We start from the raw sequence: 286860 nt of genomic DNA, 5'->3' as shown, positions 1-286860 counted from the left end.
CCAACTAAATCAGGTCCCCGGGCATGAGACTCCAGTATCTATATTTTTAAAAGCTCTCAGGTGATTCCAATGAGCAGCCAAGTTTGAGAACGGGTGCTCTAGGACAGGCTTAGCAAACTAGGACCCACAGGCCAAATCCGGTCCCCCACTTGTTTTGTAAATAAAGTTTTATTGAAACACAGCAATGCCCATTTGTTTAGATATCGTCTATGTTTGCTTTCACATTACAATGGTCAGAATTAAGTGGTTGTAACAGAGAGCCAAAATTACACTAGGTGGCCCTTTAGAGAAGTCTGTCAACCCCTGTTCTAACCCATTACTATATGTAAGAATCTCCTCTACAGCATCGTCTACAAGTGGTTCCCCAAGGCCTCAGTTTAAGCACCCCTACCACCCAGTGAAGGGGTTCCCACCACCTCCCAAGGCAGCCCGTCCATTTTTTCACAGCTTTCTTCTCTAAACTTCTGGCGGATGTTGAGCTCACTGTTCATCTTCCGTCAGCCCAAGCCCCACCCTCCAGAGCCCCAGAAAGTGCCAAGCCCTCCCCACTGACTGTCTTTGGGCAGGAAGGCAGAGCCTCCTCCTGGATACCCTCTGTCCACGCCAGCTACCGCCTCTCTCTCCGCCATGGCTTTCCATCCAGGGGCCTCTGAAGGACCAACATGTGGATTCTGATGCCACCTCCCCAGACCTCTTCTCCGGGTCAGAGCTTTCCTACAAATTCAGATTATTTCCCTCTAGAATTGTTTTTGTTTTTGTTTTTGTTTTTTCCCTTTTCATTAGGCACAAGAAAAATCTCTGGGACAGAGCGTCGAATGTGGGCTATCAGCACAGGGGGGAGGGATGGCTGGGTTCATCTGTCGGGGCCTGGTTCCCCTCCTTACACCACCCGCAATCATCCATGTGTTTGAACTGAGTTCCCAAGAGCCCGGGAATCCTAGGGGCATGAATTCTCTAGCTGAAGCCTATGTGTGCCCTCTCAGTCCCAGAACAGCTCCCCGCTAGGCACAGCGCAGTCACCAGGTCACAGGGTTACGAGCCAGGAAACCTGGGTTCTATGCCGTGATGCCGTGAGCCCTAGGCCCTCCTTTTCTCTGTGTGGGCCTCAGGTTTTCCAGAGGCTCTTGGAGATGCTACTGCTGGGTGGTCTTTAGGGGCCTCAGGACCCTTCCTGACGGGGCCCCCACTGCAGAGAATCACAGCCCGGTGGCTGCAGATAGCCAGAGCACTTTCTTCCAGGTTCGGGGCCACTTACACGTGTCTAGCCCTCTGGGTTTCAAAAGAAGGAAGGAAAAGGGAGGGGATTTGAGGGGAGGGACACGACTTCTAGAAAAGTCTTTGACTTTTTGCTCCGTGTGCTGAGTAAATACTTAGTAAGTAGGAAGAGAAAGGAGTCAGCTGTCCCAGGAGCTTTATTTTTTTTCCTCCCGAATCCTGGTTGAAAAGCCGGGAGAGGACGGGAACAGAACTCATCCCGCAGGAACTGCTGGCCGAGGGGAGGGGTGAGGTCACCTGGCAGCTGAGATGGTGAGGAATCCAGGACACCCCTGCAGAGGAGGCTGCTAAGGCCAGGAAGCTGCTCCCTAAGCCCTGTGACCAGGCGTCCCTCCAGAAAGACACTGATGTCAACCCAGAGGGTGCCGAAGAATTGTTAACAGCTCCGCCCTTCCCTCACTGCAACCCAGCCGGAGCCCCGAGACCATACCAGAGCAAGGCCGATCTAATGAGGACGACTGTCCTGTTCCCATCCCAGCTCTGGAGTGGCCCGTTGCAAATGTGGAGAAGCTCAGGACAGAAGAAGGGGGTCCCGGAATGTGTGGATGGGAGGAGAGGAAATGGAGGCACCAGGACCAGGTCCCCGTTTCCCTGACTCTTAGTTCGGGTTTTTTTCTACATCACGTACAAATTTCCATTTTAACAATCGCCGTGAGGTTATAATGAGATAGATGGGTCTAGAAGGATCAAAATCACCCATCTACACCCATTATAATCAAGACGTCTTCAATTCACACCACACCAGTTCACAGCCATTCAAATCAAGATATATCAACTTACACTTTTAAGTTGACACCTACCTTTGCCACCGAGAGGTCAATAGGCTTTGACACTATTTGCAGCTTGAGCATTGATGGGACTGGAGAGAGAATGACTTCCTCCCTTATCGATTCATCCTCCACATCCTCTGAAAGAAAACCATGGCTGTGCGAACGCTCTGTTATAACTCGCAGAGAATAGAATATAAAGTTGTTAAACACCAAGGACACTGATGAACTCTGAGATGGTATGAATGAAGAGAGGGCTCCTCCGCCACCCTCCCTCATTCCCTTTGGGGCTCCCAAGCCCTCATCAGAAGGAAAGAGGGCAGAGCAAGACAGCCCTTGCTCCTTGTCCAAACCCCACACTGGTCCACAAGGATGCTGGGGGGTGGGACTCGGCTACTGGTCCACTAGAAAGTTCTGCTTGTGGACATGCCCTGAAATAAGTGGCTAGGGTCTAAGCCATCGAGTCAGGCCCAGAAAAGCCTCACTCAGACATATTTCTTATGAAGGGCGGGCACGATGCATAAATCTGTCCCCCTGAGGACAAACGTAAGGAAGGTAGAATTAGGAAAGAAAACGTCACCATTTCTAATAAAATAATAGTAAGATTATTACTACGGTGGCTTTAATTTATTAACCACTTGTGTTTTATCACCTAAGCCCCGTAATAGCCCCTGAGGGAATAATTATCATACCCTCCCCCCCAACCCCGCCGCCCCATCTATAGGTGAAGAAACTAAGGCTTAGAGAAGTTAAGTAACCAGCCTAAAATCATGCAGATGGAAAGTGGCAGAGACGAGATATAAACCTAGGCCGACTTCTCATTACTTCACCATCCTACCAAGTAGACCTTCCTGAACCTCCAGCCAGAAGGGACACAAAGTCACATTCCAGATATAGTCCCCTTAGAGCCGGGCGGCGAAGGCCCAGACGGGGTCCCACCATGAGTCTGGGCAGCACCAACCTGCGCCTTCCCAGCTGGCCAAGGCTCCCTCTCACCACCCCACGCCCTGCAGCGGCGTTTCCCAGAACTTGCATTTGAAGGACCCAAGTGACAACAACCCGAGGCCACTACGCTGGCAACCGAGTGGGCCGGTTTCCAGAGAACCTGTGGAGCCTTTTATTTTTTCTGTCCTCTCAAGATTAAATGATTACGTAAAAATCACACCACAATGTATAAAAATCAACATTCTCTCCCCAAAACTCTGTGCATCTGGGGCTATCGACACCTCACTATCCCTGCGCCATATCTTCTGGACATGGCGTCCGAAGGCCAGCAATGCCAGGACGTGGCCTACATCTTATTCTACAGCCCTCTCTCCTCCCACGGAGAAGGACCAGGCGCAGCACGAGGCCAACTCCTACAGGCTCAGTCCACTGAAAAGGGGACAGACGGATTCCACCTTTAGGCTAAAAAATTTTTTTTTAATTCAATAAGTCTGGGATTTAAATGAGAACCTGAATTTAAATGAGGACTCTTCGTTGTTGGCGTCTCTGAAAACGCCACCCTGTTACGGTGGCCTTACCAAAGTGCCCTGAAATAAAGACCATGTTTACCTAGTAACATGGACGGGTCTTAAAATCATGGTGCCGGTGGAGACGGTAAGAAAGCACACGCGCTATGACACGACACGATCTGCAGCCACGACAAACGCGTGCACACGGAACGGCGCTGCACATCTCACAAGGACACGCGCACGCAAAACGGCACTGACGGAAGACATGGGAATGGCTGCTTGTGGTGAAGAAGGTCACGGGAGCCTGGGGCGTAGGGCTAAGGATGGGCAAGAGGGAGGAGGAGGAGGGAAGGGAAGGGAGAGGGGAAGGGAGGAAGAGGGGGAGGGAGGGAGGAGGATTGAGGGAGGGAGGATCGAAGGAGGAGGAGGAGAGAGGAGGAGGGACAGCCGAGGAGGAACGGAGGAGGGAGGAGGGACGGAGGAGGGAGGACCAGAGGAGGGAGGAGGGAGAGAGGGAGGGAGGGAGGGCATGCTTTGCAAAAAATCAATACTGAGAATTTGGGCTGGAGGAACAGAGATAATCCAACCAGAGGCCCAAAATAAGGAGAGAGTAACCTGAGTGATTTTGCCAGACGTGAAGGGCTCCCTGCAATGCCTCAGGGGAGACCGCTTCCTGGAGGCATAGAAGGGGCAATATTTAAGCCTAAGCGGAGGCTTCGGTTTAGTCTGAGGCCGTCCAGGAGGCAGCCAGGGCTGAAACACGCTCTGCTCGGGCCCGTGAAGTAAGTCTGAGAATGGCGGCCAGGTGCCCAAGGGCAGCGGACTGGGTGGAGACCCCAGAGAACGCAGCCTCTCTTGGCTTCGGCCAGGGGGAAGTTGGCCCCCGTGCAGGGAGTTGGTTCAGGACCACATAGCAGGCCTCGGGCCCAGATGTGGCTGGACCGCCATGCAAGGGAAAAACAAAGCACTCCAGAATGACATGTTGGCCAAGCAGACAAAACTGTCTGCAAATGCTGGCGGTTTGGGAATGCTATTTTTAAGGCCCTGGGATAAAATGTCTGGTTGAAAAGAAGCTAGAGATTTTATTTCCCATGGCGTTTTATTTAACTCTTGGAGGAAAACATATATATATATATATAAAGAAAACATTTATATATATATATAAAATAGAGGCCCATTTATCTCTTTTTCCAGGTACCCACTCAGTATTTCTACAAGATGTATTTTCTACAAGTAATCTACAAAATGACTACAAGACATCTTCTGCTGGAAGTGTCCCAACGCCCTGACTCAGGAACCTCAGAATACCACCTTTCCAGGCTTTGGTTCTCATAATGGACTCCACGTCCCCAGCCCCCCACCAGGGACCCGGGTGGAAACCCCGACCCTCTCCCATACACCGCGCTACACCAGCCTCCAGATTATTCTGCCTCCAGAATGTCTCATACTTTGCCCACACTCTTTCTCTCTCCATTGTTATAGGAACATGTCGTTATTTTTCTATTTTTACATCAAGGATTTTACCCAGGATCTGCCAGGGATGATGTGGGACAGAGAAGGTCCAGAGATGATTAAAACACCATTCCTGCCTTCAAGGAGATTACTGCCTAGAGGAAGAGGTTGGGATCCAAACAAGTAATATAACATAAGTACTAAAATAGAGGATGAGTATAAAGGTTTTAAGAACAGAAGGGAAGAGGAGAATAATTCTGCCTTAGAAGTTCAGGGAAACGTCCCATAAGAAGTAAATATTTCAGCAGTGTTTTGAAATACCCATAGGATTTCCCCAGAAAGAACAGGGGCTCCAGCACCTCTTTTCTGGACTATTCCAAGAGCCCCCCTCGTCAGTCTCCTAATGCCCAGGCTCTTACTCCTGGGATCCTCTGCGCGCATCCAGACATCATCCGGACACATAGCCCTGAACGCCTTACTCACCAGCGCGGAATCTCCACGTGCTCCCAACTGGCTGATGATTTACAGCCAAACACTTCCGCAAGGCGCTCAAGGTCATCCTCACCCTGCCACAGCCTTCATTCCCAGCCCCGTCTCCCCGTGACCCCACAACTTCCCCTCCAGTCCAGCCACCGCAAGCCAGTCTCTTTCTCTCACACAGTCCAGGCCCTGACCCACGCATGAGGTGCGTTTCTCATCACTACTTAGCAAGACCTTGCCCGTCCTTCTAAGCCCAGTCTAAATCTCATCCCGACTATGGAAACTTCCAGAACCCAGAACAGAACTTAGTTGACATGTGTCTTGAAGCAGTGAACTGCTGCTCATGTGCTTTATGCGCTGCTATCGGAGGACACCTCTCTTCCTTTGTCCCCCGCAACCTTGCCCTCCAAGAAGACGGGGCCACCCTCCATCACCTCCCTCTGCCCTCAGTAGTACCACATGTGCCCTGGCGCGTAATTGTCAATTAAATCGTGCTGAATTGAACCGAAGAAAAATGAACTGGGTGGGGAGGAGAATGCTTTTCCTCTGACCAAATTTTATTCCTTGTTTTTGCTCCCTCATGCCAAAACGCCTCGTTTCCTGTCGCTTGGTGACTAGGTTCCATCATCTCTTTTATCTCCTTCTCCTTTTTAAAATCGTTAGCTAAGCCACCAGCAAACAGGGGGCTGCCTCCCTCTGGAAAACACGCACGCACTTCAAACAGCTGGGTTCTGACAGACTTGCTAAAAGCCTTCCTTCTAATAGAAGCCCTTTGGGTTCTGAAGGCTGGGAACCACTTCACTTCATGTCCAAATAGGAGTGGCGTTCGCTGGAAAATCTGAAAGTGAGGCGCTTTACCAAAAGGCTTCAGACGCCAGCACTTCCTGCCTCCGGCCACGTGCAGAAGCCTGCCCTTTCCTGGGTAGGCCAGATGATCCCCACCAGCCATTTCTGATGATTAAAACTCCGAGGAACTGATACCTCTGTAGTGAGTTAAGCAGAATAAATAAACCCCTGCCTCTGTCTTTCAGAGGCCTGCCCCTGCCTTTCAACTTCATCAAAGCCAACCGGCAGACTGCACGTCTCACACGAGGAACTTGTAAAGGGCACACCGCTTTCTTCCTTCGGTTTAAAAAGGAAGCACTTAAAAGGAGAGGAAAAGTATGTGAACAGCTCCTATGTGCTCGAATGGTCCAACAGGTCAATTGCTGGCTTCTAGAAGATGAGGCACTCGAGCCTCCTCCTTTCCTGTCTTGGTTGTTGTTCATTATCCTCCATCCTACTGCCGCTTTTGCCAAGCCCTACGAACGCACCAGTCTTTGGGGAGTAGAGAATTATAGAATGAGAAGGGAAAAAGAGTGCTTCAAAACCGAAGAGTGGATGGAGGTGTTCTCCACCTTGATGCTGGTGAGTTAGTTACACAGATGTGCACGCACGTGAAAATGCACAGGCTGAACACTAAAGGTTTGTGCACTTATATACTTCCCAGTTTGTATTTTACACCTCAATAACATGTTGGTAAATTTTTTTAAAGAATGGACTTCCCCAGACATGGCTGTGCTAATATTTTGATGGAGAACAGTCTTGTAGAGGGGTTCTCAGTGGCCCTAAGAGAACCTCCAAGTGCAGAAAAACCTCCTCTGCACACTCCCCCACCCCATCCAGTGTGGATCTAGAAACGCCCAGGCTTCTTATACAAATTTCTCCAGGAGACAAAGACAGGTGGTACGAGAAGACATCAACCAAAAAGAAAGAAGCCTGCTCCGCTCACTGGGCCAGCCCCTCCTTCCGCAGGTAGATGGGAAGAAAGGGGCCCCCACCCCCGCCGTAGAGAGCCCACCACCCACTATGAAGAGCAAATGAAGGCCTCTGAGCCCCGACGGGCACAGCACAGAGGCGGCAGCCACACTTACCGAGCTGCAGGACACCCAGCTCGCCATCAGTCTTGTTGGACACCGGCAACTGATTTTTCCTAGAAAAAAAGAAAATGTCAGTGCACCAGAGGACGAAGAGAGATGCCGACAGCGGAGAAGAATGGGCGGGTACCAGACGGGGTCCGGAGACGGGCTTTCTCTAGTGCTGGCCTCGCCACTCTGTATGCCTTGTACTGGTCACTCTCTCTTCCTCTCTGAGCCACGAGTTCCATACGGAATGGGACCAAATTATCTTTCAATGCTGTGTTCACACACACACACACACACACACACACACAAGCACCAGCCAGTGTAGGATGGTAAACCCTGTAGGCAAGAACCCAACAAAGTTAATTTGTTGTCACCATGATATGGTGGGTACGCACGCCGCATGTACACACACACACACACACACACACACACACACCACGTTCTTGTCATTACAGACATTATTTTCATCTCATCTCTATTTTTTTTCCTCTCAGCTTTCCTGTAAAGCTATTAGCAGCCATTTGTAAGAAACCTCTGAAATGCAGCAAAGAACCTGTCCTGTATCCTTCTCTTACCTGAAAAATTGTCCTATGATTCCGATTTGTAAATTCAGGTAAGTGCATGGGAACTTTCTTAAAACAGTCTACCTGAATTTTAGTGCTCTTTAGGTTGTTTTTTTCCCTCCAGCATTCGTCCATCTGAACTAAAGTAAAATCATTTTCTAAAAAGAACACATTAAAAATAACAATATTACATCAGTCTCTGAAAACCCATTTACTATGTCAAAAACAATGACAGCTCTTTTGATGGTGGCATTGAAATATATTTTCCTCCAGCACCCTTGCAGGGTGAGATATGATTGAAGGAACAATCATAATCTCGCCGCGGCTCGTTCTGTTGAATGGCCGGCTTCCTCCTGAAGACGTATGGAGGGGCGTGCGGGGGACGTCGCCGAGGACGTGCAGTACCAGGCCCGAGCGCATGCTTCTTTGGACTCGGGTTTCCTTCCCTGGTACTGGAACTGAGCCCCTACCCCGCCCGCCCAGGAGGCCCTCCTGTTGCCCTCGTCCTCCCCCACACATCGTGCCCATTTTCCCCAATTCAAAACCACCCGGTTCTTACGCCGCTATGCTGCCAGGGTTCCGCAAGCGTTCTCGTGGGGAACAGTGAAAGGAGGAGCTGGGAAGGGGCTGAGGCATGGAGGCGCCCCAGTCCCCAGCGCTGTCATGAGAAGCCTCTGCCAGCCACACCTCTCCCACCCCCACCTGCTCCAGACCTCTCTGGAACATCCCAATGGCGACAGCGTCTCTCTTAGACCCATTGTTGCTCTCTGCCCCTTCATCCCTCACCCAGATCATTGCGAGAGCTCCTAATTGGTTTCCTGACCCCCAGGGGGATGCCCCGCCCCATGCCGGCCCCTCACATCTTCACATGGGTGTCAAAGGCATCTTTCCAAAAAAAGAAAATCTGACCCTACTGCTGCCTAGCCGAAATTCTTCAAAGGTTCCCATTATCATCATCATCATCATCATCATCATCATCATCATCGTCACATTCATAAAAATGACAGCAATAATAACAGCAAATACTGTTATCTGACTCCACTGACTGTCCTAGACTCTGTGCTCAGTGTTTGGCAAGCATCGAATGCAGCCAAGTAATGCAAGTGGCCACCAGAGGCTGAAAAAGACAAGGAAACAGATCGTCCCCTAGCACCTCCAGAAGGAACTAGCCCTGCCAACACCTTGACTTTAGCCCAGTGGAAGTGATTTCGGACCTCAGTCCTCCTGAACAGTGGTATTATAAATTCACGCTGTTTTCAGCCACCCAGTTTGTAGTCATGTGCTCTACAGCAGCCACAGGAAACAAATACACATGGTAAGAGATAACCAGGGGGGAGACAGGACTGCGGGCTTCTCCTGGTTGCCCCCGTACCCGGTGTGCCCAGCACCTAGTCAGTGCTCCATGAATGGGAGCCAAATATCGAGCTACGCGACTCACACAAGGTCACACAACTCAGAAGGGCCAGAGCCAGGACCCAGACCCAAGCCGCTGGTTCCAAATGCTCTATTTTGCTTTATTTTATTTTACGCTTCCTTCCCCTGCTCAGAACCCTCCATAGCTCCCTGTGGACCATGCGACGAAGTCTCCAAACGGCCCCACTGGCTGCAGAAGGCAGAGCCACGAGGCCTCAGGTGGCCATGAACTGTGGCGAGCGGGTGGGGGTGATGTTCCTGCTGGGCCGCTCCCAGTCATGAGACTTCCACCCGGAGCGCCATCCATCAGAGGCCAGAGCCCAGCTCAGATGCTTTGTGCTCGTTTCCCACAGATCTCATCACCAGAGGAGACTTCAAGTATGCCCGCGCTTCGGGAATGTGCCTATTGTTCCTTTCATGTGTCTCTTCCAAAGTTTAAAAGGTCAGTTTAAAAGCATGTTCTTGCCTTTGAGTGAAAACCATTATGAAAAACAATGACAAAAAGATAAATCAAGGATTCAAAACACTTTTTCAAAATGTGATTGTGCAAATAACCCAGAGAAATGTGTCAAAGTGTGCGTCTAATAATAAATCCATGGGAGGCAGGCCGCAGTCACCCAGCTCGCCTGCCGTGTCTGAGGCTTCCGCTTCCATCCCAGCTCCTCTCTGTGCCCTGAAGGAGAGGCACGGGCCAGGGCACCGCAGGTGTTCAGAGCTAACCGGGGCCAGGACTCAAAATCTGGGTGACTGAATCTTGACTGGAAAGAGCCACTCGGAGGCCTGAGTTCTGATCCCTGTTCCCCAACCCTCCATCCCCCCCACCCCACTTTGTGTGACCTTGAGCAAGCACTTATGCTCTGTGGGCATCAGGCACCTCATTTGTGGAAAAAGCCTGAACATGCCCACTCACCGCAGGACAGGACCAGGTGAAAGGCTTTGAGAGGGTGGACGTGCCCAGGCCCTGCTATTCTTAAAGATGCTCTACTGCTTCTATGTCCCAATATTTCACCAGCCTTTAACATAAAAACAGAGATGAGGAGGCGCATCTTCCTATATGTTTGGGACTGGATACTTGGCTAAATTAGTTATGGATTCCAAAAGCAAGGTGTCCATGAGAATAAAAATATTGGTCACTTACAATATGTTCTATTTGATGAAAACTCAGAACCATTTAAAAGCTAATGTAGCTAAATACTATCAAATAGAAATAGACTGGAATAAAAATCATTATGAGTAATAAACCGATTTGTTGCAGACTAACAAACATAACAATTCAATAGGAAAATTTAGCCATGATGAACCTCTATAAAATGAGGTTAATAATAGTCCTACCCCAAAAGATGGTGGTGAGGATTAAACAAGTTAACTTATCAAGTACTGAGAATAGTACCAAATGTGCAGTAATTGCTACATAATAACTGAGATGATGATGATGATGATGATGATGATGGTTAATGAGGCTAGTAGAATCTTGATTCCAAACCTTAACACTTATAAACAGTGCAAAAATATGAAAAAAAAATAATAGACAATTGCATCGGCCATGAGTTTGAGGAACATTATGACCAATTAGAGATGCAAGAAAATTTTATTTAAAAATCTAATAATGTAATTCACACCAACGGGTTGGAGGGGAAAATGTAAAATAATCTCAATAGATGCAAAAAAAGCATTTGATGAGAATACGCACATACATTTTTTAAAAAAGGACTTAGCAATCTCCAAGGAAGGCGGCGGGGGGGGGAAGGGGGGTCACTTTACTTGATACACATATTTGAACCCCATGGAACACCCTAACAGCGAAGCACTGGAGACACCCCTCCTGGAAGCAGTCACCCCATGAGAAAGTCCCTATGCCACAAGCCTCAAAATCACACTAGAGACACAGCGGAGGCAGTGCTGGCAGGTCACATGACACTGGCAAGTCCGGGCTTCCTGACCTGGGATCACACTCTCCCGCTCCAAACAGAACATCCTTTTGGAAAGAACTAGAAAGTCAGGTGGGAATGAGGCAGAGCTGTTGGGATGACAGTGGACACAGAGGGACAGGACAGATGAGCCATCGGACCAGCTCATGCCAGAGGATGCTGGTATCACCTGGCAATAAACGACCTGCCCTGAGCCTCAACCACCCTTTGGCCAGAACCATCCCTAGGAGGCTGCCAGGACCACAGCACCTAGCGATTCTGGGCTTCAGCTCTCCAGACACCCCGCATCCCCCACCTCCCTTCCCAACCGACCGCCCAGGAGCTTCTTGGCCCCGTGTGCCTTGGACAAGCACTGAGCAGCGGCCGAGATGAGCGTTCTCTGCTTTCCTCACAGTGACTTTGCAACATTTACGGGCTCTCATCAAGGGCTGACCTTGGGGAGGAGTAAGCTTTGTGAGGCGGGTCCCCGAGAGCGAGCTGATTTGAAAAAGCACTTTTTGTTTCATGAAGTTCTCTACAAAAGGGATTTTTGTTTTTCTTTTCATTGCCCTGCTCTCCATTTCTCTTTGGCTTCCTACAGAGACTTAGCCAAGCTCCCTCAGAAACGACCAGGTACAGAAGCGCGGGGAGGCAGACGTGGAGGGTGCCGAGGGCGTCACCTGGCACAGCCTTGGGCTTCACGGGTGAGGAAACTGAACTCGCCTCCCAGGAGCTCAGCGTGATGGGGTCCGTGTCCCAGCCGCGGGGAGCACGCCACTTCCCCGGGCCGCCGAATCAGCAGGCATTTTTAAAATTAAGCCGCTGAGAACATGAGGTGTCATGAAGGGCTGGGTTATTGAGAAGCTGTCGCGCACTAACCATCACCGTGTGCAGCGGCTTCAGCAGATCTGTTCCATACCCTGCCCTTGCCAGTTCTGTTGACCTTCGACATATAAAAAGAATCTTTTTTTTTTTCCTCTCCCTTTTCTTTTCGCTTAAGGATGTGGAAAACCTGACTAGGATTGCCTGGTCTGACATTTCCTGTGAGAAAGCACTCTGTTTGGAATACTGCGAAAGCAATCTGCCTTAACAATTCAACCCAAATAAATGATCTTCCTGAAACTAGTGAAAAACCTTAATTGGGAACTGGGCTGCATACCCAAGTCTCTCTCATCTGGGTCCATGATGACGAAGATTGGACAAAGATAGGAATCGCCCGGTGAGGACATGTTGGGGGGGAGGGGACATTGATGACCCTGCATCCTCCTGGAAAAGCCATCGGCTCTGCCTGCCTGGCTGGAGAGAAGACACGTTGTACTCCGGCCCCCTGAACCATTGTTCTTCGGGGGCGATGATTTCTCAGCTTAACTATCTTTCCGCATGGCCCCTCCCACAGGCTTTGGCACACACCCTTGATGAGCAGTGTGCGAGCCAGAGCGAGGACCCAACCCAAGCCCAACGCTTCTCCTTCTTTGAGTCAGGCCGGATTATGGCCTATTCCAGGAACAGAGAAGAAACTGGTCACCAAGACCTCAGACTGCGGGGGTTCTTTCAAGGGCACACAACTGGCAAAACAAAACTGAACCAGATTCGACCTTCCCTCACGAATTCCCTGATCTCCCGATTTGGCACAGGGCCCTGGCATACAACTGGCGTTTAACGGATGCGCCCTCTGGAAGCTGAGGAGTGCTCAGAATGCCCTAGATATGGCCGTCCATCTCAAAGAGCTGAAAAGGCTAACTCAGACCACCGACTTTAATCTTGTGGTCAGGTCAGGGGTGGGGATGGGGTCAGGGTTGGGGGATGAAGCTTTTACCAAGGCCCCCTGGGGAGTGGGCAAAGCCAGTCATAGAAATTCAGGCTCCAGATTCATCCGGTTAATTTTCATCTATCCCATGCAGGGTGTTAGAGGCACTGCCTACTTTTTCTTAGGACCCAAAGTGCATTAGGACAGGCTGGTTCCTCTTCCCGAAACTAGGAGGCTTTGTGGCTCCCAAGTCCTAGCTCCCTGCCCTTCCCTCAGCCTAGTTTCCTAGTGTGGCTGAGCTCAGTTCCCAGAGGCCACTGGGAGGCTGGTGGCTCAACGGGCAGTGAAAAGGAAGATAGAGATGTTACTCCAGGGGAAAAAACATCCTCTTGGGAGAAAAGTGATCTCTATGGAGTATAGCTCTGGGACGTGGCCAAATCCACTGAGTAATCACACTTTCGACTGAGACACGCAGTTCGCCAAGCAGAAGGTTGCCAGTCCCTGCGTGAGCACCCCTTCTTCTTGGTCTTGCTCCCTCCCGACCACCCGCAGGCACGTGGCTGGCTGCCTGGCTCAGCCAAACCCAACCATCGTAAGATGCTGGATGAGCATCTTACGGGCCAGGGCCAGAGCTGGAGACGTGACGTGGTGCCTGGCACAGGCCATAGGGCCCCCCCACCACCTTGCGTGTGAACCCCAAACTGCACGCCCAGCAGGTGGGATCACTGAGGCTGCCTCTGATTAGGGCTCCCGGTTCTGCAATGAGGACCCACGGGGATGGCTCTACCAGAGACAAAGTCTCCCGCCACCCTGCCCTCCCCGAGGCTGGGATGAGAGCCCAGGATGGAAAGGACTGCTCTACACCTTGGCCCTGTCCCAGAGCGTCTAAAGTCACACTTGGAGTTATAAAAGGGAAGGTTCTGACATGCCGCCTGGAAGACATTACATAAGAATTGCCGCCGGTTTCCATAGTGGCCTGGAAAGCTGTGTGGACATGTTGACTTAGCTGCTAGGAGAAGCTGCTTTCTGGCACCAGTCCCGCCCTTCACTGTCCTAATAAAGGCCAACATGTCCAGGGAAGGGGATGCCCCAATGGGAGAGGCCGACTTTCTCCGAGTCCCATTAAACATTAAATCCACTTATGATCTGTTTGGATAAACGTGCCAAAAGGTGGCTTAAAACAACTTCTGGGATGAAATATTTTTGTTTGAACCCACAGAACATTCCCCTGCATAAGCATTAATAAAAAAGCCGTGAGCAGTGAGTCTGAGACGACACTGTCCGGGTCCCAGGTTAACTTCGTACCAATATGAAGATAAAGATATTCGAGCTCATTTATTTTTAGAAAAGGTAAGGACGCTTACACTTAAATGATTTTTGGAGCTTACGTCTCACCCCAAGGGAGCTGGGTGAATATTCACCTTCCCCAGGCTTCCATTTCCCTTTCTGTGACATTCGAAGGGTTCTAAATATTCTACGGTTTTGTCCTTACAATAACAATAGCTAATCTGGGAGGTTATTTCTACTTTACGCAACACTTGCAAAGCACAGTTTGTAATTCGATTCTCACAAAAGGCCCTTGTGGGAGGCAGCACAGGGACTTTTTAGCCCTATTTTCACAAATGAGGATACTGAGGATTGGAAACTGTCCAACACAAACCAGTCTGTGACACATCAATCCATGGTGAAAGGGAAAATCAGCAACAATACAGTGAATCTTTCACAAGGCTTAATTTATTCATTTTAAACGTCGGACTTTTATTTCAAGATCATATCTATATTTAAATTTTATAAAACTGTTTTAATATTCCTACTTAGCCAGAAAAGTAAATAATAATAACAACCCAAATAGTGTTTGATTTACCACGACGAGGTGGGGCTTAGGCTTCAGAGACCATGACGTTGGTGGGGCTTAAGCGTCAGGGACCCTCCCTTGCACACGCCCTTTCCAAGAGGCCCTACCGATAGGCTGGCATCGTCTTCTATTTTTGTAAAATTTGAAGAAGTTAGATACTTTTATATTCTTTGCCTTAAAGAAGTCGCCCAAACTGTATTAGTTTCAGGCCTACAACATCTGAATCTAAATCTGAAGTTGGTTTCCCAGAGTTTTGTTTTCTGCTTTGTTTTCGGTTTGGTTTTGCTGACCCATGAATTCCTAGTGACCCGCCACACAAGAGAGATGACCCAAAGTCTCTGCCGACCCAAAGACCCTATAATCGCCTCATCCCTATTTGTGGAGAAAGGACTGGCCAAGACTGGCTCCGAGAACATCTCTGTCTCCCGCCCCACACTGCCCCATCCCCGAGAAGGAATTTCCAGGAAACTTTGACTTACTCCAAAAGCACAGAGGTCTGACTGTTTTCTGGGCCTTTCTTAGAAAAAGGAGAAAGAAACGTGTTGCTTTAAACCCATTAGCTTTGCAAACTTTTGAGCATTACACCACTCACGCATATAAACCAGAGAGCTGTGGACCTCCACGGGGGAGCCAGACCCGGCTCAGGACAAGCATATCCTGGGCTAAAACTAGATGTGTCCCTGAGCCAGCTAGGCAGCCCCTCCTGACAGCCTCCCCTGGCAGCCGTTTTCACTTGAAATGGGTGTGAGGGTCCTTAATGAGGGTCCCCTCCCTCCACATCCCTCTGGGGTTACCACTCCGGCCTCCAATGAGGGTTCCCAAGCTATTCAGCGCAGGTGGCTCACGGGTGGGGGGCCTGGAAGGTTGGAGCTGGGCCATGGCTAAGAACAGCCCCCTCAATGGTGGGAAATCTGTGGTAGATCTTTCCACGAGCCCCAAAGCAAGGGAGTGCAGGGCCCACCTCACACAGAAGTCGGGAAGCGGGGACTTAGAATTTTAGCACGGGGCCAGTGCTCTCTCCTTAAGAGGTAACAATATTGTATGTGAGTTTATAAGAGAGAAAAATATCATCAGAGCAGCACAACCTCGTTTCTCCTGAAGAGCGAAACTTCTGCAGAAGCGGAACGAAGCCCTTTGGCAAGGCTCGGGCTTCCCTGGTTTCTAGGGATCTGAATCCAAGTAACACAGGCAGAGACTGAAAGCACACGCCCTCCAAAACCCACCGGGTCCTCGCTTCTCCAGGCTGTGCCCTCATGCCACCGTTACCTGTCCCCAGCGGGGCGGACGTGCCGGGGGCCCGCAGACTGCAGCCCCTCCTTGATCACATGGGCGGGAAATGGCCTCACCAATGCAGCCAACAGGAAGAGCTGTGACCAGAAGGTATCTGGAGCTCTTTCCAGAACAAATACAAAAACCATGTGAAGCGGCTGGACCCATGTCGGGCAGGCTCCTGTCTGAAATGTCACGTCGAGCCTCACGATGTGGGTGTTATCAAAGGGCTGAGGTTTCGAGAAAACATCCAGAGGGTCAGGGGAGGGGGACGCAGCCAGCTCGTCCTGCCAGGCTGTGGGTGAGTGGGTTCCAGTCTCGGCAACGTGGGGCAGGGGATAGGTCTGGCGAGGGAGGGTAGGAATCAGCTTCGTGATGCCCGCCAGGACGACACCAAAAGAGGCTGCTTTCTGCGCATCCGGAAAATATGTCTGAGCTATTGTTCCTTGGAGGTCAGAGGGTCGCTCTGTTATATCCCGTATGTAACAAGGAAGGGGCTACCGAGCCCCACTCGCCAGCCGTCTTGGGCGGTTCTCTCTGTGGACCTTGGGCTAGCCTCATGTTTTATGTCACCTCACCCAAATTCCAGCATTTAGGGACACACTATGACTTTGTAACACTTCTCTACAAGCCTCACTGAAACACGAAAGATAGCTCCTTTTGACTATTCATTTTTCCTATCTGTTCCTTATGTTTTGTTTTTCCCCTTTTTATTTTATGTTAAATCTACGGGAAAATTCAAAGACTAACACAATGAACACCAGTATACCTTTCACTTAAAGTGACAAATTGTTAACATTTTGCCATATTGGCTTCCTCTCCCTCCAAACACACACACATACACTTTTTTTTTTTTTTTTTTTTTTTTTTTTTTGCTGAACCATCTGAAAGCAAGTTGCAGATAAGATGACCCGTCATCCCTAAATACTTCAGCCTGTATCACCTAAGAGCACCGGCAGTATCCTGCAACATCCATGTAGGGTCTGTTTGTACGACAACACTTTTTAAAACCGGAATCCTTATTTAAGCTTTCTCAGATCTGCACCTGGTAAATATATCTTTTTGGAGTTACTTTCTTTAAAAAGAAGAAGCCAGTCGTAATGTCCTTATTAAATATTAAATGGGCCAGAATCACTTTTGGTTTTTAACTAAAATAGATACTTTCAACTTCTCTTTTCTTCTTTTAATGCACTCCTAGGAGTGTATTGGATTTTAAGGATGGCTGATTTTCCACAAGAAAGTGACTTGAGATTTGTTAAAAGCTGGGGGGGTCCGGGGGTCAGGGAGACCCTGGGCTGTAGAAGTCTGTGTGGGTGGATTTCCTTGGCAACTCCTGGCATTGGCTCCTGACACCTGTCAAAATGCCCTCTATATGGTAGCTTCTGTATAGAAGCTTCTGGAACATGAACGCTCAATGTGTCACTGCTCCATGAAGTGGTGAACGTAAAATCGTGGAGGTGGGTCTAAGCCTTACAAAGGAGCCTCCGGTCCTCAGACGGTGGCAGGGACTTGGTCTTGGTTTCTATCAGTGACCTTTTTAGCTCGCCCGAGCTTCTTTGTTTCTCATTCAGAAGAGATTTCATGTGAAGGGAGAAAGGCTGAACAAAATGACCCTGGGACTGAAGCAGGCAACACCGTCAGGAACAGGAAGCCATCATCTTTCATGGACTTCCCCTTCCTCTGTGCTCCTTCACAGAACCTTCCAAAGCCCCGGGCCCAGGGCAGAAGCTGTGAGGAAGACCACAGCCACGTGGGCCTGGGCAAGCGCAGCTCGCCGTGCCAGCCCACTGCTCAGGCCTGGCCTTGGAGGGACTTCCAGAACAGCGAGAGGAAGGAGCGCACGACCTACATCTACCACCAGAGCCTTCGGACTGACCCAGCCTCACCGTGGCCTTCGCCGCAAAAGGGCGGAAACGCCTCACGGAAGACAAACTCAGTCGGCAAACGCTCTCTGAGGGCCTGCAGTGTGCCTGGCCTCGCAGGAGACACGCGCCCAAGTCGCAGACGAGAACTCAAGCCACACCCCGATCCTCGCTTCGTGTGGCCGTGGCCCACACGATGGACCTGGACATTTCTCTTTGATCATCATCATCTTCCACAATCTGGCTTTAGCCTCACTTCCCATCTCTCTCTGACAAATTTTCCATTTATTCGGGAATGTATCCAGCCATTTAAGGAAGGAGGTGCTTGGACTAACTAAACATTACGAAAGAAAGCTGGTATCTACTAAAGTAACTATTGTGGGCCAAAATTTTTATATGTATGATTTCGTTTATTTCATAGAAATCCCATAGAGGTGGGTACATCATCCTATTTTTTGAATGAAGAATGTAGCCGCAAAGAGATTTAAAAAAAAAAGGTGGTGTTCAAGGCCACCCTATTAGTGACACACAAATCTGCCCAAGTCTAAATCTCCGGCCCTTTCAACCTCATCAGGCGGTTAAAGACGGAGGCCCACATTTCAAAATCTCAGAATATGATAAAACGCAAAGTTTCCCAAACGGTGGTCCTCAATAACTTAAAGCTTTGCTTAACCGGAGTACATTTCAAATAACTCAAAAACTCTGAGCAGAACTGGCTCTTTCGCTGGGGATTTAAAACGTGCTTTGGAAACTCGTGATGCTGCAGGCCCGTCACCATGGACATCGATGACCAGTGTGCAGCATGGAGAAAAGGAATCTCGTGCTGTCGGCCTTGCCCCCTGCCAGCCCCCGCCCAGGCACACACTTCCCGCCTCCTCAGAGTCTCTGGGAACGCCAATTTCTCCTCTCTGCCGCTGGCGCCCAGCCCTTGGCTTACAGACGTGCTCGCATCTCTCCTGCCCTGGAAAAAAAGGACCCTGCTCCTTAGCCCTCTACCTTCCTGAGCTGCCTGTCTGGACTTACGCTTCCCTCCGCCTCTAAACTCCTTTTAAAAACCTCCGTGTTCTCTGTGCATGTCCTTACCCCACCATTCCTCAACCCACCGCAGGGGACCTTCTGTCCCCAGGACCCTACTGAAAGTGCTCTCTCCAGCGCCACTCCCAGCATCAGACCTAGTGACCTTCCCGACCTCCCGCAAGAGTCCGAAGCTGCCGACCTCCTGCTTCTGGGAGGCCCTCTCTTCCCTCACCTTCCAGTCCTCCTTCCCCTCATCACACCAACACGTGGCTCTCCTCCTGCAGGATTCTGACCTTCGTGCCTTTATCATGGGCCTCTGGCAATGTCCGCCCCTCCAAGGACTTCAGCTCCCAGCCCCGTGCCAACACCTCCCAGACACGCCTCTCCCAACCTTTCCCAGGATCTGCGTTTCTGCCCCACTCCCATCTGTGGAGACAAAAATCAGCTGACATGTCCAGAAACAGGCTCCTCATCTGCCTCCTGACCCAGTCAGTGCCCCCTGCTTCGGGTCTCCTATCCCTGCTCACCGCAGGCCCAGCCTCCGGGCCCTCCAGACCCACGACCTCCGCGCACGCCAGCACCTGTGGGTTCTCCGCAGACCCACGGATCCTCGCCTGTCTGGTGCAGCCAGGTCAGAGCCCACTCTGCCTTCTAGGTCACAGTCCTCCTACTAGTCACCCTGCTCAGTCCTGCAGCGTCCCTGGATAATCTTCCCGAAGCACAGCTCCAACTGGTTAAAAAAACGACCATCATGTAACCGGAAACATGAGAGACCTTTTTTTGATTCCTCTCTACTGCTCTCTGCCCAGCTCTCAGGGCACGGTCCGGTCCTCCAGGGCCCGGTCCCCTGGTCCCCACACACGTCCTGTGTTCAAGCTGCACCAGTGTGCTCACCTCTCTGCCTCTGTTCACACTGTCACCTCGGCTTAGGGTCCTTCCGCTCCCTGAATTACCAGGCTGACCCTCTAACTCCTTGCCCATGCCAGTGCCCTCACAGTCCTTCTCCCCAGAGAGGGGTCTGAAGAGAGGGGTTAAGACTGAGGCCTCTAGAGCCAGGCTGCTTAAATGGATTCAGACTAGTTGGTCATTCTGTGCCTCAGTTTCCCCACCTGTGAAATGGAGCCGATAACCCTTCCAGTGCTGCTGTCAGGATGAAATGAGGTAATACGTCTGCAGCACTTGCAACAGGACCCGTCAGGTAGTGAGTACTCAACAAATGTCAGCGGCTCGAGTGTCCCAGCCACGACGCGGCCTCCGGCCCATGGCACTCTGCCCTCGCTGCCTGTCACTCCTTTGTTTTAATTCTGCAGAACAGTGATTTGTATGGATGCCTCAGCCTCTTTGGGGCAGGAAACATCTTCAGCGTCTCTTCCCCCCAGTGCTATTTGGACAAGCAAGAGGCACTCCATGAAGGCCTTGCTGAATTGAGTAAAATTAAATAACATGTATTTAGAGTGAGATCAAAAACTGTTTACTCTATCAGGAAAAGGCTCCACTTCTGAGCGACCCGTGGCCGTGAACTTGGCCCCAACAGGAAATGGAAGGAATCCCATGGCTTTAGTAACTGCTCATGGAATGAGCAGAGAAAACAAAGTCGAATTTTCTGGAATGAGGCACACACATGGAATCTAGCTACACAGGAAACTGCCCTGGCAGGTCATCTTTGTGATTTGAAGAACTCTGCCCAAAATGCCCGACAGAACTCAGCATCAAAGGCCATCTTTTCAAGATGGGGGCACCAGGCCAACTGAGTCAGAAGCATTCCACCCACAGCTACCCTTTGGGAAAACCAGCTGGGAATCACGAGGGACGGTCCACAAGGATTCGGCAGGGCGAGGACTTCGGCCCTCTCTGCCCAGCCCCCAAGGTACCAGCCTGGTAAAGTTATACTCCAGGTGGGAACAAGGATGCCCATCTCTTCCCTAATGCAAAGCCCTTTTCCAATCCTGAGGGAAAGGTATGGGCTTAGGTTTTTTGCCATGAGCCACTGTGAGTGCACATTATCCAAATGGTTTAGAAATGCAGCAGAACCCAAAGCAGGCCCCAGAAAAAACGGGCTGAAGAACAGTAAGAGAGCTGCTTCAGTCATCAGGAATGAGGCTCCAGGGGTCTCCCCAAAAATCCCAGGCTGGAGAGAGATGGAGAAGAGCGATAAGTATGTCGAGACACAGGCGTGAGGTCCTCGGCTGGCCCCCAACTGGGCCATTCCAACCCTGCTCGGCCTTCAGGGCCTAGCCCAGCAACAGCCGCCTCCTCTAAGATCCTATGGCACCTTGGTAGGGACCATCCGACTCTGGGATAGATCCTGCCTGCTACTGTCAGGTGACCTCTTCTGTTCGCTAAGTCACTAACCCACTCTCCTGTGTGCTCCTTGAGTGAGGAGAAGACCTCACACTTCGCGCCCTGCCCCTAAGCAAAGCCGGTAAGTCAGCTCCATCCAATAGGTTTGGAACACTTCTGAGCAAAATTGAGGGAGGCAGGGTCACAGACAACCGACCCCCTTCCTCAGGGAGCTGACAGTCCAGCAGGAGAAACAAGGTAGCATGTTGGCTCTCTCCACTGTGACATGCGCTCTGAGAGGTATGAGCAGGGGCTGATGTTCAGGTACAGGAGAGGGGAAGAGGTGGAGAAAGGCTTCCTGAAGAAGGTGACATTCAAGATGGCTTAAAAATGATGGGTTGGTTGATTGGTAGATGGGTGGATTGATGAGTTGGTGGGTTGTTAGGAAGGGTGGTTGGTTGGTTAGACGGTTAACTGGCTAAATTAATGTATGAATAAAAATAAATGCCAACAAGTAAACTTGAAAATAAAGTTTAGGTTGTTCTAATTCTATTAACAATGATCAGTTTAATTTCCATGACGCTGTCCCAAACAGATCAGCATAAACTTCCCTTCCAGTTTCCTTACTATATACATTATGTCATTTACTCAATATTTATTGGCAGGTCCAGGGATATAGCTAGAAAGGAAAGAAGGGAGGGAGGGAGGAAAGGAAGAAGGAAGGAATGAACAAACAAAGGAAGGAAGGAAGGAAGGAAGGAAGGAAGGAAGGAAGGAAGGAAGCAGGCCGGCCCACTCCAGCCCTCAAGGAGTTCATGAAAGTAAAGATGAGTTATCGAATCATTGTGCTATAGTGAGGGTTACCCGTGATCCTAAGGAGCAGAAGAGAAAGGGCCAGACTCTGTGGACCGGGCCAGCATTAGGGTTAGAATGCAAGGTGCAGAATTAAGGAGGCCTCACTCTCAGGTTCGTGCAGGCGCCTACGCCGCCACTGAGCCACCTTGAGAGCGAGCGCCCCCTTAAATTTTGCACCCTCAATGTCTCACTTGTTCCACTCTCAGCCTGGCCCTTTGGCTGACCTCTGCGTGGTTCTCTCTGGAGTTCTGGTCCCCAAGGTCTGCTGGAAGCTGCCTGGGGGCCAGAAGACAAGCAACTTGAATGAGAAAAAAACACCCAGGAGAAAAGAATCTCCTCACACCTCCTCTGCCCTCTGACACTCATCTCCCAAAACTGATCCTGAGCCTTAACGGCCTTCTTCCTCCCGGCGGCAGCAGCTGCCCCTGTGTGGAACACTCTCCTGACCTGCATGCCACGGACCTGGGCCCAGGGCCGAGCCGGTGTGGTCAGAGGAGGATCTCGGAGCTGCAACTCTGATGCCCAGAGATGGACAGAATGAGGTTACTCACCTCCCAAGGAGAGGTGTGGGCACTCTCTCACCTCCTTACGCTTTCTTGACCTCAGAGGAAACCTGAGGCAAAGAACGTCTCTTTCTCCTGGGAGATGCACTGGATCGAAGCCTCAGAAACTCTGCAGCTGAAGGTACCTACCCCGCAGCTGTAATTGCCATACAAGGGAAGGGACATCAGACCCGGTCCTGGAGGGCTCCAGGTGGCCTGTAGTGTGCCCTGGAGCCGGTTCTTGTGGTTCAGAACTGTGCACATGCTAGGGAGAGGCCCGCCTTCAGGAGAGAGAACCGGGATGCTGCTCGAGACTGGGGTGCGCAGGTAGGGGAAAGGCGGGCAGGAGACCAGCTGAGCACAGGGTGGGGCGGCATCCCTGCCACAGAACAGAGGTCCCTGGAGTCGGTTATGAAGGTGAGGCTAGGCTAGCGCAGGAGCCCCAGGCAGGCCACCTGTCTACACGGGGCTTCTGGCACCCAGGAAAGCAACGGTGTGCTGTGTTTGTTTCAAGAGTCAGCTAATTCCAAACCTCTGTAGTCTGACATAAAGTCCAAATAATGTGCAGAGACAAATTAAAATGAAAATTCTACCCATTACTCGTCCCATGTGGCGCAGATGTCGTCAGACTTGGAATGCTTGGCTATAGGGAACAGTCAATAAACCGCAATTGCCACATCCTCTGCTCAGCCTCCGCCAAGCCCCAGATGGCCCTGTCCACGCCCTCCCAAGATGCAGACAGGCCTGTGTGAGACTGCCGGCCTGCGCTCCTAACTGGGAGCCCAGGAGGGGCTGGGATGCACTCGGCTCTCTCCCCAAGTGCATGGCCTTGGTAGGGCCGAGTGTCTGCTGAATGAAATCAGGCAGCAAGGCCAGTCTCTGGGGGTCCTGAAGATACACAGCGAAGTGCTGCCACCTGCTGTCCATTTCCTGCAAAACTCAAAAATCTGAGAAGTGTGCCCCCAACATCAGAGTTGCTAAATCCCCAGACTTGACCATTGGCTTCCACACAGAGGCAGGGACACGGATGCTTTGGGGCTCGAGGCCCACGCAGAACGAGTGAGGTTATCACAGCCATTCCTCGCCAGATGTTACCGGTTCGCCATGAAGTCTGCATTAAACACGGCCTCTCCAAGCTCAAGGTCCCCCTGCCTGGTCAACAAAGCCCCTTCACTGATCCCTGGTCTTCCACTCCTCTGTGAGGGCCACAGCCTCATGGCCGGCCCTGAGCTTCAGAGGCCGGGAGCCATCTCACCCATCGCCATGGCCAGATCTGGGCACCAAGAAGGGTGTCAAGACACACATCCTCTCTGACACAACAGGACAGTACCCTGCCACGAAGCCGACGACGTTGCAAGGTCATGATGGCGGGGCTGCCTGTGGGCCTGGGTCAGGCTCCACTCCGGTCTCCCCGTCTGGGGTCTGTCACCTCCACGCTTGGCCTGCCTCACCAGAGCACCCCACGCAGCAGCGTGAATAGGCCTTGCAGCCGGTCTCCTGTCACAGCACTGGGCGCTGGGTGAGTACAGAGGGGCCCAGAGGGCTGACAGGGAAGACTCCGCGGCCCCCTCCAGACGATCCCGACTGGGCGCGCCTGGCCCAGCTGCTGCCCACGCTGGCTGCTAACAGCTCACGGCTGTGCCCTTCTCCAGAGAATCGCCCTTCACCACACTCGGCCAGGAAGAGGCACACTCCCCGCCCCGCCCCGGGACGGGCAAGCCATGGCCAATGACTGACACGGGAAAAAAAAAAAGCTTACTCCTGTCTCAAAGGTGGGCCCAGCTCTGGATCAATTCTCACTCCCATCGCCCTGTGGGGTCAGAGGGAAAGCCCATATCCTTGCTGGGGTCTCCCCTGTCCTGCTTCTCTCACTGAGAACACGCCCCCTCCCCATAAACTACGTGCACCTGTCTGAGGCTTGGCTTCTGGGGCACTGGTTCCCAGACCCCGGCCTGTAGTGCATCCCTGGAGGACTTGTGAAGCACATTGCTGGGCTCCACCCCCAAAGTCCTAGTTCAAGGTCAGACAAGTTGTTTCCAACAAGCTCCCAGGTGAGGCAGACGCTGCTGGTCCCGGGATCACAGTTTGAGAACCACTGTTCTTGGGAACCTGACCTAAGACAGAAGTTACTGAAGTCACAGGTGAAGGGGTTAGCGGTGGCAGGACCTCGACACGCAACAGTCGGCCTGCCTCCCACCTCAGAACCCTGCAGCCGCACACAGCAGATTACCAGGCCTCCAGTGACAGACCCCTGTGCTCACGGCTCATGGTGACTCCAAGATGCTGAGCCTGAGGTCACTGTACGATGCACCTAAAGGAGCCCAAAGGAGCACATGGCCTAGGAAGGTCCCCAAAGGCACGGGGTCCTGGTTTATATACTCATCCTTGGCACAAGATGAACCTCACAGGCCAGCCCAACAGACTGATTCTTGGATCAAAGAGGAGGTGGAATTTTGATCTGAGTTTGCCCGAGGCCTCATTAGAATGTAGGGTGGGGGGTGTCAGAGGTGGGGGAGCCCCTAAAGAGATCCATCCAACCTCTCCCCTTACAGACAGGAGCACAGAGGCTCAGAAAGGCCTGGAGATGTGACCAAGGCAGAAACTCAACCTGCAAACACAGGAAAACCGAGTGCTCGACTTGAAGGCCAGCCAGTTGCTTTCACTGTCACGGAAGAACGGCCGTGAGTGATCCCATCCACCCAGGACTGCTCTAGTAGTAGCGGCCCTGCTGTGAGGGACAATCTCTTGACATCCTCAACAAGACCCGAAGGCCAGCAGAGAATGAATGACCCTTCACAGCAGCAGCAGCAGGGCCCGAAATGATGACGGTGAGATGGCTAACTGCTCCCATCTGTGGTTCCAGGCACATGGTCCCCGACCCACAGGCCACAGGGAGGCCCGTGAACAAAGAAACACCACTGGCCTGGTAGAAAGCATCACGGCGCGTGGGGGATACAGACTGAGGCCCCGTGACCACAGCCTAACCCTGCTCCCCCCAGTCTCCCTCATTTCAGGGAGCGGTAACCCCCTTCCTGGAAGTTGTTCAGCAAAGAATGCTGGGGTCATCCTTGCCTCCTCTCTCTAATACAGCACATCAATCCACGAGCGAATCCTGTCGACTCCCTGCGTGCGTGCGTGTGTGCGTGCGAGGCATAATCCAGCCCACGCCTCACCACCTTCACTGCCACCACCCCGTCAGGCCCCCATCCACCGCCCTCTAGACCACTGCCATCGCCCCTGACTAGTCTCCCTGTGTCGACCCTTGCTGCCTGTGTCCCTACTCGACCCGGCAGCCAGAGGGTGGGACCATGCCCCGCCTCTGCTCGACCTCCAAAGGCTCTGCACCTCCTGGGGTAAAGGCCAGCGCCTTCTGCAGCCTCCAGGCCCTTGCTCCTTCTCCCCTCCCTCGTCCACGCCGGCCTGGAACAAGCGCCATGCTCCCACCGCAGGGCCCGTGTACAGCTACTCTCTCAACAGTCTGGTTCCCCGTCTTTCTTGTGGTCTCCTCTCGCATGTCACCCTCTCAGAAAGGTTTTCCCGGGCTACCCCTCTGTAAAACGGCAGCTGCAACCCAGGGCTCCCTGTCGCTGATTTATTTTCCTTGGTTTATCGTCCCAGGTAGCACTCAGGTGTGTTATATATTTACTTGTGTACTAGTTTCCACACTGCCTCTCTGTGTCACACAGGTAAGATCCCAGAGGGCAGGGACTTGGTCTAATACATTCACACAGACTCTCCAGTGACCAGAGCTGTGGCTGGCACACAGTGAGCCAGCACAGGGGCGTGCTGGTGGCTCTCCAGGGAGGCGAACGCTGATTTGCAGCATCTGCCAATTTCCATGGTATAAACATTCCCACCAAGTTCAAGTTCAAGACCAAGTTCAAGCTACCACCTTGATGTCGCTGAACGCAGAGTCGGCAGAGATGCTAACAGTCAGCCCTGAGCCAGTAGGAGCTGGCACTCACTACAGTCATCGAATAAATTAATTGACTAATGGTTATTTCTGTGAACTGACAGGGTTTTATTGAGGACATAACTCTAAGAACTCGGGGTCTGAAAGCAAGTGTCTTCAAAAGCAAGGGAGTTACTGAGTGAGGAACAGATGTCACACATATGTGGATTGGTGACAACTGTGCCGAAGGCTTATGTTGAGTACAGGAAGGACCATGCGTATTTGAAGCAAAAACTCTAAGCAGTAACTAAACAGTGAAAACAGAGCTTAGGGGAGGACTTTACGACACCTGCAGAAGCTTGAGTGAGTCACTTCCCCTCAGCTCCCCGGATGCCAAATCGGGGTTGAATTCCATGCATCTTTCCAGCCCTGACGTTCTGTGTGGTTAAGAATCGAGATGGGTCCTGGGGAAGCATCTCTTCCACCCTGCTTTTTAAAACACCCAATTTAAAATATCTTTTTTTAAAATCCGACTAAATTAAACTTCAGTTCCATGGACTCTATCGTACTCTAAGCTTATGTTCCGGGAAGGTCACCTGCCCCAAGGTGGGGTTAACCGCCACCCTGAGCACTGGAGACTCTGCTCGCCTGGTCCTGCTGCTGGTCCCGGGAAGGACTGTGCAGCTGTGGGTTTTCCTGGTTCCCTCCCCACACGTGACGCACATTAAAAAAAAAAAAAGGGAGAGAGACAGACAAACAGTCAGACAGGGAAGAAAGCCTGGAAAATGTGAACACAACAAAAATACTCCTGGGAGTGGTAGAAAGGGAGACTCAGAGGGTAAAAAGTGAACACTTTAAAAATTGCAATGAGACCAAAAAAGATTTTAAATACTGCAAGAAAAAGTTTCCCTCTGCGGTGGGCAGAGCAACGCCTTCCGCTCCCAAAGATGCCCGTGGCCTAATCCCAGAAACTGGAAACACGCTGGGTGACGCGGAAAGGGGAGTTAGGGTGCAGATGGAGTTGAGGTTGTTAAGCAGCTGACTCTGAGATGGGACAGCATCCTGGATTACCCAAGTGGGCCCAGCATAATCCCAGGGCTCCTTACAAGTACAGGGGAGACAGAAAAGGGAGAACCGGAGAGACGGCAGCCTGAGGACTCAGCCCGGTGTCACTCGCTTTAAAGATGGAAGAAGGGGCCACGAGCCGAGGAACGCAAGCAGCCTCTAGAAGCTGGAAAAGGCAAGGAAAGGGATTCTCTTCTAGAGCCTCCAGAAGGAACACAGCCCTGCCAACACCTGGCTGTTAGCCCTGTGAGACCCAATCCTGACCTCTATCGTCCAGAGCTATAAGATAATAAATCTGTGTTGTTTTCAAGCATTAAGTTAATTGTAATTTGTTATACCAGCAACAGAAAACTAATATACCCTCATATGGCTTGCACTGTCAGGCCATCGCGTCCCTGATCCTAGCTAAGGGACTGTGTGACCCTGGAGAGGCCCATGCCCCTTTCTGGGGGTCAGCACTCCCATCTGTACCATAAGCTTTCCCACCTTGGCTCCCAAGGCCCCATAGTTCAAGCCACTTGAGGGGACACACATTTGCTTGGTGGCTCTGGCACCTATACTGCTGCTGCGGCCATTGCCATGAGTTGAATTCCCAGGGGAGACCAAAAGCACTTCTCAATTTCATGGGCATGATTACACTCACGTTGTGAAGGAAGACTGGGCAAAAAGTGTGTGGCTGGAGCTCGCGCAGCCCATGCCCACCTGGAAAGCATGTTCTATCACATGGAAGCCAGTTCTATCACCAGTTGCCCAGCATGACATGTTTTTAGCTAGCGTGCAGAAAATCAAGCATAGCAAGGTCCATGTGACTATCAGAGGGCCCAGAGAGTCACTCTGAGGGACTCTCAGACAAGTGGCAGGCCAGCATGCCCTGAGAGAGGGCCGTAAGCCCTACAAGTGAGGTCACCCCCAGCTAGACTATCACCTTTCACAAGGTACCATTTGGGAAGCCACCGTGCTTGGAACACCTAGCCCTGGAGACTCGTAAACAAAGAGTTGCTTCTCTCATGCTCTTGCTCCTGCACCTAACATTTTCTGGGCCAGGTATGCGGGGAAGTGACACACAAATGTGTAGAGGAGGGCCCTGCCTGCGACACAGCTGATGGGGAAGCAGACTGAGGCGAGGGTGACAGGACTGCCCAGGCCAGGGCCGGCGTCCAGCGGTTCTGACTAACCGTGAGAGGAACCCAACAAGGGCAGCCCTGCATGCCAGTGACAAATGACAGATGGCCCCAACCAGCTACATCCCCCCGGGAAGGGAGACCAGATGACATGTTTTCTAAGCATCTCCCAAGGTCAAAGGGCCCAGGAGAGAAACAAAAATCAAAGCAGAAAATAGTCCCCTCGGCAACTGGGTAGATCTAAGGAGTCGGAGTTAGAAGAGCCTTAATACACAGAGATCTCAGGCAGGTCACACCCCCACCTGTCCCCTCTCCCCCAGGACACATGCCCCTGCCCCTAGATGTGACTTCCATGGCCATCCCTGAGCAGTTATTACAAGGCTCAGAGAAGGCTCCAAGTAGCCACCTTTCCTCCAGCTTTGTGAGGGCTGAGTGATGGGACGTGCTGTGCTGTCATCTCACTGTCCTCTGTCGTGTGTTAAAAGAATACACATGGACATATCTCTCTCACCTTGAGGAGCCCATGGGATCTGATGCACACAAGGACTCAGGCTCCTGTTTACTTAGTTGAAAGAAATAAATGGAGGGAGGAGAATGGGACTGACGGAGGGGAGTTGGGAAGGGCAGGGCCGTGCAGTTAGGTGTAGCAAGTGGAATTGTTTTGGCCCTTCTTTCAAATCAAGGGTGCTGCACTCAGTACGTTGTATCTGCACCACACAAAAATGCCTAGCTGAGGAGATGAGACACGGCTGAAACCTAACCCAGGTTCCCTTCACCCAACAGTGAGCTTCTGGGCCTGCATCCGCCCAGAACTTTGACAGCGGTTTCCTCATCTGTGAACTGAGGATAATAATTGCTGGGGTGGGAAGAGGCTTGTTCTCCACTCCCGGTGTCTTCTGGGAGTTCAGAGGGAGCCATGCTGGTCTCCTGCTGGTGTAAACCTTTAATCTCCTCCCCTCTACTCACTCCAGCCTAAGGAAGAAAATGAGGCTTATCTGACTGGCTATCTGGGGGAACAAAGAAAAGGGGACTGTTAGGCTCAGTTGCACCCCTTCTCCTCTTGGGAGTGAGCTGCTCTTCCAGGGGCTGGCATCTCCCACCATGTGACTGTCAGGTGACCTGCCCCGGGCCTGAGATGAGGTGGGGCAGTCTGTCGGCTCAGGGCCCACCAGGCCTCATGACTTTCTGTGTCCTCTACCCTGCCATTATCGATCACAGAGATGATATCCATTTTCCTCCAATCTAACTGATACCTCTGTTTTATTAGTCGAGGTGTACAGAACTCAGGAGGAGGAGGAGAATACTATCTAATGAGGACTCAAAAAAAAAAAAATAATACTCCAATGACAATATTCACCCCCATGGATTATTATAAAGAGCAAATGAGAGAATATATACACATGCTCGGCATGGTACCCAGCAAATAAGGAATAAGTGTTAGGTGAAAACCAAGGCCCCCAAAATGTTCGTTTACTGACCAATAGTAAACGTATGTTAAATACCCCTGGTTATACTTCGCCTGGTATTGGGGGAGAGAGCTGTCAAAGCGCTTTGACCTGCTGCCCTACTTCCTATGAGACAAAGGCCACGCCCCCTTTTAAGGGTTTAATAACTGGTCCAAGGCCACAGCAGTTATAAAGGGCACAGCTGGTTTGCCAGTCCAAGTCCTCAGACTCCAGAGCCCATGTGCCACACTTCTCAAGTGCCCTGTAAAGTGTAGTTACTCAGTAAAGATCTCTGTATTAAATAACTCTGGAAGTAAGAATCGGAGGCCAGCAAAGCGCATGAGCTGGAAAGACACACTTTATAGTCAGGGACACTGAAGTCCAGAGACAAAGAACCGATCCGGGTCAGCTGGGACAAAGCGAGGACTAAAACCCAGGCCTCCTGATCCTACAGCCACTCCTCTTCTTCCTCAACCCACCATCACCCCTAGACCACTGCAGCCTCAGAAGGCTCCCAACCTACAGGTTTGAAGAGCTGTTCCCTTTTCCAGGCACACATGTTCTGGCACTGGAGGGCAAAACAAGGCCCTCTGAGTCAAAGTCCAGGCAGCAGATTTTAACGCAGTGTGAAGAAGAATTTCCTAATAGTCAGAACGATGCAGAGTCACGAGAAGGAGGGAGCTCCCCACCCCTGGAGGTGTTCAGGCTGAAGCCAGTCACCGTCTAAAGCCTGTGGAAAGGACTTCTACCCAGGGAGAGAGGTGACACCATCCTTCATGCCTTCACTGGGCTCTGCAGCTAGCTTCCTGGGTTCAAACCCCTGCTCTGCCTCTCACTAGGAGTACAAACTTGGTCAAGTAAAGCAATTTCTGAGTGTCCTCACCTGTAAAGTGGGGATAATAACAGCATTCCCGTCATAGAACTTTCATGAGAATTAAAAGAGTAAATTTACTTAAAATACTTAGAAGAGTGTTTTGCATAAAATAGGCCAACATCAAAAGCTTATTGATCTTGTTATTACTGTTGTTATTAGTAGTAGTAATAGTACTAAATATTGAGTGCCTTCCGTGTACCAAGTACTATTCTAGGTGCAGGGAATATAAAAGCCCCTCCCACTGTGGGGGAGACACATATAAATAAATAAAATGATTTCAAGTAATGACAGATGCTGTGGTGGCAGTAAAAGAGGCGAGAGATGAGGTGGAGGTGAAGTTATTCAAACAAAGCCGCCCTGAGTCCAGACACCTGACTGACAAGGAAGAAACAGATGTGAGATGATTTGGGAGCAGCCAGGGACTGGACGGTTCCCCAGGAAGAGCCATCCCCTGGGCATAGCGCGCTCACCTGAGGGGCAGGGACGGGCTCCCCTGCCTTTTGAACACTCTTTCCAGCCTCTCCTGGGCAGTCCGGGCATTCCCACCAGGCAAGAACTTCGAGGGCGTCCTGCTGGTCTCTGGGCCGCTGTCCATGGCTGGGCTGTCCTCCGAAAGCTCTCTCCACCTGCCGCTCCCCCTCTGGAGCAGCCCTGGGCTCAGCAAGTGAGGAGGGCTGCTGGGCGTGGGTCTGTGCTTTTCTGAGGTGGGCTCGCTGAGCGGGCCCAGGGGGCTCCTGGCGCTGGAAGCCAAGCCCTCCCGTGGGGCCGGACAGGCTGGGGTGCGAGTGGAGAGCTCCGGGGCTCTCCGGCTCTCCTCCTCCTCCTCGTGGGGCAGGGTCATGCTACTCAAGGCGGGGGGCCGCCTCAGGGAGCGCCTTCGGAGAGAATCCTGAAAGAGACAAGGACCAAAGCAGTGAGGATCCCTTCCAGGGAGGTGGGAAAATACTTTATCTCATTTCAAGCATTTGCCCATGACGTTCCCTCCCCCAGGAGAGTCTGTCCCCACCCCCAAGTCTTCTTAAAGTCCTAGTTACACTCCAAGACTATCACTTCTGGAATGAGTTCACTACACCCCACCTGCATGAACCCCAAAAGCGTGCCTCAGCCTTTCTCCCGCTCCCCTTACAGGAGGCAGGTTCCAGCAGCAGGTGAAGCTGTGGCTTCCGGATCAGACATGGGTTCTCATTCCTGTGACATCACCAACAAGCTGTGTCCCCGGATGCAAGTTATTGAACTTCTCTGTCCCTCGCTTCCCTCGCCTGTAATATAAGCTGCCCAAGATCCACGATCCGTAATTCCTAAATCCCAAAACCTCTGGAAAAAAAATTATTTTAAAATCCTGTAACAAATTGTTTTTAACTGCTTTGAGATTGCTTGGTCTTTTTTAAAGTGTGAATATTCATATTTAGTTGCAGAAATGTTAGTGTTTTTGTTCATGGGCTGCTACTCCTTAACCCTAGTGCAGGTGATATGTGGTATGTGGTTTATGCCCTGTATTTCTTTTCCGAAAAAAACGAAATTATAAATTCCAAAACACGCCTGGCCCACAGGTTTTGGAGGAACTGGGAGCTGTAGTGCTCACATCCCACAGGACTGTGGTCACAGAGGAGACCTTGGGAAGGCACTCACTCAAAGCTAGACCTGTCCCAGGTCCCAAATATCAGCTACTGCTGTGCATCTTTGCCCCTGTCCCACTTACTTATGGCCTTACCCGCTCCTGCCAGGAGTCCAGGAGTGGCAAAGGCCATTCTTCATGCATCTCTGGTGTCTACAGCGCTCCCAGCTCAGTGACCTATACCTAGTAAGCACCAAGATTTGCTTAATTTTTGAAATTCAGGAATTCCAAAGGAATCAACTGACATGTCCTCTCTCACTATCACTGATTAACTGTTGTTACCAATCTAGGGTGGGGGAGTCGGGGAAAGGGACAAAAATACACGCGCTGGGCTTTTCCTGGACCTCTCAGCATTCCCAGAAATAATCCTAGGCCGAATGGTAAAGCCCGTGCTGGAATGAGAACAGCTAATTCTGTAGTGTTCTCTCTTGGTGGAAATTACTAGGCACTAGAAACATCCTCCAAACGCCACCCAGGGCATCCCCCGCCACAGAGCGAGGAACACATTAGTCACTGTTCCTAAGGAGACCCCACCTTTTGCCAAGGGCAGGGAATCCAGCCTCTTACTCATCCTTCATAAGCACAGAGCTGATCTAGTAACAGAAAATGATGAAATACCTAGCAAACCTTGCTCTTTTCTCTTGAGCAACCAGTAAGTATGGCCAAAGGACCTTCCAGAAAACCTGGGGAAATTCTACAAAAACCCATCCTTCGATGAGCTTCACAGGACTCAGTTACCCCAGGGGAAAAACACACAAAACGATCACTAAACAGAGAACTTGGCAGGAAAGCAGGTCCAGGCCATCCCTCCCACAGCCCGGTCATGACGGAGGTCTCCGCTGCGCGGGCTGCCATGGTAGGACAGGCCCCTGGGGTTCATCAAGTCCACCAGTTATCAAAGGGGGGGTCTGCCAACCTCTGGGGTCTCCGAACCCTTTCAGGGAGCTCGAAACCATTTTCATAATAACAATGCGGACGATTTTCCCTTTTCCACGGTGCCGACATTTACAGGGATGGCGCAAAAGCACCAATGGGGGCATCTGCTGGTCCTGAGGAGGGATCAAGGCAGTGGCACCAAACCTCAGTGGTGCCCAAGGTTTTCACCCCTTGCAATAAAAGTAAATAAGTGCTAATTTCACTTAATCACGTCCAAGCGGATGCATAAACATTATCAATACTCTTGAATCCTGACCCGCTCTAATGTTCTGTGTGACAAAATGGGAGGTATATGGAAGCACTCTGCCGGATGCAGAGGGTGACAACTGTCTTGAGGAAAAGTACTAGTCAGATGTCGGAGCTGTGAGCTGAACTTGCTATTTTTTTTTTTCGTGGTTATTCAGGTTTGGGTATTTGTCAGGCATTTTCTCAGAAATAAATTGACCTGTCACTTCAAGGGAAATCAATGATGCATTGTTGTCAGTGATGAAATACAAGTTTCTAGGTAAAAATTACAATTTGGGGAAACTTGTATCTCCCACTGTGAGTTTGGGTGCTTTCAATACCTAAAAACTTTTGTGATGAGTCGGGTGGCAACATCAACAAATGTGATTTTTTTATAATGAAATGTGTCAATATTCGGAAGATCTATATAATTTAGTGAGCCAATATTTTCCAAATAACCAATGTGTCATGTTACTAAACCATGCAGTGGTAAAAGATTCATTCCGGCGAAAGCAAGACAAACCTGATAAAGTGCCAAAAGTTCATTGGTATGGCTGCAGATTCTACATTAAAAAACTACAATGTGTCTAGTTCGAGTGTAGTATCAAAGAATATCTCGAGTTTTCTGAAAAGACTCTTAAAATACTTTTCCTGCTTCCAAATGCATATCTGTATGAGGCCAGATTTTCTTCAACTACTTCTACTAAAGTGCCATAATGCAATAGACAGCAGAAGCAAATATGAGACTTGAGCCATCTTCTGCTAAGCCAGACATGAAGGAGATTTGCAAAAATGCAAAACAATGCTACTCATATCACTACTTTTCTGTTTGGAAAAATATAGCGTTTTTAAAAATGTGTTAAATGTAATAGGCTTACTAATGTTATTTTTAATGATTTAACATGTAAGTATTTTTTAATTCCTCAGTTTTAATTTCTAATATAGTAACTATCAACAGACGTAACCCACATAAACTAAAGCTTCTTGGGCTCCTCAACAGTTTTACGAGTATAAAGAGATCATGAGAACTGCCAATGTAGTTTAAACTCTCATCCAGATGGGAATGTCCTTAGCAGATGGGGTGCCTGGCTTCCCCTTAACACCTCCAGTCTAGTTCCTTCCAAAATGGCCTGTCCCGCTGCCGAGGCGGCTCTGACTGTGAGCTCCTCCTCCCAGCCTCCACCCACTGGTCCTACTGGTGCTGGAGCCACCAAGCAAGTCTACACCACTCAGTCCCACAAAGGGCCACACACCATGCTCTGTGCTCAAACGTGGCGGAGTCCCTGTTCCTTGGGGTTCACAGCCTAAGCTCAAGATGGCGAATAGGGTTCATTTCACTCGCCACTCCAATCCATCCATTGGGAGTAACTGCCAAGATGCCTGGGAGGTTCTGAAGTCACATCCACATTCGATAGGAAAATGGGCTACTGAGATCAACTAGCAATGTCTGCCCCAGGCACAGCGTCAGAGGGTGGCATGGAAAGGTTACCCGAAGGCCATATTTTTGCCATCCTGGAACCAAGCTATTCGTATTTCCGCATTCGAAGAAATCTCTTATATTCTGCCTCACATTGCACAAGCCTTACCCTCTCGACTAAACATTCCCAGATCTATCGATTTCCTCCAAACTCTTCACCTTCCTAGTTCTTTTCCTTTAGACATGGTCCAGTTTATGAATGTCCTTCTTCTAGTACAAGACACCTAGGATGGGACATGCTGTCGAGGCGTGGTCAGAACCACACAGAATGAAGCAGACCCTCGCCTTCCCTTAGACACCTGGTCTAACGAACAAGACCACAGCCAAGAGAAATAAAGACATCGTTTGACAATCTCACGAGACGCAGGCAGAGGCAGGGACAGAGTCGCTTCTGCAAGCAGGGCTTCCTGCAGTGCTGGCATCTCCACAGACAGTCACACCTGCACATGAGCACGTGGGAGCAGAGGGGACCAGCCACGCGCACGGACCACCTCATTTTTGTTTGCTCAGGCTCCCCAATTTGTCTGATGTCATACTTTTTTGAGTTTGGCGTTGATTTCCCTTTGTTGTTTTATGAACTTCTTCTACATTTACTCTCTCATTTGGTTTAGTCTCCCCACCGAATGGGATCCTACCACGGTCCCTTCTAAGGGACACTATAAAACGATGTTAAATTTTTAGAATGCTTTTTTTGAAAGCAAAGCAAATGAAACCGTAAGGATTGGGGTTTCTTTTTCCCTTTTAACTATCAAGTTGTAAAAAATAAAAAAGGAGGTTTGCCTCATTCTCCAAGTTCATTCTCAAGCTGACCTGTGAAAGTGGCTAAACGCTGTCTCCTAGGCGACCTTTTTCCCTCCTCCTGTTTATTTTTGTTTGTTTATTTATAGTCTGATTTAAAACGATCGGATTCAAGTTGGTTAATTTTAGTTATGTAACAACCTGATATGACGGAGGAAAACGACCTTTAAAGGGATTGTGTCTATGGTTTGATTCACTTGGAAATTTTACTTTTTTGTAACTTAAGTGCAATAAAATGGGTTTTTCCATGTTAAAAAATAAATAAATAAAATAAAAATTAAAAAGAAGTTCCCTAAACTTGGATGGCTTCCCGCACTCCTGAACCACAACAAGAAAGCTGGGTGGATGTGCTCTCACTCAGGAAAGGAACATAAAACCATGGCACCCACCTGCTGGCATGATGGGTAAGCTGAGGGCAGGGAGGGCCGTGAGGCCTGCCTGTGGTCCCACAGGGAGCTGACAGCAGAGCCAGAAAGAAAGCAGGGGCAGGTGTTCTTCCCACCTGCTACCTGGATCCCCTCACCCTGGGCTGTCTTGTGAGGTACCCCAAAATAAACCCAGGCAGCCGCTTAAGCCCACCCGGTTCTCACACTCCACTCAGAATGACCAGCCCACCTGCGGGGAGCTGGCGGTGGGCCCAGCCATCATGCCTCGGACAATCAGGCCACACTTTGGCCTGACCTTCTCGCCCACCCTCCTCGTGTCCAGGGGAGGCTCTGCCGGCTGGAGCTTGTCCATCTTCTCCCACGCGGGGGCCACAGGGAGACTTTCAGCCGGCACCATCTGCACAGGCTTACTTTTGTGCGGGGGCTTTCTGGATGATACCAAGTTACCAAGTACATCCCCATCAAGACTGTCGTGTCTGCAAAAAAGGGATAGTTCCATTAAAACGGACTCCCCAGGCGGAATCACTAACAACGATAATAAATTCCACATTCAACATGAGCTCAGAGCAAGCCCTTGGCAACCCTGCGGGGATTTCTATCGTTAAAGGTAAAAAACAGAAAATCCTTTCTTATCAAAGCAGGTCTGGCCTATAAAGTAAGACCAGGAAACAAGAAACAAACTCAGAGTCGATGATCCATGATAGGATTCCTCGAATATCCTCAGATACTTTATATCTGCAAATATAAAGAGCGTCCCTTTTCCAGACCTGCGAGCTGCAGAGCTGCAGAGCGGCACCAGACACGCGGAGCCGGCCTCACCGCTCGCCCTGAGGGGCGGGAGGAGGCTGCAGTGAGCTCGGCTCTCCAAAGTGCAGTTTGAGTTCAGCAAAATTAGGCAGGGAAATAGAGTCTTTTTCTGTGCTGCTTGGCATCGAAAGGAGAACCAGAGCGAGAAAGAGAGAAAGACGGGGTGCGTGTGTATATGAGAGAGAAAACAAGAGAGAACAAGCGGGTGAGAGACAGTGGGAGCGGCAGGGAGTGAGAAAGAACAAGCACGGAAAGGAGACAGAGACCCACGCGAAGACTGGGTCACTCGGAGCCAGCACTCCTCCGGCCAGGCGGGGGTGTCTCCTACCACCGGACTCTGGCATGACAGGGCGCTGACACCTGCTCTGCGCCAAGCACTGGGTGACGCATGAGAGGAGCGGTCACGTGTGCTGTGACTGCGCTGATTAGGGCACCTCCGGCAGAAGAAGGGTCTGGAACCAGCCTGGGGAAATGTAGAAGGGCTTCCAGGGAAGGCGGCACCTGAGTCTGAGGGAACGAGCAGGCAGGAGAAGGCCCCAGGTACCAACCTGAGGCCTGGAGAAGCAGGACACACCCGGGGGGCCGTCTGACCACAGAGAGGGTTTTACAAGTACTCAGAAGGAATCTGGATTTTCTCCTCAAAGCTACCAGGAGAGCGTCTGAAGGCCTTTCAGCAGCAGGCAGCGTGGCCAAACTTGTTTGGTGGAAAGCTACACTGCCTTAGGTCAAGGGTGGACTTGAGGAGGTTACTAGATGCCTGGGGGCCAGAGGAAGGCCCTTGGGAGTTAGCGAGGGAAAGAGGGAAAGAGGTGAGGCCGCTGCCATGCTGCCATCGGGCAGAGAAAGCAGGAAAGAGTTTACCCTCGTTAAGGACTCAGAGATGCAAAAATAACAGGCGAGAAGGAGTCGAGGATGACACCCAAGTCTGTAGCCTGGGCGACTAGGCAGAACTCAGGGGCTTCGACGACTGCATCGCAGTTTTTTATCATTTGGGAAATATTTCACTTCCCAGCCAGACGGTAAATGCCCGTGAAGGAGGAAATGTCTTTTTCATCCGCCTGCATTAACCTCCACATCTTAAGCCTTAAGTGAATTTTTTTAATGGTTCCCATCCTTTGGCAGCTTAACACCCAGACTCTCAGCTCTGGCTCCTCTCAGAAAAGGAAACGCTTTTCAACAGAGCTGGAAGAAAACACTCATTCTCAGGGGCATGCAGCGTGTTAAGGTTGTAATCTAGCATGACTGTTTTCCAAATAATAGAGCTTCAGTCAAGAATGCCAATTCATTTTCCTCCTTAGAGTTCCAAAAGGCCTGATTTTTCAGATTTGTCCGTCATTGCAGTAGTTGGTTGCCTTTTAAGAAAACGCTAACAGAACAACCTCCTGACAAATCACGAAACTCAAATTAAACATTTTGAATCATAAGCATCCTCCATCACAAAGTGGTGGAGGCCTCCAGAAGAAACTAACAGTGCTCCAGGGCAGGGGTTTTGAAAGCACAGAGTGAAGAAGGCAGAACAATGGCCCCGCCCCCAAAGACATCCGCATCCTGACCCCTGGAATCTGTGAATCCGTTACCTCACGTGGAAAAGGGGCTTTGCAGATGTGGTTAAGTTAAAGTCCTAGGTTGCCTGGGTGGGCCCAGTGGAATCACAAGGATCTTTATTAGAGGGAGAAAGAGGGTCAGAGTCAGTCATAGGAGATGCGACGACAGCAGCAGAGGTTGGAGTGATGTGCTCTGAAGATGGTGGAAGCGGCCACAAGCCAAGGAACGTAGGCGGCCATTAGGAGCTGGAAAAAACAGGAAGCAGATTCTCCCTTCAAAGCCACTAAGCCAATGAGATCGATTCTGGACTTCTGACACCCAGAACTATAAGATAACAAATTCCTGTCACTTTAAGACACCATGATGGTTAAATTTTATGTCACCTGGCTAGGCTATGGTGCCCGGCTGTTTGGTCAAATATTATCCTACATATTGCCATGAAGATTCTTCAGATGTGATTAATAACTACAATCAGTTGACGTAAAGTAAAGGAGGCTGCCGTAGATAAAATGGGTGGGCCTCGTTCAGTCAGTTGAAGGCCTTCAGAGCAAAAACTAAGGTTTCCCAGAGAATAAGTAATTCTGCCTCAAGACTGCACAGCTTGAGAACTCTGCCAACACCGGGGTTGCCAAGCATGCCAGTCCGCCCCCACGGAGGACATCTGACAGACCCTGTCTAAATCATGCCAGTTTCATCTCTCTCTCTCTCTCTGTCTCTCTCTCTCTCTCTCTCTCTCTCAATTCATATTGATTCTGTTTCTCCGGAGAACCCTGTCACAGCCACTGAGCTTAATTTGTCACAGCAGCAGTAGGAAACTAATCCATAGTGTAAATGAGAAGAGATACCTGGCTTTGCTCGCTTCTGACAGTGATGTTCTCCATGCTGCCTCATCATCTGCAAGGTCGTAGATATTTACCAGCGTGGTCTCTGAGCACCTCAATGGTAATTTGTTATTTTTCTTTGCATTTGAGAGTGCAGGAATTGGTGCTTCCTGAGTAAAACTCTTAGCAGTGTTTCCGAAGTGATCCAGAAAGTATCTGGTAATGAGTTCAAGGTTTGTTTTTAAAGGATTTTCCTTTGCCTGGCAGTGGAAGAAAAAAATATCATTAATCATATGCATAGCTACAGAGGAAGGGTGGAAAGAGGGCTATTCTAACTCTTCGACAGAGTTTGTCAACTTCTTGCTCATTCATACATTCTTTCAGGGGTCACTGAAAGGTGAAGGACTGTGTTTTGACACAGAGATGAAGACAGAAAGAACTAGCATCCATTGCCCATTGCATGAGTCGGGTGATTCCATTTCAATTCAAACTTCTTTTTTTTTCTTCTAGGAATAACTTTATAAATTTTTTTTTTCCGCTAAAAAAAAAAATTAAGCCTTTGGGGATTGCTAACTCTACGAATTTATAAACATTTGGGACCTGAGTATTCTCTCTGTTTGTGTACTCAGCATCTAACGTTGGACCCTGGGGACTACTGGGACGATGCAGCAACGGGTTATCGCAAAGAGCAGAGAGGCAAGGCAGGCAGTGTTGATTCGGTTTACACCCCAATCTTAAAAAAAAAAAAGATAAAATGAAACCCCTCAGCAGTCAGTTTGGGAAATAAATGATATCAGTATTTCCCAACCCTGACTGTACCAAATTGGATATTTTTTTAAAATACATATTCCCAGCCCTCACTGTGTCTTACTAAACCAGAACTGCAAAGACTGGAGCCCCGATTTCTTTTAAAATTCCCCTAAGTAATCTGGACAGGCACAGTCATGCAAGCAGTGAACCACAGGCTGGCCTCAAGGACTAGGCCATGTAACTGTGTCATCCCCGGCTCGCCTGCCCGCGAACGCCTTGGGAAGTGTGGCCAGACGTGGGGGTTCAGTGAGACGTGGGGGTTCAGTGAGACCTGGGGGTTCAGTGAGCCTGCCACCAGAGCGGTAACGCACCTAACCAAGAGCCTCGCACAGAGAGGATCTGGGGTTCCTCCAGTCCTTCCCCCTTCTTATTCCCGTGATCTGCACAGCAGAACTCTGAGATCAAGACCACAGCCAATGGCTTATGACCAAATTCCGCAGATTCATCAGGCAGTCCAAATCAAGGGATGGTTTTATATATATATATATATATTTTAGTAAAGGACCCCAAAAATATTTTGTCTAAGTCTAAATGAAACTTACAAGGAAGAGAGTCGGGGAAAGATGTTATAAAATTTATTTCGGCCTCCTTCCTTTTTCAATTTAAGAGGCTTAAGGCCCTGGATTACCTGAATTATATTGAATTATGGTTTTTCATATTACTTTGCTTATAATAGACAATGCTGCTGTAGGATTCTAGACACCATTTCTCAAAACCTCAGTTTTACAAAGCCGTTTTTATCTATCGTAGATTTAATAGGGAAAGACAAGTTACTGGAATTAACATAAAATTGCAGGGCTTCCCTAGAATCACACTAGCTTTGTCTGAATGTCAAAGTCATTATGCAATAGGTAGATTAATAAGTATTTTTTTCTGTAAAATATAAACTCCAGTTCATTGTATAACAGCTAATAACTACTACATAAATCAAATAATCAAGGTACTTATCAAGATCTAATGAAAACATCTTAAGTATCTTAAGATAATAGTTACCTTAGGGAGACTATATTATAGTGAAGAAATAAAAAGAACTTGAATGGCAAAGATACTTCTAGGGAATTAGGTAAAGATTCATTTACATAAAAATTCCGCTGTACCATGGTGGTTCGTTGAATCTTCTGGTTCACTGTCTCGCTCTCTAGAAAAAATATTTCTAGAACGGACAGTCCATTCTCCTGCCTTAAAATGCTGCAAATGGGTATCTGCTACCTGGGTCAACGTGCTTCTTTCTACAAGATTTCTGAGTGCATCCAGAAGATGGAGGGGCCTGAGTGTCACCCCAGGACTCAGAGGACGAAGGGCATCTAGTTGATGCCTTTACTGAGCCTCTGATAGGACTTCACCTGGTGTCATTGCCCTTTCTCTTCCAAGTGGAGCCCAAGAACTTCTGGCACCCTGAATGTTCCTGTGGGGTGATACCAGTTGGCTGAGCTTTATAGGTTTGCCTGAAATTCCACCCTTCACTTTACTGAGGGGAGCCTGGCCTAAGCTCCTCCCTGGAGCTCCCATATGCACGAGGATGGTTTTTGAGCTGTTCTGAGGTTCTTCCAGGTGTCTCAGAAACAACTTTGGAGGGCTAGAGGGCGTCCCATCCCCATATCAAGCCAATCTGCTAGGATTTCATTTGAAAAGAGGGTTGCCATTAAAGGAAGCCTGATTGCTATTCCTAAAATAGGATGGGGAATTAGATCTAGTTGTAGCCTCACCCCTACCCCGTAACTGACTGTGAGGCCTCAACAAGCCCCTTTCCTCTGGCTCACAGCACCCCCAGTGGGGTCCCTATTCTATCAGTTCTTTAAAAGCTGCTTAGCTCAGCCCTGAGGGGCTGTGCCAGAGGTCAAGAGGGCAGGATCTCTTCATCCCCACCAGAAACAGGGCTGCTCCCTTTCTTTGTTTCACGTATTGGAATTCTGCAGGAAATATCATTTTATTGCCTTTTTAAAAAATTACGATAAATGGTAAACTACATGATCATTAGGTTCTTTCCAACTCTGATACGATGCCCTACCACAAGGCAACATCTGCTGGAGAGCCCATTCTTAAATTAGAAGATTCCGTCTTCATAACAGAAAGAGCAATTAAGTCAGATGGCAGTTTCATTCATCCAAATATTCATTGATTCAATCGGTCAGTCATATAATCCGCAAATAAGTGCTGACTATTCACTATGTCATCAGGCAACCTGTTAAGTATGGGAATATAAGAGTACACAAAAGAGACAGCATCTCTGGCCGCCTACTGCGTTCAAGGTGGTAGGGAAGGCAGATGCGTATTAAACAACCACGCAAATACTCTATACGCGCGACAAGTACACAAATACTCTGTTATAAGTGTGACAAGTACCAGGAAGGAAAACTAAAGGGTGACATGAAAGCTTGGAACAGGGGGTGAGGTAATTGAGGCTGGGGGATCACGGAAGCCCCACCTACCCCACCCACCCTCAACCCAACCTGGGCGAGCAGAATCCAAGCCTCGCTTCTGCCTGAATTAAACGTCACAGGAGACTTACGAATAAGGTATTACTCAGAACTGAAGAAGGAAAATCTTACGCAGGCAGGGAATGGAAAATTTTAGTATAACTGAATAAATAGTATATTCTTAAGTACAGTCTGACTAAAAATAGCCTCATGGGGGAGGAGGGAGCAGAGGGAATAACTGTTCACAGGTTCAGGTTCAAAACGAACCACACAGGCCACGCACGATATGGCCTGGCTGAGACAAGAACTCAGCTCACACTTGGGATTTCTCGGCACTGGGCTGGATCTGTTTCTCCGTGACCGCCTCCTGCCCCGTCTCTGATAGCTTGGCAGGGCCCATGAGTGCTTTGACATTGCCAAACTCAGTTCCAGAACATCACGCCACACCTTAAAAGCACATACCTTATTTTCCTTGTAGAGAAATTCAAGGTGCAAAAGCTTGCGGAGGTCGTTTCTGCTGTTTATGCTGAGATCAGAGCGTGGGCGTTCCTGGTCCATGGTCACACACGTCTTCTTTAAGCCCTGAGGGAAGACATCTGAATCACTTGATTTACCATTTTAAATCAAAACCTTGCACTCTCTGACGCAGAGTATAAACAAAAGACTGCTGATGTTCGTTATGATCATTCTTATCCAGCCTGCCTCACAGGGGTATTGCAAAGACCAAAAACTGAGTTAAGACTTCGTTTTTATATAACCTTTATGGTTGACATCATCTTCAAAATTATGATTCTGAATCCTATAACGACCACCCCCCTCCAACCCCCTGGGACTGATCTAAGTAAGGCTGCCATTGTCAGACCATTTTGTAGAACAGGAAAGTGAAATTCGGGTAACTGACCCCCCCGAAGGCTGGCTCAGGAGGCCTGGATTGGGCCCGAGGTTTGGGGCTGCAGAATATGAAGTTTAAAAGCAAACCAACGGAAAAACATAAACAAAGGTCAAAATCATTACCTTCTTTTCTCAGATGGGGAGCCAGGCTTGATTTCCCTAACTGCCCCCTACAGAATCACAAGAGAGGGGTCCGATCATCCCGGCCTGTGAGTCCATGATACTGGGACCCAGGCCCACCGGAAGTCGCTTTCCATCGTCCAGCCTTGAACTCCCAGAGGCCCGGCTAAGACACATTTCAGCAACAAGAAGTACTGTTCCCCCTAAAGCCTGGCTTCTTTGTTTGAAAAACAACTAGAGCGGCTGTGGCCGCGGCTGCCCCCCTCGCCAGGCCATGGTGATCCCCGAATGACAGGGGATGAGGCAGAGACACCACACAAACAGCTCAGCCTAGCGTAAAAGGAGCCCTTTGTTCTGGAAGGATCCAGACCCCGGTACTCAACAGACCTCAACTTCTCCCTTAGCCTTTGTGCTCAGAATTTTGCAGAAGCTCTGGGAAAACAAGGCAAAACCTGCTGCCTGCCATGAATTGACGCAAGAAGAATTTGTGAAACAAGAAGTAAGAATACAACCTTGAACCAAAGGAAATAAAGAGGAAGCCTTAGGGAGCGGGGAACAGAAAGACGGGGGAAAGGAAGGGACATGCCTGGGTGCATTAGGGAGAGTCGCTGGAAGGAGAGGTGGGACTCGAGAGCCCGCACCGGCATTTCCTCTGGGCTCACGCATGGCCTCCCCGTCAATCAAAGTGATGTGGAAACCTGTATTATGAGGGTCCCTCTGCTGGATAACAGTCTGTCAACAGTTCAGATCAGCAAGTCTTGGCACATTTAACAAACTCTCCAGGATTATGGTGCACACTGGCATTCGAAAAGCTCTGATAACACCCTCGGGAATCAGCCAGTCTTCAGTCCCCTCTGGCCCACTTAACCTTCATTCACTCAACAAACTTTTGTTGTGCACCTACTGTGTGCTAAGCTGTTTTAGATGCAGGAGATAAAGAAGGAAAAAGACAAACCACCACCACCATCCCCGCCCCCATGGAGCTGATATTCTGACACAGAGGCAGATCATAAACAAGGGGTAAATTTACAGTATGGCAATTGCTAATCTGCACTATTATGGAGACTTATAAATAAAACAGGGAGCGCAGAGACCAAGACGAAGGACACGATTCTAGACAGTCAGCTACATACTGAGCATCATCCACATGGTCACTCCTATCTTCCAGTGTCCCCACCGAAATACTGAAAGGATCGAACCCCTAGAGCACCAGGGCAGCTGCCAGGGGCAGAGGGACGCACAGATCAAGGTCTTGGCTCTCGTGCAGCTTACATGCTGCGAGAAAAAGCCAACAAGTATAATATGCTATGGGGAAAAACTATACAGCAGAGTAGGAGACAGAGAGGGCCAGGAAGGAGCGTGGGGAGGGATTGCCGCTTTATAAAAGCTGGTCAGGAAAGGCGTGGTGATTAGGTGATATTAGAGTGAAGATCTATGGGAGCAGGCCGTGCAGGCGCTTGGGGGAAGAGTGTTCCAGGCAAGGAGCAGCAAGTGCAAAGTCCCTGTCACAGTCACGGGAGGCTGGTGCAGCTAGATGCACATGACCAGGGCAAGTGGCAGGAAACGAGGTCTGAGAAGTCACCCAGACCCTGAGCAAGGAAAGCCTTGTTGGATTTTGTGAAATGGGGGGGGCTACTGGAGGATTTGAAAAGAGGAGCATCCTGGACTCACATAAATTTGTAAAGAATCACTTAAGTGCTACATAGAGAACAGACTGTTGGAGGCAGGGGATTAAGCAGAAACCAGTCAGGAGGCTATTACACAATTCACGTGAAAGATGGAGACAGCTTGGACCAGGGTGCTGGCACCAGAAGTAGAAAGAAGTAGCTACATCCTCTGTGCACTCCGATGGTAAAGCCAACGGATCGATGGATTGGAGTGGGGTGCACGAGAAGGAAAAAAGCCAGCAATGATTCCAAAGGTTTTGGCCCGAGCCACCGAAGGGATGATGATGCTACTTATTGAGGTGTGGGAAACTGCAGGAGGTAGGAGGAATCAGGAATTGAGTTTGGACGTATTCAGATGCTTATTGGGTGTCCAAGTGAAAACATAAAATTGGCAGTTGGAAAGAATGCAAGAGTTCAGGGAGAGGTCTTGGCTAGGATAGACATTTGAGAATTGTCAGGACATCGATGATAAACCCACAAGACCAATGGAGGCACCAGGAAAGCGAGTAGAGAAGAGAAGGTCACAGACTGAGTCTTTGAGTCCAGCGGCAGGCACGGCTCTGGGAAACAAGGGAGACCAGCAAAGAACCTGAGAAAGAGTGACCAGAGAGGTAGAGGAGGGAAACCAGGAGGGGGTGGTCTACAGAAGCCAGGTGGCTTGAGTTTCCAAAGAGAAGGACATAATCAACTGTGCCAGACACAATCGTTAGGTCAAAATGTGTAAGGACTGAAAATTAAAAGTCATCGATGAACTCGACAAGAGTTGTTGCCATGGATTGGTGGTGACAGATGCCTGACTGGCCTGGATTTGAGAAAGGAGGGAGAAGACTTAGAATCAGAGCATATGTAGCTCTTTCATGAGGTTTTGCTGCTAAAGGGAGAAGAAAAATGGACTGGTATCTGGAGAGGCTTAGGGGTCAAGATGAGATTCTGTAGGAGTGATAGCAGAGAAGGCAAAACGTACGATGCAACAGAATGAGATGACGATAACTCGACAGTGTCCTTGAGCACTCTAGGAAGGACAGGCACACACGGAGCGATTGGCCTCACCCAGGAATATGGAGAACTCACTCATCAGAGCAGGAGGGAGGGCAGGGGGAGCGGTTCAGGCCCAGGAAGCTTAGCGAGTGTGGTGCGTTTTCTCATGACTGCTACTTTCTCAGTGAAATAAGGTGAGGAAGGGGCTTTGGGGTTTGAGGAGAGGTGTGAAATGGTCATCCACGATTTGAGAGAGTGAACGGGCAGGAGAGATGTAACTGGGTAAGCAGGCACCTGGAAAATGAATGGAGAAATCTTTTAATTCACGGCATCACGGGGGGTGAGTGGCGGTGAATTTGGAGTGAAGCCGTCACTGTGGTGGTATTTTCCTGCAGCCCCACTCAGTTCTATGACGCGGGCATGGAGCAGGTGTTCAGGGAGCTGACTTTTCAATATCAGAGGAAGATGGTGAAGAGAGAGATGTGCAAAGGACCGGAGCATGTTGTTCCGGGTGTGATTATAATGATGGGCAGGTAAGAAGTGGACAGCAGTCACGACAGAGCTGAGGGACTGCGAAAAGGTGGCAGTCCCTCCGTTCCATTTCCGATGGAATGGAACGTGCATGAGGTTGAAGAATAGTTTACGTCGGACTACGGTGGGGAGGGGGTGGGGAGCTGGAAATGACAGTGGGATACTTTGAACTGAGATTATGGAAAGGCTGCAGGGAGGTTGAGACACCAGGTGAGTTCAAAGAGGCCGATGCAGCTGGAGATGATGTGGGGTCGAAGGCAGAGGAAGCAGTGGTGGAAGATGGGGTTCGAGGGGGAGCTGGGAGCCAGGTCACAGAGAGCCTTGCTGGCCCCCGTGAGCCCCTCCCTTGGATTTTCTTTTAACCGTCATAGAAAGCACATGGACAGTTCTGAGCAGAGGAGTGACATGAGCGGACCTGCTCTCCCTGGGCAAGTTTCTTCGCCTCCTGCTCTCATGACAATCTTACATGAAAGGGAATAATTATACTTTTCTTTCAGGACTGTCATGAGGATTTGAGAAATCAAACAGGCATCTAGAAAGTTCTTCGCACCATGATGGGAACTCTTGGTATAACTGCTGGGTGCCTGCCTTGTGCCAAGCTGCAGGGAGCATGTGGTGTCTGCCCAGCGGCAGAAGGCGATGAGTAAAGCAGCTGACCTGGGCTGCGGTACTAGCTCTCCATGACTTTCTGAGTGACCGTGGCCAACTCCTTTCTCCTCACAGGATCTTAGGGTGCCCAGGTGAAAAACAGGAGGAAGAAGAAGCCAGGTGAACTAGATGACTGTCAAAGTTCCACCCAGATCAGATGTCGGCTCCATGGCCCTATCTAGGTGAGACAGTCAGATATATAAACTATAACATGAGCATCAGTGAGCAAACCAAAGACAAGACGAGTCAGTCCTTCCAACTGGAGTTACTCGAGAAAACCTCTTGAAGGAATCGGAGCTTGGGTGGACTATGAGTAGAAGAGGGAAAAGCATGCGGAAGGAGCTAGAAATGGGGCTGGGGTGGGAAGCTGGGGTCAAGCTACAGGGGAGCCTTCGCTATCAGGTGAGGACTCTGGAATTCCTTTGTACTCAAGAAAGTAACGGCATGAGGAAAACTCAGTTTTGCTTGGTGCCCAGACTTAAAAAGAAATGATGGTAAGTCAGCGTCACAGGTATCCAATGGCCAGCTGGGACTTGGTGATGGGAAGTCAAGTAGCCATAAAAACAGAGCAGATACAATAAAGCCATGTGCATTAAAATTTTTTTAAATAAAAATACAAGTTTAAAAAGCAAAGATTTTCAAAACAGGTAGCCCATCAGAGATGGGGGGTAATACTGAATACCTACTGTGTGCCCACACAGTGCGTGGGAGCTGCCCAGATATTGTTATTGATCCCTATTATAAATATGCCAAGGGGAAACCTTCTTATCCCCGTGTTACAGATAAGGAAACTGAGGCAGTGAGTAACGTCCACAGTGCTGGCTAGTGGGGGACATTTGAACTGCTCCATCTGATTCCAAAGCCCTTCTCCCTTCCTCCATTCAAAACATGGTTTATTTTGTGTGTTTTAATCCCAGACAAGTGCCCATCGCCCCGCCAGCGGGACACCACGAGGACACGGAGCACAGGCAGGTGGCCAGCCTTCAGGGACTCTGTTTAGAAGGAGTAACTGGTGCTGTCCCTACACTGACACCCATGATCCCCACGGTGCCCTGAGCCCCACAGAAAGAGCTGATGAGAGTTGGGGACCTCCCCAGCTTTTGGACACTCCGCAAATTCTCCTGCGACAGGACAACAGGGGAACTTAAAGACGAAAAGGGCCGCAGCTACTGAACCGTTGATGAGCAGGACCGAGGGGTCTAACTGTCAAGAACTTTTTCGGCCTTCGGGCCTCCTTTTGGAGGCGGTTCTTCCCGACGGGGTGCAAGTCTTGGGATGGGGTCGCCGTGGGGCCGGGCAGCCAGGCTTGGGCGGAGGCCTGCCTGCGATGCTCCCGGAACCACGCAAGGAGAACCGGGCCGGCCGGGGGAGATGCCCGCGCCGGCGGCCGCGTCCCGCCCAGCTGGCGGGAAGTGCGCGGTGGCAGAAAGGGCTCCTGGGAAATGTAGTTCCCCCGGCCCGGGAAAGTGGCGCTTTGGTCCGGCACCTCCAGGGCCGCCAGCGGCAGGGGAAGGTCTCCCTCCCCGAAGGTGCAGAAGTTGCAAGGGAACCCCCGAGACTCGCTCCCAAATCTGAGCAGCTGCCCCGGGCTGTGGAGGGCGGCGCCACGTACCTTTCTGCTGAGGAACTCCCTGACCAGGGAGGCGGCCACCTCCTCCACGAAGAGGCCGTCCATGCTGCGGCCTCTGCCCGCGAGGCCGCGGCCGCGCAGCCCTGGGCTCCTGGGTCCGTTGGCCAGTATGGCCGCGTTGCCGTGACGACGGTGTCAGCGCCCGGGGAAACTCCTCCCCTTCCCGGGGAGCCGGCGGGAGCGAAAGGGAGGAGCGTCCTTTAAACTGGGGAGAGCGGGAGGCGGAACCCACCGGGCGTGAGCCCAGGGCAGCCCCGGGTCAGGCCGTGCACGCCCGGCGGAATCCTGGCTCGCGCCCCGTCCTCCTGGGGGACCTAGAATAAGTCACTGCTCCAATCTGAGTCTCCATCTCCCAAGATCAGAAACGCGGAGAACGCCGGCGCCTTGTTCCTGGAGGAGTAAACCCAGAGCAAAGTGGTCCCCAGAGGTCCACGGGCAGCCCCACGGCCGGCTCCTGGGCTGGCGGAGGCCGGCTGACCTTGGCGGGCCTGGCCTGCCGGGGGCACGGAAGCCCAGGACTCTGCCTACTCAGCGCTGAAATTAAAGGACAAATTCCTCCCCTGCTTGGTGCCTGCTTTCTCATAACTAGACGGTTAGTTATTAAGCACCAGTTATTTTACACACATTACCGCATCTTTAATCCCACAACCTCCAAACAATAAGATGACTATTGGTCCCCTTCTTCAAAACAAGACACTGAGATTGAAAAAGGTTTAGATTTTGCTGAAGACCACAGGGCTAAGAACTGGCAAAGCTGGGGGTCCATCCACACCCGTGCCTGTGCCCAGTACCAACTTCCCCAAACTCGGTCACTTGGGTACCACTTCCCTAACTAGGGTACCTTGGCCCTAACTGCACATCACCTTGTATATTAAGGCGCCTCACCAAGGACGGGCTGCCTCACCAAACACCACAGAATGAGCAGCTTAAACAACAGAAATGTAATTCTCACAATTCTGGAGGTTAGAAGTCCAAGATCACAGTGTCAGCAAGTGTGGAATCCTCTGAAGCCTCTCTCCTTGGCTTGTAGATGGCGGTCATCTCTCTCTGTCTCTACATGGTCTTCCCTCTTTGCTCATCTGTGTCCCAAACTCTTCGTCAGTCATATCGGATTATGTCCCTAATCTCATTTTACATTATTTTCTTCTTTAAAGGCTCTATCTTCAAATACAGTCACACTCTGAGATATACTGGGGCGGGGATCTGACCTCAACATATGAATTTGGGGGGAAACACAATTCGACCCATAACACCTACACTATTACTTATGAATTATTTTTTTAAAACCTACATATTTTAAGCTGATTTTAAAAAGGCAAGTGCTTCTAGGCAGTAATAGTCACAAAAGCATGTGTTAGATGTGCTTGTTACATCTCTAATACACGTTAAAAACAAATATGTAACCAGAAAGTTATGCATTCATTTCAATCATCATGCAATTGTGCTTGAGAAGCAACCATACCACACAACTCGGGCTCCCTAGGAAATCGCTGTAACGTCACAGGTCACGCTGTAATCTTCAGGCATCTTTCCCTTCTAGCGTACACTGTTCTTTGAAAAACTTCTTGGAGACACTGAGTGCTGTGTGACAGCACATGAGCATAGAGAGACGAAAGCAGAACTGCAGGAGACCACACGATCCTCTGTCCTTGGTCCAGAGAGCCTTGTGTTACAGCTACGAATACTCACTGATGGATGTGTGATAATGACACCCAGTTAAATTCGAATTTCAGATAAACAATATTTGTTTAGGATAAGTATGTCCCATGCAACTTTGGAGACACGCTTATGCAAAAAAAAAAAAAACTTAATTTTGTTTATCTGAAATCCAATTCACTGAGCATCTTGTATTTTTATTTGCTAAATCTGCCAGCTCGTGAGAGCCAATTGTTACATTTTTAGGAATTTTGTGAGCCAGTTGTTAAACCACTGGAGCTTGACATCAACCATGTTGGGAGTATTTACACCATGGAAATTGGCATTCGCCGTAAAACGTGTATCCAGCTGCTTTGGAGAGGAGGGCTTTTTTCTTTTTAGAGTTGGTTGTGAAATATTTACCAATACACCACTGTCTGAAGGCCTCTTTGTCTTACACATACTGGGTAAAGACTAAAACCACATCCCTGGGTGCTTGACAGTCACATGCGAGTCAGACAGCATCTGAGGATAGCTGTCAGTGTACTAGGAAGTGGAATATTCTACTCCTATGATCTAAGAACTAAATATGTTGGAAACTTAGGATTCTAAAACAAGAATGTAGAAAACTCAGAATTTCAGAAGATGGAATGTTAGTGTTGAAAGCAGGGGCTGTGAGACACTACCCATTCCTAAGGCCTCTCTAGCATATAGATGGGCCGAAGCCTCCAAGTCTGGCCAGACTTCTGGCTGGCACTCCCGGCTCATGGCCCCAGGGTTCTTTCGGGCCACAATGAAGCAGACCCCTGTGTTGGCAGCACTGGTGATAGCGTTGGTCTGGGGACTGCATGGAAGCTACATGATGTCAAAGACAGCGTTCAAGGCAGCCTGCTCCACCTCCTCTTTTCCATGTATGAGAACTCACGCTTCCCCAGCATGTAAGACAAGAGCCGAAGCATGACAGTGGTCACCAGGTGGCTTCCTGGCTTGAGCAGTGAGGCGGGATTGCACGGCGCGCCATGGTGCATCCAGGCTACAGCAGGCACACTCCATGGCCAGCAGGGCGAGCATGCAGTCTGCAGGGGAAGCGTCGCCAGAGCCAGCACGTCACCCAGGCTGGCATCGCACTTGAGCACCTGCTTTTTACCATAGCCCACAGCTTCTCCTTCTGCCACTAGTCACTGCAGAGAGAGGGCTGGGCTCAAGAAAGGCACATCAAGGTCCCACAGAGAACTTCAGCCACTGTAACCAGCAGATGGTGGTGATCTCTGAACTGCAAAAGATTGCTGCCTTAGCTTCCCCTGGAGGAAAACGGTCAGGGAGACTGGACCAAATCAATTGTAGAAAAGTTCCTCTAATTTCATGGAGGTCCCTCCTCTTGATTCCCAGGAGGGACAGGAGCCCCAAGGGAACAGAAGCCCCAATAACATTCGACAAATGTTATTGGAAAGATAGATGAGTTAACTAATTAGTCACAGATAATTCATGGATTTAACTATCTTAAAAATATAATATTAAGCAATGAAAAGCAAATCCTAGAAGATAACATAGAGCAAATTACTCTGCTATAAAGTTCAAGGTGACTAACACTAAACAATGTGCTGTCTAGACATACATAAATATGCGATTAAAATTATTTTTAAAAGCAAAGCAACAGTAACTGTAAAATTAATATTAGTGATTATATGAGGTGGCAGAAGGCAGGGGGCCAAGGAACAGGGGAGAAGCACACATAAGTCTTCATCATGTCAGAGTACTTGAGTTGAGTGGTGGGTTCATGCCACTGCATGTGATATAATCCTAACAGGTACAGATGATAGAGGGAAGAGGAAAGATGGATGGATGGATGGATGGATGGATGGATGGATGGATGGATGGATGACAGATAAATAGATAAAAATCACAAGTATAGACAACAAAGGGAAAAGAGGAAAAGAAAGAAAAGAAGGAAAAGAAAAGAAAGAAAAGAAAAAGGAGAAAGGAGGAGGGAGGGTAGGAGGAGAGGGAGGAAAAGAGGGAGGGAGGGAGGGAGGGGAGGAAGGAAAAGTCCTACCATTTGGTCCTCAGCAGAGAGGAAACAGAAGTTCTGAGACACCTGCCCCAGAGTTCCCATAAGTCCAGGTACTACGGACTTTGTGGATGATGGAGTGTCAGGGAGAGGTCAGCTGAGCCAGGCCACAGGGCAGGGAGTCAGTCTGCTCCATCCCTATGGCCAAGACCTGGACCTTGGACCTTTGGAAAGGCCCCGAGTCACTCCCTCAGAAGAACGCTTACGAGCTCATACGTCTCTCGAGACCTTCCTTGCCCACATAGCCAGTCAACTCGCACTTCATTTGGCTCCTGCATGGATGACATGGTATCTCTGGGATGTAGGGGGAGCATCAGCCTTGTTCCACCCAAGCCTGGCCCGCATGAAACTCTGAGCTGTGCCATGGGCCCTTCGCTGAGCTTTCAGCTCCCAGTGTCCCAATCCCAGTCCATCCTCCACCAAGCAGCCTTCCAAAACAAACGCAGTCATGCCTCTACTCCGCTGAGACCTGAGCCTACAAAAGGATGTCCCAACACAGCAAGACGCCCTGCGCAACCTGGAGGCTGCTTCTCGCCCCCAGTCAGTCCAGCGATCTCCTACCTGTATGTCCTTGCTACACAGCCCATGTTCTTGCTCTAAACAGCTTCCAAGAAGGCGTGCACGAAAGGGCAGTGATGGGGAGAAGGGTTGAGTCAGGACCCCTCGCCCAGGGAAAAGGTCAGCTTTCATTCACTATTCAGCTGCTAAAGCCACTGTTTTCCAAACTGCTCGCATTGTGCTCTTGGTAGTCCCAGCACCTTATGTCAAATGTCAGTGACAGGCAAGTCCTTCCTCCACCATCAGCTGGGTCTTGGGACATTAGCTGCAGAGATGGGGCCATATGAGATGGCAATGGCTCCCCATGGCCACGGGAGGGCAGTGCAGGGCAGAAAGCTGCCCGCAGAGGTACTGGGAGAACAGAGTCAGAGGCCTCCTTAGGAGAGAAAACTGCCTGCTCAGACGACCTTCTGGCCCATTGAGGTTCTGCCTGGCCTCACCCAGCAGAGAAGTCATGGTCTGGAGCACGCAGAGGAGCCTGGGGACCCTTGGACAGGCAGGGCCTCTACAAAGCCAGAACCCTCCTATCTTTGTGGGTCCTGGACACTGAATTTCAGCTAGGACCCAGGAGACTGCGGCTTTCCAAACTAGTATGCCTGTGGGTCTCCTGGGAGTGTGTTAAACTATGGATTCTGATCCAGTACAGCTGAGCCAGTAGGACCTGAGATTCTGCCGACGCTGCTGGTCCAGGGACCACACTTTAAGTAGCAAGGCGGTAAGGAGTCCATCTTGAATTCTGACTTTTCCTGGAATAACAGGGTTCCTGAGCACATTTTGGACTTGGCACACCTGGCTTCTCTGGCTCTTATTTCCAGGTGAGAGAGGGATGAGGGCCCAGCATTCTGCCCAGAAAAATGTCCCCTATTCTTCTCCCGTCCCGGGCACAGCAGGCTCTTCTGCCTCTTGGCCGCCTCTACTGATGTCATTGGGAGCATCCAAGAATCACGTGTTCCTTCTAGAAGTCCACCCATAAAGCAGCTGTCTGTATTTCAGCCCTACTCACTGTCGCAGTGCCCAGCTCCTCGACTGGCCTGGCCCGCGGCTTCTCTAACTTAGCAGGTCCAAAAGCAAGCTCTCCGCCCTCCACCCCCAACTTGCTTCCCCTGCCGTGTCCCCACCCCAGCGAGGACACTTCCGTCCATGCCCTCACCCATTCCAGCCTCCCTCCTCTCTCACACTTGGTCCGCACATCTCTCTCTCTAGCCCCCTGCCCCCATCCAGTGACTCATTGCCTTGGTCCTCCATCTCTGCTCCCCACCCCAAGCCCTGTCCCCTCCATTTTAGGGACTAATCCCTCCCTGGGCTGGATCCAGAACTTTAAGGACATCATTCCCTGCGGACGCCTTTCCCAGGCTGGGCTCAGCTGCCTGACCACTGCTCTGTCACTCACCCTCTTGGCTCCAGATAAGTGATCTGCATGTTGGGCCGTAAGCTGCCTCATCAACGGGCAGCCAGCCCGCCCATCCTGAGGGGCCTCAGGCCCTTCCCTGGATGTGGCTGCCTTCTCCTTGGCCCTGGCATCCACAAGGGATAGGTTCTGTCCTGCTGGAGCCAAATCAAAGCTTAAAATAACAGGAAATGTGGAGATCCAGGGAAGAAAAATGCAAGCTTCAGCTGAGGAGGCTAGAATTCAGGAAGGGAAGGGACCTGCACCCCCAAACCCCCCACCCCAGATAGGCCCATAACAAGGCCTCCTCTGACTTTTTCTGGGGTTGCCCCATGTGTATACCCCAACACTCTAGCCACACTGACTTTACTCAGCCCTCCCTGCCTCAGGACCTTTGCACGTGCTGTTTGCGCTGCCGTGCACGCCCTTGGCCTTGGCTATGGCCATACTTGGTAGATCCTCCTCTTCTCTCCAAAGCTACGTAGTTTATAGCTCCACCTAGAGCCATCTTCCCTTCCCCTTTCACCACCCACATGGAGCCGCATGGCTTTGCAAGGCTCTGCTGACACGTCATCTTGCTTCCATGAGCCTGTGAGCTCCACGTTGGGGACATGTCTTAATTCCTTCTGTACACAAAGGGCTGGAACATGGCAATGTCAACGCAGAAATCCACACGAGTGAACACACCGCTCACTTAACCATTGTCCGATCAGCTCGTTGTCACTGGTCGCAGGGCCCCGGCTTCCGAAGGGTCCTTGGAGACCCCAGCCCTCTAGCACAGGGGACAGTAGAGTGTAGAGGTCAAAGGCATTGCTGCCTGGGTTTCAATCCTGACACTGGGCAAGTTGCTTAACTCATTCTCTCTGCCTTCGCTTCATCATACACAAAATGAGGGTGATGGTGGAGATTAAACGAGCTCGTATGAGTTAAGTACTCAGCGCTGTGTCTGGCTGGGGGCCAGGGTGATGGGGGTGGGGGCGCCGATAGTCGTGGCAGAGGGACTGGTGTGATTGAAGGCAGTGGGAAGGCGGTGGGAGCGATGTGCCAGATCCGGCAGGCTGGGCAGCTGGTGGGGCCCAGCTCAGTGGACAAGAGATCGGAGAAGCAGGGTGGGTCCCCATAAACAGGGCGTCAAGTGCCAGGACTCCTGATGCCTCCTCCTTGGGAAGGGGAGGGCCAGGAGCAGAGGAGGCCACAGTGCTGCTTCTCTGTGGCTGTGGAGCACGTTCGTGGGAACATGGAAGACTTTCTGGCGGAGGCAGCAGTGATGGGCCTCCACCTGGGTGGGCAGGCAGCCGCGTGTGCCTTGGGAGGAGGAGGCACCGGGGTTCCCAGAGGAAACATGGTCTGAAAATACCTACTGTACAGATGCTGCTGCTCCTGCTGAGGCCAGCCCAGCTGGGACCCAACGGGGGCCCACGTGGCCACAGGCAGAGTGGCCACAGACAGAGCGAGCGAACATCCGTAATTAAGTGAGAAATCCATTTCCCGCTGTTGTTAGACTACCCGATATGCTGAGAAGAAAGCACTGTGTTTTTCTTTGTAATGATAACAACTTCTGGATCTGAGAAAGATGTTGGCCGTCAATTCCGCTGGCCAGCAAAATATCCTCTCGGCCTGTCCCCCGGAGCTAGAGTGCTCATTTTGGGCATCCAAAGGCATAACTGCTTAGTTTTCCTTCAAGACCACAGAGGAGGAAATTTTTTTCTACAGTGGCAGCAGAGACAGAAAGCTTCTGGAAATCCATTAAGGGAGCCCGACGTTCGGTGTTCAGACAGCCAAATATACCCCCTCGCTCTTGCATTGCCAGGTGGTGGGGAGAGAGAAGGTGTGACGGAATCTGCAAAGCCATCGAGGGAAGGGCGCCATGCCTGGAGCCCACCCACTGTCCGCCCTCCCCGAGAGCCGGCTGGAGGGTGTCTCAGTGCAGGCCGCTCCCCAAGTCCGTGGGTGGGAAGGCTGAAGCTCCACGATGGGGAGCAGCTGGGGGCTCGAAGCTCGGGGTAACCATGTGCGGTGAGGTCGCAGCCAGCGGCTAGCAGCCCTGGACTCCGGGCACAGCTGGATCTCTCGTCGGCTACGTGGCCAGGGTGCATCATGCGAGTTGGCAATGGCTGCCCATACGCAGGCAGTGAGCGAAAAGGGCACGAGGCCTTCTCTCCGCGTGAGCATGTCCCCCACACAGAGGAAGTCTTCGCTCTGGGCAGGAGAGGTAAATGCAAAGGACGACAGGAGGGCCCGTTACCGAGGGCCGGAGCGGTGTGGCCACCAACTGCCGGGTTCGTTCACTGGCCTCGGTTCCTCCACCCACATCAAGACGGCAAGGACAGGCACGAGGCAAGAGCACCAGGAGTCTGGGTTTGCTCGGAGGCAGGCTGTCCGGGCTCTGGAGGGGCTGGAGCAGCCGCTCCCCAGGAGTCCTCCTGGCCCTCGTACTTGCTTCTCCTGGGTCCCCGTTCTGGGACTGGATCTCTGCTCCTTCTCTTGCTCACCTCTTAGCATCGCTCTGTCTCGATGGGGCAGGTTTATGAAAGAGAAGGCGCTTAACTAGCACCGAGGTCCCTGGGCGGAGCGGGGCTCACATCTCCCCTCAGCCATGTGATTCACAGGCAGGGCTGTATGGCAGTCTGTTTTATTAAGCTCTGGTAATTCTTTGATTATTTGGAAGCGTTTTTCAACGTCGGCCTTTCCCACTAGACCATGAGGGCAAGACTGTGTCTATTCCCAGCACCTAGCACAGTGTCTGGCCCATACTAGGTGCTTGATAAATAATTACCTAGTGATTCAAAGTATCCCCATTTCACAGATGTGGGAGCCGAGACTCAGAGAGGTTAAGGAACCTACCTAGAGCCACAAAATAAAAAGTTGCAGGCTAGTATTCCACTTTGCCTGTGCCATCGAAGCAGGATGGGGTGGTGAATGCAGGTGACTAATGCTTTTACACCCGGGTAGAGGGGCCAGGAAGGCAGCTTGTGGAGTCTGCATAACTCCATAGACAGACAAACAGACAGACAAACAAACCCAGATTCGAATCCTGGTTCTGCTGTTCAAGCCAGCATCATGACTGAGCTTTCAGATTCTGCATCTGTAAAGTGTGAGTGACCATCAGGTCACTTCCCCCTGGGCTTGTGTGAGGATTAAATGAGAGGCTGCATGGACATGTGCAGCCTGGGTCCTCGTGCACAGGCACGGGGCATTTAGTGACAGGTGGCTCTCTTTCCGGGGATTGTCCTCCATCCGCGGAAGGACTCTGGGGCAGAAGTGCCATTGGCAGAACAGCTTGTCTTCCTTCTAGGAAAATTCTCTGCCACTTCTGAGAACTCCCTCTGCTGCTATAGTGGGAGAGGTGACCTTCCAGAAGCATCCCACGCAGCGTCCAGGCAGAGGACTTGGTTGCAGGACAGAGCTGCAGGCCCAGCGCGCCTCTGCGGCTCTCCCCTCACCATCCCTCCGAGGGGTCACCTGGTTCCCCGAAAGCTCTGTGTGCACTCCCACCTCAAACCTCACCAGGGCATCCCTCTCTCTCTTAAGCAATAGTCCTTCAGCACTTGTCCCTGTCCTGTCCCCCATTCCCCATTCCCCACGCCCCAGGAAGCCTTCCCTGGGCCCGGCCCTTGTTGGGGACACCTTCCTCTGACCGCCCACAGCCCCCCACAGCTAGAGTATTATTTAATCCATGCATTCATTCACTGTTTATTGAGCACCTACTATGTATAGGCAGCGAACAGAGAGAACAAAATTGATAAAACCCCTGCCTTCTAAGTAGAACTTTGCCTTCTAAATTAGGAGGGGGGAAAAAAACAGAAAACAAAAGGAATAAGTAAAATTCTATATGAAAAGACAATTACATTAGGAACAATACAGCAGAGCCCGGGCGAGGGTTCGTGCATGCAGCGAATTGAGGGGAGTGGGCCAGCTCAGGAGGGAGGGAGCGAGGCCATGGCCTCAGCCGGAGTCAAAGGGCAGAGGAATGTTCCAGGCCAGGGAGCTCTCCTTCTGCAAAGGCAAGGTCTGCAGGAGGGGGCAGCTAGGTGATGGTGTAATAGGTGGGGCCAGGGTAGGGCCTGGGTGGGGCACACCAGCATCGACTGCAGTGTGGCCAGGGGGGCCTCTGTGAGGTGACATCTGAGGCAAGGGTTAAGAGAGTGAGCCTAGCAGGTGTCTGGGTATCTGGGTGAGCATCTACTCGGCAGAGCTAACGCCCTGAGATGGCAGAGTGCCTGGTATGTTACGGGGACTGTGTGTGTGTGTGCGTGTGCGCGCGCGCGTGTGTGTGCGTGTGTGTGCGTGCACACACGTGCACACAGGATGTGCATGTCTGCGGGCATAGTTGCTGTTCGCGTAAGCGTCTAGGTGCACACAGTGGACATGTGTGCCTGCAGGTGTACGTGTGAGCAGCAAGTGTGTTGTTTGTGTAGGCATGTGTGTGTGCACGAGGCAGGGGGACAAAAAGAGAAGGGGAGAGCTGCAGAGCATGGCGGCGGGAGGCCGACGGCCTCAGCCCGGGCCCTGGGCAACTTCCTGTGCGTGTCACTGTGGAAGAGCAGTCGAGAAGGAGAAAAGGCTCGCTGGAGATCAGAACCACCCTCAGGCCTGAGCCTTGGCTTAGAGGGCTTTGTAAATAATGCCCCGAATAATTAAAAAGAAGCTGCTTGCTCCCCCTCCTCCTGCCTCCAGAGAGAAATATTCATCTGCAAATAAATGAAAACCAAACCCAGCAATTTGCATGACTCCAGCGCTCAAGCTGTACGGAAGCTGCCAGGTCTCTTCAAGATGCTTGTGGACCACGATGTAGTTATGCTAATGAGCTGCTCCAGGGGCAGCCCTGAGAGCTGTCTCCTCTCTGCACTGTCCCCACAGATGAGGCGAAGGGGACTGTGGGGTTAATGAGGCCCCCATTCATCTCTGAGTCATGTTTCTGTTGGGGATAGGAGGCTGTCTATGTGGACTGTTCACTCCTTGGGTCTCAAGCTCCCCTGGCTCCATGTGGCCTCTGGAAGCCTCCATTTACATTTACATTAGCGAGAAGGCTTTGGCTGATCTACACTGCGGGGAGATGTGCTGGCATTAGATGAGCTGATGTAACAGACTTCCAAATGAAAAAAAGGCTATGCAAATTCAAGGTGGAAATACATTATGCAACCTAAAATTATCAGCAGAAGCCAGTCTGAGCCCCGCTTCCAGAGAGAAACCACCCGAGGTCCCAAGTTTATCGTCCCTGGGCAGCCAGGTCTCCCCAGGAGAAGGGGCCGTCTTGGTAAGCATAAAGAGGAGCCCTGACCAGAAGGGCCCGTGACAGGCCATGGGGCCAGGCCCCCACCTCGGACAGGACCCAGTGGCCTCTGCCCTAGGCTAGCTGGTGGCAGTGGCTCTGGCCCAACTACTGGCTACCCCATGGCCAAGACACCTCGTACATGAAAGAAGCCGGGGGGACTCTTGGGGTCCAGAAGCGGGGATGTGTCCTGCCTTCCAGGGGTTTGTGTCCTGCCCACATACAGGCTCTCCAGGTGGTGGCCTCGCCACGCTGAGAACCAGGGACCCCATATTGTCCTGGCAAAGGCTCAGGGAGGAGAAGGAATTGGATCTCTCTCTTCCCCTCCCACCCCCCATACTCTCTCTTCTCTCTCTCTCTCTCTCTCTCTCCTCTCTCTACTCTCTCTCTCTCTCTCTCTCTCTCTCTCTCACACACACACACACACACACACACACACTGCACGCGCATACACACACGGAAAAGAGACCCATACCTCCATCCCAGCTCAGGGCTCCAGCCACTTTGCCTCCTGTGTCCTACACACAGAGCACTCTGTGTCCCTGGGGCTGTGACTTCCCCAGTCCAGCCACCAAAGCCAATTAGTGGCAACCAACTAATGAACCCTTCCTGGACACTGGGCTCCCAGACAGAGCACAGGAGCCCTCCGGCCTGCCTGGAAGCACAAGAAGGAGCTGGTATGTGTTCTGAGCTAGGGGGCCACAGAGGCAGATTTATCCCCCTTCTCATCTACTTAAAGGGACAGAACTTTCTAGAACACTGTGCCCTGTCAAGGAGCTGGAATCTGATCAGATGGAATTGCTCCCCAGTACCAGGGAGGATTATCTGGGCAAACATTGCTTTCAAGTTCATGTTGGCAGGTAATAGAGGGCTGTAGTAGAAACAGCTGGCAATTATGAAGCACCTACTATGTGCCAGCACCTACCATGTACCAGGCACTGAATTTCCATTACCTATTAATTTCCACTTCAGCTAGGTGCCATTATTCGGGTTTTGTAGACAAGGCAACTAAAAATTGGTGAAGTCGAGAAATTTGCCGAAACTCACACAGCAGTCAAGTGACCTGTCTGCATTAGAAGGTACCTCTCCCCTCACGTCATCATTACTACAATGGAGCCTCCAAGTATTCATTTCCTGACCACAGGTGCCCACAAACTTGGTGGCTTAAAACAACGGAAAGGCATTCCCTAACAGTTGTGGAGGGCAAAATTCAAAATCAGGCGCCGGCAGAGCCAGGCTCCCTCTCAGCTCCTCCCTTGCCTCCTCCAGGTGCTGAGGGCAATGTAATTCCAGCCCCTGCCTCTGCCTTCACGTGGCCTTCGCCCCTGTGTGTCTGTGTCTCCTTGTCTGTCCCTTACAGACACTCGCGTTTGGACTGAGGGCCTGTCCTGGTAATCCGGGATGATCTCACCTTGAGGTCTGTGTCTTAATTACACCTACAAAGACCCCCGTTTTCATCTAAGGTTACATTCAGGGTTTCCAGGGGCCGCTATTCAACTCACTGCACCCTACACGGGCAAGGAGCTTGTCTTTTGTTCACGGGTCTGCTCCAGGAGACTAGAACGGGACCGACTCATAGCAGGTGCTCCGCAAATACTTCTGCAAGGAACAAATGAGCACGTGAATAAATAAAGCAACAAAGCTGAGGATCAACACTTGGCCTGCTGCACGCTGCCGGCTCCCACCTGAGGCTCGCTCGACTCCTTAGGCTCTGAGGCCTCGACGCCTCACCATTTTTACTTTTAAACATGACTTCTTTTCCAAATCCGATCATGAGGAGACGTCAGACAGTCCGAAAGGGGACGTATCCTACGAAACAACCCGCCTGGGCTCTACATAAACGTCGAGGTCGTGAAGGACTCGGAAAGGTTGAGGAAATGCCTTGGATTAAGGAGAATAAAGACATGTGACCGGTGAATGCAGAGCGTAACCCTGGACTGGTCCCAGGCAGGGAAGAGCGGCTGTAAAGGACATTATCGGGACAACTGGCGAAATCTGAATATGGAACACACAGGTGAGCTAACAGTACACTTACATTTCCTAATTTTAGTCATTGCACTGTGGTTACGTAAAAGAATGTCCTTGTTTTTAGGAAATGCACGCGGACGTATCTGAGGCATCGTGTACATCGATATGCATGTACGTATGTCACATGTAATGTACACATGTGAATGCATGGCCGTGCACACTCGTGTAAATTGAATGAATGAAGATGAAATGTTAACAACTGATGAATCTGAGGATCAGAGAGTTCTTTGTCCTTTTCTTGCAACTCCTCTGTAATTTGAAATTATTTTTAAAAACAGTATTAAATTTAAATCGGTCACATGCGAATATGTCACAAAACTCAAAAGGTAGAAAGGGTTCCCAGGTGCCCAAAGGCGGCCACCACGGCCAGCCCCTGGGGTGCCCTTGCACTCCCTCCTCTCCCTTCTGTCCCACATCACTCTGACGCCCCCTGTCCGCAGTAGTGGGGGGGGAGGGGAGCTAGGCGGGGAGAGCAGCTCCTGCAGGAAAGAGGAGAAGGCCTGATGCCTACCCCCGCGGAAGCTGAGCAGGCTGCTGCTTTTGCTCTGGGAGTCGAAGGAGCACCTGGGCAGGACGTGGGACACAGGCACGGCTCCTCACCTGGCTCACGGGCCCTGTTCCTGTCCTGCCCACTCCTTCAGCCACTGCCCTCCAGGCATTCGGCCCCCACCTGGCATGCCAATTCCATTCCCCATCACTGGTCCTCAGCTTGGGAGGGCACTCTGGCCCCTCCAAGGGGGTATTTTTCATGATCAAAATGCCCAGGGAGTGCTACTGGCATTTTGCGGTCAGGGCAGGAGATGCAGAAAGTCTCGAATTACTTGGGAAGATATGTTCCCTTATCCTCACGGTCCTCATTCAGTAACTCCAGTCAGCCACACCAGGTCACACAGCCAGGCTTTTGCACGTGCTGTGCTCTCTGCCAAGAGGGACTTCCCTCCGTGCCAGCCTGGCCCCCTTGCGTGCACAGAGAAGGAGTTTGGACTTAGACTCTCTGCAGCTGGGAGCCACTGACGATCCTGGACAGGGGGTGCCCGGCTGACTCTGGCCCAAGGTGTCTGCTTGCTTGGCGCAGGCCCTTTCTCCTGGAAGGTGAGCCTTGGGAAGGGGAGCTTTCATGAAAAGCACACGGTCTTTCCCAGTCAACTTTTGCTGAGTGGCCATGGTGTGGGCACCAAGGCAAAAAACTGCACCAGGAAAGCCTTTCCAAGGAAAAGCTCCATGAGTCACTGATGACCACCAACTGGAAGACAAACAGAATAACCTTTACTGAGGCCTCCCTGTGTGTCCGGCCCTGTTCTTGGGCATCTATGTGCGTATCTCATCCCAGCATTGCGATGCTTGGAGTAGAAGCAAGTGGACACATAAGATATTCATTCATCCCTTGATGGGGGCTCCATCCTCATGAACTCAATCTAATCACCTTCCTAGGCCCCAACTCCTAACACCACCACATCAGGGGGTAGGGCTTCAAAGGCTTCAACGTATGAATTGTGGGGCGGGGGACACAAGCAGTCCTAACAGTATGCGTGCAATCTGCTTTTCCTCTCAGGCGGTCTCACTGGACTTCTCCAAGGAGTTGAAGTGTGAGCAGGACTTTGAAGGGATGGGGCATTGCAGGCTGTGGGGCAAGTCAACCAGAGACAGGGCTGGGACCGGAGCCCCAGGCCTCCTCAGCTCATGGGGTCTCAGCCAGGGCCCTGCAGAGGAGAGGAAGGGCCTATGGACCTGAAGTACAGGGGTCCCCAAAAGCAGGCCAGCCTGCTTTGAGTACCATTCTTGAGAAAACGGTCCAGGTGACTGTGGAGCCACAAACCAGGTTTGTTTTTTTGTTTGTTTGTTTTTGTTTTTAGGCGAGGTAATCTTTGGTTGACCTCACAGATTGCAAGGACCTTGTCAGCTTACAATCCATGATTTTTTTTTATTTTTTTTACACCCACAGCACCTGGTCTTCCCAGGTGGTCTCCCATCCAAGTACTAACCAGGCCCCATCCTGCTTAGCTTCCGAGATCAGACGGGATCAGGCTTGTTCAGGATGGCATGGCCGTAGACACAGACCAGGTTTTTGCACAGAGTGTTGGGGAGGTGGGAGGTAAGAGGCAGCCCTGGGGGGTCCCATGCCGGCTGGGCAGTCAGACCCCAGGGAGATATAAGGAGCCTTCTCATCAGAGCAGCAGGAGAGATGAATTGCTTTCACCGCGGAGGCTCCGCCCCCTCTGTGCTTCTCAGAAACTCTGAGTTCTCAGCCCACACTGGAGCTAGAGTGGGAAGGCAGAAGGCCTGCAGGCGGGATTGAAGCCCATCACTTTAGATGATTTACACCTCTAAGGGCCCCCCTCTCCCCCCCACCCCTCCACCCTACATGGCAGGATGCCCCTTTCCCAGCAGGGACCGGAGGAAGCTGCTGATGAGGAGAGCCTGGCTGTCAGGCCCAGCCCCACAGGGCACCCACAGATCTGAGCCTGCCCCGGGGGTGCTGCGGGAGAAATGGGGGGCGGTGCTGCTCGTGGGAGGAATGGGGAGCGGTGCTGCTCAGGGGCAGCCTGCAGTGAGCCTTGGCTTGGAGTCCGGAGGCTCCAGGGCTGGGAACCTGGCTCCGCCCCTTACTGCTGCTCAGCTACAATACTCCTCTCCTTCAGCGAACCTTCTCTAAACACCTAGTCCATTCAATCAGCATTTCTTTACAAATGGCCAATAACCACATGGAAACGTGCTCAGCCTCATGAGTAATCAGGGACATGCAACACTTTTGAGACGTACTTCCAGAAAAGATGAACTAAACCATAAAGATGCACAAAATACATTTTTATTATGAGATTCAGCGAGCATAAAACTATTCTGTATTCTGCCAATTGCCATAAATTTCCATATGCTTACTCTCAATTTCTATATTTATTGCAGACCGGTAGCCAAAAGTTTACAAACTGACAGTGTCACAGACACCTCCTTTGAGTAGCCCTAGGCTAGACCCTCAAACTAACTCTCAAGGCTAGTCACAGCCAAACATGTCCAACAACCTAACTCTGCCTTCTCCTGGGAATCACCTCTCTGCCCTCTGTAGGCCTACAGTCTTCAAATCTGCATGAGCAACAAACTCTCTTTCCCATGTCTACAGGGTCCGCCTTTATAAGAGCTGCAGTTGGGGGGTTTTGTGAAATATTTTTTAAAACATTGCTACTGGGAAAATCACAAAGAGGCTTGCTGAGGGAAGTGCTGTTTTCTTACAGTCGGATTCCTGCTTGGGAAGTCAGCAAGTCTCGGTTCTGGTGTGAAATCCATCACGAACTAGATAACAGACGGATAACATTTCTCTGGGTGTCACTTGCCCTCGCTGTGAAGTGGACATAAGGGTTCCGGACTCTACACTGTCGTCACTGTGGTTCCAATGATCTAGAACATGCGTACTGCTCCATAGTTTCAGCCGTCAACAGCCAGGACAGAAATCATGGTGAGATCCTCTGGGAAAGAATTCCCAGGTTAACTAGTCCCGTGGCTAAGAGGTCTGATTATTAAACTGATGGCCGCTGTCCCTTCCCAGGTGAATCCTGGCACCACCTCAATGCCAAACTTACTACCTTGAGTTGTGTTTGCACTTTCCCAAAGGTGATCAATTCATTCTTCGACATTCGAACCTGCGATCAGGTCACAGTCTTAGATAGAGAAACAAATCTGGAGAAGCAATACAGCGTCCCACCTAGAGGGACTTAAGTCGCAGAGGTGACAGGGCGTCACTGTGAGGGCCGAGCCAGCCCTTTCCCTCTCTGGGCCTTGGTTTCCATATCTACAATGAGGGCGATTAAACTAGATGTTCTCTAAAGGAACTTGCAAAGCTTGCAAATTAATAAATTTGCAAATTATTGCTAGACTTTCGTTACAATGCAAACATCTGTAAAAGATCAATGTCACTTCTGGGCCAGACCATCAGGAGCAGGGGCCCAGGGGGACCTCCTCTGGCCTGGCCACATTTTCCTCTCAGTTTCCCGCATAAAGCCATGTGAAGGCAGAGGCCCGGCATCGAACTGCGCTCTCTGCCTTGATTAACCCATGCCATCCTCAGAGCAACTCAAGGAGGTAGGGACTATAATATTCTGAACTCTACTTTACAAAATGAACTGTGACCCAGAGAACGGAAGTAGCTCACCCAGGGTTATGCAGCCGGAACGCAGCAGACACAATTCTTACCAGGCAGTCCGGCTTCAGTCAATTTCTATTGAGCCCCTACTATGTGCATATATTAGAAAAAACCCTGCACAGAATCAATATTTGTGATTGCCTGTGATGGTATTTATGTTATGTTAAAAAAAAAAAAATCCATTTTCCCTTTTCCTGAGCAGCCAAGGGAAATAAATACAGGACCATTTGAATTTCCTTTGTTCAGATTCTATAAATCTGCCAAAGAAAGCAATAGCAAATTGTGCAAGGCAATGCGTTTCTTTGTACAAATACTTCCTGTTATCCCTGAATCAATGGTTCCAGTGCTCAATTTGAGAGCACTATCTTCCTTAAGAAAAGAAAAAGCTTTTGAGTGAAATTCTACTTTCCCTTCACAAAAAGCCTCCCAGTCAGACCAGCCAAAGTGCCAGGGGTTGGAGGAGAGCTGATGTCCTCGTCTCGTAGCAAACATCGGGATAACAAGGACCTGTAGACCTTTGGTGGCCTTTCCTGCAAAACAATACCCTGGCATGCGGTTAAGACCTAGACTGCGCGGGTTCAACTCCTGGCTCTGGGACTTGGGCCTGTAACCTAATCTCTCTGTGCTTCAATTTCTTCATCCCTAAAACACAGACAACAGTAAGGGTTTATGAGGATTATATAAATCCATACAGTATATGTAAAGGGATTGGAATCCTGCCTCACGGAGAGCAAGGCTACATATACATCAGCTGTCACCATCACGATTTCAGGTAAACTTACCAAGCCCACTATTTGGAAATGAAGAACTCAAGGGTTTTGGTGTGGGATTCCACATCCTCATTAAATATGCTTCCTTCTAAGAATAACATGATCACCTTCCCTGAACACAAAGCAACAATGACTTTCATCGACTTCTTCCTTCCACCACCCAATTGTCTTCATCGTTGGGTCCCTTCCCTTCTCCGTCACTGATGGTCTCAGCCCCCATGACTGCCTACCCCTCCTCGTCACACCCAGCCTGGGCTGTCCCCGAATGTGGGGGAGGCAGCCTCCCTGAGAAGGGGGTCTGGAGTTTGCCTCTGCTTCTCTGCTCATCCCTTCTCCTCCCCCTAGATCAGCCTGGGTTTCCTCTTCCTGTCTTCCCCAAGGAGAGCTGACCCAGGGCTGGGACCAGATCGTACCAGCTGACCACAGGGGACGAGGTTGCTGAGAAGACAAGCTGGTGTGGCTCGCTGGTCTGTCCACAGAGCGCCGTCTCCAGCAGCCCTTGAGGGGCTGGCCTCTCTTCTCTGACGCCTGCCAGGACGCTGCAGAAGCCTGACTGGGGTTTGATTTCTGCGCTTTGTCCTGATCGGACCTGGAAGCAGATCTCCCAGCGATCCCTCTCCCACTGCCCCTTGGGGGCCTTGTATGTGGTAGTGAGCCAGGTACTCCAGGCTGCAGGCCCTGAATTAACCCAGAGGCCTCACTCTCCCTGCGGCTTCGGCCTCCAAGTCTCTAACTGAAACCAGAGACCTTGGAGCTGTGCAGTGAGGTGGGATGAGGCCCAGGCCTGGGTCAGGGGGTCTGCATTCTCCTCCCTGGTGGCCTTGCTTACAGGCCCAGCCTAAGCCACCCAGCCTGGGTCTCCCAGAACAAGCCACAACCAACCTCCCCTGCTAAAAGCCAAGTCTTACATTCCTAAATATAATCTTTCTTACTGTTGAAAAGTAATATAGACCCTTATAAAATTCTGATACTCCCTTAACCCCAGGTTTGCTGTGTCTAACAGTGTGCTTCTCTCATGATAGAGATATTATACGCATGAGCGTCAGCGATGCCCAGTAAAGGAGGTGGGCACCCCCACCCCCACCCCACCCCCAGCCAGGAGCATTGGCTGTTTACATGTGGGCTAGGAGATTCTCAGAAAACCTCAAACCAAGCCCGCCCATGGGGTTCAGACACACAGGCCTATGAGACAAACAGGTGTAGGGCCACATGGGTACTATTACATGTCAATTGCCTAGGCTATGGTGCCCAGTTGTTTGGTCAAACACTCATCCAGATGTTGCTGTGAAGGTATTTTTTTAGATAAGATTAACACTGAAGTCAGTAGATTTTGAGTGAAACAGATTACCCTCTGCAGTGTGGGTGGGCCTCATCCAATCAGTTGAAGGCCTTGAAAACAAAGACTGAGGTTTTCCCAAAGCAGAATGAATTTGGCCTCAAGACTGCCACACGGAGTCTCTGTCTGAATTTCCAGCTTGCCTGGTCTGCCTTGTAGGTCTCAGATTGAAGACTACAACATCAGTCTACGGCCATGCTACCCTGAACAAGCCCGATCCCGCCTGATCTCGGAAGCTAAGCAGGGTCAGGCCTGGTAAGTGCTTGGATGGGAGACTACCTAGGAAGACCAGGTGCTATAGGTGTAAAAAAAAAATAAAAATAAATTAAAAATAAGGGATCGTAAGCTGACAAGGTCCTTGCAATCTGTGAGGTCAACCAAGAGTTGCCTCACCTAAAAAATAAAAAATAGTAAAGAAATAAATAAGAACAAATCTTAAAAAAAAAAAGAAAAAGAAAAAGACTACAGCATCAACTCTTACCTGAACTTCCAACCTGCCTTTTTTCGTATGGATTTTGAACTTGACAGCCCCCGCTACGGCGTGAGCCAATTCCTTAAAATAAATCTCACGCTATAGATACATATCCTACTGATCTCGTTTCTCTGGAGAACCCTAACAGAGGCGAAACGGAAATGGCAGGACTGCTCTGAGCCCCTCGGGGGAGTCACAGCAAGCCAGGGGCTGGAGGAAAGGACTGGCCTGTACGTACACCGCCGGTGGCTGTATCACCTTCTGGAGGCCTGTGGCCATGCTTCTCCATCGCGGGAACTGTCCCATTAAATTGACCAGTAGTGCCTTGCTGTGGGGCTTCTCGCACAGGAAAACCAGGAGAGAGGAGACCCTCCCTGCACCTCCCATTTCCCAGCCGATCGCAGGGACTTCTGTGGCCAGCACCATCGGCAGGGTGCTGGCACCAGCATGGTCTCCGCTCCCCAGGCAAGGGCGAGTGGGGCCTAGAAGAGGAGAGGTCAGAGGGGGTAGATGCTGGAGCAGCCAGCACCGAGCAGCGGGGTCTTGGCTGGGGTCTTGGCTGGGGAGGTGGAGGAGGGCCTGGCCACAGAGCTTCCCCGCAGCAGAGGTGGTTGCACCCTGCTCCATGGTCCAGGACTGGGAGAATCCACGTGTGGGTCCGCGCAAGCCCAAGGGAAGACGCAAGAGTGAGATCAGGGGCCAGCGGAAGCCGGGCCTCTGCCCGGCGGTGACCATGAGAACATGAGTCACTGCGTCACATAACCGCCTGGGAGGTCACAGAGCCTCCCCTGGGATGCGGGATAGCGTGCTTCCACCAACTCGAATGAACTCTCAGAGGAGAGCTGTCCTCACAGGGGAAGAGATACGGATGGGGAGGTCGCGGAGGAAGCTGCCCTCAAGGACCTGGGACACAATTCTCCTCCTCTCCAGAGGTCAGGGCTCGCTGACCGGAAGGGCCCACGACCCCGCTTCAGGCCTTCCTCTGAGCCTTCAAGGGTTCAATGGCTCCTTGCTTCTGGCTTTTTTAAGGCCTTCAACACTGTTGATGATTTTTGTATATCTTGGGCAAGTGGGAGGGGGTGAATCAGGGATGTAGGGTTTCAGTTCTCATAACCTCCATGTCCCTTAATTTGTACTTTTTAGGGCTTCATCTTGCTCCAGGAACAGCTGAGGCCATCAAAGAAAGGATATCCAAGTGGAAGGAAATAGATGCCACCCCATGTCACTGACGGGCTGGCTCAGGCTGAGGGAGCAAAGCAGAGCTGCCACCGACCGAGGAGGGTTGGCGGAGCGTCCGCCCCAGAGGCCGTCAGCCCCGGGCAGGGAGGCCAGACCCCTGGGAATCTGAACTTCTCCAGCCTCTTCTAGGACCTAGGTGTTATGTGACGTCACCCAGTCACGGAGACGACCCTTATTCCCACTTGACAGGTGAGAAGGACCAGACGATGACGATTTTTACGAGGGCTGACACTGGTGAGTCACACAGCAGGACTAGAATCCTCCATCCTGGTCCAGGCTCAGAGACAAGAGAGCAGAGCAGAGGACAAATTTTCCAGGCCTCTGGCTTCACATCACACTCCTGCACCCAGTCCTGCCAGCCATGGGGAGAGAATGATGTAGATGTGGCTTCCTCTGGCTCTCTCCTTTGTCCTCCCATGTCTCAAGGGAACTCCATTAGAAAAGGCCACCTCCCTGCCTTGCCAATCTGGCACCAGTGGCCTTGGCCTTGGGCCTACATTCGCTCACATTCCCAGGTTCAGTCAGAGGCTCCCCAAGCTGCCCAGCCACGAGCCCTGACTTTACCCAGCAAAGGGCTGAAATCAGGCCCTGCCAGCCTCACAGATCACGCACCTTTTATTAACCTATATCTCAGGCTCCTATCTTCTGGGAGTCCCAAAAGTCACCCCACAGCAGAGGCAGCCTGGTCCAGAAGAGGAGAAAGGGACAGATGTCCTTGGCTCATCTCACTCTGCAGGCAGAAGGGGATGAGGAGAAGGCCAGGTGGCCTTCCTGAACTCACGCCAGGCCTCACTGGGCCTTAGTTTTTTACCTGTAAAGCGGGAGTGTGAATTGAGTGACTGTTAGGTCCCTTCCTGCTCTAATGTCCTCTGGGGAGCAGCATTAAGACCAGAATGCAGGCCACTACCACCTCTCATCGACTGGGCCTCCTGACGGGTCTCCTGCCTCTGCGTAGGTCCCAGCCAAGCCATTCTCCACCCTATTCTTTCTACAATGCCAAAGTGACCATGCTGTCCCCATGACTGATTCCTCCCATGGCTGCCTTACTCGGCCCACAAGCCTCCTGGCCAGGGCTCTGCTTATACCCTAGCGCTCCCTGTCCATCCGTGATCAGCTCCACGCCCACAAACTCCCTGCAGGTTCCCAAGCCTGTCTCGTCTGGCTCACCTCTGGGAGGCCTTCCTTCCACCTTGAATGCCCCTCCACTGACCTCCACACCTTCGCCTTCGCTTAGCCCGGCCAAGCTCTGCTCATCCTCCCCGGCCTCGACGGGGTGGTATTGCGACCCCATACTCACTCGCCCTCATAGCCCTGCGTGCTCACTCGTCTGTCTCCCCCACCACCCTGGGATGGCTGCTGTGTTTTCTCTCCTGCACCCTGCACTTAATTGGTGCTCAATAAATGCATGTTTAATTCATACTAAGGACCGTCTTTTCTCTTGCAGCTCAGTGCTCAGTAGGAGTTCAGGAAACATCCAGAATCTGCCCTGCGTGCCAGGGACTTCTCTGTCCCTGAGCACCCCAAACCTCTGACACCTGTAGTCATCCATTCATTCGCTCACTCAACAGACATTTGTTAAGAACCTACTCTGCTCTAAGCACCCGTGGTCATGCTTTGCGCAGGGTCTTGCACATGGCGGCTCTTCCATGTTTGTTGACTTTGAACTAGAAGAAAATAAATGACAATAATGGCATTTCCTCACATTTCTAGGAAGTGGTCGTCTACACCTGCTCTCACTCAATCCTAACCATGTTCCTCCATGGTGGGTGTTATTTCGTTTTACGGTTAAGGGAACTAGGGAAAAGATGGAGGGAGGAGGAGAGGCATCGCGTGGGCCCGGGCAGACACTGGAGCAGGGGTGGAGGCTCATGGTTGGGACACCTTCCCGGGGGAGGGACAGAGGCCTGGTTTCTGCCAGCCTAGCCCATGGCGCCTGCTCCTGGAGGGACACAGAGACAGCTGTGAAACCACAGACATGACAACCTGGAGCCAGGCCCAAGTGCCACTCAGCCTTTGGAGTCTGTTCCCCAAAATACAAGCCCTGCAGCTGTTCTCCAGGCACAAAGTTCCAGGCTCCTTCATGAGCAGGTAAAAACTCTGCCAGAGCTGACTTAATCCCTATTAATCAAACATGATGACTTGTTTTTCTTTAGAGACGAGTAACAACAGAACTCATCATAACTCATATTTGGACCTGGATTTTGGAGGAGAGGGGGAGAGGGAGAGAGAAGGGGGAGGAGAAAAAGAGAGGGATCAAAGTAAAATCCCACAGGACCCGCAAGACAAAACAAAAATAAAAAAGGAGCAAAATCAATGACTGTTCTTCCAATGATGCTATCAAACTGTTCCAAAATGGCATTGCAAAAGCGCACTCTGCGCCTTCGGCCCCGCCCCGCTGAACGCGCCCAATCCCGGCTGATCTCGGAAGCTAAGCAGGGTCGAGCCTGGTTAGTACTTGGATGGGAGACGGCCTGGGAAAACCGGGTGCTGCAGGCTTTAAAAAAGAAAAAAAAGAAAAAAAAAAGCAATCGCGTAATCTGCTCTCTGAGACTAAATTGGTGTGACCACAGCTAAAATAAGGAGATAGCCCCATACACCTAGGGAACAAGCTGTCACCTGGCCATAAGCTGGAGCGAGAGGGTAAGAGACCCCAAGCAACCTCATTTGCTACAGGGCCAAGTCTGAGCAGTCTCAGCCACAGATGAGAGACGGGGTCAGCGTGGTGGCCTTACAAGGCAGGACGGACCCCACTCTGCACTGAGATATCATCTTATCTCTTGCCTGGGCTGCTGTACTAGCCACTTTGCTCTCTCCTGAACTCCAGACTTGACATCTTCAACCCCAAACCACTCTGCTGCTCGAGCGAGCCTTCTGGAACATAGACCCAGCCCTGTCCCTCCCTTGCTCAGGGACACATGCAACTCAAGTATCTCTGAGAAACTCGGTCCTCCAAAGTCACCTCCTTTCATGGCTACTTACAATGACCTGACTGCCCCAGCCAGCAGATGTACAGAAAGTCTGGGCTCTCCTCAATAGTTCTGGTTCCCAGACATGGGGATGGAGCGCCTTCCATTTTCCTGGTCATCTTTTACTCTGAAGTCTACTCCTGTTCAATTCCCGCCCCCTTCTATGTTGGTCAGAATTCCTGGGGCAGTAAGCAACAGAAACGCATTTCAAACTAGCTCAGGGATCGGGGGAGATTTACTGGAGAGCCCCCTTTCTGGGGCAGAGGCGAAACAGATTTCACCTGAGCCTGGAAGACCACCTGGACCTTCTCTTCCCGTCTCTTCCCGATTTCCCTCTGGACTGTGGCAGCTCATTCCCTCAGCTCAGCTTCCCCGCCACTGCAGCCTGCTGCCAATCAAATCATACGTTTGGAGTAAAGCATGCACTCTCAAGGGGACAATAGTGTCCCCAAGGAGGCAAAAAGTGGGTCTTGCGGGGCATAACAATATTGGATAGTACCAATGTTTGTGGCCCTCCAGAAAACCACTGCACATACAGTAAGTACATCCACAGTATTGAAATTTCATAGCGGGAGAAGAAAATAGGAAAAGCTCTAAAAAGGCTCCTTAAGGAGGGAGGAGGTGATAATGAAAACACACTGAGAAACGCTGGAGTAGAGGATGGAGCATTTCCCAGAGGGACGGGACCGTCCTGGACAAAACCGAGACGTGTTCGGTAACCCCTCCTGCCTCCTGCAGCTGCCGACCCTTCCCCAAACCTCTGTCCACATATGGCACACCTAGTCTTCATTCCTTGACACCATAAATAAACAGGGGACTTGTTATGAAGGTGGGGAGAGTTGAGACTATCACAGGCCCCTTGCTAATGCTCACTGACCAGCCAAACCTCAGGGAAGCTCGTCTGGCCAGCCCCTCCTCGGACCTGGCATCTGGGTGCCCTGTAGTCTTTTTTTTCCCCGAGTCCCAGGGACATCCCCCAGCCCACACCCAAGCCCTCCCACCCTTTCTCCATCTTGAATGCCAAACTAAATCTACAAGTTTTCCCGTCTTTACAAAGCAAACCACCCACCTCCCTCCTAGAACACCCTGAGTTCATCTTTCATCATCGCAATGGCCACGAGGCATTTTCAAAAATAAGTAGGCTCCCATCAGTCCCTCATCTGCTCTCAGGAACAGAAAGCTTCTAAATGATCGTTTTTATTAGCTTGCCAGATTGCAGTTGTTGGCAGGGTTTCTTCTACCACCAGCAGTCCCTCAAAGGTACCCCAGGGGTTCAAGGGTTTTGTATACTTTTATTGTTGGTGGGGGTGGTTTTTAACCCATTCCATTTAGAGGGATCAAGTCTGGACTTCCCTGACCTTCCAGGCTCCCTTAGGTCAAGTTCTCCGGGGGAATAGGAGGCATCGCCTGCTGCGATTTGTAAAGGAAGTGTTCCCAGGAGAGACTGGTAAGAGAGGCAAAGCAGGACAGAGAGGGGAACGGGGTCCCTAGCAGTGAGATGCAGGCAAAGCGCTGGCCTCTTGGCCCCCGCAGGGTCCCTGGGGTGTTGATGACACCCAGAGTTTTTCTTCCTCCAGTCGGTGGCTAAGCTCACCTTTGAGAGTTGGGGCTGGGGTACCTGGGGAGCCTAGTTGTCCAAGGACAGTCTTCTTAAGGGTGTGCCAGGTGCTTGGAGCAAGGAAACTGATTTGGAAGCACAAGGAAAGCCCCGCCCGGTCATCTACGTGTCTGCACCTTAGACCCTCCTGGAAGCCTAGCAAATCTACCTTCCTCCTAGCCCGTCCCCCACACCCTGGCTCAACCCCGTCCGCTCCCTAGCCAGGCCGCCGGCCGAGCCAGCCTTCTCTTGCCCAACTCCTGCTTCTGCCCACCCTGACTCCTCCGCATGGAGTAAAGGGCTCCCCTTCTCCCTCTGTTTAAATCCTGTGGTGCTTCCTCGCCCCCAAGTCCCCTCCCTCCCTGCCCTGAGCTGCCCCAGCGCCTTGTACTTCCTCTCACCTCCCAGTGCAGTTACTTATGCCCAGATCTCCACATCCCTTCACGTAGGTTGACCATGAGGTCAGAGCCTCTGCTCTCTGCTTAACATCGAGAGGCTGACCACGGAGATGCTCCAAGACCATCTGCTGAAGAGAAGGAGGGACCTCGTTCCGACCCATTAACTCTCTCTGAATCTCCCCATCGTCAGAGTCCTGCCGAGTGGTCACCTCCTGCCAGGAGCCCTATCTGACCAAGACCATCTGAGCAGCTGTGGACTGTTCTCTAACCAGCCGTATTCTGTTCCAGCATTGGGTAGGGGGTCCACTCTGTCACTTTCAAATGAATGGGAAGATCCGGTCAACTCTTCCTCAGCTTTTCCCATAGATTCCCCTGCACCGCCTGGGCGAGGCTCTGTGCAATAGAGGGAGAGGGAAAGAAAGAAAAAGAGGAGGCGGAGCCCCGGGCTCTGCCCAAGCTGACCTGAGACCAGCCTCCTCCAAGGGCTCCGCAGAGAACAGTCCGCACCAGAGAAAAGCCATGGGCTCAGGCCTGGGAGATTCAGGGGAGGGTGATGTGGGAGCAATCAGGAGATGCTGCCTGGAGGAAAGGGTGGAGGAGAGGAGGATCTGAGGGACAGAAAAATGTCCCTGGTAGGGTGACCAGAGTGAACGCAGTGTCTGAGTTTCTCAAACTCTGGGCTGAGTTCTCCAGGGCCTGTGCCCGGCTTGTCTGCACCCCCCAGGAAAAGCTCTGTGCCCCACTAATCACATTCCTCAGATGCTTTCCCCTCAGGTCCCGAGACTTGGAACTGCTGCTAAAGCCTTTAAACTCCCTGCACCAGGCCCACCTGTCGGAACAGGTCTGGAGGCTGCTTCAGCGGCTCCCAGTGAACAGGCCTCTCCTCCCCGAGCCCTGAGCCAGCTGGACCTTTCCCCACCGGAGACCTGCTCGCTCAGCCCCGCTTGACTTTAGGGCCCCTGGGCAATTTACTGAAGCAAACTGACGCCTGGGCCCAGCCTAACCCTGCATGCGGCCTGGCTTGCTGCATGGCTTGTCCTCAGTGTTTAGGAGTTTGTTTGTTTGTTTAATTTTAATATATGTACATGCATGTGTGTGTCTGTATTTCTAAACCATTTTAAAATACTGGAAACGCGGTATCCCTTTAGCCCAGAATGTGTATTTCCTAAGAATAGGAACCGTGCAAGTTATCAAATCAGGAAGTTGAACATTGATCCAGTAGTACTGTTATTTAATCTGCATCCACATTCAACTTCCAAATGTCCCAACAGGCACTGGCGCCTGGTAAACTCCCAGACAATTAGAATATGCCCGCAGGCTGGGAAGCCTGGCGGGGCTGAGACCCACCCACCGCTCTGCGCGGGGTGTGGGGGGCACAGCCACCGCCCAGGACCCCTCCTTCCTTTCTCAATTCCCGTCTTCCCACCCTGGGTGGCTACAGCCCAGGCAAAGGCAGCGGCAGTTAAGAGCCATTAACCCTTTCTCTGCAGTCTGCAGGCAGAGTTGGTCCCTAGGTGCCAGGGAAGAAACGGCTGCCCAGCACCCGCTATAAATAACCTGGAGGGGGCGGGCTGCGGGGCGGTGTCACCGCCTCCCGAGTGGCGGTGGGGTGGGGGGTGGGGCAGGAGGAGAAGCGAGGGAGAATGCCCCGCGCCCAGGGCCTCACCTTGGCCTCCGCGCCTGGTGGGGAGGGCCGGGGCGACGCTCTCTGGCCGCGGAGGTGCACTCCGGTCCCTAACCGCTGAGGGCATGGGGGCTCCGGCGGAGGCCCCTCGCCTCTTCCACTCTCCATACACCCTCCTCTGCCTGCTCTGCCTCTTCCCTCGGCTACTCAAAGTAAGTGTGGGCAGTGGGGGTGGGGTCTCAGGTGGGGTCCCCGGAGCGAAAGCTCTGTGCTGACCTGACTGTGGGATTAGGGGATCTCAGTGCGCAGTTCCTAGGCCTGGTTTCACTCGGCCTGCTGTGAGTTGGGTGGAAGGAGTCTCTGGGTTTCATGGCCAGGTTGGGGTCCGGGATCCCCGTGTGGATGGATAGGATGGAGGTCTGCCTGGAGGGGGCGGTGAAGGAGACATGCAATTCCAACAGCCGCTGGAACAGGACAGGGAGGCCTTGTGGATGATGAGGCGGTTTGTCTGTGCTGCTAGGGTCTGGGACAAGCCCCACCTCAGCTTCCCATCCCTGCCCATTCTGTCCCTTCCCCACGTGGATCCCCCTCCATCTCCTCTTGCAGGAGCCTCAAGTCCCTTCCTCACCCCACCCATTTCTGGCCTTTCCCCTAACAGACCACAGGAGAGCTGCCCCGTCTCCTGTGGCCCCGTCTGAAACCAAGCAGCCCCCAGGACAAAATGAGCAGCGGGGCAGAGGGTTCCCAGGGAGAGCCACCCTCCCCAAGGGCCTCTCAAAGCTGTGGGTGCCCTTTGGCCAGGCAGGGTCTGCAGGTGGGAGCTGGGGGTGTGGGGGTGGAGAGGAGCTGTAAAGAAGGAGCAGGTGAGGCCAGGAGGGCGTGACTCCCCAAAATAGATTCTCAGATGCAGGAGGAGCCCCCTTCTAATCCATGCCCCTTTTACAGATAAGGAAACTGAGGCTCAAAGAAGGCGGGCAACCCGTCCTAGGCCACACTTTTCGTGAAGAGCCACATTAAAGGGATGCAGAGGGCACAGAGAGACCTAGAGGTCACACGCTGTGGGGGCCAGAGTCAGGCTGAAAGTCAGGAGGCCTGGTCCTGTCCAGACTCCGCCACAGACTATTTCCTGGGGCTCGATGGGGACTATTTCCTGGGCCTCGGTGTCCCCATATGTACACAGGGGACTCCTTCACTCAACACTCATTCCACAGATTAGTGAGCATCCACTGCGTGTGGCAAAGCAGCTTGGCTGACAGATCTGATTCAAATCCCTGCTTTGATGCTTAGTGCGTGACCTTGGACACGTGACTCAAATTTTCCGAGCCTCAGTTTCCTCATGGGTAAAATCAGAATGAGATCGATGTGGAATAGTTGGGAAGGTACAAGTAGAACTCTGAGCACTGTGCCTGGCACAGAGCAAGCACTCAGCAAGTTCAGCCATGTTTTCGTGTCAGGCACTAGAGATCCAGCATAAAGACAGCGGGAGCCCTGCCCTCCCAGGGGGTCTGGTCAGGTCGAGGAGACGCGTGGGCGTACGCCGAGATGCACTCCGTGCCCCGTGGGCAGACGGTCTCTCAACCTGCCAGGCCCTTTCAATGACATCGCAGGCTGCATTTGGGGTGGGCGGAGGTGTGGAGTGGGTCCACTACCACCCTGACAACTCTCATGTCCTGGGCTTTGAGATCTTTTTGCCCCCTCCCACTTGTTCTTGAGTTAGGTGCCTTCTGAGGGAGCCAGTGTTGGGGCCTGGGGTGCTGCTCAGCCCTCCCCTCTGGGGGGTATGATGCCAAGTGACCAAGCTGGTTAGATGGAGAAGGTTCTAGTTGCTGCTCTAGAGCCAGGACAGGTGGAGGGGTCTTTAGGAGGGCACCCTGGGCTCTAGGGGTGTCAGAACCAAAACTTAAGAGGCAATAGTCTGTGGTCCCCTTACAGTCACTGAAGCCCTGTCCCCTAAACCTCCTAGAAAACCCCAGCCAGAGACTAGAGACTAAGTCCTTGCCCAGAGTCACTCAGGATGTAACCAGCTGAAGAGGAACTGAACCGTGGTCTCTCTGGCCCCCAAACGTAGGCTCCCTTGCCCTGAACCTTCATGGTAGCGGAGTTTATTTCTGGGTCCTCATCCAGCATTCAGAGATTTCTGCTTGCTGTGGGGAAGCAACTGAGGAGGGGCCTGGCTTTCCATCCTCACTCGTTCAACCAGTATTTAAGCAGGGCCTCGCATGGAGAGGACACGGGGTGAAAACGCCCCCCTGTCCCTGCCTCCCGTCCTGTGGAGGTGAGAGCCTAGCAGGAGACGCTGGCAAAAAGAAAGTGGGGGCGAAGAATTACGTGTCATTTCCGAGCTCTGGACACTGGAACTGTGAGCAAGTGCGTGCGAGTGCGAGAGCTTCTGACAGGAGGGAGGTGCGATGGGCAGGATGGCAGGGGCGGAGATGGGGGGTCCTGGAGGAAAGCAGGGAGCAGGGCTGCCCCCAGATCCCCAACCCTGAGAAGAGATGACGTGATGCTGCAGTGGGGCATGGTGTGTCCAGGTAGGATCTGATTTTTATCCCCAGGATAGGGAGCTCGCTAAGCATAAGAGGGGCCTGATCCGATTTGCAATGGGGAAAGTTTCAGCAGGTGTCTGAGTGGGGAGGACACCCTGGCAAGGAGCTCTCAGGTTGCCCTCTGAGGCTTTTGGGAAGCTCTTTTGAGAAGCAGTGCTATAATCATTCCACCGAGATGGAGCCCCATGCTTTACTAAAACACCAGGAAGGTGGGATGGTTATTTACAGCCAGAAACGGAGGTTGAGTGAGGCTAAGGAATATGGCTGCTGGTTCCAAAGCCCTGGATTCTCTGAAGACCCCAGGAGTCTACCAGCCCATCTTGGCTGAGTCCAGGCCCTCAGACCTTTGGGGGCAAGATGCTTCCCCCTTTCAGGGTCTCAGGACAGCACTCTGTGGCCTCCCTCCCCAGATCCCAACTTCTGTGGGAGCTTCCTGTCCTGAGAAAGCTCAGCCGAGAGAGAACTCCCCTCAGGGGCCCAAGTTCCAGGAGCCTGGACCCTCCCTAACCTGCATAGCCCACCCCAAGGTCAAGGTCTGCTGGGGATTGGGGGGGGCAGAAGTCTCAAGGTCCATTTGCCAGAAGCTAATTCATCTAATGACTTCCCAAAAATTCCACTACTGTTCTAACCTGATCAGCTAATTTTCCTCTCTGTTGTTGCCATTTTGTTGATGTTTTAAATTTTTTTAAAAAACAATTTGAGGGCACTGCTTACCTAATTTTGTATTCCTAGTAAGTCTTAAATTTGAGCACTTTACGAATTGTAGAACTATTCTGTATCCTCTTAGCTGTCATTTTCTACTTTATCTAATTTTAACCATTGTTAGGAATCTTCAGCCTGTTTGTCTGAAGTCGATTTATTCAAAATTAGAATTTTTCAAGAAGTCATTTTGAAGCTACCAGAAGGAATGACAAATTATTCGATAAGCTTATTTTGTTTATTCTATTTAGCAGCTAAATAGATGTATGCCAGCGCTGCTCTCAGCTCTGACACACATCATCTATTTTAAGCTTCACAACACCCCTAGAGGATGAAAAGGAAGCTGTCATTATCCCCATTTTACAGGTGGGGAAGTGGAGGTGAGGTCACGTGCCCACGGTCAGTCGGTAAGTGGCAGGGCCAGGATTCGAACCAGGCAGGCCGACTCCAGATTCCCTTCACTTAACAACAAAAAAATTAATGTCAAGTTACTTCTAGGACATTCGAATGTCAAAACAATACAGAAAAAGGTGACTTTTAGGCAAACTAGACATTAGATGAGTTGTTGTTATTAAATAATTAAGGAGATAATTTTAGGCCTAGGTGTCCTGTTATAAGGCCTCCTGCCGGCCAGCAACCTCACTCTTTATTGGGCCAAGGTATTCCCTCCCTCCCTCCTTCCCACTGCTGCCCCCTGCCGCTCCCCTCCTCAGACACCCGTGTGCAGGGCCCAGAGTTTGGCATAAGTAAGGGGAGAGGGGCAGAGGAGAGCGGGGAGCCACAGGCTTTCAGAGATGACAGAGCACATAATGAGGAGGCCTGGAAGTGTCTCCAGGTGAGTTGGAGGCTGAATGAGGACGGAAGGGAGAATGGGCCGTCTTAGAAAAAGGGGCCGTGAGAACAGGCCTCGGAGACGGGAGGGCCCACTGGAAGCTGCCGAGAGCTCTCAGGGTCCAGCACTTTGTAAGTTAGAAACAAGTATCTAAAATTTCCCTTTCCAGGAAGCCTGCCCAGACCCTCCAGAAATAATTACCTGCTTCCTTCATATGATTTCTAACCCCTCACACTCTGCTTCAGTCCAATGCTGCCTATTGCCTCCCCCTGTCTGCTCTGGGCACAGGTCCAGCTTACCCCTACCCCAACACACACAACACCCCATCTCCTCCTCCAGGCTCCATGAGACCAGTGAACGGAAGAAAACCTGGGGAGGATGTGCCTCCCTCCCAAAGGAGTCCTCTCTGACCTTGGGCAGCAGGGAGGAGGCAGGGAGGGGCTTACTCCATTCCCCTCTGGTTCCTGGCAGCCTGGCTTCTGGACTTGTGGTCCTGTAAATCTCCCAGGCTTAAACCAGGGGCTAAGTTTAGACAAAGTTTTGTCAGCAGTCCAAGAGGGAGCATTAGGCTGGGCCAGACCCCCTGGCTCCAGGGAGGGGGCACCTTTGGGGCCTGCCTGGCCCCTGGGGCACAGGTTCTGCCTTGGACAGGGCCCAAGGTGGAGGAAGAGCAGCTGGCGTCTTGGCTCTGACCTGCTGCCCCCTCCCCCAGCAGAGCCTCTCCCCCACCCTCTGCTGAGGTAAAGGCTTCAGTTCCAGGCACACAGAGACTGGAACCAGGACCTGGGCTGGCTGCAAAGTGAAAATTCAGAAAGAAGTAAATCTGACAAGCACGGAAAGCCCAGAACCATGGTCTGATCCGTCCATGCATCCATCCAGTCAGCCAACAAACATTTATTGGCCACCTGCTATGCGCCAGGCTCTGGACGAGGAAGTGGGGACACAGATGTGAACCAGACAGAAGTGAGCTCTAAACTCCAGCAGCAAGTAGTCTCAGGGGGCTGGGGTGAGGGATGGGAGCAGCTTTCTGCCCCTGAGACAGTGAGCGCTGATCAGTACAGAAGCCCGAGGTGCCCCTTGCAGAAGAGAGAATGATGGGATCTGTAGGGGATTCAGAGGCTACAGAACCCAAACTTCTCGGCTCCCTTGCACAAGGCCCTGGCTGGCTGGCCGGCTGCCATTCCTCCTGTGGCCGCCACTCCTCCTAGCTCTCTGCCTGCCTAAGCACCGCGTACTGTGGTGAGAGTACCCTCTAACTTGAGCTGGCTCCCAAGCCCCGTGGCCCTGCTAGGGGCTGGGGTCCTCCCAACATTGGTGGGCCACAGGCCTTCAGTTCCTCACCCCGGAGCGGCTCGTCTGTGTGTACCTGACCAAGGCATAAACTATCAGACTTTCTGTCCAGTCCTGCGTCTGCCCCTTACCCACCTGTGGCCTTGGGAGGTGATTGCCTCTCTGGGCCTGTCACCTCATCTGTAAAACAGGGTTATTCACAGCTACGTCAGAGGTTATTGTGAGGATTAAATGAACTGTCGTAAACCATTTAGAGCGTGTCTGGCCATCGTTAGTGCCAACTTCACGTCGAACAAACCTCTCCTTCCCACCCGTCTCCCTCCGCCCTTTTCATGGCGCCCCCAAACCAGAGGCCTGATGCTTCACGAGGGGGCCCTGTGCTTTCCGGAGTGCCAGGCTTTGCTTGCCCAGCTCCTGCCCCCGGAATCTCCCTCTGCTCTTCTCGCCCCTCGCCCTGCCCCTGGACCAAGCCCTTCCATCCTTTTGGATCAGCTCCAACGCCCAGTCCTCCACGGAGCCTTCAGTTCCTCACCTCCGTGTTCACGGAGCGAAGCTGAATGGTGAGCCCAGGGAGGGAGGTGCAGGCTGCGTCTCCAGGGGCCCTGTGTCCAGGGGAGGGGTGCTGAGGCCTAACCCACGCTGGCTGGAGAATCAGAGAAAGAAAAGCACAGGGTTTCTAGGAAGATTTCTGGAGGAGAAGGGCTTGAGCTGGGCTGTAGGGCTCCCCATATGGGGCTCGAACCCCCATCTCTGAGCTCTCTAACTAGCCCACCTAAAGCCCTTGACAAGGGTCACCATTTAACACGTGCCTCCTACGTGCCATACAGTAATTGTTTAATGCACGCCAAAACCCTGTGGGGTTCGTGGGGTTCCCATATTACAGATGAGGAAACCAAGGCTCAGAGAAGTTAAGTAACTTGGCCAAGGCCACAGCCCAGAAGCAGCATCCCCAGAGCCCTGAACATGGGGGTATTTGCCATCTCCCCACCCTGAGAGCTCATTACCCAAGCCTTGGGGTGCAGTTATTCACGGCTGTGCTTCTGCTTTCCCTGGCCCGCCAAGGGCTTGCCGAGGGCAGAGGCCTCTTCCTCCTCCCCATCCTTGTCTACCCACCTCCACCAGTGACTCCACCAAAAATAGACACTACAAGGAATGTTGTGGGTTTGAACTGAGCCAAATTCACCCAACCGACCCCTCGAAGAGATTGAGTGTCTTTGGCTGTGCCAGCTCATTGGACCAGCGTAGAAGTCACAGGAGATGCAGCCAGATGTGAGCTATTCACAAACCATTTCCCCTTCTCCCGTGTTTCGTCCTAACCGTACACATTACTCTTGAGCCCAGCAACCTGTGCCCCAGCACGTTGCTCGGCAAGGAGACCCGACCACAGCCTCTGACCACAGCATCTGATGCAAGGACAGCCCCGCAATGGCTGAGTCCTGGGACGGGTGCCCTGACCCCACCTGTGGATTCAGAGGCAGATGTTCAGACACCTTCAATACCGAACATGAACCACCGGGGTAACAGGACCGCGATGTGGTAGCTGGGGCTGTGGGAGGAGGAACTTGCATCTAAGACACAGAGTATGGTTGGCCTGAGGATCCACCATGGACACTACACGCCTCTGGGTTGAGCACTGCCTCTGCCATGACCCCCAGACTGGAGACTCACCAGGAGTTCGGTCCCTCCACGGAAGGCATTACTGGCTGCTTCTCCAGCACGGTACTAATGAGTCAGGCCTGGGGTCCACACTCTCCCCAGATCCAGCCGAGGGTGGAGCCTCAGCATTCTCAAAAAATTCCAATGCAGAGGAAAGGAGAGGCTGCCCACTGGTGAAACTGTGGCTTCTGACATCCTAGAATCAGGAGTGTCAAGGTTGGGAGGACCACAAAAGTCATTCCCCAACCCCCGCCGCCACACACACACACACAACTCATACACACACACTGGGCACAAAGTAGGAAAAGGGCTGGTCTTGGGAGGAACGGGGAACAAGAGTTAACTTCGAGAGCACGCTGCTCTCATTCGGCCTCACACCATGCATTTCCCAGCCCCTCAGCCTTCGCTCACGCTGTGCCCTCCACCCAGGACGCCCTTCCTGGCACCGTCCTTATCCACTGGGCAGACCGCAACTCAGCCCTCAGCGCCCTGACCTCCGCCATGACACCGCCCCCCACCCCATTCCTCCTCAGCACCCTGGAGACGCTGTAACAAGTCGCTACAAGTAACTCATCCATCCTTCCCACCAGAAGGTGGTTCCAGGTGCAGAGATAACCACATCCACTTGGTCCCACATGCCCTGCACCCACTCTCATGACTTTTTCAGGAGATGGGACCCTGGATGGTGTTTATCTTCCACCTGGGTGGGATTGCCATTGTTGCAACAAACACACCTGTTCCCTGGTGAGTGCTCGCGCTGGCACAGTGGTCCTTCCTTTTTCCCTGTTCGTCCATCTGGTTGTCCCCAAAGTACCACCTCTTCCAGGAAGCCTCCCTTGTCTTCTCAAGTCCAGGTTAGGCGTCTCGCCCATGTGCGAACCTAATACCCATTGTAACTGCCTGTTTATCAGTGTGACAGGGAAACAATGTGAAATCACGCACTCTCCTCTGCTCCCTCTGTACCTTCTAAGTCTGAGGGATTGATTCCTTTCTAGCCTGGGACTACTTGAGTGTACCCACCGGGTCCCCCAGCCAGGGCGAGATGCACAGTAGGCATGTGGCAAACATTTACTGGATGAATGAACTGCTGGTGGACCCGCACCTGGCTTTGCTGACGGAAGGACCTGGGCCCCAGCACAGGGGTATGTCCCATGCAGAGGAGGAGACTTTGGAGGCTGAGGGATGGACAGAGCAGAGTCCTGCCTCGTGGTCAAGCTGCACGACAACCTCTGAGGTTCTCTTCTGCAGTGTGGCCTTGGGCATGTCCCTCCTCAGAGAAGTAAAGGATGAGCAACGAAACGGGGCAGGGAGACGGACATGCGCTGTCAATGGCTAGCCGTGGCCTGACCTCTGACCCTGTGCCTCCTATTTCCTAGGCAGCCGGGCCAAGCCGGGCACCCAGAGACCAGTCCCCATGGGCACAGCTGGAACAGTACTGCCATACAGTCACTATCCTCACCAACCTCTCAGGTATGCAAGCCGCCTGCCAGCACCCTGCAGCGGACCCCAGGGGATGAGGGTGGGCCTCTCCTGCCTATAGGAGGAAGAGGCTCGCCTGGGCACCCCAAGTTCGGTGGGGCTGTGGACAATGACGGGCTTCCAGGCCTGGCTCTTGTTGCTGTCTTTGGGCAGGGCCTGTCCCCACTGGGGTTCGGGCTCTTCCCGCTGATGCGGGGCTTGGCTGAGACTTGCCCTCCTGCTCCCAGCTCCTCGCGTCTGCACCCAAAGGAGGCTGCTTGGGCGGCATTCCGGAGCCCGAGGAGGGAACCCCCCTCTGCTTTCAAACTCCAGCAAGACCCGCATCAGGCGCAAAATACATTCTCTGGTTGCCGTGGCTACAAGTGTCATCTTCTAGTAAGGACCTTCGAAGCAGCAGCCGGGCCTCTGAGCTCTGACCCCCGAGAGTTTTCCAGCGGCTGATTCGGAGTGCAGGTCAGCCCACTGCAGAGCTCGGAACAGCCCTGGGTTCTCATGGGGTCAGGAGGGATGTCCCCAGCCCCCGCCCAGTGTCCCGGCCTTCCCAGATCACCATCCACTAAAGCTGCAGGGTGCCCCTGGGACCTGGAGCAGTTAACAGGGCACAAGGAGGCAAGTGTGCTGGTCAGCACTGAGATCCAGCACCAGCGCAGCCTGAGTCGGGCACTGAACAGGAAAGTCTAGGGGTGACGGAAGGAGATTCGACTTTGGGTGATGAACGCATCATGCAATATACAGATGGTATAGAATTGTGCACTTGAAACCTATATAATTTTATTAACCAATGTCACTCCAATAAATTTAATTTAAAGAAACATAAAATGGAAAGGAAAGGAAAGCCTCGTTGTCTGCCCTCCGTATAGTGGACAGGTCAAGGGCTCGGGTGTTGAGGTCAGACAGACCCGAGTCTGGATCCTAGCTCCTCCGCCCATCCGCTTTGCGACCCTGGACAAATCACCTAATCCATCCACATAAGTTTGCTAGGGCTGCCATAAAATACCACAGATTGGGGAGTTCAAGCAACAGAATTTTTTCCTCATGATTCTGGAGGCTAGAAGCCCAAGGTCAAAATGTCGGCAGAGCTGGTTCCTTCCGAGGCCTCTCTGCTTGGCTTGCGAATGGCTGTCCTCTGCGTCGTCACCTGGTCTCCCCTCTGTGCATGTCTGTGTCCTAATCTCTGCTTCTCAAAAAGAGCCGTCATTTCGGATGGGGGCCCATCCGTATGACATAATTTCAACTTAATTACCTATCTCCAGGTGAGATCACCTTCTGAGGTAGTGGGGATTAGGACTTCCACATTTGTGTTTTGAAGGACACGGGTCCTTCTGAGCCTCAGTTTCTTCAACTGAGAAGGCTTAATGAGAGACTGTGGAGATGCCCAGCGTGGGCACAGCAAGTGGCCATCAGGCAGTAAATGGAGGCCACCTGGTATCAGGAGGGCCCCAAATGTCCCCTCACTGGAGCGCTCCACCCTCAGAGGCAACGCCGGTTTATCAGCAGACCCGCCACCTCTCCCTGCCACCCACTCCCCTCCAACGATGGCACAGACCGTCGCTTTCCCTGTGACCTCTGGAGAATGGCCGCCCAGCCTCCCCTCCTCTGGGTCTGCTGGGGAGGATCTCAACTTCTCCAAGCACAAGGCCTCCCCTGCTTAACTTGTCATATTACTCATCTGTGTACAAACAGGATGCGTTTTATACACACTGGCGCGCGCGCGCGCACACACACACACACACACACACACACACATATATATGTAAAATTTGGAAAAAATAATTTTAAAAACCAAAGAAGAAGACAGTAAGTACTCCTTATCTCACAACCAAGGAATTTTTATAATATTTCTATCTCCCAGGAGGTTATCAATCCATAGAGCCTCATGTTTTCATATTTTTGTTTTTTTATAAAACTGAACAATGCCTCGTCCACAGTTTTGTAGTTTTGTAATCAGCTTTTTCCTCTTAAAACTCAGAATGAACATTTCTCCGTGCCATTAAATATTCATCTACCACACGATGCTGCCTAGAAGCCACTGTGGGGACACATCACCCTTCATTAACCATGCCCCTGAGTGGGACGTGTGGATGGCGAGGGTGTCCTTGGACTTGGTTGCTCAGGCCCTGGCATGGTAGTGACCCCCTTTTCAGTGCCCACTAGCTGTGAAGATGCGTACCGACTAACACAAAGTTTGAAAACAAGTAAAACGAAGCAATCTATTGTTTAGACAGTTATGTGATAGAACTGAAAAAACTAAGCGCAAGGAAATGATCACACTATATTGAAGAGAAGGTTCCCTCTGGGGAAGGAGTATAGAGATAAATACCTAAGTGTCGGCGATGATCTAGTTTTGGATTGGGTGATAGAACCATATTTATACTGCTATATACAAACTTCCATGAAAGAAAAGATAAGAATAAAATAAAGTTAGGCCAATGATGACAAGGGGCCATGAATCTAAGGCTATGATCGATTAAACTGTATGCCCCTGAGGTCCAAATAAAGGAAAAACACACATAATCAGAGTATACTTCAAGCAGGCTTGAAATGGATTTCTGTTTTACTCATCACAGGGGCATCTAATAGGGCATGCATTGTAAGGCATATTATTCATTTGATCCTCAGGCAATATAAGGGTCCAATACATTCAAGGATCTCTTGAAATAACTCCCCAATCCAACACACACACACACACACATAGGCACACACGCACGTGCGTGCGCACACACGTACACACATCAGGGCCGATCGAATAGGAAGAAAGCCGTGGCCTCGCAGACAAGGCCGCCTCCTTGTCTGCTTTCAGTGGTGACTCTCTGAGCACAGGCCTGGAGCATTCTGTTGGGTGCTGAGGCAGGTTGGTGAACACGATCAGCCCCGCCCTTGGGGAGTCACAGGCTGGTAGAGGAGACAGCAGAAAAACCAACAACCTTGGTGTGACATAGAGCAGCTTCTAGCAGATGGAGGCACCGAGGACGGCCACCCAACTCAGACACAGACAAGACAAAGGAGGTGAGAGCTGCGCGGACCGTGGAAGGAAGAATGGGCGCTGGCTGGGCTGATGGGAGTAGAGAACCGTAAGGGCCTTCCTGGCAGAGGGAGCAGCACGTGCAAAGGTGCGGAGGTCCAGATGGTTCCAGGAAATGACACGTTGTTCCGAAGGGCATCTCAAGTTGAGCAGGAGAGAGAGGACGGCGGATAGATGATCATGAAGAATATTCTTTGCAGTGATGAGGCTGGGCTCCATCCTGAGGGGCGTGGGGAGCCGCTCTTAGGAGGAGTGGGGTCTGTGGGTCTGTGATCAGGCCCTGACTGGCCAGTTAAGGTGCAGAATGGTTTTTGGCTCTGCCGCTGAAATGGTCACTTCCTAGAGGAACCTTTATGACATATGCTTTCCTAGTTAAAAGCAATCCAGGTCACTCGGGCCAGCCTTCCCTACACAGAAAGCTGCATGCGAGACAAGAAGACCTTGGGCCTCTGGCCATTGGGCCCTCGCCACCCGCTGAGAGAGCTGCTTCCCTGCATGGCGGCTCTGGTGCCGAGCGAGTCAATAACTTAGCTCGACTTCCCCCTTTCTCTCTGTGCTGTGATCGGTGTGTGTCAGGCTCTACTTTGTGCATGAAGGACACTATCTCCCAGTGAAGACCTAGGCTGACCCTGCCAGCCACACTGTAGCCTATGTGCGACCCTGTGGGGCAGGGCTCAGTCTGGGACTGGGGACAAGGCTCTGCTTAAGGTTGGGGTTGGGACTCAGGTCTGAGGCTGGGGTTGGGACTCAGCCTTTCCTCCCCTGCTCCTGGCATTGGTTATTATGGACACCAAGAGACCTTGGCCTATGCAGCTGCCCGGAACTGAGCCAAGGGTTCTAACTGTCCATTCAGGAGGCAGAGGACAGACCTGGCTGGCTGGCCTGCACCTTGCACCTGCCAGTCAGCCAGCCCTGGAGAGAATCCAGTGCTGAGCCCTGGTGTCAGTGCTCTGGCTCTGCCTGGGCATGACGGCAGCATTAACATGGAGGCTGGTGAGACTGGAGCACACGAAGGGTTCCAGCTCCCCCTGCCCTCTAAGGAAAAAACATAACACATGTGTGCACACATACACACACACTCACACACTCACACACATCCTCCTCATCTGCATCTCAAAACTCAGAACTAGAGACTCTCAGGGCTGGGAGGGGCCTCAGAGAACATTTCACTGATGGAGAAACAGCTCCAGAAGAGAGGGTACGAACTGGGGTAAGACAAACGGGACCAGCAGCCAGCCTGAGTTAGGGCGTCCCACACCCCAGGCCCTGTCTCCTGAACCCAGATTCCCCCACACAGCAGGCAGGAGCCGCAGGACCACCCTGGGCAATGAAGCCACAACAAATTATGAAGCAGGCAATTCCACATAAAGGTGTTCAGCGCCTCCGCTCGCCCGGGCGTGCGCACAGGCCGGTGGCCCTGCCCAAGCCACGAGGAAGAAAGACTTCATGCTCTCGGGAGCCCAGGGCGATACGACCCGGGTGTTTGAAGTCCTCCAGATAATTTCAGACAACTTCTCCGCGGGACTTCGCCACCCAGGAGCTCTTCTCTCCAGACCCTCCTCACCAGGGCTGGTTCCCCTCCGAGATCTCTCTCCGACCCAGGCCCGCACAGCCTGGTCCGGGTTTCCGCCCATCCAGGCCACTTGATCTCACTAGACATTTCCGTGGCCTCTCTGTTTCCGTCGAAGCCCCTTCGGCCACAATGGGGCTTCCCTGGAGTCTCCGTCCCCCCTGCCGGCCCCCTCCAGTGTCCGCGGTCAGGGAAAACATACTCAGGCGGCAAAGCTGCAGACTCTGGCTCTCTGTTAGGGAAGCGGCGTGCGTTCCTCGAGCGGTGGGCGTGCTTTGCTTTGCTTTGCTTTGCTTTGCTTTGCTACCCCTGCAGTTGGGTGTCTGGGACCCTCGGACGGGGCATCCCGGCTCCCCAGTTTCACGCTCTCTGTCCCCGTCGCCTTCTTCTGGACCGCGCGGGGGCCTGAGCAGGCGGACTCCGGGCCGGGCCCCGGGCTGGGGGCTGGAGGAGCCGCCCGGCCCCGCCCCCTGACGCCGCCATTGGCCGCGATCGCGCGGGTGGACCGGCCGCGCCGTGCGCTCCCAGCTTCTCTCCGCGAAGGTCCGGAGTTGGCGGCTGCGGGCGATTGGGCGCAGCACCTGCAGGCTGCCCGGCAGGTCGGGCTGGGCGGGCAAGGGCCAGGGCCTAGCGCTCTTCCGGCGCTCACCCTCGCACCTGGCCCCTCGCAGCCACGCCGGGCGCGCGCTCACTCTCCCTCTGGGTGCGTGGCCGCGGGGCGCGATGGACGCGGCGCTGCTCCACAGCCTGCTGGAGGCCAACTGCAGCCTGGCGCTGGCCGAAGAGCTGCTCTCTGACGGCTGGGCGCTGGCCCTGGACCCCGAGGGTAGGCAGGAGACGCGCGGACCCAGGCGGCTCCGGCTCCTTCCCCGGGCGCTGGGTGCGCCCAGGTCCCCCCGCTCCGAGCGCTCGGCGCCCGGCGCCCCGCGGCGTCCCGCGCCCCCTGCACGCCCTCTGAGTCCCGCTCCTCTCTCTCCCGTCGCCAGGTCCCTACTCCTACTGCAACGTGACCTTGGACCAGATCGGGACGTGCTGGCCCCGGAGCGCGGCCGGAGCCCTGGTGGAGAGGCCGTGCCCCGAGTACTTCAACGGCGTCAAGTACAACAGCAGCAGTGAGTGCCCGGGACCCTCCGCCGCGGGCTTTGAGCCCGCCTCCTAGAAGGGCGATTTAGGGCGTGGGGAGGGCCCCGGACTCAGCGTCGGAGGGGTTCTGAGGGCCGCGCCACCGTCCGACCCGCGTGAGGACCCCTTGTCATGTCGGGGGGCGCTCCCTCTGCCCCTACCCACTGCGGCATCAGACCTCAGGGAGGTAGTGATTTGCCCACGACTCCCGTGATCCGTGCAGTGAGGACCCAGAAGGGGAGTAGGAAATGCTCACTCCTTTTGAGGGCACGCTTCTCTTCTGCGTTGTGTGCCCTGGGCGCCTGAAGTTCCCTCGTTAGGGCTTCTCTTTGTTTACCCAGTTCCACCTCCCCCGCCTCCAGGGGACAGGGGACGCTTATGCGAGGTTCCCAACCCCCGGGGCGACTGCGATGATCAGGCTCTTGACTACCGGAAAGGAGGAGGGCAGGAGGCAGGAAAGATGGGGTGAGCGCTTGTGCTGGGGAAGCGTGCAGTGCGCAGATGCTTCTGGGCCAGAGTGTGGGGTGTCGCCTCTCCCTCTCAAGATGTCTTTGGACTGGCCCTCTGGGCTGCGAGCCGGGGGCCTTGGGCAGCATTACTCCAGCGCCCGGATGATCCATAGAGTCTGAATCAGGACCACCCCTCACCTCCCACGGTGCCCTTCTTTCTCCCGGCAAAGCACTGGCTGGCTAGACACTCTGGGGAAGATGGCAGCTGGAGCCACCCAGCCTCCAGGTGGGGTTCTTCAGTACAGCCTCTGGGAGTGGGGGGAGCCTGAGTCAATGCCCTGTGGAGGGTCTGATGGGAGCCAGGTGGGAGTGTCTTGTGAGGCTGCAGGGCAGCAATCACTGGCCCTCCCTGAAGGGCCGCTCTCGCCTCCAGCCCCAGCCCACCAGCAGAGAGTCTCCTGAGAGGGAGGGTATCCAAAGCATCCTGGAAACATGATAGCAAACTCCCTCTGAACATCTGTGTCTGAACAGTGGCACAGCTCCTCAGTCCCCTGCTCCCGTGCCCCCTACACACACACACACACACACACACACACACACACACACACACACACACACACCTGTCTCCAAGCTCACGCAGAGCCTAAGGCCTCCACCTAGAGAGATGTTAGAAGGCAAGACAGCGGAGCCTGCATCGGATGCTAAGTGACACTCCGCTGTCTGCACCAGCGGCGGGTCTGGTGGGCCCAGGGAGCAGCTGGGCTCCCGAGAGTCCAACAGCAGAGGCGCTCCCAGTGAAAGGCGTGGTAGAGGTAGTAAGGCCGCTTGGGAAGATTTCTGCATCATCTGAGGACATGCTTCCTGTCTGTGATTAAAACGCACCTCCGTGCTTGGAAGCAAGGTGCTGGGAGGTATGCAAGCAGAAGGAACGGCTTCCATGCTCCTTCCCCATCCTGAGATTACAAAACTACTTTTAGGATCCTGTGAGCTGTGTGGTGTGGGGCAGTGGAGCTCAGGGTTCCTGATTCGGACTGCCAGAGACTAAGGACTGAGCGAGGTGATGAGGCATCTCAGCCCTAGCCTGCGGACCTAAGGGAGCTCTGCTCTGGTTCCTGTCCCAGCCCGGGCTGTTCCCTATTTTCCCCAACCAGCCTGGAGCTCCCTGAGGGCAGGGCTGGGTCTCTTCTTCATGGCAGCACTGAGCACAGTATTTATTCAGTCAATTTATTAAACACCTACTGGCCAGTCACTGCACTGGCACTGAGCTCTCGCTCACGACTGCAACAGACGAAAGGAATTCAGAGAAAGGAATTCAGAGTGACGTATGCCGTGATGGAGAAGCAGAGGCCGTGGGATACGAGGAGAAGGGAAGCGGGGGACACTTCCCAAAGGAGGCACCAGACCACTCTGATCACATCAAACGAGAAGCCAAAAAAGACCAAGGAGCCACTGAGGCTAGCGACTGCAGTGTCCCTGGTCTCTGATGAACAGTTTTCTTCATTTGGACCAAAGTGCTGCCCGCCCTGTAACTGCTGGTGACCGGGAGGAGCGTAGGGGACAAGAGCATTGCCATTAGCTAGTGCGCCAGCTAATAGCAATGGAAATGCTGTGATTGCGTTTCTTCCTCCTCTGCCTCCTGGCCGCTGCTTCCTCCTGTTATGTTTGCCTTTTCAGTGGGATCCTTTCTTTAGAAAAGACACAGGCAGGAAAACAGCTCCTATGAGAAAGCCTGGGGAAAGAGGAAGAAGGGTCTTGCCTCCCCTTCATGCCCAATTTTGTGATGCTACAGCTAATCCCCCTCCCCCTGAAGCTTCATTCTTCACCGCGTGGTCATTGGCCAGGTGGGATAACAGCTTAGACATTAGTCCCCGCGGACTTTCATCCACTCACCTGAGTATAGAGAATCTTCCATAATGCTCCACATGGGGGTCATTTTCCATGTGCCAGCTGCCACGGAGAGAACTCTGCACACATGATCCCACTCATCCCTACCTCCCTAAGGCCCCTGCGATATGTACTGCTTTGATCCCCATGTTGCAGATGAGGAAAACTGAGGCTCAGAGACATGATCTAATTTTTCAAGGTTATGGTCAGCTCCCATGCAGGGGACTCCACAGCCCTCACTTTTAACTACGGGCGGTACTTCCTCCATGAGAGACAGTTTGTCAACAGAGCTGAGAGGTACAGAAAAAGACTCCTGCCTCCACCCTACAGGATCAAGGAAGGCTTAGCCCTCCGAGATGGACTTCTAGGGACAGACGGGAGTTTGGCAGGTTAAAGTATAATAGGTACAGGGGAGGAGATGGGACCGTGCTTTGTGCCTCGGGACTGGTGAGTGTTGTATGGAGCACAGGTTGCAGGAGAAAGAAACAGATGAGACAGGTGGGTGGATGCTGGTCGGATGGCGCGGGCACTGCAGGGGACTTCACTGGGGCGTGGGAGTCGGGGAGTCCCGGCAGGGGCTCGTGAGCAGAGGAGCTCAGCTGTGGGGCACAGAGTCTCTGGAGGCAAGAGGAGGGTCAGGAGGCTACCTCAGCTCGCCCAGGTGAAGTGGAGCCTGCAGGGGGTCAGAAGAGGGTTGGATAAAATGGACAAGACTGGGGTGGGGTGGGGATGGGGATCAGGGAGGACACCAGGAATACAGGAACATGCTGGACACAGTTGGGGATGTGCTGACTCTGAGGAGCCGGAGGGACATCTGAGTAGAGATGTCTAGAACTCAGTTGGCTGGATGGGAAAAAACCCAGGAGAGCACTGAGGGCTGGAGACAAAGTATTCGAGAATTCTCAGATGTGTGGTTAGCCACCAGTTCCATCTAGCAAGCTGGGGAGGCCAGGTCAGAGCCTTGATTATTCTCAACCAGGGACTATTGCCAAATGCAGCAATGACCAGAGGAAGGGAGGGGACTTATCCATGGTCACATATGCTGCTCCGTAGCAGAACCAAGTCAAGCGTCCATGTGTCCAAGTCCCCTCCAGGGTCCTCCCTACCATCTCTGCTGCTGTTTCAATGGCCCAGGTTCCACGTGTCTATACTATCATTTAACCTGTGTTAACTCATTAATCCTTACACTCACCCAACGATAGAGACATAATATTATCTTCGTATTATCCACGTGGGGAAAATAAGGCACAGAGAAGTTAAGTGACTTTCCCAAAGTCACGCAGCTGGTAGCAGAACAAGGATTCTAAGCCAGGCTCTGCTGCCTCTCAGAAAGCAACTCTGCTGGGTGAAACAGGGATTTGCTGAAGAAATATCAGGGAGCTAGTAGAATCACTGGGTGGGCTAGAGAACCAGACTGGGGGCCTCTAGCCAAGAACTCAGGGCAGAGCTGGCCCAGTGAGGGAACCTCCCCTTTCCGTGAATGGACAATGCTACCAGCCCATGCCACCACTATCCTGGGGTCTCCAGTTTCCCGCAGTGGTCCCTAGGAGGCTTTCTCCCCATCTCTATTTTGTGGGCCCCCAACTCACCAATTCTCTCAAGGGAAATACATGTAATAGGGTGAGTGGAATGTGTGGAGCTTGGACCACACACTCCAGTTCTAGCTACAAGGCAGCCTGGAAGGCGAGGACCTGGCATTTCAGCTTAATGGCAGAAGGTGGCCTTCGCCTCCCCTCCAGGGTTCCCCGAGCCTGTATGGAAAGCAGGTTCAAATCCTGGGCCACCCAAACTGTCATAATGTTCATACACAGCCCAACCCAGGGCAAGTCTCATCCCCTTCCCAGGCCTCGGTCCCTGTCTGTAGGGAGATGGGAAGTGGATTAGCCCAGCAGGGGTCTGGCCAGAAGGGGGACTGGCTTTCCTTTTCCTCCTCCCGCCCGCCATTCTGCTCCGACGCCTCTGAGCCCGACTCTGTGCGTCCCTGTCTCTCTGTCTCCCTGCCTCTGTGTCGGCTTCCATTTCTCTCCATGTATGGCTCTGGCTCTGGCTCTGGCTCTGGCTCTGGCTCTGGCTCTGGGCAGATTTTCTCGCCGTTTCTACGTGTCTGTCTTTCTCAGTGTCTCCCTTTTTTCTGTCTATGCTGCTCTCCCCCTCCTTCCCATCTTCCCTCTCCAGCTCTCTTCCTCTCTATCTCTCCCTCCTTCCCTCCCTCCCTGTTCCCCAAATCCTGTCTCTCCGTCTTCCCGTCCCTCTTTCTATCTGCCCTACTCTGGCACCTCCTCTTGCCGGTCCCCGTGGTCCTCTCGGCTGCTGCCTCTTCCTGGACGAGGTCCATCTTCCTCCTGTGGAATCGCTAAGCCCAGTCCGGCCTCTGCCTCCCTGATCTCAGACCCCCGCCATGTTCTGCTGGGCACAGCTGGTCCCATCTGTGCTGAGGCATTGTACGGGATGGGAGAAGAAGGGACCCCCTACTTAACCCAACCCTGTGGAGAGGACAGGGGTCCCCCTTCCCAGAACCCCATAGGTGGTGTTAAAGTGCAAGGGCATAAGCTGAGTGGTCTCCAGCCAGAGGGGTCTGGCCATTGGGTCTGCCCACTTGTGCAAAAATCTCCTCTTCAGCTCTGAAGGGGTGGGGGTGACAGGAAAGGCCAAGTCCTGCCCTCAGGGTGCCCCAGGCTGCTTACAGATCAGACTCGCACAAATGAGCTGTCAGGGATTTGGGAAGAGGAGCTTGGTGGGCACTGAAGCATTCCTGGAAGGCTTCCTGGAAAGGGCGGGAGTGGGACTTGAAGCAGAGGGGCTGTCTCATTTTGTCAAGGATAGGCTGGCGCACGGATGGAGCCTCAGGGAGGGCCCCAGAGAGATAGACCCTGCCCTCTGGGTTGAGGAAGTAGAAGCTGTGAATCCAAAATCTCAGGTCCGCTTTCGCAGGCCCCAGTGAGACCTGACCACACAGCCAGACCCCTGAGTCTCAAGGGCCAGAAGTGACAGTGGGTGTGAGAACCGTGTCCCTGCTGTGAGAGATGGCAAGTGGGAATGCATGGCCGACACTGGGGGTTTGGCTGAGAGAAAGAGGCAGGGAGGATAAGCAGACCTGGGTGCCCCTCTGACCACGCAGACACCCAGAGTGTCCCAGCTGCAGGGCCTTCCGTGCTGGGTCCAGTCCCCTCCCCTGATGCTTCAGGGTGGGAAATGCCCAGGAAGGGAAGGACAGTTGCCCAGGGCCCCACAGGAAAACAGAGCCGCGTTGGCCTCTGCTGGCTCCAGGAGCTCTCGGCCAGTGCTCTAGCATATTCGACCTCTGCGGGCGTGCAGCCCAGGGGGCTGAGTGCTGTAATATTAGGTGGAGGCTTGGCCGGCCCCCTGCCTTAGGACCCTTTATCTCAAGGAGGACCAAAGGTGCAGCCACCCCTGACCTTCCCTTCCTGCCAGGAATCCTCGAGACACTTAACGGCCCTTTTCCCACCCAGGCTCACCTCTCATTGGGTAGGCGGGGGTGCTGTCCTCTCTCGACTCAAAAGAATCTCTTCAAAGATGCAGAAGAGCTGAGCCTACCTTCCAGGAGAGAGAGAGAGAGAGAGAGAGAGAGAGAGAGGAGAGAGAGTGTGTGTGTGTGTGTGTGTGTGTGTGTGTGTGTGTGTTATACTGGGGAGAGGGAGAGAAAGAGAGAGAATGAGAGAATGGGGAGGAAGCAGGGAGGAGGAGGGGGAGAGAGAGAGAGAGAGAGAGAGACAGACTTCTCTTAAGAGAACTTTTTGATATTTGCTTTTAAGTGAGACAGCACAGCCCAGGCTGTAGGAGCACCTGGAGGAGGCCGATTCCCAAAGAAGAGGAGAGAAAGTTGGGGAGACTTTGTGAAGGAAGAAGTGTCGTTGAACAGGGCCTTGAAAAATTGGGCCAGGGATATGTCACAGGGAAGAGAGAATGGGAGCAGAGGTGGAGAAGAGAGGTGGGTAGAGAGAACAGAGGCCAGATCATGGAGGCCTTGATGCCAGACCAGGCCATGGGCCTCAATTCTGCTGGCTTTAGAGCCCTGGCTGCTTGTCTACCGCCCCATGGTGCAGGACTGGAATCCTCTGGAAGGGTGCTGCTTGATTTTCAGCACATACACAAAGAGGGTCTGATACCCAAAGGCCTCTGGGAGAGGTAGCCCCATTCCCCACCTCCTCAGAGGCCCCCACGTCAAAGAGAGGACATAAGATTCTGCCAACCAGATGCCTTTACCCCAGATTACTGTGGTTGAGAGCTAGTTCTAATTCTGGCCAGGCCACCGACTGCTTGTCTCACCCATGAGCAGGCTTTCCTTCTCTTTGGCAATCAGTTTCTCTTTACTAGGTTAGGGGTTGAGCTTGATGAGTTCTTATGTCCTTCTTCCCCTGACATTCCTCCATTCCAGAGCAGCCTCTGCCTCAGGGGTGTCTGTTAGCCTTCTCCTCCCCACCTCTCTCTGCAGGCTGGTGTCATGGCGACAAGCCCATCGAGCGTTGCCATGGAGGGAGCCCTGTGCAGTCGAGGCTGGAGCTGGGGTAGGCACCTCCTCCCACTTGTACCTTTTCTAGGGAGGACGGTGACCTCACACAATGAGCTGGATCCCAGTCACACACCTTCCCTTTTCATAGGCCCAGTGTGACCTCTATTAAACCACTCTGTGCCTCCCTGACTCAGTTTCCCCACTGTCTACTGTAAATATGGACATTCATGCCTGCCATGCCAGCTCAAGGATGGAAGGGCATCATGAGTGGAAAGTCCTTTGGTGCTGTGGGTTTTCGGAATGGACACTTGGAGCTTGACGAGCAGTGTCCACAGAACACTGAAGAATGGGATAGAGGTTCGCGATCTCTCACCCCCAATCTCACAAGCTGATGGCCCTGGGGAGGCTCTTCCCGACCTGATGACTGGGTTGACGATAGCAGATTCCCAGTCTCTCAAGCCAGCCCTCCTTCTAGGCCAGGTTGGTTCCGAGCTTGGGTGAGCATCACCAACTGGGCCACACTCCCACCAGTGTGCTGTGATCGGATCAAGACAGGAAGCGTGTCCCAGCTGGGCCCCAGAGCTGCCCGGCCTTAGTTGGCTGCAGCAGCATCTAAGCAATGCTGGAGTGTTCACTCGGGCAGATGCTCATTGTTGGGGAAGCTCAAGGGAACTATGTTGTCGGCCATGTGACTATGCCACACTTCTCCAAATGGCCTCTTAACTGGGGGCGAAGAGCAATTTGTCGTTCCCCACAGAATCATTGCCCAGGTAGTGAGGATTTTTTCCCAAAGAGGTAAAAATGGTGACCCAAGGTGAAGGTCAGAGATTTGCCAGCAAGGCCTCAAGCCAAACAGGAAGGAGATGGCTGGGTCTGGAGCAATCCAGCTCCAGAGGAAGACAGTACGGGGACTGAGGGGGTGGTATCTGGTCCCTCAGGTGTTTTCTGCTCTGGGGATCCAGACACTAAGCAGCTAAGACACTGCAGAAGTGGCACGGCTGACAGCATCTCCTGGAACACGGTGTAGCAGGGGGAGCCTCTCTCAGAAACACTGACCCCAGGGTCTCCCCTGGGAAAGTGTGTCCCAGGGGAGAGGGATCTGGTTCTGCCTCTTCATTTCCAGTGACCACAACCATGTCATTCTCCTTCTCTGGGCCCCTTCAGACCAAGCGAGGGAGAAGTTGCCTCCCTGAGCTGTTCAATTCCCAAGGCGATGCCTGCCGACTCAGTTTCTTTTCCAGTGCTCTTTTCTGGGGACAGTCGAGGCTTCCTTGCCTGGAACCTGGAGGATGCTGACCACAGGCTTGCTACTTCAGACAGACACCCTCTCCCAGGTGGGGTTGGACTTACAGTGTCAGCGGTTCTGGCGGTGGGACTCAGCCTACCTGTGGCATGTGTGTGAGATGCTAGACGTCTCCCGCATGTGTGCCCGTTTGCATTTGCTGTGCGGCTTGGTGGGACCTGGGCACCCCAGGGGGCAGCTGTCCTCTTGGCTCACTCTGAGGTTCTCCTCCTCATTCAGAGTTCCCCAGTCACCTAGACAACAGCATCACCTCGGTGCCTCCCAAGCCCCTGTGTACTCAGCTCTGTGTAGCCCTTCAGAAAGGACCAGAGGGGCTTTGCCCCCTTAGGCCAGCTGGGAAAGCGTGACCCCTTTACAGGGGTCAGTGAGAGAACAATCCTGACAGGGGTCAGTGAGAGAACGATCCTGACCTAGCGTGAAGTAGGGGAGGTCAGCGGTAGAACCCTCAGGGGCTGGAGCAGTGAAAGCACCTGGAGGATCTAAGGCTGATGCTGGGCCTTGAAGGGGGTCATGAATTAGTGCGACCTTCTTGGGCTGGGCCCAGGCCAGTGGGCTGAACGCAGGGCGAGAGGACTGGGGCTTAGGAGCTCTCCAAGGTGGGGCACCTACGTAGATAGCGGGGAGTGGGGAGGGGCCTCGTTCTGCTATCCATGGTGCTGAAAGTTCCTGTTCCCACACAGTGACCTCATTCCTTCAGAAAATGCTTGCTTCTGGCCTTTACCACCATTCTACCGGCACTCGCCAGCAACTTCCCACTCTCACTTCTTGTCACTTTCTAGATATTCAATGACCATATTGTGGCCCCTCCACCAGAGTCCCATTCACTACCTCTGCCCAACCTGTCTCTTCCACTCTGTCCCACATAACTACCACCAAAATGGTCCCTTGTGGTCCCCGTCTCCAATGGCTGTCTCCCATGCCTCGCCAGTTAGCATATCAGAAGTAGAAGTGCCAACCTAGGGAACATTTGAAAGCGGTGTAAGGATATTTGGGGTTGTCACCACGGCTCGAGGTTGCCAATGGCATTTAGCAAATTGAGAAGGCGCACATGACAGATTCTTGACCCACCTGACATGGCAGTACCATTTTTAAGAACCAGTTTATATTGATTTTTCTGAGAGGTGAAACAGGCCAAGAAGGAAAAGATTTAGCCAAGGTCACTTAGCCAGCCAGAAACAAAGTTACAGCTAAAAAAGAAGCTCCAATCTTGTCCCAGCCAGGCTTCTGGACCCTCAGGTAACTGCCTGAACCAGGAACTCTTATCAAAGCGTCAGCATGTGAAAGGGGGAGAGACCATTGTAATGGGGGCTTTCAACAGGCCAGAGCCACTCTGGGGGCAGAGTCATGGCTGGGGATAAAGCCCAGGCTTTGCAGGACACAGAACCCTGGAAGAGAAGACTCTGCCTACATCATCAAGACCGTAATGTCCCTTGCAGGCCACACTGCACACCATCAGCATTGATCTTTGGCAAGGCTACCTGTGTTGCTGTGGTAACAGGCACCCACCTCACTGCATCCATACCCTTGATGCTGGCCTGGCCACCTGTCCTCAGACTTTTTATACCCATCTTCCTGTGGTTCGCAGGGGAGACTCTTCCTGTCTTACTCTCTCCTGTCCAAGGCTGTGCCTGAGGGCTCCGTGTCCTCATTAGCCAGCTCTCCTGAAGAGCTGGTAACATCTGCCTTCCAGTCCCCGGTGTCTGTAGCCAGAACCTCATTCCCAGGCATGGCTGCACCCTCAGAGGGACGCCCCCGCCCACCACCACATCCCACATCGCAGACCTTGCTTTCCAAGGTTTTGGCAGACTTGAGTCAGTTCAATGCAGCCCACATGTACTTGATGGCTCACTCCTGTGGGGGCGGGGGGGGATCTGATGACTCCAACATGGTCTCTGCCTACATATCTGTCCCCAGGGAGTTCAACTTGATAGTAAAGAATAGGAGGTGAAGTCCATAGTGAATTATGGCAAATGCTCTAAAAGAGATTTTTGTTTTTCAAACTACAGATAGTAGCACAATAGTGGATTCTGAAGTCAATTTAGTGGTCATGACCAGCATTTGTATGTAAAATAAATAGAATTCATTAGAATAGAATAGGAAGAAAAATATTATAACTGTGGTCAAGATAAATTTTGCTTTGTGAAAGTGGATTCAGTAATGTGAGGGATGTATGTTGTGTGTGTGTGTGTGTGAGTGTGTGTGTGTGTACTGGATTGTGATATGAAATGGATGTGTGCTGTGGTTCAAGGGCAATAGAATGTGAAGGCCTATTTCCCAAGGATAGGAAGACATAGAGGAAGTGTTTAGAAAAAAAGAATAGATCCTTAATATCTTGGGTATTGAGGAAGCCTCCAGGAGGAGGTGGCATTTGAGCTGAGGTTAAAAAAATAGATAGGAGTTCACCAGTGAGCAGCGGGTGGAAGTGAGGAGGGTGTTTCTAGGGGTGGCTCAGCAGAGAGCTGGGTGTGCGCCCTGCCTGCTAGTGCAAATGTCAACGGCCATGAAGACTGGTGGAGATGGGTCAGGAAAGTTAGGCTGATGCCCAAGTGTCCAGGGCCTTGAATATCACACCAAGAAAGTTGGACTTTATTCCTTGGAGCAATAAAAATTTGCTGATGGCTTTTAAGCAGAAATCAACATGACCACCTGGCAGGGTAAAGGATGGAGAGAGTTCGAGGGAGCAAGAGAAAAGACAGGAGGGCAAGATACAGGCGGTTTGCCAATCCGGGCAAGCGAGTGAGATGACTGAAGAGAGGGTGGAGAGATGGGCAGGAGGGGGCTTGGATTCTGGAAGAAGAAAAAGGAGACAGAATCCATGGAACTGGGTACCATAGGGGCACCGAAGTAAGGAGCCGGCAAGGTCTCAATTTGCAGCATCTATCTCTTGACCCCCTCCTGTCCACAAGCCTACCCCATGGCCAGTACCACCACAGGATATTATACTTGGGAAATGAGTACTCTGAGGCCCTGTCCTCAGGGAGCCCCATACTGGTCAGAGAGACTGACTCACACACCTGAACAACTCAGGCCAGGTCGTGAGCAAGGGCTGGAAATGTGGGGCTCAGGCTGTCAGAATTGGGGGGCATGGAAGCAAGAGAAAGGGAAGAAGGGAGGAGGGGAGGGGAGAGAGGCGGGGGAGGGGAGTCTATAAGAGGGAACAATCAAGGAGTCCTTCCTGTAGGAAGGGGTTTAGCACTGAACTTCAGAAAAACTGGATCACATTTATGAACATCCCCAGAAGATAAATATTTCTACCCTTTGAACCACAGCCATGATCAGGGTCTGTCTCACCTCACATGGGCCTGTTGAGAGAGACTCTAAACCCCTGTCAGGAAAAGATTGTTCTTTTTTCAGAAAGAGCCACCCTCCCAAGATACCATTACGTGGGTCCTTTTAGCTTCATCCCACATCTGTTTTTTAGTGCAGCAATGTCACCGACCCCGTCCGTCGGATTCTCTTAACACTCAACCCCGAGGAAGGAGAAAACCCAAATGGGGAATTCATGGTCAGGGGCGAGGAGCCAGTGTCCTCACGTTGGGGCCGGAATCGGTATCAGACCAGTATTGGCCTGGTTAACTCACATTGGGGCCAGAGCCCTGCCAGAAGCAGCCTCGGACTGACAGGCCCCAGAGGCAGGAAAAGTCCAGTAACAATCCTGAATTTGAAAAATCTACGAGCTCAGAGCACCAAATTAAAAAACAATTACACTAATAGAATCTCCCCAATGTTTCTGCGCTTCAGCACGTGCTCCTTAATAATTCCATTGCTTTTAACTCACTGTCAGCTCAGCGGAAGTGGGTTTTTTAAGTAACTTAATTATTTCAGAACTCACTGCTTCCAAAAACAATCTAAGGTTCCCCCTCTAGCTCTATGACTCTGCTCTGTGCTATTTATTTTAATTAGTATTATATTGTATATCTAACATAAGCCAAAAGAAAAATCTACAAACAACTGTCTATTAGCCAGAGAGCAGAACTCTGCTCAGAAATCACCCAACAACGGATCACTTAGAATTTGTTACCAAGTGGGGGAGGTAAGATTCATACTAATCATGCAATGCAGAGCAGAGGCCACCAAACGGCTGTGGGAGTTCTCAGGCTTGAGGGTTTCCTCCCGGTTAGAGGTTGAGGGTGGGCTTCCTGGAGCGGAGCGGCTTAGCAGCAAGACATGGGCAGTCAAGCTAAGACTTACAGAAAGGTAAAGATGAGCATTCTTTGATCTTCGCACATGCTCCTTTGATAAAACCTGCACTATTGTACATTAGACATTGAGGCTCTGAAATGTCTTTTCACACATCACATTCCAACCTAAGTACAGAGGCTGGTTCTCAAACATTTAGAGGCATCACATGGTGATGTTGCCCAGGCAGCCGTGGTTCAAGGTCAGCAGCACAGTGTCCCTCATTTCTATGTGCTCAGTAGCCTAGGGATTAACATAAAACCTGAACCTTCTTCTCAACTTTGAGTCCTTGGCAGGTAGCCTAATTTCTTTGTGTCTCAGTTCCCTCTGTGTAAATGGGGTAACGTCAGTACCTACTTCCTGGGGTCGCCGTGAGGATTGAATGGACAGCGCATATAACACAGCTGGAAGAGGTTCTAGTACGGGGTAGACACCTGCTGTGTCAGTGGTAGCTATTATTAAAATGGAAGTGCTGATGCCAGGTAGGAAAAGTGTGGATCTCACAAGCATAAAATGTTTGAGATAAGGATGGAAATTATTGGGCATGCTGAAATCAGCAGTGAATTTTTACCTACAACCCAGAGCCTACAATTGGGGTTCAGCTTAGAACAAAATTAAAGTGAGCGTATGAACTACTTACTAGTCAAAGATTGTTTTGGAAATGGGTTTTTTCTTGCCTTTCAGCTACCGTGTGTGATAACGCTTTTGTGCCGTTTTCATACAAGCGACTTTCACGTGAACTTTCAGATACGTGTTGTGCTTCCTGACCTAGGGAAGCCGAGAAGTATGGGCCTTACCCCGAGGGGGGCGGGCCAGGGAGCCGGGGTGATCTCGAGTTGGGGAGCGACCTGCCTCCTGGTGGCTGCCATCTTTTGTAGGAAGCGCCTACCGTGAGTGCTTGGAGAACGGCACGTGGGCCTCCCGGATCAACTACTCGCAGTGCGTGCCCATTCTGGATGACAAGGTGAGCAGCCCGGTCCCTGTCAGGTATCGGGGCTCAGGCCAAGCGCAGAGCCTCAGGTGGCAGCACCCGTCCTGTGCCTCCCAACCACTCTATTTTGCACCTCCTGCCCCTGCCGCATGGCCTGCCCTGTGCCCAGTGACACTGTAGTGGAGCAGAGAAGGGGGACATGGAACCTCAACTTCAGGAGAGCTTGGGCTGGTGGAAAAGCACAAGCAAGGTGACACTGGACACAAGAAGGGGGTGACTGTGTAACCGGTGCCCTGGCATCTCACAGGCTGTGTGCATTCCTTCCTCTTCTGGGCCTGTTTCCCCAGCTGAGCAGAGGCAGCCAAAGTGGGGTGGCGGTACGGTCTGCCTTGGCAGGAAGGAGTGCTTTATGATGGCCTCTGCTTGAAACCGCCAGCACGTGGTAATAATAATAAAGGAGACTGGCTTTTATTTGGTTTCGTTATTGTTCTTAAGTTCCCCACAGACAATGCAGCCCTGTCATTCCCGCACCTGGGGCAGACGGATCCCAAGGCGCCCCCCACCAGGCCTCCATGGGTCACTGCTTCTGAAGCAGGAGGGTAGGCTGGACCCATTGTGCAGGTATTAAAACCAAGGTCCAGAGATTTGAATTAACTCACCTGCAGTTGCTCAGTCCACTGGGGTCTGAGCTGAGACTGAACACAGATGTGGCAACTCTCAGTCCAGAATTAAAAAGAAAATAAGATCTACCCACACCTCTGGCATATCTCAGAATACATTCTGTCCAGATCTGCTCCAAAGCTGCGCGCCGGGAGGCCTGACCGCAGCCATTTATACCCGGAGCCAACAGGAGTGAGCTGAATGCTGATGACACGTGGAGCCACTTCTGCCCCAAGGTCGGGACGCACAGGGCGGCCATGGCTCGAGGGCTCAGCTCTGCCCTTTGTGTGTCTGTCTGTGTGTCTGGCAGAGGAAGTACGACCTGCACTACCACGTCGCCCTCATCATCAACTACCTGGGCCACTGCGTTTCGGTGGTCGCCCTTGTGGCCGCCTTCCTGCTTTTCCTGGCCCTTCGGTGAGTCTCCCCCACATCTGGTTGCTCCCTGTCCCTCTTCCCCCCACACCCTTTCCAGTCCCAGCTGAACCCTGGCCTGGGCCTCCCACAGGAGCATTCGCTGTCTGCGGAATGTGATTCACTGGAACCTCATCACCACGTTTATCCTGAGAAATGTCATGTGGTTCCTGCTACAGCTCATCGACCACGAAGTGCACGAAAGCAATGAGGTTACTGGGCAGAGTCTTGGGGCTGGGCCTGGGGGGCTCCGGGCTCTGGGGGCACCCACCTCTCTCGCCCAGTCCTCAGCTCACCACCACTCCAATCATTGTGCCCCCAGAGCGGGAGGGAGGAGGGGAGCTGCCAGGTCGGGGTCTTGGGAGCAGTACAAACCCGACACCAGACTTTGAGATCTCCTGTCCCATTCCCCATCTTGCGACTTCAGGACCTTCTAAGGTCTCCTTAGAGAAGAGGAGGCTGGAATTAACCTGTGTTGAGCTTTGTCTCGCTAAATCCCAACGAGAGCCCCGTAGAGATTATTTGCCCATTATGCAGACATGGGAACTGAGGCTCAGAGGAGTTAGGTGGCCCTGCAGTGATGCCTCCACATCTGAGCCAGCAGGATCTTGAGGGCACCATCCCACGTGTTGGGATTTGTGTCAACTACCCTGGATTTGTGTCAACTGCTACTGCACTATGCCCACGTCTTTAAAACACCAGAGGCTAGAGTGGGGCCAACCGCAGAGTTCATTGTCACGGCATTAGACTTCTCAGTACATTTCGTTTGGATGTCTGGACCTGAGCAGACGCCCACCCAGCCTGGTTCGACCCTTAACTTGACTCCACAATGAGTGCTACCTCAGCCCCAACCAAGTTCAATCCAGTTTGGGGCACCCTGCAGCCCCGTAATGATTTGTACTGATAAGATGTCACTTACTTAACTTGAAGGAAAGGCAGGGTTGGAGAGAGGGATCTTTAGCTTCCCATTTCAGCATGACTTACTCGGGACAGAATAGACGCACAGCCACATGGGGCCAAAGTCAGGGCCAGCACCACGGGAGATAGCCATGGAGGCAGCGGTCAACGCAGGAGGCTTATCTGTGAGCCAGGGGACAAGCTGCCCACGAGGGCAGAGAGCCCCCCACCGCTGGGCTTCTCTGACTTCACGTCCCCATGTCCCCACCTCAGCGCTGAGTGTGTCCTGCGGATGCACCCGTGGGGAAAGAGGCCAGGCAGGGTCCGTAGAGAAAAGGTCTGAGGACCCAGGACCTGGCCGTGGCTCGCTGCTGCTCTGGACAGGTCTTCCTCGGCCCAGACCCCCATCTCTCCTCTGCGAGGTGACTGGGGAGGGGGTATCCTGCTCAGAGAGACAGGGACAAATCCCTCTCTCCCGGGGAGGCTGACAGCAGCAACATTCACTCTGCTGACCCCGGATGCTGGAGGCTGCCTCACGGGCTGCCGCTTACCTTCACAAACGCTGCTCTGTTGCGTATGCAACGGTTTTCTTTCCATTGAATCACTTTGCTTTTTCAAACTACATGGAATTTCATGTTCCATCCTTAATTGGAAACCAGTCTGACTGTTATGGATTAAAGGTGACCCTCAAAAAAGTATGACCGTGAAAACACAACAGCGTTATCCATTCTAGCCTCTGCCGGCAGAACACTTGGAGCCAGACTCCTTCCTTCTTGATTAAAAATGGAAAATGAGAAAGCGTTGGGGGGAAGTCACAGACACACTGGTACCGGTGGAGACCGGTGCCTTAACTCAGTCTGAAACAGAGAGAAATGACAGAGGACGAACCTTCCCAGAATGAGATTTGAGGGTATTTAATGCCATGTGTCTGAACCACTGAAATCGGCAGCCCTCCACTGGCGCCCAGGCCCACACGGGGGCCCTGGCCCGGGCAGCCCCTGACCACCGCCCGCCCGTGCAGGTCTGGTGCCGCTGCATCACCGCCGTCTTCAACTACTTCGTGGTGACTAACTTCTTCTGGATGTTCGTAGAGGGCTGCTACCTGCACACGGCCATCGTCATGACCTACTCCACCGAGCGCCTGCGGAAGTGGCTCTTCCTCTTCATCGGATGGTGTGAGAGTCCCGGGGGACCGTCTGAGCCAAGCTGGGGAGGAGGGACCACTGACAAGGTCACCTCCTTGTGGAAGGACAGGACCACAGCCCCACCCGCCATCCCCAGAACAGTCAGAGGATGCAGTCGCTCCCCTCCATGCTGGCGAGGAAGAAGCAAATAGTCCCTCCAAAAGAATCTTCCACAAATAGCCTTCCTCATGGAATGGCAGACCCAAGGACCTTTGTCCCTGGCTCTGAAAGATCACTCTGTCCCTTCCTCTCTCTGACCCACTTGGAGCAGATGGCCGGGAGTGGGGGAGGGGGGAGGGCAGGGGTCCAGGGACAGGGCCCTTGGGGTCATGGGTGGTCTGCAGTGGGGTGGTTGGAAACATGATCCCAGGCCTCTTGTGGTCCCCTCACCCTGTGTTCTATGAGAGGCCCCCCTGTCCATCTGTCTGTCCACTGCAGCCCGTGCCTGTCCTTCTTTCAGGCATCCCCTGCCCGATCATCATCGCCTGGGCCATTGGCAAACTCTACTATGAGAATGAACAGTGAGTAGGATGCGCCATCTACGGCTCTGGGACAGATTGGCTTTCCGTAGTCCTTAAATTTTAAAAATATTCCCACACTCAGAAGTACTCATGTGGCAGGTGTCAAGTCACCTTTGTTTGTTGAATTAGGATTTCTGGTTCCTCTGAACCCCAAATGCATGACCCCTTTGGCCTTTGGGAAGGCCTCCCCCTCAGAGCCGGAGTACATGGAGGTACCCGGGGCTTCTGGCTTTTAACCCAGAGCATATCCAAGGCTGTGTCAGTGAGCCCTTCACAGGCCCCTGGGCCAGGGCTGTGGGCGAGGCTGGAGAGAGCAGATGGGATTTGGGGGTGAGGGCAGGAACATTAGGAAGTGCTCGTAATGATAAAAGCTGCCCAAGAATAAGAGAAGGAGCTTTTCTCATTATTCAGAATGATCGTGAGCTTCCCGTCAAAGGGGGTGTTCAAGCAGAGACCAGAACCCCTGGTGCTGGGAGGCCGCAGGGGACATTCCTGTCTCCAGCGGTGTGCACTGGATGACCGCTGGACACAGAGTTTCCTGAAGTCCATGGTCCCTCCGCGAGGTCCAGTGGGAGTTGCTGGCAGAGCCAGACTGGGTCCTGGCCCCACACTTCCCCCCGAATCTCGACCGCGAAGCTTCTCCACCCACCGTGCTCCTCAGCTTGGAGAAAGGCGGGGCTCGGGGCAGGAGAAGCCGCTTCATGTGGCTGAGTGCCTGGCACATGGAGCAGTGGGTGCCGAGCAGTGCAGAAGCGGGTGGCACGGGGTGGCTGGATGCGGGGCCAGCCCAGGGCAGCCCAGCTCTCCGTTCATTCACGAGCCTCCTGCACACCCAGCCCTGGGCCCAGCAGTCCGAGTGGGGTGGGGGAGTGAAGGGAAGGAGGAGGAGACCATGCTGCCTCAGACTGGCTGGGAGACCAGACCCTCCACGCAGGGCCAAAGGCAGCCCAGGGGTGAGCAGGGTGGTCAGTGGGGCTGGGACCGACCATCTACCCAGGCTTCTGGGTAAGCTGCAGCCCTGGAGATCGGGTCTCAGGATGGGTCAAGCTGGAGGACCCTGGACCCAAGTCTGCAGCGGTCTCCCAGCTCCGGCCCAGCAGGCCACTCACAGCCACCCACCTTTGCAGGTGCTGGTTTGGGAAGGAGCCTGGAGACCTCGTGGACTACGTCTACCAAGGCCCCATCATCCTCGTGCTGCTGGTAGGTGGGGCTGCGATGGGCTGGGCACCGGGCCAACGGCGAGGACCCACCCATCAGAGATTCGGGGGAAGGACGTGGTCTGGAGAGGCCCCTGCACACGCTGTGCACACGCACCTGCTTCCTTGCTCTTCCCTTCCTGGCTCTCACGCCTTCCCGATTTCTAGTGCGTTCCCGCATCTGATGTCCCCTTGCCAGGTACGATGCTGAGACAGCCAGGCGAGGGGGCAGCTGGTGGCAAGAGAAGGGTGTGCAGGCTTCTGTTCAGCCCAGACCTACATCGCCCTCCTCCCCCGGTGGCCTCCTCCCGGGCCCAGCCCACCACCCCCAGCCCGGAGCAGTGGGACCAGAATGAAGCGTAATGAGCAATTGTTCCCAGTCCAGCTCCCCGCCCTTTGCCAAATGTATTCACATCTAAGGTATAATTGCCACCCATCTTTAATCCACAACGAGCTTTAATTAAGGTAGAGTTTAAGTAAAGGCTGCATTCTGCAAAAATGAGCCCATTATACATCATACATTAAAAAAAAAAAAAAAAGAGAGAGAAGCATTCAAAAAAGCCCCATAAGAAACTGCCATTTACGTAAGACTTATTTCAGGCTTGGTAATTTCAAGTTCCTGTATGTACCAGCTTCCTTAAAGGGCTACCCGTTCCTGTGGGAACCCAGAGAGAGCCAGCCTCCTCTTGTACACAGCAGGTGCCTAATGGAGGTTCCTTTGGTTTCCCTTGCAGACAGTTACTATTTATCTCTTTTCGTTTCTTACTCTCCTTTTTGTGAATTCTTCTGGGATTCATTTGACCCCTATCTTTGAAGTGTCCTTGATATATGTGAACCAGAGATGACTAAGACTTTTTACCCACTGCCTGAAATTCTACCATCAGGGCTCTGTTTTCTTCAGAGGCAGAAGCCAGTCCCTGTCAGCAGTCAGTGGCCGGGAGGGCTTGTCCTTGGAGGCCCAGCTGCAATGACTCATTCACCCCCAGTGGGAATGGAAACCCCACGAGACCCAGCCCCTCCTGGCCAGCTGTTGAGGAGGACATGCTGGAGGACAGGGCTTTGAATGAGCTTAGGGCCCGACCAGGGAAGGCTGGCCTGGATTGGGAACCAGCAATAGTGGGGAGCAAGCCCCCATTGCAAGGGGATGGGACAGTGGTGAGGAAATGAGTGGACAAAGGCGTGGGGGCTCCCTGTCCAGACCCGACCCCCAGCCTCCTCTCTGTGTGCCCTTCCTGGTGCCCCCCTCACCTTTGCTTGTCTCTCCCTTTGGGCCCAGCCCACACCCAGCTTTCTGCACTGACAGGTCTTGCAGGTTCCACACTCAGCCCTTCCGGAAGCTCTGTCCTCATTGCTTCCAATCCTCACGTCCCCAGTGCCTGGCAGAAGTAGGGAGCATGCTTCCCATTTCACAGATGAAGAAACAGAGACGAAACAGCCTGCCCAACATCACCGCTAATAGCTAGCTCAGCCAAGACTCAGCGACAGGCCACCCACCACCCGCCTGCCGTCCCCTCAGTTTGATATGTGCCTGGCGCCTTGCCGCACCCCGCCCCCTGCCCCCACTGTCCTCCCCTGGGGTTCCCAGCTGCATTTCTGCTGCTGAGAGACAGCACTTATTTCTGGGTTCTGGGAAGCGGTTGAGTTTGCAGGAGGTTCTTCTCATGGTGGTTGTGCTGGGAAAGGCACGCGGCATTAACTGGGCCACTCTCCGGGCCGGGCACGGGCTCGGTGCCCTGCATGAGTGTTTCAGCCTGTTACAGGCTCTGTGGTTACCCCAGTCGGGCAGGCGAGGAAGCAGCAGCTCAGGGAGGCTAATTAAGCCACCTGCCCGAGGCCACACCAATGCCGACTAGAGCATTAGCGCCATTCAATGAGGACTTGGGGCCAGGCGTTCATTTGGGAGGTGATCTCGGGAAGCGCAGTGCGGGCCGGGGGCGGAAGACAAAGAAAGGAGGAAACCAGCAAAGAACGTGGCGGTGAGCGCCGCATGGGAACAACCGCCCATGAGGGGCTCAGCTCTGCCCCTCCCACCCCCCCGGGTCTGGAAGCCGGGCTCTTTATCCACACACTCCGCGCCCTGCGGCGTCAGCGGAGATGGCCCTGGGGACAGTACATCCCCACATTTCCAGGCCCTCCTGTTTTCAGGCTGAGCCCCTCACACCAGAGGTCAGCTCCCCTGACACCAGAAAAGCCCCAGGCTGGGAACTGTCCGTTGCAGCTGCAGGTGGACACAGGGGCCTGGGGCCCCAGGCTGGCGGCCTGCAGTGTGCAGCACATCTGGTCCGTCTGGCTAGACCCTTGGCTCTTCTTTCCACAGATGGTGTCTCCTTGCTCAGTGCTCCTCCCAGTAACAGCCCAGCTGCTCTTGTTCCAAATGCTGGTTCCGGGGCCCCCACCTGCCACTGGGCATTTCTGGAGTGGGCCCGGGATCTGCATTTGGTGCCTTTGATATACACGCTCTAGTTGGAGGACCACGGTGTCCAGAGGGCCCTGCGGGCAGGGATGTGGGCTTTCTCGGTGGCCTCGCCGGGGCCCTGCACACACTAGGACTTCGGCCTTTGAGACTTCACCTGCCTAGAAAATGCCACCAAGAGTGAAAAACCAGAGCGTCCAGTGAGAACCAGTCCCCCAGCATAGATGCTCCAGGAAGAGACAGGGCAGGGCGACGCAAGGCTGGACTCCTCAGAAAGCCTGTCCAGGGGCCCCGGCCCCACCCGGCACGCCCTCTCCCCCTTCCCCCAGCGTTCCCCTCTCGCACGCTGCCCTAAGGACTCCCCAGTCTGGGAGGGCCCTGCGGGGCTGTGGCAGCAGGAAGGAGCCTTGCTCTTTGGGCTCCCAGCTGGCTCTACCTCCCTCCTGACTCCTTCCGCCTCCCCTCAAGCACACTGACCACTGTCAGGCCCATCTCCTCCACCCCAGGGCTTTCTGCCCTTGCCTCCTCTCTGCCTGGAATACCCTTCCCCACTTTCCTGCAGTTCCCAGATACATGCCGTTTCTCCAGAGCTTTCTGGCCCCTTGGGAAAGATGTAATGTGCTCCCCACTCCAAGCCACAAGCCAAGTCTGCATCTCGTTGCTGGTGTCCAGCTCAGAGCCCAGCACATGGCAGTGAGTGAGTGAATGAATGAATGAATGAATGAGTCAAGCCAGAAACAGGGCCGGACGAAATTAGGGTGCAGTAGCCAGTGCTGACTGAAGAGCTGGGGTTTAGCTGGGGGAAAGGTGGAGTTTGAGGATGGAGAGCTGGGCTGGGTGGTCACAGCCTCCCTGGAGGAGGAAGGAGGTACCTGTGGGTGGGGGTGGGGTGGCAGTGAGACAGCGTCACTAACAGCCTGCTGTGGGATCTTCCTTGCTCGTACATGGAACAGCCCCGTAGCGGGCGCTGTATCCATGGCCGACTGGATGAATGGTGGAATTGGGCCTGTCTCATGCCATTAAATAAGTGGTGATAGGTAGGTGTCAAATATCGCAGATTGGATGGATGGATGGATGGATGGATGGATGGATGGATGGACGGACGGACGGACAGACAGGTGGGTGGATGGATGTGTGGACAGGTGGATGGGTAGGCGAGTAGATGGACAAGAGTGGGTGGATAATTGAATGAACTGATCAGTAGGTTGATAGATAATGGGTAAGATTTAATGCAGGGAAATGTGACAGAAATGAGAATATATCTCAATTCCAACAGCTTCTACTTCCAGAGGAGTCGGAAAGAATCAGAAAAGGTCAGATATTTTGTCTCACTTGTATGAGAAAATCAGGACTGACCTATGTGTTAAGGTGACCTCGTGGTGGAAGGGAATATACCAGAAACCCAGAAGCTAGAAATTAGCTGAACCTTAAGAGGAAGCAGGGCGCAGCAGGCCATGGGCAGCCCTGGCCGAAGGCTTCCCAGACCCTGGGTGCCCCGGGCCGTGAGCTGCAGGCTGTGGCTGACGAGTCAGAGCCCCAGGCCCTCAGCGCATCCTCAAGCTCAGGGGTCACACAGGCCCACAGGGCCATCTGTCCTGAGATGTCTGCCTGTGTCTCCTGCTCCCAGCCTGGGATCTGGAACTTAGGAGAGTTTAAGGAGTGATAGAGTCTCAGGAAGGGGGTGTGTGTGTGTTTGTGTGTGTGTGTGCACGTGCACACATGTACTCACACTTGTGCTCACACGTGAGCCAGCAGACACCTCTGGGCTAATATGTAACTCCCTCTGACTCATGGGCACTTTCTCAGACAAACGAGAGGGACATGAGCATGCCCATGTCCCCAGATACACACTCACACATGAACACACTCCCTGTGGCAAAGACACTCACACAGGCACAGCGAATGGACCCACAGGCCCCCCAGGAGCGGCTGAGGGCAGCACAGCCACACAGACAAGCCGACACGGGTCAGCAGGAGGCCTGCAGCCCGGAGACCACACAGCGCCCCAGCGGGCAGGTCTCAGAGAGGCTGGGTGCGGTGGGCTCTGATGCTGAGAGAGACTCAGAATAAAGATAAATGAGGCCCTTCCAGGAGCCTCGGAGTCAGCCCAGCAGCCCATTCATCTTCATTGCCTTGGGGGTGTCTGCAAAGGTTCTGGAGTTTTGCTGGCACGGGGGACAGATGATGAGAGATTAATCACTTCAGAGACCAGGTTATTAATCACTCCCTCCGGCTGGATCTGCTCCACCAGGGCCTCGGGGAGACCCTAACTGAGAAATGGGGACGCTGCAGCAGAGTGGGGACGCGGCTGGGCAGAGCCCTGAGCCCAGTTCCTGCCGTGTCCCTGAGCAGCGCGGGGCTGGGGACCATCTGAGGACTCCTGCCTCTGTGCCCTTGTTAACTACCTCTGAGGCTGCTTTCTTCCTTCGGGTCTGGGTGGAGAAGCAGGCCCTAGAGCCCTCAGGTGGCCGGGAACTGAGCAAATGGGGCGCCTGTCATGGTGAGAGAGGGATCGAAGGCAGGTGCTGAGGGAACGGAGGGGACGGAGGGGACGGGCGTGTGCGCGGGACATAGGCTTTCAGCGGGTCCCAGGGGGATTTGGCTGCCTCCCACCTCGTTCCACCTCAGGAGCTTTCCTTTCTCCCTGTCTGCCTCCCTCTCTCCAGATCAATTTTGTATTTCTGTTCAACATCGTCAGGATCCTGATGACAAAATTACGAGCATCCACCACATCAGAGACGATTCAGTACAGGTAAGTGATGGGCACCTTGACCCCGCCCCCTGCCCCTCCCCCCCCCACACACAGGGAGACGGGTCATCTCCCTGCTTCTGGGCAGGGCCCTCTTCCTCCTCCCCAGGGAGCTCACTTAGGCTCCCAGAAGAGACGCCCCTGAGCGAGGCCCCGGCTGCAGCATCGCCCTCTCTCCCCCAGGAAGGCGGTGAAGGCCACCCTCGTCCTCCTGCCCCTCCTGGGCATCACCTACATGCTCTTCTTCGTCAACCCCGGGGAGGACGACCTGTCACAGATCGTGTTCATCTATTTCAACTCCTTCCTGCAGTCATTCCAGGTGAGGCGCATGGCCTGATCAGGGCCGCGGTGAGCGTCCTGACCTGCATGCTCAGGTGCCTGTGCCCTCACAAAGACAGTCACGCGGGACAGGTGCACACGTGATTCACTTGCGTACACACGCAAATAGAAGTGCGAGCACACACCCTGTCACCCCTACCCCAGAGCCCAGGTGCGCCCACCCCAGACTGGGTCTGGGGCACCCTCGCTGGCATCTGCTGCTAGCCTAGCCCCTGTTCTGAGGATTCGTGGCGGCCTGTCACGCAGAGTGGACCCCAGCACACCTGCACCATGAGGGGTGGGGCCCACTCAGCTCTGAGGGTCAGAGTGTGCCCTCCCCCGACATCCTGTCCCTACTCCACCCCTCCAGGCAGAGCAGCCCCCCCACAGACCACTGACGGGTCCCTCCTTCCTTTACAGGGCTTCTTTGTGTCTGTCTTCTACTGCTTCTTAAATGGAGAGGTACGAGCCTGGCCCGGGGCAGCCTGGGCTCTGGGGTCCTCACTCTCCAATCTGCTCCACCTTGTGGGAGCACCTTGGGGTCCCTGCTCTGCTCAGCTCTGCCCTGGAGAAGGAGTGGGGGAGGCCAGAGAAACCACTCAGCCTTGGGGGGGCAGGAATCCCTGCTGAGGGACTCCAACCAGTTTAGGTCAACTATGCAGGCTGGGAACGATACGCCCCAACCCCACCGAGGCAGCCGGGGAGCCCAGGTTTCAGGGTCTCACAGGAGACAGGAGCCAGAATGGACGTCATGACAGGAGGGAGCTTCCGGGAGCGCATCAGGTGCGAGGCGTGCATCCAAGCCTTTTACGCACCCAGGGAACAGAGAAGCCACCGGCACATTCCCTGCTCCGCAGAGCAGACCACGCACCTCTGGGCCGGCTCCGGGCCGGCTCCGGGGCGTCAGGCAATGGGGAAGCCAGGTTAGCTCACACAGTCCGGAGTCCCAGTGGCCGACTTGGGAGAGATGCTCAGACGGGCCCCGCAGTGGGTTTTGGGGCAAAGAGCAGACACAGTGCCTGGGGCCCGAGAGCTTCCAGACTCACGAGGACTGTCCGTGTGGTCCTCAGGCCACACGGGGTGATGCTGGGGGGCCCTGCGGTCCTGGGCGCCTGTCACCTAAAGCAGCAGTCCCCAGGTGGGAAAGTCCAGCGGTGGAGCCTGGGGCCCCAGGCTGGAGGGCAGGAAGAGAAGGAGCCATTAGAGCAAACAAGCAATAAATGCTCGTGCAGCAACTGTTCTCGTCAACCTCGTGCTGGCCTAGCATGTTGGGGACACGATCCATTTTGCAGAAAAATTCTTCAGTTGCAGTACAAATGGGAATAAGATGGCACCGCGACCCTCAGGCTTGGACATGAACAGAACTGTTAGTTTTCTATCTTGGCAGCGTGTGCTAAGGTGAGGCTGGTCCATCAGGAGGCGGAGAGGTCAGGGCTGCGGGGCAGGTGAGGGGGCCTTTCAGGAGGGAGAAGGATGGCCGCCAAGCGTGGGGTGTGAGTGGAGCACACGTTAGCAGGTGCTGGGACAGTGGAAGGTGTGGCCATCTGGTCCTGTCATCAAGGTGGCAGAACAAGTCAGGAAGGGTGCAGCGGGTGCTCAGGGAGGGGCTGGGGAGGGAGGGCTCCGGAGAGCCTCAGAGGGCAGCGGGGAGCTCCAAGGGCCAACAGCGCCAGGGGAAGGACCCCGCTTTTGGAGTGTAAGGTGGCAATCAGGAGGGCCACCCCAGCCTCCCTTAATGGCCCTGCGAGGGACAAGGAGCAGGGAAGAGCACTGTGTGGGACCCCAAGATCAGCCCGTTAGGGCTCAGCTGGGTCTCTGCCTCCCCTCCCCGCCAGGTGCGCTCAGCCATGAAGAAGAGGTGGCACCGTTGGCAGGACCATCACTCCCTCCGAGTCCCTGTGGCCCGAGCCATGTCCATCCCCACGTCGCCCACACGGATCAGCTTCCACAGCATCAAGCAGACGGCCGCTGTGTGACCCCCCGGTCACCTCGCCTCGCCCATCACTCCACCTTTGGGACAGCTTCCCCAGCCTCCTGCCCGGCTCTCCTTGCCGTGCGGGCCCTGGTGGGGACAGAAGAGAGAGCAGAGACCAGCTCTCCAGCCTGGCAGGAGAGAGGCTGTACAGCAGTGCACGGGGCTGCGAGGAACCGGGGCCAGCTGGGCCCACGTCCCGGAGCGAGAGGGAGCAGCACGGAGAAGTCACAGGAACCCCCGAGGAGAGCAGGGCACACGTCTTCAGGCATTCGTCCACGGCAGCCTGTCACGTGAGATCTTCGCTGTGGCCCCCTCCACAGATGGGAACACTGAAGCCCAGGGCCAGGAAGGACCTGCCCGAGCCCCGCAGCTAGCTCGTGGCAGACCCAGGCTCCTCTGCCGCTCTCCCGATGCAGGCCTTCATGCCCGCAGCAGCGGGGCGGTTAGCCCTGCTCCCTGCCCGCTGCCCCCACGCTCAGCCGCGTCCTCTGCAGCCACTGAGCTCCTTTCTGGGAGACCTCCCAGCCTAGTGAGTAGATTCGGGGCTTGGGGAAGGGCAGGTGGGGCGGAGGACATGGTCTGGGCAGCGATACTCTCTCAGGCAAACCGGACACGTAGTCCAGGATGAAACAGGAGAAGAAGCACGGCGGACGAGCCGGGAGAAACAGCAGATCTCTAAGCCCGTCTTTAGTGACTGGAGCTGATGCCCCAGCCTCCGCCTGAGCCTGGGCTTCGGCCTCCCCTTTAGAGACGACGTCTCTGCCCTCTGACAGAAACCGTGCCTCTGCGGAACCCCTTCGAGTCAGGTCGGCCAGGCATCCAGAGACGCGCCGTGGGCCCAGATGGGGGCTCCCTCTCTGCTGTAGTCCGGCGGAGGATGGGGGTCCGGGGACAGAAGGAGCCATCAGGCCAGGGCCGAAAAGGGCTCTTGCTCTAGGCATGTGCTTCCCCTGCTCCCCACCAAGTTTTTAAAATTATGTATCCCGTCTTGCACATTTTTAAGTTTGACATCTAATCTTTTTACATGAGTTTTAAAACTTGTGAGAGATGTGATTCCTGGCATTTGGTAAATATTTATGTTTTAAAATAAAACTGCCATAACACTTTAAAAAACATCGTACAGACTCCAAATACAGTAGTGATTTAATACTTAACCACGTCTATTTAAAAAACAATACACTCTGTTTTAGCAGAAATTTTACATTGTTCCTTTTCTCTTTGAAGATGTATCTCCATTCCATTCCCCCTACAGAATTTTATACTAATGGCAGTGTATTTTATGGTCGAAATCGCTCACTTTATCATACTTCTCTGACACAATGTCTTTAGAAAATGAAATATTTAATTTCCTGTGACCAAGGATTCTAAGGTTTTTTTAAGTCTTCTGGATAATTATTACAACTATTTTCAATATAGAACATAGTACACAATTGATTAAAACAACATAGATACTAAAGGTTTTTATAAGTAATTGTTAAGCCTAAAAAGCAAGTTTTATTGAAAACACAACTTAATGAAATCGATAGGAACTTAACTGTTCGTGAATCTATGAATGAATATTTATTGCTAGAATGAATCGGGGCTCAGCATCATTTTCCTTTCTCCGTTTTTTGTAGCTCTAAATGCCGAAAAGCCTTTTCACATAAGTAAGTAGATGTCACTCGATTCTCTGAGATGTGTGCCAAAATCTACATAGTCATCTATCATCACAAACGGCCTGTCACTGGTCATGTGAAGAAGTCCTCTTTAAATCTGGCTAAAAACACGAATCGAGAATTATCAGACTTGCCGAGGGCTTTGCTGCCCAGGCGTGTGCTCATTGTTTCTCACTGTGGGCACCTGGGTGCCAGGCAGTGCTTGGTCCAGGTGGAGAGGGGCACTGAGCGCACTGTCCAGAAGGAGCCGGACGGGGTGGGTGGCGCCCTGACTTTGTGTTTCCCTGAACTCAGAGCTTTCTGTGGAGACGCACACAGCAACTCGTGCGGGTCTGGGAAGGTTTTCCTGTGCCCACAAGAGCTGGCGGGGTGGCCGCCTCTGTTGGCATCATCGGAGGCTCTTGGAGAGCAAGGAGCTGCAAAAGGCCCGGCCCCCAGAGCCACCTGGAGAGCTCTGCCAGGCAGAAGAGACTGCGTGCTCGTCAGAGAAGCCGCGGCCTCCGCAGAGCCTCAGCACCAAAGCCAGGCCACCTGTCATCACGAACCCAGCTCAGTGCCCTGCAACTCCAGTTCCTGGAGTGCCTGCCCTGGAGAGCATCGACGTCCCTAACCTTTGTCAGGAGGCAGTTTGCCCTGCTCCCTCTCCAGCTTGCAGGAGGCCCTTCCTTGGTTCCATGCAGCCCCTGCATCCCCTTGTTGCTAGAGCCTCTGGTCACGGCCGATGCCGAGCGCTGGCCTTGAAATGCCACCAGAGCCATTAGGCCCTCTCTCTGGGTCCCCCACTTGTTAGCCTCATTAGGCACCCGTTCCTTGCAGCCAAGCCAGTCCTTGTTAGCGGCTGCTCCAGTGTAGGCCGCCCTTGGCTGAAGTGGCATTCCTGCAAAGTGGCCTCATTAGCAGACTCTCCTCGTTAGCAGGCAGAGTTCTAGCACCAAGACCCCTCAGGCACTGAGGCTCTCCTGTTTAACACTTTCACCCCACCCCCATGATTTATAAAGCTGGGGAGACTGGAGCTCACACCAGCCGCTGGCCCCCTCCCACTGAGAGACCACAGAGCTCTGACCTCAGCTTGGATCCAAGCCCTGGGGCCATCATCAAAGTGGGACCATAAAGTGTCCTCTGGAGTATGAGCCAGTTAAAGACAAATATGCCATGGCTCCAAGAACACACCTGGCGTCTCATCAGAACCAACGGGGCGGCACGGTGAGCGCAGACTTCGGGAAGCTTTATTTCCCAACTGGGCAGCATCTAGGAATCTGCACTATTAACAAGCCCCCCAGGTGATTCTGTTGCTGTCTGGTGTGGGGACCACCAAACAAGGAAACAACTCTCTCTCTCCTTCAACACTCTTACTGTAGAAAGTGAAAATGAGTGAGTTACCTGCCTTTCTGGAAACATCTAAGGGAAGGCAGCACGTTTAGAACATGTAAGCTTATTCATCAATGTGCTTGCTATGGTTTCCAGCCAGGCTCTGCCCCGAGGTGCCCGAGCCTCTTGACGGGGCCGCCCCCCTTAGACGTTAACAGAGGTGGGCTGAGGTCGCTGCCTGTGTTGACTGCATTTCGACATTTTTTTTTAAAGCATTTTATTTTATCCTCCAGATCTTCTTGTTAGAGAGTTCTTTGCTGAGGGCTTAAGGCCCTCCCACAGAGCTGTAGCATGCCTCCCCAGCCACAGAGCCACCCCATCAGCCTCCATGGGGCAAATCCTGTCTGTCTTACAGGGCCCATATCAAAGGGCCTGCTCCAGGAAGCCGCTCTGCCAGCATGTCCCGCTGGGAGAGCTGACCGCAGTCCCCACCAGGCTCCGTGGGCTGGGCTGGGAATTGCTGGGGACATGGGCTGCTACCACAGCAAGGGCTCTGCACCCAATAGACGCTCTAGAAACAGGCATCGAATAAATCAGCCTTTCCTATTTGTTCCGTGCAGAGCTGGCTGCCTCCCAGGCTATAGTCCAGTGTTAGCAAAACAGACCAAGGTGCAGAATCCCACAGACTTCGGCTTTGCCGAAAGAATATCCGCCCTGGGCCAGACACCCCGCCACCAACGGATCGCGGAGGCCGGGCCCCCACTGAGGGCCAACCCTCTGACCCACTGCACCCACGTGGGCGGAGAACTGGAGCGGAGCCTCCGCACCCTCCAATACGCCACTGCGGCCGTGCAGATTCATCTCACCCCAGGGGCCTTGTGCCTCGATGGTTCCTGACTTCCTACTAGACAGAGGATGAGCCTAACGTTCGCTGGGTCCTCGGGTACGGTGACCAGCTCTGGCCCAGCCCGTCTGGGTTTGTGCCTGTCGTCCTAGCGTGATTACCAGCACCCCTCATGCCCACAAGTGTCCTAGTGTCTTGGTTTGGATGATCAGATGCACGATCACCCTACTTAACCCCTACATTTGTCTGAGGACACAGTAGAGACCACAGATGTTGCCTGAATAGGTGAATGATGACAGCCGGACCTGTAGAAAGTTCCAAACGTTAGCGCGTTGGACGGAGAACCAGGGGAGAAGGCCCTTCCAAGGCCAAGTCCCAACCACAGCCTTGATAAGTGCCGAGCAAACGAGCGAGCAGGGACGGCCAGGGAAGAGCAGACTCTAGCTAAGGGAAGAATCGTCCCTCAGCCTCTGCTGTGAATATAACAAAGTAATTAATTGTGCTTCTCATCAGCTCTGCAGGACAAAGAGGAAGGCCCCCCCTCTGGTTCCGAGGCCTAACCCTGACAAACGATCCAGCCTCACAGATCCTCACGGAGGTCCCTCTGTCCAGGAAGGCGGAGAAATTCAGAAAAGTCATTGCTCTCTGCTTTCTGCAGTCCGGGTGTCCGTGTCCTCTGGGGAAGCCACCCTGCCACGGCCTCTGTTCCTCCTCACTCTTCCAGCTCAGCCTAAGCACCTTGTCCTTTTGGGGGCTCTCCTAAGTGCGAGCGAGGTACGGAGTCTGTGCCTTTAGTTGCAAAGCTAATGACTCTCCCAGCCCTGTGTCTGCAAAGCCGGCTCATCTCTCGGCTTGAAACAGATTCTGGGCTGCCCGCCCCACCCGCCTCCCACACACTAACTTCAACGTTAACATCCTCACAGCCAATGGAGTTTTTTCCTGAGAAAAATGTAAATGTATAAAATATCAAAATACAGTGTATTAAATGGTGCATGTAATCACTACAGAAATCCTCAAAGGAAACACGAACGCTCGTTTAAGAGCCCCTAACCTCAGGATAAAATTAAAACGCTCGCATCGAGCTAGCAGAATTCCCTAATTGGTGGTCCTTGAGCCTCTTTGGTTCCTGAGCCCACTCCAGACCTCCTGAAACACAATCTCGGGAGGTGTGAACAAGCTCTTTCACCACTCCGGGAGTGGTCCTCACCCAGGAAGTCCCCGGGAGCCACCAGCCCACAAGGCTGTAAGCCTGCTGCTCACCGTTTTCCCCACGGTGCCCACCATCCCCCGCAGCACGCAAACCCACCACTCCGCAGCGCCCATGCCCGCCTGCTGTACGTAAGGTCGGGTCTGTGAATGGCTTGAAGGTAGGGCCTCGATCGCCCCAGCCCTCATGGTTCGGACCTGGGAGATTTCGGATTTCACTTGAACAAGGGATTTTGAAAGTGTGAATCTGAAGAGCACTGAATGCACACGGTCTTAGTCCTTCGGCCCCTTCCCTCCCGGTGCCTGGGGGAGGAAGTCACTCTGTGAGTGAGACTGCTAGAGGGAGCCTCTGCTGAAGCTCAGTGGATGAAACGAGACAGTAAGTACCCAGGTCGTGCTTGCGGGAGGGCCAGACGCTTCGGCCATGGAGTCTGGAGGAGAAGGGCCAGAAATGAACAGGGCACGCCTCCGAAAGGCAGACTGGATTAAAAGTCTTTCCCTGTACTTTCTCATTTAATCCTCTAAAAAATCCTGCAAGGTTGGGCAACCCGGTTTAAAAAGAAAAAAGAAATGGTAACTATGATAAACTGCCAGGTCCTGTCAAGGACCTGGGAATTCTTGTCCCCACAAGGCCCTGAGGTCTAGAGTTCTCTGCCCGACACCTCTTCTCGGAGTCTACAAGTTTTACGGAAACTTTAAAACTTACTACTTCCATTTTAGTAATGATCTTATAAAATACTTTACCTTAAAACACCTTTTTCATAGTGTCAGTCGAAAGACAGTTTTAATAGTACAAAACGTCAGCTAAAGTTTCTCAAAGTGGGGATTCTCTGATGAATTCCAGGGGGTTCTGAGATTTCGTTTCCTTCACAAAGGCCACTGCAATGCTCAGCGTGAGAACCTGCTCTGGGGGCCACAGGGCTTTGGTAGAGTGGGGACTCGTTTTGAGCCAAGAGCTGGGGTACATATATAGGTCAGGGGGGAGTCATTTAGAAAGAAGCCAATTTTTACATCGAAATACGCAACGTGAGAACTGCCCTGGAGGAGAAGATTCATTTGTAAGTCATTCGGATATTTGTTGAGCATCTACTGAGTACTAGACATCTCTCTGGGCATAACAGAGGACACAGCCATGAAAGAAACGGACCCAAATCCTCGTGTTCATGGAGCTCACATTCTGACGGGGAGACCAAAAATTAAACAAGATGAAGAAGTAAAATATGCTATGAAGTGTTAAGCACTAAAGAAAACACGGCATGGCATTGGAAGTGTGTGTCTGCATGAAGGGGAGAGGGTCACCCCTGAACCGTCTAAGTGGCCGGAAGAGGGCTCCCTGAGGTGACCCTGAATAAAGCCCGGAAGGAAGTGAGGGAGCTGCTGTGCCGACAAGTGGTGGGAAGCACTGCAGACCGATGGAGCAGCGAGCTGCAGGGACCTCCTCACCCAGTGAAACGCCCAGCCCCCTGACTCCATCTTGTTCAAGCCTGCATTTTTCCCACGGCTTTCAGGCTGATGATAGCTCCTGCTTTGGACATGCGAACCATTAGAGGAATTCTGCCCGGGGCTTGAGCTTTTACAATCGCAGCCCCTCTCATTCTCCCTCCGCGTGACTTAACAGAAGTCCGATCTCTGTACCTTCTTGAGACGGATCTGAGGAATGACGAGGGCCCCCATCTTCTCGGATGGCGCCTTTCTGATCAAGAAACTTTTCCTTACTCCAGACTTTAAAGTTGTGAGTTTTGGCCTTTCACACAAAGCATTGGGCACGCAGACTTCGAACAGGTAACAGTCCTGCTTCTGGGGGTGCTGAGACAACAGGAAAGAGGCCTGTGCACCTGTGACCGGCAGGAAGGAGGACTGGGGAGTCACACTGTTATTCTTGGGTGAGAAGAAAAGCCGTGAGAGAGAGTTTGGGGTGAATGGGATCATTTGACTACTAGGTGGAAAATAGACTGTGAAGAGGCCGGGGGACAAGGTGGGAGATGGTGGTGGCTGGGACCGCAGTGGTCGCCCGATTATGAATATTGAGTGAAGCTGGAGTCGATGGCCTGGATGTGGCATGTGAGAGAACGAGAAATCAAGACTAGCATCGAGGAGTAGAAACGAGCCGGGAGGATGGCTTAATGGAGTGCACCAGCTTGCAAGCTTGCTTCCGAATTCTTTTCAGAAAAATGGAAGGTCTGGTCTCAGTTTTAAAAAGTACATTAATAAAGATTTTTTAAAGTTGGTCAGTGTTTTTTTTCTTTCCCACCTCTCATTTTGCTTAATCTCACTATCAATTAACTCACCCTCAGATGCAGAACGGTAGGTTTTGATGAGCCAAAAAAGGTTTTAATTAGAGTACGTTGTTTTAGTTAGTATAACTGCTTTTGCATTAATTGTTGGTGATTGAGTTTTAAGACCGAATAAATGCAGACAATGGCTGGGAAAATTCTGCATGGGCTCGTTTTGGCACCAAGTCCTGAATGTTGAAAGAGGAGGGCAGAGAGCTTTGCCTCCCAAAGAGAAGAGGCTCTCGTCCCGGCCTCAAGCTTGCGAATCTTCCATCCCATCCTGTGGCGTGGAACCCTGGCCCGAAGGGTTATGGCAGAGCTATTACAGCTAGCTTCTAGAAGAGTCCAGGCTGGAATCCACTTTATTTCTAGCACAGAGCTCACTGAACGGCTCTGCTCCTCAGCCCCACCCAGCCAGATCACCCAGAGAAACTGAAATCCCCACCCCAACAGCTCACACATTCATAGTCTCAGAGGGAGGGCAGAGGGAGGGCAGTGGGTCCAGCACTGCACATGGCAAGGAAGTTCACAAAAGTAGGAAAACACTAAAAGAGTCAAAGACCCCGCTGAGGGATCCCAACAGCTCACGGTGACATCATCCCGCCTCCAATGCACACAGTACATAGAACGGGGCTTCCACTGAGTAAATAGCCAGTGCACATTTGTGAATTCAAACAGACCCCTTTCTCTCTGAAATTGCAGGGGACCCTGACTGATGCCTCTCCATCCAGGGTCCAGCTAGGGCTGTGGTTCTACAACGCTCTCCCTATCGAGCTTCAGGTGGCCTTGGATTAAAAAAAAAATCAAAATCAAGCCAGAAATGACTCACTAGTCAGCCTCGTTCACTTAACACCCGAACCAGCCAGCCTGCGGGCCCAACACAGGTCCATCTGCGTAAAGCTGTGCTGATGGAGGGCTTTCTTCTTCTTTCTTTATAAAAGAGAACATAGGGCTTCTTTAATGATAAAAGAGAGTCTGCTTTAGGTCACCCAAACTGTCCGAAGTAATGCCACCTGTAGTGTCAGAGCCCGGTTCATCTGTGCGCGCATCAGCCTCCAATGTCTACTCTTTATCTGTGACGAGACCACACCAGCCGGAAATGACATCAGTCAGGAAAGCGAAAACAGTTGCAGGTTCTGAACGCAACTATTAACAAGTACAGAGAAGTCAGGCCAAGGACAGCGCCTCCCTCTCAACCAGCTCCGATGGAAACTCCAGGAGTGAGGAGGAAAGACCTATTACTCAGCTTTCTCGTGGACAAACTTTCTAAACACTGAAATCATGCTATTCAACCAGCTTTCAGAAAACGAAATTAATTCTCGAGTAGCAAAAGGATCGAGTGACTCAAGTGACAACTCGGCCCTTCCCTCTCCAAGCAAGGGCCCTGCCTCACAGTTGCTTTTGGAACAATGCTTAGTGCTCACAGCAGTGCTGTCCATCCTCTAGAGGTTCATGTCCTCACTCCCTGGACCGCTGACTCGGCTCCCTGACACACGCCTAACCTGGCCACGAGAATCTTAAATGGCTTCACAAATGATGCCGAAGTAGTTCTGGGAAATCTAGGTCCCAAGGCAAATAGGAATGTTCTGAAAGGACCTTCTGATGCCAAGTGACAGGAATCGGGGTGCGTGGAGCAGACGTGGCCCGTTCTGTAGTCCAACAGGGGCCTAGGAATAGTCTTCTCGCTGCCCCTAGTGTCGGCAACCCCCGCTCGGGGGAGGGCTATGGACATGGCTTCCCTTCACGTAGGTCGTGCTGATGGAACTGGACTTTCTGGCCTGGCTGAGGACAAGAAGGGACGGTCCTGAACTGTGGGGCAAGGCTACGTACCAGCAAGCATTTCTTGACAGCGACGAACTGTTTAAAGTTTGTAATAAGGGTCTGGGTGTGGCTGCGGTGCCATTAGGATAGTGACAAGGACAGGGAGTTAGGAGGCTTGTCCAGGAGCTCCTAGGAGCCTGTCCGGTTAGCCATAAAGCCAACGCCGAGACCCTAAGATAGTGGTCAAGCCGGATCTTGGCTCAAGGTCAGCCATTTTGACTGCAAGAGCTCAAGCTTTCGCTACGCTGAGGTGAGCGTCCCCTGCCGCCAGAGAACCTGTGGCTTTCCTCATTCATGGAGGCTCAATAGCCTGGAGCACTTCTCTTTTTAAAAGAAAGGTTTTCTTAGACCCCTCAAGGCATTCTATCTCAAGTCATCCCTAGTCACAAAAGGCAGACACTAGCAAAACGCAGATGGCAGCACGCTGTGATGTAATCCTGGCCCTTGAACTTGGTTCCAAACTGGTTCTGACCTCTGCTGGCAAAGTGAACCTGAGAAGGTTCCGCTTCCTTCCCTTTATGTAAAAGGGTAATAGTGATAGTTAAATTATTGTAAGGGTTGAGAGCTTAACGCATAGGAACTCCCTTAGCACACAGCCCGGCGCACAGCCGGCACCCAAAAGGTGAGCCTTTCTCTCTGCAAACGCTACGCTACGACTTCGCTCAAGTCTCTGGGGAAACAGCAGGCCGGGCTCAAGGAGTAGGAGAGAAATTCAGCCCCCAACGCTACATAAAGGAAGCAGGACATAGCTGCGGAGATGCTTGGGGTCGGTGAGAGCATAATGACAGTCACCTCAGTGGCGTCACACAAACAATGCCCACTAAATGCATCTTTTCTGGACATTTCAGTATTGATAACTATCGTCAGAAGACACCCCTCATTTGGCAGACCCCTCCCCACTCAGGGGGTTCAGGCTCTTTACGGCTTGAGCTGAGGCATTCGTTACGGCAGTGGTTATCCCAAGGTGTTTTCACAATAACACTGATGCCCAGGCCCCACCCTGGAGAAACTGCTTCAGCTGGCTGGAGGCGGCCATGGATATGGGTATTTTTTAAAGCTCAAGCGATTCTAACATGCAGCCAGGGTTGACGACCGCTGCCCTGACATCTTTCACTGCTGCAACAGGTTTAAAAAGTGTGTCCTTTAACGGGCGGGGAAGATGTACCGTCCAGCTGGGACAGCAGCGTGTCATCCACACAGGGGGAGCTCCCGGGCAAGGAGCCAGGGCCACAGGCTGTTTCTCAGGCAATGCCAGCTGACGCTCCCACATTATGTCCCAGTATCCGGATGAGACATGGACTCCGTCCGCGTGGTCTTAACACAATTACTACTTAGAGGCCCAATAACCAAGAATTATTGAAGAAGCAACAAGAGGTGAATTTTGAGGCGCAGCAAAAGTATTCATCTATCTGCTTATTGCATCTTCCAATAAATTGCTTTGTGGTTTGGCTAAATGCCAAAAGAAAAAAAACACGACTCCCCGGCCCCTCAAAAATCCCCCACCTTAAGCATAGTCAGACCACCAGCAAAGATGCCAGTGCAAAGCTCTTTGATAGCAGCCAGGCTGTCAGAGCCTCTCCATCCCAGCCCCGCCCAAGACACGGATGAACAGTTTTCCCTCGTAAGAGGAGGTTAACTTAAGTCCAGCTAGATCCAGAGATCATCTGGATTATTTCCAGGGCATCTGGTTCTCTCATGACTACATTCCACTGGCTGAGACAGTCACCACCGTTACCCAAAGTTTATACTGCTTGAGGGAACAGTAAATAACGGTCTAGAATGCACTCGCTTCAAGTGATTTATTGAACAAAATACTCTTGCAAGTTGTCGTCACAGAGAACTCTGGATAGCTGACATCTCTGGTACCATCTCGTGCAACGAGTAAGATCATTTCTGTATTTATATGACTTGGCAATGGATGCCTTTTCTGGAACATCCATCTATATTCAGTATTTTACCATTATGAGCTGTTGAGCAATATGGAGGTTCTCAACTCCTGCAGAAGTCAGGCGCAGACTCCCTCCCTACACATAACTCCTCACAGTATCTGGCTGAATGCCCTGAGTTCCAACCCGATAGATCTTAAAGGAACTACTGCGTCTTCATGTCCGTTCCGTGGAAACCAATTCCGATCTGACCCTCCCTCATCATTGTTTTTCGGGAGAGTGATGAAGAGCAGCAACTTCTCTGAAGAATCGTGGTATTTATCTAGCTAAGCTTCGATACCTACAAATACATGCATATCAAAAAAGGACTCACTGAGCATCAAGCCAGAAAGAGCCTGGCTTTAAATACACACTAGGCTTGGACAGAAGAGGGCTCTGTGTGTGTGTGTGTTTGTGTGTGTGTGTACACACGACTTGCATGTGGAGACCCTCTTCATGTAGAAAACAGCTCCTCACCTGCTTGTGCTCAGAACCAAGCATACATGGCACAAACAACCAGAGGGCTCTGCGTCCGGCCGCCTCCCCCTCCCCTGCTCAGGTGATGGGTCGCTTTCCAGACAGCGGCTGATCCCACAGGGGAAACGGGGCACTGCGCCTTGGGGAAGAGCCAGGGGAAGGGCGGGCTTGCGGATTTCATTTCCAGCATCTAACTCATGATAAATGTATTTGCTGAGGAAAAGTGAAGAGAGCTTTGGTTCCAATCCCTTTACAATCCAAAGCGGGCAATCCCCACTGTGTACTTAAAGGATCCTTTCCTATTAGTGAACTCGTAATGATGGCTGACTTGGCGGTGACTGTTTGACTAGGGAGGTACTTGCTGTAAAAGGAAGCATATAAATGGGAAATAAAGACAATGCCCCCACCTCCACCCCCGGCCCTCGATGTCAGAAGGCCAGAATGTACACCAAGTTAGAGAGTGTACGGAATTTGAGGTGAAAGGAACTCCTAGAAAATTAAAACTCAGTTTATTTGAAATCTAGTTCCTTCTAATTTAATAATGATGCTTTAAAAAGAACAAGACAGAAGATAAAGAAGTTTCAGCATAAGACCTTCTTCCCCAAGACATCTGTTCAGAAATTCAAGACTCATCCAAAGTCTACATACTGAATCCCTCGTAGTGCTGTGCTGCGGTGGGCACCCTGGGAGATGACACAAACAAGAGTGGCCCTGGGGAGTCGCCCCTTCCACTGCCCTTCACACCCAAGATAAAGGAAAACATCCTGGAGGTCGACCCTCTCCCGCTTATGCTGTCAGTGAGGAAGTTGGGCCACTAGGCAAGGTCTTAACTCTGCAAAGAGGCAGTTCAAATCCACACATCCTCAAATTTTTTCCAAACAAATGAGCACACGCGTTCTGAGTATTCCATACAAAAATACAATAGAAGTAAAGTCCTTCAAAAGCTGACCCCAAAACCACTGGGCTAGAATCAAGACACTGATGGTTGAGAATTGCTATGTCAGACAAGACCGACGGGTTCCTCTAGCATAGTTCAATGACTTCCGGGGCTACTTGGGAAGCCAAATACAAACACATCTTCTGCCCACGCACCCCTTCCTGGAGGCTTCGGAGAGCAAAGACTCCTGGGAGCAGCCCTGCACCCCCCACACCAGAAGGCTGCCCCGTCCACATCGCAGATTCCCCACAGGCTGGTCTGCCTGCTCAGAGGCTGCTCTAGCACACTGCATCGCACTCTCAGAAGAAAAGAGAAAGAACAGAAAAAACAATCTAGAGAGAAGGAAAGTAGATAAGTGGTTGCTTGGGGCTGAGGCTGGAATGGGGAGTGAGCTACATGCGTAGGAAACTTCTTTTTGGAGGGACGGAAATGTTCTAAAATTGGATTGTGGTGCTGGTTGCTCAACTCTGTAAATAGTTAAACATCACTGAATTATACACTTAAAATAGTATATAAATTATACCCCCAAAAAGCTATTAAAAATGTATTAACTGTGTTTAATGACAATCTATGAGCGTGTCTATCCAAAGGTGGGAGAAACAGCTTTGCTAAAAACGCAGAAACAGCAAATGGATTACAAGTTTGTTCAGAATTCCTCCGACTTTAATTGTGGGGTAAGATCAAGCAGCCACTGAGGATAAAATGCAGTCCCCGGGAGCAATTGCAATGCTGTTTTTTTTGTAAAGTGGACACAAGTTTTTGTTGGTTGGTTTGTTTTAGCACAAGTAGTCAAAAGTTGCCGAAACTGTCTTCACTCCTCGACTGTCTCTTTTTTACCAGTCTCTTGCCCTTCAAAGAGAGGGTACCTGGCCTCCACGTCGGCCCACGTGACGCTGCCATTGGCCAGATCGCGAACTATGCTGGGCAGTTCAGAGATCTGGGGTGAAAGGAAAGAGAAGCAGAATCAACCAACTTGATTAGACCGTCAAAAGAGGGTTCACCCCGAACTCCGGAAGCCTTACAGAGGAGCCGAGGGAATGACGGGATCCCTCTACGAACTGGTCCCCACGCAATGTTTCCGGTCGGTCCCGCCCACTGAAGCCTCCTTAATTACACTCGCCTCCCTCCCAGACCTGGTTCCCGCCCTTCTTCCAGCCAGAATGCCTGCCGAGCCCCCTGGATAACTCAATTCTCCCACAAAGCCTTTCCTAATTATTCCAACTCTCCACCTCACCTGCAGTTACTTCATATGTGTTAAGTTTAACTCCTAGAACAGGGCTCAGTCAAGCAACATGAGTGAAAGGAGCCAGGGATACTGGCGAGCTAGAGCCCCACCTAAGGGGCCAGCTTGTTCCTCAGCCAGAACTGAAGACTGCCCGCCACACAGCAGTTCTGCAAATGGAGAGTATACAGGAATCTGCTGGAGGTCTTGAGATTGACAGGGCTGCCGACTTGCTCCCCTTCCCCAACCATGAGCCCGCCCCAGCTCCTGGTTCTGCAGGTCTGGGGCGCAGCTGCTAGCTTTCTAACATGTTCCCAGGTGACGTGGATGCTGCTGGTCCAGGGACCACACCTGGAGAAGCACTGCTAGGTGGGACCACAGGTCCGGAGGAGTCAGGGCTGGTTTTGGAAGCAGACAAGCCAGGAATCTGTGACTTCTGAATTAGACTATAAATTACTCCTTAGGAAAAAGCAGTCTTTTACTTGTGTTCTCTCTATTACTAAGTCTCCATATCAAGCTGAGCACTTAATAGGCACTCTAAATAAAAACCTGCTCAAAATTAATAAATCAGTCGGCTGTCAATCAGAGTGGCAACTTCTTCCTTTCCCTCTGTATTTTTCCCATCTCCATTATTACCTTCCCATTTAGTAAAATTACTGAAACATTAGTCACTTCTTCGAATGGATTAACACGGCAAAGTTTGCACATACACCTGTATGTATTCACACGGAAACATAGAGATAAAAATGCTGACGCCCGCAATGCCTGCCAATAAAACTACAGCAACGACCGCTGGGGATCCTATTTCTCTTGCCCAAATAAACGAACAACTATAAAAGCAAACTGCTGGAGAATGGGCCCAGAATGATCCGAATGGCTATAAAACACTACAGCAGTGTTAATGGATATTTTCATAATGAAACCAAGGGAATTTGGGAATCTGCGCTGTCAGATGCAAGCCCAGGATTAAAATTAAAAAGAAAAAAGAGAAGGGGACCATAAATACGTCAAAATCCCGCTCCACTCAGAAGGAGCCAGAACCCAGCTCTAAGACAAACGGCCAAGGAGAAGGCCAGCCACCTCTGCCCGGATCTGCCGCATGGAGTCTCGGTCCCGCAGGGTTGCCGTGTGCGGGGTCTTGTTCACGGTGTCGAAGTCAATGGTGATGCCGAAAGCCACGCCGATCTCGTCGGTCCTGGCGTAGCGCCTCCCGATAGAGCCGGAGGAATCGTCGACTTTGTGAGAGACGCCGTTCCTGGTCAGGGCTTCCGCTGTCCAAATAAATTAAGCAAATTCAAGATAAAAGAATAAAAAGTCCCAATGTCACCCAAATGTTGTCCTACAAGTTGAGGAAACTTATAAGTAGGACTGAGACAGAGAGTAATAAGTTATTGTTGGAAGAAAGAAAAACCCCAAAGTTCAATAAACCGCGGCTGGAGCCCAAGCCCTCCGTCGCACCTCCACCTCAGGCTACAGGGGGTGAGCACCAGACTGGGAGCCAAGGTCAGGAGGCCAGTCCTGACTCCACCGCCTCTGCCTGCACGACCCTGAGCAGCTCACCCAGCTCCTCCCACTTCCCAACTCTGAAATAAGCAGGTGGCACCAGATGGGCTGCACCAGATGGGCTGCAGGGCCAGTGGCTACAGATCCACTCGAGCTACGGTCCACTGGGGTTCCCCTGACAAAGTGAGCACCAAGGTCAACAGGAGAAGTGAAGGTGTTTTAAATCTGACTCTTGGGTCCTACCCTGACTCACTGAAATGCTAGGAAAAAATATCCTCAGCAAGCATACTCTCGCTCTTAGAGGTAAGAACAGAAGCTAAAATCACTTAGATTTATTCTTTATTTAATACATGTTTCAATTGACAAAAAAACATTCCCTAAAATTTAGTCTATGTGACAGTGTTCCCATGAAGATTACTCAACTGGATTTGCTTACATAATTCCTTGACAAACGGCATGAATTCCTGGTTTTGGCTCAGGGGAAGGACGGAACATTTGAACGGAGCTACGACAGCAGGGAAACTGAAGAACTAGACGGTTTAAAAAGAAAGCCGACACGTTAGTTGATGAAAATCTAAATGCTAATATCCAAACTTCACTGTCAAAATACCAGAAAATACAGTATGAAAAGCAGTGCGACGAACGACAAAAAGCAGGAGAACCAGAACCAGAATCAGAACGATCCTCTTCTTAGCTCAGAATTCAGACCGACTCAGTGAACTCTGGACTTCTCTAAACCTCAGTTTCTCCATCTGAGAAGTAGGTCTCCATCTTCTGCTCTGCTTGCTTCACGGGCCCACTGTAAAACTCAGACGATGTGGAAGCACTCTGACAGCTACCACAGAAGACGCCAATTTTTTTGATGCCACATAAAAGCCTTATGGCCTTAGTTCTTTCTGTGGAGGTCCCTAAAGAACTTCCCTTCAAACCATCAAATAATAAGTAGTGACAAGAAACAAAATCCCGTTCTGTTTTTTAGGAGTTTCAGCACGGCAGGAGGATCTATGAGCCTTAGTGACCAAGTAAAACTGAGAGGTTTAATTAGCTTGCAGATGTGTGTCCAAAAGAATATAAAACAAACAAACAAAGATGTTTTGTATTTCTACACTGAAAGGTACAACCCTTTTAAACTGTTCCTGAAACAGGGTTCAAAGTTACTCAGAAATAAAACAAAGCAAAGATATTCTGTGGAAGGCAAACTAGTCTACCATTTTAGGTTGGAAATGACAGGTGGAGATAGTTCTTCAAATACATTTGTATAAAAGGTTGTTTTGATGGCAAGAATTTGGAACTCGGAATAAATAGGTCTCATTAAAACAACAAGTGACACAAGTTCCAGTTTAGGCTGCCCATCCCCTCTCCCCCACCCCCAGCCCCCAAAAAAACTTTAAATGGCAAGCGATGGTGACTATCCCACTCAGTTAACCCTAGACGCCACCGGTATGGCCGCCTGGGTCACAGAACGTTCAAAATTCTACTCCTCTCCTCCATCCTGTGATGATTCTATGTGAGGGAGAAACGGCGACCTGACTTTAAAGAATAATACATATATATTTTTTTATCTCACTAGCAATGTTTTTCTACCAAATTTATAGGAAAATGGACTGAGGGACCATGTGCTAATAATTTAGAAACATTTTTGGTTTCCCAAAGCCTAATCAAATTTCTCTTCAGGAATCTCTGCAATTCATAAAACACTGTCACTAATTTATTCTGGTTTGCCCTTATGAAATTTCTATTAAAATTCCCATTTTCCTGATATCGTTAGATTAAAAGAACAGCTAAATGACTTTTTAAAAACGTTTTTATTAGAAATATAAAAGGAAAGAGCTTGAAGCAAACTTGACATGTAAAAAGAACACTCTATGTATGTCGTGGGCTTGTGTTCGTATTACATATGTCATCATTCCTCAAGAAGAACCAGGCCTTAGGTCTGCATGCCTGGTGTCCAGCTGGGTTCTTATTCTCTGTTGAATGAATGAAAAGCTGCTCCTTAAATGTACAGAAATGTGTAGCTGGGAAAAGCTACACCCCAAATACTAATGCCCAATGTATGACCTGTCAATCTCGCACCCTGCAATCACCTGGGGTTCTTATTAAAAAACAAATAAATAAATAAACACACACAGGTCCCTGGGCCTCAGACCTAGTAAATCGGTATTTCTGAAATAGAACCTAGGAATTTACGTCTTTACCCCAAAAGTGCGCCAGACAATTTTATGCAGTTTGAGGTTCCCGTCAATGCTTTACCAGTACAGAGATACAGATTTCTGGTTTGGCCAAATTCTGTGAGCCATCTCTTCCTTTCCAATTTTCTGAAAACATGAGTACATCCAGAATGTATCATTCCTTCCATTGATGCAACACAGACAGCTCCCCCAAAGTAATACGTTTGTTTCAGAATAGAAAGCACCAGGCGACTAAAACAATGGCATCTAGAATAACCTACACACTCTAACGCTCAAATAAAACGTCAAGACGGCGCATTGCTTTGTGAACAGCGACGCAGGGAGGAGTGTTAACGGCACTAGCACATTACAGTGAATAACTGATCGGTCATTCGGTCTTATCAACTCACTTGAGCATAGTTCACTCCTGAACTGAGCGAAGAGCGCTCTGGACAGGACGACTTACCGTTCTCTGTTCGTCTCCCTCGCGCACGTGGAACGTGTGCTCCAGCACCGTGTACATGATCCTGCCCAGGCCAAAGGAGGGTTCGATGACATTCGGAACAACTTCTTCCACTGCGAGAGAGAGAGAGAGAGAGAGAGAGAGAGAGTCAGTGACATTCTCTCACACCCCACAGAACGCCTTTCGGGTCCTCTCTAAACAATCCTATGAGCACTAAAAATATTTCTTTGTCTGTGATGAAGGGTAAGAATAACATTTTAGAAATATCGTCAAGGCATTTTCTGCCCATCCCACCATGGCATCCAAGCCATGATGAAGCAGAGCTCTGAAGCGGCTGCCAGGCTGGAGCAGACACGCCAGATCACAGAGAAGCCCCTGCATCCCCACCTCTGCTCACACTGCTTTCACAGCTCGCTGAAGCCTGGCCACAGGGCAGGCCAGAAACAGGTGGAAAAGAGCAGGCCTGCTCTCTCCACTGGCAGCAGCCTCAGTGCCAATGCCCACTCATTGTTTCCAGGGACTTGAACTCGGCCACAACTGACCGACCACACGCATCCTTCGTGTATGCTCCAAAATATTGAATCCCCAATTCCCAAACTTTGTTCTATGAAAAATAATCATCTCTTTGGCTTTTAAAAAAACATGAAAGATCACCAATCTAAACAAATTTTAGCAAGTTAATCTGCCCAAAAAAAAGGCAGAAGGGGTGAATTCCCTCTTTTGCTTAAGATACAAAAGGATTTTTCCTTAAAATGAAAACAAGATCTTTTTAATCAGAGATATTCTTCATATACACTTTAGGTTTTAGGAAATATAAAAGTGGCATTATAAGTTATTCCCCAGTATAAGTACAATTATGTTTTTTTAAAAAAGGCCCGAGATAATGCCTTAAACATATTCAACAAATTTAAGATTGTGGCATTAAAAATTTATCTTTCCTCATCAAATTTTCTGTAAAATGGCTGTTATAAAAGTTTAAAAAAATTTAAAGAGCAATGAAATTTTGTTGTTTGTTTCTTAGTTTTACCACAGATTTACCATGTAGTGTTTTCTGGAATCTCTTCACACTGACCATGTCTCCTGTTAACTGAAATGTTTTCCCTTCGGTTTCAACCGTGAACTCCCTACGAAGAAACAAAGCACATTACATATTAGTGAAAACATGAATCCCTATGCCTTAATTTAAAGGAGTTCTACAGGTTGCTAAACTTTCTCATTTTAAGTGTAATACAATTTAGTCAACTCTCCAGATATAATAGCTGAAGTCAAACTTAAAACATTTCATAAGGAATACCAAATTAAGTATTATTCTAACAATGGCACCAAACAGTATTCCGGGAGGCACCCAAAAATGTGACTAATTTTATAAAATCCTGCAAGTGACTGAATGACTAATGCCTTTAGTTTTCAGATCAAGGTAAAACCAAAAACAATTTTTTTTATTAGATTTTAGAATAATTACAATAAATTTGTCAGAAACAGGCCTGCTGGCAAAAGACCTCTGTTCTCATTATTGTTTCAACAAATGTAAAAATGACCAGCTTGTCATCTTACAGAAAGTAATTTTAAAACTCCCACACTATTTCCAAAACAAACTTTGACAATTATGCTGATGAAGATCAGCTTAAAAGAAGTTTAATAATTCTGTTTGATTTCAATATAAAATATTATCTCCCCCCCCAAAAAAAATCTTTGACTGTAGTATGTTTATTATCCTGAGATACGCCCATTGGGTTTCAGGTTATAAGACTTCACCTTTATGAAGCGCTTCATGTGATGCCTATATTTCAGCTTATGAGGTATCTCCTCGCATGAAGATCTTTTTTGCATTTGCACTGTCTCATAAGCAGTTTAGTGCTAGGAGAAGAGCGCCCTCATGTGGTTGTCTGTGAAGCTGTAGAGATGGCGCATGCTTTGAAAGTTTCTAGCGGTGATGATCTCATGCATCACATGAAGGTTCTCATTGACTTCCTCCATTTTCACATTGACATTTGTGTGTGCATGCATTAGAGAGTCCATTACATAAACAGTATCGTACGTATATATTCTGTGAGCACAGTCTAAGTGCAGAGTAGGTAACAGTTACTAAAAAGCTGAAATGAGCAAGGATCTGAAAATTAGTTAAATCAACAAACTGTCTTATTTATGGATAATAATACCTACCTAGTGATCTATGTCCATTTTAATGGGATTTTATGTTGGTTTAGCCTAAATAGATGTTAATTCTGGGAGACGAGAAATGTTTTAATTTTCCTACTGAAATGGCTAATTCTACCTTCAACTTGCAAGAGTTTGTCTTGTGATAGTTCTTTTACAAATGTACATGCACCTGCAACTGCCACTGTCCCAAACCTCTCTTTGCATCCCCCTTATCCTCCAACCCCCTCCACTCCCAGTTAACCACTGATTTGCTTTCTGTCACAACAAATTAGGTTTGTCTTTCCTAGAGTTTCACATATAATCTTTTGGGTTATAACTTCTTTCAAACTTGGCGTAATGCCTATGACAAGTGTTGGCAAATTTCTGTAAAGGGCCAGATATAAAATACTCCAGGGTTTACAAGCCACATGCAGTCTCTTGTACTCTGTTTTTCTAAACTCTTTGAAAATGCAAAACTCATCCTTAGCTGGAGGCTGTACAAAAAACTATGAAAGATGTTTCAAATGCACTTAAAAAAAATGGGTACATTGGTTATTAAGATGTTTATAATTTGCAATGAAGTGGATTAACAGTGCTTAGATCTTCAAATTCCTGAGTTTTTGTCTAGTTGCTCCACCAATTACTGAGAGAGGAGTGTAGAAATCTTCAACTATAATTGTGAATTTGTCTATTTTTCCTTTCAGTTCTGTCAAGACTATTTTATATATTATAAGGTTGTTTTTAGTTGCATACGGTTAGAAGCGATATGCCTTCCCGACGAATCAAACCCTTTAACATTATGAAATGCAACTCTGCCTCTGCTAATTTTCCTTATTCTGTTTACTTTGATATTAATACAGCCACTCTGACTTATTGATTAATCTTTGAAAATATTTTTTGATTATTTTACTTCTAAAACTGTAATTACAATAAGTTTACTATAAAACAGCATTTAATTGGGTCTTGAATTTTTTAAACAATCTGACAATCAATGGCTACTAATTCAAGTGTTCAGATCATTATATTTAATGTAATATCAATATTGCTGAGTTTAAATCTACCATCTCATAAGTTATTTTCTATTTGTCCCATCTGTTCTTTGTTCATTATTCCTCTTTTGTCTTTTAGAGTATTTTTTACTATTTTATTTTACCTCCCTTATTGGCAGTTTTTATGTTTTTTCTACATAACTGCTCTAGAATTTACTGTACATACTTATGTAAATTTATCATAGTATACCTTCAAATAATATGCCACTTCACATACATGCACCTTACAACAGCATATTCCCAATTTTTCACTATCCTTTGAGCTACTGATGGCATAGCTTTTATTTCTATATATTTTCTCAATTTCGCAATATATTGTTTTTGCTTTAAACAATCCATTATTTTTTTAAAAATTAAGAGATGTCATTTTAAAGAAATTAAAGAAAACGTCATTATTCACCTACATATTTATCATTTTTAGAGCTCTTACTTTCTTTGGGTAGATCTAAATTTCCCCACTTCTGCCTGAAGAACTTCCTTTACCATTTCTTGCAGTGTAGATCTGTTGGCAATGTATCCTTTGAAAGCATTTTCTCTTCATTTTTGAAAGACATTTTTGCAAGGTATAGGATGTCTGTAAGCACTTTAAAAGACTTCATTCTATTGTACTGTGGCTTACATAGTTTTTGATAAGAACTTTAATCATTCTTATCTTTGTTCCTTTTTATGTAATGAGCCTTTTCCCCCTGGCTACTTTAAAGAATTTTCTCTTTATTATTCGTTTTCAGCAATGTGGTTCTGATGGGCCTTCATGTGGTTTTCATTGTGTTTACTCTGCTTGTGGTTGAACACTTCTTGAAACTATGGGTTTATAGTGTGCATCGAATTTGGAAAATTTTCAGCCGCTGATGCACCTTTAGATATTTTCTCTGTATACCCTCTTTCTGTGACTCCCAATTACACATGAGACTGCCTCATTGTCCCAAAGGACATTGTTTTCTCCCAGTCTCTTTTTCTATGCCTCCTTTTGAATAGTTTCTGCTATGTTACCATTCAATGTTCTTTCCTTCTGCAATATTTAATCTGTTAATCCTATTCAGCGAATTTTCATTTGAGATATTACCTCTTGGTGTTCTGTGTGTGTGTGTGTGTGTGTGTGTGTGTGTGTGTATACATATACATACATATATATATACACACACACATATATATATTTATATATATATTTCCCTTTCTCACCTATGTTTTCTTTATATCTTTAAGCAAGCATATTTCTAACTGTTTTAACATCCTTATGTATTTATTTCATTATGTTTATCATTTCTGGGTGTTTCTTTTCATTGCCTCTTTTCCTCGTTATGGGTCACATTTTCATATGAAAAAATGTTTAGAAATTTTTGTTATTTGCCGGACAGTAAATTTTACACTGTTTAGTTCTGGATTTTGTTGTATTCCTCTAAAGATTCTTCTCTACTGTTTTTACATTTATGCTTAAAACAATTACAGAGACCACTCCAAAGCTCAAAAAAGGAGCACTGACTTTAAGATACATATAGTTCTAAATCTACTTAGTCACTAGCTGGGACAAGTCTTCTCCTCTAAGAAAATTATTGGAGAAAAGAAGATCTTTACAGTCCACTTCAAATCTATTCTGGCTATAATACCCAAATCTCGGCAAACCCAGTCCTTTAAATGTAGCCAAGAGACACTACTTTCCTGCAAAAAATTTCTAAGGAAACTAATTTCACCCTAACTTTCAGAACCTGGCAGAGCCCATGAAGAAGTACACATCTGAAATCTTACCCTTTTTCATTCAGTAGTTTCTCCATTTCTGTAATGTAACACTCATCACAAATGGCAAGGTACTCCATCACCAGCTTTGCATCCTTCTTATATGCCTTACCGATTGCTCCCTTATTGGGTTCAAACTGAACAACGTTGACTGTTTTGTATGAAGTAGTCAAGGAATCCAAAAATACAGAACTGCCCTAGTATTTTGGGAAATAATCTTGAGAACCACAAAATCATTAAAAAAATAAGTAAACACCATTTAGAGGCTTTTTCAAAGTTATAGTGAGATAAAAAAGATATTATCTAAACAGTAATATAATCCAATATATAGCGTAATGACCTCTGATAACAATTTATTCATTTCTAAAATGTCCCAACACAACAGGATCTACTTCCTGCCACTGGCCTAGCCCAAAGATCAGCTCACAATCTCAACGCCTGGTAAAGGAAGAAAATGTCTACTGTGCTGATGAACATATCAAGTGAGCTAAATTATTATTTCATCTACTGTAAAATGGTGCTCATCTTTTAATAGAGAAAGTATCTACCCTTTATTTAAAGAGTATGTAGATAGGTGCACGTGTGGAGAAATGCATTTTGGAAATGACTGAGAAAAACTGGTCCACACCCTAAAAGGCATTCAGAGCACGTTCCTGAATATGATTCTTTTAAGGACCAAACATTGAGTGGGCACGTGTCCGGTTACAAGAGAACAGGAAAGGGGCAGTGAGACGGGAGAAATAATAGGTTTAAGTAAATATGACCGCAAATGTGACTATGGATAAACATCGGAGTTTATCCGTAGAACAAGGTATAGACCTGGACATATCCATGTCAAAGATGTCTTTTATACTTTAGTTCTGAGTTGTGAAGAGATTAGAAAGGATATGGGCTCTTTCAGAGGTTTCTCAGCTACAAGTGGGACTTTGGTGGCTCGTGCATGACAAGAAAGGTCATAACAGGACCGATCAGCACATCCAACAATCTCAATCCAGCCCTAAGAAGACAGAACAGATAAAAATTTATTACTTACATTGGGTTCATTCACAAATGTATGTAGATTATAACGAACTCTTTCACATTCTCAAGGACAATTCAATCATAGAATCTCCGCTCAACTTTTATAAATATTTGAAATGGGAATAGTTTTATACACTGGGCAGCTAACCACCCTCTAAACTATAACTCACGCATGCACACAAAGCAGTCATCTTATATTCTGGTTGGATTTATTTTGCTATATTGTGCATGTGGGGTAAATTAATATAGTCTATGATTTAATTATGAAAACAAAATGTGAACCTAGACAGAACCAATAGATTTGTTTCAAATTTGTAACTGGGATTCAAAACGAGTCTGGCAGAAACCACTGCTCTCTTTGGATGAAGTGTCCACTGCTCTCACGACCTGGCATCAGCTGGCTACACACACCTCCGCAGCTGGCCACAAATGTGGGCATTTGTGCTCAATTCAGTTTCTACCCAACAAAAGAAAATTACCTGCTCTTTAGTAGGTAATGTTTAGGTCAGAGAATAAAACTTAATAACAGCGTGGGTGCCAGGTTCCATTTCTTGTTAATACCTAAGAGCCTTTCAAAAGCACAATCTAAATTGTTTTCAAAGACACTTAAGAATCTGTTATTTGAGAACAAAAGAGATAAAAGGCTTATTTTAGTATCTCGTTAGTCCTTCTCATGAATATTTATTTTTTGCCTTTGACTCAAAGAGTCTGGGAAAACTCAGCCATCATGAGCTTTCCGAGTGCATGTTACCAGATGAGGTGCTTGGAAGAGGGCAAATAAAAAACTCACATAAACTCAGAAACCTCAACACGTAACAGCGACAAAACAGGAATTAAAGAAAAGAACAAAGCCTAAAAACATGTAACTTGATCGTCTGACATTCATTAAAGATGTCAACTAATATATTTATGCTCTTAAATGTATAAACCTAGTGGTTATTATTTATCAAAGATTTCAATTAACATATATGTACTGAAAAGTAAAATTACAAAAATCAGGCCTGAGGATGGTAAACAACTTTGGGACAGTGGTTACTTCTGAGGAGGAAGAGAAAAGTAGAGCATCAGCTCTATCAGTAACTTTTTTTATTAAATAAGTAAAATATGGAGCATACAAAAGGAAAGTATTTAAATCTTTAAAGGAGTTCTCCCCTCTCAAGTTTGTTACTTTGGAGCTTCGGGCTTTGTTCAGTCTTGGCTTTAAATGACCTTACACAAAACACTGTAGCCTGATCTCAGTGCTAGGCCCATATCATCTTTTAAAAAAATTTTTCCTTAATTTTTTTAAATTTAGGAATAATTGGCATATAACATTATATTAGTTTCAGGTGTATAACTAATGATTTGGTAGTTGTATATATTGCAAAATGATCATAGCAATAAATCTAGTCAACATCTGTCACCGCACAGTTACAGAATTTTTTTTCTCATAATGAGAACTTTTAAGATCTACTCTCTTAGCAACTTCTAACTACACAACACAGAATGGTTAGCTATGATACCCATGGTATGTGTTACACCCCTAACTTAGGGAGGCCCACATTTTCGGATACTTAATCCTTGAGGGTTTGGCCACAGCTTATGGCTGCACTCAGAAGATGATGATCAGGAATTACCCAGCGGAGTTCACTAAAGCAATGCAGCACAATGGTTAAGAGCATGGATGGGCCTCGAGTCAGACAACCCTGGTCCACGGTCCAGCTCCACCACTCACTGGCTGTGAGACTCAGCAAATGCCTTAACGTCTTAGCACTGCAGTTCCCTCAGAAATGAGATTACTGTGAGGATTCGATAAGATAATACATGTGAAGCACTCAGAATGGTATACAGCTCTTAACAATTACAAACGCTAAATGAACAAACAAGAGAGATAAATGAAATGTCATCCAGGTCAGATTCAGAATCTAAATTGAGAGCAGGAATCTGTATCTGATTTAACTTGAACTTAGAGTCAGAGCAAACTAAGAAAAGGAGCTGGTATGGAACATAGAGAAAATAAACTTTCCCCACATAAAACAAAAAATATTTTATTGGTTTGATTTCAAAATAAAAAAAAATTCCAGAAAATCTAAAACAAAAAGAAATTATTGATCATCTATAATCCAAAAATAATTGCTACTATCATTTTGGCATACACATGGTTCAAACAAGCTTGTGAAAAAATAAAGTAACAAAAAAAACTGAACAGATTACAAAAATTCTTTCCTAATTCCACAAAGAAAAAAATATATACTAAAAACAAGATAACGGCCAAGAGATATATGCATATCACTCTGCATGTACACGTTTATGATGCATATAAAGGCATCTAAGAATAAGAGCTGACAAACCAAGGCTCATGGGGCTAAAAATGGTTTTTATATTTATAAAGGTTGTAAAACAACAACGACAACAATAAAGAAGATGGGCAGAGATCCGCAAAGGCTAAAATATTTACTGTATTTACCACAGAAAATGTCTGATCTGGAAAAGAAACATGAGACACTTTTGGGGAGAGCCTGCAATTGGGAGCTTCACTTTGTACACAGTATTCTTCAGAATTACTTTTTTGCTTTTTGTTTCACAAAAAGGAGCAATTATTTTTTATGAGCAACTTTTATTTTTAATTTAAAAAATGAATCTATTCAAGAAAGTGACTTTAAAAAAAGTATAAAGTGAAACCACGGGCATATGAGACAATGACCCTGGGCTAAAGTCTTTGTATGGGTGAGAAGCCTCTCCAGGACCAAATAAGGGAGATCAGCAGGCTCTCACCCCCTTGTTTGGATGCCACCTTGTCCCCACTGCCACCAATGCAGAAAGCACCTTCTATATCCAAATGCCTTGCAGTCCTAAGCTTCAGTACTGATGTGCATGTTTGGGGGGTAGGGATGAGAAGACACAGTGAAGAGGCAACTGAGAGGTCTTCTCTGAATTATTATTAAATACATAGAATTTCAGAAAAGGAAGCTCCTAAACAAGAGGTCAGAATCTACTAGTCTACTCCCCAAATCTACTAAACGGCTCCCTAAACTGAGAGCATTATACTTCCTTTACTCGATCCCCCCACCATTTCCAATGTGTGCTTGGGTCATCAAGGGGGAGGCCACCCCACCTTAGCTGCACTCAGGACACTACCGATGGCACGGCCCACCCCAGGAACGTAAACACCAGCACTGCCCCATCACCGGAGAGGCGGCAACTGCTTTTCTCATTTTGCTCAAGCAAAGAAGATCTCTTTTTTTTTTGGCTCCATTCTGACATAAAGGACACAATAGGTGATTCTGATGTCCAGGCTTCTAAGTCAACAATGTGAAAACCACACACTAAAAGCCATTTCACTCTACTTACATAGGACGTCTTGGATTCAGCATCCCAACAGTCACAGGCATAATGAGCCATCTCGTTCTCCATGTGCTGTCGGAAGCGGAGTTTATCTGGAGATACTCCAACCTTCACGAGGTAGAGGTAGATGCGGCCAATGAAATAGCCTAACACTGAGTTGTTAATCACACCCTAAAAATAAAGGAATAAACAATAAGAAAATAAGTATGCAACCGAGTATGCAAGCAAGCATAGAAGAAGGAAAAAAACACACATGAACACTTTGGAAGGATAAGGTACTATTTTCCACTGAGTTATTCACAACCTACTGAAAAATATTTGAAACACAAGGTAAGCTAATTATCAAGCTTTCAGTATAATCTCAAATACCTGAATGCAATGTTGGCTATTTTTAAAGGGGTTAGTGTCAAATGGACAAGCTGGTAATAATGGAGCTATGCAAAGTCTTTTTGCCATACTCATTGGGACTGCAAAAATTTAGTCTAATACTTCATACCTTCTCAATCTACAGTCTTAAAAATGACATCACAATGACCCTAAGGAATGGCAAATACACTCCTGAATTAACAACATAAGACACAGTGAGGGGATTTTACTGTATTCTTATCTACTGAAATCCATGAACATATGTAACCTATCCATGAGTATACGTAACCTTACAATTTTAGTACTGGAGGGCTCTTAGAAATCACCTCGGCCTATCTCCTGCCTGCTGCCGGCGGAGGGGGTGCTCCTCTGAAAAATGGCCAACAAGTTATCACGCAGCCTCTACTTGAATATTGTCAAAGGCAGAGAGCTCATTGTTCCCAGGGCAATTCATTCCACTACTGGGCAGCATCTGCTGTTAGAAAGTTTCCACTTACTCATTTCTCCAGGCAAATAATTAGAGAAATTCTATTACATGCAAGACTTTATTCCAATTGCTGTGGGTAATAGAGAAGAGTTTAAAATCCAGAAAGCTTTATCTCTGGGAGTCAAAATGTCTCCTCCAAAGCAGTACACACTGCTAAAAGTTCGATTAGTGGCTCACAGTTCAAACCAAGACCTCTTTCCAAGTGTTCTCTGAACTACTGTTTCTATGTTAGCCTCAAGGGCCCACGAATTGCCATGTTTGGGTAATCCCCTCCCACTAGGACAGCGTACAATAAGTACTATATAAGAACAAATAATAAAATGACTGCTAAAATAAAACACTTTGTCATCCAGTACACAGAACTTGCTACGTGCTACAAACCCTGAGTAGGTACGATCTAACTTAAGTTACCTATGGAATCTTACCTGCTCGACAGCATCCCCGAGGCGCATTTTCCGAGCAGACTGCCCGCTGACCTGGGCTTTTGCTGAATACAAACAAAGCTGGAGGTCCGCCACGCTCTGGAACTTGGGATGCTCTTTCTCGCTGGGATCTACAAAGTGCTCGATTTCTGCCATTGTGAATTCTCTGAAAGCAAAAATAAAAGGGACAAAAGTTGCATGTTTAACTATAAAAAGTAGTTAACAAAGCCCTTATTTTCAACTTCATCCTATAATGGTATAGGCCCCCATACTACAGGAATCTCTTATCATTACACAGAAAATTGTTTTCTAAGGGAATGGCAAAAAATAAAGTTGAATTAGATTTGTCTGGGTGATTATTTTTAAATGAAAATATTTATTATGAATAATGAAAATATTTCATTAATGAACACATTACTCAAATAGTATTTTAAATAAATATAATCAAACTTCTCTCAAATATTAATTTCTTCTGTCTAGTGACAAAGATTCTTTACTTGACCAAACTGTAGTCAGTCTCCTGAACCTTCTTCTAGGCCCATCTGTGCACTTCCTTGTATAATCCAGTTTTAGCAAGAACCTGGCTAAGTTCAGTTTAACCAGAACCGCTTGCTCCCCCTTGTGATCTGACCGCCCTTGGTATTTTATCAGGCTCCTCATCCACTACTGTCCCCTTGGTGACATCCGATCACCCTGGCCTGTCTTCAGCAAGAATCCTGTTAGGTCGGCTTAGCCAGAATCCCGCTTGCCCTTGACACTCCCACAGTCACTCCCTGTCCTCTACCCGCCCCCGCCCGGCTCCTTAGCTATAGACCCCGTGCCCATGCTGCACAGTAACCTCCCTTATCCGTGGATTTGTTCTCCACGGTTTCAGTTACCCTCAGTCAACTGCAGTCTGAAAATATTAAATGGAAAATTCCAGAAGTAAATAATTCATGTCTTAAATTGCATGGCGTTGAGTAGCCTGACGAAACCTTGCAGTCTTGCCCAGGACGTGAAGTGCCCCTTTGTCCAGTATTTACACTGCCCGCCATTAGTCACTTAGTAGCATCTTGGTTATCAAACTGACTGTCATGGCATTGAAACGCTTGTGTTCAAGTCACCCTTCTAGCCGTCCGACATTACGTCACAATGCTTCTGTCATTCACCTCGCTTCGTCTCCTCACACAGGCACTGTACCATCTCACAGCCTCACAAGGGTGAGTAGAGTATAGTACGATATTTTGAGAGACCACATTCACATAACTTTTATCACCGTATATTGTTACAATTGTTCTATTTTTAGTTACTGTTGTTAATCTCTTGCTGTGCCTTTATCATCAATACGTGTATATAGGAAAAAAATACGGTATGCATAGGGTTTGGTACTATCTGCGGTTCAAACGTTCAAAAACGTTCACTGGGGGTCTCGGAACGCAGCCCCTGCAGACAAGACCAGGGAGGCCGCTGTATGCAGCATTGAGCCCTGCTCTACTGTGGTCCCCCGACTGCCAGAGTCTTGAACAAAACGTTTTTACCGCTTTAACTACTGACCATCACTGTTTTTTTCTTTGACATTAGCCGCACCACAAAAAATATTCCTTTTAACAAAAAATAATTTTTAAAGAACAGATGTATAGTTTTTAAAATAGGAAAATCTTAAGCAAATGTCAGGCACAAAAAAGAAATGAGATACTGAATAGTGACTTCCAAATAAAATGGTTTTCCTTAAAGCATTAGCACGTCTTATAAATATAGACTAAATGACGCTCCCAATATTTACTTTTCAAAGAATGGAAAATTAAAAGTGAATTGAAACTGTTCTTTTACAAGACTTTGATTTCTTCTTTTTTACTGCTCTCAACAATTAAATGACTGATAATGGCACCATACAAAGAGTTTCTTTAGAATAACAGCTTTTTTAAAGTAGTATTATTTAAGACAGAGGACACAAGGCACGAGTTGAACACACTCACATCAAGCTAACTGCACGATGATGAAATAAATATGCACATGGTGATGGCTTCCCAGAGATTCCTCTGAAGGGCAATTTAGTAGCTACTGAAGGAACAAGTGTTTTAAGTTAATACTGTCAAAAACAAATCTCTCGTCTTTAAAAGACACACACATTTACTAGTCCACTTTCATGATTATCTCAGACACTTTAGAAGAAATGAAAAATTGCTTAAATAGGTCCTAAAAATAATACATGAAATGCACTGCAAAATAACTCTGGTTTTAAATTTTATTTTTTAATGGTATCTCTTATTTGATTCTGCAGCACCGATCTTACTTGTCTTTCAACAACATCTTCTGTGTGCACAGAAATATGAGACAGAGAAGAGGAGTGGTATCTGCCCTCACAAGCTCGTAATGGGGCTGAAGGCAGCAGAACATCTAAATGCAGAGCAGATCGAAATAAGGGCCTTGTCCAGATTCCCAAAATAATCTGCTGCCAAAGTCTTCGCATCTGTTCTGTCAAATCTTCCCAGCTCATAGACAGGAGATGGAAATCAGTGCTGACACTGATTTTACCAGCTGTCTCTTGTCTTTGAGTTCAGAGACTGAAGCTGGAGCTGCGGAGAACTAAAATACACACAGCCTATTAAAATGAAGCAACAAGCCCAAAATGGAATCACTTGTGCTAAGCCCCATGACAGGAAACCAAGCTTAGTATATAAACTAATTACAGCCTCTCTTAGAAATGTAACTTTTAACCCATCAACCTGGAATTACCTGGTCAGCACTAGTGAGGTCTAGTAGGCCCGTTCCACTCCCCTAAGGAGGGCGGCCTTGCCTGAAACAACGTGTTCTTTGCTAATAATCTCCTTTCACCACCCCTTTTCTGGCTTTAAAAACCTTCCATTCTGCACAACCCTTTGGAGCTCTTTTCTGTTTGCTAGATGGAATGCTGCCCAATTCATGAATCATTCAATAAAGCCAATTAGATCTTTAAAATTCACTCAGTTGAATTTTTGCTACTTAACAAGGCTTAGAAGACAGAACCAGCCAATCAAAATAAAATTTTGAAAATTTCAGGGGTGGCTCCATACTGTAGTGGATAGCACGTCTGCTTTACGTGCAGAAGGTCCTGGGTTTGTACCCCAGGTGGAGCCACGGACCATACCCCAGGGGCCACGAGTGTGTGGGAGGAGACACCCCACCTTCAGATCCAGTCCTTAAGGGGAAATGGCAACATCCGTAGGGCGGGGGTGGAAGTGTGTGTGGTGGGGGGGCGGGAATTAAAGAGGGAGAAAACAAAGGAAAATTTCATATGATGGCAACCTACTCCCAACCTAAACAAAAGGAATCATAGCTATACAAAAACTGATCATTTGATAACTCTATGTCATCAAGAAGAAATCAAACACCAAACAAACAAATCCTAGCCCTACCCTGGAATAAAAATGATGGGGATACTGACTCATGGGAGAATAGTGTGCTTCTAGTTAGGATCTTGCAGAGGCACATAACAAAATCCAGACAAGACGCTATGAAATAAAAATGACCAAAAAATACAATGTCAGGAAGCTCCGAGGGCCTTTCACCAGTTAGCACCTGGAGTGTTGCTCAGATCGGAGCTGGATTTCCTGTGTGCCACTTCTTCATCCATAGGCCCTAGGTTTCACCTTACTTCACAGTCCTTTATAATCCTGCAACAGCTACTCTACTTGTAAATCTTCTCCAGAACACTGGCTTTAGACGAGATCAGTCTCACACGCCTTCCTCAGTATTTTGAAAGCAAGCGTGCAGACACTACTGGACCAGAGGGGAAGCCAAAAAACAACAGGAAAAAAAAACAGATATTGGAAAATAAAACAGACTCAAATCTGACAAGATTTTCATTGTCATAATACCTGGTTCAAGTTTCTGACTATCTCTTCTTTCTTCATAAAGGCCCAGAGGGGTCCTCCCCACCCCATTTCTCTAAGTTGTACCAACACTTTCCTCCATCGGTCTCCCCTTTCTAGACTGTAAGGCCGAAGAGGCGATAGGCCTAAATATGGAGTGAGGTCAGAACAGAGGGGCATTTCCTCAAACAGCGTCATGGGGACTAACACGAGTAGGCAGATGGCTGGATGCTCTGATGCAGTCAGTGGCTGGGATACGCTATGACTGAAGCCTGCAATCACAGCAAGTAGGAAAAGACAGGAAACAAGCGGGGTGATGCGGCTGCGGAAGTTTGCCAACATATCCTATATTTTATGTGGAATCTACTGCCCTAGCAGATGATATCAGCAAGAAAATGTATAGAAATCACAAAAAGCTTAAGTCATAAACAGGTTGGTCATAATAAGTTTCTAAAGAAAAACATTAACTAAACAGCGTCAGTATGTCTTCCCACACGTTCCTGGATGCATCTGACAAGGTAAGAGTATCAGAATGGAGGCAAGTGAGTGTCTAAACTACAGTAGGTAGGGGTTAGCTTGCTAGCTGGCCCTTTTGTCATACAGGCCCCCCTAAATATCTGGAGGAACACCACTGGTTACTGAGACACCCCACCCCAACTCCAGCAATGCTGTTTTCCCAAGACACCTAGAATGATCCTCCTGTCAGAAGCATCGCCCCATCCCCAGCTCACGCTACACTTACACACATCATCATGGCCAGAAGCTACCGTGGTTTAGACAGTCAAGATCTTGCCATCCTCAAAACATATGATGAACAGGTGAGAAACTTAAAGCACCTTTTCGCCCTCCCTTTCTTTCCCTTCAAATTCACTTTACTCAAAACTGCCCATCATCCTTGAGATTACATTTGAAGATACAAACATAAAACAGGCTTTTTTTTTCTAGGACAAGAACATATACATAATTATGTAAGAATGAAGCAGAACTGTCTCAAAATAGCCAGCTTTAATTTCCAATTCACTAATTTTACCAGAAGAATAACAGGGGCAGTACCTGACTCTGATCAGACCAGATCGAGGGGAGATCTCATTTCTAAAAGAATTTCCAATCTGGGCAGCAGCAAAAGGCAACTTTCCTTGGTTGAATTCCAAAAGTCGCTTGAAATTCAGGAAAATCCCCTGTGCAGTTTCTGGTCTCAGGTACCTATAAATTTAAACACATCGGTCTGTTATAAAAAAAGAAATTGTTTTCCAACAAATCTGAAATTCTAGATACAAAACCTAAAAGTCCTAAGTATACTATTTCTACACAAAGCTGTAAAAGCCCTAAAACTAAGTTCTGGAAACGGGTATTTTCCCCAGTGGCAAACGTTCTCCAGCCAGTTTGAGAGAATGTGCCAGGTAAGCGGTATGGCAATCTGTTAGCAATGACCTTTAATTTCATCGCTCCAGTGAGTCAAACACCACCCTCATAATGTCCCTAAAACCTCTGATATTCTTCTAAGTATTTACATGGAGGTAGATGATAATTTTAGATCCTTTTGAAAATAAGACCCATGCCTAAGTACACTTCTGTTAACCCACGTTAACAGTGTAACTATGGCACTAAAAAGATACCAGTTTAGGGCAAAAATGTAACATCAGAGCTCACTCATCACACCGAGCCAGGCAATTTTTGAGGTTTTTCACGTCAAGCTCTTCTTTCTGGTATTTTACATTTGCAGCCTGAGGTTTCTTTTAATATTTCTCCATATTTTAAAGACATAGCAAAGCAAATACACTCTTACAGCCGTTGTCCCTCTTCTGAATTTCACAGAAAATATTCTGTGCAAAACAACTAAGAAAGTGTTCCCAGCGGCCGACTAAAAAATGTTTCATGAAAATAGCTTTAAAAAAAAGAAAAAAAACAATAAAATTTTACCCTCTTCTCACTCCAACATACCCCATTGTTTGGTTATTTGTGGTCCTTTCCAGACTTTACCCAGATATGAGTACGGCGACAGTTTAAATGCGAACTTATAAGGAGAATGTATAAAATTATGTATTCTTTATTTTATACTTTTCCATTTTCTAAATGACTGTAAAAATGTCTCATATTTAACAGCTGCAGAGTATTCTACTCACATAGCAATGTTCTACTTTGCTATAATTTATTTAACCATCCTCAAATTATTGGATAAATAGGTTACTTTTACTTTTAATATATACACACCACCCTTGACAAGTACTGCTTCCTTTCTTTTTGAATTATTTTCTTAGAAAAACTCCTAGGAGCGAGATGATAGATCACAGGATCTGGCTCATTTTATAACACTCTGTATGTATTAACAAAATGAAAGGCTTACCTTTGGCCTCTTTCCACAAATTATCTCAAATCGACCCTGTGTCTTATTAAAATAATTCCAGTAATACATTCGGTCACAATTTTTATTATCCTTAGTTTCTACTCCAAGAAACATCTTTTTGGCTTCATCTTACAAAAACCTACCCTCTCTTACCTTAAAATGAGACCACCAAAAAATACCCAAAGCCATGAAACGGACTACTTTGGCTCAGTTTGTTAACAGTGGACAAAGGATCTGGAAATATCGAGCCTAGGGCTGGATCATCTGTAAACTCTTCACATTTTCTTTACTCTGTGAAAACTATGTCTTTTAAATCAACAAGGTAAAACCAGTGCTATCCACTATGGTGGGCAACTAGTCATGTCTACTTAAATTTAATTAAAATTAAATAAATTTAAAAGTTGCATTCCTCAGAAGCACTAGCCCATTTCCAGTGCTCAACAGCCACAAGTGGCACCACACTGGAAGGCAGCTATGCTAACCCCACACCGCCCGCGCCACGACTGGCTACCACATTGGACCGCACAGAAATAGGACATTTCCATCAATGCAGAACATTCTACTGGACAGTGCTGATATAGACCAGATGGTTTTAAAGTCTCCTTCAGCAGTAAGTTCAATGACTTTCAAAGTCATTCCTCATCTGTCTTTCTTACACTATGCAGCTATAGCTACATACTATGAGGATCGCAGTTTTATGTTTATGGCAAAAAAATACATATAAACTACAAAATTATATTCAGAAAGAATCTGAGGAAATAAAAATTAAGACTATATCTGTCACAATTTCTCCTCTTATTTACCTGCACTTTCTACATATCACTTTTCAAAAATTTTCCTTATTGACTGATATTGTATTTACCTTTTATTATAAGCAATCTTAATCTCTGTTACGTAAACAATAAGTGATACATACCCAGGCATGTTACCTCCAGGCCCAATGAAGGTCTTGAACATTAAGTTAAAAGATACTGGTGCAGACAGATCATTTCCAGTAATGGGGGACTTTACATTATAGTTCACAAAAAGATCCCCAAGTTCCTGCTGTCCATAGTTATCAAGCTAAAGAACATGCCAAGAAAATAATTAGTGTAAAAGACTGAGAAAAAACAAGGCATAAGTATTATATATTAAACCTTATCCATCGTTAAAACTCACCTGAAATAAGGTCAGAATTAACTTAACCTTCAAGATAGCCACAGCAAAACCATAACCAGTTTACCTACGTTTCCTTTACCAACAGAGAAATGAAGTATCTTTCTGAGACTGACCTAAAACTCACACATTCACCGTTTCACAATGAAAGATAAGGTAAAATATCTTTTGCTCGATTATAATAGTTATTGGTTGGCAAGAATCTGAAATCATGTAAATAAATTTCAAGGTTGAATTTTACCACTCTGTGCATATTTAAGAGTTGGGTACACTTCCCTGTCTATTAATTAAATATACATATAACTTTCCTTTCCTACAAGACATTAAGCTTCTTGAAGGCAGAAGCTATGTCTTATTCATCTCTGCATTTTCTAGTATATTGCACATTCTATAAACTGATAATCAATTCCAAACCCAATGATATATGACCTCCAGTTTCAAATGACTATGACAAACCATCTAATAGTAAAGAACATTTAAAACTTAAGATAAATAACTCACTGCCATAAGAACTGAAGCTTCAGAGTCAGAAAAACCTTGGTAAATCACCCAATTCTACCACTAATGGCTTCTGTCACTCAGGATTAAGTGCTTATCTAACCTCTCCCAGCCTCAGTTTGCTTATGTGGAAAATGGAGGAACAGGACCTACCTCACTATAAAGGGTTACTATGAAGATTAAATAACATATGTAAAGTACTTGGCCCAGAGCTGGCAACATAGCACCTACTCAATAAAAGGTGACTATTACAATTTATATTTTCTCCCCTCATAAATCCAATTGACATTGTCACTCCACAGAAAGGTATTCTACTCACATCAACATGTCCCAAATTGGAATGAACAATTAAAAAAACAACAAAACAACAAAAAAAAGAAGCCTCTAGGCTCTATTTGTGTAGAAGTCCTGGGGGAAGTCACTAAACGCCGTATCCCAGGAGGCTGGATCAATGAGGAAGCTGTTCCAAGATATGAACACCATAAACATCCCTGGGTCTCCATGCTTGAGGAGGGAGTCAGAGTACATGGAACATCTCTGCTCCCCAGGCAATTCAAGAAAGATACAGTGTTTTTCTCTGTATTCTTGAAGCCATGATGAAAACAGAAGCCAGGAAGGAAAGATTCCAAGGACATAGACAGGAATCGAAACCCCACAGAGATGAAGAATTCAGCAATATCTAGCAACATTTTATCTGCAGGTACCTTTTGATCAAGCATTTTCACTTCCAGAAATCTAGCCCAAAGATACAGTAGCAAAAATATGAAAGGATATGCACAAAGCTACTCACTGCAGAATTATTTGTAAAGGTGAAGATGGGAAAGACTGTGCCTATCAACAGGAGACAGGTTCTGTAAACCGGTCCATCTACACATGGAGAATTACGTAGATACAAAGTGGAATGAGGTGTGTCTCTATATCCTATTCTGGAGGATTCTCTGAGATAGTTTGTTATATGAAAAAAGCAAGTTGGAGAAAAGGATGTATTGAATGCTACCATTTACCTAGAAATGGGAGCATACAATATTTACATGTCTTTGTTTATATTCAATAAAAAAAAAAAAAATTAAAAGAAAGTTTCCCCTCCCCCAAGTTAAAAATCAAGTTACCTATGGTGATAGGAAGAGAATAGGGTAGAGAGAAGAGCGACAGACACTAGATGTATTTTAATATAGTGTTTTGAAGGTTTAACTTTGGATATGAAAATTTTTGCTGTAACTATACAATAAACTTAAATTTCAAAAAATAAGACTCTAAAAATTCAAACTAAACCGAAACAATGAACTAACTGCACATCCAGCTGGCGACAACTATTCAGAGAGAATGGCTCCAAGTGACTTTTAAGTTATTAGACTAACATACTGATGTATTCCCAAGGAAATAAAAAATAAAAAGTAAAATTTTAAACTAGTTTCCATATTCATTGTTGATGGTAGTGTGCTGTGATTCTGAGACTATTCATGTGCACAATGTGGGACAAAGCAGATTGATAATGATGCTGGTGTTGCTGAGAACTAGGATTTTTGGTGTGAGTAAAGAAGATACAGATTTAAAATTAATAAATTAAAGCAAAGTCCCACACCTAATGTTGAGTAGAAGTATCGATATGACCTAATCATGATTTTATCTTAAAACAAAAAACCAATTCCTTCTCAGTCCACTTAAAAGGTCTAGAACCAATGACTAATAGCACTCCCACTAATAACTACCAGGGCTCCTTGAAGAAATCGCTGATTACAAGTCTGGGACAAGAAATGTACAAGATGAGCATGAAGTATCTTGTCATACTAGGAAGAAGTGATCAAAGATTACTGAGATTGTGTCAAAAGAATCTAGTAAACAACTACTGGTAGGCAATGATCAGACAATTTGACCATCAATATGGATAACAACTGCAACTGACTGAAAAAGAGCAAATGTTTTAATCCATTAAGTTTATAATTGTAGAAGGAAGGGAGAGAGGAAGAGGCAGGCAGGAACTCATTGTGCATTTCTGAAGGATGCTAGGGAACCAACTAATTGAAAACAGGTTAAAAAAGAAGACAAAGGCAAGGGGGTGGAAATGAAGCACTTAAACAGTGTCTCAGAAATCAGAGAGTTAATGAGGTTTTCAATATAGAAATATTCTAGCTAATAAAATAGGAATAACAAAATGACAAAATCATGATTTGAAACCCTAATCAATTCATGGATCCAAACAATGATCGCCTCACAGAAGAGATGACCAGGTATTATATACCACCCAACAAAAATACATTACACCACTTAGCATCTTGCCAAAAATATCTAATCGAGCCTCTAGATCCAATTGCCAAATTACAAGAAATATAGAAACAAAGGAACATGTGGAACATCACTAAAATAATGCAATCGGCCAAATCCAGATAGTAGAAAACGCTAAACAAAGAAATGTCTCAACTTAAAAATTTTTTTAATGAAAATGTAAGAAAAAAAGAGATGAATAACTTATAGATTGAAAGAAATTTAAGAAACATATCAACTAACCACCAAGTATGGACTTTATCTGGATCCCAATTTAAACAAAATATTGGTAACATTTAAGATAATCAAGGAAATGTCAACACTGACTAAATATGTGACAATATGAAAAATTACTAATGTTTACCAAAATAACGGTGGTGAGGTTCTTTTTTTTGGATTTTTCTTTTAGATAAATATAATAAAGTATTTACAGATGTAATAAAATGATGTTTGAGATATGTTTCAAAGAAACTTGAGGGATAAAGAAAGGGAGGAAAGTGAGTAGGGAACAGATTCAACAAAATTTGATAACACTGAAGCACACTGATGGGTGCTTAAGTATTTTTTATACTATTTCCTATTTTTATATATTTTGAATTTCTCATAATAAAAAGTTAAAGAATGACCTTACACACTGGTACATGCAGAGATGGGTCAGCAGAATCAAAGAGGAGAAGCAGAATTCATTCTGAGCTACTGAATCCACATAACAAGAATAAAGTTCTTCCTACTCCAGAGGGTGAATCAGTGCCTTTTAAAGAAACAGGAATGTTTCATGAAGCTGAAAAGGAATCACAGGCTCTAACAGGTGCAGAAAATGCTGTGCGCTCAAGAAACAAATGGGACTTCAGCCGTGAATCCAGGGGCCATGTATGAGTACTAGGCCATTTCCATGGGTCCCTAACTTTTCACTGAAAATTATATTGACAGCTGTATATGGATCTGATACAACAAATCAAAAAAACAGACTGCTCACCTAGAACATGTATCTGAGATGAAACACAAAGTCAGTGCTCAAACTACAAAATATGACTTAACACGTCAACTAATTACTTCCTGCTTCTGACAACTTACTTGGAAATCAATAAAACTGTTATGACCAAAAACACAAACACACAAAACCATAGTAACCTAACATTGTGAAGAGAAAACAGAGTAATTTAGAGGTAATTAGAAGCACTTTTCATTTCTTCTTTCTAATAAAGGTTATGCCTTTGGAAAAGGAAAGAAATGAGAAATGAATGTGTAGGCTACAACAGTGTCAAAATACAAAAAGTGATTTTCTGAATCATGAGTAGCAATACTAAACCAATGAGCTTCAAGAAAGGAGTAAAATATACGTCACAAGGTCCCCAAATAAACTGCCAGATTAAGAAGATTAAGAAGATTTAAATGAGGAAGGAGAAAATTTCTCAGCTAATATTGGAAAGCTAGATATCACAGAGAAAAATTAAAATGTTAAAAAATAATTAGGGCAACGGTGGAAAAGTATCCAGCAAGTTCTTAGGAGAAAAAAAGGAAAGAGTTAGGGAGTCCTGCACTGAGCCCTAGACATTAATATATCGATGTAAAGGAAATACGCATAAATACAGCACTGGTTGTTTGTTTGTTTGTTTTTTACCCAACGAAGTAAAGTTTAAGAATTGAGCCATGATGTACCTCATGATAAATATGGTATTGGAGAAATGGACTTTGCATTAACAGATACACGAGGTGAGAAATCAGCAACATACACACGGGGACATGTGCATCCTCCTGGGGTGAAGACGTATAGTTTTCATCAAATTCTTCAAGTGGTCTGTGACCCACAAAAAGAGTAAGAACTACTTCTGATATAGAAGGTATCCCTGCACTTGGAAAAAGTCATGATAGATTGTCTCTATGGTCTCTTTTGTCTCCCCCTAAAATTTGTCAACTTAAATAGAAATTACAAAACTTCAGTCTACAGGAAAAACAGGGGCCTAAGGATAATAGGGTGCAGTCAGGGACAGAGCAACCAGAAGCAGATCAACTGGCTGATGAGACAGTACTCATAAAGACACCCGCCCCCAACCCTCTGCATCGACACCAGACACTATTCGTCATTAGCCTCTCCTCTGGTTTTTGCTATTAAACTCAGAAAACTGGTTTCCAAGGAGAGAGAACAAATTTATACCTATTTACACTGACTTGCTAGTTTTGACGAAAATACAAGGTTAGCCACCAAAGGCAGAGAGAGAAGAAAATAAAAATGCAAAAAGAGATGCTAAGAGAAACAGGTAAACCTGGTTTCTTCACAACTGTGGCCAGGGTCGGCACAATGTGGAATTTGACAGTCACTAAGTGCTGAAAGACAGACAGCACCTACCCGTGTTACTGTGATAGCATCTCCCAAGTACTCACCTGAGCCAAGACACTTTCCATCTCTGATTTCTTCTCAGCAGAGCACTTCTTATCAGACATCAATTTCTGTAAATGAGCTACAAGAACAGTGTTGGTACATGTCAATTTCAGTCAATGGGGAAAAAATGCGTTTTTGAGTTTCAAAACAATTCATTTTTACCTAAAAAGAAATGAATCCAAGGATAATAAATTTTCCATTTATATGAATCCTTTGGTTGATTTTACAAAGAAAGTCATGATATATTGTCTTATTCTTTTGCTGACTTAGAAATCTTGATTATCTGTACATATCTTTTTTCTTTAATAAGGGACTGAATCTGTATACTTAAGATCTGTGCACCTTAGCCTTTGTATGTTATACCACTCCCCAAAAAAATTTAATTAAAAATTTCTGAGAAAGATTTAATCTAAACCCTTTGTTCTGATCGATCCTCCCTGAAAGACTACTTATCTGAGATGAAGAATCATACCTTTTAATAGATGGTCAGCACGAAAACACTCTCCATTTTTTACATCTTTCACCATGAAGTCAGCAAATTTGTCTACGTGGCCAGAGGTCCTAAGTTAACAAATGCCAAGCCGATCTGTCATTTTCATACAAATTAACACATCGATTTTACCTTATGACAATCCCCCTTCTATGTTTATCCACAGTTCATATCTGTGAATCTGAAAGATGGAAGCATCCATATCTACGTTGATGTGCCCATGGTAGATAATAACGTATGCCAGAGAAAATTCTTCCTCAAATCTATTCCCATCCTCTCCCTAAATTCTTCCTTCCCATAGGAAGAAAGACATGAACTAGATTATACGTTTTTACAAGTTGTCAGAGAGTCTGTGTGCTACTCTGCAGAATCCATTAATCCATGCCTACCCTATTAGTATTAGTGATCTAAGCGAAGGTCAAAACCACGGCAAATGTGACTAGCCAAGAATCATACCTCAGTACAGACACTGAATCTTGAGAGTTCTGTCACTGAAACTACATAGACACTGCTATGATTGCTACACAGTTCCTACTAGTGGGGCAAGGAGCTAAAGAATAGGTTGTCCTGATCTTTTAGTTCTATCATCAGAAATTCATCTTGTCCTAATTGGCTGAAATTATTAAGAGATCGCCCAGAGGGTGCAAACAGTAAAAATTAGCTTTCCCAGGCAACATTAAATGAAGTGAGGAGATAAACAATGGTAAGAATTCTTCTTTCAGTTTTATATTCAAGAAATCCTGCTCTGCTTTCAACAATGTTGGTAGGAATAATCTAAATGTCTGCACTGAAACTTCAATTCAAATTGTAGTATCTAATTTAAAATGTATACACATCTTTGCCCAGAACGTCAAAGAATTTTTACTAAGGAAATGGGCATATACACAAAAATTCCTCTATTGGGATGTTCAGTGCAGTCAAAAATCAGAAACAATTTAACTGCCTACAATATGGCACCAGCTAAATAAATTATGGGACATCCATACAACAGAATACTATGCTGTTATTAAAAATGCTTTCGAAAACTAATGACGTAAGTAGATGTCCACCCATGTCACATGAAAAAAAGCAGTGTGCTGCTAACACTGATACATACAGAGAGACTTACACAGAAGAAAGACAGAAGGAAAAATAAAATTTTAGCATGGCTTTCTGTGAATAGTAGGTGAATGTGTTCTTTATTTCCTTTATTTTCTAGATTTTTACAACCAACAGGGGTAGTTCTCGTAATCAGAAGAATTTCAGCCCTCGAAGTACAAATCTTACTTTAAAACTGGCTCGGGAGTGAGCATGGTGCAATCAATCTCCAGGATCTGCTCCTCCTGGATAAAGTGCTGCCTCCAGGTCTGGATAATGTTGTTCTTCAGAGAACAGCCAACTGGCCCAAAGTCATACAGACCACTGACACCTATAAAATATGAATGAGGAAAACGTGTACTTTACCCGGTGTCAGTCTGAACAAACCAAAGCAAGGAGATGTGAGGACTTCATTCACACACTCCCTAAAAGCATATTGAAATCAACAATTCAAATCGCTCAGTACTGAAGAGCCTTACCTCCACTAGCTGACGAAAGTAAAATTAAAAAGCTTTTACTGTTTCTGTTTACTACTTCCATATTAAGATTTTTGAGGAGGATTAGGGAAAAAAAGCAAAAAAGTCCTTCCATGTATACAAGAAACAGAATAAAAATACAGATTCTAGTTTTCTGCCATAGAAATTAGAAAATAATATGTTGCATCGACTGATAACAATGATCTAGAATTTTAGCACCCAATTCTCTAATTTCTTCTTGGGTATCTGAACCACTATCTAAACTTCAAGAAGTTAAACATTTAGAGATCTGCTTAGCCAAACTGGAATCAAGCTTCGGTGGCAAAGTACTAAAAGTCTAATACCGTTTAAATGATCTCTGTTGACTATGAAAAATATCATTCTACATTACATCAGTGAATTATACTCACCTACGTACCTTTATATAGCATTCAGAAAGATGCAGAACTTTACATACCTCTGGAGAATGTTTTCTCCTGGCAGTTGCCATAAGGAAGAATCTAGGGACTCTGGCTTACCACTGCCCTTGTGTGGATGTGCCCGGTACAGCCGGCCTGTGCTACAATGGCCCTCTAATGCTCCAGTCTCCACTGCATTTTAAGAAGTCTATCTAATATGAACAGCTGATCCCTGGACAACACGAGGGGTTAAGGGTGTCAACCCCCAAGCAGTCGAAAATCTGTGTATAACTTTTAACTACCCAAAACGTAACTACTAATAGCCTACTATTAACTAGAAGTCTTACCAAAAACATAAGTGGTCGATTAAAACATATTTTGTAATGTTATATGTATCATACGATGTATTCTTACAATAAAATAAGCTACAAAAAAGAAAATGTTAAGAAAATCATAAGGAGAAAATACATTTATAGTATTTATTGACAAAATTCCACATGGAACTGTGCAGTTCACAACTGATCTTCAAGGGTCAGCTGTATATGGACACATCAAATGCTTAAGACGTGGGCCCCCAACAATTCCCTCCACCCTAATGAGAAAAAGCGGTCTTCAAGAATAAGCAGGGTAGAGGGAAATAAAAGTAGATTTCACACCAAACAGCTGATTCTAAACAAACGAAAGCAAAACATCGATCCTTTTCTGCTTTATGAGACCTCATGCAATTAGGTATCAATGGGGCAAGCCACATTTTTGACGTAAGAACAATATTGAAGCAACTAGCGGCACAATTGTTCTATCATTAATTCGTTACCTCCATAAATAGCAAAAGCCTGATCATAGAAAAACCTCCTTTTCAGGGTATCTTCCATTTTTGCTCTGTCTACGATGTCATCTTTGGGTTGTAATGCCAGCTCCTGTAAGGGAGTTTTAAATAGAAAAAAATGTGATTGGAGGGAAGAGTGGGAATTTATCTATGTGAATTTAGTTAATTCCTCAATAAAATTCAACATAAAATTTACCAGACAAGATTTGGTACCCTTAAAAAAATAAAAACCTTAGGATATTTTTCCCCTTTTGTTACAGAAAAGATACCTTTACTTAATTATTTAGGAATGTATATGATCATTTCTAAGATTACGAGACTAAGCTTACTTAGATGCAGCTGCTGGTATGAAATATCTGAATTTTTAGTGGATCACTGTAGCAAAATAGTGACTTAAAACTCCAAACTATTTCAGTTTGGTGACAGGAAATTTATTGTTTGAAATATTTGAGAACAGGCATTAGGTGGGCAGACCTTTTCCTTAAAAGAAAAAAAAATTGTAAACACAAAACCATTATTTCCAGTCACAGGAAAATTTATAAGAGCAAGTATAATGCCTTCTAGGGAAATCCTTTGAGCATACTGAGTCTAGGATCTGGGGGAAGGGGCAGGTAGGGGTCAGGAAGGTGTCACAAAAAAGATGACATTTTGAGTTGCATGTTGACAGGATGAGGAGTCTGCCAGGCAGAGGAAACGAGGCAAATTTTTCTAGGTAAATAGGGATAAAGCAAATGGCATTTGTTTAGAACTTTCCTAAGTCCTTCCCACCCAAAGATATTAAATAAAGATGAACAATACCATACCTACTTACGTTCCTCTTTTGGGATCCCAACACTCACCTTTGCTTCCAGAACCCTCTTCCGGGCTTTGAGTTCGGCGACTGCTTTGTCTACGTCTACTTGGGGTGCTTTAACTTCTTTCAGTTTTCTCACAAGATCTCCCTAGCCAAGAAGGAGGATTTATATTCAGGACTGATTTCAGAAGTCGTTAAGAATGTGTTTTTAAGTATGCCTTTTAAAAGGTAGCTGTTTATGAATGAGGCAATTCAAATGTTTATTATGTGAGAGGTCATTGTGAATAACTTAAGGTCTCTGCCCTCAGTGTTTATAATCCAGCAGAATATACAAACAAGTATACAAATAACTACGCTCTAAGGGTTTAAGGGATTGTTACTAGTGTGGTGTTTTTTTTTTCCTTTGGGGGAAGGGGACAGTTAGAGAAGGAGCAAAAACAGTGATAAAAATTAGGAAAGAGCAAGATTAGTACTGAGAACACAGAAGAACCAATAAATAGCCCATCCTCTCCTTTCTACTTAGAAAAAATGACTATCTTGATTTTCCACCTATTTCTCTGGCCATTTCTTCTCTGGCCATTTCTTCTACTGGTTCATCTTCCTCTGGCTTTTTCTTAGTTGTTGGAATTCTTTCCTTGCTAATTGCTCTAGATTACTTTGTTCACTTCCAACAACCTATCACCTGTACACTGATTCCCACTCTTACAATAATGTGGCAGAACAGGTCATCTGGGAAAGAAAACAAACAAAATGGTCCAGGAAACTCCAAGTAGAGAAATTAAAGTGGTCAAACTGACAGAGCCCTTGGGTGCCCAAGAGAAGTAACTGCCTTATGAAGGAGTAAGCCTTCCACATAGGCCTTTTAGGATTTTTACAGATTAATGTCACCAAAATAATAAACACTCAGCTCAAAATTTAAAAACCCACGAGTAAACGAGCCACCGTGAGTGAAACTCAACACAAATGACAACAGAATTAGATGCCCCAAAAGTCTCAGAAGGACCAAATATACTTTTTAAATGCTTAAGATGTTTTTTAAAAATAAAAATAAGAATCGAAGACATGAACGAAGAACAAAAGACTATCAAAAATAATCAGGGAACTCAAAAAAGAACCACACAAATCATCTGGAAATGAAGTATTGAAATTAAAAACTCACTGGAAAGGTTAAACGGCAGATCAGATATAGTTAAAGAGAGAATTAGTGACCTAGAAGACAGACCTAAAGAAATTATCCATGGATAATCCATGAAATGAAGCAGAGGGACAATGAGCTAAAAATATAAATTAGGTAATAAGACATAGAGAAGAGAATGAGAGTCTGACATTCATACAATCAGAATTCCAGAAGAAAAGAAAAAAGAAAATTTATGAGATTATATTTGAAAAGATAATTGCTATAAATTTTTCTATAATTGCTCAAAGACATGAATTCTCAGAATTAGGAAGCACAATAAAATCCAAACAATGTACTTTTAAGTCCATACCTCAACAAAATATAGTGCTTAAGAGGGGTCAGAGTTAAAGACCTGGGTTTTAATACCTCATCATCTGATTGAGAAACCCTGAGCAAGCGAAAACCTCTGTAAAATCAGAATGACAGTACTTACCTCATTGGATTATAAAGAGAAAATGAAAGAAATTAAGTAGAATATTTTCAATAATAGCTAATACAAAGTAGACCAAAAAAAAAAAAAAAAAAAAAGATAGCTGTTATGCTATCAAACACCTCAACATGGCTCTGGCCTGTTTTTCAGATGTGTCAAACCCAACTTGTTTATTTTTAAATTGTTTTTATTAAACTTACTGGGGTGACACTGGTTAATAAAATTATGTAGGTTTCAAGCAAACAATTCTGTAATACCTCATCTGGATATTGCGTTGTGTGCTCACTACCCAAAGTCAAATCTCCTTCCATCACCATGTATTTGACCCCCTTTACCTTTTCTACCTCTCCCCTGGTAACCACTACCTGTCCCTCTGGTAACCACTAAACTGTTGTCTGTGTCTATGAGTTCTTGTCTGCTGTCTTGTTCGTTTGTTGCTTTCAGTTTTATCTCTCACATATGAGTGAAATTGTATGATTCTCAACTTTTTCTGACTTATTTTGCTTAAGCATGATAATTTTAAGATCCATCCATGTTGTCACAAATAGCAGTATATTATCTTTCCTTATGGCTAAGTAATATTCCGCCGTATATATGTACCACATCTTTATCCAATTATCTATCAAAGGACACTTTGGTTGTTCCATGTCTTGGCCACTATAAATAATGCTGCAATGGACATAGCGGTGCACTTATCTTTATGAATAAATGTTTTAAAATTCTAGGGGTAGATACCTAGAAAAGGGATTACTGGGTCATATGGTAATTCTATTCTTACTTTTTTGAGGCACCCCAAAACTGTCTTCCACAGTGGCTGTACCGGTGAAAAAACTGTTTATAACTATCTGAATCTAGAACCTAACTCTGCTTAAATAAAGTCAGAAGTATTTCCCCAGTTTTAATGTACACTGAATTTTCCAGGAATGCACCCAGGAATGTAATTTAAAGGAAGCCTATACCTTGTTTCAGTTTTACAAAGAGTTGTTATTATTCCAAACAAAACCATGTGACCAAAGGCAATGCTACTGTGGTATCTGAGCAACCAATACAGTACACCTTTATCACTGTGCATGTGTAGCAACTACACTCCCAGTAAGCCTGTGTAGAGGTGTACACACAGCTTCCAGTGGCACCATACCCCAAAATTTACATATTAAAATACATATTATTTTATTATAAATTACCTTTTATTTCTTGTATTTAGAGCATTATGTGTACATATATTTTTCTTTAATTAGATTTAGTAGATATTTTGTATGAATTTCTTTACAGGATAGTGATGGCGAATTCCAAAATATCTGGTGTAAAGGGGAAGCTGGGTCTGAAAGTTCAGATCCACTGAATTAGTTATTCCTCTTATTCTCTTATCATATACAAATAAGTCTGGTCTGTTACTATACCAGCTGTTTTTATCCCATTATCCTGATCTCTCTAGCTAAAGTAACATCCTCAATCAGCTTCTAACTTTATTTTAGCTTCTTCATTACACTTACAATACCTGAAATCACCCTATCAATGCATTGGCTTATGTATGTACATGTGTTTAAACTGTCCCTGTCTTAGGATGGGAATTCTGGCATGTCAATTCTGGCACTCAAATATTTGTTAACTGATCTCACAACATAAACCTAGCACAGTGCCAAGCACTTAATATTCAGTAACATGTACTGGTTTACTCTTTACTCATTCAGTGTTTGTTTTACTTCCTCTACCTATCAGAACGCCTGTCTCATAAATGTTCACTGACAATGCTTTTTGATGGGAATAAGAACTCCGTGAGAGCCTTTGCTCTGGAAAGAGGTTGGTGAGTGGTAATTCTTTTTAAAAATCTGAAAGAAGCAGGCGATTAGTTCTTCTGAATATCTACCCCTGTGCATCAAGCACTGCCATTCCCACATCTTTCATCTACATTTTGTTTTGGAGATTTGCAAAGGGCACTGGCAAACCTGCCACAAAGTAAAGTAAAGGTAGGAAGAATTTAAAATTAATTTCCCTGAATCACTTTCAAAATCATGATTTATAATGATCCAAACCTGAGAACAAGAGAATTGGAGATCTAAAGATGGATGAAAGTATTTAAGGATTCTTAATTTCTAATTATTTTTCTTCACTCTTCGTCATCGCCCAACTATATTTTGGGGGGGGGGTGTGTGTTGAATGAAACTGATGTGAAACATCGTCGATGTCTCTAAATTACTCTTAAGAAACATCCACTAAAAGCTTAGTTCCTGGATAAATTCCTACCATAAAGACATATATTTGAACTAAGAGCCTGTGATTAGAAAGCAAAGTAGTTATTAGATGAGAAATCATTCCCTGGGATCTTCGTGATTCCTTCAGATACATCATGATGCATATTCAGCTGGCCAGGAAAAAACAGGAAGAAAACACTTCCTCACCTTTGCAAGGTGTTTGACTTTATACACATGGAGCTACAGTTCTTGTTTAGATTAATGAGCTCATCTCGGATTTCCAAGTGTTTTATAGCTACTGACAAAAACTTCATAAACGTTTCATCTGTCCTTTGTGGTTTAAGCAAGAGCTTGAATGCGCACTCTCAGTTCAGAAAATCAAAGCAGAGAAAAATCGAGGGCTCTTCACCCCAAGTCTTCTTATTGCTACTAAGATCTGAGTTTTATTTGTGTCCTCCCAATTACATAAAAGAAAATATGAAATACTGAAACACAATTAATGTTATTCACACATCTTTAGTGATTTAGACAATAAGTCATCATCATTTAAAGACCACCCAAGAAATCATTAAAAAGGCGTTTATATCATCCTATCCTACCAAATTCAGAAGATATCAAACCAGCAAGCACAGGAAAATATGTGAGCTCCATGCCAGCAATGGTTTGGTAAAACCAACATTCCAATAAGCCACAATCATTTCAGAATAATACCTAACATTTTACCAAGAGCTTACTATGTATTGTGGGCAGCATTCTCAGCACTTAGATGAACTTGCTCATTTTAATATTTATAAAGATGAAATTTGGCTACAGAAAGGTTAAAAAACTGCTGATAGTCACTACATAGTAAACAGCGGGGTCAGATCCAAACCCTGGAAATATAACTTCAGAGCCGACATTTTTAATTACGAGGTGCATCAATACTAAAATAGAAAGGGGTACAAAGAAAGCCCATTTAGCAATTCTTCAAAAACTTTTCCTATCTTGACAATTAAGTTTCACTACAGGTTTTTAAAAAAATACTCTTGGTTACTTTTTCATCACTAGTTACTCTGTAAGAGCAAACAAACTACTACAGCCACCTAAATCATGTCAGAGTGGTCTCTTAAATGCAGACAATGATGCTGAAAATACCTCACCAAATCTCTACGCCAGTTCCCTAAACATCTAGCTCAAGTAAAAGCCATCTCCACAGGTACTGTTTGCACAAAGAGATCCTAAGACATATATTTCTTCCGCTAATGAATCTCGCTTGATGTTTAGACAAAGTCAAGGGAGTGGGCAGCAATTCTGACAGTTAAATGCTAAAGACAGGTAAAATGATGAACAAAGAAAAGTACCCTTAGGGTACTAGGCAAGGGCAGCAGTAGTGGCCAAGGGCAGGTGCAGTGAATAGAAGAATGAATGGGAAAATAGAAAGTGGAGACAAGGAGAGTATAGGAGATAATCCTCCCTTGTAAAGGAAAACGGGCTGGAACTTCTGGGGGCCTGTGCTCCAGGTAAGAGCCCAAGTCAGTCTTCAGATAAATCAGATACTGCCATCGCCCTGAAGCAGCAGATCTACGATTTGGGGTTTCAGGACCTCTTTATACTGTTAAAAATTACTGAAGACCCCAAAGTGCTTTTGTTATTGTGAGTTATTTCTATCAAAAAGCAAAATTAAAAATTTAAAAGCAAATTTTAAATATTCATTAATTCATTAAAAATAACATTAACGGATTTTCTAAAACTCTAAAATTTCCCAAAAGCTTGATTTTTATTATTGGCCACAAATATTATCAGTTGTTTTCTTGAAATGACAGACTCACGTCACTCGTTTTCCAGAAAATGAATGCCCAATACCCACGACTGAATAACAATACTTTGTCAGACATTTTACAAAGAATGTTCAACTAAAAGAGGCAGACAGTTCAGCTTGTAACTTAAACAATCATGCAAATGTTTTTCTGAGACAGCCATCATATTTCAACATGCTTTACGCATATTTCCCATTTTGCCACACAGAAAATTACAATGATGTATGGAAAAAGGTCTGGATTTAAAAAATTAGTAATTTTTATTGCTTCATCAAGGACACTCTAAAGCAAAACTGACTTTTTAAAAAAATATTAGTGTGTGATGGAGAATATTAGGTTTGATGACCATCGCTTGATTAGTGCTAAGGGCAGGCAGTTTTATCCACTGCTTTTTGCACCATCCATGCAAATGTCAACGCAGTGAAAACCAAAAATAACATCTTAATTTTATTAGGGAATGGCTCTGACCTTGGGGACCACGGAAGGTTTGCAGACCACAATTTGAGACCATTGCCTTAGAGCAATAGTCCCAGCCAAGACACTCCAGGACAGAGTTTTCATTAACAGATGGTGAAGAAAGAAAAAAGACAATATATTAGATCTTTTTTCAAAGCTAAACCTACTAAATATCAAAGACCATTCTTTATTCTGAGTTATGGTCTGCCTTTCTATTAAAATATCCTTTCTTTTATGAAATAAAAGGGTAATTCAGATGGCTGTTTGATGACTGTACTGGTTTTTTTAATGTCCTTATTTGGCAAAATAAGGTTGGCCACCTTATGCTAATTCTCAATTTTTTAAAAACTCAGTTGTCCTAAGATGCCCTTCATCAAACAACTAATGCAGTTTTCTTGATGTTCTGAAGCCCTCCTACAAGTTCCATAACTAATTCTCCAGGAAATAACTAAAAATATGCCACGGGGAAATATATTTTGGTGAATCAATAAACTAAACCTTTAAAAAGCTATAGCATCCATGTAGCTTAGCAGATTAGCAAATTTATATGATACACATTTTACCCAAAACAAATCCCACTAAGACCAGTTATTAAGCAACTTAAAAAAGATTAGCAAATTTATATGATACACATTTTACCCAAAACAAATCCCATTAAGACCAGTTATTAAGCAACTTAAAATTCCCACTTCCAAGATGTCTTCGATTGCACAAACTTCACAATGGAAATATGTAAAATGGATTAATGTGCCACTGTGTCTCATTTCCTCATAAACAACAAAAAAAGGGGGGGGCAGCTAATTAGATCTTTAAATTCCCTTCCAACTGATACTGGAATCAGTGTGATCCAAAGTTTCAGGTAGTTAACTCATATATTTGTGGCCCTAAAAAATGAGGGAAAGAACTGAACTAATCTACATAAACTAACTTACATATTCAGAAAATATCTTAAAGTATAGGGAAAAAATTTAACAACCAAGGCAACATAAACAATATACAAGATAGTAATGGCATCAGAAGGTTGTTCCCAGATCAAAGTTTACTGAAGTAGTTAACTACTTCCACAGTCTTACTACAGATGGATAATTTGCACTGCAGTTCCAGGCTAACGTGGCAGAGGGAGGGGTTTGAATACGGGTTTTTTTGTTGTTGTTGTTGTTTAATTAGATGTATTCTCCCTTCTAAAGTGAAGGATATGGGGGGGAAATGAGAGTTACAGAAAAGAGAGGAACCACACCTAATTTTATTTGGGGAGAGTGGATGTAGGGAGATGGAGAATAAGCATACATAGCGCCCATACCGATAATAAAGAAAAAATTAAGCCCATAGTGAAATTGCAAAATAAAACACTACTGAATCAGTGAGGCTCAAACCAGCAAAAAGCAGACACTGCAGTGGCAGCATTTGCTGAATTTGTGCCCCAATGAATTATTTCCGATAGAGGGTTCCACCCTCCGTGGCTAAGAAAAGTTATTGCATCAGGCGCCCGTGCAGGAGAAACCCGTTTCGTGTTTACTACTAGGTCATCGATCCCTTGGGTCTTATTCCGAGCTTTTGGCGCTACCTGACTGGATGTGAGAATCCATCTGAAATAACCTTATCTTTGTCCTCTCTAAATTCTGATCTCCATGCGGTGCCCTAGGAAAAGGAGGCCTGTACAAACCACCAAGTTCTCCAGCCCACGAAATCTCCCTCCCTTCCGCGAAATCAAATTTCAAAATGTTCCCATACGAAGAATGGCTGATTTCAACGAGTAACTCGGAATATTTACAGTTTCCCAGGTTTATGATCTGAAAGCTCACTCATTCCGAGTGGCCTTTTCGGAACTCAGAAAAGATGACAGGAGCGAAGGACGGGGAAAAAAAAAAGTTCAACACCTCCCCATATCCACGTTTCGACTACTTGTATTTTCTCGACCGGTCATTCGGCTAACTAAGCACTGAATGAAGATGTCAAGGAGGAAACACTCCTCAAAGCATCCTGAAGATGAAAAGAGTCTGGCTGCGAGAAGAGAGAATTAGGAACCTCGCCACCCAGGGTGCACGGAGAGCACAGCAGACTGGGAAACTGAAGTTAAGGTTACCGAGCGAGGACAGGAGGAGAAGCAAAGGGTCACGGATCCCAGCCCTATCCGAGGGAGAGGAAGCGCGGGCGGTCACAAGGATGGGGAAGGAGAACAGATCGCGAGCGGAGGGACGCAGGCTGTCCAAGGGGCTCCGCGGGAGTCACCCAAGATAAGGGGAGGACGCAAGTCCACGGGAGGGAACGTGGCAGACGCACCCGAGGACCCGGGTCCCGAAGTTGAGGAGGCGAGGAAGATGCCAGGAAGCCAAGGGCTTCCAGAGGATGGAGAGGGGTAACCGGAGAGGCGGACTGGTGATCGGGGAGAGGAGAGGAAAACCAGGAGGGCCCCGGGGGAGGGGAGAGCTGGAGCCGGAGGGGAAGGCGCAGAATGCCGGTACCTGCTCTCGCACGGCTAGCCGGAGAGGTGCCAGCACCTCCTCAGTCCCGGCGCCGTCCATGCTGCTCCGGGAGGCGGCGGAGAATGAGGTGGGGGCGGGGGCGCGCGTGCTGAGGGGCCGGCTGGGCTCGAGCAGAGGCCGGACAGGGAGCCGGGGGGACAGCCACAGCAGCAGGGCGGCGCGAGCGGCTCTAAGCAGCGCCGGGCGCGGAGAGGGCATGAGCCGGCGGCCCTGGGCGGTGCAGAGGGGGCGGCGGCGGAAGCGGCGCGCGCTGCCGGGCCCGGAGCATGATGAAATCGCCGCGTAAACGCCGCGGCGCGCGCGCAGCCGCACATTCCACACGCCGCGATGCGGCGCCGGATCGCCGCCCGCAGATTCGACACAAAACCCGGAAGGACGCGGGATCCTTCAGCGGCCGGAGAAGCCTAGCTCCACCTGGGGAGCCCAGGAGGGCTGCGGGGTCTCAGGTAGCCGCCTGCGAACAGCGTCGCACAATGATGCGTCAGGCCACCCTAACAGAGTGGACATTCAGGGACGCAACTCCATCCGAGAGGTGCAGACTGAAACTCACGCGGACCTTCAATGCGTAGGCTTGTACCCGGCCACTGACACTCGGGCTGACACACAGAGAAACACACTAGTGTTTCTGTTCTTTAGCCCCCTGGGCCTTAAAGGGTCATAACACATCAGATCTGAGAAGGACTTAGATGCAATTTTGCTCAAGTTCAATTGTTCCTCTCAAAGGAGGAAACAAGTCAAGAGAGATTAATGATTTGCCCAACTTTTCACATGTAATTCATACTTTGCCATCGTCCAAACAAAAGCTGGGGAAAGGGAGAAGAGGAAAGACGGGCTACTTTGCAGGGCCAGCAGGATTTGAACCAGCCGACCTGAGGAAAGGCAGAGGCAAAAAGATGAGGAATAGCCGGGAATCACTATCATGCAGGGGAATGGAGAGGGGCATCTAGGGGCCCCGGGTTCTCTCAGAGGTCCTGCCTTGGGGATGGCTCCCTCCCTCCTGCCCCACGGGTGGGTTAACTGGAAAAGCTGGATTCCCTTTGCATAGAGGGAACAGAAAAATAAGGAATGTGTTGGTTACAGAAATAGCATTGTGCACACCCAAGAGAAAGCCTAAAATGAAAATGATGGAAAATGCCCAGTGATGCACTGGGCCACACTGAGGGAGCGTTGGCTGGTGCAGCCACGACTGGAGAACTATTTGACAGTATCTGCTGAAGCCAAACATACACACCTTCCCTGTGACCAACAATCCCACCCCACGAAGGTACACAAGAGGCTCACCACAGTGATGTCACCTTTCCCAGTAGTCGGAAAGTAGTACTTTTCTGCCCGTTCTAATTTGTAGAACCACACATTGGGAGAAGTACTCACAATTTAACATCAGCAGGGAGGGTAACTAAAGGATCTTCTGCAATAATTCGTATTTTTGACACTTTTGAGATTTGATAATCACAATTTTTATTTGGCTTTATTGTAATAGGTAATTTTTAATTTATCATATTTTTAAAGACGAAAACAATTTTTACATCTGCTCTCATTCACATTTTTATTTAAACATTCAAATTCTGTATCCTTTGAATACAATTATATATTTTTTAATTCTTTAGATCGATAATGTCTCATCCATGTTCATGTGAAGACAGTCCTGTGAGTATACCCAGACCCATACTTTCCCCTGTCCAGTTCATCCTCCCCACAGCTGCTTCAGTGATTATTTCTAAAAGGCGAAGCTGTGGCATGTTGCTCCTCTGCTCAGGACGATTCAATAGGACAGTGTGGCTCCTAGCAGAATTTCCCAAGTGGTTTTCCTTAGAAAACTGCATCTTCAGACAATAATAATAGCTTATAATCATTGAGGGCTTACTATGTACCAGTTAGTATGGTAAGTTGTGGAATGTATTCACCAATCTAATGAGAAAGGCTCCATAATCATTCCCATTTTACAGATTCAGGATTCAAGGCACTAAGATATTAAACAGCTTGTCCACAGTCACACAACTACTAAGTGAGTGTAGGGCAGAGTGTGAGCTGGGGGCAGGAAACAGTTGTACCATGCAGCTAATGAAGCTGCTGAAGCTGCGAGTGAGCTTCAGCACCCCTCGTCTGGATGGGTTATTTCAAGGCCCCACAGGAGGCCGTAGAGTTGTGTACACGTGGTCATGGGTTTTTTTTCTTTCCATATTAAAATTCTTTTATTTGAGGGAACAAAATTTGTGCATAAATTGAAATGTACTCATCTTAAGTGTAAAGTTCAGTGGGTTTTGACAAAAAAGAAATACTCACTTATAACCCACACCCTAATCAAGATAAAGAGCATTTTCCTCACCTCACAGAGTGCCCTCCTGTCTCTTCCTACACAGATCCACAGGGAGACTGTCATGTGAAGATGGAGTGACACAACTGTGAGCCCAGGAACAGCAAGGGTTAATGGCCACCACAGAGTTCCAGAGCGAGCCTGGCCCTGCCAATGCCTTGATTGTGGACTTCTAGCCTCTAGAACTGTGAGATAATACATTTCTGTTGTTTTACGACACCAGTTCGTGTACTTTTACGATGGGCCTAGGAAACTAATACAGAGACTGTGGTTATTTTTTTCATTCTCTCAATCTTTATTCTTTCTGATTGTAAAATAAAATACTTGCTCTTTGAAAAATTGAAATATTACAGCAATATATGATTTAGAAATTGAGAGTCAGAGAGGAAAGAATAAAGAGAAAAGGGGGACTTATAGTTTTAATATATAGAATGTATCTGTGGTGTTTGCATTGTTTTACAGAATGAATAATCTCTGCATTTTGAAAATATTTTTAAATGGGGTAATCTGGAAAGTCCTTCAAAATCTAATTCCTCAACGATAAACACTATTGTTAGCGGGTCCACAATTTGTACTATTTCTAAGCAAACACAAAGTCCATTTCACGCACATACTCAAGCCTTTCTCTCTCATACACTCACCCTGCAGGGGAGGGGAGAGGTGAGGCCGGACCTCTGGTGCTCTATTTTCCTCTGTTGTTCTCTTTCTCTTTCCCAGAAGTTTCCAACAGTTTAACCCACTCTTTAACTCCTTTGAGTTCTAGGCAATGGAATATAATTGAACTTGCTGTACACCACTTCCCAGCCTGGCTGTATGAACCCCCATGTGCCACCCTTTATGCTGTTCTCTTCTGCTGGCTGGAAATCGATGTCCATGTGTTAAAAATGGCAGAACCTGGTTCCTGAGTGACTATGTGGAACAGAGCCCATTGCCCTACTCCTTTCTGACAAGCTCTTTGAACTGGGAACATGAGCAAATAGTATATTTCTGTTGCATCTGTGCTATTACACATTCTGCTCTGTTAGAGCAGCGAGCTTGCTCTAACTACTCTACAACCACTGGGCCATGCATGAGAAAGTTGGTAAGGATATCTGGGACACAGGAGGAGAGAAAGGGTGAAAAAGAGCAGTCGATTGACAGAAGTTCTGTTTATACATCCTTTTTTAGGCATATGGAGCTAGGCGAAGCTGGGCTCCCGCCCACAGGCTGATGGGGTATTATCCAGAGTGAGGGGACTGACTGGTGGCCCTGGTACGCTTCTCTGGGTCAGCATCTCTCTAGCTTTCTGATGCCTCTGCTTGAAGTAAGGTACCCGCCCCTTCTCCTCCTTCCATTTGTCCTCAAGCTAAGGTGTGTGCAGAATTCCTAGCCCACACCTACAGGATCCTAAGGGATGCTTCCTAGACTTGGTATGGGAGGGAAGGTGTCGCATACCTCATCCTTGTTCCTCTTCTAACTCTCTGGACTCAGTCTCCCCCTCTGAACATGAGGGGGACTGGACCTGCTGACTTCTGGCCTCTTCCAGCTCTTACTATGGGTTTGTGAACTTGTGACAGGGAAACAAAGCTCTAAGAAATGGAAGGAGAGCAGGTTTCTGTCTGTCCAGCAGAGGGGAGCAGCTCCCCACAATCCAGCACTTAGGCAGCCAGAGGGGTGTACAAAGGCTTGTGCAGGCCTAGCCTTCAGAGGCCTGCAGAGCAGAGTTCTGAGCACGTGACCCTGCCCCCAGAGAGTGTGCACAGGGAAACCCTCCAAGCCCCTTCTCGGCCCTTACCTAAGGCATCTGGCCCCCTATGCCTCTCCTGCAGAGAGAGAAAGGGTCAATCACTAAATATTAGTGGGACTCTGGCTTTGGTAATTGGTGAGAAGGAGGGAGCTTATGTAAGCTAGTATAAAGACATACAAAAAAACAAAAGGCTCACCAAAGTTAGGATGGCAAGTTTCCAGCTGATTGGGACCTCAGATTTCCAGTTATGGTTTAAATTGTGTCCCCCCAAAAGATAAAGTCATCTCAAAGTGTGACCTCATTTGGAAATGAAGTCAGTGCAGATGTCATTGGGTTCAAATGGAAGCAGGGTGGACCCTTAATCCAATATGACTGGTGTCTTTATAAGAAGAGGGAAATCTGGACATGGACACAGAGGGAAGACAGCCTGTGAATACAGAGGCAGAGATTAGAGTCGTGCTGTCAGAAGCTGAGTGACACCCAGGACTGCCAGAGCTGCATAGAGACTCTCCTAAAACCTTCGGCGGGAGCCCGGCTCTGCCAACACAGAGTTTTGGACTTCATCCTCCAGAACCGTGAGACAATACACTTCTGTTGTTTAAGCCGCCCAGTTTGGGGTACTTCGCTATGGCAGCCCTAGGAAACTAACACGCTTGTCCTCCCACCCCGGGCCCCGCCGTCCACAGCAGGGGTGGCCCATGGACTCAGTCCCATCACTGCAGCAGGTTTGTTCAGATTGCACAGCGTTTGTTGTTGCTGCTGTGGGCTTTAATTAGCAGGGCCACGCCTACCAATGCCTCACCTGGCTCTTTGTGCATTTAAGCCTTGGTCCCTGCTCCATGCTTCCCCGGCGGGGCTCGGTCAAGATGGCTGATGAAGTGCCAAACACTAGGCTCACTTCTCAGGCAGGGAGGATGGGGAAGAGGGAACTGTCGCCTTCCTCAGGAGTCCTCCCAGAAGCCCCACGCAACAGCTCCTGCTGACATCTCGTTGACCAGAACTGGGTCATACAGTGTGGTGGTAAATTTTAGGTGTCACCTTGACAGTATTCAGGTCTTTGTTACAGCACATCTGATTGTTCCTGGGAATGAATTTTTAGATGAGATTAACATTTAAATCAGTAGACTCTGAATGAAGTAAACCTCTAGAGTATGGGTGAGCCTCATCCAGGCAGTCGAAAGCCTCTGGGAAGAGACTGAGGTCCTCTGAGAATTTAGCCTTCAGGCCATAGTCTGGAAACCCCTGTCTTAGGGTAGCGGCTGACAAGGAGATAGAAAGGCCAGTGTAGGACGGGAAGAAAAACTGTTGTGACAGCTAAGGGAATACTCATCACAAAAGAGGAGCCCTTTAAATCTTCCAGGGATAGAAAAAAGGAAATTTCTTTGATCTTACTCACCTATTTACCTGACTAGGAGACAGGGGCAGAAAGGTCAGTGTAGCTGGAAAGGTTGTCTTGGCCACCTCAGGGTTGGCCCTGCGTCCCTCCTGCTGGATTCTGCAGATCCTGCTGGCTAGGTGCCAAAAGGCCGTCAGCTCACTGTGATTTGCTCCTCCTAGAAACGGCAGGCAGATAAATCTCTCTCAGCACCATGGCAACCAGATTCTTCTCTATAGCAGGGGAATCAGGGAGAACACCCCTACAGGCACTGATCCGTTAGAGTATACTGAGCTCCTTTCAAGGCCAGGCCCTGTGCTGAGTGCTTGGAACACAAAGATGTATAAACCCAAGTCCGCGCTTTAAAGGGGGCCATGGGCTGAAGGAGGGGACGGGCATGCAAGGCCACCAGCATGATACATGATCCAAGGAAGGACACACCACGTGCTGCAGCAGCAGCAGCTCCTCCTCTCTGGGATCTAGGACCTGACCTGCTGGACCTCTCCGAAGAGCAGAGCTTGAGCTGAATTTTGGAGATTCAGTCAGACCTGGTCAAAAAGGATGACCTGGGGAAGCTTGAGAGCCATAGCACATTTGCGGAACGACAAGTATGGCCTGAGCCCAGGGCTCTCGAGGTTGCCGGAGATGGACAGGGAGAGGCCCACAGGTGCTAAAACCAGAGCACTCTGCAGTCACTGCTCTCGCTGGGGTGCACCACAACTGAGTGCTCAACCCAGGGTCCGTTTTCCAGCCCATTTGTTTACCCCCTTCTCTTAAAAGATCCTGTCTTGACATCAGGATGATCATGACAGCATGGTACCACCAACTCCTGTTTCTTCTGTAGTTCTGCCTGCCCTTTCTCATGCCTTATTTACTTCCCCACTTCTTTAAATTCTAACCATCTTCTCAGGCTATGCTCTCTTTAGGTATTTTAGAGGCGGACCACGTGACTCTCCATTTCTCTTTGTGTATTGGTTTCAATTTCTCCTACCACAGGTGAGCCCTCCTATACAAGTCTGGGAATGAAGCTGCAAGAACCCCAGCATAGTAACCCCCATGGGGATTCCCACATCCATCTATAGGTCAGTATCTCTCATATCCATCTATCAGGATTCTGATTGACATGGGTTGGGTCACGTGCCTGCCCTGGGACCCATTGCAATTACTAAAGTGATGGGGCAATATGGTATATGATGAGGGCAATGAGGTTCCATGATTGGCTCCATCAAAGTCACTTTGAATTAGAGAAAGCCAGTTCCCAAAGGCATGTGTGTCAGTCATGGTCTCAATCGGGAGATAAAAATTACACAATGTTAACAGGGAAAATTTAATATTAATAATTATTAACTGATAACAGAGGGTTAACCACTAAGGGGTAAAGAGAACTGTAAAGAATACAGGATGAAGGATAAACAAAACATGGTATATACATACAATGGACTATTTATCCCACCGAAGAAAGAAAGGAAATTCTGACACATGCAACAACATGGATGAACCTTGAAAACATTTGCTAAGTGAAATGAGCCAAATACAATAGGACGAATATTATACAATTCTACTTTTACGAAATATCTGGATAAGGCAAATTCATGGAGACAAAGTTTCAGTTTGGGATGATGGAAAATTTCTGAAAATGGTTATCCAACATCGTGAATGTACTTAATGGCACTGATTGTACACTTAAAAATAGTTAAAATGGTAAATTTTATTTATGTACATTTTACCACAATAGGAAAAATAGAGAATTACAGGGGCAGTGGGTTTAGGAGGTAGGTACTAGCTCTAGGACTGAAGCCGAGTCACCAAGGAAGTCACCATGCGGGAAAAGGCCTTCTCCAAGGCTGAGAGGCAATTCAGAGGGGCAGAGGTCATTCCAGTCTGAGATTTGCTGTTAAATTTAATTTGGGTCACCACTGCATTGGTTTGGTTAAGGCATGGGACCATGTCACCGGCTCACTGCAGCTTAATTGCCGTGCTTGGCATGACCCAGGACCCGCTGGGCATCAGGGGGAGCATCTGAATTTGTACCAATCAGACAGAAACAAGGCTGTACCATCCGGGTGTCTGGACAGTATGCGGGGTGCTGGGAGGCATCTTCGGGGGCTGCTGTCACCAGAAGCAGGCACAGAAGAATACTTCAGAAGTAGCCATGTTCTCGTGAATCTTCCTATTTTCACTGCATGTAAACAAGGATGACAAACCCCACAGAAGGCAGATTGCAGCAATAGTGCTTCCTGACCCCGGCAGACTGTGCGACTGTGGCCGGTCTAGTGGACAAGGCACCGTGATTGCACCCCTGCCCCGCCACTCGACTCCTCCAAGGTCCGAGGTGCTGGGTTCTCACTCTTCCTCCGCCACCACAAAAGTGGCGCATCCCATCCAGTGTCTGTACCGTCACCTTTCCTTCAGTCATCCCCACGACATGCCCAGACCTTCTGTCCAGAAGGGTCATGTACAGGAGCGACAAGGGCATTTTTACAAAATTAGATGAGCTACAGTCCTGGTGTGTGGGGGCGGGGGAGAGGGGGGTGCTTCAGCAGGATTCAGGGAGCAGGGCTTTCAACCACGTGGCCATTATCTTTTGATCTAGGACCATCTCAAGCCAACAGGAAAATCCAGGGGACAGAACCAGAATTGACTTTGAATTTCTTTGGTCCCTTTTTGGCTAGGCTGCCACCCAAAGGGCACGCAACATCAGCTGGGCCTGATGTTGCTTTTAATGGAAAGAAGCATCATGCCCAAGAATGGCCAGGGTAGAATCTCAAATTTTCAAAATAGGCTTATATAGCTCACCGCCCTTTTTGTTACCTAAGAAGCAACCAAGAGCTGACCCTTGTCTAGGCATGGCCACATCCAGTGGCTGTGTTAGTCTGCTCAGCCGCCCTAACAAAATCCCACAGGCTTAAACAACTGAAATTTACTTTCGCACAATTCTGGAGGCTGGAAGTCCGTGTTCAAGGTGCCCTCAATTCAGCTGCAGGGGAGAGCCCTCTTCCTGGCTTATAGCCAGCTGCCTTCTGTGTCCCGATTGGGCCTTTTCTCTCTTTGTTTGTCTCTGTCTCTCTATCTGTCTCTGTGTGTGTGTGTGTGCGCGCGTGCGTGTGCACGCATGCACATGCACTCCTGGTGTCTCTTCCTCTCCTTATAGGGACACCAGTCCTATTGGATCAGGGCCCCATCCTTCTGACCTCATTTAACCTTAACTACCTTCCTGAAGGCCCTGTCTCTCAATACAGTCACACTGGGCAGGTAGGGTTTCAATCTATGAATGTGGGGGGAGCACAATTCAGTCCACAACAATGACCAAGCTAAAGAGGAGGTGACAAGGTAAGGTTACAAATCTTTGTAAATTAATTTTTGAGGAGGCTGTTCCAATGCTGTGTCATAGCAGATATCTGTTGATGGGAGGGAACATGAGCGGTCCATGTAATACCTTGACTGTGGGCCCCTCCGTTGGGTGGCCTTTGCCTTTTTGACGGTAGATGGTCCGGAAAGCTGAAAACAAGACAAACTTTTCTTTCAAGAGCCCTAAGGGCCTGGCCAGTGTCGGGAATGGAGCTCCCATATTCCTAGTCCCTAACAGTGCCTGCTTAGTAGATTAATAAACGTTAGGTGTCTTTGCCTATCTAATTCTTTTAAACCCTTCTATTTCCTTCTTTTAAACCCTTCTATTTCCATTGCATTTTGCCGACTCTTTGGCATTCCTGCCCTCTACATCCTTACAATATTTGCAGCAGTGTTTTTTCTACCTTGGACGACTTTCTATTTTCCTTTCCTTTCCTTTCTTTTCCTACAGTTTTTCCTTTGCTCTTTCTTCGTAGAAGCAAGCATCTCATGAAGTTTTTAAATGCCCAGCAATTGTCCAGTTACAACTTTTGCCGCCTCCTCCGCAGCAGTGGCACTTTCCTGGTGAGGATTCTGCATCTGCCGCTCGCTTCGCCTGTCCCTTTCCTCTGCTTAGAGAGATTCTCAGCGATTTCTTTACGATGACTCATCCGAATGAGTGGAATTTTTCCTGGACCAGCTCTTTGCCGGAGCATCTTGTGGGAGAGGTCAGGGCAGTGTTCCCTGTTAGCTGGAATTTTCCTCATGACCCGGGGTTTGAGATGTGAGTTCCATCAGCCTTCGCTTCTCAGCGTAGGTGCTGCTCTGCCTGTGCATGTTTGGCAACTCAGAGATACTGGCCTCTGCGGAGGAGATTGGCATAATTTAATTTTCACTTGTTTTTTTCATTTGTCGCCTAAATGATGAGAGTGGAAGTTTGTGTCCCCGTGCCGGGGGCAGAGACAGAGGGTAGAAAGACAGAGCATCTGCGCCTCAGTCTCATAAGGACCAGGTCTGAGCAGCCCAGAGAGAGGAGCTGTGGCCAGCAGAGACAGCTCTTCTGCTTCGGGTCCCCAAGACCAGGTGAGGTGCCACAGCGTGGCAGAGAAGGCGAGCACTTCTCCCTACTCCTGCCGGGAGCAGGGCTCCGAGGGAACAGCCCTGCTGAAATCGCGTCAACTGAAATCTTAGGTTACAGTGGACAGAAAGCAGCTGACCAACGTGTGGAACCACCGGCTTTCCCTTCTCCTTCTACCTTACACATGTATCTGATGCAAACATCAAGGACAAGGCCACTGTCACCACATCTCACCACCCTCGCCACCGCCACCTGGGCCCTGGATCCCAGACTGGCCTAGAACCTTTTAAGACCCAGTTAGGAGTCTAAACGTCTTAATCAGCGAAGAATCTAGTGTGGATCACAGAGTCAGAGGAGAAATCGAGTATCAGACCCTGTAGAGATGGGGCTGCCCCGGACTTTCCGTATCTCTCGGGGGCTCTATCTCAGATTCAGATTCCCCGGAATGAGAGAGTCTCATGTCTATCAGTCACATCAGGAAAGAACTAAAATATGTCAGCTGCCAAAAGCTAACATTCTCTATTTGCTTTTGCTTTTCTAGAAGAAGTGGCGGAGCAGTACTGTGCTTGGGCTCATCCTCCTTAGAGAACGCCTGCCCGTTTCATGCAGAGTGAAGATCAAAGAAACCAAATGACAGCAGCAGCCAACTGTGATCATCAGTCGCCCTATACTTTTGACCATGGTAAAAGCCAACCACCCTCTCCACCATGACTTTTAAGTGAAAATATGATGCATCTCTGGAAAGGTCTATTTCCTTTTATAATCTCTTTATATACTTTAGGTTATCCTGGTCCTTGGGTCTTTGTTTAGCTACTAAAAATATCTGATCTCAGCTCGACCACCCCATCCATATCCTCTTCCTGGCATGAGTTGTGTGGAGCTCAAGTGAAATGCTTTCTGGAAACCTGCCTGGGACCAACTCAGTAGTCTGGGAGGAATTCTGAAGGGGAGAATTTGGAGAGGACGAAATGTGGAGAGGATTCAATTAAATTGGTAAAAGGATTAGAAATTGGACCTAGGTAAGAGAAAAAAATCCACAGAGAAGAAAAAGATGTTTCATTACAGAGAAATTAAAATCGAAAGTAATTACCATTGAGACTTTGTTCCGGAAAGGAAGGTGATATGATATATGACTACCTACCTGCTGTCAAATGGTGTATTTAAGGTTAAAGGTACCAAAATAGATAAGACATAGGCCTTGCCTCCAGAGCTCACTGAGCAATGGAGAAAGTATTTGAATGTTTCAGAGGACCCATCAGGAACTGAGGTCAACAATCTATTATATTTTAATTGCCTTTTTTTCTTTATTATGAAAACATTACATGCTTATTGAAGAGAATCTGGAAAGCAAAGAGAAATTAAAAAATCATCTTTGATCCTGCCACCAAAAATAACCACTGTTAATATGTTTATCTGTTTTTGGAAATATATATGGTTATACTAACAAGCACTAACATTGATGAAATACATTCCACGTGCCAGGGACTGTGCTAGACTCTCAATCTGAACATCAGCCCTGTGAAGTGGGTACCATCATTGTCCCCATTTTACGGATGAGGAAACAGAGGCTTTGAGGTTAATTGCCCAGTCTTAGAGCTGAGACTGGCAGAGGTACAACTCATCCTAGATCTGTCTTATTCCCAAGCTCTTGACTAGATCAGGGACCAGAAGGACCCAGCATCAGGACTTTGTCTTTACAGAGGCAAGGCAATTCTGAATACAGCCCTATGGCTGGGACTCAGAATTGGCTTTTAGGGGACTAACGTTTGATCCCTTTGAAGAGACAGGGGCTAAATGAGCTCTAGCCATCAAAAACAAAAAGAGAAACAAAACGAAAACAAAAGCACAAAAACTTGGTCTTTTGTGGAACTCTGTAATAGTAATACAAAGGGAAGAAAAGACATCTTTATCATTCCGGGCAGAGGGCTCGATGAATTGAAGACTGTGCCTGCTACTGTCGTGTTGTCACTTGGTGAAAATGATGGTGTGGACACTGTGTCCAGCAAGACCAGCCCTGAGAGACAGACACTGCCTGGGATGGAGGAGAAATATTTGGAGAGAAATTTGCAGGACTTTAAAAGTCTTGCATCTGCAGGTAGGGACGAGAGTTATAATTGCTCCTGTGACACCCTAACTCTCCCCACATCTTGATAAGGCTTGGAGAAACTCACGTATGTTTTCTCATACTTACAAAATGTTTCTTCTATACTTTATTACAATGAAATTACCTCTGATGTTCTCCCACCTTAAATACTTAGTAGATGTACTAGGTAAGTTTTAGGAGTCAGTTGAATGACATCTAACATCAAGCAAAGGGCACAGAGTAAATAATCAAAAAGTGCCGTCTGTTGGGTTTATCCATTGCACTTTGCCTGAGATGAGAGGCCTCCTGCCCACGCACTCACGCGTGTTGACTACTTGGCTTCATTCTCTTTGTCATTCCCTGTTCTAACATCACATAGAGAATCGTGATCGTCGTTTTCCATGGAGATGAAAAGTCCCATTAGGGATGTCTGTGGGACTACATAGATGCTGGAGAAGACAAGTACTTAATCTCATGTTCAAGGATGGACTTCAAGGAGTCTGTATACCCTAAAATATTAGGCAAGATGGAATTTGTCCAAAAATGGGTGCTTTCTCCTGGGGAGAGGGTCAAGAGCTTTCATCAGCTTTGAAAATGGTCCATACCCAAAGAGAAGGTTCAAAGTCATTGCCTGGGGCCCTTTACAGGTCTTTCACATCATGGGGTTCTCTAACATTGATCGACAGCAAATACACTGTTATTATTCATTATTATTAAAATAATCGACTTTAAAAACTGATATGAAATAGCTCAGTTTTAAATAAATGTTTTGATTTACACAGCCTTGACTGTGTAATTACAAGAATAGATAAGACATAGGCCTTGCCCTTGTAATCACCCTTGTAATGAAGGGTTCACCCTGGACACGGGTCAGACAGGCATTCGTCCTTTCGTCCTTTAGACCTGCAGACTCAACGAAAAAGAATTAAGGGCTGGGTGAGAGGGCACTAGGCAACAATACGGGGGGTCCCATGTTCTGAGCTTGTCACGACCCGTCATAGCTTGGTGGCTTTGGATACTTAATCTGGCCCTCGATTTCCTTACTTGAATAGTGAAAGTGTTAGGATAATATAATTTTAAAGTTCTTTTACATTATTAAAACTCGACGATTCGGGAGGACAGTTTTCAAACTTTTTAAACTTTAAACCCTGTTCTAGGTTTCTGAAAATCCTCTTGGACTGCTCCAAAGATCTGATTTAAATGTAAAGTCCTAGGGGGTCTATCCTGTCCCAGAATAATCACATGAGTCATTAACTTGACAGTGAAAAGGTAAGTAATACTCTTAAAAGAAGCTTTTGCCAAAAAGCTGTGTTTAGATTGAATTTGGGCCACCTACAGAGAATTCCTATTGATTTAAGTTAAATCTAAAATTAGGAGCCCCATGTCTTTCCTTTCTGACTGAATTTCTGATGGATAATCAATTAGCAGAAGCTCCTCATTTAGCATTTTGCATTTTTTTGCCTCCCCAGCCTGCTACACATCAGATGAAAGAAAACACTTACTGATTATTGGGATTACATGACGTTCTAGAAAAAGCAAAATTAACCTATGGTGGAAAAATCAGAAGAGTAGGGGTTACCTTTGGGAGGAAGGGGAGGCCGGGGCTCAGCTGGGACACTTCGGGGTGATCTGGGTTATTCTGCACATTTGTCGAAACTTAGTGGAGGCCCACTCGTCTGGTTGGTTTTTTTTTCCATTTCACTGAAAATTTAAATTTTACATTTAAAATTTTTGAACACACAAAATGGAATCTTATCCAGCCTTAAAAAATGACGGAAACCCTGTCACTTGCTACAATGGGTATGGATGAGCCTTGAGAACATTCTGCTAAGTGAAAAAAGCCCGTCACGAAAGGACAAATACTGTATAATTCTACTTACATGAGGTTTGAGTAATCAAAGTCATAGAGACAGAAAGCAGAAGCATGGCTGCCATGGGGGCCACAGGTGATGGGGAGATGTTTAATGGCACGGAGTTGCAGGTTCGCGAGATGCAATAGTTCTGGAGATTGGTTGCACAGTGTGACTGCACCCAAGGCTACTGAATTGCGTACTTAAAAATGGTTACGATGATAAATTTTATGTGAGAGGGTTGTTGTTTTTTTTTTACCACAGTAAAAAAAAGAAAAGAAAATATTTGAAGAAATAGCCAACTCAAGTAATGATATGCATGATGAAGTATTTAGTTGGGGAGTGTAACGATGTCTGCAATTTAATTTGGAATGCTTCAAAGAAGTAACATGGATGGATGCATGGTGAAGAGATGTGATTTATCAAGTGCAAAGGTGGTAGAACATAGATCACAGTAAACTTCTTTCATCTTTGCTATGTACTTAAAAATTTCCAAAATAAAATATTAGGGAAAATTTTTTAAAAATTACTGGGGAACAAGTTGGCAATTTACATGAAGAACTCCTTGACCTCTGTTTTCTAAGTTCACTGGTTTCTTTAATAATATACTTAATATACAAATTAAAACCACAACAATACACGACCATACCTTCCCCAGAATGGCCACAATTAGAAGAACTGATAATATCAAGTATTGATGCGACTGTGGCTCAAAAAGAACGTTCATGTATTGCTGGGCGGGGGGGAATTGGTACCATGGTTTTGGAAAACTGGCAGTATCTTCTACAGACAGAAAGTAGAAAGCTGTTACACAACAATGTGAATGGATTTAACGCAACTGAACTATACCTTAAAAAATGGCGAGGATAGTAAAGTTTGGGTATTTTACCACAATTTAAAAAAATATTTAAAGCAGCAATATTTATGTAATTCAAATTGTATCTCTGTACACAGATTTGGCTAGAAGCACCTCCCTTTGTCTTCCTTGCACCCAACCCGCTGGGGTTTGCTTTGCATAAAGGGGAACAAACCTTATAGTCTCCCTTCTTAAGCTGGTCTGGTGGGAAGACGCAGCTGGGCCTAAAAATGTTAACTGGAAATGAAAACCAAGCTTGCAACTGCTAACTCTCCACGCGTGCAGTGAGTGAGGGTGCACAGGGTGAGGGCTCAGCTGTTGGGGAGGGAGCCGGCAGGAACCCCATTGCTCACAGACAAGAAGACCTGGGGCGGTTGGGCAGGGGAAGAAGAGAAAAGAAGTAAAACTTCTCTATGTAGTAAGGTAGAGGGCAGAGGACCCCCCATTTATGCTGCTTTAGGACGATGTTCTTCCTTGACACAGGTCCTCTGTACTCATTCTGAACATTATTTATCATGTGAGTTGTGTCTGTGGACTTCTGTCCAAGAGTTACCCTCAGGGGGCTGGAAGATTGCAGGGAAAGGGAGGGCCTGTGATTTCACAGCCCAAGGGGCCAGTCGTGGGCTGCCAATGCCTACCCTGGGCTCCTTGGCGACATGAGCCCTGTGCATGACCGTGCTCCACTGTGCTACTAGGGTAGAGGTACAGACGCCAGGGTGGGACCAGCCTGTGGACACTTCTACACAGCCTGCAGGATTCAAGAGGATGGCTAGATTTGAGAAACCCGAAGTTAGGCTAAAGCTAGTCCTGCCCATGAGATAACTCATAGTGTTTAACATCTTCCCCCCTTTGATTCTGGTTCTTCTATATTTCTCCTCGCTCAGTCATGACAAGAGGCCCCTAAAACACATGTTCCAGAGCCCCTCCCTTGGCAGCCAAATATTAAATAGGCTTCTTCCTTTCCTAAGCAGACATTATAGCAACTCCTGACTTGGGGCACTCTGACCATACTAAGTCATTTGCATTGTACAGAAAAGGCAAGTTGTGCTTTAAAAGTGCTTATACAAAAACTAAAAACTCATCACAAGCCTATGGCCTACCTTAGCTAGGTTTCCCAACCTTGTTTATCGCTTTGGCAAAAACAGTTAAGCCACCTTAAGACACTGTGTTAGCTCCACATCTCACTCGCTGCCCTCCTAAGATTTGCCAAATGTAATTGCTTCAAAACAATGCGTAGTAGTTATTCGCATTTCCCCCCTTGATATTTTATCATCGTTTGCTTCCCATGTAATTGTCAAGCACTGCTCCAACCCGAGGAATCCAACCCAAGAAAACCAATCTAATTCCCCCTCTTAATGAAAGTGAATCCCATGACCACTGAACAGCTCTTCAGACTCGCAGCATTTCCTGTCCTGACCAACATTCCCTTGGCCAACGCTGATACACTATATTTTCAGGGTTCCCATCTTAAAAATAATCAGAGTACATTCTGTGATGTATAAGTGGTGACTTCAGGACTGTCGGCCTCTTATCGAGAGCATGCCACCTTTTTAAAAGATTTAAGAACTCAAAACCACTCACCGATAGTGGATATGCCTTTGCGTCAGTCAAAATTTTGGCATGCAATGAAAGCAAATGGGTTTTCTAACTTCCCTAAGTACCTGAATCAAAAATGAATCAATAATTTATTAGAGACAAAACGGCATCTGAAGGAAATATTATTCTTAAAATACTATTAAAAATACTTCTTAAATACTACTATAAATACATACTAATAATACTTTTGAAGCTAAAGGAAACACCCCAGGCATCTACTAAGCAAAACAAACAGCCCTTGCTGATTTGCCCACAACTGTTATTATAAGGAGAGTTACTTAATATGTCATCAATCCAGAGGTATTTATTCATGTACAATGATCTGCTCCTACAGGGGGGAAAAGATAGTGAGTATATCACAACTCTCATGCACCGTACACCTGAAACTAATATAACTAATGTAATATTATATACCGACTATACTTAAATGAAAAACAAAAACAAAAGCAAAACTCTCCTGCACAACTCTGGGTGTTGGACTTCCCATGATGGCCACCTGGTGGCTCCCTAGTACACCTACAGACTATCTCATTTGTTTTACGGCATCATTCGTGATGCTAAAAATGAATCTGTCTGAAATACAAAACCATGGTTGGGGGGATATTATTTGATGTCATTAGGTGACTAAAACTTCCCTTATCTATAAGCATCAAAATCCAAGTAAAAACTGTAAAGCTAGGGCAAGGCTCAGAATCCCACCTTAAGCTTCACTTGAATATTTACAAATGGATTCATTCTATTGACCAAGTGGCAAAGCTTTAAATATGTTTCAGTAATAGCCTGCATTTTGCTTGTTGGGAAAAAGCTTTCTTCTGCTAAAAGGATAACACTTTAACTGATTTAAAAAAAAAATAGGATTTTTGTTTTTCCACTAGGAAGGAGGAACTCACAGATTTCATACTTTGGGAACTGTGTAAAGCTTAAAATAAAACAGAAACTTCATTGTCCATATTCTCTCTAAAGTTCTAGAAAAGTAAAACAAACTAATAACATTTTAAAACCAAAACTGTCCAAATATTTAGATGAGCTTAACCTTTCTTGGTCTAAAGTTCTACCCTTTGCCCTAAGGATCATGTGATGTACACCACAAAACCTCAAACTCTCACCGTGTGAAATTCATATAGGAAGACCTATGAGTCTCAGATTAACTCCTTCTCCAACAGACTTTACCTTGTTACATTCCAATCCTGTCAGCCATTGTCAAAACTAAAATATACGCGATCACATGCCCAAAAGGTGCAAGCTGTACTTAGAAAGAGACAATATCAGACACATTTCTACAGGATGAAAATCCAGGAAACTGGGTAGACTGAGACATTAGCCTTGGGAAGGTCATAGCAAGTATTTTTAACCACAAATATTGCTCTTAAGCTCTCGGGTATATGCTCATGGATTGAGGATTTCCCAGGGTAAACGTGTCAGGGATTCTCCCATGGGGACATCCAGTCCTGCTGAAGATATATAACCCCAAGGCTCAGTAAAAAGCTTTTAGAAGCACACAGCTCTGGAAGTAGACAGCTACTCCAAGATGTTTGGATCAAGAAGATGACATAAGGTATAGACAGTTTTTACCACTATTTCCAGATTAGGATCCGTGATTAGGGCTTATATTTTATTACCTGTGTCCTTCTTTTATTACTTCTACACTTTCCTTTGTGTGGGCCAAGGTATTAGATTGTAAAATGACTGCCACAGCCCTTTTTGCCTTTCTGTCGGCTGTCTTCTTTCCTACGAAGTCTTCGATCCCTTAAGCCCCCTTTCTCAAACAACTGGAATGGCTGTCAACTCCCCAATCGATGAATTCGCCCTCTGGCTTTAGGCCCCTCTAACAAGATCCACCAACGGATCTGTATGTCTTAACTGAACCTTAGGCCCCCCAGTCATTAGAGGCTATTTCTGAATTCTATATAAACTCAAAGGAATTCAAGGAATATCACAGATAAAAAAAGACATGAGTCTTACTCTCCTGGTTTCCTAGGCCACCTAGGAAACTGGATACAAACTAGTTCCAAGTGTTTTTTGCTTTTCGTTTTTTCATTTGTGATTGTTCTCATAGTTATTGAGCTCTTCCACTGTCTGATAGCCAGCTGCTTAAATATTACTATGAGTTATTATCTTAAGATACAGTAGCAAAAAGACACTAAATCACTGAGGCCAATCATGGTCTTGGATCTTCACCTGACCCTAAGAGGTGAGGGATTATAATGAAACAGGGCAGACCCAGCTTAACTATGGTAGAGATACCAAAGGAAAGATATCAGCCGCCAGTATCAAAGATGAACATACCACCTACCTACTCTATAGCTGAAGTCACGAGATTTTTTGGAAGACTCATGAATAACTGAAATTGCCTACCCTGACTCCAATGCAGTCTGCTCGGGTGCAAATTGTCTCCTTGATAGTTTTCAGCCGATCAGCAAGCCCAAGGACAAAACAAAACAAAGAGTTCCGCTGACTGAAGGTTTTCCCTCTATAAACTCTGTTTTGTCTATTTGATGACAATAGATATATGACTGATCTCCCTTATACATGAATAAATGTCAGCTGTGCTTTAAGCGAGTCTTGACATCTCTGAGACACGGTGATGACAACATCTAAGTTAGGAAGAAGTTGGTTTGGAAAAGGGTTAAGGTTTGGAATAAACAGAGTTTGTGGTACTTGTAGGACACACAGCAGATAAGCAATTAATTAAAAGGAAAGATGGGGGCTGGAGCAGAAATTAGGAGTTATTAACATATAAGTGGTATGGAAGATTCTGTAATAGATTACACCCCAGTGAATAAGGGGAAAAAAGGGACTCACCACCAAATTATCTATGCCACTACGTGAGGGTTGTCCGATGATGAGGATTTATAGAGCTATCAGAGAGGAAGGTGGAAAACCTGTTCACAGGCACGTCTATGGCACAGGAATGGAGAGTTTCCGGAAGGGACTGAGCCGTGACATGAAATGTAAAGAGGAGTAAAGAAATTTATCTTATCAAAAATACAAAGCACTGCTGATGGGAAGACATCCCAATTTCAGAAAATTATATGCCTTAGATTGATGAAATGTATCAGGATGTGGGCTGAAAAAAATGCATTGGGTTTGGAAATTAGGACACCATCGGTTGCCTTAGAGAAATCTTTTTCACTAAATTGATAGGTACAGTACTGGATGGTTGTGAACTGCGGCAGATGGGAGGTGTTGCAGTAGGAACTGTATGCTAATGACTATCTCAAGAAATTTGTGGTGATGGGATGATGAAGCTGGAGATAAGGAAGGATTGAAGGAAGGGTAATTTTTATATAAGGAAGAATTGAACTTCTTTGAAAGCTAAGAAGCTGATTAGGAGAGGCAGAGATTAAAGGTCTACACAAGGCAGTGTAGAATAGGTATGTGGAGAGGGACACAGCTATGGAGACAGTGAGGGCTGGATTTATACACTAACTTTTCTACTTACAGCTTACCTGGCATTGGACATCTCAGGTAAACTTTCTGAGCCTTGGTCTCCTTATTTGTAAAAGTACGGTGATCATTTCCCTACCTTATGGAGTGTATGTATCAGGAGAGATTATCCACACAAAGTGCTTGGCCCAGTAGCCAGGACATATTAAATGCTCAATAAATAGGATCTACTATTAAGAGATTAAGGGAGATCATAATTGATTAGCTAAGTCCAGGTGGGAAAGGATAGGATCAAGCTTATAGGTGAAGGAATAAGCCCTGGAAAGGAAGAGTGATCTCTCTATAGTGGTTCTAAAAGATGTCCACAAATTCTTTGATACCCTTCCTTCAAAAGTAGAGCCTAATTTCCTTCCTGTTAAGTGTAGGTGGTACTTAGTGACTCAGCTCCAACTAACAGAATGTGGTGAAAGTGACAAGATGCAACTTTGAAAGTAAGTTATAAAACGCATCGTGACTTCTTTCCTGCTTGTTCTCTTGGATCCCGTAATCTGGGGGAAGTCAGCTGATAGTTCATAAGAACATGCAAGCAATCCTGTGGAGAGGCCCACGTGGTGAGGGATTCAGGGTCCCTGTCAATAGCCATGTGAGTGATTCATCCTGGAAGCTGGTCCTTTAGCCCCAGTCGAGCTTTCAGATGAGTGCAGCCCCAGCTGACATCTTGACTGCAACCTCATGGAAGACCCTCTCAGATGAACTGCTTCAAATCCCCGACTCGTGGAAGCCGTGAGATAATAAATGTTTTTTCTTTTAAGTGCCTCATTTTGGGGTAATTTGTTACACAGTTATAGAAAACTAATACCAACTCTTTCTCTACATCAGAAGGAAACTGGAGGACAGGGAAAGACAATATGTTTGGAAAGGAGAGAAGATATATGCCCGATGTACCTTAATCTGTAAAACTAAAATACGAAAGATGTTATCTGCTGACCACGAGGTGACTTAATGAGACTGGCGAGGGAATGGAAGAGCCATGCAGAAAATAGGAAAGGGCATTGACTAGGAACACGAGAAAGATTGATGTTTTTCTTTTTTGTCTATCTTCCTTTATTTCAAACCCAACCACCGAAATCACATTTGCTGTTAAAACTAGATCAGATTTCACGTAATGAACCTTCATCTCAAGTAAGAAGTTCATAGGCATTGCAACCTGTCTGAGCCAGCCTGAGACTGTCCATATCAGCAAACTGCTGATGAGTAAGCTCAGGGCTTAGGATGACTCAGACACATCTTGGGAAAGTACTTCCTGCTGTCAAAAATGATTTCCAACAGCTATGTAGAGACTAGCACATTATTTATGAAGGGGGATACAATATCAGGACAGTATAAGAGAAAAACCAACAAGCTTTATATACTCTGCAACAAGCACATTGCAGTAAGCGGGGAACCCACAATCTTTTTTCTTTTTTTTTAATAGAGACATTGGTTAACAAAATCCAATAAGTTTAAAGTGTACAAGTCAACAGTTAGGCATACATATTACATTGTGTGTTCACCACCCATAGTTAGATTTTTCCTGTCACTACACATATTTGACCCTTTTACTCCATCTCCACTTCTCCTCCCCTTCAGAATCCACTAGTCTATTGTCCATGTCCAGAGTTCCTGTTTATCCCATGAATGCTGGAGCTTTTGCATTATTATTTCTTCCTAGTCCAGACCCCGATTCTCTCTCTCTCTCTCTCTCTTTTCTTTTCTTCTTCTTCTTCTTTCTTCTTTCTCTCTCTCTCCTCTCTCTCAAACTCTCCCTCCCTCCCTACGTCTCTCTTTCTTCCCTCTGGGCATTAGCAGGGCAGCCCTGAGAATCCTCCTGATTTAGCCAGCCGTCAGTGTTTATCTCAGAACAGGTGGAGATCCTGCACACAGAGGGGGCCAGGCTACAATCGCTCCTTCCTAAAGTTATACCGCTTTATAGCCCTGGTCTCTTTAAACCCCAAAGGCCCTCCAGGAATCAAGTCACTGTGTCTCTCTGAAGAGTGATAGATCCTGCTCTCCTTGGGAGCTTAACTTCTCTCTGCACTGGTTCTGTTTGCAAACTGGGAAACTGAAACTTCGCTGCAAAACGGATGCCATTTCTACCTTGCACAACAGAGGCCAACCACCCACGTATCCACCCTTTCACTCGCTCGGGTATTCGATTATTTAGCAACTCATTACTGAGTGCCTACTTAATAATGGACCAGGCGCGTACTGGTGTTGGGAAGAAAAAGATGAATATTGTGGTGTGGAGGGATAGCAGAATGGCCTGCTGACACACATGGTAAACGCTCAATAAATATGTGTTGAATCAGTGTAAATCAAGTATTATAAGTACAGAAGACTGCATCTACCTGGAAGTTAGGGATGGTTTGATAGAGGAGGTAAGATTTGTTTGATCTTGGCGTATAAATAAGAGTTTTCCAGGCAAAGAAAGTAAGACAAGTCTTTGCAGGCAGACCAAACCTACGCACAGTTGCTATCTTTTGCCGCTAGCCTAATCTCAATTTGCTAATATAAATATTAACCAAGATTTCGTTGGGTTTCAGTGTGTGTCTGACTTCATTTTTGCTTTTGTTCCCGAGGCAGTGACAGGCTGGCAAAGTTAGATGCAAAACAATTATACAAAAATAAGATTATTTTTGACAGAGTGGATGAACTCAATTCAAGAAAAAAAGAGGATGTATTCTAAGTTTCTTCCTGAGAATGTATTTTTTTTCTTCCTGAGAATATTTTTAATTTCTTGTAATTTCTAAGCCAAATGGAAAATATTCTTCCTAAAAATGGTCTCCCTATTAGCTCTAAACCTTCCTCTCTGACACCTGGCTGAGAACTTAGGACACATCCCTTATATAATTGCCAGACAGGTATTTACTATTATTTGCTCACTTGGAGCAGCTCAGGAGACAATCAGATATGGTACACGCTAAACCAGATTGGCAGAAGGACTTGAAACAGCCAAATGCAGTCATCCACTTTGTCATTATCAATTCGTTAGTGATTATATATATATTGAGAAAATTCTTAATTGCATGACAGTATGGAGAATCATATTATACAAAGGAGTATAAATTGCTAAGCCAACAGATTCCCCCAAATTGGAATTTGGAAAGATCTCTCATTTGTAGCAGGAAACGTAAATCAATACTGACACTTATGAAAATGTTTTAATGAGTAAGTTCAAGCATTTTGTTTCAAGAAGCTACTGGCCTAACAACACCTGCCACTGTCACCAGTGTGGATTAGGCATATTTCCATGAAGTTGCCTAACCTGTTTTATTACGCTTGTAAACTGCTTTGACAATCTTAAAGGAAATAAGAAGGAACAAAGTAAAAAGGATGAGAAATACAAAGAGCCAAAGAGCCAAATCTTTTCCCAGTTTGAGAATTTTGGAATCTATCACACTTGCTCACAGGTTTGCAATCAAATTCTTATTTTCACCAGCTTGTAACCATTATTGCATTTGATAGAGGCTGGTGGTTGATGGGTATGTAAAATACGTAACTTTGCAGTTTCAAATTGATTATCAAATATTTAACCAGCAAAGTCATATAACGTTGCGATGCCTCAATTTGTGGTAAAAGGTTATCACCCACCAAGCCAGGCAGTGGCAAACCAGAACGAGGATTTAGAATTCTGTCTTTCCTAATGTTTTGTTCTGGATGACAAAATTATGCTCAGAGACTGAGTTTGTCTTTGCCAGCCATTTATTTAACACAGGACTGTCACAAGCCAATAGCATATAGGATAATGTCTCTTAATGAGCCAATAAAGAAATACCATATTCCAAAGCGATGAGAGATTAATTACACTATTATTCCAAGCAAGGGAAAGTGAAAGGGATAAATTCAAAATTTAGAGCTGAGGTATACCTGTTCCTACAGGTAGGTGCTCAGGAGAGCTGGCTTTAACCAGCCTTGAGCTAACTTCTAGCTGCCAGCACAAAATGAAAAGTCCCTATTGCTAGAGCACGTTGCTAAGGAACAACGGTGCCAATGTTGGTGGGCAGGATGGTTCCTTTGAGGGGCCACTGCATGGCTTACTGCCACTGTCCACGAGGAGTCACCTGGCCAAGACAGGAGCTAATGCTGTCTTCGGAGAGCTAGGTCAGCAAAGCGTGCCTTGCCCAGACTGAAACTCTTGAATAGTCCTCACAAACGGTCAGTATTTAGTCTAAATACTACATGTAATACTAATACTATATATAATACTAACACTATACATAATACTAATATAGCCACAGTTGCTTCTCTATATGTTACCGATAAGCCCCCAATGAGGCAGGCCCCTCAGCAGCTGGGCTTCTGACCAACAACAGATGAGAAGATAACATCCTGACACAACTTACTCCTATACCAAATCACCTTCTAAAAATAACGTTTTTGTTGTCTTTGTCATAAGCAAGTGGATCAAAACAACTTAAGTCATAAACAAGTGACTTTGAAATTATATTAAACCAATACATAACATCTAGCTAGCACACCACTGCTTGTCTTCAATTTTCTGAGTAATTTAAGATTTCAGTGACTTTGATTCTTCAAGAACTAAATAATCATCCTAAGAAAACCAAGGCCAGTCTGTCCCCACAGAGCAGCCTTGCCCACATGCTAGGTAATACACTTGCCACATCGAAGGGGTTCTGCGGCCTGCAGAGGTTTGGGACACTTGGGACACTCACCAGGTTTCTTGATGAGGTACCCTCAGATTCCTTCACGTGGGAATGGGCAACATGAAGCTCCAGCACCTCTGACCACAGAAGCCGCTTTTGGAAGGAGGACCACCCAGTGGGGCCGAGATCCCACGCATCACACTTTGGGAAACACTTCTGCTCAAGTGTCCTTGTTATTCTCGAACCACACACTGTTCATGGAGCATGGGACACCGTGAGAGGGACACCCCAGGGAAGGAGCAGCATGGTAGTGATGACAGATGTTCCCTTGCCACAGAATCCACCGAGAGCTGACCCAGGACAGAAGTTCTGGCACTAGCCTTGTCAAAATAGTGCAGTGGATATGGGGATGGGGGTGACCTATCAGGGAGACACATCAAATCCTTTGAACGCGTCACCCCCACTTCAAATCAAAGGCATTTGATGTCCAAGTTATCTACCAACATTCTGCTCTTACTTTTTACAACCACTAATCAGAAGCCCTGGGACATAAGGGTTCTTATGGGGCTTTTTTTTTTCTTTTTCTTTTGAGATGAGTCACTTAGCATGGAATTAACCATTTTGAAGAGAACGGTTCAGGGTCATGTAGTACATTCACAGTGCTGTGCAACTACCACCTCTTTCTAGTTCCAAGATACTCCCCTCACCCCACAATGAAACCTCATACTCCTTAGCTCCTCCTCCTCCCCTCAGTGGCTGGTAACTCCCAATCGGCTTTCTGTTTCTATGTGTTTACCCATTCTGGATAGCTCATATAAATGAAATCGTACAGCATGTGACCTTTTGTGTCTGGCTTCTTTCAATTACTGTAATTTTATTTTTTTAGGTTCATCCACATTGTAGCATGAATCAGTACTTCATGTCTTTTCATGGCTGAATAATATTCCATTGTATGGCTATGCCACTTTTTGTTTGTTTATCCATTCACCCACTGATGGACTTTGGGTTGTTTCCATCTTTTGGCCGTTGTGAATGGTGGTCCTATGAACACTCGTGCAGAAGTATTTGTCTGAGTACCTGTTTTCAATTCATTCGGGTGTATACCTGGGAGTGGAATTGTTGGGTCATGGAAATACAATTTTGCCACCACAAGTCTGTGGCACTCTCCGAAAGCAATTCAAATAGTTCATGTGATTTAGCTAGCTCGAGAGATAGTTTTTAACAAATCTGAAAGTGATACGTATAAAATGCACCACCCACAGGAAGCTCAGAGGATGACTTACTGAAGTGAGTTGCTTCTCTACACACAAAACACACCTATCTCCCGTATATAACTGTCACTTTCAGTGAGTCATCTGAGTTTCTGTTACTCAGCTATAGAGAGTTTCTGTTGTCTTCTCTGCCAATACGCATTTAGCAAAGACAATAAATAGAGAGGCTCTTTCATTGGGATGTGTTGTGTTCATGTGAAAGCGGAAAATAATGAAGGAGAAAGAAGTTGACACCAGCATAGAGCAGCTATTCTGGAAAGGTTTCCAAACAGCGAGAGTTGTTTTACAGTCAAGTAAAGCATTTCATTAGAGCAAATGTCTCTGAGAAGAGCTAATTATTGATTAAATATTGTTGAATAGACTGAAAACATGAAATCCAAGCACATTAATTAAGCAGAGAACTCAAGCGCAGTTCTCAGTTTCCAAAAATGTATCCTAATGTTTCAATTAAGCTTCATTCCAAAGCCATTTTCCTTATGGGGACATTAAGAAAACCTTGGCTCTCATCTACTTAGACACAATGTTAAGATTTTGCTGAGTTTCAATCTTAGGAAGAAAAGAATGAAGTCTATTACCAAAGCAAAGATTGGGATTTTCACTTACGTAAACCTACATTCTAAAGTGTTATTACTTATTTATTGCTGTTACTGGCAGTCAGAAACATGCAGCAAAATTTTTCTTTCACATTTTAATTTCGACTGACTTTAAGGTGCTGCAAATAACATGGACATATAAGCCGAGGAAATGAACATATTAATTATGATGCAGGGTGCCAGACTTTAACAAGAACAGTAGTAAATCTTGGGATTGGTGCGTGTCGATCTCATGTAGCTATGGTAAATGACATGAAACAGCTGACCTGCTGTATTTCCAGGACCTTCTGCCAGTGTCTTAAGGTTGACAGTAGGCTTTACCAGGTCATTGTCCTAAAACACATATGTGACCTTCCCCTAAACCACACTAGGAAAATATTCTGGTTCTTGTATCCACTGACATCTCAAAGGGCAAAGAGGGACCATCCAGATAGGCACCGTGAGATTGTGCAGATGCGGGCCTGCAGAGTGAGGCAGTAGCTTTCACACAGCAAGGTTAACTGATGTGGCCTAATTATCTGACTGATATGGTGAGAGGCAGACCTGCTTGGGAAGTTGTTTGCTACATCAGTCTCTTTGGGCAATTTATTTAATCAACACCCTGTTTTTATCCTGCTGACATTAGGTCTCCAGATTTTGGCCTAAAATTCCATAAGGTATGCATTTTGGTTCCAAATTTTAATAATGTATATATGTTAAAATAATAAAAGTGATAATGAATACGTGCTCGAAGCACAAACAATATGAAGGAATACAGAACAATAACAGAAAAAAACAACAAAGCTTTTTGTTAGACTTGCTCCCGTTTCCCATACCTCCAATTCCATTTCCCTTCCCACTGATAAGCACCGTTAACAGTCTCACATATGCCTTTCCAAAGTGTATAGTTACAGTGATAGACATAGAGATAGAGACAGAGCTCTCAAAGGAGACCATTTACTAAGCACTAAATACTAAACTGTATTGGAACTACTTTTCAGGGTTAATCTCGAAACAAGAATACAGATGATCTGTCAAACATCCTGAAAAATTACTGCCTTTTGAAATTTTAATATATTCTTTTCCGCCCCTTACCCCAAGAACATTTCTGACTTAATATATTCTGGCATGCTTCCCTGTCATTTGCCAGACCATAAGCTGGGAGGAGATATAAATATAAATACCTCTATGGCTAATAAAATGCATGCGGAATCTCACATGCTAAAGCATTCGTATAAAATTGTAAACCTCAAATCAGAGCTAAAGGGCAAGTGCCTCTAAGTAAATCAAGGAAAGTTGGAAGAAATCATAGAGGAAAAAAGATTGGAGAGCCTGTGTGACGTGTAGGGGAGATTTTGACTCTGGTTCAATTAATCAGCAAATATTGACTATTCATCTCTCCTGTGGTAAGTACTGCAGGTATACAGAAATATAAGGTGTGGTCCTTGCCTACAAAGGGTTTACCATCAACTGAGAAATCAGACTGGCCACGCAGAATGGAATTAGTTCATAAAGGCTTGCACAACAGCCTGAACTTGATAAACTAATAAACATAGAGTCTCTAAAAGTTTCTGCACAATGGAGTGATTTCGCAAAAGCAAATTAAAAGAACATGTCTTCACTCCCTTCCATCCCTTCATTCCCATTCCATAAACAGCCCTAGCCCAAGGCTTTCATGACCTTGATCTTACAGTGAACCCAGCACTTGGCCACCTACCCATCCTACACCCTCCCAGGCTATCCTATTCACAGCCGCTAGAACAAGTTCCCAAAGGTGCAGGAGGGCCCCCTCTGCTCAAAAATAAAAATGTCTTCTTTAGACCACTAAATAGTCTGAACTTTTAATGCAAACCTCCCATAAACTAAGCTGATCTCCTTTCAGACTTTTCTTTCATTTCCTGATATGGACCCAGTGCTCTACCGAAATTGAACTACTCACAATTCCCTACCCGACCTCTGCTGTCCTTATGTGGTGTGTACCCCATTTCCACAGAAAAGCAGAGTCAGGGAAACCAGTCAAGTGTGAGATGACGACTCCAGGGAGAAGGTGGGGAGTGTGGGAACGAGGAGGAGGCTGGATACAATGTGGTTAGCTGCAGATCTTACTGACTGATTAAATGCCATCTTTGCAGGGGAGGGATGAGTCAAAGGTAACTCATTCTGGGTTTAGGCAGTGAACAGAATTCTTTCTCAATAACTGTTTATTCCACGTCCTTCTAGTTGTTGGAGGTTCATATTTATTTCATACTGCCTGTGTAAGCTGGGACCACATATAACAGATAATAACTTCTCTATACTTTAGGTTACTAATATATATTTATTTAAAATAATACAAGCATAGTAAAATACTTTGGAAGCTAGAAGTCTTCAAGACAATCCAAAATATCATTGTGGGATTAAATATGCTGCCTTCCACATAAACTATATGCATTTAATAAGAATCCTTTATTTCATTATCAGTGTGGTTTGGAATATAAGGCATATGAGACTTTCTTGTGAAAACTAAAGAAAGAAATTGAATAGGTCTTGGTAATAGCTGGAGCCAGACACTTGACTGAGCTCAGGGCTCAGATTTCTCTATCTCCCTTCTCTCCTCTGGCTGTGGTCTGCTTTCTTCTTCTCTGTCACTAAGATCACCTTCCTCCTCTTCTGATTCCATCTGTGTAAATGTGGCTGAGACCAGCTTAGAGTGTTACAAGCTACATTCTAGGCACCCAAGGAACCTAACCTTCTCAGATCAAGTTCAAATTCTCAGAGAAGAAAACTAGAATTAGCAGGAAAATCAGACTCCTGTGTTCCCTGATCAGTGCTTCCTTTTCCACAAGGAAAATCTACTAAGACAAATTACAACTGGAAGGTCGTTTGGTAAGCATGGACTCACACCTCCAATCCCTCAGCAAGTCTTGTCTTCTCTCCCATAAAAAAGCACCCAAACCAGTCCCCTTCTCTCCAGCTTCACTCTCACAGCCCTAGTCCAAAGTCACCATCCACTCTTGTCGAAACTTCTGCAATAACTTCTTCACTTGTCTCTTAACTATCATTTTTATCTCCTTAAAAGTGATTCTCTACTCAGCATCCAGGATTATCCTGTTGAAAAGTAATTCAGATCAAATCGCTGCCTATAAACACCCCTAGAGCTTCTGATCTCTTAGAATATATCCAGACTCCTTAACATGGCCTTCAGGTGCTGCATGAGCTGCTTCTTGCCTATCTATTGACCTCATCTCCTACCACTCCTCCTCTTATTCCTTCCATTTTAACCACCTACCCATCTGCTGTTCCTCAAACATGCTAAGCTCATGCCTGAAGGTTTCTCACGTGGATATAATTTTCCTAGTGGGAGAAAATGCATTGATCAATGAACACAAGTATCTGGCTAACCTGTTACAGTTCTCGTTGGACATCAACAAATTGGCATTCTGATGCATACATCCATCTCTTACGAGGTCGATTAGTGTAAATCTGCTCCCAGAGCCAAGATGGAATTTCTCAGCCTACACAGCTAAGAGACAGACTCATGAGACCTAGTCCTCATCTGCCCCACTGAAGTACTACTACCCCGAATGGCCTAGCTAAGCAGCCAGCAAGCTTTCCTCAGCAGACACACTGCCTCCTCATGAAACAGCTCTTCGAACCTGCCTAATATGCAAATGTTTCACCTTGTTCTTTTAAAAATGATAAGGCTAAAATCGATTACAACCATGGTATTCAAAGTGGATGAGCAAGCTGATCCACTGAGGTATGAAAACAATTAAAATTCTATTTTTATTTACTTCTAATCTAAAATATTAGAAAGAAGTTTGCTTTACTATACTTTGCCCTTACTATCTTTAGTAAATATAGTTACGTACTAATGTAATTGTTTTACTCTGACTCTAGAATCCTCAGTCAGTCAGTCATCGTCTGTCTCGTAAGAGATGGGAGGTGTCCTGGGGGGTGGGGGGACAGGTGCCTCTCTGAGGAGGGGATGCCGGTGGCACTGGCCTTTATTCGTTCTGTGTTTTGTGACTTACTTTATCTGTGCTTGATTAAGTGAGTTTACAGAGAACTAATTCTTACCAAAAAAAAGATTTCTTCAAAGAACGAGACTGTACATCTTACTAAAATGGCGAGCACAAGAAAAGATAAAAGAAAGGGACGGAGATGACATTCCTGACTTCGGACACGGGCTCTACAGCAAGATAAAAATAACCGTGAACTAACAAGACCTCACGAAGTTAGCCCAAACATGGAAATCTGCAGGAGGACTATTTGAAATATAGATTTCCATCCACAATTATTTATAATTAACTTGGCCCCTATGTGTATATTTTCCTTGAGACTGGCCAATGATTGAATGAAACTCTCACAAGTAATGTGACAGTTAAAATAGTTGTTTTTAAATTCTATTTTGTGGATAATATAGGATGCATTATATATACACATATATATATATACACACACCGGGTGTGTGCTCACAATTTTTTAATGATACAATCAAAAACTTTAAAGACCACTGGATTTAAAAGATGGCATTTGGAAAAAATTTCACGTCATTATCATCAAGTGATTGAAAGCTAGAATTACCATTTTATAATACCTTTATATATAATATAGAGATTGTACTTAAAAGTGGCGGTCCAAGGGCAGGCATCCCCAAGATATCCCACCATGGCATATTGATTATTTTGAGTTACAGTTACTTAAGAAACTGCCCATGCAAGTAGAAAACCCTGACCCTTCTGCCTCAAAAGAGAAAAATTTATTTTTTGATAAGTGCCCTTCCTGCTCCAGAGGCAGAGAGACACTTTACTGTGAGAGCTAAAAGCATCCAGAGTCAAAAGCTTGTGTCAACAAGCCCTGTACCGCCTTTGCTAATTTGCTTTGCTTAGATTTCTCACTAATGAATAACCAAACCTTGCTCGGATCCCTTTCTAATGAGCACTAACTTTCTCTGTCCTATTGGTTTTTCACAAATTTATTGTTTCTTTGTCTAAAAGGCATTAAAAGGTGCCTGGTTCAGTAATTTCTTTGGGCCTCGTATTATATTCTGAATATCATATTATGATTCTCCCATGCGCTTGTATTAAATTGATGTTTCTCCTATTAATTTAGTCTTGTGTCAATTTGATTATTTTACTATTAGTCTAGCCAGAAAAACTAAAGAAGGGTGGGTAGGGAGTAAATTCTCTCCTCCCTGACAATAACCAGTTATGTCTAGACCCCTAGGGTTCAACAATTTGAGAAATCGGGGAAGCAGCACCCAGTAATGACTCTAGAATCAGACTGCTTGGCTGTGAACTTCTGCTTCAGTCATTGCTAACTACAACCTGGGAAGGTTAGTTAACCTACTGTACCTCAGTTTCCTTACCTGTAAAATGAGAATAATACCAGAACTTTCTGCATAGGGCTGTTTTCAGGATTAAATGAGCTGTTGTATATAAGCGTTAAGACTAGTGTCTGGCATTTAATAAGTGTTCAATAAATGTTAAGTAATATTAATCAGGCTTTGGTTAAATTTGAAACAAAACCAAAAAACCTTGCTACCTACCGCCCCTTGCTGGCCAACAAGGGTCAGTACACTGCACTTGTAGATGCTAAATAAAATGCTTAACTGGAATAAGACTTTCGATGTTTGAGGAAACATCAGTGCTTAACATCAGAAAATTTTTGCAAAGTGGCCTTGAGAAAAGTCAATTGCTATAAAATTAAGCAATGAGTGAGAAGTATAGGAAGAGAAAAGTAATATACCTTAAAATAATTAATTAAATAATAAATATATTTTGACTGTCTAAAAGCAATTTATAGTGCACAAGACTGTTTTTTTTTTTTTTTTTGCACACTACAGGCGCCCGAGGGGTTCCCTCCCGCCATCACCGAGATGGGGCGCCTGGTACCGCCACCCCAGGAGGACATTTTAAATGGTAGTGCTCCAAAGCAGAGGCCTTGGGAATTCATGGTGCAATAGAGCATGATCTTACCAAGAAAAGCAACTTGCTCACTGAAATGACCAAATGCCTATTTCAAGTTCTGCTTTGATATTTGAGGGGTAGAAGAGGAGATAAGCCTTCCTATTGGCAGATTATATAATAATAATGTTATTGCTGATCGAGTGCTCGCTAATATTCCAGGTACTTTACATATATAACCTTTTCCCTTTTTCTTTTGTGATATAACATGAACATGTTCAAATATGCAGAAAATAAATAGAAGTATAAAATGAGTATCTACATATAAATCACTCAGTTTAACATTTAACACTTCCCATATCTTCATTTTCCTGAATTATTTTAATATTGATATCAAACATTTTACTGCTAAACATGCCAGTATGTATATCTAAAAGAAGACATTTTTTCTACAAAACACAATATCACTATCATACCTAATTTTTTAAAAATTGTCTAATATCTAAGTCTATATTCAAATTTCTCATTATACCCAGAATATCTTTTATATATGGTTTATTAAATCAGAACCAAGGGTGAGCTGCTGTATTTGGTTATTATGTCTCTCATGTTTCTTTTCATCTAGAACAGCCTGTCCTCAGTCCTGGTTTTTGTTTGTTTGTTTGTTGTTGTTGTTGTTGTTTAAATACTAACCTAAGAGAATAAGCTATTTGTTCTGCAGGATGTCCCATCATTTGTTTTGGACTTTTCTGATTGTTTCCTCTTGGTCTTATATTTTTCTTCTATCCTCCTACTTGATTATGTTCAGGTTAAGAATTTTTGGAAACAATACAGATGATGCTGGTGCTTCATATTGTGTCACATCAGGAGACACACACTATCCGGTTGGTCCACTTTTAGTGATGATGACATTCATCTAGGTTAAGGTAGGAGGGTCCAGATTTCTCTACTGTCATATTTCTCCCCTGACCACCAGCAAGTAATCCCTGGGGAATAATTTTGCAGCGCATGAATATCCTATCCCCTATCTCTTTCACCAAATGGTTTCATTGATGAATCCTGGCATGAATCAGTCATTTCATTAGGGTCTGAAAAATGGTGATTTTCTATCTTTCATTTTAAATTATTTAGCTGGTATAATTTTGTAAAGAGAACTGTTTCCTCATCAACTGGGGCTATTTGGTTACCCTGAAATGCAGCTGCAACTAAACAAGCAGGATAAATGTTTATTTTCTTAAATTACCACTTTTCAGAGTAAAGGGTTGGTGTAATGCCAAGCCTAGTACCAATAGCATGGTAAATGAGGTGTCTAAAAATTATTGGTTTTTAGATTTGGCTTGGTCTTTTAGGGGAATGACTTTAATGTCTGACATTTTCAATCAATTTCAGTCATTATTTTTGACGCTCAAATTGTTCTAATTTTGACCCGTAGGCATACCTTCAAGCTGGCTCCCACGCCGTTTTGAAAGGACCTCGTTTTTCTTGGATACTTCCTTACTTTCTATCACAAGAAGTTCCAATCACTTTTATTCATTCCCAGCTCTCGACCTGGCCTCAGCCATTTCTCCAAGGAGCCCTGGTACCTTTTAGTGGAGAGTGATATTTAGAGATCAAAATCTGGGTGCGAAGGATAGTCATTGTTTCTAGGCTCTGAGTTCATATTATTATTTTCATTTCAAAGTTAACAATATAGGGTTTTATTTCATTGTTTTTATACTTATTTTGCTTTGGAGTTTTGTTTTTTGTTGTTGTTGTTGTTGTTTTGCATTTAAAGACATTAACAAACTACTCTTTTAATACTTACATAAACCTTGTTAGATAGAGGGTTTTATTTTATTTCTCCTTGTCTATTTTAAAAAGAGAAAACAGGCGAGAGGTACCCAAGGTTACCTGGCTAGTAAACGGTATGAACCCAGTCGGCTACTTCCCTCAGGGAAGGGAGCCCCAAACATTCAGCATCCCGATCGACTCTTCCAAACCGGGAGGGCAAAACTGGGGCGAGCCGCCAGCTGCGAAAACCATGGGGGGGGGGTAGAAGCCAGGGCCGCTGTTTGGCTTCAGATCTTCCCAGAGCTCCCTAAAGAACACACCCGGCAAGGAACCCACAAGCTCACCACCTGAAAATAAGAATCTGGCGTGACCCGCGCGCCGCCCCGCAACCCCCAAACCGAGCCCACTTGACCTGACCTGCACCCGCGAAGCGCCCGCCCATCCGCCAATCAGATGGAGCCTTGAGCGCGGGGGCGGGACAACAGGTTAGCGTATCCAATGAGAATTCGGCTCCCGGACTGAGCCTCTCTGAGTCCAAGTAGAGGGGAGACCGGCAGCCAATCAGAAGAGCGCTCGCTCCCGACTCGCCGGACCCACACTCTCCTCTTCCCCCCTGACTTCGGAGGCCGTGGCCTGGCGGCCACTGACCTACAGTCACCCGCCGCCGCGCTTCGCTCGCCATCCTCTCTCCATACCCCTGCTGCCAGCGCTGGGGCTGTGCAGGCTTCTGGTGGGACATGGCGAACTCGAGCTGCGAGGACCTGCGGGGTCAGGAGGAGGACAGTTTTCTGTACTTCGCCTATGGCAGCAACCTGCTGACGGAGCGGATTCACCTCCGAAACCCCTCGGCCGCGTTCTGCTGCGTGGCCCGCCTGCAGGTTAGTGCTCCCCGCCCCTCAGCAGACGAGGGGCCAGGATTCCTAGTTTTCGAACGGGGCTGGGAATTCAGCTCTTCCTGATAAGGAGTACATTTTATCTTCACGTTTTGACTGCTGCTCTCCTAAGCACGGCCACCTGGCCCTATGCTTGACCCCTACTGAGCTGTGCCATCCCAGCAACGATGCGCCCCAGACTGCCGTGAGCTCCCCCTCCTAACGTTTCCGCAAGCTGCTCGTTCTGCCCAGCCAGATCTTGTCCACTAACGCAGGGGCATCCTCACAGAATCCATTCAGTTGGTACCGCTGAGAGGCCTTCTCTGACCCAAGTCATGGGATCGGTCGCTTTCTGTTCTGTACAAGTCCTTTGCTACAGGACTTGTCACTAGTATTGTAAAAATCTGGTTACCTATATTTTGCTCCCGATCTGAATGCTGGAACTCTAATTCCTACTAAGGGTTGTGCTCAGTTAAGTGGCTGGATGAAATGCAACCCTCTTGGATAAAAAAAAAAAAATCATTGTTCTTCAGTACAGTCCATTCATTCATTTAGTACATATTCTTTCAGTACTTACCTGGAGACACAAAGATGACTGAATAAAGCTGCTGCTTTGCGGACCTCCCAGGCTATAGGAGAGACACGCAAACAAATTATGTACAAAACCTTTGACTCGTTGAACTAGACAAACATGGTCTCTGCTGCCATCACCAGGGTTCTTAGCTGCAAGCAACAGAAAGTAGCTGACTTAAGCAGAAAAAAAAATGTGTTGAAAGGCTGTTGGAGAGCTCACAGAATGACCAGGATATAGGACCACGAAGCTGATAAAACAGGCAGGCATAAAGGGAGGCACAGCAACTGAAATACAGCCAGCGGTAAAGAACCAGCCCAGGCCATTGCTGCACCACTGCTGGACTTGGTAAACATGGACACTGCCTCAGGCATCACCGACACCACTTGCTCTGGACCCTACCTGTCAGGGTTACTACACCTCTGCAGTTACTGAAACCCAGATGTGGCTGCCACCATCAGTGTGGAGTTTCTGCTGTCTGCGTGCAGTAGCTTCTAATTCAAAGCCCCAGGGATGTCCTGATTGGCTCAATCTTGGCCACGTGCCCATGCCCTGACTGCAAGCAAAGCTGTGAGAACCAACTTCTGGCATTCAGAGTTTTAAAAACAGGAATCAGGCTCAGGCACTCTCCACTCCCCAGACTCATAAGGTAGAGAATTCCCTAAATATGAGAAAGAAGTTTAGACACTTGGAGTGGAGACGAGGGGAAGAGCTATCAAAACAAATGATTATTCAGTTTCGGGTATGGTTAGTCTTAAAAGAGAGACATGCTGTACCTTCCTCTCGATTTTGTTGTGAATTTAAAACTATTCTAAAAAAGGTGGTCTTTTTTTTTTTTTTTTTAAGAAGATATACGAGTGTTATGGGAGTTGTGTGGGGACCTGACCTGACCTGCATGCTCTGTAAAGCTCTCTAAAAACGTGACTTTAAAGCCGAGACTGGAGTGGTTGGGGGAGGGAAGAAGCAAACAAAACAGAAGAAACAGCTTGTACAACAGACCTCAGGAAAGAAGAAGCTAGATCATCCAGCTCCTGACGCTGGAGCTGAGTGTGTGAGGAGGATGAAGCGAGACTAGAGAGGTAGGGAAGGGCCACATGTTACAGGACAAGAGAAGCCAAAGGAGACTTTGGTCTTTATCTAGAGAGTAATGAGAAGACCCATTGCAGGATTTAAGCAAAGGAAAGGTCAGATTTGCATCTTTGAAAGCTCATGTGATTGCTATGGAAAACGGATTGGAAGTGGGGGCAAAGTGGATGTGGGGAGCCCAGTTAGAAAGCTTTTGTAGCAATCTGTACTAAAGATAATGGCACCCCGAGTGGTAACAGTAGAGGGTAGGTGGGTTTGGGAGATATTTAGGAGGTAACAGTGTTATCTCCTTGGTGATTGATTGTGAAAGGAGGAGATAATAAAGATGACTAAGGTTTTCGGTGCAAAAACAGGGTGGATGATGGTGATTCATTTTGTAAAGAGGAGAATCAGGTCTGGGAAGGAAGATCAAGCTGGGTTTGAACATACCGAGTTTGAGATTCTTGTTTTACATCAAAGTGAGCAAAAAAAAATATGTTTGTGAACATTTATTAAGTACTGTCTATATGCTAGGCCCTGTTCTAAGCACTTTTAAAGCTCTCAAGAGAGATCTGATTGGATTAAAAGATGATTGGAATATTGGATGATATTTGAAGCCTTTGGAGGGGATGAGATTGTCTTCAGCAAACAGCTGAATGAGCAGAGAAAAGGACCTAAACCGAGCTCTTAGAAACTCCAACATTTAAAGGCCAGGTAGTAGAGGAGTTGAGAAGGGGAATAGAGGAGATCAAGGAACAGTCCGAAAGTCAGGAAGGTGGCAGATCGAGACAGGGTGGTTAACTGTGTCAGAAGCGGCTGAGAAGTAGAGCAAGACGAAGAATGAAAATCGTCTATTGGATTTAGCGATTAACAGCTAACTCCTACTGTTGCTGCAACTTTTACCAGATCCTTTGTCATCCTGCCAGGGATGCTTGGTCCTAGAACATCCAGTATACCAGTTGAAGGTACTGGTCACTCAGACTAACCTTTTTCCTAAAATGTCTGAGACAAGGTTTTTTAAGAAACTGAAGGCGATGGGAATAAATATAAACCTGAGTTTTATCATCTAGTCCAACCGTTTTAAATTTTATTATTAAGGAAACTGAGCTTTGCAAAGATGGAAAGAAATCTTCCTAAACAGCCAAGTAAGGTTTTTAAGTCTTCCCCAGGACTCTGTCCTCTGCTTATCCATCTCTGTGAGGGAAGAAACTAAACTGAAAACCTGGCTCCATTACCTATCAGTTGTGAGGTTTTAGGCAAGTTGCTTAATTTCTGTAAGCCACAATTTTTCTTGCCATTAAATGGGTATAATAAAGTTGTTGGCAGGATAAAGATGATAGTCCGTGGAAAGCTCGTACAGTGTGTAGAACCCGGTGCCTTTTCCAGTATTAGCTGCACTTATGATGATGATAGATATATTTGTACAATTTATGAATGTTAGATTAATAAGTTTACAAATCACATTCAAATGCCAGTTCCCTTTGTGCAGTCATAATGATAAATGCTAGTAGGATACTGTCTACATAAAAATGGAATTTTATAACCCCTGCGTAGCCTTCACCCAGTCTCAAGAGTCATGTACACTATTATTGTCTCCAAATTAAAATCTACATGTAAGTAGACTGGGGAGTAATTTTCAAAGATGAAAATGGTTGTGTTAAGCTTTGGGATTATGTGATTCCCCACCTACCCGCCCTTTTACACTCTTCACTTATGGTAAAATATGTATACATAGTATACATTTCATTTTTAAAGAAAAATATGAAAAAATATAGTCTTTGAGAAGAGGGTCATTGTTTATCTTTGTATTTTCCACAGCATCTTACATGTAGAAGGAACTCAGAGTTTATGTTTTAATTGCTTAAAGTTCAAGATAAATCTTTTTTTTGAGGAGGGAAATTTTAGTTCAGGAGGCTATTGATCATATCACTTTCGTTTTCTTTGTAGGATTTTAAGCTTGACTTTGGCAATTACCGAGGCAAAACAAGTGAAATTTGGCACGGAGGTATAGCCACCATTTTTCAAAGTCCTGGCGATGAAGTATGGGGAGTAGTATGGAAAATGAACAAAAGCAATTTAAGTTCTCTGGATAAGTAGGTGGCTTCTAATTTTAAGTTAAATAATTACTAATTTCGAAAGTGGATCATATGCAAGGATGTGTATATATGTGTTGGGTTTTCAAAACCATATGCTTATAGACATAGTCTTTACACTTTAGAGTTAACATAAAAGGTATAATGTGCATTTCCTAAAAAGAAAAATCTAGAAGGGTTACACTTTCCGATTGAGATTTGGGGGTGACATGTGTAATCTCGTCTGTAAAAGATGAAGGTCCGTATTTTCATTCTATTTGTCTTTTATAAAAATCTTTGTAGTTTCATATTATGAAAAGGCATGAATTGTTGCAAACTTTTATTGATTTTGAGAGCAATCGTTCAGTTTTATTATAGCCAGTTTTTAAAAACTAATTTACAGTGGCCGTTGAATCAGTGAAAGAATAATAATAATTTGCAAAAACTTTAACAACATATTAAGAATGCCTTGATACTTTTTATACCTAGAATTCCCAAGAGTTGTGTGACAGTGCATTTAATGAAAAAAAAAAAATAAAAATTAACAGAGGAGTAGGACTTGAGAAGAGCAGATTATCTGACATGCTTGATGTTTTACCTCATTTGCGAACGAGAATAAACTATCTCTCTACTCTTCTCTGTGTAGATAGTCTCTTGCTGTCGGAACATTTAGTCCATTTTTTGTAGCCTAGAGAGCAATGTTTCAGGGGTATACCAAGTAACTACATTGAAGCAGGCTTCCTAATTGAAATGCTAAGTTTACTTTTGATGTAGTAATAGTATAATTTGTTCTACTATATCCCAAAATAAGTAGGGAGCAATACTTGCATATATAGTTAAAATTTTAATCCAGTAAACTAACTTGGCTAAGTCAAGTATGGTTAAAATTTGGCTGTTCTTGTTTCAGGCAAGAAGGGGTTAATAGTGGAACGTATGTCCCAATAGAAATTAATGTTTACACTCAAAAAGGAAAAGAAATAACCTGTCGAAGTTATCAGATGAAAAATTATGAGAGTGCACCCCCTTCACCTCAGTATAAAAAGGTAAGCTACTTACAGAAATGTTTGGTGATTCCTTTTTTCATTGAGCTGAAATAAAGACTATCTTGGTTTTTAAAGGCTTTGCGTGTTTTAAATTCTACACGAACAATTCATTTTAATTAAAAAAAAAGTTATTTACCTAAAACGAAAAACAAAAATGTTCACATTTATTTGTAATGATAGAACTATATTCCTAAAACTTAGTTTATTAAAAAAAACTTTTAGAAATGTGAGTCATAATTCTAGACATGTATTTTCTTTCTTCAAGTAGAAAATAACACGTGTAATAGATTTTTAGGAGACTCACTCTATGCACATGCTTTCGGAGTCTTTTCTCTCCACAACATATGAACACTAAGATTCATTTTAATGGGGAAAAAAATATATTTTCTACTGCTGAAATATTTTCCATCCCCAAAGGGAAAAAATGTCTTCCTGCCTTTCATAATCAGGGAAACCATCCCTCCTAGCACAGAATAGAGACCCCAGCATCTCTTTACAGAAGCCCAAACTCAGGTATTGTTGGCAGGCCCGATAAGGATATGGCACTGAAGTGGATGACCCAGTTCCCCTGCCAGCAGCTAATCTGGAGTTTTCTAGTGTGGCGCCTCGATGGGTTAACCTGGTGTGGACCTGGGAAGGAGTGCTGGACACAGTTGTCCTTTCTTCCCTCATATTTAATTCAGGGGTAGAGTACACTCTGGGATTCAACTAAAATTGCTCCCTGTAAGCTTTACATTTTTCTGAAGAATGATATTTTTTTTCTTAAGAGATCATGCAAAGTCTATACAATAAGCTTTTGTCTTAATATAAAAATATTTTACACTATTGAGTAAAATTGATATTCCATGAGGTTGTATCATGTGGCTTTGAAAACTCCGCACGCATTCATACTCAATGTGAGAGGAATGACTATAGCTCCCTTTTGTTCTATAACTGTTTATTCTAGAATTATCTGAAAGCTAATAGTTCATACGTGGATACTGCAAATAAAGCTGCAATATTCTAAGTTAAATTTTGTTCCCAACTAAAAGAGGTCTTTTTCTTTATTTTAACCATTTGTAGGTCATTTGCCTGGGTGCAAAAGAGAATGGCTTGCCACCAGAATATCAAAAGAAGTTAAATGCAATAGAACCAAATGACTACAAAGGAAGGGTCTCAGAAGAAATTGAAGACATTATCAAAAAGGGGGAAGCAAAAACTCATTAGAACATAATAGAATGTATCCACGGATATTTTCTCTCTGTGCTAATATATTTTTAATGTGTAGAACAGGGACCCGGGATATCTCTACTTTTAACATATTTTCAACAGTGCTCTGAAGGGATATCTCATTTGAATAATTCCATTTTTTTGGACTATAAAGAGAAACTAGGTTAAGAGTTAGACAATTGCAGAGGGGGGCATGAGATACTGGAATGTATGATAAATGGATATGGGTACTTCTTCTGTGAACACTTAAAGTTATTTTCTTGTCGATCCGAAGCGTATTCTTGCTCCGTGATCGAGGGTAGATTTGCAACTTAATGATGGTGCTGTTGAATCACTCTGCTTTGGAATTTTTTTATCAGCTTAGTAAGAGCAGGCAGACTGCAGAGATAGTTGGTAATATATGTTTTTAAATGTAAAAGTTGGCATCCTATTCTTAGAGGAATAAATGTAATTGTGGTTTAACCTGTATTCCCTCCTAAAAGTACCACGTTTCATTTTGTCAGATCATCACTAATAGTGGGCCTGGCCTTGGCCGTAGACAGCCCACACAAGAGGATTATTGCACAGACTCTGGAACCAGACAGCCTCGGATCAATGATCGGTTCCACTACTGTCGAGCTGGGAAACTTTGGGTTACTTGACTCCGTGCCTCAGTTTCCTCACCTCTAGAGTTAGAACAGCCAAAACACCGATGTCTTAGGATTGTTCTGAGGAGTAAATGTATGTAACGAGCTTATAATAAGTTATCAGCAATTATTATTGTTCTTACTGAAGAATCAAGTTTATAAGGGCCATCTTTAGAACTGGATTTTAAAGTAGGAGTCAGGATGATCAGGGAAGAATATTTTCTGGAAGCTACAGTTTGATTCTTGGCTTTCCAAGAATTGGTCACCTTCTTAAATTGATTTACTGAATAAATGGAGGAAAGAAGTCGTGAATAAAACAATACTGGTTATCAAAACATCTCTTATGTCTCTATGGGATGCAATGAGCTGGATCTTCAGAGCAGGTTATTGAAATGAGAGAGAACTAGCTGCAGGAGCATAAAATAAAGATTTGGTTTGTTCTTTTGGGGAAAATGTCCAAAGGACTTTTCAGCTACAGCTGCAGTTCTGGAGTGACGCTGAGCCATAGACGACAGGTTAGACCGCGTTTTATAGCTCTTACACCTCACTATTTTCAAATATACCCTGCAATATTCTAGTTTTCTCCAGTTGTTAACTCTTCTGAAGATCAAGTTTGTCAGTACACCAGAACCCAGTTATGGTAATATGGTGAGCAAGGCTCAGTTTTGTTGTAGATACTAAAAATTGAATATTATTCTAATAATCTGTCTCACCCAAAATGACAGTTTTCATTAAGGAAGTTAAAACACTAGCAATAAAATCTTCATGTCTGGCTGTTTAACAAAAACCTGGTAATCATGAGGAATAGTTTTCCCAGTTGTTTTCAAGGTGATACTTACCACCGAATGTCATACGTAAGGGATTTCCGTTTCTCCCAGTGATCTTAGCTCTCTAACCACAATACAAACCAGTTCCTAGATAAAGTATAAAAGCATTTCTGGGCTTACAAGAAGGTAAGGAAAATCTTCAAAATATACTAGTCCCTCTCCCACAAAAAGATGAAGAGAGCTATGAGCCGAAAGGATAGTACTGGTAAACAAATGACCCAGATGTCCTTGGGTGCAAATGCCAATATCAGCCCTGGAAATCGACTACTAGCCCTTGAGAACTGCTGCAGGACAAGAAGACTGAACCTGAAGATTCTGTATGAAACTAGGACCCTTGAAGAGAACTAAAATGGTCCTCAGGTAGTATGCCTCGTGGCTCCCAGCAGAGACAGATGCAAATACTCTGAAGAAAGCAATCCTAACTTCGGTCCTCAGGGTGTACACTTAAAATTTAAAAGATAATAAGGAAAATGATACATCATGAGTGGGAACAGAAAAAATAATTTAGATCTCCAAGGTTTTGAGATACTGAAATGATCAAAAACAATACAAAAAGTATATACGGTGACTTTGACTTCTGAGAAGATGGAGTAGACATACTTTTCCCTATTCCTTTACTTAAATACAACTAAAATCCCTGTACATTATATATAAGACAGAAGACTCTGAAACCTGGCGAAAGAGTAGCCAGAGACCTCAGGATCCAAAGCATGACATGATACTGAATTTCTTGGGTTTTCTTTTGCCTCGCACATCTCAGACTTGTAGCTGGAGAAGCCAGCAACCCAAAAGCACTCATGAACACAAAAAACGACAATAAAGTTTTAAAAGCCTGCTCTCTCTAGCAAGAGAAACAGGAAATAGATGATCTAGCAAGACAGAAAACCTTAGAGAATGAATGCTCTACTCTAGCCAAACACCACAGAGAAAAATTGTGGACCCCCCACCTTTGGACAGCCGAAGTCAAGAGGGGAGCCTAAACTTCTACCCTCTCCAGGCTATAATTAGGCACCCTAACCTGGTCTAACACCACTATCAGAGTAATGTCAGAAAATGCCAAGTAGGGAGCCACCAGCAATAACAAGCCTCACCTCTCCCCTCCTCCCATAGTGACCTATTTAACATAGTGCTGGAAGTTGTAACCAGTGCAATAAGGCAAGAAAAGGGAATGAAAGGCATACATATTGTAAAGGGATAAATAAAACAGTCCCTATTTACAGATGACATGATTGTCTATGTAGAAAATCTCTAGGTATCTACAAAGAATTATCCCAAAGAGTTTTTAGAGTTGTTACCAAAAGCATGGTCTATACAATGAAAAATTGGTGAACTGGACTTCATCAAAATTAAAAACCTTTGCTCTGTGAAATACTTTATTAAACAAATGAAAAGACAAACTAGGAGTGTGAAAGTTTTCAAACCACGTATCTGACAAAAAACTAGTATCTAGAATAAAGAACTCTCAAAACAATAGTAAAAAAAGCAAGCAATCCAATTAGAAGATGACCAACAGACATTTCTCTCAAAAGGAGATATAGATGGCAAATAAGCATATGAAAAGGTGTTCAACATCATTAGCAAAGTAAAATCACAATGACATATCACTATCACTATACACCTATCAAAATAGCTAAAATAAAACATTGTGATAGCACCAAATGCCGATGAGGATGCTATGAAACTGGATCACTTACACATTGCTGGTGGGAATGTAAAATGCTACAGCTACCCTGGAAAAGAGTTCAACAGCATCCTAAGAAACTAAAAATGCAACCACTATATATCCAGCAGTTGCACTCCTGGGCATTTATTCCAGGGAAATGAAAACTTATGTTCACATATAAACCTGTACATGAATGTCTAGAGCAGCTTTATTCAAAATAGCCCCAAACTGGAACTAACCCAAATGTCTTTCAACATATGAATGGTTAAACAAACTTGTGATAATCTCTGCGGTAATATCATGGAATATTACTTATCGATAAAAAGGAAAAAACTATTGATGCATGCAATGACTTGGATGAATCTCCAGAGAATTATGTGGAGTAAATAAAACCAGTCCCAAAATGTTGCATACTGTGTGTTTCCATTTACACAACATTCTTGAAATAAGTTATAACTATGGAAAGATTAGTGGTCACCAGTGGTTAAAGAGGGGGTAGTGTGGTATAAAAGGGCAACATGAGGCATATTTGTAGCAATAGAAATGTTCTGTATCCTGATTGTATCATTATCAGCAAGCTGGTTGTGATGTTGCAAGATGTGACCATTGGAAAAAAATTGGGTTAAGGGTACATGGGTCTTTCTGCATTATTTTTTACAGCTGCATGTAGATTTATAATGATCTCAAAATGAAAAGTTTAATGAAAAACAAAAAAAAACCTATGAATTTTAAAAACGATGGAATCAGCAAAGAAGAGATTATTAAAAAGGACCAAGAAAACTGGAAGTAGTACCAAAAGACTCTTAGAAAGCAAATATATTATTGTTGAAATTAATAACTAAATGGATGGTGTATTGGTTTCCTCTTGATGCTATAATAAGTTATAAATTTAGTGACTTCAAACAACACAAATTTATTACCTTACAGTTCTGGAGGTCAGAATTCTCAATAGGTCTCACTGGGCTAAAATCAAAGTGTCAGCAGGATGGCGTTCCTTCTGGAGGCTCTACAGGAGAATCCATTTCCTTGCTTTTTCCAGCTACTAGAAACCACCTGCATTCCTTGCCTCATGGCCCCATTCCTTCATCTTCAAAGCAAGCAACATCAGGCAAAAGTTCTTCTCAGGCTACCATTTTTTGGTTCTGCCTCCCTCTTCTATTTATAAAGACCCTTGTCATTACATTGGTTCTGAAAACCAATAATCCACGATCATCTTGCCATCTCAAAGTCAGCTGATTAGTACCCTATATTCCATCTGCTACCATCTGCCATAGTCACAGGTTTCGGGTATAGGTGGACATCATGGCAGTGGAGGACTAGTCAACCTACCACAGATGGGTTAAACAGCAGATTCAAATACTTACAAAATTACTGAATGGAAAGACAGAACTGAAGAAGTTACTCAGAATGCAGCCAGAGAAACAGGATACGGAAAATCTAAGAGTTTAAAAGACGTGAAGATAAAATTCAGAATTCTAGAAGAAAAATTTTTCTAATTTTTCTACCAGAAATTTACATAAGGGTAGCAAACTGGAGAAATTAATATATTTAGCATCTCGTCTTTATTTTGGTGCTTACAAGTTTGCACATTGTATCCCATCAATCTTATGTTTGCAAAGTTTCACTTTCGAGTTATGAAAATACTTTTTCAGAAAAACAGCCTTTGATAGGAATTTAAGTTCATGACCTCATGTGTACTTCCGTGTGAATAAGTGACAACTTTTTTTTACAGCATCCATATGCCTTATGTAAACCTTCCCCATTTAAGACGTTTATAAAGCATTTCATTGGGAAATTTATTAGTAAGAATATAAAATGTATACTGCCAAGAATAGATTTAAGGACAGGAAGAAAAATTTAGATTTTAAAAAGCATGAATCAAACTATATGCTCTTGTGTAAAAGGTTTGATTACTTTGAGCTGGTTTTCACGCGAAGCACGTGTCAACGTTTTAACAAGAATTTCAATGTGCCCGGGAGTTGCCTCTGGTTGCATCTGCTGGGTTGGCACTTTTAGGGGAACGGGCCTGGGCTCGCAGCAGCAGCTGCGGCAGAGCTGGCGCGACGAGTTCTCAAGTGTCACCTCTGGGAGAACTCCGCGGCGTGCCTGCTCGTCCCCACGCGGTGGGTTGGCCGCCCGCGCTCCGCAGGACGAGCCCCGGGGGCTGTGCGAGGCCGCCGGCGCCCCGCGCCTCCCGCCGCCCCCGCACGGCCTTGGCCTCCGCCTCGGCCTCGCCGCGCAGCCAGCCAGAGGGGCGCGGCCGCCGCCGCCACCCCCAGTTCCCGTTCCGGGCGGACCCGGCGGCGCCTCCCGCCCTGCTGCTCGCTCGCTGCCCGCGCCTCGCTCAGGCTCAGGCTCGGGCTCGGGCTCCGCGCTGCTCCGAGGTCTGCGAACCTGGCGGCCGGGTAAGTGCCGGGGCCGCGGCAGGGCGCGCGCGGCGGGCAGAAGTTTCCCGCGGTTCTGGGCGCCGCGAGCGGGGAGGCGCCGGGAGGCGGGATCCCGCGTGCGGGAGCAAGGCAGCGCGGCCCCGCGTGGGACGGGGAGGAGAGACGCGGGAGTTTGAGGAGTGCAGCGGAAGGTCAGAGGCGCGGGCTTCCGCGTCAGCGGAATCGGTTCCCCACGGGGGTCTGGGCAGCGCTTCTCAATCCTGCCTGCACCTCAGAACCACCTGGGACGCTTTTAAAATCCAGTTGCCCAGGCCGCACCGCGGACCAATTCCATCAGCAGTCCTGGGGGTGGGACCCAGCCTCCGTGAAGTGTCGACACTCCCCGGGCGATTCCAGTGTTAAGCCAGGGCTGGGGACCAGTGACCCAAGCGTGGCTGCCGAGAGAAGGTGGCAGGGCAGGCGGGCGGCTGGGTAGAGTCCAGCCTGCCAACGATGAGGCGGCCTCCAATGTCCGGCGTGGTCCTGGGGACCTGCAGCAGACTTCCCTCCAGCTTCCTGCACCCCACAGAAGGGGCGTGGGATCGTGCTTGGCAGGGTCATCTGAATAGCGTGTTCAAAAGAGCTTCAGTCTTTTGGCATAATGTGAAAAACAGAAGCAAAGCCAGAGTAGAGGCCCCTTTGGCTCTGCATTCTTCGAAATGACTCTATTGTTGGCATTTGAAATAAGGTGGGGAAATTAGTAAAGCCATGGTCTTGACAACTTCTGGGTTTTCTGCTCTAAGGATGAAGCCCGGTGTGCTTGCCACAGGGTCCGGTTTGTCCCTCCTTCTAAAAGCAAATCTAAGATTTACCTGTCCAGGGAACCATAACTCTACCGTGGATATTAGGACGGTACAGGATGGACCCGTTCTCACCCTTCAGTAGATGCTGGGGCAGATAGCTGTCATCCAAGCAAGTGGGACTTCTGGACAGACTTCTACCCAATACGCAGGGCAGGTAAAAAAGGTGGATTTAAAACCAACAACAGCGGAGAGGTAGAAGAGTGGGCTTCCAAAGGGCCTGAGATGTAAGTTTTATTTTTGTGGAATGGAGAAATAAGTTCAAGCTTGGGAGCCAAAAATCAGAGTCTGTCACAATATGTGACCATGGGCAAGTTATACGACATCTCTGAGCCCCTGTTTTCTTACCTGTAAAATGAGGGTAAAGCTTGTAACTCTCTCCTGGGGCTAATATAGTTAAGGAGATAATGTGTCTTAAATTCCTGACAGGGCAGGTGGCACATGGCAGGTGCTCTGTCATTGGTAGTTAATAGACACAGTAGCGGTGATTGGTGTCTGACAGTTGTTTATTTAGTATAGCCACAATGAAGGAAGATGTTTGTCCAAAAATGGTCCCCCTCGAAACACCATTTCCCTGCTCTCCTCCTGCCCTGCTCGGGGGAAGGCTCTGTGGTTCAGTCCCCCTCCAGGCTCTGGGAGCTTTGAGGTCTAGAATCTCAGGCTGCCAGCTTCTCTCCAGCAAGAGGGCTCATTAACAGCTCTGGAATATAGTTTTACTCCATATGACAGGAATACATTTCTCAATAAAAGAAAATGGGCTCCGGAAGGAAGCTGGGCCATCTGTGGAGTCTCGGGATTGATGTGGGCACACACATGGCTCTCCTACTGGCAGCATCCTCAAGCCACGCCCTTGCTGTTACTGTTTTGCTCCTGACTCTGGCCTGGGAACAATGAATTCTACTTCGATGACCAAGCACAGTCAGGAATTTGAGGAGGAGGGGACCCACATCCTGCAGTTGTTAATGCCGGCAGCCCAGTTAAGTCTTTCACCCTAGTACCCACTCTGTGTCATCGACGATCCCTTTGATAGTAACAGCAGCACTGTTTAGATATTAGAAATCTAAACAGTGACATAACGTAGGCATCAGATCAAGTGTTTTTGCAATTGCTGATATTTAATGAAACAAGAATAGCAAATTCTTGTCTCTTTTAATCCAAAGAAAAGAGTTCAATATTTCTTCAAAATGTAAGGTGTAAACTGAGGATTTCAGCTTTAAGTTACTAGTTTCTTTTATGATTCTTCTTTTGGGGGGATTTTAAGCAAGATGAAATTAAAAAAGCTAAATTTTTACCTGTGCTGAAATTTTGTCATGCCGAAACTGTGGATATTTCACAAGTTTCTGGAAGTCCTGTTTTTGTTTATCTTCTGGGTGAATTCAGTAGCATCTCATGCCAAGGTCTTCCTTTGATTAATCCAGAAAGTCTAAACTTATTTTGAGGAAAACTCTTTGGCACATCTAATGCTCATTGAGGGCAAGTTTTTTTTTTCAAACTTGACCCTTGTACTGAGAAGTGAGTAGTCACTATCGTTTCAATTAATTGGTGGTTTTTACTCAATGCTAGGAGGTTTGTCAAAGCAAGACTTCCCGGCTTGAATTTTGATTCTTGTGTTTTATCTAGGACTGTCATAGACCAAACTGTGGGCAGAGATTATGATGCAGAGTTGCCACCACCCTCACCCTTTGCCATCCTTCCAGCCTCTGGAGCCATTGAGCCAGCCGGGCTGGGGATGCTGTTACTGTGAGAGGACCTTGGTCCTCTGATGAGGCAGAATACCTTAACAAGGGATGTGCTTCTTTAAAGCCAGCAAGGCAATTTTGAGTTATACTTCATTAAAATCAATAGGTTACCTCTAGTTAGCGGCCAGTTTGAAATTTGTTTTGCTGAATAGACATTTTCCTCTAAATTATAGAAAATTATAGTTTTAAGAGCTAATAGGTCAACATGATGGCCCAGGTAATTGCAATGTGAGTGCCAGATTAGCACCAGATTTCGGTAGGTTAATATTTTAATAAAATATAAAGTCACCACAGTGATATCTTTATTTCAGGATGTTGATATCCCTTGCACTTCTATGTGTTATCACCACCATACAGGTTAGGGGTGGAAAAGATGTAGTGATTTGGTAGCTATTTTCAGAGCCACGTGTAACTAGGAAGGGCGGTCATGTATTGCTAAGGAAAATCCTGACGTGGTAGAAGAACTGTGAGCAGTGGTGTTCTAATTCCCAAAAAATAAAAGTCTGATGGTTGAGAAACTCCTTTGATTCGTTTGAACACATTCCCCAGTTGCTTTCTCTGACCCCCGAACCAAACCTTCTAGAAAGAACTGAATGGAAAACTAGGCTTTTATTTGGGGATATCCTAACCCCTTACAATTGAGGACAAGGGACGAGTCCTTTCATGGAGAGAGCCATTCCTGGACTCCATTTAACAAGGCCAGTGTTTTACATGTAATATGAATTCAGGCACATCGATAATTTCAAGCAGAAAGCGATACAAAATCTCTAACGAGTATCAGACAGGCAGGACTTTAATGGAAGAAACGATGGGATTTGGTGTCAGAACTGGGATCAAGCCACCGCTGTATTCCTTAACTTACTGTGTGACCTCAGCCAACATAGTTAGCCTGTCCAATCTTGTGTCCTCCTTTGTAAAATAGTTATGTAATTCTTTCCTTACAGGTGGTTTTGAGTATTTGATGAGATAATCAATGTAAAGTGCTTAGCACACCACCTGGCTTTCAGTAAGTGGTAATTGTTAGGAGAATAATGATTACGGTGATTACGTGGGTTCGAGTGCTGGTTTTGCCATCTCTTAGCTGTGTGGCTTTGAGTAAGGTACTTAGCCCTCATGAACCTTCATTTTGTATTTGTAAAGTGGGATAATTCTACCTACATGGAAGGATTGGTTTGAGGTTTTATTAAATGAAATTTAATGATGATACATTTGATCTGATAGACCCTCAGTGATAATAGCAAACACTTGTATGATTTACTATGTGCAACACTGCTCTAAGGCTTTAGATTTAGATTTTTCTTTTTCTTTTTTCTTTTCTTTTTCTTTCTTTCTTCTTTTTTTTGTAGCTCATTTAATCTTCCCAATAATCCTATGCGGTAGTTAGCAATTCCCCCATCTTACAGATGAGACGACTGAGATTCAATGAGATTAAACAACTAGCTCAAAGTCAACAGTAAGTGCTGCACTCAGGATTTGAAGCAGGGACCCAGTTCCTAACCACTGAACCAGTGATAATAAGTACCCTACCCTCTATGCTCACCTCCCTGACCTCCCCATGCTTCCCTCCTGTAATGGACCGGCGGATGTGCATATGCTCTTCATATACAAGGCTCTGCATACAGGGCCTGAGCTTCCAAAGAACTGCCTGCTTATGAAGTGCAAGTGGGACTCTCCCAACTCTGCCCCAGATTTGCAACTTTTAAACCTCAACCATTGCTTACACTGGATGACCTAATATCCACGGGGTGGGGCAGGGTGGGGGAACCGTGATTCTAGTATTGACTAACATTGTGGGTTATGATGTTTATTTTGAGATAAATGTCATCTGGGTGCACTGAGATCATTAGCCTGGGTAAAATAAAACATACCTTCACTCAGACAGGTGTGCAGGGTAATTGGGAAGACAGAAATGGGGTCTGGTGGTTCCCAGGATGGGACTCAGGCAGACACTAAAGGACTTAACATCCCATCATGGGTGCAGTGGCCTGTTCCAAGTACACTCACTACCTGTTAAAACATTCCTTCCTCATCTCCCCTCTTCTCTGCATCTCAGTAGTATTTGCCTCTTATGGAGCTGTGACAATCTTCCAAGAGGCATGAGCCAGTGGAGCTCTGGGCCCAGAAAGGCAAATTCTCCAATGAGTGAGTTCTGGTTGCTTTGGCATTTCAGACTGACTGAGGTGGCCGGTGTTTTTCTGGCTTTCCCGTAGGTGTGAAGTGCTTTGCTGGCCTTCCAGCCTGGTGCAGAATGAAGGCCGTTAGAAAGCTATCTGTAGCTCCCGGTTCCTCCTGGCTCTTTGGGGCTTTAATTCTTTATCACGCTGATTCAACAAATATTATCAGAAGATGGTGCTGGTGCCAGGAGTCTATTAAGTGTTGGGGTATTGTAATGAATGAAACAGACCTGGCCTTGGCAGAATGGAGTTGGCCGGCTATTGGAGGAAGAAGGGATAGGAAACATAAATAAATACAGTTATAAATTGTGGTATCTGCTGTCAGTGAAAACAACACAGTAGCAAATCTGTACCAGGGTTAGGGGAGTCTGGGATATGCCTCTCCACAAATGAGTCTTTTTCACTAATTCTTGGGGATGCAGGAAATAGCAGATTTGGAGGCTGGATAGTGAGGAAGAAGTGGGTGTGTTGAGCAGGATGCAGAGGAATCTAAAGAATGAATCATGTTCAGGCCAGGCAGAGCTCTTTGGGCTGGGAAAGACTTGGAATTTTATTGTAAAGGAAGTGGAAGGCCTTGAGGAGCCCTTCTTCCTCTGCTTTTTCTCTATGTTAGTAATCTGCAAGAAAATGCTAATCAACGACCTCTATTTATTAACCTTTATAAACCTTGTCTTAATGTATAAAACAATTCTGGAGACAGAAATTATGGTTTCAATTTTCAGATGAAGGAACTGAGCTCAGAAGAAAGGAACTGATGGCAGAACCAGGATCCAGAGCCTGGTCTGCCTGACAAGCACCTGCTCTGTGGTTTTTTTGGGGCAGATGTGTGTAAATTCATGCTGGCCTCCTAGGGGCCAGCATCCTTCAGCAGGAGCCCTGATGGGTGGGTGTGGGCCGATTCCCATCCTTCCTGGCAAAAGCCCCCACAGCGTGGAGGCAGGTCGGGAATGTGAGTGTCAGAGTGTCAAGGTCTGCAGGTGAAAAATTCTGGGGACCCTGTGGCCAAAGGAAAGGGGATGGGACTTTTTCATGCTAGTCAGTTCCCTCTCTGGGTTTAGCCCCAAAGAGCTGTGTTCCTCACCCTATTCATCTATTGGGGAATTTGCATACACTTAAAAGGCACAGAGTTTGGGAAGAAACATTCTTTATTTGGAGTTTTTAGGTTACAGACCACCAAGCCATGAAGGGTCCTGACCTCACAGTGCCTGCTGGCTGACTTTAGGGGCTGTCTACACTACCCCCTTTCTCCTTACTCCTGTGAGGTTGTATGAGGTCACAGTGTGAGAGGCAACAGCAGGTCAGGTAGACCTTGGCTGACTGGGAGGGCCTAGTCCTATGATGGCACCACACTGGGTGAGGGCTCTAAGGTGGTCAAGGCCCAGGTGTGCCGCCTTTTGGGAAAACTTGCCATCTTCTCAACCTCTCAGTGCCCCTTGGAGTCACCCCAACACATACCAGGTGCCCTCTGGCTGAGCTTCGGGGTGGATTTGTGTCCTAGAGAGTTGCTGCCTGTGGCTACACATTCAAGCGGGGTGAATAAAAGTCTCAGGCTAAGTGCTCTGGCCAGCAATCAGCAGAGTGTTTATTTACTCAAGGCCAAGTTTAAGCACAAGCCTCCGAAGTGACGAATACATTTTATTCTTGTGGAGTGCCTTTAATTTAAGAAGCCTCAGACACTTTCTGTGTCAGTCCTAAATGCCATCTCCAGTTGTCCCCTGGCTTCCGGACCTGCTGCTCTGTGGCACTTTCTTCTGCATAAGCACTTAACCCCCCTTATGGAGTTCCAGACCCTGGTTTCTGATTCAAGACTCTGTTGTCTTCTGTTTATTAGGATATTTGTATTCACAGGTCTGTCATAGGAATATCAAGCAGGGTGTTTTGGAACTTTGTTTTCTGCAAGCTGGGGCATTGTCAGAAAGCAGTAGGTGATTCCGTCCCAGGAGAGCATATAGACAGCACTCTGGAAATTGAGAGCTGGGCTCCGGTGAAACTTGTGAAGACAGCAGCTAATATAAATAAATGCCTTAGCGCAGTGAAAAAATGCTGGTGCCTGCAAAGTGGAACGTATCCACTGGTAAACTTGGCAAATGACATTCCCTAAAGGAGTCTGTAAACTCTGGAAACACACATATATGTTCAATGAGCACTGATGAAGCACTTGCTATAAACAGGGCCCTGTGCCAGGTTCATTCATTTGACAGTTTCTTATCTAGCATCCTCTATGTGCTGGAGATACAGTGACTAACCAGACAGACACCATCCCTCATAGTCAAGTGCTAGGCCACAAAGATGAACCAGACAAAAGTCCTGGCCTGCATCACCTTCTTGATCATGATACATGCTCCCAATGCGACCAGTGCTGTTCTAAACGCGATATGTTTTAACTCATTGAATCTTCACAGTGATCCTGGGAGGTAGGTGCTATGATTATCTGCATTTCACAGGTAAGAACACTGAAGGGTGGTGGTATCTAAATCACACGGCTAGTGATTGGAACCAGGTAGCCTGATTTTTGGAGTCTTTGCCCTTCAATTGTCGGGAAGGGAGAATTTAGGAGAGAAAAGACACCATCCTCTGTGAGAAGTGGGGATAAGGTACCATAGGAGGAAGTTCCCATAGGGAGAGAGGGGCTGAGGGGAGCCCCCACTCTTTCTTCAATCTGACAGGTGTCAGCCCCTGCTGGGAGTAGGGGTAAGGGTGACACTCAGCAGCCGAGGGAGCTCCTCCAACCTGAAGTAAAAAAAAAAAAGAAGCATTTGCGTCAGTGCCAAGAGACCAGATTCTAGTTCTAGTCGATCGAGCAGGGCCTCATTTTCCTCGTTTCTAAAGAGGGGATGTTGGAGAACATTCTATTCCACTTGAGAAGTCCACGGCTTTGGCAGGTTATGGAGGGGCTGGCTCTGCACGCACTCAACAGGGTTTCTTGACCAGAAGAAGATGCGTGGTTCTGACGGATGTGGATCCAGACACGTGGCTTCCCAGAAGGCCCAGGCACCTGAGAAAGGAAGTCTGCATTCCAGCCTCGCCCGCCCCCGAGCTGTGGCTGCATTCCTTTCTTCATAGTCAGGGTTGCAGTGTCTGTATCTAGCGATCAAACTGTGATACTTTCACAAGAGAGAAGGAGTAAAAAGGAGATAGAGAGATGGAGAGAGAGATGGAGAAAGAGCGAGAGGTGGTATTGAGAGAGACAGACTGATGTTTGTACCTGCTTTGAAACTCTGAGGAATTAAAGGCTTTCAGATACTTAAAGTAAGCGAGTGTTAATAGAATGAAAAGCTTCAAATAATAATTGTAGCCTCATCTATCTGCTAAATTTTCTCAGGAAGGGGCTGTTAGTAGTTTTCTGGTATGGTAGAGGCATACAGGACTGGGCTTGTTTTCCAGGTGAAAAAATTGAAAACAAAACATGAAAAATGAATAGAGAAAAAAAAAAACACCCCACAAAATACAAAAACCAACCATGAGAAATAGGGTTCTATGTAGACCCAATAAAGAATGGCGACTTGTGTTTATTTAATTTCTGAAACGTGGAAGCAAAATTGAGCTAATCTTTTTATGGATTATGCAGCAGAGAAAGTAGGAATCAGTTTGATCTGACTTATTGTGTGTGCTCTGTCTGCAACTCTATCAATATTGCACAAAAATATGCTCGATATTAACTTCCTATTCGGTTGCTGTTGGGATGGGTTAGTCCACCCACCTCATTGTTGGGCAACTCGAGAGTAATGAAGCCATATGTTCACATCATCGCTTTATCCCCGAATACCCAAGTGGCTCATGTGAACGAACGTCATGCTATCGTGTTTATTATGGTAAAACTGGTCTGAGGAGGCTGCAGATCCTATTCACCAAAATGAATTTTACTCAAAAGAGTAGTTTCCTTGAGGAGAATCACAGACAATCCTTGACTTTTGTGGACATGTGTAGTCACGTTATGCTGGGGTTTACCATCAGTTTGGGGGAGCCTATTCTAACTGACGTTTTGTAATCCTGGGTAATATGATATCTGATGTAGGCAGGTACCTGTTTGAGGTAGGCAGGGAATGATGGCTTTATTTTATCTTATTAAATCTGAATTCAATAAATAAATGATCAATTCCTATTGTCCAGAACTGTGATAGATGGAATATTTTAGAAGCCCATGTTGTGTTTGGCAGGTTGTGGCTTTGCCAGAGATGGTATTTGCTGGCTACATTTTAAATTATGCAAGTATATATTCCTGTAAAAAATTAAAGTGTTACAAATAAAAGTACTATGCCAGTCTTGGTACCTTCTTCCCTATTTATAAGTAATCTCTCACCTCATAAAGTATGTCTTCTTCCAGATATTTCCGTTGCATTTATGTTCATAGATGTATGCTTACAGAAAATATATAGTGTTTTGTGTGTTTGTAGGGCAGGCAATGTGTTTGTAGGCCAGTTATATAAGTTATTATATTCTATATTTCTCTCAGCAGCTTGTATTTTTCAAGTGATAAGATGTCTTGAAGACCTTTCTATGTCAGTACATATGGCTCCATCACATTCTTTTTTATCACTAATCATGGTTCCTTCCCGATGAGGCTGACAGAGGTGATGGCAGTAGACTGGGCTAAGATGGCTGCGGTTTGGGGTGGGCTAATTAGCTCGGAAGAGTGAGGGAACAGGACCTGGGACCACAACCAGCAAACACGGCCACCTGAGTACAAATCAAGAGCATGTGTGAATTATGTAAATGTCTAACCACGATGCTGTACACCTGAAATTAGTACAAAATAGAATCTTGACTGTCAACTGTAATTGAAAAAAAAAAGTATGATTGGCTTACTATCTGTTTTGGCCTTTTTTTCTTTTCAATAAATTAGTATTTTCTCATTTCGATTACTTCTAAGTCTGAGTAAGGCAAGGAACGATGCTTTATTTTAACTCGAGTCTATAAATAAAGTCAGTTTTATGATATTTAAAAAAATTGTAGTGGCTTATCTTTCCCGTGAGTGGTTCTTTACTGTGGTGGGTTCTGTCCTATAGAAACTGCTGTCAGAAGGGAGAGGATTGTGGGAAACCAGATTCTTAATGGTTCCTGCTCTGCCTCCAACCATCTGGCCTTTGACAGCTCCCTGGAAACTGGGCCTCAGTTTATCAATGTGCCCAACGCTTTTCTTGTCCAAAATTATGGTGTCCGTCAGGCTCGCTAGTGGTGCTGAAGTAGCAGATAATTCCAAAATCACAGAATCTCAAAGAACAAAGGTGTTTCTTGCTCACACCCTGTGTCCCTCAGAAGTTAGCAGGAGGCTCTCCTTATTGCATTATTGTGGGCCCTGGTGGGATGGAGCATCCCTCCTCCTCAGCCCCACCAGCTACACAGGCCCCTCCCACCTCAAAGCCTTCCCACCCCTTAGACTCCTTCTGCCTGCCCCCCACCTCTTTCAGGCCCTGCCCAGACCTCGTCTTCTGGGTGGGGCCATTCTTGGCACTTTCAGGGTGATCTACCCTCCTGGTTTGCCCAGGACTGAGGGCTTTTCCTGATGCCACCCTGCCCACCTCAGCCCACTCCATCCCAGGCCTGGGTGTTTTCTTCTCTAATACTAATCTCAGCTGTTTCCCTGCTTCTGTTTAGTGCCTGTCTCCCTTCGCCAGAGTTATGAAGCCCCACGAGAGTAGGGCTCTTTGTTTTATGTACGACCTCTGTGTGCCTCAGTTTCCTCATTTGTAAATTGGCGGTACCAGTGACCTCTGTCCCCTTTGGCTGTCCTAGGACTGAATGATTGAAGATTAAAGGAGGTGATAATTACCGCGTATTTGCTGTACGCTAGCCCTGGTCTAGGCACTCGATGGATATTAACTTAGTTCTTACAGTGACATTTGGAGGTAGGGACTCTTCCTTTTGAGGAAACTGAGGCACTTGCTAATGAGTAGTGGAGTCGGGATTCAAACTCGGCCCGGTTGGCTCCAGAGACCACATCTAACCCCTGTGCTATCCTGCCTGTCACAGTGAGTGTAGAGCATCAGACGGATGCGGGGCTCCGGAAAAGCGCTTACTCAGTGTTAGTTCTGACCATTCTGTGCCCTGCTGGGGCTGCCACGTGGCACAGAGCTTGGCACTGGATCGCTGAGAAGGATGCATGAGACCGAGGCACCTGGAGTCTTCCAGCTCCCCCGGCCCCGCCTGCCTCGGTCCGGTTGATGGTAGCCTGTTGTTGTGTGACTGGCAGCTGGTGGAGGCATCCAGGTTTTCCCTGATGGCTCAGGCAGGCGGGGTCGGGCCAAGGAAGGTGCTACCACTTAGCATCATCGTTGCTCCTCTGTTTGGCACATGGAATTTCTCGGGTACGAGGCTCTGAAAGAGCAAAGCGTGGTGGGCGGCTCTTACTCTTCTTTATCAAATAAAAATGAGGTAAGCAAAGCATCTGTCAGAAACCAGCCTTTGCAGCTCCAAAGGGGGCCTTGGTGGTTACAGAGCAACTCGGGGTGACAGCAAAGATACAGCGAATACGTGTGCAGCTGACCTTTGCAGAACATGAGTTCGAACCACGCGAGTCCACTTACACGTGGATTTTTTCCAATGAATACTATAAATGCATTTTCTTTATGACTTTGTTAACATTTTATTCTACTTTATAGTAAGAATACAGTATATAATACATATCACATACAAAAGTTGTGTTAACTGACTGTTTATGTTATCGGTAAGGCTTCTGGTCAACAGTAGGCTAGTAGCAGTTAAGTTTTGGGGGAATTGGAAGCTAGACCCAGGAATTGGAAGCTATACCCGGGTTTTTGATGGGGCGGGAGTTGAAAATCTCCCTGCGTTGTCGAAGGGCTGACTGAAGTGCGAGGCCGAGCGTGCAGGAAATCAGTGTAGGTGTAACTGCCCGGCGAGAGAAGCAGAAAGGAGATACTCCAAAATATTTAGTGGGCGATAGGTGACTTTCCCCCCCGCCAAACTGTTTTTTTTATCTCACAAATTTTCCACAGTGGGCAGGTGTTGCTTTTATACTTGGGTTAAGTTATTAAAACACAGAAGGGACCATCCAGGGAGATAGAGAGAACATCTTTCTAAAGGGCTTTTTATTTTAGTATCTCAGTTACAGAGAATGTACATTTCCTTTCGGATTCCCTGGGCTCGGGGGAAGGGAAGAAAAAGCAGGCCTGGAATAAATCTTTAGAAAGTGAAAATGAGTGTGTGTGAGTGTGTGTGAGTGTGTGTGAGTGTGTGTGTATATTGGCATAAGTGTGGAGTGCTATCGTGTGTGTGGTATTGTGTGTGTATGAGAGTGTCTCTGTGTGTCAGTGTGTGTCATGAGTGTGTATGTGAATAATGTCTACCTTGTGTGTGTATGTGTGCAGTACTGAGTATATAACAGGTGAAAAGTGTGTCTGTGTCAGTGTATGTATGTATTGGTAATGTGTATATGTCATGAGAATTAACATATGTATGTATGTGGAATTATTGTCTATTAAAGTATATATTGTATATATTATGAGTGTATGGAGGTGATGCTTATCCGTGTCAGTGTGTGTGTGTGTGTGTGAGTATTAATCTGTATTAAGAGAATTTATATAACCTTATGTGTGAGTGTGTATGAATTATACAGGTGAGTGTATCCGTGTGTCAGTGTGTGTGTGAGCGTGTATGTGTGTGTATGTGTGAGTGTGTGTGTGAGTGAGTGTATGTCAGAGTGTGTGTGGAGGGGTGTTTCTCTGGGGCCTCCAGTGATTCCTGGCTAGAAACAGGAATGGAATTCAGTCTCTGCCCTTGAGCCCCCCGGCTCTCTGGAGGTGGGACTCCTTTACAAGTGAGTCCTTTCTCTAAGGTGTCCCTGTGACCTCGCTGCGTGATTCTGACAATGGGTCAGCCTTATCACCCCCCTAAGCCCCGAACCTCACTCGCCTTCCCCAGACGTTTGGCTGACACTGACTGCCCTCCATTCTGGGGTTCCAGGTTCACCTCATTCAGAAGTCTTTGCTTTCTTCCCTCCACTATCAGCCTCTTCCTTTCCTTCCGTCATTTTGTTTTCTTTGCATTCGGTGATCTAGTAGGTTTCTGTCAGGATCACACTGTCTACCTTCTCCAGAAGCCCCCGAGGGCAGGCTTTATTCATTCTATGTTCTCTATGATCCACAAATGCACGCTGAGTGAAAAGGAACAAATGAATGTCCAGGGGAAGTCCTCCGTCCTTGGGAGGCCTGTGACCTTCACTGTGCTTGTCTTCAGCTGGGAAGGCAGCCCCTCTGATCCGTTTGCACCCAGATGGCCTTGAAGTGGCTCCTGGAAAGTGCACCTTTCTCCCACTCCTGCTCTGCTACCCCTCCGGGTGCTCCTGACGCCGATTTCATTCATTCATTCGCCATTCATTACGATCTTTTCTTTGATTTTGCAGATTCCAGAAAGAAATTGGAAATTGAAGATTTAGGGAGAGAATGTCATTTTAAAATACTCTGACTGACTTCAGGGAACGATGCCAGAAACTTGAAAAGGTATTAACCACTAATTTAAATTTAACGCTATCAACCGATAACCCCTTAAGAGAACGAATCTCCTAAAGCTCTGGGTCCTAAAGTGGGTCATAGAATTGACCACCACAGAAAAACCTGAATTAATGTCTAATAGATATGCTTATTTTTAGTGGAATAGTAACTAACCAAGGATTTTCATCCCTTTAAATCCTTTTTGGTAAGGATCTCTTGCCCTTCTATTACTTAATATGTTATGTTATACTATTTCTTGCTCAATTACCCAGGTTATAAAAGGAAAGTGATTGTGTGGGGGTCTCGCTGAGACTCTACAAGGCTTGTAGTGGTGAGCAACCGAAACAGAAAAAAACAGAAAAAACGGAAGTGCATCAAAGACAAGGACACTCATGTGTGACTTGGTGGAAATAAACTTAACCACTGGACTTGAATGTTTACAGACTTGTAGAAACATGCATTAATGATGTCGACAGTGTTTAGAAATCTGTGAATTTTTTTTTACATTCTCTCTCTAAAATGTGTGGGTTTTCCTACCTAGATGAAGGACTAAGTGGCCAGTTCAAGGCTTTTTGACTTCCAAGATTATGATCCTTTTTATATTCACAAGGATGACTGCAGAATTAGCTGAGGGATCTTCTAAGAAAGAAGTCAGTGCAATTTTGGGGGTAGCTTAGATGATCCCAAGTTGTTTTTTAATACACATGTAGCTTGGGCTCCTGTTCCGACCCAGACAGGAAGTCCAGCACGAGCGTGAGGTTCCCAAGCATTTCTGGGAGGTGGTCTCTCCCGGTCACCTACCACTTGGAAGTCTGAAGTCCGGGCCAGTTCTCCCTCTTGCTGCCCCCCGCCCCCGGCCCTGCCTCACTCCTCACATAGCATCGCTCTGCCTTCATTCCCCAAGGGGACTATACACAGCAGACTTTGCTAAAGATATAAGGCCAGCTGGAATAGGGTTGTGGGGAGGGTTACCGCACAGCACAGAACGGGCAATGATAACAGAGATGTCACTGTTCCCAGGTTCCTGGGCTCCGGCTCCCGCAGGAGACTTCATGCTGGCTGTCTCTCTCCTCAGGCCATTTTCCGTTCAGATCCTTTCTCAGCAGCCCCCACAGTTCCTCTGCACCCAGTTCTGGGCCCTTCCCCCTCTCAGAGTATGCAGAAACCGCCAAACCTGGTGAACCTTTTCCTGGAAGATAACATACCTTTTCATCTCCATCCCAGTCTAGGATTGATGCACACTTAAAAAAACAATAATTTAAAACTTTTGCTAAACAAACTGACAAAAAAGAGTTATGTACCCCTAGTCACCTACCTTAGCGATGGAACCCAAACAGAGGCAATTAAATTATGATTTTTTTTTCTTTAGTGTATCTCAGGCCAGTGTCTTAAGCATGACTCTCTCCTGCCCTGAGCAGACAAATTCCAGGACCGAAGGGAGAGAGGGAGAGGCCTTTCCCATGGCCTTTGCTCCATTGGCGATTCCATGTGTCTCTTCAGGGGCTGCACTGAGTGGCAGGGGCCCTGGCTCCTGATTGCCCGTCTGTCAGGAAGACACATGCAGCCAAAGATGAATTTGCGAAAAGTAGCCGCTTGCACCTTTAACCATGGAAAAGCAGGTCTGCAGTGAGATGGAAATAATCCCATCAACGTCCTACTCCTACGTTAAATTGTTGAAAATCAACCGTGAACTTCTGGTCACTCACATCCGCAACACGCAGTGTCTGGTGGACAACCTGCTGAAGAATGACTACTTCTCAGACGAGGACGCGGAGATCGTGGGTGCCTGCCCCACGCAGCCCGACAAGGTGCTGGCGGCCACAGGGATTGGCCTTGGCAGGGTGCGAGGCTTGGTAGCCAGAAGGGGCTTCTCCCGGTTGACCTGAGTGAAGCGCTTGGGAGCTTAGTACATTGGGCAGAATTTCCCATTGGGGTCAGTTTTACAACATAAAGTCTTGAGGTTAGGGCTTGTTATACACAATTATGTGTTGTACCTCTGAGTTCATGTCAAGAGCAGATTTCTTACCTCTTGGCCCTCGTGGCTATGTGCATTGGTTCCCAGACAACCCATTTTAAAATCCACTTTAAATTAGTAGGAGGGAAACAGAAAATGAGCATAAAACACTAGCAGTGATTTTTTTCAGGGCCTTTAAACTCCGGAGAGCTGCCCACTGCCGGTGGGACTCTGGCTCGGGAATGGCCGCACCCAAAGCTGGGTCCACGGTGCGGAATCATCCCCAGCCCGCTGCAGGAAGTCTCAGCAGCCCTTAGTTTCACTCTGGCTTTGTGTCATCTCCTCAAAACTGAAATGGGCAAGATCTTAAAGTGATTTCTGCTTTAGAGGAGTGACAGAACCTGTTTGTAACGTGATCCTGCTGGGCTCAGAAGAGACCAGCATGGCTTCTGGGAAAAGTGCACACTTTGGTAATTTTTTCCCCTGCGGTTTTAATAGTACACAAAGCTTTTTTTTTTTTTCACTTTTAAAGGTATAACTTACGTGGAGGTCTGTTATCCACTCGCTGTATGAGTGCATCATTCTCAGAGAGCAGAAGTGTTAGGTCAGGCGGGAAGAGGAGGCAGAGGGGATTCCAGGGGTGGGCTTGGCCTTAGTTGGGAGTCTGGCCTTTTCATTTTTAGGCTCATGGAGGCTCCTGGTTTCTTAGAGGTGTGTAGATTTATGTCTAGCTAAGGTGGCCCATTCCACCGATTCTAGACCTTCAGTGTATAACATCTCACATCAGCGGGGTGGATGGTCAAGCTTGAGGCTGTCGTAAGTGCTCGGAGCCCTGTCGTGTGGGCCTTCCGGTGGAAGGACCTCCTCCTAGCGCCAGCTCACGCTGTCATGCTTGTATCGCCACCAGGTCCGCAAAATTCTGGACTTGGTACAGAGCAAGGGGGAGGAGGTATCCGAGTTCTTCCTCTACGTGCTCCAGAAACTCGAAGATGCTTACCTGGACCTCAGGCCTTGGCTGTTGGAGATCGGCTTCTCCTCTTCCAAGCTCATTCAGAGCAAAGTTGTTGTCAACACTGACCCAGGTACGAGTGAGCCCTAGGGGCACTGCAGACACCGAGCGAATGGGCCCTGGGGTTTGGAAGTGCCGTCGCCTGGATGCTCGGTCAGGGCATGAACGCTGGTCTACCTTGACCCGCCCTGCCTTCCGCCACAGGCTGCAGGCCTGGTGCTGTGTTCCTTTTAGAAAATGAAAGCTAATCCCTGTTGCCCAGGTACAGCCCGGGGCACTGCGATCGAAGCGGCCACTGCAATCGAAGCAGCCACATGTAGCTGTCCTGACTCATGAGGGGCCCGTGGAAGTGTAGCCTCTGTTCCGACCGCTTGTTTACTTCCTATTCTGACATACATAGACATTCTCATGGTTGCACAAATTCAAGGTTGTGTTTTCCCCTTTAAATCTAGATTTTATTCTAGGCAAAGTATTCTTCTATCGCCCCTGACAGCCATGGTACCCCATTAGTTAATTGGCTAGTTTGACAGGTATTAATGCGGTACCCACTATGTGTCAAGGCACCGTGCTGGATGCCTGGGTTACAGATGGGAACAGACCCAGATATGGCTCCTGCCCTTTGGAGCTCTGAGGCTAGCACAGGAGAGCGACAGTAAATCATCACGTGGATATATCATTGCAAATGGCGATGAGGACAACGGTAGTTCCAGGTGGCGTGAGGGCTCACACTTGGGGCCCTGAGGGCTCTGGGGCCCAGAGGGTCTTCTTCCCATGCTCGTGCTCTCTCCACTTTGAGAGAGTCGTTGGCAACATACCAGCACCGAGGGACCACACTCTGATTTTTAGAGAATCCAACATGCCCTTGAAAACAAAAACAAAGGTCAATGTCCCACACAGGCGTGTGTTTAGGGGAAGCCAGGCAAACCCGCTGAGTGTCAGGGCCAAGCTCCTGCTCCTGCGGCCCCAGGCGACTACCTGCCAGCAACTGCCAGCCTCTCATCCTACTGCCCTTCCCGCCTCACTTCGTTTCCTTCTCCCACGGAAAAAGGAAAGTATTCCCATGATGGCAGGCCTTTCGGAAGGACTTCTCCGTCAGTCTTTTTAGCCAGCGACTTTGATAACTTTTAAAGTATAATGCACTCTGCAAGAAGCCAGAGGTGAAAGACTGCCTATTATATGATTCCATTTATGTGAACGTCCACAAAAGGCAAATTTGTAGAGACTGAAGCAGATGGTCGCCTGGGGCCGGGATCGGGGCAGAGATGGGTGTTCTAGAAGATGGTAGTGACATTTGCGTAACTTTGTCAATTCACTAAAAAACATTGACTAGTACACAGTACTTATGGTAAAAGGGTGAGGTGAATTTTATGGTATGTAAATTATGCCTTACTAAAACTATCATTCACAAAGTTTAAGCAGACAATCAAGTTGGGCTAAATCGATGGGGAAGGCTTATAGATATATCTGGAAATGTGCACGTGCGTCTACTATTTGCCATCCAAATTCTAATTACAATCTAAAAACTATTTTAAAGGAATTTGTGGGACATCATTTTGTCTGGGGAAGGACCAGCTCCCTTCTGGCGTGAGCCCCATTCCATAGCTCTGCTTTCTGAGAGTGTGGCACCCATGTGAGCATGTTACTACGTCTGCTACCCCGTGGGCAGGCACAGGGCTCACCCTGGGACACATGCCGAACGTCAGTGAGGCCCGGGCCTCTGCTGGGAAGCAGGGCTCTGTGCTCTGCACAGTGCCGGGAGGCCAGTTTCATCCTAGCCTCCTCAGCTGCGGTGTTTTAGGTGAGGCACAGCTTCTTTGCAATCCAGATGACCATCCCGTGCTGTATTTTATCGCCAAAAGGTTTGCCATGCGGTTTCGTGAGACTATGTGTTTTTTTTCAAGAGCAGCGTTAGAAAGATTAGGGCAGTTTCTTCTTCCACAATTCAAGTTTCGATGGGGACTGGCTCCAGCTATTTGAACAGGGCCCTGGTGGCAGGCCCGTGTGGCCTGGCCCTGGAAGGTGAGGGAGCTTCAGTTTTTAGCTGGAATTCAGTGACAACTTGTGCAGAGGAATATGAGAGCCTGTCTCAGACACTGACGCCCGCTGAAATCTATAACCCTCGGGCTAAAGGACCAGAGCTCTTATTTGAGGAGTCCTTGACCCTGGCCTCAGGTTCCAGGCTGTGGGTTTGTCTGTGTGTTGCTTCTCCTCCCGAGACCTCCCTGTTTGATGCCATTTGGCTTCTGCTTTTCTCTCTCTGTCTCTGCCTCCACCTCTCCTGGGGCGCCTCACCTCCTGGGACTCCTGTGCCCCATCCTGCCCCGTTCTCCCGCAGTGAGCAGGTACACTCAGAAGCTGCGACACCAACTGGGCCGCGACTCCAAGTTCATCTTGTGCTACGCACAGAAGGAGGAGCTGCTACTGGAAGACATGTACACGGACACCATCGTGGAGCTGGTCAACTTCAGCAACGAGAGCCTGGGCAGCCTGGGCAGCCTGGCCTGCCTGCTGGACCACTCCACGGGCGTCCTCAACGAGCAGGGCGAGACCATCTTCATCTTCGGGGACGCCGGCGTGGGCAAATCCATGCTGCTGCAGCGGCTGCAGAGCTTCTGGGCCACGGGCCGGCTGGACGCCGGGCTCAAGTTCTTCTTCCACTTCCGCTGCCGCATGTTCAGCTGCTTCAAGGAGAGCGACGTGCTGAGTCTGCAGGACCTGCTCTTCAAGCATCACTGCTACCCGGAGCAGGACCCCGAGGAGGTGTTCGCCTTCCTGCTGCGCTGCCCGCACACGGCCCTCTTTACCTTCGACGGCCTGGACGAGCTCCACTCGGACTTCGACCTGAGCCACGTGCCCGACACCTCCTCGCCCTGGGAGCCCGTCCACCCCCTGGTCCTGCTGGCCAACCTGCTCAGCGGGACACTGCTCAAGGGGGCCGCCAAGCTGCTCACGGCCCGCACGGGCACCGAGATCCCACGCCAGCTCCTTCGGAAGAAGGTGCTTCTGCGGGGCTTCTCGCCCAGCCACCTGCAGGCCTACACCAGGAAGATGTTCCCGGACCGGGCGGTGCAGGGCCACCTGCTGGAGCAGCTGGAAGCCAACCCCAACCTCTGCAGCCTGTGCGCGGTGCCCCTTTTCTGCTGGATCATCTTTCGCTGCTTCCAGCACTTCCACAGCGCTTTCGACAGCTCCCCGCAGCTGCCCGACTGCACCGTGACCCTGACCGACGTCTTCCTGCTGGTCACTGAGGTCCACCTGAACAGGACACAGCCCACCAGCCTGGTGCAGAGGAACACGCGGAGCCAGACGGAGACGTTCCGTGCCAGCCAGGGCACCCTGCACTCGCTGGGGCAGGTGGCCCACTGGGGCATGGAGAAGAACCTCTTTGTGTTCGGCCAGGAGGCGGTGCAGGCCTCCGACATGCAGGAGGGAGCTCTGCAGTTGGGCTTCCTGAGGGCCGTGCCCGAGCTGGGCCTCGGAGGGGACGAGCAGTCCTACGAGTTTTTCCACATCACCCTCCAGGCCTTCTTTACCGCCTTCTTTCTCGTGGTGGATGACAAGGTGGGCACTCAGGAGCTTCTCAGGTTCTTCCAGGAGTGGGCGCCTCCCGGGGAGGCGGTGGCGGCCTCCTGCCCTCCCATCTTCCTCCCTTTCCAGTGCCTGAGGGACAGTGGCCTGGCGAGGGAAGACCCCTTCAAGAACAAGGATCACTTTCAGTTCATCAACCTCTTCCTGTGCGGGCTGTTGTCCAAAGCCAAACAGAAGCTCCTGCAGCACCTCGTGCCCGCCGCAGCCCTGAGGAGGAAGCGCAAGGCCCTGTGGGCACACCTGTTCGCCAGCCTGCGGTCCTACCTGAAGAACCTGCCCCGTGTTCAGTCCGGGGGCTTCAGCCAGGTGCAGGCCATGCCCACCTTCATCTGGATGCTGCGCTGCATCTACGAGACGCAGAGTGAGAAGGTGGGGCAGCTGGCGGCCAGGGGCATCTGCGCCAACTACCTCAAGCTGACCTACTGCAACGCCTACTCGGCCGACTGCAGCGCCCTCGCCTTCGTCCTGCACCACTTCCGCAAGCGGCTGGCCCTCGACCTGGACAACAACAACCTCAACGACTACGGCGTGCGGGAACTGCAGCCCTGCTTCAGCTGCCTCACCGTCATCAGGTGAGGCCTCAGGGCACAGGCAGCAGGGGTGGGGGCGGGGCTGGGGCGGGCCAGGCTCCGGAGACACCGGGGACCAGCCTCGTGGCATGGGATCTCCTGGATGTCCCTAAGAATCATGACCACTGGTCTTGGAACACCCGGAACCTTCTCTATCGCAGGCTGGCAGAGGGCAAGGAACAAAGCTCGAAGTCAGGCAGACCTGGATCGGCCTCAGCTGCATGTCCTTGAATAAGTTTGCTTGACTTGTCTGAGTCTCGGTGTCTTCATCTGGACAAAGGAGATGCTCATATCCTAGCAATTACAGTACAGTTGACCCTTGAACTATGTGGGGGTTAGGGGTGCTGACCCCCTGAGTAGAAAATCCACATAAAACTTTTGACTCCCCAAACACTTTACTATGAATAGCCTACTGTTGGCTGGAAGCCTTACCGATCACATAAACAGTTGATTATGTGATAACATATTTTGTATGTTACGTGGATTATATACTATATTCTTACAATAAAGTAAACTAGAGAGAAAATGTTATTAAGAAAATCATAAGGAAGAGGAAATACATATATTTTATGCACTTATGACCTACCTAAGTTTTCCTTAATTTTTAAAAATATTTCTAGGCTATGCGGCTTGCAGGTTTTTTCAAATTTTTGCAGATCTCCAAAAAATTTTCCAATATATTTATTGAAAAAAAATCCACGTATAAGTGGACCCGCGCAGTTCAAACCTATGTTGTTCCAGGGTCAAACGTAATAACAGTCAGCATTTATTGAGAATGGGTGAAGTCATTACAAGTCTGACCAGGTTTAATTCTCTTCACAATCCTGCAAGGTAGGTACTGTAATTGTCTTTGACAAATGAGAAAGTAGAGGCACAGAGAAGTTGAAAAGTTGCTTAAGGTCACACAGTTGGGCCGTAAAGTTACTCAAGGTCACACAGCTGGGCCATGGTGGAGCCACCATCATAAAGGACCTGCCTTTTGAGATTTGTAGCCCATGTCAAGCTTTTATAATTGCAGGAAAAGCAGAGTCTGTGCAAGTTGGCATTATTTACTTCCCATGATCAGAGCCAGCAGCCCTGAGCTGCCTGTGATTTCAGCAGAGAATGCTGACTCTTGATTAGTTTCCTGTTTGATGATTTCAAGGAAAGAGAGGCTGGTCTGCTATTTTCTACTAGCATTTCCTGTACAGACCACACCTTGTAAGGTTTCAGTTCTCCATTGCTTGGCTCATGTATTTCTGGAGAACAGAAGGGATTTGGAAGTGGTTCTAGGTACCTTTTTACACAAGACCAGAGTGTAAATTGAGATTGTGAGGGGACGGTGGGATGTAGGGAGCCCAAGGCTGCCCTGGCCTGGGAATTGGGAGGCCTGGAGCCAGCATCTCTTTGTCTGCAGCCTTAGGCAGTCTCACACTGGGTGCCTCCCTGTGCTCATCTCCTGAGATGGAAACTCTGCACCAGCGTGGTGGTCCTGCCCCAGGCAGCTGAGACCAAGTTTTCCTCCACACTAGTAAACAAGAAAGCAGGAGGAAATGGGACACCCCAGGGAAGCATTTTGAGCTCCCTGAGGGCAACAGTTAGGGTCAGTTTCGGCTGAGAATTAGAGTCAAAATATTGGTGGCTTAGATGTTACAAGCTTATTTGCCTCCCATGCAAAAAGAAGAGCCGTTCTGGGCTGCTATGGCACCTCCATAAACATCAGGAGCTTGCTGCCCTGCCGCCCACGCTCCCTGACTTCCACCTCTTGACACAAGATGGCTGCTCAAGCTCCAGCCATTTAGTCGACATTAAAGCCACCAGGAAGGAGGAAGGGCAAAGAAGGATGCACCTTATTATTTTAAGAAGACTTCTTGGCTATTGCTTATGAGACTCTGCTTAGGTTTCAATGGGTAGAATTTGATCGTGAGTACCCAGTTAAAAAAATTGGGGAATTCTGTTTCTAAGAAAGCATAGATATTGGGAGTGACTAGCAGCCTCTGCCACCCAGGGATGTACATGTACTGTGCCCCAGTGCCAAGGTGGGTACCATAGAGGGAGGGGTCCAGAGTGTCTGACCTGATCATTTATTTGGATGTGGCCTAAAAATCAAGCTTTTACCTGTTCAGCCTTTTACTTATTACAAAGGTCAGCTTGTGGGCCCAATTTGGCCCATGGATTTTGTCTATAAATAAAGTTTTATTGGTACGTAGCCATACCCATTTGTTTACATATTGGCTACTTCATACAAATACGCACTCGAGTGGTTGCAGGAGAGACCATATGGCCTGCAGAACCTAAAATATTTACTTTCTGGCCCTTTACAGAAAAAGTTTGCTGACCACTGGTCTATTACCTCACCCAGCCTCTGACCCTCACCTCATTCCTTACTTCCATCCATCCCTGAGCCCTATCCGTCCCTCAGCCTCACCTAAGTGATAGAGGGCTAAGAAAATCAGGGTAGTTTTTCCAGTGATGATAGGTGTAACCTCGGAGATATCGTGAGTTCGGTTCCTGACCAATACAATAAAGCAAATGTCACCATAAAGTGAGTCACACGAATTTTTGTTTTCCAGTGCATATAAAAATTATGTTTACATTATACTGTAGTCTATTGTTTGCAATAGCATCGTGTCTATAAAAAAGGTAGACAGCTCAATTAAAGAATACTTTATTGCTAAGAAAATGCCAGCCATCATCTGAGCCTTCAGCAAGTCGTAATCTTTTTGACACCAATCGACTCGCTCAAGGCAGGGTTGCCACAAACCTTCAATTTGTAAAACTCACGGTATCTGTGGAGCGTGATAAAATGAGGTAGGCCTGGTAGTAAGGAAATTATTTTGCAATGTAGCCACATCAGAATATCCTGGGAGTGTAGGGATTCCACAGAGCACTTCCAGTGTGCGGCTGGCCTTTATCCAGGAGCTGTCCATCATCCTGATGGACCCCTCTCTAAGCTGCCTGGTCTCTGAGGCAGCGTTTGCGTTAATGAGGAGTTGGACCGTGGAGTTGCCAAGATCTGCCTCTTCTGATCACAACTCCGGTGTTTCTCTATTGCCATTTGCGATTTCCCACACAGAACCACACTCCATGAGCTGTCGCCCTCCACTGGCATTTTCAGGTGGTGAGTCGGGTTTCACCCATGTGTTTGTAGTTGAATCAGCACTGTGCTGCGGCTGCACTGAGGAGCTGGTTCTGGGTGGGTCTGCCGGCCCACAGAGACCGGGCTCTCTGGGGACTGTTTGGCTGATTGCTACAACCATCCTCTCGGGGGCATTTGTGGCTGGGAAAACTCCACCACTATAGGCTTCTGCATCCTTGTGCAGTGACTGCTCCCTCGGAGTGAACAGCTGCTCTGATTTGTAACTTTTCTTCGCTGTTTTGTTTCAGACTCAGCGTAAACCAGATCACTGACAGTGGGGTAAAGGTGCTGTATGAAGAGCTGACCAAGTACAAAATTCTGACATATTTAGGGTATGTATTTCTCAAGAACACTGGTCCAGCTACATAATAATAATACATAGCAGGAGGAGATTGCCACTCACTTGGGTGACTAGTTGGTTGGGACCGATGGCCAGGAGCAGCAGAAAGAGCACTGGACTGGGAGCCAGGAGTCCTGGGTTCTGTTCTTGGCTCGGCCAGTAAGCTACTCTTCGAGCAAGTCAGGAAATTGTGCTGGGCCTCAGCATCCTCACTTATGTAACTGGGACCCTAATATAGGCAAGTAGCTGTTAAGAGTGGTGACGGGGGCGTGCAATGAGAGAGTATCTGGGGATGTGTTTTATAAACGTTAGAATACTGTTTATGTGTTAGACTTCATTACTGTGGGTCCATGATCCCTCATCCAGAACCCTAGGGGCAAGACACGGATCAGAATTCAGTGTACATGCTATGTACTAGTGACACCACCTAGCGAGTCTAGGCAATGCCCTGTTTTCAAATATTTGAATATTTCTGCAGCAAAATGTACGAATATTCAAACCAGTTGGGATAAAGACCATGAATAACTCCTATCAGTTGCCAAAATACTTACGAAAAACTTTGGGTTCTCAGAACCTTGAATTTGGGAGTTTGAGGCAAGAGGTCATGGGCCTGTCCAGCCAGCTCCACAGCCACTATTGATTAGAAGGTGGAACCTGCCTCTTCGGGCTTCAGTCCCCTCAGAGGAGAAATGAGGGCACTGAGGCCCATTAGGCCAGGCTTTCACCTCGGGGGTTCTGAATGACTCTGGAACCCTTTAATCCTGTCTAGTTACCACTTTCAACTTTTCCGCGTGTTGTTAAATTGGCATCAAGTGGTGAAATGACTAAATAGTAGACACTGAAAAGGTTCCAACACTCAGAAACGTTTCTCTCTCAAGATGCTGATTGTTACCTTAATCTCAAATTCCCCGTTACCTGCCATTTATCGAGCACGTGCAAGGGCTTGGCGTGATCTCATATAATCCTCGTGAGGGGGCCGCCGTTCTTTCCCCTGTGTTACAGATGAAGAAACTGAGGCACAGAGTGGTTCAGTAACTTGTCCCAGGTCGTAAAGCTGGGGAAAGTGGCAGAGTGGCTTCGAATCCAGCCTGTGAGACCCCAGAGTCCCAAACTCTGGTCTCCACGGGCTCTTCCTTTCCCCTTTCGACCCAGACTTCGGAAATCAGACAGCACATAATCACTTTAAAAAATGGGGATCATTAAGACGGCATCAGGCGTCGTAGAGTCTTATGCCCGTGCTTTCTCTCGAAGCTTATACAACAACCAGATCACTGATGTCGGAGCCAGGTACGTCGCCAGAATCCTGGATGAATGCAAAGGCCTCACACACCTTAAGTAAGTGGGGTGGGCGTGGCAAGTGCCCTAGCAGCTTTTCTTGGTCATTATTCAAACAAATAATAAATGTCACCCGAAAGAGTCCAGGGCCTTATTGGTTAAATCAGCAGACCTGTGTGTGGAAGGGGAGCTGGCCCTGTGGAGGATTTAGGACCTGTGGGTGAGGCTCGGATTTTGGAAGGGCCACCTACCACTGATGAGGGGAAGCTCGGCATGTTGATCTCATCAACTACGGGCAGGAAGAAGGCCACAACTGTCACCCTTTCTGGAGGTCTTTTTCCTCCAAGGAAGTTCCTCATTGTCTTGGTCCTTTTAGGAGTCTATAACAAAATACTGTAAGCTAAGTTACTTATAAATACCCGAGGCTGTTTATAAGTTCACGATTCTGGAGGCTGGGGAGGCCAAGACCAAAGTTAGGTGGCAGGTTAGGTGTCTGGTGAGGGCTCGATTTTTGGTTCACAGATGAGGCCTTGCTGTGCCCTCACATGGTGGAAAGGGGTCGAGGAGCTCCTAGGGCCTCTTTTATAAGTCACTAATCCCCATTCATGAGGGCTCCACCCTCATGACCTAATCACTTCCCAAACGCCCCGCCTACTAACACCATTGCCCTGGGGTTAGGATTTTGGAATATGGATTTTGGGGAGGACACAAACACTCAGACTAGAGCACCCACCTAGTTGAAAGCAAGATCCTCGATCCTTGGCCCTTTCATAGAAATACCCTGCAAGGGTGACAGTGCACCGGGCTTGGGGGAGCCCCTGGTGCTGTCCTGGCAATGGGAACACACGCCGTGACTGTTTGCAGCTGAAGCAGGAACCTCCCTGGTCTGCTGATGGGAACGAGCAAGGCTCCAGAGGTCATTTAGAGAACACCCAGGGAAACTTGGGTCCCTAAGTGTCTCCCAGAGAGGAATCCTGACTGGCCCTCCTCAGGCGTCCGTCCTTCCCTGAGTGGGAGCCCAGGGCATAGCTGCTGTGGGTCCCAGGAGAAAGGTCACTCCTCCCAAGAGGGGCCAGAGGGCTCTGTGCTGAGGACGAGGGTGGCCGAGTCCCCTCACAGCTGGAGGCTGACGCGTGCACGACTCCCTCTGCAGACTGGGAAAAAACAAAATCACGAGCGAAGGAGGAAAGTGTCTCGCCCTGGCCGTGAAGAACAGCAAATCGATCAGTGAAATTGGGTGAGTAGAGACGGATGCACACGTGTGCACGACATGACCCATTCTGTGTCCCTGAGCACCTGCTGGTCTCCTTGCACACACACACACACACACACCAGCGGGATCGCTGGGCAGGCTGTGGGGGACGGGCACAGAGAGCTTTTGTCCCCGAGCCCTACCGGGTCCCACTGGACCCTGCCGGGGAGGTGCTGTGGGAAGTCTCAGGATTGGCTGCAACTTCAGTTGTGCAGACGTTTATTTAATTCATGCAGAAATCAGTATTATCACCGCCAGCAAATGAAGGGAGCCGTTCTCGCCCTCAGGCAGATGTTCTTCACTTTAAGAATATTATATATTCTCTGGAGATTTTTTTAACTCAATTTTTTGTCATGGTATAATACACATACCATAAAAGTTACCGTATTAATCATTTTGAAGTGTGCAGTTCATTCGCATTAAGCACATCTATGTAGTTGCGCAACCATCTCCAGAACTCTTTGGACCTTGCGATACCCATGAAACAATAACTTCACATTCCTCCCTCCCTCCAGCCCCTGGCAACTACCATTCTGCTTTCTAATTGGACCACCGCAAGTACCTCGTATAAGTGGTCACACAGTATTTGTCTTTTTGAGACTGGTTATTTCATCGAGCCTAATCTCCTCAAGGTTCATCCACGTTCCGACATGTGTCAGAATCTCCTTCCTTTTTACGGATGAATAATAGTCCATTGTATGTATATCTCACATTTTGTCTATCCATTCATCTTTGGATGGACGGTTGGGTTGCTTCTGCCTTTCAGCTATTGTGAATAATGCCGCTGTGAACACGGGTGTACAAATATCTCTTCGAGCCCTTGCTTTCGATTCTTGTGGCTCTGTACCCAGAAGTAGAATTGCTGGATCGAATGGCAATTCTATTTCTAAGTTTTTGAGGAAACACCATGCTGTTTTCCATAGTGGCTGCACCATTTCACATTCCCACCGACAGTGCACAAGGATTCCAATTTCTCTGCATCTTCACCAACACTTGTATTTTCTGGTTTTTTGACAGTAACCATCCTAGTGGGTGTGAGGTGGTATCTCATTGCGGTTTTGATTTGGAGGATTTTCAAAGCTTTTTATATTGTCATAATTTTTTATTCAATTATAAAAGAAGCAGATACTTTTATTGGTAAACTATGGAAAATGCAAAAAGTGTAATTAATAAAAAAAATCATTTTCTCAGAAATAGTTATTGTCGACGTGAGGTCAGGTAAGCTTTCTTTCTCTCAGCTGTATGTGTTCCCTCTGTACTAATATATATATATATATATTTTTTATATAGGAGAGGTCAAACTATATATATGGAATTTTTTTCTACTCTTTTTACTGAATTAAAAATTTGATACCATTCAATTAGTGCACATGCTTTTTAAGCAGAACACTGAAATCTCTCATTCTGGGGTTTTGGCAGGCCATCCCGGGAGGGATGTAGGGAGGTCGCTGGCTTGGGGGAACGCGTTGCCAAGGCAGCGGGGGTTCTGCTGTGTGAGACCCAGGCACTCTTGCTTTGCTTTATGCAGATGGCACCCCTCAGTCTATGGGGGGTGGCTGATGCTTATCATAGGCCAGGGGCTGTTCTAAGTGCTTTGCAAATATTAACTCACTCAGTCCTCCCAGCAACTCTAAGAGGAAATTATCCCCCTTGGTAGACGAGGGGACTGAGACCCAAGAGATGACACAATTGGCATAAGCGTGTGCAGGGCCGGGATGTGAGCTCTGCCTCTGGAGCCCGGCACTGACCTGCAGACCCTCGGTTTAGCCAAAGCCTCTCAGGTTACCTGCTCTGGGGGAGAGAGTACGGCTTCGTCACTGCAACCCCCCTCCCAAGCGCAATAACCCATAGAGCACGGTGTGGTCACGTCCTCTTTACATAAAAGGATCATGCCGTTAAGGTTTCTGAGTGTGCTTTCTGATCTTTGCTTCGTGAAAGACTGACCGTGTCTTCAAGGATGTCTCTGTCCCCTGCACAGAGTCGAATGGGTGCCAAACATCCAGTGCATCACAGGCCTTTCCTCTTAGGCTGCTGCGAACCTGTATACTCTGTGGGTGCTGTTTCTGGGACAGTCATGAGTTTAGGCTCTCTGACTAACACCTTTCTGAAAGCTCGAGGGCAAGACTTGGTATCTAATTGTGCAACTTGCTGAGGGAACTTCTGTTCACGAAGCTTCTGCTGCTCTTCTTCCTTACGTTTCCCCTTGAATTCGAAATCCAGGGCAGCTCGCTAAGGGGCTGGCGTAGGAATTCATCTCCAGGCCACAGCTCCATGGACGGAGCAAAAGCATCTGCCTGTTGAGTGTGTATGGTCCATCTGTGGCCACCGGCGGAAAATAAGGGGCGAGCGTGAGCTAACTTTTACTGTCTTGCCTCTGCCCTCAGGATGTGGGGCAACAGCATCGGTGATGAAGGAGCAAAGGCCTTCGCAGAGGCTCTGAGGAACCACACCAGCCTGACCAACCTAAGGTAACTGCTGCCCCTGATGCTTGCTGTCTCCGGGGGTCAATCTGCTCACTCCCAGAGCCTCTTGGTTTGCCAGTGGAGGGGCCAAGAAGAGGGTGGTTGGTTTTTCTAATGGGGGAGAGCTTTGTGTGTGATTTTTTTAAAAAATGTTTTTTACTGATGCATAAGAGACATACAGTAAAGTACATTACTCTTAAGTGTTCAGTTCGATGATCTGATATAGGTACACACCAATATGATCACCACCCAGATCAAGACATAGGACATTGCCAGCCCCTCGGCCATCTCCCTGTGCCCCTTGGGGAAGAATTCTTAAGTCCTGATAAAACCGAAAGGGACACAGCGTTTCCTCGTTCTCAGGATGGTGCTGGGACAGAGGGGCCCCTTTTTTCCTGTACATAAACATGTTCCTCCTGGCCCTCCTTTAGGCCAAACCTCAGAGCCTTGGGTGTCCCCTATCACAGCAGTCCCCAACATTTTTGGCATCAGGGACCAGTGCTCCTATGAGAATCTAATACCCGATGATCTGAAGCGGAGCTGAGGCGGTGATGCCAGCACTGGGGAGCGGCTGCAAATATAGATGAAGCTTCGCTGCCCACCCGCCGCCCACCTCCTGCTGTGCGGCCTGGTTCTTAACAGGCCACAGATTGGTACCGGTCCACAGCCCAGGGGTCCAGGGAATCCTGTGCTATTGCTTGCATTCTTCCTGCCAGTGAAAGAGAATGAGATGGTGGAGGCAATGGCATAATTCCTTATTTACGAGAACAGAGGAAACTTCTCCAGCTCTCATTGCTGGGCACCTTGAAACTGTCAGCCCTCTGACACAGAGCTCACCAGGCCTCCAGTCTGCACTGTGACCAGGTCTCGCCAATGTTGCATTTCCTGTCCGACCAGGTCTCACCAATGTTGCATTTCCTGCCTGGCCTTTCTCTGATCAGTCTGGCACCTGACCTCATGCTCTGAACGTGGGCTCTGGAGCAGCAAAGCCTGGTCGGCTGCTGGGGAGGCCAAGCACGGCTGCTTCCCGCCTCAAGTCAGCCCAAGGAGGGCCCCCTTCAGGCGGGGTCTCCCAGCAATTTAGATTGCGGAAGCTACAGGCAGATATTGATGGGCCTCTGATAATCCACCTGTGTTTTCCTTCCTAGTCTTGCATTCAATGGCATCTCTACAGAAGGAGGAAAGAGCCTCGCTCAGGCCCTGCAGCAGAACGTGTCTCTGAGAATATTCTGGTAATAAACAGAGTCGTTTTGAACGGTTGGGTCCCGGGGAGTATTCCAAAGACTGCACAGCCGAGACTCTTAACTGAAAAGCTGCCTCTCAGCTGAAAAGGCTCTAGGCCTTTCCTCAAAGTGAGGCTGCGAATTTCCTGCCAGAGAAGAGAATGGCCATTCCCAGAAGCACGAACAGGTGCAGAAGAGGGGTGCAGGGTAGGCAAGCCGAGGAGCGTGAGTTCAAGGCCTTAGCTTTCTTTGCCAGCCTGAGCCTCGGGAAAACCACAGGCTGGTCGTTCAGTCAGGAGTAGCCTCAGAACCACCCCCAGATTTGCCTTCGAGAGTCCCACTGTCATGCACGTGGCCCCAAATCTTTTCCCTTCCTCCCCTTACACAGCTTTCTTCCCCGTGCAGCCTCCTCCTTCGCCAAGTAGCCACATCAGGACTCAGCTTTCACCTCTCACCTGTCATAGGAAGCTCACTGTCCTCGGTCCCTCTCTGCATTCCAGGGGCGCTAATTAAGTGTATGTTGCCTACCAATGGTGCCTTCTTTCCTGTTTGTTTTTCTTTTGGTCATTTACTCTGTTTTAAATGTATTTATCTGTAGTTTTTTTACTTGCCTGTATCATAAATTCCTTACAGGTGAGGAAATTGTACCACACATCTCTCTCATCCTCCTCACACTGCTCTGTGCTCATGAGATAGTGGCTAAATTAGTTCATTAAAATGTCATCACTAGGAGCGTTCTGCTACTAGGCCTGCCTGGCCAGCAAATGCATTCTTAATTCTTTTCCCCTCGAAACAACATTTTGAAAAGCAATATGTTTTTTTTGAAAAAATGTAAGACACTGAAGTCTGAAAAGTAGGAAGTGAAAGTATCTTCTCCTTCGTATTTTCTAAATATAACCTTTTCTTCTAGCCTTTTAGCATTTGAATGTACATATGTCGAAATCCATATATATATATATATATATATTTTTTTTTCTTACAAAATAGAATAGCATTTAGCAAATGGCTTTAAGAAAATCTTAACCATAAGTTATCTATATTTTACATGTCCATTTATGTCAGGGTTTCTCAATCTCAACACTTGAGATTTGGCCCAAATAATTCTTTGTTTTGGAGGCCGTCCTGTGCATTGAGGGATGTTTAGCCGAATGCCTTGCCTACCCATTACATACTAGTAGTCCCCCCAATTGTGATGATCAAAAATGTCTCCAGACATCGACAAATGTCCCCTGGAGAGGGAATGGCAGTGGTTGAGAACCACTCCTCTACACGGGTCATAATGTCAAACCCAGCACTTCCTGAGACCCGGCTGTGTGCCACACGTTAACCTCAGCCTTCACACGTATCCACGCACCCTCTCACGTACCCACGCACCCTCACAACCACCCTCTGAGGTCTGTGCTACCACCGTGCACACTTACAGGTGAGAAAACGCAGGCCCAGAGAAGTTAAACCGCCTGCCCAAGGTTCCGCTGCTGGTAGGTGACACACACCTGGCACGTCTGGCTTCCGAGCACGTAGGACACCATGCTCTGTGCCTCCTTCTTACGTGACCTCATTCTCTAAGGACTGCACAGCGTCCCGTTGAATAGACACCCTCCATTTATTTTGCCAGTTGCTTTTATTGGTAGATATTTAAATTTGTTCACTTTTTACATCATGTTTGATAATTCTGCAAGCAATACTTTATGTAGACATCCTTGTGCACATGTCTTTGCACACTGCAGGGCCAACTTCTAGAAATCTGTTGCCTCAAAGTGTAACACATTAAAAATTTGGATAGACACTACTAAGTTGCCCTCCAAGGAATGATTTTTTAAATGTTTTTTCTGTTCCATTTATCTTCCTTATTTATTCTTTCATCCACTGGCACACCAGGTTCCAATCCTATTTGCATCCGGGAGCTTCTAGCCTTCCAGTTATTTTACAAACGACTGAGTTATTTTACAAACAACTGAGAGACTTCCTGAACTTTCAGTCACTGAACTTGGGTCCCTTAAACTGGCCTCAGAGCAAAGCGCTGGACCCATTTTAACATCAGTCGGCAGGCTTTTTTAGGTTTTCATCCGACTGACTTTGGTAGCATGCTGTCAGCGCTGTTCAAGGAATCTTGGAGGCTGGAGGAGACCTGAGAGGCAGGTATTATCTGGGGGTCCCTACCTCCCATGAGATCTGAGGGCTCAGTAAGCAAGGGGAGGGAGTACAGGCTCCTCTGAAGTAGGAGCGTGGATAAAGGCTTTGCCCTAGAAATGAAGCCCCATTTATCATCTGTGGAGCTTGGAGGCTGGGCTTGGAGCCTGGCTGTTTGCTGGGTTCTCAGTAAGTGATTATTAGTATAAGCTGGAACCTGGGCTGGGATCCCGCTTCTACGAACTCATTAAAAAATGTGTGCCAGGTAGGGCTCTCTTGAGTAAACACTTCCTTCCTTTTCTAGGCTCACCAAAAATGAACTCGACGATGAAGTGGCAGAGAGCTTGGCGGAGATGTTGGAAGTCAACCAGACATTGAAACATTTATGGTAACTCGTTTATGGGTTTTAGCGTATTCACAAAGTTGTGTAATCATCACTATTATCTAATTCTCGAACAATTTTGCCTGCTCACTTCCCCTACCATCCCCCACCAACCTGTATGTATTAAGCCGTCATTCCCCATCCTTCCTCTCCCCCAGTCCCTGAAAACCACTAATCTGCTTTTAGTCTCTGTGGATTTGCATATTCTGGGCATTTCATAGAAACGGGATCATACAGTGTGTGGCCTTTGTCTCCGGGTTCTTTCACGAGCAGGTTTTCAAGGTTCATCTACCTCATAGCATGTGTCAGTACTTCATTGCTGTTCATGGATGAATGATATCCCATTGTACGGTTATTCCACGTTTTGTATATCCATTCGTAAGTTGGTGGACATTTGCGTTGCTTTTACTTTTTGACGACTATGAATAATGCTACTGTGAATGGTCATGTGTGTGCTTCTGCATGAACATGTCTTCATTTCTCTGGGGCCGCTGGGTGTATCCTTAGGACCAGAATTACTGGGTCATATGGGGACTCTCTGTTAACTTTCGGAGGAACTGCTAAACTGTTTTCCAGAGTGGCTGCATTCCCACCAGTGATGTGCGGAGGCTCCCGCTTCTCTGCATCCCCATCAACTCTTGTTATTATCTATCCTTTTGAGTCTTGCCATCCTAGTGAGTGTGAGGTAATAGTTCATTCTGGTTTTGATTGACGTTTCTCTGATGGCTAATAACATTGGGCATCTTTTCATGTGCCTGTTGGCCATTTGTATATCTTCTTTGGAGAAATGTCCCCACGTTGTTGCCCATTTTTAAATAGGGTTATTTGCCTTCATATTGATAAGTCATTAGAGTTCTTTATATAATCTGGGTAGCAGACATTTATTAGATATACAATTTGCAAATATTTCTTCTCTATGGGGTGGAGTAGTGACCTTTGAAGCACAAAAGTTTTTAATTTTGATAAAGTCCAATTTATTTTTTCTTTGGATGCTTGTGCTTTAGGTATCTAAGAAATCCTTGCCTAATCTAAAGTCACAAAAGTTTACACCTAAGTTTTCTTTTAAGTGTTATAGTTTTGCTCTTTCTTTTAGGCCTTTGATCCATTCGGAGTTAATTTTTGTGTATAGCATGAGGTATAAGGGTGCAGCCTCACCCTTTTGCAAGTGGATATCCAGCTTATTGTTGAAAAGACTGCCTCTGCCTTTTCAATGGCCCTGACACTTTTGCCAAGAATTAATTGACCACGTATGCATGAGTTTATTGGTTTATTTCTTGACTTTCTAGTCTAGTTCATTGATCCATATGTTTATCCTTACGCCAACAACACACTGTCCTGATTATTGTAACTTTGTAGTAAGTTTTGAAATCAGGAAGTATGAGTCTTCTTAGGTATTGTTCTCAAGATTGGCTATTCTGGGTCCCTTGCATTTCCATGTGAGTTTTAGATTTACTTTATCAATTTTTGTAAAAAAAAAAAAAAAAAAAAAGCCAGACTACACTACTTTTACATCTTTTTGTTGTTGCTGTTGTTTTCTTTTCTTTCTGGCCTGTAGTTTTTCTTTTATGCCCTTCCCCAGGTGGCAGACCAGCCCCTCCAGGGAGAATTGAGCTAGAATAGGACTAGAGAGTGAGTCTTGGCTGCTGCGTGCATGCACAGGCCACACTGGCCCTGCCGAAGGTAGCCCCAGTGGGCATATGTGCCTGGACACTGCTGCTTTGGGGCTCTCTGCCCACCTGGCCTCTTGCTAACTCTTGGTCAGAGGCGGCTCACCCTGCCCCAAGCAAGGCCATTGGTAGCAGCAGCGAAGAAGTGATTAGAAAACAGCAGAGTTTAACCAAATGCAGAACTCCGTGCCCACTTCCACGTTCTATTTTTGCTTCTTTTGCAAAAATGTCCAGTTTCACTGTTTATGTTTACCAGGAGGTCATCGCCTCTGCCACTGAGCCCAGGTGGCCCGGCCTTTGGGAAATGGGGCTGGGAGCACTGGGTCCCAGTTGTAGCACAGTCACCATAGTCCAATGTGTTTGGGCAGTAATGGTGACAAGACCTTTCCACGGGGCACCATGGCGCAGAATGTGAGAACTGCTTCGTACACATTGTCCCACTGAAGCCTAACACGCCCTGGGTAGAGGAGATTCTTTGATGGTTATTCACATTTTACAGATCAGGCAAGCGCAGATCTTTAGCTGAGAAGTGGGGAGTGTAGATATGACGGGAGCTTTTAACCCCTATGCTAGACTGTCTCTTTAAGGGGTTGACCCCTTCACACTTAATTTCTATAATCTCATTGAGCACGGTAGCATAGGCCTTCATCTTCCTGGTAGGGTGCCTGCTTGGGTCAGTGCCAGGATTTCTAAGGGTCAAGTTCCGCAGTAGCCTTGTTCTACAAATAGCTAGGAGTGAGGGTGAGCCTGTGACCAAGTGTAGACGCAGCACTGCCTCGTGCAGCATTTATTTCCTGGCTGAGCTGGAGGCATGGCTGCCCAGGGGAGCATTTTAGGGGTTGCCCAGGCTTCCCAGCTATGTCTGAAGCCTTCGTTTCATTGGATCACTGCCACCCAACATGATGGATGGGGTGACTCTTAGAGGCCCCGTTATCATTGCTTTTCCACGCAGGACAATTGTTTCTCCTCCCTCCCTCGTGGATGTTGGAGAGGACATCGTCCCATCTCAGAAGCCTTTCTTTCCTCCAAAGAGAATGGCCTGTTGGTAGCCACTTAACTTTAGAAACTGCCTTGCCTTTCCCTGACCACCTGGAAGGAGACCCCAGACTGCCTGTTCCCCAGATGTGTTTCTTAGAATTTGATGTTCGGACCGGTGGTCTCCAGACATTTTTGATTGGGCTCCCTTGCAACGAAAAATGTCAAGCACACACACACACACGTATGTATGTTCACGTATTAAACTATTTCCATACGAATACACAGATATATTATGCTCACTATAAAAATATACAGGAAAATTAAACATTTTAAAGGATGTCCTTTATTCTGGTGGATCGGATCTAGACAATCTGAGTCAGATTAAAAGTCACGTGGACTCCGTTCTCCCCCTGACCCTGTCTGTTTCTTATCCCATCGTCCCCTTACAACTACCTAATGAAGCGGGCAGATTCAGTCCAGCATCATGTATTTGGTACAAAAGATGTGTTCTTCTTCCAGGCTTATCCAGAACCAGATCACAGCCAAGGGCATTGCGCAGCTGGCAGACGCGTTACGGAGGAACACGGGCATCGTGGAGATTTGGTAAGACCCACCTGCCGCATGTAACAGCAACAGCAATTGTTTTACTCAGCACCACTGGTTATGGGCCAGGAACCGTGTAGGGAAATTTCCATCTATTCCTCATCTTTGCAACAATCCTGTAAAGTAGGTGGTATCACCTCCATTTCACAGGTATAGAAACTGAGGCCCAGACCAAGGCCACAGCTAAAAGGAAAAGTTGGAGTTTGCCCTGTCTGCCTGACTCCATAGTCCGTGCTCTGCTCTCCTCCCCAGCCACCTTGTCCTGTCTCCTGTCCTGGAGTCATGTAGGGACAAACCGCCCAGGGAAGGGGATTCCCACTGATGAATCACTCTGGGGGACTCATGAGACTGAGATGGATGTGTTGGCCTGGAGTCTGGAGCTCATCCTCCCCCTTTTCTGGGCTTCTGGGCTTCCGGGCACACTTCCAGGCTGGATTTGAGCTGACTGCCTCTCCTTCTTGACTTCCTGTTTCTGCTCTGAGGACTTGCGTATGCCAGCGGGAGGGAACTGCGTCGTTCGCTTTACTGTGCCATCGAGCCCCATTCCACGTCTGTGTTGCCTCCCACAGACACTTACCCTCCGAGGTGGGGCTGGGCTTGCAGACTATGCGCACGGGTGGGAAGAGGGTCCTCGTCAGTGACAATGGCTTGGGTCAGGTGCTGGGGAAGAGGCAGCCCGCTGGCAGACAGGGCCCTGACCACCAGAGTGCTAAACTAACCAAGCTGAACCAAAACTCTAAGTGCTCTGGAACTTGTTCTTCACCTGGGGCCTGAGACAGCCTTTCAGAGCCTGAGGACGCAGTGGGGGCAGAGTCGGAGGCCCCTCAAGGACACGGACACGTGGCCGGAGTTCAGGCCCCCCTGGTGGCTTCCCTGAGGTCGGGGGCGGGGCGGGCAGCCTCACTGAACCCGAACCCTCAGCTCAGGGGTAGTTACTCGTTAACTACTGTCTTACTTCATGGCGGGGGAAAATTCCACAGCAAAGAAAACAAATCAATCGAGGTATAGCTTCCTGACCTCGGCCCCTGGAAGAGTGTTTTTTAAACTTTGCTTTGGAACTTGAGTGGATCATACGATCCGTTCGGTGAGTTTCAACCAGCATCATTTAGAAAACGAAACTGAGCAGAATCTCAGCACACACTGTGCATAGCGTATTTCATAATCTTGTCTCCCACGTGAGTGCGTGCGCACAGATGCTGGTTCACGATGTAACAGGTGATTCTTATGTGGGGTCACAGCCTGTTCCAGAGAAGAGAGCACGGCTCCAATAAGACCAGCGGAGGACACTGTGGCATCTGGGAACAGGATTGTAGTTTGCATTCATCTCCAGCTGCCCTCGCACCTGTCAGCCCTTCCCTACGACTAGTCCGTTTCTTGCTAGTTCTGTTGTTAGCATTTTTCACACTCCATTATAATAGCTCTCTGTGGAGCTGTCCCCTCTTGACTGTGAGCTCCTTGAGGGTAAGGCCTGGGTCACGGTGACTGCTGTGTCCCCAGGGACTGTGTTGGCACCGAGAATCCAACAGTGAACAAAATGGACTTGCCTTCATGGGTTTACCGTCCAGTGAGGATGATGCACAGTAAGAGCATCATTCAAGTAATTAATTGCAATCCTGAGAAGTGCTTTAACAAGGAAAGCTAAGAAAGGAACCTAACACAGGTGAGGTTTCAGGGAAGGTCTCCCTAAGGAAGTGGCATTTAACCTAAGCCATAAAGGGCGACTTGGAGTTAGTCAGGTGACGGGGGAGGGAAAGTGTTCCGGGTAGGGGGACCAGCGTAGGCAAAAGCTCTGAGGCAGGAAGAAGCATGGCATCGAGAAGCTGACGTGCTTCTGGGACTCAGACTGCGTGTAAGAGGGGGCAACAGGAGGCAGAGGAGATGGGGAGACTCGACTATGAAAGGCCTGTGGGTCACGTTACATATTTTGGTTTTTATCTTAAAAGCAATGGAAAATCATCGAAGGGTCTGAAGCAAAGAAGGATGCGATGAGATTTGCATTGTAAAAAGACCACTCTGGCTCCTCTAGGAAAATGGCTTTGAAGAGGCCAAGTACATGTAAGGGGATCAGTCGGGAGGATGTTGCAGTGATCCAGAGAAGAGATGATGGGTGCTCAGACCAGGATGGTGGTGGTGCAGATAAGGAGAGGCCCCAGGGAGGCCTTCTAGGGGTGTTTAAGGAAAAAAACAGAACTTGGTGACAGAATGTGAAGAGGCGGAGGAAGGGATCGGGGTTAACCCCCAGGTTACTAACTTGCACGACTGGATAGAAAGTGGTACTAGTCACTGAGCTAGGGACCCCCGGCGAGATGTGGCCACTTGGAGGTGCCTGGGAGACATCTGGTGAAGATGCTGAGTAGGTAAGTGGCTCCACAGCGGAGCCGTCTGGGCTGCAGGTCACTGGCGTCTGGACGAGGCTGTGGCCTAGATGAGGTTGCCTGGGAAGAAGGGCCTACGACCCAAGCCTGGGGGAAATCCGCAATCTATAGGTCACATGGAAGAGCATGTGGGGAAGGAGACTGAGATGGAGCGAGTGGCCAGATACAGGAGAAGAAACAGGGGGCGTCACATCAAGCCAAGGGGAGGTCGTGTTTCAAGAAGGAGGGAAAAGGCAGGTCAGCCAAATGCCTGTGAAGGTCATGAAAGGCAAGCCTGAAAAACGGCACTAAATTCTGGTTTATAGAGGCTACTGGTGACCTTAGTGAGACCCAGTTCCCAGAGTGATGGTAGCTGAAAGGCATGCATGCATGTTAGTATCGAGCAAGCATTTGAATAGGGCGCCTTAGGAACACACACGGGAAGGAGCCACAACAGTTCCCAACGTTTTAACTTGCGTCCTTTGTTTTCCTCCGACAGCCTAAACGGGAACTTGATAAAGCCGGAGGAGGCCAAAGTCTTTGAGGATGAGAAGCGGATCATCTGTTTCTGAGAGGATGCTTTCCTGTTCACGTGTCCGGGGCCTGCGAGGCTCTTTAGCAGCAGACGCCCCTCTGTGCGGTCACCTCGTCTGAGATGTCTGAAAGGACTCTGCTGAGAGGGGACCGCCAGGAGTCCACTGCCTTCGTGATGCGGATCAGCCTCCACGCGGACGCTCTGCCTGGCAGGCTCTCTGCATAGCTGCTATGTTTGCAGGGGAAGAGTGTGCTCTGTGAGCCATTTTCGTTACCGTAAACGTACTAAGAGGAGGCATTACTGCGTATCCATGATTCTTTTAACCTGAAACTAGAGGAATGAGACTTTGAGTTCGTAAAAACACCTGCCCTGAGGACCAGGAGTGCGTTGGTCACTGCCATCTTCGTCAAAGAGTTGGGGACGCGGTGCAAAGCTGGTGCCGAGTGTCCTGGAGAGAGAAAGGTGCTCGACGAACAGGTGTTTTTCCCTGAAATGTTCTCTTCTTCCTCGGTTCTGCTCCACGTGCTGATGCTACCCCCACTTCCCAGCGGCAGCTACTGAGCTGCCTACAGTGTGCGGATTTGACTCATCCAAGAAAGTTGGTGCCAAGGGAAGGACTCGTCGCAGGCTTGTTTCAGTCGTGGGGTCTCGCCGTCTGCCGGCAAAGATCACCGGGTGCCCTCTTAGCCGGTCTAAGAGAAAGGATGATGATGCCTTCAGATGCCGAGGTTCTGCCCGAGGATTTCTCCTGGATAGGCTGACGTCCTCCCATGAGCGAATACTGTGGGCGAAGCCGCTGTGCTCCAGGAAGAAGGATCACTGCCCGCTCTCCAAAAGGAATCAGGCATGGCTTACCTCTGTGGCCCTGGCATCCACAGAAGCTTCTCTCTCTCGCCCTCTTGAGGAAGGGAAGTCTCCTCCTGCCCGTGAGTAGTTGTGAGAGTGACTGAGCTGGAGCCAGGACTCAGGGAACCGCTGGAACCTGGGTAGCGGAGCATGGTAGACACCTGCCACCATGGCGGGCATGTGGTGGATGCCAGGTGGGGGAGCTGGTGGTCGAACCAGAGGACTTGTTCTTTTGCTAATTCATTTGCTAATAAAACACTGAAAACACTCAACTATTTCTAACTGCCTGAGTCTGGGATTTTTTTTTAAAGTACTCAACCCGGTAAGCAAGCTCTACTGCCTGAACCCTATGCAGACCCCCTCGGGGACACTCAATGCGCTGGTGGGGCCCTGGGGTGACAGGCTGTGAGGAGGGCTTGATGAAGGAAGGCCAGAGCCCTCTCCACCTACCATGGGACTAAAAAAAGCCGAAGAAGCAACTGAGACCTCTCCATCTGACCACCAAATCCACACGGATTGCTTCTCAGAGGGAGTGACTTGAGTCAGGGGTGGCTGGGGCCAGGACATGCTAGCATAGGCCAGATTTCACGGCCCTCTACACTGCCATGATAGGTCCTGGCAGGTCAGGTCGATGTCCACTGCCTTCCTCAGCTGTTCACCACTGAGTGGAGGACCCAGGTGACCCGGTCACCCACTGTGGCAAGAGGCACTGAGCTCAGAAGGGTCGGACATGACAGGTGGAGGCGTGAGGGGTTTCTGATAGTCCCTTCGAGTTCTCAGAGGTCCATCCTGCCTCGTTCAGCAGCCCTGTTAGAAAGACTGCAGTTTTAAGAGCTCACCCAGAAAGTGGTGGGGAAAAGTCTGTCACTCAGCCGCACGGCGGGAGGTGGGGGGCCATTCCCCTAAGGCAGCCCTCCCCTCACCCCAGATCCGGGTATTCACCTAACTCACCACCTGAGGCAGCAGCTCGAGAATCTAGACAGTAAATATGCCCAGAAAGCACAAAGGAGTGAGAATGGCAAGCTGACAGCCAAGGTGCTCTGAACAGACCTCAGACTTACCGAATGAAAGAACATTTCTCAGCCGACAAATTCCTATTTGATTAAACTGCTAAGTCTAAACTTTTAAGAGTCTAAAATTTGCTCAGAAAAATATGCCTGCTCTTAGAGACTACAAAATTTGTGAGGTGGTACCTTAAATTCTATTTAGAAATACTTTGCTCTTCTAGATGGTGAACGGTCGGTTTTCTATTTATTTCTCTTATAAAAATGAAATCGGGCCCCTAATTTGCTGGAAAGCTCCACTGCCCACAGGTAAGCTTCTGTGCGGAGACATGGAGACGTTTCTCAGTCAAGAAAAAGACGATTAAAAAAAAAAAAAATGAATTCCACCAACTTGGGCTATGACTATTTCTTTCCACAGAACATCTTGGTTGGTTTTGGGAAAGAAACTAAAACTACGGCTCCCATATTTCAGAGATGCATTTATGGCACGTTCATGCTGACTTGGAACTTATAAAAAAAAGCCACGTCAAGTCACCGTGTTGCTTTGGGCCAGGTCCTAAGACTATCAGAATCTCAATTTCCTCCTTGAAAAATGGGAATCCGAGGGTCCTGACTCACAGGCTTGTTGAGAAGATTAAATGAGCTGATGCACAGAAAGCAGTTGGCACAGTGCCCGGCACAGGGTCCCCACTCCAGATATGCCGGTTATCATTCAAGCAACGTCTCATTTCTGCTCACAGTGGAACCCCCAGGTTGTTCTCAACTCAGTCTTAGGCTTAGGGAACTTCCCAACAAGGCCAAATATGGGACTGGAATTTCTGAAAGTCAAGTCCAGAAACAGCCAACATCAAGCTTCTTGCAATATCCTAGTTTGTCGGTGAAAAGCATAGCTGTTTGTTTTCATCATTATCACTGAAAAGCCTTACACGATCTAAGTGTCACCCGCCGAACAGGGGGACATGTCCATGTCTTCACCGCACGGAGCGGGAGCCAGAGCCACCACGAAGCCAGGCCCGTGAGCCGAGGCCAGGCGTCCTCTTCGGCTCCTTAACCCAGAAGGAACATTTGGCTCACTGATATTTTGGCTCACTTCCAGGTGTGGCACATGTCTATTTCCACAAAAACCAAAACCCCAAAACCTCGCTCTGGAGCTGAAAGGTAAAACCATGACTATTACCCCAGGTCCGGGTCCACAGAGAGGAATTTTAATAAAAGTGGAATTAGCTCGAGAGGCCGAGGCCTGAGTTCCCACACAGACGGGCTTGTAGCAGAAAGCGGGTCCCAGGGGCCGTCCCGGCACACGTCTCTCAGCCTTAAAACCAAATTCGCGGCACCAAGACCAGCTTAAAACTGTTAGAGGCACTAAGCACTAAAAAGGTTAGGGACCCCCAATGACCTGTAATCCAAAAAAATAAAAATTAAACAATAGCAAATTATAAAATAAGTGCCAGGACGTTAACCAAGTTTCTGATTTTTCCCATGACGACTCGGGTGCTTTCCTGGGCAAACAACAAATATCAAAATATCTTTAAATTTTTTTCTTGATTTTTTTTCTTCCTGTCATAGTGCTTTATTTTGGTTATAAAAACAATATCACGATATGAAAAGAAAATTTAAAAATAATGCGTACTCTTTAATAAATGGTGCTGGGAAAACTGGAAAGCCACCTGCAAAAGAATGAAACTAGACTGTTGTCTATCACCATACACCAAAATCAACTCAAAATGAATTAAGGACCTGAATATAAGGCCTGAAACAATAAAATGCATAGAAAAAAAACAAAGGAACTAACCTCAAGGACCTTGGACTCAAAGAGGATTTTATGAACGACCTCAAAGGCAAGGGAAATAAAAGCAAACATAGATGAAACTAAAAAGCACAGCAAAAGAAACCGTCAACAGGGTAAAGAGACAACCATCCGAATGGGAAAATATATTTGCAAGCAATGCCTCCGATAAGAGCTTAATATCTAAAATATACAAAAGAACTCATACAACTCAATAACAACAAAAAACCAAATGATCCAATCAAAAAATGGGCAGAGGACCTGAACAGACACTTCTCCCTAGAGGACATATAAATGGCCAACAAATATATAAAAAGATGCTCGACATCGCTAGCTATTAGGGAGATGCAAATCAAAACCGCAATGAGACACCATCTCACACCTGTTAGAATAGCTGTAATCAACAGGACAAGCAATAACAAATGTTGGAGAGGATGCGGAGAAAAAGGACCCCTCACATACTGCTGGTGGGACTGCGAATTGGTACAGCCACTATGGAAAACAGTATGGAGGTTCCTCCAAAAACTAAGAATTGATCTACCATACAATCCAGCCATCCCCCTACTGCGTATTTACCCTGAAGACTTGAAAACCCATATCCGAAAAGATATTTGCACACCGATGTTCATAGCAGCATTATTCACAGTGGCCAGGACATGGAAGCAACCGAAGTGTCCTATGATAGATGATTGGCTGAAGAAGCTGTGGGACATATATACCATGGAATATTACTCAGCCATAAGATGGAAACTACTTCTCCCAACAATCCTATGGAGGAGAATTATTTCATGAATGAGGAAACCGAGAACAGTGAGTTATGGATATGAATCTTGCCTTGCTAATCAGAATGTGTATAAAAATGGAACAAAGAAAGGGCAAAGTCTTCCAGGAGAGGGATTTTGGCAGACGTGGGAAGTTCTCCCTGGCAACAGCTAAGATTTTGAGCTTAGTGCAGTCCTCAGTCTACCAGAAAGGAAACCATTGCTGGAGAGCTAAAGCACCGTGCCCGAGGTCAAGCAGCTTATCACCGGCAGAGCAAGAACTAGACTCAGGCCTCTGGCTCGTTTTATTTTCCCTCTCTTCTGACAGAGTTTGTGACCCTCACAGTTCATTCTGCAACTGACCTTCCTTCTGCCACATCTATCAAACCTGGTCCCAATCCACTAGGGTGAGTTAAACAAAATGATCTTTCTCCCAAAGGACACACATGGAGTCTCTTTAGTGTCCCTGTGATTCTTCAAGAAGCCTCATCTTTAATCCTATATCCATGGTGCTAAAAGTTACAGGACTCTGGAATCACACAAGCCTCACGGAGAGTCGCAAGGATAGGAACACCCTGGAGAATGCTGGGTGACGCCAGAGTCTGACTCTACAGAGCCAGCAGCTTCATCACTGGCCACACATCCTCCATCCCCATCCATGGGACTGACTGAAGGAAGTAGGTGCACTCCAGGGCTGGAGAAGGTCGTATTTGGATGATTTTCATCACAAGAGGGCAGCACATGTCCAGCAATTATGTAAGTGGAGCAAAGAATTGGACTGTGCAGAGAGGCCTGTTGACCGACACATGGTTCTATCTAAGACCCCATCCCAAGTACATAGCGTGGGCCTATTCATCCATTATTTCATAGGCCCTGGTACATAGGGAGAGTTGGTCCCAAGGGACATCAAAGAGCACTATTACAGAAGGTTCTCTAGGTATTAAAGACCTGGGTTCAAATCCCAGTACATCCGGTAGCTGTGTGACCTTGGACAGGTGACTTAGCTTTTCTATGCCTGAGTTTCCCACCCATAACAGTGCTCCCCTTGCAGGGTTGATTACGAGTAGTAAATTAATTAAGATAAAGTAAAGCCTTGTAGTAAGGGCTCCAGAAGTAGTTCACTTAGTATCTAAGTGAACTCTCCTCTCCAGCACTGCCTTAATAAGCATCGGGGCGGGGGAAGGATCAAAGAGAAAGCGGGGCCCACCTTCCCATTTTTAAGAGCCCCTCCTAAACAACATCCCCGTTTTCAAACTATCGGATAGCAAACCCTAGACTTTTAAGTAGCCCAGAGACCAGAGCCATTTCCAAGTCTGAATACCTGTGGGATAAGAACTAATCATCCCCTCCACCTGACACTGTCTTCATTTTTACTTAGTTAAGAAACGGCATGTCCAGGTCACATCCACAAGCATGGAACAGGAGAGCCAAGCCTATCTGCACTCTGTTTGACTTCACAGATGTTAGAGGGTATTATCTAGCTTTCCACACCAAAATCGTCTGGCCGAAAGTCCTTTCTTTCTTTGATGTCAGCATGTGGTTCTGTTTCTAGCGTTCTTCGCTTTCACTCAGGAACACTGCTGCCTGTAGCAGAGGTGAATGAGGGGAGCCTGGAGAGCGAGCGGGAGAGACTGGAGAGGAGGCAGAGAAGGACAGAATAAGACGAACTGGGAGGGTGGGACGTGGGTGCGCTAACTCCTGGAACCCTGACTTCTCCCCTGCTTCGTGCCCTCCTATCGCCCTGTCCAGAACTGGCCCAGTGTGTCTGCGGCCATCAGCCTGGCATCCTGGACACTGAAGTTTTGTGGAGCCGGCAGCTCATCACGGAGCAGGTGCGGGGGGTGTGAAGCCACCTGCCACTGCTCTGGTCCCCGGCAGGCACTCACTAGCTGGGGTGTACGGTCCTCTCCTTTTGCTGAGACCATGCGCTTCTCTGCAAGTCATTGACCCAGGAGGACCCACTGGTGGCCAACGAAATCCTTCCATCTGAATCGACTAGTCCAGTGTTTCTAAACCTTTCTTTATTTCTCCTTTAAGGAGATTTTTTAGACAATTTTTTCTCTACTGCCCCATCTCACCATGGAATCTAACACCTCAGATATACCGTATCTACGCACTTTAGGTACTCTGGCTCTTTCAAGGCCCTCAAACCGTTGAAGAGTCAAGTTCATTTTTGTCCGCCAAGAACCAATTTTTACCCCCTCAGGGGCGACATTCTCCCTGTTGAGAATGCTTGATCTAGTCAAACCCTTGGTAATTCTCGTCACACTTGCCATCTCTAGGAACCCCTCTGTCACCCTAAAGACTGCTCACCCTTCTACACATTATTCAGCTTAAATTCAATAAATCTTAATAGCTATAAATTTACCATTCTCATTCTTCCTTTTCGCTGTTTTATCTGCTCTGAAAAGTTGTAAACTATGTGCAAGAACTCGGCTTTTGCTATAAAAAGAAAATGCTGTTCGTGAAAGGGGAACAGCCTGTCCTAACAGGAACAGTGCTGTCTAAAGCATTCTGGGGCCAGCAGCTTCAGAGACGAATTTCGATAATGAGTCCCCAGCTACTGCCACCAGGTCCTTTGGGCAGAACTTGAGACCAACTGTTAGCCTTTGCTGTTGTCCCACTTCGCTTTCTCACTTCCTGGTTCCCCTCAAAGGGACCCAAGAATGTCCTGAATTCCCCTTCTGAAACAAACCCAGGCCTCTGCCCATCCCAGGGTGCCTATCTCACCACGAATCACTCAGTGCAGCTAGATATTAGGACATTACACTGACTGAAGTAATTCAGAACAAATGCTTCAAAACCTGTCTAATAGGTTTGTCCCTGACAGACAGTTTACATGTCAGAAGAGGAGCTGGCTGTTCAAAATACTGATTAGACATATAAACCCAAAGGAATTCATGCCAAATTCATCTTCATGTCACCTCCATCATCTCCCTCACAATCCCAGAATAATTCCAGAATATGGTTGGCTCTTTTGAAAGGGTTTGATCCCTCCTCAATGTTTTAAGCAGAGCTGAGAAAGTTTTTCCATCTATCCATCCATCCATTTCACATTCTTATATATACGTCTCAAATTAAAAAATAAAAGTCAATTATATCTCAATAAAGCTGACAATAAAAAATAAGATCAGTATGACCTTTCTTATAACCTGGGCCCATCTCTGAACTAAGGCCTTTAGATATTTTATATCATTTAATTCTCACAACCTATGAAGGTTGTGCTAATTATCTCCATTTTATAGTGAAGAAATTGAGGTACTACGTAATTGAATCATCCAGGGTCATATAACTAACGAGCAAAAGCGACAGGATTTGAACGTGGGCATTCTGGCTCTAGCACTCAGGCCGTAACCGCCATACTACTCCTCAAGTCACTGTCATCACAGATGTAAAGCACTGAAAAGCATTTTGACCTAATAAAGTTAAAAGAAAGTGAGACAGTACGGAGTTTATAACTTAATCATTTATTTACAAGTTACTCTAAATAAGAGTGAATCGAAGTTTAGCCCTTTAAAGATTGCTTTAGTTGAAGGATGGATTTGCTTACAAATTCAAAGAACCTTGAGAAATTAGATTCATTAAACCTCAGGTAAAGAAGGCATCTTAATTTGGACCATAAGCTAAAACATCATTGCTATAATGATTTAAAGAAACGAATGATTCATTTTTTTAAAAGCCAATTCTACTACCCTAAATTTATGATGTATTCATAAATATTTCATTTTTATATATAGATCTGAAATGTAATTTTAAAACAAAATCAATGATTTTTAGTATAACCAACACTGTTAGAATTTAATTCAGGGGTTATGAAAACAGCCTCATAGCTGGACTCCATTAATCAAATATGTGGCTGATTTGCCTAATTTGTGCATTAGTACTGTAATAAGTATGGTAGATTGTTGCAGTAAATGTTCCCTCTACCTACGTGACTTGCACTGGATAATGGTAAACGGGCAAAGACATGCAAGCAGAAGCCTGAAAGTACTTGCAGATCGGGGCTCGCCCTTTCTTGCTGCTGGGAACCATCCACTACCATGTGAAAAATCCCAGGCAAACCTGCTAGAGACATGGGGTCCAGCCAGCAGCCAGCACTTACCTCCAGACGAGTGAGGCAATGCTAGACCAAACAGCCCTCAGTGGACGCACCTGCTGGTTGTAGCTGCATGAACAAGTAGAGGCAAGAGCCTAAATTTCTGTCTCATAGAATTGTGAATTAATACTTCGATTTTAAGCCACTAAATTTTGGGGGGTGGTCCGTTACCCAGCAAAGGATAACTGAAATACTATATACAAATTAGGGAAGGCTAACTGCTGTAATAAATGTATCCCTGAAAACATAATGGATTAAATATAATTGAAGTTTATCTACTGCTCATATAAATAGTTCAAGTAAGTTTCAGGTGGGTGGCAGGGACCCAGGCTCTCAGTTTTTGCTATCTTTAATGTGTGGTTTCCAAGGTCACCTTAGGCACTGCAAATCAGACAGCAGAAGTAGAATAGAGAACAGCAAATGGGAAGTTTTATTGGGCCTGGTCAAAAAATAAGGCATACCTTCTATTCACATTTTATAGGTAGAACCCAATCATGTGACCAAGGCTAACTGCAAAGGAGTCTAGTGGTGTGCTTAGGAAGATGGTGGCCATTTATGCTGGGCTTGGCAATGTCAGGGAGAAGCTAAGCTGCGAACTGAGGCAGGCTGCTGCTAGTGCTGGGCTTGGGCTGCTTAGCAAGAGGTACAAGGCATGCCGTGACCAGATGCTGCTTGTCTGGGGTTTGTGAACCTGTCAGAGATTTTAGGAAAGTCAGCAGCAAGAGCCAAGAAGGGCCATTTGTATGGAAAAGCCACTGTAAGCAGCTTAAGTGGGCCCACCAGCTGAGTGGGGTGGAGTCCCAAAGAATCACCAGGGTGGGGTGATTGATAGAGAATCAGATTTAATAGGGGGAGGGCTCAATAAAGAAACAATGGCTTCTGCCAGCACTTCTGCTGGGATAAAGCTGCTGTGGCCTTTGCCCTGAAGCCAGACAATTCAGTTTCTCCCCACATGTCTCAGGGGCCTTTTGAGCTGCTGCCCCAGTGCTGCTAGAGCTCAGGGCAAGCTGGTCTATCAGCAAATAAGTCTGTGAGTAGGCCCTTCAAAAGGAGTGCCTGGGACTCCAGCCGCCCTGTTTCACTCAGCCACTATCTCGACTGGTTTTCACGACCAGAAGTTATGGGGACTTCTCTTCCTGTCATTGGAACCGGGGTCTGGAGAGCCTGGTGTAGGGCCAGGACCCGTCGCTGCTCTGGACTGATCTCCACAGCTAAAACAACACTCCCGATTTCAAACCACCGCACGTGGGTGTGAATCCAGCCTGTCCTGTGTCTCTGCCCCTCCTACCAGTCTCAAGATGGCCTCTTCTGTATGTCCTTAGTTATAGGACTTCTGTTCAGCTAGACTTCAGGAGATTCTCAATGATGGTTATTCTGTAGTTTCGTTGTAATTCTGATGTGGTCATGGGAAGAGGTGAGCTCAGGATTTACCTACTCTGCCATCTTGACTGGAAGCCTAAAATAATACACTTTAAATATACTTGGAGAAGGGAGGGGGAAAACATATTATACATACTGGCCATGAGTTGATAATTGCTGAAGTTAAGGGTTTGGTACATAGGTGTCCACTGTACTGTTCTACTTACAAACAAACGAAAACCAAAGCTCAAGACTGATCTCCTCTTGGCTTAGAGATTCAAGAAGAGAAATGGATTTGACTGGCTCATAACATTTTTTAGCTGTGATTTTTCTGCTTTGGTGAAAATTTTATTTATCTAAAAAGGAAACACTGCCATTATCAGCATTATCATTCATTTCATTACAGTTTTTCTGGATTTTGAAAAACATGACAAATTATATACAGAAATCAGGACTTGACAAGGTTAGATGAACTCATCTACAACCTTTACTTGACCTACTGAGTGCTAGAACTTTCCCCAGTCTTCCCACACTGTATCACCTTAAGAAAAGCAAAGCTGTTTTCAGTGTTTTCTTCAAGCACCATCATATTTAACGAGAGAGAACAGATTAGAGAAAAAAGAACGAGGACTGTAAAAATTATGGATCTTTCTAATGATGGAGACAATAAGCTTTCGGAAGAGTCACATGTGTATTGAGGGTACCTAATAAGGATATCTTGTACATAAGAGATCCTCTGGTCGGCAGCATAAAATAAAGGAGAAAGTTGATAGTTAGTTACTATTTCTTTCTTAAATATTTTCTAGGGAAGAAAATCAGTCTCTCTTCATTACATCCAAGGTGTGCATAGGTTTTGCAATCACATTCTATGAATTGGTTGATCTCATCTGTTACATAAAAAGTACCGAGGGGAAAGATATTGAGAACCTTAGAAAAAAAGTCTAGGGATAAAGGGAGCAAGTTTGTTGGCCACGATTAAGCACTCAGTCCAAAAAGAGTATATTTGGAAGGTAACTTTTATAATTAAAATCTTGTTAATCAGTCTTGATACTCAAATCATGTTGTACTCAAATCAAATTTTTGATTTTCACAAATGTGGTTGTTTTTACCAAAGATGGTACCGCACAATATGTCCCTCCTTCCCTTCCTCTTTTTCTTTTTTCTTTCTTTCTCTTTCTTTTTCTTTCTCTCTCTCTCTTTCCTTTCTTTTCTTTCCTTCTTTCCCTCCTTTCTTCGTCTTCTTTCCTTTCTCTCTCTTTCCTCCCTCCCCGCCCCTTTTTTTTTTTTACCATGTAACATTGACATTTCTCCCATTGGATGGTGGGGACTGTCTTCTCTTTTGAAACCGGGAAAACCTGGTGTCTTCTATGACTAACTGGGTATAGAAGTGACTCTATGTGACTTCAAGACAAAGTCAGAAGAAAGTCATGCACTTCTGCCTTGCTCTCTTAGGATAACTGCTCTTGGAACCAGCCACCACATGCAAAGAAGTCAAGCAGTGACATGGACAGACTATACTGCACGTAGGTGTTGCAGCAAATAGCTGCAGTTGGGTCCCCGACAAACAGCCACATTGACCACCAGATGTGAGTAACTGAGCCTTCAGTTGACTCCAGTCCCAAACCACTGAGTCCTTGCCAGCTTCAGCTGATACTTCATAGAGCAGAGATGAGCTGTCCCTGCCAATTTCAGCCCAAACTGCAGATTTGTGAATAAAATAAACATTGTTGCTATCCTAAGCCACTCATTTAGGGGCCTTTATAATGCAGAAAATAATTGAAAGAATAAATATGAAATGATTAAATTAGTAAAGCTACTGATTTTTTTTGTACACAGAGGAATGGATAAATAAATATCAAATGAGTATGAATAGAATGGAATAATTTGAAGCAATCAGGAGGGATGAATTATATTTCTATGTAGCAGCAAAAATAGATCTCAAAAATATACACTGAAAAAATTAATAATCAGAATGATATAGACAATGAACATTTATATATGTTTTAAAACATAGCCAATAAGCAATCTGAAGTATTTTTCCAAGATTCATAAAAAACGTAACTAAGTATATAGACAGATCAGGAGGACATATAGTAGACATACTAGGTTATGTGACTATGGGAGTGGAAATGGGGGAAATAATTTAAAAAGGGAGAAAATAATTTAAAAGGGAGAAAATAATTTAAAAAGAACAACAAAAAATCCAAAACAAGAGAGTGTTACGTTATTACTAAACTTAATTCATATGTCCTTCTGGGCTCACAGCTAAAATCTACTTCCCAGCCTCTTGTGCAGTTAGTTAGGTGTGGCCCCACGATCGCATTCTAAGCAATGGAATGTAGGCAGAAGTGATATGCTATTTCCAGGCCAGGCCCTTACAAAGGGAAAAACAGCCTTGACAATTAATAGAAAGGCTGCGCCATTTCCACCTGAGTATAAAAAGGTTAATACGAAGAGAGTTTCTTTGTGGTGATGGAAAAGTTCTGTATCCTGATTGTTGTGGTAGTTATAAAAATCTAGGTGATAAAATTTCATAGAACTATACATTAAGAACGCATGTAAAACTTGGTGAAATTTGAATATGATCTGTAGTTTAAAGTATTGCATCACTGTCAATTTCTTGGTTTTGTTAATGAACTTGGTTTTGTTAATGAACTGCGGTTATACAAGACCACGGGGTCATCTCGAGAACACTGGGTGAAAGTACAGAAATTCTTTGTACAATCTTTTGCAATTCCTTGTGAGTATAAAGTTAAAGTACAGCTAAAAAAGCTAGCAGGAGAGGCTTCTAAATACAATCCAGATTTTAAAACTTCTTTAGAAGACTCTTTGTCTAGACCAATAATATGTGAGAAATTTTTAATCTGCCTCACTTGCGGATTCGCCTCGACCCTGCCACACTTCCCTGTTTATCATCCTTCCTTTCTCTTCCATCTTTGGAACGATCCATACTAACTCAAAGTCCACATGAAGAGGTCCCTGATGTTTCCTAATATGTCAACTTCCAGTCTTGGTTACAGTCAAGATCTTCGTGCCATTGTGAAAGACTTCCCAAATCCTGTCCTGGCCACACGCTCAGGGCCTCCTGGACCTCTAACAAGCAGCTCTTCTTCTGATGCGTCCAGGAGATGCAAAAACAATTTAAAAAGAACATTTTTGACATTGTAAACAAAAGGGTGACTGGAATATTGTCTCGTTCTAGCCTAGAAGAGGAAGAACTAGAAGCCTCTGATTATAAAGAAGATCCAAGGAGAAGTATAGCAACCAAACTCCAATGATTCCCTTAGCCCAACAAGGAGAATTATCTAGGATGAAAGGACAGAAAAAAACTTTCAAACTGACACAACTGTTCTCTATAATTGTAGTTATATTTTTCAGAATTATAAATTTATCAGATGATAGAGTTCATGTAATATCCCTGATCCTATCTCTTTGGACAAACTGAAATGATTTGTTTAAAGACAGCTCTAGGTCTCCTCACTGATTTACCATCATGTAAAAATAATGTTAGTACAATGTGTTAGTTTGTACAAAGCTTGAATTTAATGTTTTTATGATTCAAACTCCCTAAATCTCTTGCATTGGTTTTATGGGTCAAGCAGATTTAGTCATATGTAATTCTAATGCTACAAACTGTAAGGACTTAATATGTCAACTTAAATTGTAGTTTCCAGATCCACAGTTAAGAACTGGGAAATTAAGACCTTTAAGAACTTAGGTTAACATTGAGTTAAACTGATGATCTTCAGATATATTAACAATTTCTAAGTAAGGAAAAGATACGAAATCTTGGTCACTTAACATGGTTTTAATTTATCCTTGTCTCTTATTTTCATACATTATAGAATGACTAAGTGCAAATGCCTTTGGATAATATTAATTTATTTTTGCCACCTGAAGTCTATGAAAGATACAAAATGTGTAGCCATTGAGAAAAAAGTTTTTGGTTTTATGTATTCTAGTTCTGTGTTTGGAGGACATAAAATGGGTTATTTTGGCTAATGTAGTAACTAATAAAATGGTTGAAACTATACTATAGCACAGTTAAAATAATACGTCTTTTACATTTGAGGTAACACATGATTTATCTATTAAGGGAACTGTTAATTTTATTAAGATGATAAATTCGATGTAATATATATGTTGGTTTATTTAATATACTTCATAAAGGCAACTGTATATTAAAGCTGAAATAAAACTTTAAATTATATGTTTACATATTTACATATGTCTAAACAAGTTTAGGAAGGCTTTAGAAAGGTGCATTAGTAGAGTTTCTTTTTAAAGATAAAATATTGTGACATCTTTATACTTTTGGCATACTCTTGAATTATTTTAACACAAAGTTCCTTCTTTTTGAAAAAATTAATCGCCACCACTTGTTTTTACATTATCAATTTGCATTTAGATATTTCTTACTTATGTTTATATTTTGTCTCCTTGTTAACTCTTCTTTATTTTACCTTTCCCAATTTGAAAATAATAAAACCGCCAATGTGTCTTTTACAATTAAATGTTCTTTGGGTACCCTGGAATGGCTACAAGGTAGCCTGTGATTTGCTTCTTCACCTTATAAAAGGAAGAACAGAAAAAACTGAATTTGTCTGGTATATCAAATTTTAACTAACTTAAAACAATTATGAAAACTTTTTAGTCTTTCAAACATAGGTTAAAAGAACAAAAACTGACAAATCATGAGAAATTTTAAGAAGTGATTTGATATCAGAAAAAAACTACCTTTGAGTCTTGATGACTTTCTTGAGTCTTAAAGATTCTCTAGGAGATGATCTTCAGATGAAGGTTGCTAACCGAAGATCCTCAGATCAAAGAGATAAATGACACAAAGCAGACAGCTTCTACCCAACATGGCAGAAGATTCATTTTCTCATTTTCTTTTTCCTGCCTTACTGTGAATTTTATTCACTTGTTATTACACTTTGGTGCCCCCTAGCAATCACCTAATGGTTTCACGAATGCTTTTACATATTCTCACCTGTGTATCTTCATTCTTCCTGATATAAGAAAAGGCAACTCTTGTATGTTTTTCTCATTCTACTGCTACCGCTCTAAATCTAACAGATTGCTATATTACTTTCACCCCATCCCCCACTTGACCTCGCTGACAAAAAATTAACAATTGTTAAATTATATACTCCAAACGGCAGGTCTCATCTGATATTTGAATTTTCTTCAATCCATATTTTGCACCATACTAAGAAAAATTAATTAGAAACGAATCACAGACTAAATGTAACACCAAAATCTTCTAGAACATGGGTCAGCAAACTAAGGCTCATGGACTAAATCTGATCTGTTTCTTGTTGTTGTAAATAGTTACACTGGAACACTCATTCACTTATGTATTGTTCATGGCTGCTTTTACACTGTAACACAGAGACCCTATGGCCTGCAAAGCCTAAAATAATTACTAACTAACTAGCCTTTTACAAAAAAAGTTTGTTCACCTCTGTTCTAAAAGACATAGGTAGAAGAAAATCTTTCTTACTTTGGGTTAGCCAAAGATTTCTTAGATTCAACACCAAAAGCATGATCCATTAAAAAACAAACAAACAAACAAACAAAACCCCCCAATAAACTGGACTTCTATCAAAATCTAAAACTTCTGCTCTTTGAAAGACATTATAAAAAATATGAAAAGACATGCCACACAGACTGGGAGAAAATAATTGCAAATCATGTTTTTGATAAAGGGTTTGTATCTAGAGTACATAAAGAATTCTCAAGACTCAATACAAAGATACAATCCAGTTTTTAAAAAATGTGTAAGTTTAACTCTTTGCTAAAGAAGATATATAGATAGCAAATAAGAATAGAAAGAATACTCAACATCATTTGTCACTGGGGAAATGAAAACAGAAAACACAATGAGGTATACCAAATACCCAGTCAGGGGAAACAAACAAACAAACAAACAATAAAACAAAACAAAACAAAACAAAACATAGCAAAAAAACACTTAAAAAAAAAACAACAAAAAAAACTACCCTCCCAACAATAACCAAGTTCCCACAAGGATGTGAACCACCTGGAATTCTTACACAGTGTGGTAGGAATGCAAAATGGTACAGCCGCTTTTAAACACTGTTTGGCAGTTTCTTATAAAGTAAACATGTAATGATCACACAACCCGGCAATCCCGCTCTTAGGAGAGAAATGAAATCTTCCTTCACATGTAAACCTTTAGAAGTTAATAGCAGCTTCATTCATCATCAGTAAAAACTGGAAACAGCCCAAATCTCCTTCAACTAATAAATGGATGAACAAAGCACGGTACATTCACACAGTGGATTACCACTCAGCAATTAAAAGGACCAAACTACAAGTCTTTAGGTCAAATGCCATGGAAAATTGCCTACATTTCTAAGCCGAGAACATTTCCCAGTTTCAAAACATTTTACAAATATATAGCTATCAAGACTGTGTGGCATAGGACAGACGTAGATCAATGGAATAATATTAGGAAATTGAGAAATAAATTCTTACATTTATAGTCAACCGATTTTCAACCAGGGAGGCAAGATAGTTCAATGGGGGAAATAACAGTCCTTTGAACAAATAGTGCTGAACAACTGGATATCCGCATGCAAAAGAATGAAGTTGGACTCCTATGCCTCATACTATACACAAAAGTTAACTCCAAATGGATCAAAGACCTAAATATAAGGGCTAAAATTATAAAACTCTTAAAAGAAAACACAGGTGTAAATCTTTATAACTTCAGACTAGGAAATGGTTTCTTAGATGACACCTAAAACACAATCGACCAAAGAAGAAAATAAACTGGATTTCATCAAAATGAAAAACTTTTCTGTTGCAAAGATCACTAGCAAAAAAGTGAAAAGACAACTCACAGAATGGGAGAAAATATTTGCAACTCATATATCTGATAAGGGTCTAGACTAGAACGTATAAAAGCCACAATGAGATGCCACTTCACAGTCAGCAGGATGCCTGTGTTAAAAATGTCAAACAGTAATGAGTGTTGGTGAGATGTGGAAAAATTGAACCTTTATACATTGTTGAGGGGAATGTAAAATAGTGCAGCCATTTTGGAAAAAGTTTGGCAGATTTTAGAAAATTAAACACAGTGTTCCATATGTATGACCCCAGCAATTCTGCTAGATACATCCCCAAGGCAACTGAAAACATATGTTCAACACAAAGACTTATACGCAAATGCTCAGAACGCTATTCAAGACAGTCAAAAAGTGGAAACGACCCAAACGTCCATCAACAAAATGTGGTGTCATCCATACAATGGAGTATTATTCAACCGTAAAAAGAAATAGAGTACTGATATGCGTTATGGCATGGATGAACTTGAGAACATTGCACTAAGAAACCAGACACCACAGGATATGTATTATGTGATTCCATTTAATGAAATGTCCAAAATAGGCCGATTGATAGAGACAGAAAGTAAATTAGTGGTTACGAAGGGGAAGGGCGGAAGGGGAGAACGGGAGTGACTAAGGCAGGGGGTTTCCTTTTGGAATGATGTGTTCTAGAATTAGTGGTGGTGGTCGCACACTTGTGAATAAACTGAAAACACAGAATTGTATACTTCAAAATGGTGGATTTTATGGTATGTAAATTGTCTCAACTAAAATTTTTAAAAAGAATGATGTCAAACATCTTGCTTGAAGCTATGTAAGACAGAAGACAATATGGGAGCATATTTAAACTACTAAAGGAAAATAAAACAAAAAATTACCATCTGGAATCTATGCCCAGCAAAATTTCTTTCAAAACTGAAGGCAATTTCAAGACTTGCAAATCTACAGTAATCAAGGCAGTATTTACATAAGCATAGACATAAATGTCAAGGAACAAAATAGAGCCCAACAGACCCACACATGTAAAGTTATTGATTTTCAACAGATGCCAAGTTAATTCAATAGGGAAAAGACAGTCATTTTACCAACTGATCTGAAATAAACCGAAGAGTCATATGGATAATCATGAACTTTAATACTTACCTTGATACAATATATAAAAATTAACTCAAATTATATCACAGATCTAAATGTTAGAGCCATAGAGAAAATGTTTGTGACCTTGTATTAAGCAAGGATTTCTTACAACACAAAAAGCATGAACAGGAAAAGAAAAAATTAATAAATCACGCTTCATCGAAATTCAAATTTTGCTCTTTCAAAGACATTGTTAAGAAAATGAAAAGGCAAGCCACAGACTGAAGGTATTTACAAATCATATATCTGATAAAAGATCTGTATGCAGAACTCTTACAACTCAATAATAATGTGATACACAAGCCAATTTAAAAATGAGCAGCCCCATGAGACTTCAGGAATAACTGGGTAAGGAGTATGGCAAATTTTCTCCCCAAAAAGTAATGATAAGATCTGACAAAACTATCAAAACAATCATTTTAGAACTTTGGAAACTGACCAATGGCATGCAACAAACTGAGAAACGCTTACTCAAGAAAACCTCCTGAACCTTGGTAAAAACAGTGGGATCCGACATTTCAGCCTGGAGTACCTCCCCCTTCACCTGCCACAACCACAAACACTCCCTCCCCACCCCCCATTCCACCTCTCATAACCCCACCCCTGCCCACAAACGCACACACACAACCTCCCATGTTCTCTGGCACTGCAGTTCTCCCAAGGCAGGGCAGGCTGTGAGGATCTACAGCCTCCCTACTGGAGGGGGTTGAAGTGATTTGGAACAAAATGTGGGGAAAACTCAAGCTCAGGGGTACTGGAAACAATATTGACCTTGGTAGCAATCAGGGAAGACCAACATTGTGGCTAGCCTGAGGCTGAGATAGTGGCTGTGGTCAGCAACAGTGGGCAGGACAGCAAAAAAGTTTACACAGTGATCTGGGGATGAGATAATAGTGAGCGAGCCTCCAACATAGCCCAGGATGAGAAGGTACGTACGGCCACATGCATACAACCCAGCCGTTGTACATCTAGGTACTTACCCAAGACAAATGGGAAACTATGTCCGCACAAAGACTTGAAGGCAAATGTTCACAGCAGCATTATTCATAATAGCCCCAAATGCGCGAACGATTCAAATTTCCATCAACAAATGTGGTATTTCCGTACAATAAAATACTATTCAGCAAAAATAAGTACAAACTGACTAATACATGCTAAGCATGGGTGAAAGAAGCTGGATGCAAAAGACCATATTTTGTATGATTTGTATGACCATATGAAATATCCAGAAAAGGGAAATTATGGAGATGAAATATAGATTAATGGATACTTAGTGCTGGAGGAGGGGGAAATGGGGTGTGATTGCTATTGTGTATGAAATTTCTTTATGGTGATGAAAATATTCCAAAATTAGATTATGTCGAGGATTGTACAACTTTGTAAATAAATATATTAAAAAACATCGAACTGTACACTTTAAATGGTTGGGTTTCATGGTATGTAAATTATACCTCAACAAAACTGTTAAAAGTAACACGATAAAGATTTGAACAGACATTTTACCAAAGAAGATACAGGAATGGTCAATGAGCACATAAAAAGATGCTTAATAGTATTAGTGTTTAGGTAAACTCAAACTAAGCCACGAGATACATACCCACTAGGACAGCCAAAATTAAAAGGACTGACAATGGCTCGTGTTGGCAAGAACGTGGAGAAACCCTAATGAAAACCTGCTGGGAGTGTAAAATGGTACACCCGCCATGGAAACCAGCGTGGCAGTATCTGATACATAAAGATTTACCATACGACTCAGTAATTCCACTCCTAGGTATTTATTCAAGAGAAATTAAATCACATGCTCACATAAAGATTGATATATAAATGTTCATAGATACTTTATTCATAATAGCCCCAAATTAGAAATAGCCCAGGTGTCCACCAACAGGGGCATGGAAAACAAACTGCAGTATATTCATACAATGGAATACTACTCAGCAATAAAAAAGAACTGATTCAAGCCCTACTTTGATGCTTATCACAGATATGCTGAGCGAAACAAGCCTTACACGAATAAAATACATACTGAATGCTTTCATCTAATCTACAGTGACACAAAGCAGATCGGTGGCTGCCTAACACTAAGGATGATAGGTGGGAACTGACGGTAAAGGGGCTCAAGGTAACTTTTGAGGGGGTGATGACAGTGTTTTCTATCTTAATTGTGGTGATCGTTATAAAAGTGTACGTATGTGTCCAAACTCATCAGATCGTATTCTTACAATGAATGTTTTTGTCGTATGTCAAGTATGTCAATTATAACTTACGAGCTGCTTTTAAAAAGCTGTGAAAAAAAAAAACAGTTTGGTTAGAAATCTAACACTGATCATACTGTGGAAACAGTCCTCTAAAAATGAAAATGAGTTAACAAATACGTGTCTGGCTCTCTCTCCCTCAATCCTAGTGCTTACAGTGTTTTTTCACCTTTGCTTTAGCAGCACTGACACACCAGGGTCTGGCACGAGGTAGAAGACTGTTACCAGATGCACCGTCAAATAAACTCTTTTCCAATGACTTTAATAATCTTACGCCTTTGAAAGATCTGACACAAACGCTTATTCAAGAACTAGGTTTTACACACCCACGTTATTTATGTTTGCTACGCCATACCTGATGACCAACTTTTGCTTGGAATACTGAACCATAAGCTCCATAAGGGTTGGAACAATCCTTTTTCCTATCAGTGTACATGCAGGGTCTCATACAGTACCTTACAGCTATCAAATGTTCAATTAATACGTGCTAAATGAATGAACCGACACTTCTGTTCACCCTGCATTCCTAGTTCAGGTATCTCCCACACATTCTTCTCCAGGGTGAGAAGACTTGTGAAGATCACCAACAAAACTTTAAGAATGAAAATCAGACGACAGTTACTCAGATCAGTTACCCACTGTGCCTTTCTAGTCATTGATGTGAGTGTTAACAGAATGCTATTTTTGAATTAACTGGCATATTTTTTATTCCCTGCGTTCCTGGTTGCTTATGGCAACTCGCTCAGTGACTCACTGGCAGTGGCTGCTTCAGTAGGGAGACAATAAGGATAAAGCAAAAGACATCATTGCTCGATTTTGAGAGTCAAAGTCGAGGTTTTTGAAGCCAAGGGAAGAGACAAGAGTCTGAAAGCCGAAGGGCTTTTGAGATGTCAGAGCCACGTTCTAGAGGCAGAAAGGGCGTTTAGGAATCTACAAGCTTGGCTTGTAGGGTCTGAGCCTGGCTGATTCAGGCTATTCACTCTACAAACCACAGAGCTGGGAAGAATGCATAGTGACACAGGAGTAGTTTTCTCATTCAAAAAGAGCCAAGAGTCCAATCAATCAGGAAAGAGAATTGGAGGGGTTGTAGCTAGAGCTGGCTGTGGAGGTCTGAGACATGCTTGGCACTCTCCTCAATGGCGACACACTACTTGGGGGTGTGAGAAAACCCTAGGTAAAGGTTGGACACTGGCTGTAGAACAGAGTCACACCAGAACAATTAACTCATACTCTCTGGGATGGGGACAAAGCCTTAATATCTTTAAAAAGCTGTCTCTGCCCTTCCCTTCCTACCTCTTGAGTTGGTCTCATTTGAGCCAAGCGTTGAGAATCACCAGCTTATGAGGATCCCCAGGCAGAAGAGTAGAACAGCTGCCTTCCCGCGGAATAGCCCATTCTTGCAGACAAACTCCCTGGCAATCCCACCCCCTAACTCTTTCGACAGGACGCTTGAGCACGGAATCCCCACACAAGCTAGGGAGCACCGTACTGACGACAGCTGAGGCTGGATTACTGTGCCTCTCACAGTGGATATGAATGAGGGTCTGGTGGACAAGGTTAGCAGTTTAAGCACGGGTGTGGCAAAAAGTCAACTACTGGGAGAAGGCCTGAAACTCAGGAAACTGCCCCCACAGAGCTCCACATAGGGGACAGCTCAGAATATTCATCAGCACTGCTCACAATTCCTGTTGGTCATTTGCTAAAACCTCAGACGTACACACCAACTGCTAACTGACCAGTCATTCAGCGCCTGCGTGTCCTTACCAGAAAACTGTAAACCCAGCAAAAGCCAATGACATCTGTGAAAGCACATGGAGAGGACTGGTAGACTATCGACCTCTTCAAGATATTTCCAGCCTTTCTCACTGCAAAAGTTAGGAAACTGCCTTAATTTAGTAACAACATAGAACCAGTTCTGCTCATGCATGGTAGCTAAATTAACTCTGAGAGACTCAGGTCTCCACAAAGCTGGAATTAAAAGATCTTCAAAAATATTCAGGTAAGGATAGCTAGGAGTAGAAAACCAGCCTCCTAGAGTTATCCAGATCTATGTCCAATACGACAATTACTGGTCACAAATGGCTCTTGAGCACTTAAAATATGGCTAGTTCTAAATACAAATGTGCTATAAATTTAAAATATACACTGGATTTCCGAGACTAAAAAAACATGCAAAATATTTCATTGATAATTTTTATACTGATTACATGCTAAAATGATAATAGGATATTTAAATGCCCTGGGAAGATCTTTAAGTCTTTGCGACGTTTGAGTTCCAACAATGGATGGACAGACAGTATACTGCTTGACTCCTTGACGGACATCCTCTCAGTAGCGGGATAATGAAACCCTTAACATTTACAGATTTAATAACGTTTCAATTATCAATGAGCTACTCTGAAAGGTTTGTGGCATACAGTTATTTGATACTTTTCTAAAATATAAATTTACATTGCTAATACTTTTATTTTCAGTTACCCAGCTACTAAAATATCAAGCCAATTAGAAAGCATTTAAATCTCAAACTGACTTTGTTGGGAAAATAGTTTTTGGTCATATACTTTTTAAATGTCACCAAATAATGAATACTGAATTCATAAGTTCATGGAAAAGAACCCTAGGACTAAGGTACTCTATGTTAGAATTTCACAACTCTGTCTTATAATTACAAGGTCATCAAGGTACTGCAGAAAAATTAAATTTACTGTATTTTATGTGAGAAATCAAATCTTAAATCATACAATGATATTTATGAATATATATTCTAAAAAATGTATTTCAGGACGATTCCCTGTTGTTAAGTTTCTATCATTCTCACAGGCCTTGCCTTGTAGGAATTCCTGGTCTAGGAAGTTCTACTACAGAAGTACCTTCGAACCAATTGGGAGAAACTTGTGAAAGCTTGGATTTGTGTTCCCATGGATACGTTGTATTAGATTAGGCAATCTGTGGGGAGAGATGTGACTTCCTGACCTAATCTAATACAAGGATAGCCCAAAGTTTCTGCTGTTTTCCAGGAGCTAAATGGAAGTTTATCAGGCATTTTCTGTCCTTTGCTTAACAAAGATCACGATGCAGCCAATGGCAACTCATGGTCTTCCAGAAACGAATCGACCTCTTCTGGTCCTCCCCTTGCCTAGCCTAACTAACCCATGCCAACAGCAGCATCCATCAGGACAGCAGAATTCATCCTTCCTGTCTGTCCAACAGTAGCTTTCTTTTATTGTAAATGTCCAAGAAGACCGGTATGATGGACGGAGTATGGAACAAATGATCCAAAGAGAAAACCTCGAGATGCTTCAGAGTGCATCCCAGCATATCACTCGGCAAACCTGAGGAAGCATGGCTGTACTCCGACAGGCACCTGAGGTTCAGAGAGGAGGTGAGGGGGTTGCTGGGAGAGGTCCAAGTCAACCAACCTAAACATCATTAAATGAGCTCAGTGCACCCCACTTATCACGCACGTACTGACTCTTCCAACGGTGCTGACAACGATTGTGTCTGCACACCTCAGGAATGTGAACAACCACATACATACACACACTTTCTTTGCTTTCATACAACTTGCCAACTATTCCTGTCTGGCTTCTCTCTCAAGGTTCTGCCTCCCATGTAAGGTTCAATTCCTTCACGTCAAAATCGGTATTCCTTATCTCTGGTTCTGCAGCAGAAACTTCTGGCATAATCAGTTTCCCCAGGTAGAGATATACTGCCTTTTAGATATAGTCCCTAAGATGTGAAAAAAGTACAGCTGGGAGTTGTCCTGGTATTGTCTTTCATCCTTTACACCTAAATAACTACGAAGATGGGTAAATTCTACTCCCTAAATCTTTTAAGTTCTTCTATCTTTGTTTTACCCTATTGTCATTGTTTTAGTCTTGCCCATCATCTTGCCTGAATTACTATAAATTTCCTAACAGGTATCTCTGCCTCTAGTCTCACCCTTCTCTACTCTGAAGGGCAAATCTGATTACCTTTTTCCCGCTTAAAATCCTTCAATCATACTTTAGCACATATACACCTTTGTGATTTTTCACCTGCTCACCTCTCTAGATATAGCAACTCTCCAAGAATGTCATGCTTGCATGAGCTATGCTCTCTGCCTTGGGATACCCTTCCCAGACTTCCCACTCCACATGTCCTTCTATCCATACCTCCTAAAACTAGGATCTGTTCTTAAAGACTTATTTTAATCATCTTGTTGCCTCGTCTGAGTTTAATGACCCTCCTTACTACCTTCACAACTTCGCTGTGTATGTCTATCACAGCGTGTACGACTCTTTATTCTATGCTTGTTTACTTATTTGCTTCACCGACTAAAGATTAAGTTCCTAGAGGCCAGCTATCTTTGATGTCTATATTTTTGGTCCCTAACAGTCCATAGAATCAAGTAGTGTTTTAATATATAATTGTCAAATAGTAAGTCTCTACATTTCATCAAGAGGGAAGATCGGAACTCATGATCCTCCGTTATACTTAGGTTTCTTAAACATATCAATTAAGGTCTAAGGCATGACTCCTATACCTCATGACTGGAGAGAATGACAAAAATGATTCATTCATAGATGGGCACAGATACTCTTATGGTTTATTATGTATTTACTATGCTTCTGGGGCATACATGTACCTTCCCATTTAATCCTCACGACAACCTTAAGGTAGGCAGTAGTATTACCCCTTTTCATAGGCAAAGGCGAGGGGCACGGAGAAGTATCTCGCCCATGTTATGGAGATGGCAAAACTAGGCAGCCTAGTTCCAGATGGAATCCATGTTCTTGACCACTGTACAACAAAACTTAACAGCTCTTGTATCATGAATATTGTGTTTCAAAAGATCAATTACTCCATTATTTAAAACATAAATTTCAAACTATAACTTTACACGTGGTTAAGGTTATAAAGAAAGAGCTCTTTATCCATTAACACCACAAACAGTCATTTCTTCAGCGATTACAAAATTTTAACTAATACTTTTGGATTCAGTTTTGTGGTTATGGTACAAAAATAGATAAAGAACTGTGACAGCAGTTAATTCATGATAACCTTTCAGCATTCAGATACTTCTCAGTTTTATTGTACTGTCAACTTCTAGACATTGGGTGGAAATGACAAATTTCCTTGAAATCATTCTTCTGAATAATGGGATAATTTGGCAAAATCATTTGGAAGTTTTATTTATTAAAAATACCAATAATGAATTGTTCCATTTTAGTTAAGAACATACTAATACAAGTTGTTCCTAATACAGTTTCTATATTTGTGATTGATGCTTTTGATACCTTACTTAACATAAAAATACTTTCTAATAGAAGAAATAAAGAGATATTACAGAAGGGTTGTGGAAACCATGAACGAAGCAATAAAGGTAAATATCTATTATTACCTTCATTTTCAAACAATGAAACTCATATAGTCATTGCAAAGAAATAAAATATAATGAACTGCTGTAATAATAAAGATTACTATCATCATAAAATTACAAAATCTCTTTTACATCTCCCTATAGAGCCTGCTACCTGTCTTATATGCACGCAGGTGGCTCAAAATGCTATTGACTAAAAATGAAATCCTTTTAAGATGCTGGCACCAGGCTCGCTGGTCACAGGGTACCGGCAGAACTGTGAGTTTATAAACATAAATCAGAGCCTATCGATTTCAGCATACCAAATCAAAAAGGCAGGCATGAGAATTTAGTAGTAGGAGAAATCAGTCACTCTGATTCTAAGACTTGGGGTTCCGACAGGCGCCTCACAGTCAGGGCAGAGCTAAGAAGTACACTGTTGGTTAATAGATACTATAATACCACTTTTAAAATTTTCATTTATTTCTGGGATGTGAATTTATGCATGGTGCTCTCTGTTTCTCTATAAACAAGCAACCAACACTCTATCTTCTTAATCGCCACTGGTCTAAAATTTATAATGCCTTAAATATCTGAAAATATACCAACTCCTCTAAGTATAGTAACGCTGCATTTTCAATGAAAACTAAATCTTAACATTATCTGGTTTTCTTCAATGCTTTTTACTTTCCAGAGAGAATCATCTGACTTAAAAGACCAGATATTTCTCCCATTCAATACAGGAATTCTGTGATTTAAAAAGAACATTTGGTTTCCTGCCTTAAGCACAGCATTTACAGAATATAGTACTCAAAGTATTATCTATCTCCAAAAAAGTTTTACTAGCTGTTCCTGAATAAGACTCATTACTAGGAGTATACCAAGTAGCAACTTCCTCTAAAGAAAACCACACAGCAATTTAGTTTTGGAATGAAAAGATCCCAGTAGTGATGAAAAGTAGACAGTAAAACAAAGAATTTAACTACTGTTATTCACGATATAGGAAAGAAAACATTAGAAGTTACATACTTCAGAAAATAAAGGGGGGATGGGCCAAGGACAAAATACTGGCATGCTAGAATTTTTTAACTTAGAAAATATCTGTACAAGAACAAGGGACATGTCACATATAACCACCCATTGTCAATATGTACCAAGTTCACCTCAGATAAATAAATTGCAAGGAAATGGCCCAAATGAACTAGAAGACTTTCCAAAATGAATAAACTATACTCATATTTAATATGCAACATTTACCTCTACGTAATTTTACAAAGTTCCCAATAATCAGATTTATACAGAAACTTCCTCTGTGAAAGAATAAGATGATTTGGATATTATTATCAATACATAATGTGGATGTCAGATGGTAAATTCAATTATTCTTGAATTTTAACAGTTTCATGCTTTGTTCAAATGTCGCTTATTGTTAGGAAATTCCTCTTCTTTCATTCTTCAAGTTAGCAAATAAAATTAGGTAATATTTACATTGAATTTACAATCTTTTTCATTTAAAGGTATATCCCTATGTCTTACTATGTTAATTTAAATGATTGCTCTTAAAAGTCACTATACTCAAGTTTAGAAATGAAAATAAGCAATGAAAAGTAAACTGCCATTTTCATTAACTCATTTAAACTGAAATCTTTTCAAAATACATACTGCAAATATGCCGAGGATGCTCCTCAGGCACTTTGGGGCTCATTCCAGTAATGTTTAGTGGGTGAAAACTGAAATAATTGTATAACATTTAAAAGAAATATAAGACTTGTACTAAGAAACTAAAACCTATATGGTATGCAAGTTAACGACATTGTGAATGTTGTGTCAGCTACACAACAAATCAGGCATAGAAACCATAATTTATATTTCAATCACAAACATTGCTCTTGAAACACAAGCTATATCTGATTTATAATCAGATCTGAAAAACATAGGTTAAGACTACGCTTACTCAGTCTATTTCTCTGGCAAAAAAGTCAAAAGTAAGAAAAAATAATTTTGCTATCTCTTATACATTCTGGGGGGTTGGGGATGGGGAAGAAGCCCAGTCCAAGTAAGATAAGGAGTCAGAATTGGCAATAAATCCATTCTGAAGATAAGAGGGGCCCTAAAGTGAAATTTCACATACTGCTTTCTACATTCACGAGTGTGATCTTATTTGAAAACGAGTATTTACAAAGATCTAGAAAGCCATAACCAACTTGATAACCTAGGCTTTCAATCTCGTCTCCCTAATATTCAGTTGTCAGTAGTTTCAGCTATACAATTAATTATCTAACTGGATTTTATGTCCTACTTACAGTATTCAGTGTCATGTACAGATTTACAAATATTATAAGTGACATTATATAGAATATCACATAATATTTTCCAGAATAGCAACTATGAATAAAAACTGGAGCATGAGCTTTAAAAACATTTTCTTTTCAATTTCTCAGTTCTGCTTTTTGGGATATCATTGATGGAGACTGAATTTAAAGGAAAAAATGCTAAATTTTGTTATTTCTAATAAAAAAGGAATTACTATAAACAGAATTAAGTAAATACTGTTCTAGACAAACACAATAATCAGGTAGCACTCGGCACTGACAAACACTGAACTTTTTTAAACCACAGGAACTTCTACTGTAGCAGCTGCAGCACAGAACCTCATGACAAACAGAGAATGAGACTGTGAGAATATTGTATAGGATAAAGGAAAAGAGAACTTAAGCCAATACATTTTCAAAGTCAATGAGTAGATCATATCAGAAAATCAACTTCCAGAAGAATATTAACAGTAAACTATGACAGATATAGTAAATCTGTTCCTTTAAGAATTGAATACAACAAAATAACATTATACCAGTAGTAGAAAAAAATGAATTATTCACATTCTAAGAGGTTTTTCCTGGTGTGTGTGTGTGTGTGTGTGTGTGTGAGAGAAAGCTTACAAAATTGAAAATGTGAAATAAAATGGATTTCGCATTAAGATTTCAGGATAACAAAAAATTTAAGGAGAGAATATCTTCCTTGAGGGAAAAATATTTTCCATAACTGGTTAAAAAAGCACCTATGAAACCGTGCCGCCAGCTGTCACGTGAAGGTTTGGGGTGCCTTTGTCAACTGCAGCATAACGAAAGGCATTTCACAGCGTAACTTTAGGGAAAATGTTATCTCTGGTCTGGAATCACAAGGAAAGCAACTAAAAACTATTTTAATTGTTTATGATACACAAATGTTTTCTGGGTAGCAGCAGTTGCTCCTGTATGTGCCCTTTAAAAAAATATGAAACAGAAGCAAGAGAAAAAATGAGAATAAGAGTAGCAGCATTAAATAGAAAAGCAAATACTTAAATTCATTAAAGAAGGCTTAAAATAAGGAAACGACAGTACTTTGCAGTTTTCAATTATACTGACTGAGTAAAGTGCATGCTTAATGTTCACCGATAACATTTTCCCTATGCTGAAAAAATGAATCTACTTATTCGTATGTTTGATATTAAAAAAAAAGACATTCACTATCGTAGCCCTGCTAGCTGTCTTCCAGTATTTTTTAACCATTCAGATGTAGTTTGTGGGAATATTTATTCACATAATTTTGCTTAATACATTTCTTTCTACATAAGGCTGAATTTAAAATTTCTATAACATTTTCAATTACAGTAATAACAATAAATTATAAATTAACAAAAATCTTCATATTTGCTTTAAAAAACCATTTATCAAATGCTAACCTCCAGATTATCTGGAAAATTAAAGATGCAAATTGATATAAATCTGGCATACTAATTATAGTCTGATTTTTAGAAGTATATAAAACTCCCTCAAATTAGTCCAAGTTCCACTCAAGAAAATTTTATTTTACCTTTTTCATAAGTTATTAAGTTTACAATCCACTAAAGCCTTTTACCCAAATGCGGGAAAACTGCCTGGAGATGCAAAGCACAAATAAAATAATTACATGAAAAGAATAAAAATACCCGTTAAAACAAAGTTATTGTAGCTGGCAGCACTTAAAATTGGTAATTCATATTGTTTTTAAAGTTGCATAGCTGCAAGATGATTCACTGCTGAGCAGTTGTATTGAAGTGGAAACGGTATACTTAATCGATTGCAATCGAGCAGACAATCCTAGATTTAATTAATTAACATGTAATTATGTACCTGATTTACTCTTTGGACTGCATTCTGATAATGTTAAACCTTTAATTTAAAATATTAACATATTTTAGCTTTCCTATGTAGAAGTCTATTTTCCACTCTTGGGGGGAAAGAATAGAAGAACTTGAGATCATGGTCTACATTCAGAGAATGTTTTACTGCTTGATTACATTTCTTGGTTTCACATTTAAGACTTTAATTTATAGGAATTAAATTATGTGGTCTTCAACTTAAGAATAGAAGAAAGCAGAAACAACATGTTGAGGAAAATAAAGAGACCCCCCTCCCCCCACAAAAAACTAAAAAACAATCAAAATACTAGTTGTACAGCTCTAGAGAACTTAATAAAAAGTAAATCAACTTTTAAATCAGTTAACTTTGGCGTCTGAATACAAAATGTTTATCAGTATTACCTACGTAGATGACTATTAAGGGATGTGCAGCATTTTCAAAATCCCTGTGTGTCCTTATAAGCATGTTTGGTACACTGAGTTCTGTGGCAAATGTCCTCTCTCTAGCAGGATTTTTTCCCTGTATGATTGTCCATCTCTGCCTTGACTGAGTCTCACAGAACTCAGATTTCTGGCTAAGTATGCCTGCGTTTTTTCTTTTTCCAGAGACAGATGCTCGTATCATCTTGAAAAGAGAAGAAAACCTGTGTAAAAGTAGATATGTTTTATTTAAGCAGTGGTCTATAACAGTAACAGAAATCAAAACACAACATCAATTTCCCCATGAACATTGCTTTAGTTACTGTAAATTTTCATACACTTACTTAGTATTCTAAAAACTCATCAAATTGGTGTTCTGCAAAAGCACACATCAAGGACATAGAAGGACCAATTAAAGCTTAAAACAGTCACTAAAACTAGCCACTAGATAAATTTCGTAAGGCTATAGTTGCCAGAGATAGTCATTCCTCTGACGAATTTGGGCAAAATAAACTGAGAACCTTCTGGAAAGGAGTCACTGTTCTAGATGCCATTAAGAACATTTGTGATTTGTGGGAAGATGTCAAAATACCAACATTAACAGGAGTTTGTAAGAAGTTGATTCCAACCCTCAGGGATGACTTTGAGGAGTTCAAGACTTCGGTGGAGGAAGTAACTGCAGATGTGGTAGAAAGAGCAAGAACTAGAGGTGGAGCCTGAATCAGAGGTGGAGCCTGAAGATGTGGCTGAATTGCTGCCATCTCCTGATAAAACTCTAATGGATGAAGAGTTGCTTCTCATGGACAAGCAACATTTTTGGCAATTAAGTATTTTTTAATTAAGGTATGTATGTTGGTTTTTTTTAGACATATGCTACTGTACACTTAACAGACTACGATATGGTATTAACATAACTTTTATGTGTACTGAAAGATCAAAAAAACTGTGCGATCTGCTTTATTACAACATTTCTTTCGTTGTGGTGGTCTGGAACCGAACCCACAATACCTCCAGAGTATGCCTGTACCTCAAACCTCCTTTATGTTCTAATCTGCTGCTACTAAATTAAGCTCATGAAGAGCAATGGAATTCCTTGAATATATTTATTATCTCAACATCTCAAATTTAAGAGAAAGAGTTACTGAAATAAAAGAAAACGAGAAGACCGCTCAGGACTAGACCTCAGGATATTATCTGCTGTAGTTCCCCTGCCTTCAGTCTTCACCATTCAGAAAAGATTGGTGTCTGTTACTGTCTTGAGTCTCTGAACAAAGAGATTCTAATTCTAACCCCTTCTGAAACAACTCCAGGATTGGCTAAAATGTTCTGCCTTGATGTAAAAACTCAATGTTTTATTTCATTTCTGTAAGTCTTCGCATAAAAAGCTTTTCATATATATAAGACAGCAATTAACTATGTTTTCAAAGTTAAATGATGCCAATTAATTCACTTCATGGAATATGAAAAAGGGTAATACTCAAGTGAGGTTATCATTCAATTCACTACACATTTTCAGATAATGCAGAATTGTGAATAAACTACATGAGCAGAGCAAAACAAATTCTGGTTTAAAATTCAATTTTTTTGGGGGGGTGCTAATATATAGAAAGGTACTATATTATATGCTGAGGATACAAACATGAAAGACTAAAGTCAATGAATGAATCCATGATGCAAATTTTTGAAGAAAATGTTCCTACCGAATAACAGCAAAATAGCTAAGAACACAATCTTTGGAACCAGAATGCCTGAGTTCGAATCATAGTTCTACCAAGGAACTAGCTATGTGACCTTGACCTATGAGTCAAGCTTCTTAACCGTTCTATAACTTAATTCCCTTATCTGCATAATGGGAATAGTAAGAGTACTGAGTTCATAATCACAATTATGATTAGAAGTATATTATATTGCATTACCCGAGAACATACCTGGGAAGTGATGGATAGAGTATGGAATTTGGTTGGCTGATTACTACTGCATGACCTTGGACCACTGGTGCAACTTGCTTCTGAACATCATGGAACTTAATGACCCTCAGGTTTCTCACCGGTAAAACGGGGTCATGATAGGTACCCCATCATTTTTTTTTTTAAGTATTAAACCGGAATGAAATAAGCTAATGTGTTTTAAAGTACCAAGAACGTAGA

General features: G+C 46.7%; 6 protein-coding genes, 3 long non-coding RNA genes, 1 other non-coding gene and 2 pseudogenes across 28 annotated transcripts in view; 6 read left to right on the top strand and 6 right to left on the bottom strand.

The window, feature by feature from the left end:
- MINDY4 (MINDY lysine 48 deubiquitinase 4) overlaps positions 1–49836 on the bottom strand; it is a 97625-nt gene extending 47789 nt beyond the window's left edge. For 3 of the 9 annotated variants that reach the window (XM_039862657.1, XM_039862652.1, XM_039862658.1), the window contains exons 1-7: positions 49324–49826; positions 43339–43458; positions 39674–39909; positions 36706–36952; positions 31510–31928; positions 7342–7400; positions 2076–2182 (exon numbers count right to left, since the gene is read on the bottom strand). In XM_039862657.1, the coding sequence (XP_039718591.1) occupies positions 2076–2182; positions 7342–7400; positions 31510–31928; positions 36706–36952; positions 39674–39909; positions 43339–43458; positions 49324–49386 (1251 nt within the window). In that variant the 5' untranslated portion in view covers positions 49387–49826. Of the gene's footprint in view, positions 1–2075; positions 2183–7341; positions 7401–31509; positions 31929–36705; positions 36953–39673; positions 39910–43338; positions 43459–49323 lie in introns of all 9 variants that reach the window. The other 6 variants (XM_039862655.1, XM_039862660.1, XM_039862653.1 and 3 more) reach the window with 5 other exon arrangements.
- Positions 49837–64222: 14386 nt separating this feature from the next.
- On the bottom strand, positions 64223–64341 carry LOC120602683 (5S ribosomal RNA). The gene has a single exon (XR_005652813.1). It is a non-coding gene; the product is annotated as a 5S ribosomal RNA (ribosomal RNA).
- Positions 64342–68712: 4371 nt separating this feature from the next.
- LOC120602540 (uncharacterized) lies at positions 68713–68831 on the top strand (annotated as a pseudogene).
- Positions 68832–72615: 3784 nt separating this feature from the next.
- Positions 72616–72734, top strand: LOC120602626 (uncharacterized; annotated as a pseudogene).
- Positions 72735–90474: 17740 nt separating this feature from the next.
- On the top strand, positions 90475–117439 carry CRHR2 (corticotropin releasing hormone receptor 2). Its single transcript, XM_039861907.1, has 12 exons — positions 90475–90743; positions 90904–91029; positions 104204–104289; positions 105227–105333; positions 105425–105542; positions 107249–107402; positions 107872–107932; positions 109060–109132; positions 114208–114293; positions 114474–114609; positions 115029–115070; positions 116444–117439. The coding sequence occupies exons 1-12, from the start codon at positions 90641–90643 to the stop codon at positions 116582–116584; spliced, it is 1233 nt and encodes a 410-aa protein (XP_039717841.1). The 5' UTR covers positions 90475–90640; the 3' UTR covers positions 116585–117439.
- A 12224-nt stretch (positions 117440–129663) lies between these two features.
- Positions 129664–170357, bottom strand: GARS1 (glycyl-tRNA synthetase 1). The gene is made up of 17 exons (XM_039862648.1): positions 169966–170357; positions 161499–161600; positions 160648–160750; positions 159149–159290; positions 157865–157953; positions 157395–157471; positions 152014–152159; positions 149807–149956; positions 144927–145089; positions 143655–143819; positions 140194–140301; positions 139317–139462; positions 135424–135509; positions 134389–134498; positions 132191–132284; positions 131332–131522; positions 129664–129966 (listed from the first exon to the last, which is right to left on the bottom strand). The coding sequence occupies exons 1-17, from the start codon at positions 170182–170184 to the stop codon at positions 129841–129843; spliced, it is 2217 nt and encodes a 738-aa protein (XP_039718582.1). The 5' UTR covers positions 170185–170357; the 3' UTR covers positions 129664–129840.
- On the top strand, positions 170309–185033 carry LOC120602410 (uncharacterized). 2 transcript variants are annotated; one of them, XR_005652747.1, is made up of 6 exons: positions 170309–170518; positions 172347–172487; positions 176398–176483; positions 180348–181901; positions 183047–183158; positions 184004–185033. It is a non-coding gene; the product is annotated as an uncharacterized LOC120602410 (long non-coding RNA). The 2 variants fall into 2 exon arrangements; XR_005652746.1 differs by having other exon boundaries at positions 183359–185033.
- LOC120602409 (uncharacterized) lies at positions 175071–204161 on the bottom strand. The gene is made up of 5 exons (XR_005652745.1): positions 203843–204161; positions 203391–203535; positions 186177–186256; positions 175423–175579; positions 175071–175107 (listed from the first exon to the last, which is right to left on the bottom strand). It is a non-coding gene; the product is annotated as an uncharacterized LOC120602409 (long non-coding RNA).
- On the bottom strand, positions 181773–183482 carry LOC120602411 (uncharacterized). Its single transcript, XR_005652748.1, has 3 exons — positions 183469–183482; positions 182728–182792; positions 181773–181838 (listed from the first exon to the last, which is right to left on the bottom strand). It is a non-coding gene; the product is annotated as an uncharacterized LOC120602411 (long non-coding RNA).
- Positions 204162–204309: 148 nt separating the features above from the next.
- GGCT (gamma-glutamylcyclotransferase) lies at positions 204310–211035 on the top strand. 2 transcript variants are annotated; one of them, XM_039862649.1, is made up of 4 exons: positions 204318–204600; positions 208178–208323; positions 209210–209345; positions 210408–211035. In XM_039862649.1, the coding sequence occupies exons 1-4, from the start codon at positions 204460–204462 to the stop codon at positions 210549–210551; spliced, it is 567 nt and encodes a 188-aa protein (XP_039718583.1). In that variant the 5' UTR covers positions 204318–204459; the 3' UTR covers positions 210552–211035. The 2 variants fall into 2 exon arrangements, with proteins under 2 accessions (XP_039718584.1, XP_039718583.1); XM_039862650.1 differs by lacking the exon at positions 209210–209345 and having other exon boundaries at positions 204310–204600; positions 210408–210465.
- A 4871-nt stretch (positions 211036–215906) lies between these two features.
- NOD1 (nucleotide binding oligomerization domain containing 1) lies at positions 215907–255823 on the top strand. 9 transcript variants are annotated; one of them, XR_005652743.1, is made up of 14 exons: positions 215914–216075; positions 229169–229265; positions 230757–231064; positions 232118–232292; positions 234555–236379; positions 239743–239826; positions 241086–241169; positions 242263–242346; positions 244746–244829; positions 245972–246055; positions 248481–248564; positions 251723–251806; positions 253750–253861; positions 254660–255823. XR_005652743.1 is itself a non-coding variant. In XM_039862644.1 (13 exons), exons 3-13 carry the CDS (start codon positions 230864–230866, stop codon positions 254730–254732), a joined length of 2814 nt encoding a protein of 937 aa, XP_039718578.1. In that variant the 5' UTR covers positions 215913–216075; positions 229169–229265; positions 230757–230863; the 3' UTR covers positions 254733–255823. The 9 variants fall into 9 exon arrangements, 7 of the variants coding, with proteins under 7 accessions (XP_039718580.1, XP_039718581.1, XP_039718578.1 ...); XM_039862644.1 differs by lacking the exon at positions 253750–253861 and having other exon boundaries at positions 215913–216075; positions 241086–241121; XM_039862640.1 differs by lacking the exon at positions 253750–253861.
- A 27866-nt stretch (positions 255824–283689) lies between these two features.
- The window catches only part of ZNRF2 (zinc and ring finger 2), a 76218-nt gene continuing 73047 nt past the window's right edge, over positions 283690–286860 (bottom strand). The window contains exon 5 of the mRNA XM_039862639.1: positions 283690–284937. The gene's annotated coding sequence lies outside the window, so the exon portion shown is untranslated. The remainder of the gene's footprint in view (positions 284938–286860) is intronic.

The sequence above is a fragment of the Pteropus medius genome, unplaced genomic scaffold (genome assembly GCF_902729225.1).
Source record: "Pteropus medius unplaced genomic scaffold, Ma_sr-lr_union100, whole genome shotgun sequence".
NCBI lineage: Eukaryota > Metazoa > Chordata > Mammalia > Chiroptera > Pteropodidae > Pteropus > Pteropus medius.
The sequence above is the reverse complement of the archived record's forward strand: the minus strand, read 5'-3'. Positions and strand labels throughout refer to the sequence as shown.

Bases quoted from the DNA above. Each gene is read 5' to 3' on its own strand.
- NOD1 (XM_039862640.1), top strand. From the start codon at position 230,864: ATGGAAAAGCAGGTCTGCAGTGAGATGGAAATAATCCCATCAACGTCC. The intron at 241,170-242,262 runs GTAAGTGGGGTG...CTCCCTCTGCAG, and splicing joins AAAGGCCTCACACACCTTAA to ACTGGGAAAAAACAAAATCA. The intron at 244,830-245,971 runs GTAACTGCTGCC...TTTCCTTCCTAG, and splicing joins ACCAGCCTGACCAACCTAAG to TCTTGCATTCAATGGCATCT.
- GARS1 (XM_039862648.1), bottom strand. From the start codon at position 170,184: ATGCCCTCTCCGCGCCCGGCGCTGCTTAGAGCCGCTCGCGCCGCCCTG. The intron at 145,090-149,806 runs GTACTGCCCCTG...TTTTGCTTTCAG, and splicing joins TCTGGTCTGATCAGAGTCAG to AGAATTCACAATGGCAGAAA. The intron at 131,523-132,190 runs GTAAGCAAATCC...TTATTTGGACAG, and splicing joins GCCGTTTGTCAAGGAATTAT to CGGAAGCCCTGACCAGGAAC.
- CRHR2 (XM_039861907.1), top strand. From the start codon at position 90,641: ATGGACGCGGCGCTGCTCCACAGCCTGCTGGAGGCCAACTGCAGCCTG. The intron at 105,334-105,424 runs GTGAGTCTCCCC...GGCCTCCCACAG, and splicing joins CTGCTTTTCCTGGCCCTTCG to GAGCATTCGCTGTCTGCGGA. The intron at 109,133-114,207 runs GTAGGTGGGGCT...CCCTCTCTCCAG, and splicing joins CCATCATCCTCGTGCTGCTG to ATCAATTTTGTATTTCTGTT.
- GGCT (XM_039862649.1), top strand. From the start codon at position 204,460: ATGGCGAACTCGAGCTGCGAGGACCTGCGGGGTCAGGAGGAGGACAGT. The intron at 204,601-208,177 runs GTTAGTGCTCCC...TTTTCTTTGTAG, and splicing joins GCTGCGTGGCCCGCCTGCAG to GATTTTAAGCTTGACTTTGG. The intron at 209,346-210,407 runs GTAAGCTACTTA...AACCATTTGTAG, and splicing joins CTTCACCTCAGTATAAAAAG to GTCATTTGCCTGGGTGCAAA.